Source organism: Lutra lutra, chromosome 9, assembly GCF_902655055.1.
Source record: "Lutra lutra chromosome 9, mLutLut1.2, whole genome shotgun sequence".
NCBI classification, from domain to species: Eukaryota; Metazoa; Chordata; class Mammalia; order Carnivora; family Mustelidae; genus Lutra; species Lutra lutra.
In genome coordinates this window covers 93,337,555-93,625,912 of record NC_062286.1, presented here as the reverse complement: position 1 = coordinate 93,625,912, position 288,358 = coordinate 93,337,555, and the positions used below count along the sequence as shown (strand labels likewise).

At 44.5% G+C, this 288,358-nt stretch overlaps 3 protein-coding genes, 1 long non-coding RNA gene, 1 other non-coding gene and 2 pseudogenes across 12 annotated transcripts; 4 read left to right on the top strand and 3 right to left on the bottom strand.

The window, feature by feature from the left end:
- Nucleotides 1-53,685: 53,685 nt before the first annotated feature.
- Nucleotides 53,686-63,093, top strand: LOC125108579 (uncharacterized). Of its 2 annotated transcripts, none has more exons than XR_007129953.1 (3): nt 53,686-54,330; nt 62,537-62,627; nt 63,051-63,093. It is a non-coding gene; the product is annotated as an uncharacterized LOC125108579 (long non-coding RNA). The 2 variants fall into 2 exon arrangements; XR_007129952.1 differs by having other exon boundaries at nt 62,959-63,072.
- A 23,492-nt stretch (nt 63,094-86,585) lies between these two features.
- CST7 (cystatin F) lies at nt 86,586-96,036 on the top strand. Its single transcript, XM_047744592.1, has 4 exons — nt 86,586-86,772; nt 93,370-93,542; nt 94,905-95,021; nt 95,565-96,036. Exons 1-4 carry the CDS (start codon nt 86,703-86,705, stop codon nt 95,640-95,642), a joined length of 438 nt encoding a protein of 145 aa, XP_047600548.1. The 5' UTR covers nt 86,586-86,702; the 3' UTR covers nt 95,643-96,036.
- On the bottom strand, nt 92,340-151,559 carry APMAP (adipocyte plasma membrane associated protein). Of its 7 annotated transcripts, XM_047744586.1 has the most exons (10): nt 151,359-151,559; nt 139,746-139,862; nt 135,199-135,314; nt 112,265-112,357; nt 110,709-110,825; nt 109,249-109,423; nt 108,509-108,643; nt 107,869-108,061; nt 103,498-103,653; nt 101,548-102,765 (listed from the first exon to the last, which is right to left on the bottom strand). In XM_047744586.1, exons 1-10 carry the CDS (start codon nt 151,448-151,450, stop codon nt 102,721-102,723), a joined length of 1,239 nt encoding a protein of 412 aa, XP_047600542.1. In that variant the 5' UTR covers nt 151,451-151,559; the 3' UTR covers nt 101,548-102,720. The 7 variants fall into 7 exon arrangements, with proteins under 7 accessions (XP_047600544.1, XP_047600541.1, XP_047600543.1 ...); XM_047744588.1 differs by lacking the exons at nt 101,548-102,765; nt 103,498-103,653 and adding an exon at nt 92,340-92,457; XM_047744585.1 differs by lacking the exons at nt 101,548-102,765; nt 103,498-103,653 and adding an exon at nt 99,218-101,462.
- LOC125110147 (U6 spliceosomal RNA) lies at nt 112,802-112,905 on the top strand. The gene has a single exon (XR_007130477.1). It is a non-coding gene; the product is annotated as a U6 spliceosomal RNA (small nuclear RNA).
- A 9,182-nt stretch (nt 151,560-160,741) lies between the features above and the next one.
- ACSS1 (acyl-CoA synthetase short chain family member 1) lies at nt 160,742-221,065 on the bottom strand. Its single transcript, XM_047744972.1, has 14 exons — nt 220,702-221,065; nt 210,680-210,776; nt 192,212-192,411; nt 185,366-185,541; nt 184,822-184,974; nt 182,798-182,945; nt 181,395-181,532; nt 176,119-176,211; nt 174,838-174,950; nt 174,308-174,434; nt 173,397-173,524; nt 173,220-173,283; nt 170,526-170,644; nt 160,742-162,430 (listed from the first exon to the last, which is right to left on the bottom strand). Exons 1-14 carry the CDS (start codon nt 220,991-220,993, stop codon nt 162,251-162,253), a joined length of 2,028 nt encoding a protein of 675 aa, XP_047600928.1. The 5' UTR covers nt 220,994-221,065; the 3' UTR covers nt 160,742-162,250.
- LOC125108819 (40S ribosomal protein S25-like) lies at nt 166,700-167,467 on the top strand (annotated as a pseudogene).
- A 46,973-nt stretch (nt 221,066-268,038) lies between the features above and the next one.
- LOC125109526 (polyadenylate-binding protein 1-like) lies at nt 268,039-271,828 on the bottom strand (annotated as a pseudogene).
- Nucleotides 271,829-288,358: the final 16,530 nt, after the last annotated feature.

Below are 288,358 nucleotides of genomic sequence, written 5' to 3'. Positions count from 1 at the left end.
TGAACCGGTGGAAAGAGCCACTTGTGCAGGAACAAGGGGTCTGCCTGCGGTAAGTATGCAACATCGGGAGAGCATGTGAGCATACATCCCAGCTCTTCCACCCACTGGTGGAGAAAAGTAAGACAAGTCATCTCAGTCCCCACACAAAGGAGCTGAGGATGATGATGCCAGCTCTGGGACCATATGGAAAGTCACAGCAGGTATTTCAAGAATTGGAAACAAAGAATAAATGCCCCAAAGACAGATATGGGACAGATTTTGGTTTTGGGAAAGTTTAGGGAGTAGGCATGATACTGTCACTAAGAAGCATCTTGAAAGGGTATTTTAATCAAATAACTGACTGGTAGAGTAAAGGCCTGAACTGGTGGTGTGAAGGCTGTGGTGTCTGTTACCATCTCACTGGGTAACCCATGAGTACTTTACCGAGATTCTTTCTACCTCTGCTTTCCCAATGTAAGCAGAGAGTTTAAATGAACTCAATGGTTTTCTAAAGTTTTTAATAGCAGAGCTTTGTTTTCAAACAATTCTGTGAACATATAAATGTTGAAATACCTGGGTAGTTTTTCTATGTGAACAGTTTATAGAAAATACTCTTGTTGGGGTGAGGCTGGAGGCCCAGGACCAACTGTCCCCCAATCTACCCTCAGCCCAGCCTCGTTGGGGTTTCCTTCAGCACTTCTGTAAAACATCAAACCCAAGGAACCCATCTTTTTTTTTTTTAATTTTTTTTAAGATTTTATTTATTTATTTGTCAGAAAGAGAGAGAGAGAAAGCACACAAGCAGGCAGAGAGGCAGGCAGAGGCAGAGAGAGAGGCAGGCTCCCCACTGAGCAAGGAGCCCGACGCGGAACTCGATCCCAGGACCCTGGGATCATGACCTGAGCCGAAGGCAGTGGCTCAACCCACTGAGCCACCCAGGCGTCCCCCAAGGAACCCATCTTAAGTGGCTGAGCCAAACCATCTCCCCAGTGGTGGCTTTGTGTTGCAGAAAAGCAGGAAGTGTGACCCTGACCAGCCATTCCTCCATCTGCTCTTCTGTCCTGTGCCCCAGACACGGTCCAATGTTCCTTCAGAAATGTGCCTATTACTGCCCTTGTTTGAGGGAGACAAGTTGAACGTATGTGTAAAATCAAAACTTAATAATTAAACCCTCTCCAGAAACCATCCTGCTTAATAGGCAACAAGCTTTGGCTCAGTGACTGCGAGAAAATTGTTGATTTTCATTGTTGAAATCACACATGGTGCAGCCACGGGAGCCCAAGGTGAGCCACTTCCCTCCTCAGAAACTAGTCTTGCCATCTGCTACCAGCATCTGGCCATAAGGGCTTCCCAGAACACACGGATGTTCAAGGCCATTATCAACGTGCAATAATACACTTCTTTTTTTTTTAAGATTTTATTTAATTATTTGACAGAGGGAGACACCGCAAAAGATGCGACACAAGAAGGGGGAGTAGGAGAGGGAGAACAGGCTTCCCACAGAGCTTGATCCCAGCCCCCTGGGATCATGACCTGAGCTGAAGGTAGATGCTTAACAACTGAGCCAACCAGGCGCCCCACAATAATGCATTTCTATTGGACAAGCCATTCTGCTGGTTCTGTTTGAGAGCATGTATATTTGTCAGCGTGGGTTGGCTTGGAAGAGATGGAGGATCCCTGCTTCTTTATTACTATATCCACCTAAATCTTCCATGCTTACTATTGGATTATTTTTCCCAAGATTCAAAATGTAAGTGTTGATCAACTCTACCTTGGAGAACATTTTCACAGTTGGCCATTACAGCAACAGTAGTTAGAAAAGAGAGGACCAGTCTCTTCAGGAGAAGACTGAATCTGAGTCAATTTTTTTACCCTGTTTCTGTGGTCAGAGACAGATATGACCCACGCAGGATGACATCGAACAAAACAGGTGACAGACAGCTTAGTAGGCCAGGACTAACTCCACCTTCCTGCACCAGCTTTTATCTACCAGAACTGGCCAATTCAGAGTCAGAAGGAACCTGGAAGAGCAGTTGGGAAACCAAGGCTCAGAAAGGGGGCATCTTGTGCCAGGTCGCACAGCATACTCAGGCAAGACAGAAACAATCCAGGACCGCTGGGCTTGACCCCAGGTTAGATCTTCTATGGCCCTCTCTGTGCTCAGAAAACAAGCTACTATTTGAGGTTCAGTTTGACTCAGACCAGTAGTGTGATCTTGAGGGTATTTCAAACGAAGACCCCTGGGATTTCCAGCACAGTAAGATCCTTGACCAAACATGGGACTCACTCTGCCCCTACTGCCAGGCAGGCCTCCTCCCCACCCCAGCCCACATTTCAACACATTACGGCTGACTCTTATTTTCCCTGTACCTGCAGTTATGAGCTTTGGAGTCCAAAGGTCCAAGTTCAGATGCACACTCCTTCACTAACCAGGTATCAGGGTAACTCTGGACTCATTATCTAACTTTGCTGAGTTTCAGTTTCTTCATTTGTGAATTGGAGAAATGTGGCCATCTTGCAGGCCAAGACTAGTGCAGGAGCACACAAAGCAGTACCCTGTCTCTGTGCCTGACCTACTGGCCTAAGCTACTCTCCAGAGCTCACCATGGGATCGGCCACATACTGGCCCGCCTCTCCTCTCCCTGCTGTCTCCTCCTCTCCCTGCTGGCTTCACCTGGCAGCTCTGCCTTAGAAATCACCTGTGTGTGACTCTTCATCTCAGCATGTTTCCAGGGACTGCTCTGACACATCAGCTACTGAGGGTCAGTATCTGTGGATTAAGTTTATGCAGTCCCTGACATTGTATCTGCCTTAGAGGGACTGCACGCGTGGGCAGACACAGTGGTAATTCTCCCCCTGGCTCCTCCCTGTGGCCCTACTGGCCGTGGGCATAAGCTCTGCTGTCCAGCAGCACAGGAGCTGTGGTGTCATCTCATCGGCCCCAGGAAATCCCCCTACTTCTCCTACAGTGAGGGAGCTCCCCCATTCCCTCCAGGCCTCTGGAGACAATAAAGGAGCTCCCCCTGGCATTCAGAGGTGTGGGGATCAAGGCCCTGAATGCTGGGATTCTTTTTTTTTTTTTTAAGATTTTATTTATTTATTTGACAGAGAGAAATCACAAGTAAGCATAGAGGCAGGCAGAGAGAGAGGAGGAAGCAGGCTCCCTGCTGAGCAGAAAGCCCTATGTGGGGCTCGAACCCAGGACCTGGGATCATGACCTGAGCCGAAGGCAGCGGCTTAACCCACTGAGCCACCCAGGCGCCCCGAATGCTGGGATTCTTTGGTTAAAAACTGTGCAGAGAGAAGAAAATTGAACATAGATGGGCATTTATGGGGCTCTCCCCCCAGTCCCCACCCCATCCCTCTGTCCTCTGGGGGCTTCTTTTAGGGCCTCTTTCATTGTTAAAGTGTAAAATCAGAAAGGACTGGGCTGCAAAATTCTGCACTGTCTCCCCCTATCTTCCCTGCAAGGCCCTCCAAGAGATCAGCCACGTCTTTCTTCCCTCACAGGGTGTGTCGTTCCTTATTTTAATCAGAGGGTTCTGACTTTTGCATCATTTGTACACCTCCACGGGCTGACACAAGGTTCTATGAAGTGCAGACACGTGAAAAGTCTGGTCCTGCTTGATCCAAACAGGAAACAACCAGAATAGATGCCTCCTTGGTAAGAGGAGTAAGTGGGAGGTCATCCCTGGTTCATGCCACAGGCTCCTTCCTGGATGTGCTAGGCCATGTGGTCACTCTGGTCTCGGAATGAAGACATGCGGCATAGGCCTTAAAGAGTAGACAGAGTATCTCACAGAGCTGGAGAGATGTGAAAGGCAACAGCCATCTCCCAAAGGGCAGAAATCAGGGTGGCTGCAGGGCAAGAAACTTGGTTTACCAAGCAAGTGATGCCTTACCTTATCTGGGTATCAGGAGCAACCAGGCTATACTGTGCTGCCACACCAGGGGGTCTCACTGTCAACAAATCCCCCACTGGAGGCCTGGTTATAAGTTTCCTGGACCTTAGACAGTCCGTCCAGAGGTCTGGGATGGGCTCCCCAAAATCTGTGTTTCAGCAAGTGTTCAGGAGTTGCTGCTGCTGCTGCTCCAGAGTCCCCACTTTGAGAACTGCCAGACTACACCAGACATGCCCATCAACCACACCTGGCCCACCCTCTGGTCTGTCAGGCTCATCACAGCTCATGATTGCTCCTATTTACCTAATCATCAGTCCTCCTGACCTGATGAATACTCCACACATGTTTACATAGGTCTTGATCCTTAGGAGGTGACTCCACACGCAGTTGAATGAATGACCCAACATCTGGGCACTGGGGGGTCACATTCCAGCAGACAAACTCAGCACATACAAAGAATGAATATTTACTGAATGGTTATCAAGTACCAAGCATGTCACATGAACCATCTCTCTAAGTTCTCACAGCAATCCTATGCAGAACATATTACCAATATTCTGTTTCCACAGAAGAAGGAACTGTAGCTCAGAAAGATTAAATAATTGGCTAAGGTCACACAGCCATGAAGGAGCAGAACTAGAAATGATTCTCAGTATGACACCCAAGCTGGTGTTCATAACTCTTACATCTCTGCAGACAAAAATTAAGGGACTCTCCACTCATTCTCTCCTCTCCATCCATGTATCCTTCTCCTGAGAAGACTTCTCTGAGCTCTATGCCACACACAGCCCAGGCAGAATTCACTGCCATCCCCTTTGATGGGAGTTTCAAAACCACAATGAGATACCACCTCACACCAGTCGGAATGGCTAAAATTAACAAGTCAGGAAATGACAGATGCTGGCGAGGATGCGGAGAAAGGGGAACCCTCCTACACTGTTGGTGGGAAGGAAGTTTCAAACTCTGTAAAAGAAGCAGAGTGATGGTGGAAAAAAAGGCAAAGGTGATGGTGGAGGGAGGAGTGATGATGGAGGGAGACAGAATGATGGGGGGGTGATTCATGGATCATGATGAAGGGAGGTATAGATAATGACAGAGGGAAACAGGAGTTATGACAGGGGGAGACAGCAGGGGTGATGTTGGAGAGAGTGTTTATGATGGAGCAAGGCATGGGTAATCATGGTGGGAGGTAGACATTGGCAATGTTGAAAGTGGATAAAGGCTGAAGATGGGGAGAGAGGTAGGAGCAATGATGGAGAAATGCAGGCAGTGGATGGGTCTGAAAGAACCTGGTAGTTTGTATTATAACACTGGCACACTGGTCTGAATATCAGGTCTGCCATTATAGGGCTTCCAACATGGAAGTAGTATCAGACACATGTTTTCAAGATTGCCTGAGCCTGAATTCTCCAAACGCAGTGTCTAAGTCAAGGTCATGTGGGGCTGTGACCCCAGAAACAAGTGTGAGGGATGGGGAGTGAAACAGGGAAAGGAAACATCCATCAAGGGAGCATTAGGGTGGTCTCAACTAATGCCCACTGTCATTCAATCTGGGAACACTGAGGGAGAAACACATGACACTCTTCAGGATACCCTCAGGAGGAACAAAAGAAGAAGCATTTACCCATTGACTCCTTTGAAGGGTGACTCTCCTCTACACCCAAGTGGGACATGTTAAGTGCCATATGGGATCCAGTTGTCCCACGCCAAGACATCAGAGAAGGACCAAGCAAGAAACAAGAGAGGCAAGTCCATTTCAGGTTTTGGTGGAAGCCTGTGTGGGACTGGCATCACAGCTATAGCTGCAGTAAAAGAGGGAACCTAGAGGATTTGAGGGGTGCCCAAGACTGTCTGATACAGAAATCAGCATGGACATGGGGAGTGGACACAAAGGAAGAAAGGAAGGAGAAAGCCCAGCACCACCTCTCACCTGAAAGGACACTGAGTGGGTGGATGGATGAGTAGTGGACAGATTGATGCACTGGATGGATGGATGGATGGATGTCATGCAAGGTTTTTTAGAAGCATCTAAGAATAGCCACAGATCAAAGAGGAGAGAATAACTGCAAATAGGTCTTGAAAAAAAAATAACTGAAGACAAGATACAGAGAGCACTAAGACTAAAATTTCTCCAACTCTTGGCACTAACATATTTCTCCAAACTTCTTGTTGCCACTAATTTCTGTGCCCCATTTATTTCACTCAAGGAGGAAAAGAACCCAGACTAGGATTAAATGTGAAAAAAAATGGCCAATGAGCACCAGGAGAGCCTCACTGTCATCAGTGATCAGGAAATGCAAATTAAAACCACAGGGAGATACCACCACATGCCACCAGAGCAGCAAAAAAATGAAACCTGGCATTGTCAAATGCTAGCAAAGGTCCAGGACAAGAACTCTTGTGTTAGTGGGTGGCATGATGACAGAACTGTGCTGGAAACTATTTGTCACTTTCTCATAAATTCAAACCTATATCTCAGCAATGACCTAATGACTCCACACTTGGAGAAAGTGAAAGCTCATGTCCACAAACAGACTGGAACCTTGGTTCACAGTGCTCACCCATAACCATGAAAGTTGGAAATAACCCAACCATGCATTCTTGCGATGAATAAATAGCTGGTCATCTGTTCAGACCTTGGACTATTACTCAGTCCCAGAAATAAGGGGATTCTGAGATAGGTCCAAGCATGGATGAGTCAACAAAACATTATATGGAGCAAAAGGGGCTAGACACACACAAAAAAGTACATGTTGTATGTGAAGTTAAACAACAGGCAACAGCAATCTGTGCTGAAAGATCAGAACGGGTTACCTGTGTAGAGAGCAGGTTGGGGGGATTGAGTGTGAAGGGTCACAAGGGAAACTCCTAGAATGATGACAATGTCCTAAATCTGTCTGGATGATGGTTACACAGAGGTATAGAATTACCAGAACTCATCAAATGGAAACTTAAGCATCTGTGTGTTTTCTTCAGTGTAGCTTATATCTAACTAAAGAAACAATATAAATGTGGACATCTGATTGATAATAATAGCTCCCCTCCACAGGCACAGATATTCCCAGAGGCCTTTGAATGTGTCCTTCTGACAAAGGAGATGCAGGCAGGGAATTTTGCCTTGGTGTTCACTGAGCTATCCCAGATCCTAGAAGAGTACCTTGATTTGTTGTGTGAATAAAGGAAGTCATGATCAAACACATTGCACAGATTCGGTCATGGAATATTTGCTATGAGCTCAGATGAGAGATTCTTCCACAATGCCAAAGCTCAAGTGTTGGGGACAAGCCTGACCTTACCACCCTCAGCTTCAGTTGCCAGAAGACTTCAGACAGCAGAAAAATTTTGGTCCCCTTTGTGATGACTTTCTGGAAATCCTGGGCCTTCTACAATTGTTCTGGCAGTGTCCCCAACAAATCTTCTTACCTCTGGTCGTGAATTTCATCCAAATGCTAAACAGGGGTCCTAGGAACAACTGGCAGCTAAAATAGTCAAGCCTCCCCTCCATCCCAGGGCTGAATAAAACCCAGGATCCTAGAACCTGGGAGTCAGTATCTCTGTTAAAAGACTTGGGACACAGACCAGGAACTTAGGTGTCCCTACCACCTCTGAGCTCCATTCAGCTCACTGAAGTGCCTCCCAGCCTGTCTCTTCCAGCATCCAAGGAAGGTAGAAGGTACAGGTGATGCAAGGAAACAACCCTGCAGATGCAAACTGACCAAGGCACAGGGGACTGCACAGTCACCTATCCTGTGGCTCCAGCCAAGTCCCATGCCAACCCAGAGGCACACTCCTGAAGCCCAGGTCTCTGCCGGATCTCAGGTACCATGCTCTCTGGACACTCCCTCCCAGTTGCTTGGAGCATCATGGGGACTGTCAGCCCCACTCAGGTGCTTTGAGACCCCTCACCAGTGAGACAGAACAAAACTAGCCATGTTCCCTTCATCACACCCTTCTGAAGGGAGACATTGGCCAGGCTCAGACCCAGTCAGACCAATGACCCTGGCTTCTGATCTGGGGAGACTTGGAAGTCCAAAATAGATCACAGCAGACCTGTGCTGTGCATCTTGTCCTATTAGATGACACCTGAAGGCAGATTTTCCATAAGCCAACTGCACTTTACAGAATTCATAGAAATGAGTATTATCATCTTTGTTTTGTTCTCCAAATCCTGTATGGGGGTTGCTGCCTACAGAACGGCACCAGACAATTAACCACACAAGATGAAGCACGTCTGTGAGTCTGGAAAGAACACCTGTCATCAGGGCTTTTCCACAGAGTTCCCCTACACACCCTATTAACAGTGACTTGTGTCCTGAATACCTCAGGGAGCTGGAGCTGCATCTGGGACACTGGGGTGGAGTCTCCACTACATGGGAAAAGAACAAAAGGCAGCCCTCACCCGTCTGTTCATCTGCCCAAAGAACACTTGTTGAGCACCTACTATGTGGTGTATTTAATCCTTAGGCCCAGGCAGGACACCAACAGGGTCTATTAAGAAGGCCTCACCAAAAAAGGGAATCCTCCTACACTGTTGGTGGGAATGCAAGCTGGGGCAGCCACTCTGGAAAACAGCATGGAGGTTCCCCCAAAAGTCAAAAATAGAGCTACCCTATGACCCAGCAATCACACTACTGGGTATTTACCCTAAAGGTACAAGTGTAGTGATCTGAAGGGGAATGTGCACCTGAATGTTTATAGCAGCAGTGTCCACAATAGCCAAACTATGGAAAGAACCTAGATGTCCATCAACAGATAAACGGATAAAGAAGATGTGGTATATTGGGACGCCTGGGTGGCTCAGTTGGTTAAGCAGCTGCCTTCGGCTCAGGTCATGATCCCAGCGTCCTGGGATCGAGTCCCACATCGGGCTCCTTGCTTGGCGGGAGCCTGCTTCTCCCTCTGCCTCTGCCTGCCATTCTGTCTGCCTGTGCTCACTCGCTCTCCTCTCTCTCTGACAAATAAATAAAATCTTTAAAAAAAAAAAGATGTGGTATATATATATATATATATATATATATATATATATATATATATATAGGAATACTATGCAGCCATCAACAGAAATGAAATCTTGCCATTTGCAAAGACATGGATGGAACTAGAGGGTATTATGCTGAGTGAAATAAGTCAATCAGAGAAAGACAATTATCATATGATCTCTCTGTTATGAGGAATTTGAGAGGTAGGGTGGAGGGTTGTGGCAGGTAGGGAAGGAAAAAATGAAACAAGATGGAATCGGGAGGGAGACAAACCATAAGAGACTCTTAATCTCAGGAAACAAACTGAGGACTGCTGGCAGCAGAGGCAGGATAGGGTGGCTGTGATATGGACCCTGGGGAGGATATGTGCTATGGTGAGTGCTGTGAATTGTGTTAAGATTGGTGAATCACAGACCTGTACCCCTGAAACAAATAACACATTAAATGTTAATTTTAAAAGAAGAAGCCCTTTCCAAGAGGGTGGCATAGGAGTGGACACTGGAGTTAGAAAGAAGAGTCAGCCATACAGAGAAATAGGGAAGCAGCAGAGGGAGGAAACAGTACAACTACCTCCATTGTGAATTTCTTCAGCACATGAAGAAAGAGCCAGTCCTGTGTGGCTGAGGCTGTAATTGGGATGGGAGGGAGCTGGGATGGGGCTGAGGGTGGGCAGACACTAATCACACAGGACATGATGCTGTCAGTGAGACTAGGGTTGATCTGAGTGCAATGGGAGGCCATAAGGGGTGGGAACATAACAAGACAGTTAATCAACAGATTTGTGGTTTCATTAACTCCGTCTTGGCTGCAAAGGGAGGACTGGGAGCAGGGACAGGAATGTGGGTGTTAATTACAGCACCTTCAGGAGAGACCCAATGGCTTGGTTGCTGGGAAGGCACTGGAGGAACCAGAGGAAGGATCAGCTGCATGAGGAATTCTGAAGGCAGCATTCAAGGAGATGCTTGTGGATTGAGAGAGTGGTGAGGACAATGTGAAAAAAAATCAAGGCTGACTCCCAGGCTTTTGATATGAAATACTAGATAATCAGTAGTATCTCATATTGAGATAAGGAAGTCCATGGCAGGAGTAGGGCTGAGGGCTCTGGTTGGCGGGTGGCAGGAGGGTGAGGTGTCACAAAGCAGAGGTTCTGTGTTGGCCAAGTTTCAAGAAACTGGAAAGACATCAAGCATGATGCTGAGCAAGCAGCAGAGGCAGGCTGACTCCAGGAATGGGGCCAACATGGTATGAGATCCACCGACATTCTGAGAATGTTCACAACAATGAAGCAGTTAGACCACCTGGAAGGTAAAGGAAGATAGGAGCACTGCGGAGTGAGCCCCAGGGAGGAGCCATCAGAGGAGAGCAGCAAGAAGAGGCTGGGGAGGGAAGAAGGAATCCAAATTTTCAAGAAGAAAGGGGAGGGAAAACCACTGTCTTCAGGAATTGGGCAACAAGTCTTAGAGTGTGGACTGCTTGGAATATTTGGAAGTGGAAGCAGTGGGTGATTTGACCTAAGTGGTTTCTGCAGGGTGCGTTTGGGGGAAGGGGTAAAACCTGATCGCATGGTTCTAGGTGGGTTGTGAGGTGAAAAAGTGGACATGGGCAGAACAGACCGTGTTTGAAGAAGTTTTCTTGGAAAACAGAAAAACGGAGTCGTGGGAAGTGTAGGACTCAGAGTTATTTTCAATATGTATGATGCTCAAGGTTTATAAGAGTGATCCAGAATGGAAGGGGAATTGATGATGTAAGAGGGAGGGGAACACAGGGGCACAAACCTTGAGGATTTGAGGAGAGCTGGGATTCAGTGAGCAGAGCAGGGATGCTTGCAGTGGGGGTGAGGCAAGAAGGTCAAAGGTGAGGCTATCTGGGCAAGCTTAGAGTGTGGGTCAGAATGGTGCACAATGGACATGCAGCTAGAAAGGAGGCAGGCTGCACCAGCCAGGAAATGGCAGGCATCAGAAAGCGGGGGTTAAGGGGGTCCCAGATTTGTCAGAAAGAGAGTTTCCTTAATTTCCATCCTTTCCTTTCTTCCTGCCTCTTGCCTTTATTCCACTGGGGATGGGTAATAGATGCACTGCCTGATGTGTGATACAGGATAGACAACAAGAGATGACCTGCTTCCAAAGAGACCACCCACTTTGTAATAAAGAACAGAAGTTAGAAGACCCAGTTCTCAACTGCTCTCTCTTTGTCATAATAGACTGATGGTCTCTTCAAAGCCACCATGCTTTGCTGGCCACAGTCCACCAGCACATCCAAAATGATATCTCCCCCCAGCCAAATCCCTACTTTAATTTTGCAGTTATTTTTTCTTACTTCAAATTTAAATCATAGTCCTTGTACAATGTTTATAAAATACAAACAAGACAAAAGATGATCACAAAAATCCTATGTATTCCTATCACCTAGAGATATTCTTACCTATGCATATCTGTGACTAGTCTGGTTTATATCCATCACTTTTTATGCACACAGAGATGTTCTCTTTTTATAAAAATAATACACACTATATATGTTGGTTCATAACGTTTTAAAGTATTTCCTATCTCTAAATTCAAATCACTAAGTACTCTTCAACATCATTTTTGATGGACATGCTACTTAATGGATGCAACATCAAGGACTAGGGGAGTGCTTGTATAGTAGTGAAGTTCTGGGGTTAGAGGCCACATTGCTTATGTTCTGCTACTTATTGCTGCCATCACTGCTCCAAGACTCAGTATCTTCATCTGTAAGATGGGGGATAATGATGGTACCTACTTCATAAGTTTGCTGGCAGTTAAAAAGGATAAATTATGCAAAGTTCCTAGAGGACTTGAGAACTGTCAGCTAATAATCTATTTCCTCTGTGTTGGGCACTTATCTTCTTTCCACTCTTCTATACACAAAGCTTCACCATCTACCATTTTGCTTATTCTAAAATATTTCCTAAAGGTGCATTATTAGAAGTGGAAAATTTCCCCACACAAGGAATTGTGTCTTCCAGAAAGTCTTCCAAGTTATGTTACAACCTGCAAGATGAGAAGTGTCTGTTGCTCATACCTGTGAAAAACTGCATGTGTTTGTTTATATTTTTTATAAAGCTTTCCAACTGCCACTCCAAAAATACTGCCTCATTGTTATCTTCCTTCTTTCATTAACTGAGTATTTTCATTATGGATTGACTGTTTTCATCTACACTATACATTAGCTATTTTAGGCTTTACTCCACTTTTCAGTGTTAATTTATTTTCTTTTTAATATGTGAGCACTCTATATACTACAAATATTAACCATTCATAAGATAACCATGTAATTTATTGCCCAACCCAGGGAAACTTTGAAAGTGAAAGGGTTGTGATTGATAATTAGGCAAGACAAAAGGGGCAGAACTCTCTGGTTACTATCTAACCGTCCTCCACTCATTGCAAATATTTTTCTTATTTTTCCTTTTGCCTTTCAGTTTTAAGGGGCTTTTGATAGGCAGAGATTTGAATATTTGTAGAGTGAAACTTCTTTCTTTAAACCTTCTGCTTTTTATATGTTGTTGCGAAAGTTTTTCCTAAGGCAAGAAGTTCAAGACTCTAACCCAGGTGCTCCCAAGGTAGTCTCTAGCCATTCCTGAAGGCCCACTTAGGTCCATCTCAGGGTCTTAGAGTTTAGGTCCCACATGAGCAGGCAGGTAGCCTGAAAGAGCATGTCCTGTTTAGAGTCGGGTGGTGCCATGCTGGAAGGGGAAAGCCAGACTCCTAACCAAAATCTCTCAGTGTCTTTGTTCGGCAACTAATTAAAGTTTTATAAATACATACATACATACATAAGTACACACACACACACACACACACACACACACACACACACACACACTCTGTCAGTGGGGGGAAACCAGCAATGCAGAGGACCTGTGCAAACCACATTTGGCCCATGAGCTGCCAGGCAGGAACCACAATGCTTCTGCTTCTATGACACTTCCCCTAACTATCCTAACTCAGCCTCTGCTTTTTTACAGCAATTTTCCGTGCTGTCCTGAGCCACTGAATATATTTCTCTTTTTAGCGATTACAAAAAACTGGGATTATTTAATTACAAATGGAGTCTGGCCATGGGCTTCACACCATGAAACATTGTTGACATTCAGGCTATTGACTGTTGGTTCAAAACCTAAAACATGGCTATTTTCAGCCTAGTGTTGAAGTCCAAGTGGTAGATAGGGAGCCCACATTTCTAACTAGCCACAGCAGCTCCTTGGGACATGGCTGGTTTGCTTTCACAAATCAGGCAGTGGCGCCAGTGGTATATTAACAGACCAGAGCTTTTGAGAAGCAATGTCAGCTCAGGAATGAAACCATGGCCATCACATTGGTCCCTTGTTCTGGCCAGCTGAGGATTGCAGCTGTGCCTTTCATAGATGGCTGAGTGCCCCGATGTGCACCACAGTCTCCTGCACTGGAAGCTCTGGCTCTCCAGAAGTGGGTTGAAGAGAAGTGAAGATGTTCCTTTGTGATGTCATCCAAGCCAAGTGTGCGAACAACCAAGAAAAGATCCTCACTATATCACCCAAGCTGATTTCATGAGGTTTTGCAAAATGAACTACTGATTTACTGTCCACTATCTCAAGCCAGTGTCTCAGAGACAGCAACCAGTGTCTGAGAGCTCATTCTATGGATAGGTACAGGAGAAATCCCCACCTGGCAGCTCGTAGAATGCTAATCTTTCATGGATTTCATTGTGGGGAGCATCACGTGGAACATCTCTTGCTCCCAGTGAAAATTCTAGCATGGTCATATTCTCTCTCTCTCTCTCTCTCTCTCTCTCAGGTAGTTACAGCATTCCAAAGTCATTCCCAGTACCAAACTCCAGTGGCCAATCCAGACTCTGCTTCCATTCTCACTCAATGAGTTTATACTTTTTCTCCAAAGTCCTTTCTCACAATGGCCTTCTGAGCCATGAAAGATAGAGCAGGTACATTGGGAGTGGCAGGGTCATGGGCCCCTGGGTAACCAAGCTGGGAAAGAACCAGGTTCTCCTGCTCACAGGCCCCAGCTTGTTCAGCCTGTCTCTTGTCGAGAGCCCTCCCCTCTTCCCAGCACTGACACCACCCTCTCTGTACTGTCTGCTGGGTGTGTGTAGCAAAGACTAAGTCACCTATTGCCCCAAATCCTTCTGCAGTAATCTGTCATTGATAAGCATCAATAAAATAGTGTCCACTGGTAAAAAGGCATTCCATTAAACTGATGTCAGATGTGAGATTTCAGAAGTCAGCAGAATTCCCTCTTAATCCCTACACACACCCTTCTGTGCATCCACTCTGTGAACTCATCTGGCAGCTGTCACCTGCTAGCTACCAAGGTACAAGGCAAGAAGCCAGAAGAGTAGTTCAGATCACCGTATCCTTCAAACAGGGCATGGGGCCTGGGGCAAATCCCACTCCATCTCCAAGCCTCAGTTTCCCCATCTATAAAATGGGAGTTGCAAGGCAGGAGGTCTTTGAGAGGTTTCCGTGCTCCAGAGTTAAACATCATGCCAGACCTGCTACTTCAAGTTAATTAGGCAAAACCACAACATGGAATACAGAGGAAATCATCACCTAGTGAACTTTTCCGCTCAATTATCTCAGATGCCCATTTTTATTCACCTGACTGTAGGGATTCACCAGCTGATGTTCTAAAAGCACACAATTTGAGGTAGGATAACACATGAAACAGGAAAGCTCGGCTTCTGAGAAAAGATGCTTGAGATCACTATGCTAAAGAAATCAGAAATTTAAGAGAATAACCTGCGCCAGTCTTGGCGCATGTTCTAAAGCTTTCTGGTGCTACTGAGATCTGGGTGCACCTTTCCTCCCAGCCCCCAGTCCCTCCTCCCAAAGCTGGGGTTTAAACACCAGTGGAGTGAGTGGCTACCCACTCCAGAAAGACCCCTCCCAAAATCCCTTCCTGCCTGCTGGCTGGAGCCAAAATGTCCATCAAGAACTCAGTCATTCATGCTTCAGGTTCCAGCTCAGTGGGCAGCGTCCGTGGCTTTGTTCAGGAGACTGCCACCATCACCATCCTCACCTTAGGAAGAAGGAAAAAGGACATGACCCTCGCCCAAGGAGGTGCAAAGTGGACTTATCCCTCTGCCAGGTCCCAGTGGACAGAGCAAGGGTAGGTGACCAGAGAGTTGGGCCTGAGGGGCCACCTGCTGGGGGTGTGGGTCCATCCCAGAGAGGACAGGCTGAGGATCCTTACAAGCACACCTACTTCACATTTCCAACTTAATTTGTTTTTGGACTTTGTCTGCATGTCGTATGTTCCCCAAATGCACAGACAGAAGTATTCTTTAGTCCTGATTAATAGCTTTTAAAAATAACCTGCTAACTAACCACCAGAAGATGTTCCTTGTCAATAAAAGTTGTTCTTGTCACTAGCTAAGGTAAAACACTTTGGCTGTTAAATACAGAAGGCAGTTTTATTTCCATAGGACTTCTTGGCTCTAGCAGGCCTGCTGGCCACTCAGGAGCTCTGAGCCAATTTCACCAGAGTTCCTCCCTGACCAGATCAGAAAAACTCACAGTTCCTTGTTTTCTCCCATGTGGGGTAGGGGGTAGGGGAGGTGAGGCTTGTGAAGCATCATAATAATGCAGAGCCCTCATGTGCTACTGTGGAATTGCTCAAATTAGTACTCCCACACTATCCCTGCACACACTTTTCACCTTCTAATTTAGTACCAACATTTGAAAATGTAATGAAATAAAATATTTTAAACACTTTTATGATTTTTCTAAATTCCTCACCATCCTTCCACAAATAACAAAGGAATTGTCTTGTGAATTTTCTTTAGACATCCCCTCATAAAGAGAGGGGGTTTTCCTGCCCTGGATTTCTCTTTCCAAAGAAAATGCCATCTTATCTTCCTTCCATCTTAGGAGTTCTCCAAGGGACAGGAAGTGGGAGAAAACCAGAGAGTAAGACTGGGTGCATCAAGTACAGCCAATGGCACACAAACTGTGACCACTGTTGACAAACTCATCAGGCAATATCATGACAACTTGGACTTCCCTTGAACAAGTGGCATCTTTGTGCCTCGGGGGAGAACTGCATGGTGCTGAGATGAAGGGAGGTGAGTTCCCATGGGTAATGGCCTTACTCAGAGATGCAATAGGGCCCAACCCCTGCAGCCTGGAGGGGGACCACTCCAGCCTTACCCGCTCCTTATCCCTGGTCCTGTTCCAGTCAACACTCATCAACACCCTGAAGGTAGTCAACAGCAAGAGACCCCACCATGGCACAGGGGCCACTGGGCTGGAAGGGATAGTATAAGACAGGACAGTAAATCAGACAGGTCCTCATAGGCTAGTTTTGGACCATATTTAACCAGATAGGAGCTTCTGACATTTGAACTCAAAGGATCAGTCATCCAGAAATGAGATGGAAGAGCCTTTCTTCCATCCTACTTTTTAGCTCCCCACAAGTTTAATATGAACAAACACTATGACATGGCTATTAGAAATATTAATTAAAAAGCTAGGACTTCAGGGCACCTGGGTGGCTCAGTCAGTTAAGAGTCTGCTTTCACCTCAGGTTGTGATCCCAGAGTCCTGGGACCGAGCCCTGCATTCGACTCCCTGCTCAGCGGGGAGCCTGCTTCTCCCCGTGCTTCTACTCTTTATTTCACACACACACTCTCTCTCTCTTTCCGTCAAATAAATAAATAAATAAAATCTTTTTTTAGAAAATAAGCTAGGACCACTTCAGAGGGTATTCAAAGAATTTCTGTGGTTGTTTCCAGTCATTTCCATGTCCCTCATGACCATCACCTCCACCCCCATGCTCCCGTCACCTCTGAGTCTTTGCTGCTCACACCACCTTCCTGAGCTTCAGACATGTTTCCAACAATCTATGGACCCCTCCACCCAAACATCCCACAGAACCCTAAAACTGAACACTGTGTTGACACCACCATCTACCTGCCACCCTCACGCCACACCCATCCTGCCTACAGCCCATTTTCTAAGTCTCCCAGTGGCCCCAGCATTAGACACTTGGTCCTTGTCTTACACCCTTCTCTCCCTCTTACACCCATCTCTCCCTCACCTTCTGCCAAAGCCACTTCCCAGAGAGTATCCTCTGCTGATCTCTACACTGCCTACTTCAGCTCAGGCCATCAGCACCTCCTGCCTGGACAACAGCAGTTAACTTTCCACCTGATATCTTTTCCTCATTCATCAAAGAACCCAGAATGATACTTTAAAATGAAGTTTTGATTATCATCACATCCTTCTAACACTATCTATCTCTTATAAAATAAAGCACAAATCTTGTAGCAAGGCTTCTCAAGTCTTTCAAGATCTAGCACCTTCACACCTTTCCCATTCTGCCTGCCACTCCTATTCACATGGAGGACATCCTCCTACATGCTCCACATTCATCCATAAGAGGCCCTCAGTAGGGAACACAATTGCACCACCACTTCAGACCCCATGGTCTAAGACTGGTGTGAATGTAAACTCTACAACGAGTTCCCTAAGAACCCTGCCCCCCGCTCTAAACATTATGTTCTCTTCTCCACTTGAATGTATCTTACTACAGACTTTTCACACTATAAAACAAATTTCTATTTATATATCAACTTCTTTTTTTTTTACATGTTGAAATATTTTTCTCATTTTATCAAATGTTTTTTATTAACATATAATGTTTACCTCAACTTCAGCCATGAGACACAAGCAATTTTAGGCCATGACCAGGTCTTGTATTTGTAACATCAGCACCAAGTTCAGAGTCTTTGAATACTTACTAAAGAAGAAAAGAAGAAAAGAGATTAATTAATGCTTAAATACGTAGACAGATGAACCAATGAGTGGATTGATGGATGGATGGAAGGGTGTTTGGATGAATGGGTAGGTGGATAGATGGGTGGAAGAATGATTGAAGGTTTGGGTAGAAGAGGGTTTGGATCCATGCATGGGCAAATGGGTTCCACATTCCATCCCTTTGTATATTACATTGTTCCCTCCTGCCCACTCTAAGTCTCTTTTCAGACATTTTCTCCTGGTGTCATTTATAGCAGCAGGAACTGCCCTTCCAAAGCCAGCTCATGGCTCATCAATGTGCAAGCATATCTGTGAAAGGTTTCTAATAAGATTCATGAAGCAGAGAAACTTCAAGAAACAGCAAGCCTGCCTCCTAACAAGCTGTTTCTGGAAGATACAGCACCGGCTGCCAAAAGAAGGGCGTTTTTGGGGATGGATAAGTGAATCACATGTGAATTCCTGAAAGAAGTCCTCAAGCTCAGACAGAAACCATCATATCATCATCTATTACAGGAAAAAATTAAAAAAGTGTGTTGGGGGAAATGGGATAGGAGACTGCCATCCAGAAGAGAAGTGGCAAACAAACTTCCTTGAACTTTTCATAGCCTGTGACTGGCAAGTAACCACTGACATTTTAAACTATGTTGAATAAGAAAGAGTTAGCAGTAACAGCTTGCAAATCCATTACAGTGAGAAATGGGAGGGAATCTTATTGACTTCTAATCAAAATCTTATCCCCTTTTAGAGAATATAGCAATAGAAGCAAAGGCATCCATTACATGTACAGGACTCCCGAGATATATGGGCAATCAGTGCTTTTTATCTTTTGAGGAACATTCAAAGGACAAGATACTTCAGTCTTGGGAAGATTCCAGTGATCTGAAGACATTCTAGCAGTGTTTAAATGCCAACATTCAGAACACCTTCAAAGGGCTGCCTTTGTGTGGGTTGTCATTTTGTGCCATGCTATTTACTTATCTCTCATAATGACTCAAAGGCAAGAGTTACTTGAATTCTGTTTGAAGATTTATTACATCAGCTTCCAAGAGATATTTTCATGTTGAGGACTTTTGTTTTGTTGTCTGCCCTCTCAGCAAATCAGGTAATAAGACAACAGCAGAACAAATCAAAAGGTGAAATGTTTTCAAAAAGTCATTTTTATATTGTAAGTAGAGCTTTTATCTAATTTAATACACACTTCAAGATTTTCAGTGGCCTTAGCATAATAGTTACTCTAAGAGAGGGAAAAAATTGATATAAAAGAAGAGAGAAAGGGAAGGACAAGAAATATTTACTGCCATTAGGGTACTAATAAGTGGCTATTTTACAGATGAGGAAAATGAGGTTTAGATAATTTTTTTTTTTAGATTTTATTTACTTATTTGACAGACAGAGATCACAAGTAGGCAGAGAGGCAGGCAGAGAGAGGAAGGGAAGCAGTCTCCCTGCTAAGCAGAAAGCCCAATGCGGGGCTCGGTCCCAGTACCCTGGGATCACGACCTGAGCAGAAGGCAGAGACTTTAACCCACTGAGCCACCCAGGCACCCCGAGAGAACTTTTTAAAACTACCTCAAAGACATGTATGGAGCCACGGAGCAAGAATGTAAGCCTGTACTTAATGCATGTCAGAGAAGAGTGAAGTTGCAAGAAGAGTATCAGCTGCAAAGTCCCTGAGGGGAGAGGACAGGACTGCGGGGTCTGCCTGAGGTAGAAGGCTGTCCACAGGCAGCTGTGGGGAAGGCAAAGAGGCCATCTAACACCAGAATGTACCCAACAACAAGGCCAGGGGTTCCACCTCCTAGCAAGTGGAATTGAGGCATCTCTGATGCTAGAGAGAGATCTTAGAACTTTGAAAAATAAAGGAACCCCCCCTAAGAAGACAACATACTCAGTGATTTGGGGCCAGAAGTCACATGCTTCTCTTGTGGGAAAATAAAAGCTCAAAATCCAGGCAAAAGTAGACCTAGATTTGCCTTTTCCAGGTCCCTGACAGAAGCAAACTTGTATCTTTTCTGGAGATATTTTAAACTCAGGCCACAAAGAAATCCCCATAGATAAACTTGAATCTTTAAAAAAACATCACTAAATATGTGAGGAAACAAGCCATTCCAATCTAGAGTCAATGAAAACAAAACAATACAGTGGTGGGAGAAAGCAAGGGTAAAGACCCTGAGCTCATTCACCTTCTTTGCCAGACATACCAAGTCTGCAAATACATATAAAGCAGTGTTCTCTGAGTGTACCCTGAAGATTAGTAGTACAGCCTTTCTATAGGTATATACGTAAATAAAAGCCACATCAAGAAGAGTGGGAGGGCCAGAGGTACATTCTGCTCAGGAACCAAACTCCCAATGCAGAGACCCATAAGCAGGAGAGATTATCACATACACGAAAGTCCTCCCTGAGGAGCAAGGGAATCAAGCCTCACATGAGGCACCCTGGCCCTGGCGAACTTCACCAGGAAGATGTGTCCCTGTATAGGGCGCTTGGGCAGCTCAGTGGGTTAAAAGCCTCTGCCTTCAGCTCAGGTCATGATCCCAGGGTCCTGGGATCGAGCCCCATGTCGGGCTCCCTGCTCAGCAGGGAGCCTGCTTCCCTCTCTCTCTGCCTGCCTCTCTGCCTACTTGTGATCTCTCTCTGTCAAATAAATAAATAAAATATTAAAAAAAAAAGATGTGTCCCTGTAATGTCTGCTTTGAAAATCAGAGGCCCACAGCTCCAGGAGGCCACAAGGCAATAGGAAACCAAGTGTCTGCTCTTAAAGGGCCAACACATAGTATCATTCACTCTGAGACCCTGCACAGAGGCAACAATTCAAAAAGCACCTGGCCATACATGAAAAAGGTTTACTCACTAACTATAGGGTATGTGCTGGAGGGGCAGGGATCTGGAAAAACTTGTTTCCAGAAATGGAATTGCTGGTGAACACCATTTGTCTTCCCTCCTGTAGCCTAGGGCTAAAGTCAGTAGGCACCTTTCTGACAATCTCCATCTACTTTGCCAACACTTCTTGCCCTAACATTACCCTATGGACACACTCTACACAACCTGCCTGCCCCATCAAGCACCTACCAAATCTGTTCCTGCCCCCAAGACACCCAGTGAACAGCCTCTTCCCAGACCAGCACTCTCCAAAGCAACTCCTGCTGTGGTGGGGGGAGAGGAGACAGCCCAGCCCACCAGCATGCCTGAAATAGTACCACAACTGTCAAAACCTGCACAACTAGCCACACCAGGGGCCCTCACCCACCTGTAGTTGACTTTGCATCGCAGCCAGCTAGGTTGGGGACCAACACTGTCCACTACATGCCCCTAGCAGTCACAGCTAGCACAGGAGGGTGCATACAGCCCACACAGAGAAAGACACCAGGATATCTGGTTCTAGTGACCAGAGGAGAGTGTGCTTTTGGATCCCACGGGACACCTTCTACACAATACAACTATCCAATACATATAAACAAACAGAGTCAGAAGAAATGAGGAGACAGAAGAATGTGTTTCAGATGAAAACAAACAAACAAAACCTCAGTAAAATAAATAAATAAATAAAATGGAAATAACCAATTTACCTGGTAAGCAGTTCAAAGAGTCATAAAGATGCTCACTAAACTTGGGAGAAGAGTGGTTGAAATCAGTTGAAAAATTCAACTAAAGAATAGGAAACATAAAAAAAGAAGAATTCAGAGCAAAAGAGCACAATAACTGAAATAAAAAATATACCAAAGGGAATCAACAGCAGTTTAGATGATAAAAAAAAATTGATCAGCAATCTGGAAGACAGTAATGGAAATCATCCATGCCTAACAGCAAAAATAGAAGAGATTTTTTAAAAATGTGTATAGGTCAAGGGACCTCTGGGACATCAAGTATACTAAATTTGCATTTAGGGGTCCGAGAAGAAAAGAGAAAGGCACAGGAAATGTATTTGAAGAAATAAGTTTCAGCTGAAAACTACCCTAAGCTGGGAAAGGAAACAGACATCTGGGCCTAAGAAGCACAGAGAGCCCCAAACAATATGAATCCAAAGAGTTTCACACCAAGAACATAATAATTAAAATGTCAAAAATTAAAAATAATATCATATTAAAATTAGCAAGAGAAAAGCCACTAGTTACATAAGAGAATACCCATAAGACTATGAGTTGATTTTTCAGCAGAAACTTTACAAGCCAGAAGGAGTATCATGATATATTTATTCAAAGTGCTGAAAAGAAAAAACCTACAATCAAAAACACCCTACCCAGAGAAGCTATCATTCAGAATTGAAGGAAAGATAAGGAGTTTCCCAGACAAATAAAAGTTAAAGAAGTTCATCACCACTAAAGTTAACCTTAGGCCAGTTTAGCGGCAATGAACTTGCAAGACTTTTTAAGAGGTTTTACAAGACTTTGTAAGTTCGCCACCACTAAAAAAGAAGTTTGCTTTTTTTTTTTAGATTTTTATTTATTTATTTGACAGAGAGAGAGAGAAAGTGAGAGAGGGAACAAAAGCAGGGGAAGTGGGAGAGGGAGAAGTAGGCTTCCCACTGAGCAGGAAGCCTGATGCAGGGCTCTTTCCCAGGACCGTGGGATCATGACAGGAGCTGAAGGCAGATACTTAACAACTGAGCCACCAGGCACCCCAAAAGAAGTATGCTTCTTTAAGCACAAAAAGAAAAAAATCATAACTTGAAGTAGGAACACTTCATAGCTAGAATTAAGAAAATTATGAAAAAAATTTTAGATAAAAACATACACATAGGAAAAGTCACTTGTAAAGCCAGTAAGAAGACTGAAAAATAAAAATACTAAAATCAACTGTATTTATAGAAATTAGTTAAGAGATACACAAAATAAAAAGATGTAAAAAATAACATCAAATACATAAAACATGGGTAAGGGAAATAAAAATGTACTTTTAAAATGTGTTTCAACTGAAGCAACCATCAAATTAAAGGACTACTATATACATAAGGTGTTAGATATGAAATTCATGGTAACCACAAACTAAAAACCTATAATAAATACAGAAAAAAAGAAAGAAAGGAATATGAGCCTAACATGAAAGAAGATAATCAAATCACAAGAGAAGAGAGAAGAGGAAAAAAAAAAGGAACAGAAAGAAACTATTAGAAATAAGTGAAGGAAAAAAAAATAATACATGAGACTCTTAACTCCAGGAAACAAACTGAGGGTTGCAGAAAGGAAGGTGGGTAAAGGTTAGAGTAACAGGGTGATGGGCATTAAGGAGGGCACATGATGTGATGAGCACTGGGTGTTATACACTAATGAATCATTGAACACTACACCAAAAACTAATGATGCACTATACGTTGGCTAATGAATTTAAATTTTAAAAAAGAAAGAAACTACAAAAATGGAAAAAAATAACAAATTGGGAACAAGTACATACCTATCAATATAAATGGCCTCAATGCTCCACTCTTTTGAGTGGTAAATGAATGGATAAAAAACACAAAACCCATATATATGCTGACTACAAGAGATTAATCTCAAACACACAGACTGAAAGTGAAGGGGTAGAAAAAAAATATTCAATGCATATGCAAATGTAAAAAGAGCTGGGGTAGCAATACTTACATCAGACAAAATAGACTTTAAAACAAAGACTGTAATGGGATAATGAAGGGCATTACATAATGATAAAGGGTTCAATCCAACAAGAGACTACAAAAATTATAAATATCTATGCAACCAACATAGAAGCACTTATATACATGAAGCAAATATTAATAGACATAAAGGGAGAAATTGACAGTAATACAATAAGAGTAGGGGGATTTAATGCTTCACCACCATCAATGAGTCATCTCTACAGGGGAAAAAAAAAAACAGTGGCTTTGAATGACACATTAGAACATATTTGTTAAGTATAATAAATACATACAGAACAGTTCATCCAAATAGTCCATCAAAAAACAGCAGAATACATATGTTTCTTCAAATGCACATGAAACCATCTCCAAGATAGATCACATGTTAGGACACAAAATGTCTCAATAAATTTAAAAAGATTGAAATCATATCAAGCATAATCTTTTCTGGCTATGATGGTATGAATCTAGAAATCAATTACCAGGGGGAAAATGCTGGAAAAAAAATCAGAAATATTGGGAGGCTAAACAACAGAATACTAAACAACCAATAGGTAAATGAAGAAATAAAAGAGGAAACCAAAAAATAACTGGACACAAATGAAAATGAAACTCAACGTTTCTAAATTTGAGGATTCAGCAAAAGCAGTTCTAAGAGAGAAATTAATAATGATACAGGCCTACATCAAATAAAAATTTTAAATAAGCAATCTAACCTTATGTCTAAAAGAACTAGGAAAAAAAGAACAATCAAAACTCGATGATAGTAGAAGGAAGAAAATAATAAAGACCAGTTTGGAAATAAATGAAACAAAGAGGAAGAAAAAAATAAATGATAGAGATGATCAATGAAACTAAGAAGCGGTTCTTTGGAAAAATAAACACAACTGATAAACTTTCAACCAGATTGAACATAGAAAAAAAAAGTATGGGCGCCTGGGTGGCTCAGTGGGTTAAGCCGCTGCCTTCGGCTCAGGTCATGATCCCAGGTCCTGGGTTCGAGCCCCACATCGGGCTTTCTGCTCAGCAGGGAGCCTGCTTCCTCCTCTCTCTCTGCCTGCCTCTCTGCTTACTTGTGATTTCTCTCTGTCAAATAAATAAATAAAATCTTAAAAAAAAAAGTATGACTAAAATAAATATATAAAATCAAAAATGAAAGAGAAGATACAACTGACACCACAGAAATACAAAGAAAGATAAGAGACTATTAAGAAAAATTATACAATTCAATGCAATCCCTATCAAGATACCAACCTTTTTCACCAAACTAGAATAAACAATCCTAAAATTTGTATAAATGTACAAATGACATCAAATAGCCAAAGCAATCTTGAAAAAGAAAAACAAAGCTGGAGGTATTACAATCCCAGATTTCAAGCTGTACTGCAAAATACCATAACAGTATTATACCAATACAAAATAGACACATATATCAATGGAAAAGAGCAGAGAGCCCAAAAATAAACCCATGCATATATGGTCAATTAATCTATGACAAAAGAGGCAAGAATATACAATGGGTAAGATAGAGTGTCTTCAATATATGGTGTTAAGGGAACTGGACAGCTGCCTGCAATAGAAAGAAACTGAATCATTTTCTTATACTGAATACAAAAATAAACTCAAAATGGATTAGAGACCTAAGTATAAAACCTGAAACCACAAAACATCTAAAAGAAAACATAGGCAATAAACTCTTGGATATCAGTCTTAGCAATATGTTTTGGATCTGTCTCCTCAGGCAAGAGCAGCAAAAGCAAAAATAAACAATTGGAACTACATCAAACTAAAAAGCTTTTGCACAGTAAAGGAAACCATCAAAAAAACGAAAAGGCAACCTACAGAACAGGAGAAATGTATTTGCAAATGGTATATTCAGTAAGGGGTTAATATCCAAATAAATAAAGAACTTATACAACATAACACCAAAAAATAATTATTATTATTATTATAATCCAATTTTAAAATGGGCAGAAGTTCTAAACAGACTTTTTTCCAAAGAAAACATACAGATGGCAAACAGACACTTGAAAAAATCCTCAACATCACTAAATACCAGAGAACTGAAAATCAAACTCATAATAAGCTACCACTTCACACCTGCCAGAGTGCCTAGTTTCAAAAAAGATAAGAAATAATAAGGATTGACAAGGATGGGCAGAAAAAGGAATGCTCATGCCTTCTTAATGGGCATGTAAATTATTGTGGTCGCTTGGAAAATAGTATGAAGTTTCCTCAAAAAATTCAAAATAGAAATACCACATAATCTAACAATTCCACCTTTCAGTATTTCCCTGAAGAAAACAAAAACACTAATTTAAAAGGATATATTCACCCCATGTTCACTGCAGCATTATTTACAACAGTCGAGATATGAATACAACCTAACTTTCCATCAAGAGATGAATAAAGAAGATGTACACACACACACACACACACACACACACACACACACACACACTGGAATATTACTCAGCCATTAAAAAAACAAAAACAAAAACAAAATCTTGCCATTTGCAACACCACAAATGAACTTAAAGGGTATTTTGCTAACTAAAATAAGTTGGACTAAGAAAGACAAATACCATATGATTTCACTTATATGTGGAATCTTAACAACAAAATGATAAACAAAACAAAATGGTAAAAGACTCGTAAATACAAAGAATAAATGGTCGTTGCCAGAATGGATATGAGTGGAAGGATGGGCAAAATAGGTGATGAGAATTAAGAGATTCCAACTTGCAGTTATAAAATAAATAAATCACAGTCATATAAAGTACAGCATAGGGAATATAGTCAATAATATTGCAATAATTTTGTAAGGTGACAGATGGTAACTACTCTTGTTATGAGCATTTCATAATGCGTATAAATTTGGAATCACTTTGTTGTACACCTGAAAGTAATTTACATTGTATGTTAACTATACTTCAATTTAAAAATAATAATATTAAGGAGGTATGTGTTGTAATGAGCACTGGGTATTATACACAAATAATGAATCATGAATGCTACATCAAAGACTAATGATATACTCTATGGTGATTAACATAACATAATAAAAAATAAATCTTTTAATTTTTTATTTTAAGTAAATAAATTATTAAATAATAATAATAAAAGGAGAGAGAATTGTGCTGCACACACTGAAGAGGCAGGAATTATCAAATTAAAAAATACAAATATGCTTAATATGCTTATAAAAATAAAAATTGAAGGAATAACAGATGATCAAATTTGATCATATACTTTTAATAAAGAACTGAATGGAATTTCTGAAAATGAAACTAATAATATTGACATTCAAAACTCAGTGGCAGGTTAAATAGAATAATAGACTTCACTGAAGAGAAAATTAGCCACCTGTAAGGCAGAACTAGCAAAATTACAGAGTTCACACCTGAGAGAAACAGAAATTCAAAATAAGGAAAGCACTGAACATGGAAATTGTTACATTAGGTAAAAAGATAAGGAAAAACATTCCTCGAGGATAGCAGTATGAGGAGCCCTGCTGAACTGTTTCCCAGTGAAACAACCATAATTGATGAAAATAATATCAAGTTTTAATTTTTTTTAATTAATAACCATTTTGAAGTCTCTGGAAATTTCCCCAAAGTCATAGAACAACTGACGGAATATTTGCTCAGAAAATTTACTAAATCTCAGTAAGAATTGCCATAACCTGTGGAACTGAAGCTATAACCAACTCTCTCCCTCTCCCACCCTGCCTCAGCCTGATGGAAGCCCCACTCCAGAGGGTGTGGCCATAGAGATAGGATTCCCTATCATTTCATTTCCAATCAGTGGATATCATATCATATCAAGGAATATAGTATCACTGGGAGGGGAAGAAAACCAGCATTTCTCACCCTGTCCAACTCTGAGTTGCAGAGGCTAAATATCTGGTAAGTGTGGCTGAGAGTTCAAGAACTCCCTTCCTCCACATATCCTCCATTCCTAAGGTAAAGACGCTAACTTCAGAGTGGGAAGTTTAAAAGACTGGAGCCTTGACAACCCTTCCCCCAAACAACTCATAGGTTGGAGGTTTCCTGCTGGGAGAGGTAAGCCAAGAAGACCAGAGACTGAGGTTCTCACCCAACCTCCAGAGTAGTGACTCAGATATTATGCCCAGAAGGAGAGAGGATCCACAAGGACAGAGAGCTTCACATCAATTCCTAAAGGAAGTGACTGAATGTGAAACAAGAACCAAGTCTAAAGGTATTCTAGAAAACAATGGAGATTTGGGGTAGAAGTAATTAAGAGTAATTTGGTAGCACTCGAAATCAATAAGCTAAATCATAAGTCAGCTAGGTTACCAGACAGGGCTTGGAAAGAGATCGTCAAAGAGTCTGCTCAACCACTATCATTCTCAAGTGATCACACATGCCCAAGGCTGAACCCTGTGAGGAACAGCACCAAGGGCTTCACACTGAAGGAGAAATAGACTTCTAAACGGACTAGAAGAGTCTTGATGAATCACTAAACAAATAAACAAACAACAATAACAAAACAAACCCCAGAGAGGTAGAGGGGTATCAGTGTTGAGGGTTGCTTCATTTACCTAATGCCCAGTTTTCAACAACAACTAAAATGTAATGGGCAAAGAGAACAGGAAAGTGTGGCCCCTACATGAGGGCAAAATTAAGAAACAGGAACTGCCTAAGACAGGGCCCAGATACCAAATAACAGACAAATACTTCAAAGCTGCTATTATAAATGTGTTTAAAGAACTGAAGAAAATCATGCTTTAAAAATGAAGGAAGATATGGTGACAGAATGACAGAGCTCATCAAATAGAGAATATGAAGAGAGATAGAGATATTTTTAAAGAACAAAATAGTAATTATAGAGTAGGATAAATACACAAACCAAAATGAGAAATTACCACAGAGGCTCAAGTGTAGATGTGAACTGTCAGAAGAAAGAATGAGTGAACTTATAGAATGACAGGAATTATGAACCCAAAGAGCAGAAAAGAAAAAAAAAATGAAGAGATCCTTTGAGAAATGTGGAACACCATCAAGCACACCAACATGTACTTAACAGGGGTACCTGAAGGAAAGGAAATAGAGGAAGGAGAAGAAAAGATGTCCAAAGAAACACAGCTGAAAACTTCTCAAATCTGATGAGAAACATTAATCTCAAGAAACTCAATTACTCCATAAGATAAATACAAAGAGAGTCATACCAAGACACATCATAGTAAACATGCTGAAATGTAGAAAAACTTTAAAGCAGCAAGAGGAAAATGACTCCTCATATCCAAGGACATCTCAGTAAGACTGAAGGCAGTCTTCCAGACTCCCTTGGAGACAGGGGAGGCCAGAAAGCACTGGAACAATACATTCAAGGTGCTGAAAGAAAGAAAAAAAATCAACTAAGATTATTATATCCAGCAAAATTATCTTTCAAAACTGCAGGTGAAATAAAGACATGTCCAGATAAGCAAAGTCACTTACAAGAAATACAAAAGGAAGTTCTTCAGGATAAAGGCAAGTGACCACAGTCATTTCAATGCACTTAAATAAATAAATAGGCAAACAAGGAGCATCAGTAAAAAAACAGTTTGAGCAAAGTGACCTTTAAGGCTACTATGCAAGAAGTAAATAATAAGGGATTGAAAGCAGCATGAACTAAAAGATATGATGAAGATGATGATGATGATGATGGTGATGATGACAGAGCTTCACAAACTACTGACGTAAGTCAGTTCACAAAGTGCTTGTGGTCAGGCACAAAGCTACAAGGTTTTTACCTTCACAGCCCTGCCAGCATTCCATCTATCTGCAGGATCACTGGATCAATCCCAGCTTAGATTAACCAAACCATTTGCTCCCTAGCGCTGCCAACACAGGAAAGTATTATCAAAGTCTGTAACATTATACTTTTATTACTTATAACAGTGAGTCTCAAATCTTCACACCTCAAAACCACCCAGAGGGCTTTTTTAAACTCAAATTGCCAGGTGCCACCCCAAAGATTATAGTTCATTCGGTCTGGGATAGGCCCAAGAACATGCATCTGTAACAATTCCCAGGCAATGCTGATGCTACTGGTCAGGAACCATACTTAGAAACCTCCTGGTTGACAACTGGGACAGCTGTCATCATTTCCTAACAGTATATTTTCAGACACTGTGCTGAATGATTTCCACATAAGCTCTCACTTAATGTAGCCCTTGCATAAACTTTGAGTTATATAATATTTTCCCCATTAAGAGGTGATGTCCTTAGAGCATCACAGTGTTTCAGAGAAGTAGTGCAAGGGGAGCCTGTGTGGCTCAGTTGGTTAAGTGTCTGACTCTTGGTTTCAGCTCAGGTCATGATCTCAGGGTTGTGAAATCGAGCCCTGCTCAGGCTCTGAGCTCAGGGCAGAGTTTTCCTTCTCCCTACACCTTTATCCCTCCCCACCCCACTTCCTGCTCCCTGGCGCACTCTCTTTCTCTTTCTCTAAATTAAATAAATAAAATCTTATTTATTTTTTTAAATCATGCAAGCCTTGGCCAGAAGTCACATGATGGTGTATCAGCTACACATCAAGCAAGGGAGCTGCATACCTGCTTTCTCCCATCTCCCAAGTACGTATTTGTCATGGCAGTCATCAGCAAATATTTAGTGATTGAAACTAATCAAATAATTAGTGGAAGAATAAAATGCAAAGGACACATTAGAATAGAAGATTGCTGAAAAGTTGAAACTGAGATGATAGAAGAAACTCATTAGGCAAATACTAACAGAAAGAAAGCTGGTACAGAAGTACTAATATCAGACTGGAGAAGTAGTACAGATAAGAGACATGCCAGGATAATCAAAGGTGCCCACCAAGTGGAAAGTACAACAGTCCTACACTTGCAACACATAATAACATAGCCTCAAGACACATAAAGTAAAAATGATTGTACTGAAGAATAGAGAAATCCACAATCATAGAGAGAGAGATTAACTTACTCACACAATAACTGGTAGAATGAGCAGCACCCCCACCCAAAGTAAGTATGGACTTAGAAGACACAACACAATAAACAAACTTGACCTGAATCTCAGTAACTGTAACATACACATTGTTTCCAAGTATGCGTACAGCCTTTACAAAAACAAATCATTCAGGGTACAAAGTGGGACTCAACCTCAACAAAGTTCAAAGGACTGGAAACAAATGGGGTGCATCCACTGTGAAAGTAAGCTAGAAAAAAAATCATTTAAAAATAAATAGAAAATTTCCATATGTTTGGAAATTAAGTAATATGGTTTTAAATAACACGAGTCAATGAATTAGTTCAGATTGCCAAATTGCTCTTCTAAGCATTTGTAACATGTGTAAGAATTTCCATTTGCCTATATCCTTGTCAATACTTTGTATTAACTACTTATTTCTGCAAATTGGATGAGATGAATGTGTTTTTTGAGAGTTTATTGGCATTACCTGATGATTCACAAAGTCAACTACTATCCACATGTGTACTAGCTTTCCTCTTCCTCGAGTGATCACTTCAAACCCACTGTCCATGTCTTTACTGGATTGCCAATCTATTTCTTTCTAGCTTGTATAAGATATATGTATGTTCAGAATGTGCATCATTATGTGTGATATGAATTGAAAAAAAAAAGATATCCAAAACAGTGCCATATGTTTGGAAATTTTAAAATATCTTCTAAATGACTTGTGGAAAAAGGAAGTAATAAATCAGTGCAAGAGGACATCATCATGGACCTAAAAAATCACTTCACATTGGAAAATAATGAAAATACTGCATAGCTAAGTCCTCTAGCACAAGGGCAAAGTGACACTTATGAGGTACTTATGCCTTAAATGTTTAGGGGGTTATTAGCTAAGCATCCCACTTAGGAAGTTGAGAACAAAGGATAAATGCCCCCAAAATGGAAGGAAATAATAAAAATGAGAGAATAAGTCAGTGAAATAAAAGTAGATGAACTAGATACAGTCAATAATGCTGAAGTACTTACTTATATACTTTAAAATGGTTGAGATGATTTGTAAAAAGGGGATCGTGTATCTTAAGTATGTAAAGCTTATTATATGTCAGTTATATTTCAGTAAAGCTGTTTTTTAAAAAGGGATGGGAGGGGGTTGCCTGGGTGGCTCAGAGGGTAAGCATCTGACTCTCAATGTGGCTCAGGTCATGATCTCAGAGTCATGAGATCAACTCCCATGTTGGGCTCTGTGGCTGCTTGAGATTCTCTCTCTGTGTTCCACTTCCCCCCAGCTCTCTCTCTTTTAAAAAAAAAAAAAAAAAGACAGGATTGACACTTATATAAACATGAAAGATTTAGACGGTGTGTTGTGAAGTGGAAAAAGGCAAATTGCAGAATATAATCTCATTTTTGTTGCCCAAAAAGGGGAGTTGGAGAGAAGGCAGTTTGAAAGATGTCTTTTCAGAGAGAGGTCATTTCTGGGAAAGGGACAAGTCATATGACTAGGACAGAGGAGAATGTGGAGACACGGGTCTGGGTGCAAAATCAGAAAGGAAAGATAGCCCTGACCTCTGCCACCTCTGGCTCCTTCTCCAGTGGCTCTGTCTTCCTTCTTGGAAAGCACAGTGACATATGGAAGGCCCCAGGCTGCTCCATTCATTGGTGAAGTGGTGATCCTCACTCATCTCATGATCCCAGTAGCTTCTGTCCCTTCTTTGGGCAGATGCCTGTAAATGGAGCAGCTGCTAGCCCTGTTGGACCAGGGGCTTTGCGAAATGACCTCACCGGGTGGCTGCCCCATGCTTCCCTAGAGTGCCTTGAATGGTGGGTGAATTGGCACATGGGAATAGAAGGGAATGGGAAGCATAGATGGAGGGAACAGCGTGTGCAAAGGCTTAGAGGAGGGTATGCATTAGGTGTATCTGTAGGTTAGCTAGTGCTGTGTAACGATTTTGCCCCAACATTAATGGCTTAAAATATCACACATGTAGTATGTCACACCATTTCTGAGAGGCAGGAATCAAGAGTGGTTTAGTTGTGTATTCAGTTTCTGGAGTTTAGTTGTTAATAGAGATGCACCGATGGACATGATGGTCTTAGTTTGAACCAACGTACCATGGTAATTTAAGATATTAACATTAGAGGTAACTGAGTGGGGGTATAGATATTCTCTGAACTATCTTTGCAATTCTTCTGTAATCTAAAATTGTTCCAAAAGAAAAGTTGTTCTCACACACACGTCTGAAACAAGGAAAAAAATAGGACAAGATACATGAAATAGCTATTTTTAAGACTTGAGCATCAGGCAGCAAAAGACCCAGTGGCTGAGATAGGAAATAACTCTGTGCCAGGGGAGCTACAGACCAAAGCTCAGTGAGGAGAGAGTGGTGCAGAGGCCATCAGAGATCTGCAGAGTCCCCAGTCCTCAGGAGAGAGAGGCTGAGCAAACGCATGTGGGAAAACCACCCAAAGCCAAGAAAGATGGGCGCAAAAGGCAGAGAGGGTGTCACAGGCACTGACACAGGAGAGCTATGCACGTTCCCGCTAGCCACCCTGGGAACCTCATAATTCACAGCGCACCAGAGGGAGTGCTCAGAAGAACCTGGCCTCATTCACCAGGAGCCCCAGCCCAAGAGTAAAGGCACTCATTCCCTCTAACAACGTTTGAAAGTGAAACCTAAATGGATCAAACACTTTCTAAATAACTTAATTGTGTCCAAAGAAAACCTTAAAAGCATTTACACAAATACAAAAATATCTGGCACCCACCAAGGTAAAATTTGCAACACAGGACATCCAATCAAGAATTACCAAGCATGGGGGCGCCTGGGTGGCTCAGTGGGTTAAAGCCTCTGCCTTCGGCTCGGGTCATGATCCCAGGGTCCTGGGATCGAGCCCCACATCGGGCTGTCTGCTCTGCAGGGAGCTTGCTTCCTCTTCTCTCTCTCTCTGCCTGCCTCGCTGCCTATTTGTGATCTCTGTCTGTCAAATAAATAAATAAAATCTTAAAAAAAAAAAAGAATTACCAAGCATGTAAAAAAGCAAGAAAATATACCCATACGGGTATCAAAAAATATGAAATACTTAGTGATAAGTCTGGGGGTGGGAGGAAAGGTGGCAATGACCCAGTCTCCACTCCTGGTATCCATAAGGAAACATGAGGGTGTTCCTCGAGGCATCATGATAGAATTCAGGGCAATCGTCAGCCATCATTGTGGGGAAAGGATTAACTGACCATCTTTAATGCACCTAAAAACAGCTGTACAAAGCAAGGTCAGATGTACAGGAAGTACTCTGGGTAGGTCTGAAGAACATTGTGTCAAGAGCAAAGGTAAGAAAAGGAAGATGGGGAGTACACTTCCAAATGTGCACATTAGAAACACATGAAACAATCTTGCCCACCCCACAAGTTTTCACCAGAGTGGAAGTGTGTGGGGAGGTGGGGCTGGGGCCAGTGAAGGGGGAGGCGAAGCAGGTGGAGGTCAAGGACCACTGATAACAAAAAGCTGTGAACTTGGAGTAGAATGAACTCTGTAATGTAGTCTCCACACCCCATAAAAGCCCTTCTTCTGGCATGAGATCATCACTGATTGTCCACACAGTCCTCTCATCCTCCCTCCCTGCTCCACTTTTGAAAGAGAACCTAGAGAGAGACATTTAAGGTGAGATTATGAGTGTCCCTCTGTCATAACAGCTAAATTTTAAATAACTCAGAATTATCCATGCAAAACAAACATGGGACTATCTGTGCCTGAGAAGGAGATAAAGGCAGCTCCCATCTTGCCTGCACTCAAGCTGTCCCTTCTCCAGGAGAGGCATCCACAGTCCTGTTTCCTGCAGAGACTCAGGGCTCCGCATTTCCTGCCTGGCACCTGCTCTTCCCATCTGCACTTTCTTTAGCCACGAGCTCACCTCCTGTGTGTAAGGCGTCCTTCCAGACGTGCAGTGGGAAACGATTCAAGATCTGGTCCTGGCCTCCCAATACAAGCAGTCTGGTTAGAGAGAACAGCTCAGGGCCTGTGCAAGAGCCGAGGAGGGATCCAGCCATTGAAGCCGCTGCAGAAGGCTCCCACTTGCCTACTCAGTTATGTCAAAGGTAGCTGAGCCAGACATTGGGCTTGATGCTGATTCAGTGAGGAACAGGATGACACATACCTGAGGGCAGGTAATATTTGCCCTGCACTTTGGATGACTTGGAATGACTCTGTAGATTGAACCACAGTCTGGGAGAAAAGTCAGCTGATCTTCAAGGGATCACCTGGCCTGTGGCATATTAGCACCAGCTGGGAGCTGCGCCCAACCTGGACATCATGGGCACAGCAGTCCCATCCCAGAGAGGCAGTCTGAGCTCAAGTATCTTCCACAGGCACCCTACCAGCTGGTCTCTCACTGATTCTCTGACCTGAGGCATCACCCCTTCCTAGCCCCTGGACCAGTCCCGTCCAGAGCAGGAAGAAAGACAATGAGCAGCCTCTGCCCAGCAGTCGGGAGTCAGGGGGCAGACCTGCAGTGGGCAATTCTAGCAAGCCCAGAACTCAGTGACTTCAAGCAGTGGTGTGATTGCTCATGATTCTGCAAGCTGATCTGGTTAGCGTCGGGTTTGGCCAGCAAACCCTAAGGCTGCAAATGAAAAGATCACTCCACACAATTTAGTAGGAGAAAGGAGAGGGCCTAGGGACCCTAGGGGCAAAAGGTCCTGAGCCAGAATGTCTCCACCTTTATGGTGAATGTTATCATTTCAACAAGGGAATAAGAAAAACAAGAAGGAATGTGAAGCTATAATAATCAAGGCGGTGGCATAGGGAGTACCATGTGGCTAGAGCAAGCTGTGTCACAATAGGCGTGCAGACAGGAAGTGTGAGGAGTGTGTGACCTCCAAAGGTGAATGTTTCTCCTAAGTCAAGCATTTGCCCTCAGATCAGTGGACTGAGACACAGGAGGATCTGGCTGTTTCCAGCCCATAAACTGCAAAAGAAGCCCAAGTTTTCCAGACATTCCTCCTTTGCTTTTGAACTATTCTCATCCAGGGAGGCCTGTGTTTATTACATCTTCTCTAGCCAGGCACTGTGAATTTCCATAGGGCAGGCCTGCTGGCCTCCCCAGAAGTCACCTGTGTGGCTACCCTCGGCTGAAGGACCAGCTGGGAACTGGACCCAGCTGGATGTGGAGACGGCTGGACCTCACTTCCTCTGATGGTCTCAGGGATCCTGAGCACAAAAGCTGAGGCTGTCAGGCCTCCTTGCAATTAGGCCTGGAACTGGCATAGTGCCACTTCCTCTGCAGTTTATTGGTTAAAGCAAGTCCCAGGGCAGGGGACTGCACAGGCCATGTATACCAGCAGGCTTGGTTCACTGGGGACCCCAACGTTATGGACTACCACAGAGCATGTCCTCAAACCTGCAGCACTCCCCTTCCCTTCCTCTCCGTGGAGGCAGCCAATCCTCCCCACGCTCCATCCTGGTCCCCATCCAGCATTTCTACTCTCCTTTGGGTAGACGTTCTGTCCTCAGCTTCAGGCCACTCTGGGCTACTAAAGCCCCACCTAGATTTTACCAACATTGTTCTCCCAGAGCCTGGCTGCTGTGGCCAGACTGAGCACCTCAATGGCTTCATTCATCTCTGCCCAGAGTGAGTCTCTTCTGACCATAGGCTTCTGTTCCAATGCACCCTCCTGGCTCTACACAGCACCCCCTGCCCCCAGTGCCCCGCACAGAAGAGGAGCTGCCAATCTCACCTGCCAGGCCAGGACTTTGCTAGGCCTCAGTTGCCAGAGGGCAGGGCCACCATGCCTTCAAAATCATCTCCTGTGGGACACCTGGGTGGCTCAGTCATGAAGCGTCTGCCTTCAGCTCGGGTCATGATCCCAGGGTCCTGGGATTGACCCCTGCGTAGGGCTCCTTGCTCACTGGGAAGCCTACTTCTACCTCTCCCACTCCCCCTGCTTGTGTTCCCTCTCTCTCTCTCTAATAAATAAATAAATCTTAAAAACAAACAAAACAACAACAAATAATCACCACCCTTGCAGTGCCTTGAGCTTTCCTGCTTTTCCCTACCCATCTCATCCTCTCCCTCACCCCAATCCAGCAGACTTGGCTAGGCAAACTGGTCCCAAGATCCATACCTGGTTCCAGAGGAAGGGTCAGCTTGGGCTGTTGGCAGAAGCTACACCTCCAGCTCCTCTTCCCACAGACAGGCCTGCATGCATCTGGCAGTGGGCCGTGCCTTGGTCCATGGCTGTACCTGCAAAGTCTTCCTAGTAGAGAGGCACTGGATTCTAACACCTAGTTCATATGATAGATATCTCACAGCTAATTTTTTTTAAAGATTTTATTTATTTGACAGACAGAGATCACAAGTAGGCAGAGAGGCAGGCAGAGGGGGAAGCGGGCTCCCCGCTGAATGGAGAGCCCAATGCGGGGCTCGATCCCAGGACCCTGAGATCATGACCTGAGCCAAAGGCAGAGGCTCAACCCACTGAGCCACCCAGGTGCCCCTCACAGCTGATTTTTTAAAAGTATTTTTTCTGCAACAATTTTTTACTGAGTTATGATTCACATTACATGAAATTCACTCCCTACAGGGCATCAGGGCTGTTGGAGGTCCAGGAGGGGCAGCTCCTCCTGGAAGTGAGGGGGGGTGGGCAACTCCATGTTACTGGAGGTAATTGCCTAGGCTTAGGCCACAGTGTGGCCTGGGGAGCCCCATGGGAGGGGACAGCGTGGTGACCTTGGCTCCTTTTGTCTGGTAGTGCACCCTGGAGGGTTGGTAACTAGTCCCAGTCATTCGGGCAAGAAGGAGGGACATCCCGCCTGATGACCAGGCCATCCCTCCCAGCAGAGGGCACTTCTCCTCCAAGCCAATAGACGGCCCGCACAACCCTTCTCCTCCAGTCTAACTCACTCATTCTGCCCTCATTCCTGCTCTAGGACAGCACAGAAGCCTCCACCGAAGCTCCCAAATGTTTGCCCATGGCTTTTGTAAAAGACCTCACTGTGAGGATCTAGCATGAGAATCGTGTTACCTTTTGCTCTCTTGAACAAAGGGCTTGGGTGAAAACTTTTCTGGCTGACACTTGCTTATTAGAGTTCTCTAAACCTTTTATGTTTCATCTCATGGAATCAATTTATGCATCAGTTGGGGACCTGGCAAGAAGAAAAAGAAAATCTGATATCTAGTTCCCCTAGATCACCCCCCAAACACCATGTCAACAGCTCCACTGCAAGGCTGTCCCCAAAGGTCCCACAGAGAACAGAGCCAGTTCCAGGTCTCCTTTATAAGGCAATCCAAGGTCTCATCTGCTGCTCTTGCACTGGGAACCACCCCCACCTCTCCATGCTCCCAGTGCTCTCCTCATTGTCCTCACTCTGACTCCTGCCTTCCTAGTCACACACAGCTGGCCCTCTCTAGATCTCCACGTTCCAAAATGCCCTTTCAAGGACACTCTGAGCAGTGTCATTCAAGCTAGAATGCAATGACTGCGTGCTTCCTGACTCCCATGTATATCTGCCATCTAAAAGGGGGCTACTCCCATCCCAGGCTTACCACACACACTTGTTTCTCCTCCCTTCCAAGCCAAAAGATAAATTTAAAAGGGAATAAACCTGTTACCACAAAAAGAATTGGAAGCAGACTGTCAGCAAGCGGGCACGAGATTTCAATCAATTTCTGGGAGACAGAAAGCAGATGGAAATGTGTTGGTAGATGCAACAGAGGGTGGGGAGCTACATCCCAAAATATAGGCGGCCGGGGGCGAGCGTGCCTGGAAGGACCCAGAGAGGCCTGGGTCCAACCATGGGGAGGGGGTCAATCTGAGAAAAGGCGACTGGAAAGAACTTTGCAGTCACACCCATGGGGGAGGGGAGGCTGGCTTCCTGCCCCTTAACCAGGAACACCCATAAGGAACAGCTCTTATCCGGCCAGAACACACTGTATTTCATTTCCTTGGACAGAGCAGCCTCTGGGACAACAGAAAGCAGAGTGAAGCTTTTCCAAGTTGAGGTAACCGCTCTTACTTCCTTTGCCTCATTCTCTCTTCCTTGGGACAAGTGAGCAGCAAAACAAATTACACTATAAAGAAAGCACCACTGACATCCAGAAAGAGTCCCACCTAACTGGGGCCATGGGGCCAAGGCCCCCAACGGCTGGGGGTCAGGGCTGCAGCCATCTGAGGCAGCCTGCCACCCCCGGGGCTCAGGAGGGACAGTCCAGCCCCGCCCAGCTGCTTCCTCAGGCCATGTGTCCAGGACACGCAAGATGCTGTGGGAGACACAGAGCATCCCACTCAAACCGTGGTTGTAGTACACTATAGTGTGACACAAACAAATAAAACCATGACAGCAGAGTACTTTACAAGGACCAGAATCTTTTACCCCATCAGCTCTTCCCCCACCACCATGGACCCACACCCCACCTTTGGCGAAAGTGCCTGTGACGATAGCGATCCCTTACGTGGCACACCAAACTCTCGCATGAGGTCTGCGTGGCCACAAAAGTTCAATCCTCATTCCGCTCCATGCAATAATGCCCACCACTCTCCTCTTACAGAAAAGGAAACCTAGGCACTCCAGGGTTGCCCAAATCACAAAGCTGGGAAGTTGGGAGCCTGGACTTGAACCCACAGTCTGCCTCCAGAGGCTATTCTCACCCCTTGCTCTGCTGCCTCTCAACAACACATTGTTCAGTCTTTTATGTCCATGGCTTATATTAACATACAGTGAAAGTCATGGTTTTGGATTACAATTCCATGAGTTTGGTCAACCACACACAGTCATGGAGCCATTTCAACAATAAAAATTCAGAATAGTCTCATCACCCAAAGAACTCCCACATGCTGCCATTTTGGAGTCAGCCCCAGTCCCAGCCCCATCCCCTGGAAGCCACTGATTAGCTCTCTCTGTTTCACCCTCACCACATTTTTTTTAAAAGATTTTATTTATTTATTTGACAGACAGAGATCACAAGTAGGCAGAGAGGCAGGCAGAGAGAGGAGGAAGCAGGCTCCCCGCCGAGCAGAGAGCCCGATGCGGGGCTCGATCCCAGGACCCTGGGATCATGACCTGAGCCGAAGGCAGAGGCTTTAACCCACTGAGCCACCCAGGCGCCCCCCTCACCACATTTTTAAGGACAAACATGTTGGTATCCAGGACTTTACCGCATCCCACAGCCTTGAGCCCTGGAGTCTGGGAGGTAACTTGAGTAGAGACAGAAAAGATGTGGGTGACAAAACCCTAGAATAGTTTTTGACACATGACACACAACTGGAGTCAAACAAGGTGCTAGCCAAGCCCAGAATGGATAGAAAAACCACACAAAGATTCAGTAAGTGCCAGAGAATATGACTCCTCACATCTTCTCCTTCCTTCCTATCAAACGTGGACAGTGATATGTAAATGTTGGAGAATGAAGGGGGCCCCTACCTCACACAATCTACAAAAATTAACTCAAAATGGATTCGGGACCCAAATGCAAAACCTAAAGCTATAAAATCCTTAGAAGAAAACATAAGGGTTTCGAAATCATCGTCACATTGGATTTCACAACAATTTCTTAGATATGACCCCAAAGACAAAACAACACTAAGAACAACAATATAGCTAGGTTGGACTTAGTCAAAAATAAAAGTTTTCATACATCAAAGGGCATGATCAACAAAATAAAGGGGCAACTCACAGAACGGGAGAAATATTTGCAAGTCACACACCTGATAAGAGATTAACATCCAAAATATATAAAGAACTCCTACAATTCAACAAGAAAAAAAATTTAAGATTTTATTTACTCATTTTAGAGAGAGCAAGCACATGAGAGAGCATGAGTGAGGGAGAGGCAGAGGGAGAGGAAGAAAGAGAGAATCTCAAGCAGACTCTGCATTAAGCAGAGAGCCCAATACCGGGTTGGACCTCAGGACTCTGAGATCCAGACCTGAGCAGAAATCAAGAGTCAGATGCTCAACCAACGGAGCCACCCAGGTGCCCCAGAAAAAAATAATAACAATAATAATGATAATGAACAAAGTACTTGAATAGACATTGCTCCAAAGAAATCGTACTGAGTCAATAAACAGAAAAGATGAAAAGATGTTCAACATTGCTAATCATTAGAGAAATGGAAATCAAATCCACAACAAGATTATGACTTCATACCCATTGGGATGGCTATTATTAAATAATTAAAGAAACAGAAAACAAATGCCAGTGAGAACATGGGAAAACTGGGACCCTTGTGCACTGCTAGAGGCAATGTAAGATTGTGTAGCTGCCATGGAAAACAGTCTGGCCGTTCCTCAAAAAATCAAAAGTAGAATTACATATAATCCAGCAATTCCATCTGTAAGTATATGTGGAAAAGAACTGAAAACCTAGATTCAAGCAGATATTTGTGCCTCCATATTTATAGCAGCATTATTCACAATAACTGAAAAATAGAAACAATTCTTCAGTAGAACAAAATGGTATTTACATGCAATGTAATGTTATTGAGCCACAAAAAGGAGCAAGGTTCTGATCCATCCTGCAACATATACATACCTCAAAAACACTATGCTAACTGAAATAAGCCAGATCCAAAGGGACTAATAATATCTTACAGACTCCGCTTATACCATGGATCTGGAGTAGGCAGGTTTGTAGAGACAGAAAGTAAATGAAAAGTTGCCAGGGGCTGGGGGAAGAGAGCAGAGTCAGGGCTGAGTAGTTACAAAGTTTCTGTTTGGGATGATGAAAGAATTGTAGGAATGGTGTAGCATTGTGAATGTGATTAATGCTGAATTGTACATTTAAAATGGTAAAATTTGGGACACCTGGGTGGCTCAGTTGGTTAAGCGGCTGCCTTCGGCTCAGGTCATGATCCCAGCATCCTGGGATCGAGTCCCACATTGGGCTCCTTGCTCAGCGGGGAGCCTGCTTCTCCCTCTGCCTCTGCCTACCACTCTGTCTGCCTGTGCTCATGCTCTCTCTCTCTCTAACAAATAAATAAATAAAATCTTTTAAAAAAAATTCAGTTAAAAAAAAAATAAAATGGTAAAATTTATGTTATATAGATTTTACTAAAAATTTTAACAATGTAACATACCAAAAAAATAATAATAATTGAATTGTCAGTGAGTGAATTGTATGCTATATAAATCGCATCTCAATAAAGCTATTTTATAAGAGAGAACGAGAGAGGAAGGGAGAGACAGTGGGGAAGGAGAGGGGAGGGGAGAAAGAAACTTAGTGGTAACCACCACCTGACTAGAGACATGGAGGAGGCTGTTGCCCTTGCCCTTTAGTGCTGGACATTGAGCATCTGAAGCCATCAACATCTGCCTGTTAATAATGAGACCCACAGCAAACTTTGAAGGTGTCAGTTTTTTGTAACCAGATATAAAAACAACAGTCCCCACCTTTCCTGCCCACAACCTTGTTTACATGAGAGCCAAGATTTGTGAAACCATGTTGGTGCAGCAGAGTCAAAGACCTAGGAAGGTCAGGGGCCAAGGGAACTGCTCCGGCTCCGATAGTGTGCTGCAAGGCCTCACTTGTAGGAAGAGTTACAAAGGATGGCAGCCAGCCTGAAGTTCTCTATCCCACTCCTTGCCAGCTCTGTTTCATACTCAATGTAATACAAGTGGTCAACATTATAAATCAAGGTATGTATGCAAACTATCAACTTCATTATATTGTTACCAATCTACTTAAGGCATTACATGTGATGGATTGGCTTTATGAAGAGCAAAAGGACCTCATTTCTTTACATGCACATTCTCTGCTGGACATTATCAACATTGTTTATGCACAGAGGTCAAACTGAATAAAAAATCTGGACCTGATATTATAAGTGATAAGTTCCATGGTGGGTTCTTGATTAGAATCGTCAGTGGAGGGAAGTGGAAACAGGAGATTACTCTGATGGCCCTATGCAGCACCAGAGTCTGACCTAGCCCGAGCCCCATGTAGAAGGGAAACTGTGCCCCATAGGATTAATGAGGTTGACTAGCAGAAAGTTTAAAGCTTGTTTTTCAGAAAACTGTGTCTCCCTAATCAGCTCTTGTTCTTTTCAGACCCCACTAACTAGCGCACTGGTTGTGTCTGCAGAAGCCTAGACTCAAGGTCAACTGGGATGGTTCCAACCCAAGAACAAGCAAGAACCTGCATTCCTTACCTAGGTAACAAGCCCAAAACCCTATCCAATTTATACAGGCTTTCAGAACATGCCCGTAGCCCTGTATCCTTGTTCTAAGATAACCTCCAGACATAGGGGCTGAATTTTGCCTCGTTCTGATGTTGTCTCCACCCAAAGTGAATATGGGATGTATGTTACATACATCTTTGCTCAATGATCATTAAAAAATGGATCCTCTCCCCCTTCAGGCAGGCAGACTCAAAGCTTGCCTCCTGCCTCCTCATTTAGCTGCCTCTCTAATACACTCTCTCCTTGCTGCAAACCTGATGTCTTGGTGACTGGCATTGTTGCACATCAGGCAGATGGACTTGGGTTGTGTTACAGAAGAATCACTATTGCTCATGTCCACCATGGGCCCTGGAGTTATCTGGAGGGACCCCATAGAAGCAACAGTGGCTGTAACTATTAATTGGACTATTTCTATATGCCACACCCAGCTTCTTCTCAGGTCAAACTGGGAAAACTGAACCTTGGGGAAACTGAAACTCCCAAAGCCACACTGTAGATAGAGGCTGCAAAGCTGGGATGTCAAAATTAAGCCCCTGTGACCTGAAGACAGCACTTTCACTGAGCTGCACTACCTCCCCTGTGCACCCACTCCCTAACTCCATTTGTGACCATGAGAAGGTATCAAACATCTCCAAATAAAAGTGAGGATGAGCAACAGAAGAGTGACGGGAACACAGAACCCCTAGAACTCTGTTACAGCTCAACAGTACTTGGTAGCATTCTTCCCAACTTGTGTATAAACAAGTGACTCTTCCTCTATCCTGCTGACTAGCATTTCTGTTATTGGAACAATCCAATCCATCATACTACCTTCCCCCCAGTAGCAAGAAAGAACAACCATGACCTCACCTGCAACTTGAAGTTCCCCCACTAAAATGGTGGAGGGTATTCCCCTGTCCCTTGCCTCTAGTGTGGCTAATAGAATAAGGCAGAAGTGATGATAAGCTAGCTCCCAGTCAGGTGCCAAGAAGGCTATGTGTTTCCACCTGCCCTCCTGTGGTGCTGCCAGGGCCATGGGATCATGTCCAGGCTAGCCTGCTGGAGGATCTGAGACCTGTGGAGCAGGACTACCCTAGACTTAATCCACCAGCTCCCAGCTAGCTGCTCTTGCAGGTGATCTTTGGAGCACTGGTTACATGGCAACATCTGGCAGTCTCAGTGGTCTGCCTCACTTGAGATGGGCATTTGTGTCATGCTTCCATCTCACAGCTGAGGAGGCTGAGGCTCAGAGGTGCCCAAAGTCATATAAATTGCATGTGAAGGGGCTGGGGATTAAGTGTAGGTCATGGGACTTAAAGGACAGAGCACTTTGGCCTCTTCCTGCCATGCCAGAGTTCCTGAAATTACTTCTAACCCAATGGTTGTTTTTCTACTGGAACTTTGCCTTTCTGTTTCTTGGATTGTGTGCATCAAATCACCTGGTCCATTGAAAGACAACACAGATGTGAAAAAAGGAAGTTTTGAAGATTGGATGGAGCCTTTCTTCAAGGGAGGTGACCATCAGTTCTGACTATCCAATTGGGATTAAATTGTACTCTCTGCATTAATAGGTCTTCGTGGACATCCAGTTACTTGTAGTCTCCAGCTTCCCACCTAAGCCTTGTTAACAAATATGTGAAAAGTAGAACTAACCCTTTTAAGATTTAATACCAGCTGTAAGCTCAATTCAAAATACACGATAAAAACATGTAAGACATTCTTTAAAAAAAAAAAAATCTTGTTTGTCAGCTTGTTTCGGCTTAGGGGAAGAGTCCTCTGTCATTTGTTTTTATACAGAACAGGTTTAACTTCTACACTGCTAACATCATTAAATAGTATCATTGCCTTTACGGCTGGGAACTCAGGTCATTTTCAGGAGCCCAGTTCACAGACACAAATCAGGTCTTGAAAGTGCCAGTGATCCCTATGGACAGTTACCAACCTACTAAATTTCCTGGACACGATGTGGCAAATAAAGTCAGTCAACAGACATTTCTCCTTTTCATGTCCAACAAATCTCACTGGTGTTTAAACAGCAGCCCAACCCTAATGTGGAGTAGGGCTGGCTGGCAGTGGAGGATGTGCGGATCATAACTGGTCCAAGCAGACTTTGGAGCCCAATTCTTTTGTAGTACTTGGTTCATGTATAGGTATATGACCCAGTCCTTCTCACCATTAAGACATTAGGAGAAATCTGTGGATTTTAAAGGAAGACATTTTTCCTCTGTGATGAAAAGAAAAGAATGTCCAAGATTATCTATCTATCTATCTCACTTCCCAGGTTTTCCACTTGCTCTTTGACTTTGAACATGATAATGTGGGGAGACAGTATGGGAAAACAAAGCCTGGACCTTTGGTAACCTCTTGCAGCCATGAGGCAACAAACCTGAAGACAAAAAGCCAACAGGATGTGGGTGGCAGAGAGGAAAGAAGGAAAGATCCTGAGTCCTAGATGACAACGGTGACCCCCCAAATCAGCCCTGGAAACATCTTCCTCCCTATTCCTTCTTTTTTTTTTCTCCCTATTCCTTCTTATGTGAAATAATTATTGTCACATTATTAAGCCACTACTAAGCTGATGATCAGTTCCTTGCAGTTGAAAGCACAAACTGATACATAGGTGCAGCAACTTGTTTATGAAGCTACCAGGCAGAGCACCGAGCTTCCCAAACCTGAAAAGGACATGTTGAAAATGGAAAATTAGAGCTTAATCTTCTCACAAATATGTAAATATCTTAAAGGAAATATTAGCAAATCAAATCCAGCAATGTATCTGAAGGATAATAGAATGTCCAAATTGGGTTTATCCCAGAAACGCAAGGTTAACCAATCCTTTGAAAGTCACTTACAGTATTTCACCACATTAACCGAATAAAAGAGAAAAATAGAACCATTTCAATAGGTGTAGACAAGCATTTGATGAAACACCCACATGAGTAGCTGTGGTGGGATTGATCTGGATGTTACATGGATGTGTTTACCACAAAAATTTATCAAGTTGTAACACGAAGTAGACCATCAATCTTTTCAATATGAAAAGCTTACTTAAGATTGATGGTCCAAATTTTCTCATAACAATTAAAGAAATTGAATAAAAAGTTAAAATCTTCCTAAGTAGAAAGCACCAGGCCCAGATGGCTTTGCAGTCAGGTGACAGATGAGATGACAGAATCAGATGCTAGATCTCTGCAATTATACTACCTCTCCAGAGCATGTAAGGAAGAGCACCTTCATGAAGGTGGTAAAACCATGATACCAAACCCCAAGGACTTATAAGATAAGCTCACTCACAAACATAAATTCAAAATCCTATGCAAATTTTAGGAATTTGAATATAACACTTAAAAACTAAGATCTTGGCAGTACACATCACAGTCCCATAGATCTGTCTGTTGCTTCAATAGTGTTTGGACACAACAGACCCAAGGATGCCCCTTTTACCACCTTCTAATACCCTCTAAACTTTTTTCCATTTGCAACCGTTGGAGCCACCATCTCCCTCCAGGACCAGCCAACACCCCATTTTGATCTTAGCTCCTTATTATCAACCACGAGTTCCCAAATTCATCATAATTATTTCACCAAGGTAGAGGCTCCCATCAATGGCCTGGTCAACATGCACCTGCAGGTTTCCTATAACTACCTCTCTCTGGACTTCTATTTCAACCATGACCATGTGGCTCTGTAGGGCATGGGCCACTTCTTCTATGAGTTGGCTGAGGAGAAGCGTGAAGGCGCTGAGTGTCTCTGGAAGATTCAAAACCAGCTCAGCAAGCAGCCAAACCCCCCTCCAGGATGTGCAGAAGCCATCCCAAGATAAGTGGGGTAAAACCCTAGGCACCACAGGAAGCCACCCTGATTCAGAAGAACGTGAACCAGGTTTGGTTTGTTTTGTTTTTGTTTTTTTTTTTTTTTTTTGGTTTTTTTTTTTGCATCTGCATGCTCTGGGTTCTGCCTGTGCAGTCCCCCATCTCTGTGATGCAGAAAAGACATTTGATAAAATGCAATAACTCCTATAAGTTGAAACCTCTTAACAAACATTCTGGGTGGATGACAGAGTAGGAAGGACCAGGAATCTATATCCCCACGGAGACAGCAATTGCACTGGCAGAGTCCTCTGATGTAGCTATTTTGGAACTCCGGAGTCTATTGAAGGCTTGAAACTTCCAGGGGAAGGCTTGAGCAGTAAACTAGAGTTAATTTTAGTCAATTTCAGCTTTTAGCACAGTGGCATCTACCCATCCTCCACCCCAGACACATGGCAAACAACTGCGCACGTGCTCCCTGCCCAGCTTGCACATAACTTGCATCAGCAAGAAAGGGCAAAAAGAACCTGGTCCTCCAGATATTAGGGATTGTGCTCTGATCACTGATGCTTCTGTTCCAGAAGTGCAGACAAAGAGGTAGGCAGTCTTGATGCACCTCCCCCCAGGTTATTGCACGTTCTCCCCCTTCTGGCAGAAGTATCTTCTAGGAATTTTAAAGGGCCAACACATTTTCCCTGCCTTCATCTTTCTCTTTTTCCGTTTTTGGGAGTCACACATTAAAAATTAGGACATTCCAAAGCAACTGCTTATAAAGGGGAAATTGGAAAGTTACCACACATGCTCAAAGGGAGGTGAAAGCTCAGAAAAGACCTGAAAATACCTTAAGTTTATACCTCAGTCTGCATTTAAGCACGGTCAGGTGACAGATTGGGCAAAAGTTCAAAATGAAATAAAAACAAAACACAGCAAACTCGGGCAGGGAGAGAATCCGATTTCTGGGGTTGCCACATTATTAGATTCAAGTGTCCAGTTTTCAACAACAACAACAAAAAAAAATCACAAGGCATAGAAAGAAACAGAAAATTGTGGATCAGTCAAAGGAAAAAATAAATAAATAAATAAACTAATAAAACTGTTCCTCAAGAAGACCTGTTGGCAGATCTACTTGACAGTGACAACCATCTTAAAGATACTCAAAGAACTAAAGAAATATGTGGGCAAAGACAAGAAAATAATGTGTTAACAAAGTGGAAATATCAATAAAGAAATAGAAAACCTAAAAAGATACCAAAAAAGAAATTCTGGAAATGAAAAATACAATACTTGAAATGAAAAATTTACTAGAATTTGAAAGCAGATTGAGCAGGCGAAGAAAGAATCAGTGAATGAGAGTCATTAAATCTGAGAAAAAGATAGAAGAAAGATGAACAGAGCCTAAAGGACCTGTGGGCAACAGCAAGCAGACCAGCATATGCAATTTTGGGAGTGCCAGAAGGAGAAGAGAGAAAAAAAGGGACAAAGAGAATCTTTGAAGAAATAATAGCCAAAAACTTAACAAATCTTATGAAAGACATAAATATAAATACCCAAGATGTTCAACAGACTTTGATAGATGAACAAAGAGACACGTACCTAGACATTATAATCAAACTTTCAAAAGACAACAAGAACATTTTGAAGGTAGGAAGAGAACTGTGACGCATCACAAACAATGGGTCCTCAGTAGATTGCCAGCAGATTTCTCGTCAAAAACTTTGGAGACCAGAAGGTAGTGAACTAATATATTCAAAGTGCTAAAAGAAAAATGTGGTCAACCAAGGATCCTGCATCTGGCAAGACTGTCTTAAACCTGCTCTGCAAGAAACATTAATGAAATCCTGCAGATTAAAATGAAGGCACACTGAACAATAACTCAAAGTCACATGAAGAAACAAAAGATCTCTGTAAAGGCATACCTGGGCAATTATAAAAGCCTGTATTATTTACAGTGGTGTATAACTCCAGTTTTTGTTTTCTAAACAAAAACTATTAGTCTAAAAACTAATGTTATTTTAACTTTGTAACTGCATTTTTTTTTGTTTACTACATAATATAAGAAACTAATGCATTAGAAATATACTACTTTACATTTTGGATACACAATATGTAAAGATACAAATTGGGGAAATCAACAACTAAAAGAGTGAGGATGGAAATGCTAAAGGAACTCAGTGTTATTGAAGTTAAGCTTGTATGAATTCAAGTTAAATCGTTATAATTTTAGGATATTAAATGTAATCTCCATGGAAACCGCCAAGATTGTTGCTAAAGAATATACACAAAGAAAACTGAAAAAGATATTTCTATAAGTCCCTACAAAATATCAGTAAATCACAAAAGAAAATAGTGATGTGGAAAGTGAGAGACAAAAAAGCTATTAAGTAATGCGGGAAATGAGAGACAAAAAAGCTACATATAGAAAACAAATAATAAAGTGACAGTAGTAAGTCCTTCCTAATCAATAATCGTTTTAAATAAAAATGGGTTAAAATCCCCAATTAAAAGACAGAGACTGACAGAATAGGTTTTTTTAACCTAACTATATGCTATCTACAAAAGACTCACTTTAGATCCATACACAAATAAGTTGAAAGTGAAGGGACAGAAAAAGATATTCCACATAAATAGTAATGGAATGAGAGCAGAGATCACTATACAATGTCAAACAAACCTCACATGCCATGCAAAATTGTTTTTTAAAAAATTCTCCTTTAAATTCAAAACACAACAAGAACAACTATGTACACAACTTCTATTGAACATCAAGTGGAGGTGTTTTGCCTTTAAAAAAAAAGTTTTTTGAATACATACGAATTAGGAGAAAACAAATGTGTTATTTACAACTGATTTGTCTACATAGAAAACCCAAGAAAAAAGAGAAGTGACAAGCAAATTATTAGAATTCAAGTTTTGCATTTCTACATCCCAGAAAAAAGTTAGAAAAAATAATTTGAAAAACAACAGTTACAATGTTAGAGATTAGTTAAAATTTTTAAAGGTACATAGGAATAAGTCTAGCAAAAGATACATGAGACTTCATGGGTGGGAAAATGTATGAAACCAATTTCCACTCTAAGTAAGTGAAAAACTATACATCGGAAGACCCAGTCTTGTCGTGATGTCAGTCTTCCACACCCATCATCTGATGCAATGCAATCCAATCAAAATCCCTATAAAATTATTTGTGTAAAATGGCACATTGATCCTAAAATGTATACAGAAGTGCAAAGAACTTGGCAGAGCCCAGATGCTCCTAGGGAAGGAAGGCTCAGGAAAGGACTCACTCTTCTAGATGTCAAACTTATCACAAACCTAGAATAGTTAGCACAGGATAAACAATAGGAAACAGAAGAGACTGGAACCCAGAAACAAACTTCGTGTACATACAGCTTAACCCAGGGCAAAGACAGCATCTCAGACCAGTGGAGAAAGGAGCCCAGAACAACTGGTGAGTACCATAGAAGAGTGAAAAATGGGTCACTACCTCATGGCATACACAAAACCAGATGGATGAAGATGTAAATGTAAACGTGACACCATTATGATTTTAGGAGCTGACATAAGAAATATTGTCATGGCTTTATAGAAAAGCACAGTTCATTAAACAAGACATAAGATTTCGGGCTGGAACATTATGTTGTTATTTAAAACCATCCATCACTAAGGGGTGCCTGGGTGGCTCAGTGGGTTAAAAACATCCATCACCAGATGCCGCACAGAGGTCAGAAAGAAGTCATACACCAGGAGAAGATTTGTAAGACAAAATTTTTAGACAAAAAGAATTTAAAGCCACAATGTATACAGAACTAGTAAAAAAAAAAAAAAGTACATGAAAAAATACAAACACCCTAATAGAAAAATAGAAAAAGGCATAAATTTGCATTTAAACACAGGAAAATGTATTTAACTTCATTATTAATTAGGGAAATGCAAACTAGAACCACAAGGAGTTATAATTCCACACCAACCATACTGATGGAAAAAAAACCTTTAAATCTAAAAATCCCAAGAATTGGCAGAAATGGGGAGCTAAGGGGATGCTTGCTGGTGGGGACCGTAACTGGTACAACCAATTTGGTTGTGCTCTCAACTAAGAAGGCTATGTGTTCTCTTCCCTTTGACTAGAAACTCTGTTTCCCCAAAATGCCCCAGACAGTCTCAACTGTGCACACAGAGACCTCACTTGGAGCTCTGATTATGGAAATAGAAAACTGGAAACAGAAGCAAAACATCACATGGTCACACAAAGGGACTCTCCTTGGCTGCTAAGCTAACATGTATTAGTATGGATAGCTTTGAATATTTAATGATGAGTGAAAAACATTACAGGAAATGATGGAAAGTATAGTATTTTCTATATAAACTATAAGCACCAAAAATCTATTTTCCCAATTCTTAATAGTTGTACCCACTTGAAAGGGAGGGGTAGGAACACACACAAACGGCACTCAGCTGTACATATATTTTATTTTTTTCTCTCTTTTTTATTGAAGTAGAGTTGACACACAATGTTATGCTAGTTTCAGGTGTACTACATGGTGACTGGACAAGTCTATATGTTGTGCTATGCTCACCACACGTGAGCTACCATCCGTCACCATACAACACTATTAGAACACCATTGAATATATTCCTTATACTACACCTTTTATCCCCACGACTTGTTCATTCAAAAATTGGAAGTACGTGCTACTCCTCTTCACCCGTTTTACCCATCTCACCCCATCCCTCTCCCCCCAACAGCAACCATCAATTTGTTCTCTGTATTTATGGGTCTGTTTCTGCTCTTTGTTTTTTGTTTATTTATTTGTTTTGTTAGATTCCACATGTAAGTGAAGTTATAATGGTGTTTGTCTTTCTGTTTGATTTATTTCACTTAGCCTAATACTCTCCAGGTACATCCATTTTGTTGCCAATGATATAATCTCCTTTTTATGGTTAAGTAATATTACATTCTGTATATATATGTATACATATACATACATATATAAATATATATGTGTGTCTGTGTGTATACATATATAAATATGTGTGTGTATATGTGTATATGTGTATGTGTATATGTGTGTATGTATATATACATATATAAATATGTGTGTGTGTGTGTGTGTTTGTATGTGTGTGCCCCACATCATATCTATTCATTAATGAACGGGCACTTGGACTGCTTTCATACCTTGGCTATTGTAAATAATGCTGAAATAAACACAAGGGTGCATATATCTTACCAAATTAGTATTTTCATTTACTTTGAATAAATACCCAGTAGCAGAACTACTGAATCAGATGGTAGTTCTGTTTTTAACTTTTTGAGGAACCTCCCAACTGTTTTCCAAAGTGGCTTCACCAGTTTGCATTCCTACTAACAGTGCACAGGGGTTCCTTTTTCTCCACAGCCTCACCAACACTCATTACTTCTTATATTATTTATTCTAGCCATTCTGACAAGTGTAAGGTGATGGCTTTTGTGGTTAGCATCCTTTCATGTGTCTGTTGGCCCTCTGTATTTCTTCTTTGGAAAAATGTCTATTCATGTCTTCTGCCCATTTTTTAATTGGATCACTATGCCCAACCCCTTATTGGACATATTATTTGCAAATATCTCCTCCCATCCTTTAGGTTGCCTTTTAGTTTTGTTGGTGCTTTCTTTAGCTATGATGTTTTGTTTCTTTCAAAAATAAGCAATCTGAAACAAATAGGGTAAATGATGTCCACTTGTTGAATCTGGATGGAAGACGTACAGATGCTTATCGGATTCTACTCCTTTTCTCTACATTTGAAATATTTCATAATCTTAAAAATTCATACCAGTTGTAAAGAATAAAATCTCAGTTAGGTTTGTAATCCCTCCAGAGTGGTCGATCGCTCTTCCCTAGAACCAAAGACTGTTTGAAAGGTCATGAGCAAGAAACAAAATCCCCGAAAAGGTGGCACCATGTCAGAACGAGGAAAAGCAGAAGTCTGCAGTGTAAAGCAGAATGACAGGAGGCAGGAGGGCACCTTGGGCCCAGCTCCCAGCAGACTTGTCAGTTTTTACTCAGCACTGAGAGTTAGGAACATGGTCAACCCTCCTAAATATAGTGGTGTAAAAGCAGATGCTAGGAAATCCAGAGGGGTTCATTCATGTGTTTCTTGTTTATTGAAAGTACTGATAAAATGATAAACATTGTTGGGGGGGGGTGTGTACTTCTTACAAACTGAGGAGCAAAACACAATATCCTCCAGAAGGATCCCTGCTCTATCCCATCCTCTGAGGATGAGGAGAACATGGGGCTTGGCTCAGCTGGACTCTGAAATCTGACACTTCCGGAGTAAACTGCTGTCCCCTCCTGCTGGTCTCAGGCACTATATTCACTCAAGTCCCTTTTTGGTGGTCTAGGCTGCAGCCCTGCAAGTCCTCACCTAGAAAGGTTACAAAGGTTGTCCAAGGTCACCGGGTCTGAAGATGAAGATTCCTGTGTTCAAATCCAGATACAGTGGAAAACAAAACCCACCCTAAGCCTCTTTCACCTAGCAGCTGCCCAAAGTCTGGATTGCCCAGGAGCAGCCTCACTGACACAAGGTCCTTGGGGAAAGGAACTTGCTCTCCCAGACTGGGAGCAATGTCTCAGGGGCAGATTCCCTCCAGGGGAAGCTGCTGCATAAACCCAGTCAGGAGTCACGCTCCCCCCGCCAGTCTAAAAAAGGTCACCATTAAGCTACAGGAGGAAAGGTAGCCAAATCTCAAGCATGTCGCCTGTGATGAGAAAAAGGGCTCAGCCCACTGAAAGCAAATATTAGCAACAAAATCGCTCTAACTTCCCAGATTTAGGAACTATTTAATAGCTGTGCAATTAAGCCATTTTGAATTCTCCAGATTTTTTTTTTAGATAAAACCAACTGCCTCATTCCATTTTGTGGCACTCTTATCCTCAAGCTGCCTGGAGTAGTTTTGGCAGCGTAATTATGTTTTCTGGGAAAATATATTTTGCTGAAGGAAAAGACATTTTCGGCCCTGTTTATGAAGTCGTCCTGCACTTCACCTCCCGAGGAGGTCTTTCTCCAACAGGAGCAACAGGAAGGTGTCCCCTCCCCCGCCAGCCGCCTGTGGCTAGAGGTTGCTAAGGGGTCTGCCCAGGGCGTGCCCCTCGCTGGGGGTGAGGCCTTTTGCTCTGGCAGGCAACTGAGCCTGCCTTTCTAACTCTGAAAACCTCAGCTTCTCTTTTGCAAGCTCATTCCTTCCTCCTCCCGGAAGATCAGGGGCTATGGGAAGGCTTCCGGGGAGAGAAAGCAGATCTGCCTGCCCAGCCCAGAGCACGGGTGTGCTTCCTCCGGACAAGTGGGAAAACAGGCACCCCAGAAGCTGAGAAGAGGGTTTAGGGTAAGAAGCCTGATATATTTATCCTTGACAAGGAAAAGATTTTCTGAGAGAGCCAGCATTTCAGTTTGAAAATAGTTTAATTCCTCCATGGAACATTTTTCCTTATTAAACATAGTTTTGCAAGTTCTGTATTAAAAGGTCTAGAGCAGACATTTAGACGTGAACTCTCTCCCCATCTCCCACCACAGCACCACAAGAGTCTGCAGCACACAGCTCAGCTAGATTTTCTCGATTCTTCTCAAGTCCCTGGTACTCAACTGTGGTGAACAGACCAGCAGCGTGGGCCTCTCCCGGGGAGCTGGATAGAAATGCACACTCTCAGGCCCAGCCCAGAGGCCAGAATCTGCATGTTAGCAAGTCCCCAGGGGAGGTTACATTACAATGAGTGATTTTGTAACTCCCAAGGTTAAACATCCTTATACCCACATGGCCACGCACACCTTACCTTCTCCTTTACACTCAGGCTGCTCTCCTCTTCCACCTGCTAGGATGGCATTGTCTACTCCCACCAACCTCATGGAGTTGTTGCAAAGTAACTGAACTGTGTACAGTGTTCAATTTTGAAATAAGGACTAGGGGGATACATAGCAACATCTTAACAGGGATTTTTTTCCTGGGTGGTAAGTGATTTCTCATTTCTTATTTGATCTAAAATGTAGTTTTTAAATTTTATGCTCTGAACACTTTTCTTCTGTCACCACAACAAAAAGGATAGTTTGTTTTAAAAGCAAGTAAGTGTGAACATCAACTAACAGAGCATGAGAAATGGTAAATTCCTTGTGGATGACCTGTTGCATCCAGCACCTGTGCAAACAGCTGGACCCGGGAGCCATCTGCCCAGTTTCTCCAGCTGGTAAGTGGTGACCTGCTCCCAGTTCTGGGTTCTCTAGGTCCCTGGCACACTGCTGTTCCCTGTGCTCTGGAACCCTTGAGCAGAGGCACATCCAGATACCCTGCTTCCATCAGCCCCAATGCTACAGTCAAGCCAGCCCTTCCACCCCTCAGAGAGACACAATTGGCCCAAACCACATGCTGGCTGCTGCAAAGGTGGTCCTTCCCTTACCACAGGAGAGCTACTTAGATGTTTTCACAAGTGCATGCCGAGAGTGGAGCCCAAGTGCTCACCCCACCTAGGCACAAGAGCTACTCTGAGAAGGAAAAGAACCCCGTTCCCCAGCCTGTGTCGGGAAGAGCGAGCTGGCTGGGGATGGGATGTGAGCAAAGCTTTCTCAGCTGAGAAAGGCTGAGCAGATTGCAAACCTCGAAAACAAATGCTGGTCTGAAGCCATGGGTCTCACGAGCATAGCTGCACATTAAATCATCTGGGAGCTTAAAATCCTAGCAGCCAGGGTAGCCCCCAAGCCAACCAAACCAGGAGCTCTGGGCTGCAGCCCTGGCTTCCATGATTTTTTCATTACCCAGGTGACCCCAGTGTTAGGCTGAGAACCAGAGCCAGCCATGTTTTCCAGTCAAGGAACACATAGTGGACATTTCAGGATTGTGAGCCACATTGGCTCTATCACAACCACTCTGCAGCTGAAGAGTGAAAGTGGTAGCAGAGGACCATGAGTGAGCAGGTGTGGCTGTGACCCAATAAAACTTTATTTACAAAACAGCCTTGGCCTGGGCGCCAGGTGGCTCAGTCAATTAAGTGTCTCTCTTTTTTTTTTAAGATTTCATTTCTTTATTTGACAGCGAGAGATCACAAGTAGGCAGAGAGGCAGGCAGAGAGAGAGGGGGAAGCAGGCTCCCTGCTGAGCAGAGAGCCCAATGTGGGGCTCTATCCCAGGACCTTGGGATCATGACCTGAGCCTAAAGCAGAGGATTTAACCCACTGAGCCACCCGGGTGTCCCAAGTGTCTGACTCTTGATTTCATCTCAGGTAATGATTTCACTGTTGTGAGATGGAGCCCCACTCCATGTAGGGCTCCCATGATGGGCGTGGAGCTGCTTAATGGTCCCTCTCTTCCTCTCCTGCGCCTTTCCCCCTCCCTACTTTCTCTCTCCGTCTCTTAAAAAAAGAAAGAAAGGAAGGAAGGAAGAAAGAAAAGCATCCTCGGCCAGATTTAGCCCTAAGGCCCAGCCCATCCATGGCTTGCAGCAGAGGTTTTCAGATTGAGCAAGGATCATCAGCATCCCCCAGAAAGCTGAGCCCACTCCCATCGTGTCTGACTGAGTGGGCCTGGGGTAGGCCCAGAATTCGCATTTCTAACCAGCTCCCTAAAGTTGCTGTTGCTGTTCAGAGAAGCACTGGTCAACAGCCCCTGTAAATTGTATTTATGCCATTCCATGATGGCAGAATGCCAACCAGTCCCATAGTGCTTGCCTCAGGGGCCCACTTAGGAAGTGCTGGGGAGAGGGCTGCCCTACACGATCCATTCCAGCTACCCCTCTGTCCAGCCACCTGCCTCCACCAGTGCTGCTCCAGGCCAGCGAGGGGCTTGGGAAGAGAAGAAAGCCCTGGCAGCTCCCCTCGGCTGATGCCCATGGTCTGTCCTGCACCAGCCCCAGGAAGAACTCATTCCATGTCAGATGAGTTGGCTCTACCCTTTGACTCAAACCAGCCCGTTTCAGTCCTGTCTGCTGGAAGGTCCAGAGGGCAGCCCTCCCTAGGCAGCAGCCCCCTGCCCTGAACTGCCTGCCAGCCGGACACCTTGAGACACCCGTCTCCCTATCCTTCATTCTCCAATACCTCCCAACGTTTTCAGAAAACAGCTTCCTCGTCACAGGCAGGAGTGAGAGGAAACACACTGTGATGAGCTCACACAACATCGGCAACAGCCATAATTCAGTAGGAACGATACCCAGGGCTAGTGATCCAACAGGCTTTTCAAAGACTTTTTTTTTAAGTTATTTAAAGGTAGTATTTCTTTAAAGCAGCAATATTGAAAGAAAGGGCAGAGATCTTCCAAACATGCCCTGCACCAACACATATACAATCTCCCTCACAAGGAGTCTGCACACGGTTCACCCACAGTGTTATACAGTCTCTGGTTTTGGACAAAGGTAAGACGACACAGCCATCATTACAGCATCGTACGGAGTAGCTACACGGCCCTAAAAATCCTCTGTGGTCCTGCTATTCGTCCTCCTTCCCCCATCCCTCCCTTGGCAACCATGGATCCTTTCACCGTCTCGGTAGTTTCTCCTTTTCCAGAATGTCATATAGTTGGAGTCACACAGCATGCAGCCTTTCAGATTGATTTCTTTCACTAAATACACATCTGAGCTTCCTCCATGTCTTTTCATGGCTTGATAGCTCATTTCTTTTTATTGCTGAGTAATATTCCACTGTCTGAATTACCCGTTCACCTACTGAAGGACATCCTGGTTGCTTCTAAGTTTTTATAATGATGAATAAAGCTGCTCTAAGCATCCATGGGCAAGTTTTTGGGCAGACATAAGTTTTTTGCTTCTTTTGGTAAATACCAAGAAGCACAATTGATCCTATGGTAAAAATATTTCTAGTTTTGCCAGAAACTGCCAAACTGTCTTCCAGTGTGGCTGAAGCATTTTGAATTCCCACCAGCAGTGAGTGAGAGTTCCTGTGTCTCTAGAGGAGCCCTTGGAAGAAGGGCGTTCCAGGGAGTCCCCCTGTCAGGAACCACATGCCTGCTGCTCTGAGGGTATGGGCTTTCTGGCACATTCTCATCTGCCTGCAGGTCAGCCACCCCTAGGTCCTGTGGGTCCATTGAGAACAGATCCTGGCACAAATAAGCCCTAGAGAAGTTACTGATAGGATCCCAGTGGTCTCCTATATTGTTACTATGTAGGGACTGGCTTTCCAAATAGGGAAACTGAGGCTGACACACATCCAGAGTAGGTGGAAGGTCTGGGTTTCAGCCATGCCTCCTGTGTGACTCTAGGCCTACTGATGCCCATCATTCTTTGGACCCCAGTAGCTGCTCAGTAAACACTGGTAGAGCAGATGGCCAAGGAATAGATGAAGCATGGTCGGCTTGACCCCAAAACCCACTTTCTGCCAGTAAACATTGCTTCCAGCCAGCCCAACAGGACAGCTTCAGATCCTTGGGAGAGTGGACTCCCTGCTCCCCTCCCTGCCTTGTGGTCTGCTTCTTCCTTGTGTGTGGGAGCCAGTCCTCCCTGTGCAGTCTGCCAGGCCCTGGACAGGATGGCCCTCCACAGTCAGCTCTGTGGCACCAGCACATCAGCACGAGGCAGGTGTTTGGTCACACCAAGCCCTGCATTCCCAAAGAGGCTCTGCAACAAGACAGAAGTGTCAGAACAATCCCAAATGCCACAAGTCTCCAACAGTGTCAGCTAATTGGAGCACCTGTCCCCTCGCATGACTTCAGCTGATCCATGATGACTCCAGGCAGCTGGTCCATCAAGGGCCACCAGAGTGTCACTTCTTCTCCCCACCGAAGCATCTTCCCTTCTGACAGCTGGGCCTTCACTGTCTCAGGCCTGGTGCAGACCCAGGGACATCCCCTGCCTTGTGTGACCCAGTACAGACTCCCTTTTCCACTCTTACTAAGTTCACGGTTTGCCAGGACCTCATCCTTAAAGGGTCACCTGGAAGACAGTGCAGTTCTTCATTTCATGGAGCCCTTCTCCAAGATCCCTGATGCCCCCATGACCCAGCAACAGCTTTCTGAGCTTGAGAAGAGCTGAGCCAGCTGGGGCGGAGGGCAGAGAGGGAGGGGGGTGGGTGGGCCACACAGAGAACAGAAGGGAGAAAGTGCAGCAACCCCAGACTTGTTGCCCCCTGTGACCCAGTTGTGGGATGTCCCACATGTCTGAGACGGGGATGCGGTGACCTCAGGGGTCTCTACACAGTTAGGATATAGCACACAGGAAGTAATGCCCCTGAGCAGCTATTTTGGACAAAATGCTGTGTTTTCTTACCTAGAAGTATCAAAAGCAGGTGTCCTGTAGACTTCCTCTTAGCAGTGGTTCTTGACCTTGGCTACACGGTGGGATCACCTGGCGAGCCCAGGCCCCCGCAGGGAGCCTGCTGTGGTCGGTCTGGATGTAGCCCAGACTTGAAAGCCACTGGCACACAGCCCTCCCCCTGTGCCAGTGGGAATGTACCTCCAAGTGTAAGGGGTGGGGCAGGTCCACTAGTGAGGGCTTTGTGGGGAAATGATGGGGGGCCGAAGTACAGAAGGGAGAGGAGGTGGGGAATGAAGATGTGTGCTGGAATGTGGGTCAGAAACAGGGACTGGAAAGGCTAGGGGGTGCTGCATGATACCCACTCATGTGGAAAATAATAGCATATCTTAGGCTGTGTAGATGAGTCCTCTGCCTCCAAGATCCCATGGGTGGAAATGGCCAGACAAGCACTTCCCAGACAGACCTACCCATGGACTACAACAAGAACCTCAAGATAAAATGCAACATCAATCACCAATGGCACTAGGAAGCCACCCGGTGCAGGTAGATGCCAGCCGGACACTGACACTTGGAGGAAGAGAGGCACATGGTAGCCTTCCATGCCCACAGCTGCCGTTGGACCAGGCTCCTCCACCCGTACGAGGAGCAACCGCAACTACAGCAAGGGCACCGAAGGCCAGGGGACAGTGTCAGTGCACCCACAATCCCAGAAGTTTCAGAAAGGCGAGGGCCAGAAGGCAGAGCTAGGTTCCATGCATAGCACCTGATACCCCTGAGCCTGAACCTCAACTCCCATCTCTGCTTCTTGGGTCTTCCTGTCCATAAACCACCATCTTTGTTCTCCTTCATAGGCACACACATGCTCACATATGTGCACACAGTCATTCTATATACAAAACATGCAGATGCAAACATGCTACATGCATTCACACACACCATACACGTCAGACTCTGCACACACCACACAAAAGCACAGATACAGATAGACATACTCCCCAAGGCCCCTGTGTCTATCGCTGACTCTACTAATGTTGTAGAGCAAAGGAGAGAATTTACATTTCAGAGCCAGGGGACTTGGTTCTTCACGGCAGGAAAGCACTCAGGGCTTCACCCAGCTCTGCCTCCTGCCTCGCTCAGTTGGCACCACCCTCTCTAACCCCCTGCCCCTTCCAAGGTCATAGCCATTCCTTGTACGGTGTGGTTTATTACCTCTATATCTTCCCTTTCCAACCCACATGTTGGAGCTTTCACTTTCACCTCAAAGTCCTCCCAGCCCTCCTCCCCCGGAAAAGGAACCATATCCACTCAGAAATGGGAAGGGGCACATAGAGCACCTCTTCAAGCCTTTCTCAGTGCACTCAGGGGCCCATACTGGGTACACCACAGAGGGAGCCCCCAGAGAGGCCACACGGGGAAAGAGGCAGTACTGGCCAGCCCCGCTGCTCCCTCCAGCCGCATCCCACTAGGTCGCCTCCCAGAGCCCACCCAGGGCCTGAGAGGGAAGAGCAGAGGGTGATGGTCACTGTTTGGATCACTACAGTCAGGATGGTGGGTTACACTGCACTAGATCATCTCAGCACCTGCAACCGGTTCCAGGACTCTACGGCCCCACAGGGATGTCCCTGGGAGCATGGGCTACGCTTCCTTTGACTTTATATGTCTAGGAAACAGTCAACAGCGGAAAGAAACGGAGGAAGGGAAGAAAAAAGGGATGGAAGGACAGAGGCAAGCAAGCAGTCGGGCAAAAAGTGAAGAGAAAGTTCACTGAACTGGAGAAACTTCCAGCCACTTGCATTTGGGAAGACCTTGTCTAAAAACCAGCCATGTCTTAAGCCTATCTCCCCTTCAGGAACCCAAAGGGCTCAAGGGCCCAATGCAGGCCAAGTACCCCTCCTCATCATCTATTTTTGAACAGCTCCGTCCTGGGGAAATAAAGGTCAGTGGGAGGTCAGGGTCTTGCTCAGGTCCCAAACCCACCACCTCAGACTGATGGTACTGTCCCTCTTGACCACCAGAACAGGACATGACTGCCCAGATATCTATAGCAGAACTTCCCAGTCACCTGCAGCAGCATCCCCTGCTCTGCTGACCATCTCTGCTTCCTGGGCCTTCCCATCTAAGTCTTGCCATCTTTGTTCTCATTCACAGGCACACAGAGCCGGGGGAGGCTGCAGCCTGAGATACGGGTCACTGCTCCACTGAGGCACGGCTCTCTATCCATGTGTCCCCTTCACAAATGATGTAAGCCAAATCCTGCAGAACTGGCACATGAATGTTCTTGTATAAAGGTCCCAGGTCCTGAGAACCCCAAAGCAAAAACACAGTGGTGCCTGTTCTCATCTGTAATGTATATTTGATCAAAACTCATTCACCCAAGATGCACCCAAAGACTTGTGCACAGAGATGTTCATCACAGAACTATTTATCTGCATGGAAACTTACAAACAACGGGCTGTACAAATGAGTTACATGCAAGAAATTACTTTACAATATAAAAATGATGCATTCCATGAAGAATCATTGAAGCTATATGTTTATAATATATACATTCTTCTGGGTATACTATACTTCAATAAAAATTAAACTTTTAAAGAGTACTTCATGACATGGATAAATAGTAACAGTATAATGATAAGAAACAATTGCATATACAATGTGAGGCAAGTTTTAAATATCTATAAAATGCTTAAGTATATATATATATACACATATATACACACACATACATATATGTGTGCGTGTGTGTGTGTCTTTATTACTGAAAGAAAATCGTGGAAATATTATGAGAGAACTGTGGGTAGTGAGACTATACACAAGTTTTCTTATATTATTATACTCTGTAGTATAACAATTCAGATTTTCTACATAAAATATTATCACTTGGATAGATAATAAAGAGAAAGAGAGGGAGAGAGAGATAGCAGATTGATAAGTAGATGATATACACAGGATGGAATTCTATTCAGCCTTAAAAAGAATGGAATTCGGCCATTTGTGACAGAGTAGGTGGATCCTGCGTTCACTGGGTGGCTCAGTTAAGCATCTGCTTTCGGCTCAGGTCATGATCCCAGTGTCCTGGGATCCAGTCCCACATCAGGCTCTTCGCTCAGTGGGGAGTCTGTCTGCCGCCCTGCCCCTGCTTGTGCTCACTCTCTCTCTCTCTCTGACAAATAAATAAAATATTAAGAAAAAAAAAAAGTGTGGGTGGACCTGAGAGTTCTAAACCGAATGAAATGAGTCAGAGAAACACAAACACTATATGATTTCACTTATATGTGGAGTTTAAAACACACACACAAAAAAACCCTCATACAAAAAGAGATCAGACATGTGGTTTCCAGAGGCAAGGGCAGTGGGGAAACAGATGAGGGGGGGTCAGAGGTACAAATTTCCAGAAGAAGATATGTAAGTATTGTGGATGTAACGTACAACACAAGGACTATAGTTAACGCTGCTGTTGGTATATTTGAGAGTGACTAAGGTTGCAAATTCTAAAAATACTCATCAAAAGAAAAATACATTTTTTGTTCTTTTTTTCTTTCCTTTTCTTTCTTTCTTATTTATTTTTTTGCATCTGTATGAGATGATAGGTGTTAACTAAACTTATTATGGTCATCATTTCACAACACATGTGCACCTTACATTTGTACAGTGCTGCGTGTCAACTACATCTCAGTAACACTGAAAGAAAGACAAACAAACAACAAAAATCTGTGGTTTGGTTTTCTCTGAAGTTCTTCAACAGTTCTCCAGAGTCAAGGAGAAGGAGAAAGGCGCTCAGAAGGGCCAAGCCTCCTGTCCTCAGACCTCCACTTGCCTTTGGCCAGGCTGTGTTCGCTCACAGTCTCCTTGCTTCTCTCCCTGTGACCTGGGTGGCGTAGCCCTGCCTTGCACACCTGCCTGCTGTGTTCTAAGAACCAGTTCCCTCCGCCAGGCTCCAGCTCGGAGATCCTGCTGGTAGCTGGCTGGAATTGCACGGTGCTGGGGTGGGCTGTGTGCTTCCATAGTGGGCCAGGAGCTGGCTCTCCAGCAGCTAATCCAGCCATGAGGCCCAGCAACTAGCTCAGTCTCCATGCAGGAAGGTTCAGATTCAATCAAGATGTATTTGATCCCTGCCAGGATCAGTTCTCGAAGAAGAAAATGCATTCAGAACACTTGGACCCAAGTCCTACAAAACAGGCCCTGATAACAATTTTCTCTAGAAACTCTGACGCTGAATCCCCAGGGAACTCACCCGTTGGCACGGTGCACGGTAAACAGGGCTCGAGACCTGGAGGAAATCACACGTGAAAAGTAAGTAATTGAGAACAGAGGATCTCCTGAGAGTTGTTTGAAACACATCTGAAACATGTCATGTAAGAAATGACAGGGTGCAGAGCAAGAGAGAACACTGGAGAGAAAAGGGGAAGAATTAAAAAAAAAAAATTCTGAACAGTAAAAAAAAGTCATGCAGATAAATTTTAAAAATCCGTTTTTAAAATGAGTTAGTAGAAAAGCATGGTTGGGCTGCAGTGAGATAAGAGTATTACTACCCATGAGACTGAAAAACGAGTTAAGCAACAGCACCCAGGGCTTGCAGACACAGGGACACAGACTCTCACCCATGGCTTGTGAATTCCTACAGCTTTGGGGGGAATAAATTTGCAGTTGCTGTTAAGTTTCGAAATACACACACTCCGTGACCCAACTATCTCACCATTGGAATTTATCCCACAGGAAAACAGCAACAGACTTCACAGAGCTGTAGGCTCAGCATTGTCCTTGGCTCGCTGGTGTGCTTGCTTCGAGCGTTGTTTGAGGCAGCTAGACTCTGGAAACAACCTGAATGTCCAGTGGGAGGTGGAAGTGAAACTCGTTAAAAAGAGAAGTGGTTGAATCAGTGGTGGCATATTCATTCTCTGGAATATTAAGTAGCAACCAAAGAGAAAGGCTCAGATCTCTGCCTACGGCCTCTGTGGATCCACTCACATTCAGTTTTTTCTTTTTTTTTTCTTTTTTTTTTTTCAGCACTTTATTTTGTCCTTAATTTCCATTTCCTAAGTCTGTGTTTTAAAATAAATATTTCTAAAGAGGCACAGTCTTGAATATAATTTTAAAATGGCTAACGAAATGGTCTGAGGGAAAAAACAACAACAACATGGTTTTGGTTTTGTTATTTTTGCATAGGGGCCATCCCTGGAACTGATTCGATATGCAGGGATCCTCTGGGGTCCTGGTAGCGTCCATCCTCAGCCTGGGGTCAGTCTTACTTGCGTGAGTGCTGACTGCGGTTTCAACTATCATGTAGGGCACATGAGTTAGATGTTCTTCAAGAGTGCATGTCAAATCTCCTAATAAGTGAGTTTAAGTGAAATCAGCTTCCCAAATCACAAGATATTGTTCCCAAATCATAATCAAATTTCAGTTTTTCCTGGTACAGTGTAAAAAAAAAAAAAACCAAATAGGGAAAAGTAAAACAAAGTGCATCATCTGGTGGAGAAATCTACCAAACATTTGGGGCCCCCCAGCAACCTTTTCAGTTCTGTGATACCTATGCTAGCCTTAGCCTTTCTTTTTTCAGTTTTTATCACTTTTACCCATTTCTCTCTCCCATCCCTCACCTCCGGCAACCACCAATCTCTTCCCTACATCTATGAACTTGGTTTTCCTTTTAGACTTTATATATAGGTGAAATCATATTTGTTTTCTCTGCCTTATTCATTTACCATTACGGTCCATCCATGTTGTTGTCAATGGCGAGATTTCACTTCTTCTTCATGGCTGAGTAATATTCCATCATAAATCTAGACCACATCTTCCTTATCCATTCATCTGTCAATGCACATGGGTTGCTTCCATGTCTTGGCTATTATGAATAATGCCACAGTGAGCACGGAAGGGTGGATATTTTTTTGAGTTAGTGTTTTCATTTTCTTTAGATAAATAGCCAGAATTGGAATTACAGAGTCAAATCGTAGTTCTATTTTTAATTTTTGGAGGAACCTCAATAGTGGTGCACCAGTTTACAGTCCCACCAACAGTGTGCAGGGTTATCTTTTCTTCACATCCTCACCAACACTTGATATATCTTGTCTTTTTTATAATAGTCATTCTGACAGGTCTTTTCATGTACTTGTTGGTCAATTTATGTTAAATGAGAAGAATAGTTTCTTGAGTCCATAGCGGGGTCCCCATTAAGTAAAATTTAAAAAAAAAATCTCGTCCATATGTATATGTTTGTAAGAGCATGGAAAGAGATGTGGGAAGATGCATAGCAAGCTACCAACACAGGTTACCTTGGGGTGAGGAGTGTGTGTGTGCGTGTGTGTGTGTGTGTGTGATGAGACTCATTTAAAATGCTCAAGTTACAATGTCAGCTCGAAGAGTCTAACTACACCTCAAGTGGCTCAGTGGGTTAAGCCGCTGCCTTCAGCTCAGGTCATGATCTCAGGGTCCTGGGTCCGAGTCCCGCATCGGGCTCTCTGCTCAGCAGGGAGCCTGCTTCCCTCTCTCTTTCTCTCTCTCTCTGACTGCCTCTCCATCTACTTGTGATCTCTCTCTGTCAAATAAATAAATAAAATTTAGGGAGGAGTCAAGATGGCGGAGAAGTAGCAGGCTGAGACTACTTCAGGTAGCAGGAGATCAGCTAAATAGCTTATCTAAAGACTGCAAACACCTACAAATCCAACAGGAGATCGAAGAGAAGAAGAACAACAACTCTAGAAACAGAAAATCAACCACTTTCTGAAAGGTAGGACTGGCTGAGAAGTGAATCCAAAGCGACGGGAAGATAGACCGCGGGGGGAGGGGCCGGCTCCCGGCAAGCGGCAAAGCAACGGAGCACAAAATCGGGACTTTTAAAAGTCTGTTCCGCTGAAGGACATCACTCCAGAGGCTTAACCGGGGTGAAGCCCACACAGGGTCAGTGTGGCCTCAGGTCCTGCAGGGTCCCAGAAGGATCGGGGGTGTCTGAGTGTTGCAGAGCTTACAGGTATTAGAACGGGGAAGCCGGCTACAGAGACAGAGCCGAGTAGTGAGCTCTAAGCTCGGGGTTACCTTGAACCAGTCGCAGGCTCGGTCAGCTCGGAGCGCGGCCGGAGGCCAGGGTGACGGGAGTAATTGGACGCTGTTCTCTGAGGGCACACTGAGGAGTGGGGCCCAGGGCTCTCGGCTCCTCCAGGCCGGAGACCGGGAGGCCGCCATCTTCATTCCCGCCCTCCAGAACTCTACGGAAAGCGCTCAGGGAACAAAAGCTTCCGAAAGCAAATCCAGCAAACCCGAGCGGATACTCAGCCTGTAAGGGCGGTGCAACTCCGCCTGGGGCAAAGACACTTGATAATCACTACAACAGGCCCCTCCCCCAGAAGATCAACAAGAAACCCAGCCAGGACCAAGTTCACCTACCAAGGAGTGCAGTTTCAATACCAAGGAGAGCAGCGGAATTCCAGAGGAGGAGAAAGGAAAGTACGGAACACATGGCTTTCTCCCCATGATTCTTTAGCCTTGCAGTTAATTTAATTTTTTTTCAATTTTTTTTCTCTTCTTCTGCTAAATTTTTTTAACTTTTACCATTTTCTTTTTTAACGCTTTTTAAATAGTTTATCTAATATATATATATTTTTTTCCTTTTTATATTTTTTCTTTATCGGTTTTCTTTTTTTAATTGTTTCTTTTTTTTTTTTCTTTCTGAACCTCTTTTTATCCCCTTTCTCCCCCCTCATGATTTGGGATCTCTTCTGATTTGGCTAATGCATATTTTCCTGGGGTTGATGGCACCCATTTAGTTTTTTTTTTTTTTTTTTTTTTTTTTTGAGAGAGACAGTGAGAGAGAGCATGAGCGAGGAGAAGGTCAGAGAGAGAAGCACACTCCCCGTGGAGCTGGGAGCCCGATGCGGGACTCCATCCTGGGACTCCGGGATATTGAAGTGAGCCAAAGACAGCTGTCCAACCAACTGAGCCACCGAGGCGCCCCCCCCTTTTGGTATTTTACGTGCTCCTTCATCTACTCTTATCTGGACAAAATGACAAGGCGGAAAAATACACCACAAAAAAAAAGAACAAGAAGCAGTACCAAAGGCTAGGGACCTAATCAATACAGACATTGGTAATATGTCAGATCTAGAGTTCAGAATGATGATTCTCAAGGTTCTAGCCGGGCTTGAAAAAGGCATGGAAGATATTAAAGCAACCCTCTCAGGAGATATAAAAGCCCTTTCTGGAGAAATAAAAGAACTAAAATCTAACCAAATTGAAATCAAAAAAGCTATTAATGAGGTGTAATAAAAAATGGAGGCTCTCACGGCTAGGATAAATGAGGCAGAAGAAAGAATTAGCGATATAGAAGACCAAATGACAGAGAATAAAGAAGCTGAGCAAAAGAGGGACAAACAGCTACTGGACAATGAGGGGAGAATTTGAGAGATAAGTGACACCATAAGACGAAACAACATTAGAATAATTGGGATTCCAGAAGAAGAGGAAACAGAGAAGGGAGCAGAAGGTATATTGGAGAGAATTATTGGAGAGAATTTCCCCAATATGGCAAAGGGAACAAGCATCAAAATCCAGGAGGTTCAGAGAACCCCCCTCAAAATCAATAAGAATAGGTCCACACCCTGTCACCTAATAGTAAAATTGACAAGTCTTAGTGACAAAGAAAAGATCCTGAAAGCAGCCCGGGAAAAGAAGTCTGTAACATACAATGGTAAAAATATTAGATTGTCAGCAGACTTATCCACAGAGACCTGGCAGGCCAGAAAGAGCTGGCATGATATATTCAGAGTACTAAACAAGAAAAACATGCAGCCAAGAATACTATATCCAGCTAGGCTATCATTGAAAATAGAAGGAGAGATTAAAAGCTTCCAGGACAGGGACGCCTGGGTGGCTCAGTTGGTTGAGCAGCTGCCTTCGGCTCAGGTCATGATCCTGGCGTCCTGGGATCGAGTCCCGCGTCGGGCTCCTTGCTTGGCAGGGAGCCTACTTCTCCCTCTGCCTCTGCCTCTGCCTGCCACTCTGTCTGCCTGTGCTCACTCTCGCTTCTCTCTCTATGACAAATAAATAAATAAAATCTTAAAAAAAAAAAAAAAAGCTTCCAGGACAAACAAAAAATGAAAGAATTTGCAAACACCAAACCAGCTCTACAGGAAATATTGAAAGGGGTCCTAAAAGCAAAGAGAGAGCCTAAAAGTACTAGATCAGAAAGGAACAGAGACAACATACAGGAACAGTCATCTTACAGGCAATACAATGGCACTAAATTCATATCTCTCAATAGTTACCCTGAATGTTAATGGGCTAAATGCCCCAATCAAAAGACACAGGGTATCAGAATGGATAAAAAAACAAAACCCATCTATATGTTGCCTACAAGAAACTCATTTTAGAACCGAAGACACCTCCAGGTTTAAAGTGAGGGGGTGGAAAAGAATTTACTATGCTAATGGACATCAGAAGAAAGCAGGAGTGGCAATCCTTAGATCAATTAGATTTTAAGCCAAAGACTATAATAAGAGATGAGGAAGGACACTATATCATACTGAAAGGAACTGTCCAACAAGAAGATCTAACAATTTTAAATATCTATGCCCCTAACGTGGGAGCAGCCAACTATATAAACCAATTAATAACAAAATCAAAGAAACACATTGACAATAATACAGTAATAGTAGGGGATTTTAACACTCCCCTCACTGAAATGGACAGATCATCCAAGCAAAAGATCAACAAGGAAATCAAGGCCTTAAATGACACACTGGACCAGATGGACATCACAGATATATTCAGAACATTTCATCCCAGAGCAACAGAATACACATTCTTCTCTAGTGCACATGGAACATTCTCCAGAATAGATCATATTCTTGGTCCTAAATCAAGTCTCAACCGGTATCAAAAGATTGGGATCATTCCCTGCATATTTTCAGACCACAATGCTCTGAAGCTAGAACTCAATAACAAGAGGAAATTTGGAAAGAACCCAAATACATGGAGACTAAACAGCATCCTTCTAAAGAATGAATGGGTCAACCAGGAAATTAAAGAAGAATTGAAAAAATTCATGGAAACAAATGATAATGAAAACACAAGGGTTCAGAATCTGTGGGACACAACAAAGGCAGTCCTGAGAGGAAAATATATAGCGGTACAAGCCTTTCTCTAGAAACAAGAAAGGTCTCAGGTACACAACCTAACCCTACACCTAAAGGAGCTGGAGAAAGAACAAGAAAGAAACCCTAAACCCAGCAGGAGAAGAGAAATCATAAAGATCAGAGCAGAAATCAATGAAATAGAAACCAAAAAAACAATAGAACAAATAAACTGAAACTAGGAGCTGGTTCTTTGAAAGAATTAAAAAGATTGATAAACCCCTGGCCAGACTTATCAAAAAGAAAAGAGAAAGGACCCAAGTAAATAAAATCATGAAGGAAAGAGAAGAGATCACAACAAACACCAAAGAAATACAGACAATTATAAGAACATACTATGAGCAACTCTACGCCAACAAATTTGACAATCTGGAAGAAATGGATGCATTCCTAGAGAGATATAAACTACCACAACTGAACCAGGAAGAAATAGAAAGCCTGAACAGACCCATAACCAGTAAGGAGATTGAAACAGTCATTAAAAATCTCCAAACAAACAAAAGCCCGGGGCCAGATGGCTTCCCGGGGGAATTCTACCAAACATTTAAAGAAGAACTAATTCCTATTGTCCTGAAACTGTTCCAAAAAATAGAAATAGAAGGAAAACTTCCAAACTCATTTTATGAGGCCAGCATCACCTTGATCCCAAAACCAGACAAGGATCCCATCAAAAAAGAGAACTACAGACCAATATCCTTGATGAACACAGATGCAAAAATTCTTGCCAAAATACTAGCCAATAGGATTCAACAGTACATTAAAAGGATTATTCACCACGACCAAGTGGGATTTATTCCAGGGCTGCAAGGTTGGTTCAACATCTGCAAATCAATCAATGTGATACAACACATTAATAAAAGAAAGAACAAGAACCATATGATACTCTCCATAGATGCTGAAAAAGCATTTGACAAAGTACAGCATCCCTTCCTGATCAAAACTCTTCAAAGTGTAGGGATAGACGGCACATACCTCAATATGATCAAAGCCATCTATGAAAAACCCACCGCAAATATCATTCTCAATGGAGAAAAACTGAAAGCTTTTCCGCTAAGGTCAGGAACACGGCAGGGATGTCCGTTATCACCACTGCTATTCAACATAGTACTAGAAGTCCTAGCCTCAGCAATCAGACAACAAAAGGAAATTAAAGGCATCCAAATCGGCAAAGAAGAAGTCAAACTATCACTCTTTGCAGATGATATGATACTCTATGTGGAAAACCCAAAAGACTCCACTCCAAAACTGCTAGAACTTGTACAGGAATTCAGTAAAGTGTCAGGATATAAAATCAATGCACAGAAATCAGTTGCATTTCTCTACACCAACAACAAGACAGAAGAAAGAGAAATTAAGGAGGCAATCCCATTTACAATTGCACCCAAAACTGTAAGATACCTAGGAATAAACCTAACCAAACAGACTAAGAATCTGTACACAGAAAACTATAAAGTACTCATGAAAGAAATTGAGGAAGACACAAAGAAATGGAAAAATGTTCCATGCTCCTGGATTGGAAGACTAAATATTGTGAAAATGTCTATGCTACCTAAAGCAATCTACACATTTAATGCAATTCCTATCAAAGTACCATCCATTTTTTTCAAAGAAATGGAACAAATAATCCTAAAATTTATATGGAACCAGAAAAGACCTCGAATAGCCAAAGGAATATTGAAAAAGAAAGCCAAAGTTGGTGGCATCACAATTCCGGACTTCAAGCTCTATTACAAAGCTGTCATCATCAAGACAGCATGGTACTGGCACAAAAACAGACACATAGATCAATGGAACAGAATAGAGAGCCCAGAAATAGACCCTCAACTCTATGGTCAACTCATCTTCGACAAAGCAGGAAAGAATGTCCAATGGAAAAAAGACAGCCTCTTCAATAAATGGTGTTGGGAAAATTGGACAGCCACATGCAGAAAAATGAAATTGGATCATTTCCTTACACCACACACGAAAATAGACTCCAAATGGATGAAGGATCTCAATGTGAGAAAGGAATCCATCAAAATCCTTGAGGAGAACACAGGCAGCAACCTCTTCGACCTCAGCCGCAGCAACATCTTCCTAGGAACATCACCAAAGGCAAGGGAAGCAGGGGCAAATGAACTATTGGGATTTTATCAAGATCAAAATCTTTTGCACAGCAAAGGAAACAGTGAACAAAACCAAAAGACAACTGACAGAATGGGAGAAGATATTTGCAATCAACATATCAGATAAAAGGCTAGTGTCCAAAATCTATAAAGAACTTAGTTGGGGCGCCTGAATGGCTCAGTGGGTTAAACCTCTGCCTTCAGCTCAGGTCATGATCTCAGGGTCCTGGGATCAAGCCCTGCATCGGGCTCTCTGCTCAGCAGGGAGCCTGCTTCCTCCTCTCTCTCTACCTGCCTCTCTGCCTGCTTGTGATCTCTCTCTGTCAAATAAATAAATAATTCTTAAAAAAAAAAAAAAAAGAACTTAGCAAACTCAACACCCAAAGAACAAATAATCCAATCGAGAAATGGGCAGAGGACATGAACAGACATTTCTGCAAAGAAGACATCCAGATGGCCAACAGACACATGAAAAAGTGCTCCATATCACTCAGCATCAGGGAAATACAAATCAAAACCACAATGAGGTATCACCTCACACCAGTCAGAATGGCTAAAATTAACAAGTCAGGAAATGACAGATGCTGGCGAGGATGCAGAGAAAGGGGAACCCTCCTACACTGTTGGTGGGAATGCAAGCTGGTGCAACCACTCTGTGAAACAGCATGGAGGTTCCTCAAAATGTTGAAAATAGAACTACCCTATGACCCAGCAATTGCACTGCTGGGTATTTACCCTAAAGATACAAACGTGGTGATCCGAAGGGGCACGTGCACCCGAATGTTTATAGCAGCAATGTCTACAATAGCCAAACTATGGAAAGAACCTAGATGTCCATCAACAGACGAATGGATAAAGAAGATGTGGTATATATACACAATGGAATACTATGCAGCCATCAAAAGAAATGAAATTTTGCCATTTGCAATGACGTGGATGGAACTAGAGGTTATCATGCTTAGCGAAATAAGTCAATCGGAGAAAGACAACTATCATATGATCTCCCTGATATGAGGGAGAGGAGATGAAACATGGGGGATTGAGGGGGTAGGAGAAGAGTAAATGAAACAAGATGGGATTGGGAGGGAGACAAACCATAAGTGACTCTTAATCTCACAAAACAAACTGAGGGTTGATGGGGGGAGGGGGGTTGGGAGAGAGGGGGTGAGGTTATGGACATTGTGGAGGGTATGTGCTATGGTGAGTGCTGTGGAGTGTGTAAACCTGGCGATTCACAGACCTGTACCCCTGAGGATAAAAATATATGTTTATAAAAAATAAAATTAAAAAAAATAGTCACAAAAAAAATAATAAAATAAATAAATAAATATTTTTTTTTTAAAAAGTAGAATGTAATCATCAAAATTTTAAAAAATATTAGCTTTTGATGACATCACTTAGATAATGAAAAGACAAGCCACAGACTAGGAAAAACTATGTATGATGCATACATGATAAATGATTTATATCCAGAATATATAAAGAAATACAGATCAATCATAAAAAGACAATCCAATTTTAAAATGAGCAAAAAACATGAACAAATATTTCACAAAATAAGATGCATGGAATAAGTATATGAAAAGATGCTCAACATCACTAGTTATCAGAAAAATGCAAATTCTAACCACAGTGAGATGCTGTTCTGCACCCACCAGAATGGCTAAAATTAAAAGACTGACAGTGTCAAGTGCTGGCAAGGATGTGGAGCACCAAGAACCCAGGCACCCCGCTTGGGAGTGAACAATGGCACAGCCACTTTGAAAAACAGCCTGGGAAGTTTTTTATGAACATAAACATAGTTAACCAATGATTCAACAGTGCCCACCCAAGGGAAATGATAATGTAAGTCTGCACAATGAACACATTATACAAGAACATCTATAGCAGCATTTTTCATGACAACACAACCTGGGAAAATGTCTTTGTACATCAACAAGTAAATGAACAAACAAAAGGTGGTCTGTTCCTAGGATGGAATACTCCCCCCAAAAAAAGAATGCACAAGTCATGCACACACCTGCCTTCAACCTGAAGAATATTATGACACACAAGAAGTGGGCTCGGAGTGTAACCTCTGTGATTCGGCTGATGTGAAGTTGGGCCTGTGGTGAGGAACCAGAATGCTGGGGGCGTAAGGAGTGGGCACACACGATAGAGGGTGGAATGCTGTCTCCAAATGGCTGCTGGTTACACAAATGCTTGGATTTATCAAAGATCATGAAACTGTCCGCTGATGGCCTTACATTCAAGTCACCGCACAGGAATTTTGCCTCAATCAAATCAAACATCATTTGGATTAATCTGAATGGAGCCAAGGCAAAGCCAAGGCAAAGCCAAGGTCCCGGGGCTGCAGCCAGAGCAGGCCAAGGCGCACATCCCCCCGCCCCTGCACCCCCGTGCTGGCCTGTTTCTGCAGGGCTCCATCACCTGGGTTCTCAGCATTGTGTATTCCAGGTCTGGATTTTCAGCGCATTCCTCAATATTTCTTTTCTCATTTCTCCATAGCCTCCCACCCCTGCTCCTAGGGCCCCATGTGCTGGAGGCTCTTTTGTTTCATGTTGTCCCACCCCCAATCCACTTCTGACACCTTTGTCTGTCATAAATTTCCCCAGAGCAGGTGTCGAAAGGCCACGTCAGCCAGCAGTTTTCAGGGAGCATGATCAGGATGTGAGGCCAGGAGGAGAGGCTGGGATGGGAGGCAGGCTGGTGGCCACCACAGGGCACTGGGCTCCATGCACTGGGGCTCTGAGACTGGGAAAGTGGACGTCTGAAGGGTGTTGCCCCCCAACCCTTCCAACCTTGTAGGGAGAGACACAAAGAGCTGTGAGTGCCTGGCAGGATGTGGCCCCTGGAGGGGCTGCATGCTGATCCATCCACCACCCCGTGACAGCCGGCTTCCTGTCCTACCCCAGAGGCCAGACCTGCACAGACTTCAGCCCACCAAACCAATGGAAGCCAGCTGTGGCCACCAAGATGCCCCCCACACCTGGCCTCCTCAGTGGCAAGATTCCTGCCCACACTTTCAAATGGAGGAAAGGGGGTTCCTGAAACAGGGGTGGACATGTGCTGCACCCAGCTTCCGATTGATGGTTGGGACCTGAACTCAAGTCCTGGACACCATGTCCATGCTCTCGAAGGCCACCACCAAGGTCATAAGTCCAAGCTCAGACCCCTCACTTTTCTGGTACAGCAAAACTGACTAAAACTTCAAGGTGCCCTCCTGTATGGAACATGCTGGATCACTAGTTGGTGCAAACACATCCTGAATGGCCTTGTTAATCACTATCTGGGGAATGTAGAGATCTTGCCCTCCCTCTATGTGCCCATCAAGCAGAATGTGCAGAAGAATTTTTTTTTTCAGCATTCAAGGATATGGGCTCCGAAGGACGGCCAACCTGGAATGTCTCCCTTGTAACAAAGACTGTCCAGGCAGCAGGCTTTGATCTCCTTGGAGAGCTGGCCCTGCAAGGAGGGAGCGGCTGCAGACAGCCACTAGGCTCAGTTGTTGGACTATACAAGCTTGCTGCATGTAGGTCCCAGCAGCAGACGTTCTGTCCAGTTGGCTACTCCTGGGCTCTCTGTAAATTCCCTCACCACCTATGTCTTGATTACTGTCTTCTGGTATTTTCTCTGGCCTCACGGGAGCATCACCCACTCTAGCCTTAGAGTCTGCTGGGGTGCACACCCCCACCCAGAGAACAACAACCCTCTATTATCACCTCTGATGGAGAGGAACTGCCCTCCAGCTGGAGCCCATAACATGATTTAATTCACTTCGGCGTCTGCGCAGAGCTTCTGACTTCATTACCTCGGCCCCAAACATCAGAGTAAATTAGCCACGGGGGAAGGCTGCGGGCTGCAGAAGGTAATAAAACATATTGACACTGGCAAGAGTTAATTAAAGCTTTCACAAGAGTTCACTCAAGAAGGGCCCTTGAGTTCAAGCCAAACCCCAAAAGCACGGGGAAATTGATGAAATTCACACCTATCCCCAGCCTGGCCATCTAGGTGAGTACTAATAAGCCATTGACAATTAACGCAAGTTTACTCCTTCTTAAATAACTTAATTTGCCAAAGCATAGTGTGAAAGATAGCATCCCCAGTCTGCAGACAGAGGCAAAGGCAGTCTTAGAGATACACACTTGGTTTTTTAGAGAACACTTTAGCTTTGGGCAGAGAGGAAATAAATAAAGCAAAGTAAGGTCACCGGGTGCACCCGTTCATTCAGGTCGAATGATGATGCATCTCTTTGGGGTCATGGCCGGACCCCATCCCCGGACAGTCAGTGGAGCCAGTGGACACCAGGTAGAGAGGAGAGCTCAGGAAGCCACTGGGAGGACGTGAGCCACACCTGCAGACACGCAGCGCACAAGGGAACCACACACAGGACAGGAGCAAGTTGCCCCAAGGAAAGAAACTGCCCCACCCCCCAGCCACTGGCTGTACTTGGGGCCACCAGGAGAGGGGTGGGAAAGACTGGGGAGCCCTCAGAGCAGAAGCATGTTTCCAGACCCATTCCAAAAGGACATCCAGACTGTCTACCTGGTTATTTTAGGGATTAACTGTACCTCTAAGTTGCTGTGTAAGCTTAGACCAGCAATTCTCAAAGTGGAGGCCTAGATGAGCTGTGTCAGACATACTTGGGAGTTGGTTAGAAGTGCACATGCTCAGACCCTGCCAGCCACCTTCCGAATGGAAAGCCCTGAAGGAGTGCCTAGCCACCAGGCTCCAACAACTCCAGGGAGTACTGACTCTCTGTTCTTCTCAGTGCCTTTCTTTTGAACAGTCACACTGAGGAGGGCCCGACATTGGGTCCCTGGCATAGAAGGAAACTTGGTGACAGCTAGAGTAGATGTAATGGGGAATCGTATCAAGTAGTGAGTTTTCCATCTCCAAGGGAGTTTAAACAGAGACCAGTCATTGGGCAGAGAGGAGTCCCTAGGATTCAACATCCGCTGAAGCATGGCTTACTTTGTGCTGCACAGACACAGTAAAACAAACTGATGGATGGACAGATGGATCCTAAAGCAAATGTAAAAAAAAAAAAGTTACTTGTGGAATGAATGAGGGGGTGGGCATATGAGTGTCCATTGAACAATCTGTTCAACATTTCTGAAAAATTTTACAATAAAGTGTGGGAAGAAATCAAGTGAAGAACTTAATGTAATAATGTAATAACCATCTTTTGATCCTGGGCTGTGGTTCTCAAACACTAAGTCCTGTAAATGCAGTCAGCCACAGGGTCGGATCCCGGAGGTTTTGGTTGGGGGCGGGGGGGAAAACACCTCAGCAGATTACTCTGCAAGAATAAAGATCACTAAAGACGGGATAAAGGTGAGGGAAGTGGTAAAAAACCAACCCCTAAATTCTCCCACACAAAGGGGCTTGTTCAGGAAGGACCAAATTAGAATCCAGGAATTGCAATCTGGAGATTTTTTACAAGAACCACAGAAAGTAATGGTAGAAGGAAAGCCACTGATATGTAGATAACGTGGTTCCACGTCAGCATCAAGCCAAATGAATGACACCCGAGAGCTACAGATGCTGGAGAGAAGATACACCCAGGGCACATAATTAATGCAGTAGTACGTGAATCACCAGATGCAGAGGGTGACTGTGGCAGCGACGCCATCTTCATCCATCCATTTAAGTCAGCAATTATCCCATGACAAATGCAGAGAGTAAAAGGGAGACCAATCAGGGCCATGGGGCAGGTATGTCTAGTGGGTGGTCAGCCTGAGAACTGCGCCGCTGTGCGTGAGGGTTTACTTGGATCCCCAGGAGCTTTGCTCATTCCCTTGGGGCTCCTGGGTAGCTCACTCGGTTAAGCGTCTGACTTTGGTTCAGGTCATGATCTCAGGGTCCTGGGATCGAGCCCTGTATCAGGCTCCCTGCTTGGTGAGGAGCCTGCTTCTCCCTCTCCCTCTGCTGCTCCCGTGTTTGTTCTCTCTCTCCAAAGAAATTTTTAAAATATTTAAATAAAATAAAATAAATTCTCACTCCCAGCTCCACACCCAGATCCACTGAATGGGGGTTCACTGAAAAGAAAATAGGCTGCCTTTTTCCCAAGTTTGCAGGCCTACTCTAATGAGCGGCCACCCTAAGAACCAAGAATCCCCCTGAAAGTTACCTGTGTCAGAAGCAGGTGCTCTTGGGGTCCCATCCATATCCCAGTGCCTCCGTGCAGACAGAAGGTGGCTGCAGGCACCAAATCTGCCCTGGGTACTCTGACCAGTACCGCGATAGCCCTCACCATGACCCTACAGATCTCTCTCTATCCAGCACACTGGCTATGAGACCCCCCAGATACCCAACAAGAACCTGCTCGTTAGCCCCCCCCCACCGAATGCTGTGTCCCTGCTTCACTCTTCTAGCCATGTCTTCTGGTGTGGAAATAAGACTACCCAAATGGGCAAAAGCAACATTTTCAGAGCTTGTGATGACAAGGGAGGTGAGCCACTGTCTCCTGCACGTGGCAGAGACAGGAACATAAGCCAGGGAGCAGGAGAGCTTTATGACAGGAAAAAGGGAAGGTTTCAGGTTGGTCTGGGGATGGGGCAGGGCAGTCAGATGATCAGATGTAGGGGCTGGTTAGGGAAGCCTATCAGCTTTCTCTTCTGGTTGATGCTAAGTTGGATACAGGGACAAAAATTAGGGAAATTGGCAGTTATTGACCAAGGCTGACGGTTGGGCTAATTGCTACAGAGGCTGTGGGCTGGTGTTGCAAGCTCTGGGTCAGGATTCCATTGTCACTAACAGTGTGGCCACTGTCCATCATGTGTACGTGTCTCTCACTACAATTGCCTCCCTGATACTCTGGGTCCACCCCAACCTTTGTCTCCAGGTCTGTTCCAGGGACTCAGCACAGGACCCTCCCTGAAGGAGAAGAATGAAGGCTGAGTGGCTTGTGAGACAGCTGAGCTGGGGGCATGCCCCTGAGGCCTCACCAGCTCAGGGCCGGCCACCTTGCAGGCTGCAAGGGTGCTCATCCAGTGGGGGGGTGGGGCTCACCCCTAAGCTTGGCAGCAAAAAACAGAGGTCTTCCTCTTCCTGACACATCCTGGAGCTAACAGGGCAATGGCCCCCAGAGATGCGCAGGTCCTAACCATGGGGTCAGTTTGTGGATGTGATTAAGGATGGTGAGGTGGGAGTGGGGGGGGTGGGGGATTGTCCTGGTTACCCCTGTGATCTGTCAGCATAATCACACAAATCCTTAAAGGGCAGAGAATCTGACTTTGGTCAGAGAGACGTGAAGAGGGAAGATGGGTCAGAGAGATGACTTTCCTCATCAGTCAGCAGCCCGCATGTCCCTGAGATGGCACTGGGACCTGGACTCCGAGGCATCCTGCCTTGTGCTTTTTCCTCTTCATCCTCTCTGGTGCCAGCCTCTTCCAAGGATCTCCCAGCATCCTAACTCCAAACCTCCAGGGCCAAGGCTATCCTATGCATATGAGAGCCCGATCAAGGAGCTGCACCTTATGGGGGCATCTCAGCAGGGCAGGTGGGCGACAATTTAGGGTGAACATGCCGTCAATCTACACAGGGCCCTTGGCTCTCCCAGTGCCAGGTAATAGGTCACACAGCTGTCACTGTTCTGCCGGATGAGGCTTAAACAGCCTCACCAATGACTATAGAACAAAGTTCATTCTCAACACCACCACTCATTTCCCTGGGCTCAGGCAACCCCAAGAGTGACCCAATGATCCAGGACCGCATGATGAAGCCTGGACTGGCCTCCTCTGTCCCTAGCTGTAGCCACAGGGAAGCAGCATGACTATCCTAAGAAGGAGCACCCCAACACCCACATGCCACGCCCTTGCTGGTGCCCTTCCTTCAGCTCTTGCCCCTCTCCTCTCCTTCCAAGAGAGCTCCTCCCTAACCATCAGAACCCAAATTTAATATCCCTTCTACGGAGACAGCACAGCCCATCTGTTATGGAAGAGTTCCCTGGGGAGCCAATGAGATGGCACTGGGTGAGCAGCAGCCTGGCGGGGAGTGAGGGCAGCTCAGGAGCAGCGATGGGAGTGCAGAGATGTCATGCCATGGACCAAGGGGACACAGGCTGCCCCTGGGAAAGGGTGTGGCCCTGTCCCCGGTCAGCTCTCTTCAGTCAAGGATGATCACCCCCAGGGCTAGGGAAGTGGGTACCACTGGGGGCCCTGTGCCCATGGAGCAGCCCAGGCAGAGAGAGCAACTCTACCCTCTGCTCCTGCTAGCCAAGCCCGGGCCTGACACCTTCAGGAAAGGCTCGATGGCTCTGCAGACAGAGCTCTGGTCTCCAGGCGTCCGGCTGGATCTGACAGAGGGAGGGCGCCTGCTTCAAAATGCTCATGCATACCTCACCATCATAGCGACACAGCAGGTGAGGAGTCCCGTCCCCACACAGGGGAGCATGTAGCAGGACTTCTCAGGACATATACCCACAAAACATAAGGGTGAGAGGAGCAAAGAAAACACCTCCCATCCTGTCAGTACCAGGCTCTGCTCCTGCTCTGGTAACCGAACCAGAGCCCTGGGGCTGACCAGAATGGGTGGCTGATGAGGCTGACCTACCAGGTTTCTGAGCTCCACAGCCCCAAGCTGAGAGCACCCCCAATCCACACAGGAGAACCAGTAGAAAGAGCTGGCATCTCTGTCCTACAAATTTCACCGGCTAAAGACAGATAAGGGCTGCCATATTTGGCAAGTCAAATACGGAATGCCCAGTTAAATTTGAATTTCAGATAATGAATAAATTTTGGCTCAAGCATGTCCCATGCCATATTTAAGATATACTTACACTAATAGTTCACTTGTTGTTCCTCTGAAATTCAGATTTAGTTTGGTGCCCTGTATTTTAACTGGCAACCTTAGGTAATGGGATGTTAGAAGATACGCCAGGCCTTTAAGTCACCTCCAGGCAGAGGCCACAGCATTGGCCACAGGGAAGGCAGGTTGTGTCCAGCCTCCAAGAACCAAGACCATTTTGTTGTGCTGAAAACTGACCATGCTTGTGCACCTGAATTCAGTTCCACCCTTTGATCTAGGCTTACGTCCCTGCTGCAAAGTCCTTCAGTTCTCAAGGTAAACAGCATTACCAGCTTCTGCACACTCCCAGATTGGCTGGCCACTGGCAAGCACATAGCCTTGATACTGACACAGCCACAAACCTGTTTTCCATCTATGTCAGCTAGAACCCTTTCATGTTGAGGGAGGGAAAAAAAAAACAATAAACAACAACAACAAACCCTTGAAACTCCAGTATGAATGGTTTTACATGCCAAGGGATTTTATGAGAACTCATAACTGGAAAATCTAGCAGTATGTGGCCTTCAGGATGGGTTTGATTCAGGGGTTGGCATGGCTGACTCTCTACAATTCTCTTATCTGTGGCTTCCTCTTCAGCCTGCCCTCATATACCAAAACACCTTCTAACTCTGGGGGCTACAGACTGCTTTATTCATCCAAGGGAGGAAAAGGAAAGGAAGGAGAGGGAGTAGGATGGAGGAATGAACGATAGCTGTTCCTTCTTCAATTATAGAAAATGAATCGTTCACTGGACTCTGATTGACCCACCTTCAGTCACTTGCTCACCTGAACCAAATGAGTTGACATGGGCCAGTCAGAGCCCAGTCCACAAGCTGGGGTGGTGTTAGATTCTCCTGAACCCCTTGGCTACATGCCAGCATGCCTACTGCCCCCTGTCCTGTCCTGGCCATGCCCAGCATGAGGAGAACAGGCAGCACTCTCACTGAGTAGGTCAAGTCAGGGAGACAGGGAGACAGTCTTTACAGTAGGTAGACACTGAATCTTTTCTGGACCCACTTGTGGCAGATAACTCACCCACATCAGTGCATCCCCTTCCACATGTTTTTCTTACGATGTGACAGTGACACTGTCTTGCTGAGACTAGGGGTTTTTTCCTATCCTCTGAATCTAGATGGTCTGTGGTTACCCTGGAAGGAACACTGTGTTCATTTCTGGGATCACAGCACCAGCATGTGGATAAAATTCTCCTCACACTCTCAACAGCCCTGGAGAAAAGTGTAAACTGCATTCTCTGTGAACAGACAAATACAAAGACAAAGATCTGTCTTGTAGATCTCACCACTCAGATAAGCACCATGGACTTGAAAAAGGAAAGTACAGGCAACATAAGGGTATCAGAAGCAAACCAACAAGAAGAAAAAAAACAACAACAAAAAGAACACAAAGGGATCAGAAGCCCATCAGCAATCCTCTCCACGGACACCCAGTTTTTGTTTCTGCCATAAAAACGATCTCTCACTCGCACAACACCGAGACTCCTGAGGCCACTGCTCGCTCTGTGAGACTTTGTGACTTTTCAGCTAACCACCCTTCTGAATGGTGTAGCAACACCAGCTGCCTCTGTCTCAGTGAACTGGGCCACCATTAGATACCTCTATTGCCAAACCAGCATCTTCAGGCCAGTCAGAGCTCAGGAGTCACCCCCCGCCCATCCCAGTGGAGCTGGTGCCAATGTGGTGGGCACAGATGCCACAGGGCCAGGCACTGGGCCCAGCAGCTAGGACCTAGAAGCCAGAGCCACACTGCCAGGGCTTGGGCCCCTGCTCTGCAAAACTTCCTGCAACTTGTCACCCTCTGTGGGCCTCAGTTTCCTCTCTGTACAGTGATGGAACAGGCATGAAGTGAAGAAGTAGTCATAGCATGCTGAGGAAGTCCCCAGCATGTAGTAAATGCCGGCAACACACTCTCTCTCGCTGTTATCATTTCTGTCACTAACTGATGGAGCCCTGGGACCTGGTTGTAGCCAAGACAGGCTGCAGGGAAGCTCAGGGTTAGGAAACAGTAGGGTGGTTCAGATGTTCCTGTGGTTTCTCAGCTGTGTGGCCAGGCAGCTGGGTACAGTACAGTGTTAGAACTGGATGGTCTGGTCATCTGAGCCCCTGGGCACAAACACAAGCTAGATCCAGGAAAGACACTCAGCCATGAAGCCAGTGCTCCCCACCACCCCGCTAGTGTCCTCTACCCAGCCCCTCAGAGCTCCACTCTGGAGCCCATTCTGCCCTCTCAGAATCCTGGCTTGCACTGTGGGACTCTCCCTCTCTCACCTCACTACTCACCCCCAAGCCCCTGCATCTCCCTCACCTTCAGACTATCCCTCATGAGGCTGGACCTCCTAAAATCCCATTCCTGGGGTGAAGGCCATGGACTGGCTGAGGACGTTGGGTGCAAGAACAGAAAGTTGCCTTTTCTGGGATTAAATGCACTTGCTCAAGTCACAAGGTGTAAAAATCTGATCCCAGAATCCCCTCAAACTGGCCTTCTGACCCTACACTCTTTCTCACCTCCGTGGAAACAAACAGATGTGCCAAAGAAGATCAAAGATCAGATCTTGAAAGTATCCTAAGGAGGCCTGCCAGTTCTTCCTTCTGGACAAGGCTGTGGCCTTCCACTGTGTCCTCTAGAATGTTCCCAGAATCCTGTGTTGCTAAGCAGGTGAATCTGCAAGTAGCCTCCTCTGCTGGAAAGAACACTGTGGAAGGTCCTGTTAACCTTAAAAATAAAAGTCACTTATCTTAACAGCAAAAATGGGTTTATTCAGGAATAGCAGAGAATTACAACTTGGGACACGCAAGCTACTGCAAGACCATAGGCAAGCCCAATGAAGCAGAGCAGCATTATTTTATGGAGAAGGAGGAGGAAGTCAAGAGTGGTTATTTCAAACCTAAATCTACCAGAGAGAAGCAAGAGTTCAGGGTGATGACGATTTCTCATTGGCTCATTTGCAAGGGGTAGTAGATTTCTTGCAGGAAAGGCAGTGAACATCTTTTCCCTAAGGGAGCCTGTAATTGATTATTTTTTCCTGCTGAGGACTCTTCTGTTGGGGGTCCGTAATTGACAACTCTTCCTGTAATTGGTGTTGACAGGTAGGACCCTACCTTCCAGCCTCCCCATCCCACTTTAGTGAAGGTTCCTTTACTGATTTTCACAGTCCAGACTTCAGGCTGAGCCTCAAAGCTGGTGTTAAGCCCAGCACTAGAATAAGCATGCTGTGTGACCCTAGGCAAGTACTTCCCCTCCCTGAACCTCACTCTTCTCATCTGTAAAGCGGGGACACTGACATTCATCTTAAAGACAATACCCATCTTATGATCTTATGATGGCAATTCACTGAGCCAATTTGCTAACTGGTGCATGCAGGAGGTGATCATCACACAGAAGAAGCTCTTTTGAGTATTTCCATCCACTCAACAGGCACTCTCAGACCCTTCCTGCCTCTGCCTGGCACCCCTGCTTTCCAAAGCTCTGGACCAGCTGACCTCCCAGAGTGTAGGGAGAAGGCCACTTGGCTACCAGTCTGACAGCTATGGGCAAACAAACCTTTGCCATGTTTTTCAAGGGATGTGGTTTTTATGACCTTGTAAGTGCCCAGCAGGCATTGTCTCTTTATCCTTCCACAGATTCTATGAGGTGTATTTGCATTGCCACTGGTCTGCAGGTGAGACACAGGCATTAGGGGCTCCCTTCACACCTGCTCGGATTGGACCTTCACAAACCACAAAGAGTCCAGCTTGTGCCCTTTGTGCACATGAGATTCTCAAGGCTCAGGGAGCCCGAAGTCACTTTTTAGGACATTCTCACACCCTTGCTTGCCTTAAGGAGCCCAACAGCCATGTTGGGAGGTCCAGATGGCTAGGAACTGAGGATGGCGAACAAGCATGTGAGCTTGGAAGGGGATCCTTCCCCAGTTGAGCCCTCAAATGGGACTTGGCCCCAGTTGGCACTTGCATTGTAGCCTGGGGAAGTCCTGAAGCAGAGAACCCAGCTAAGCTTGCCCAGTCCTGACCCACAGTTATCCTGAGACAGTAAACCTGTGTTTCAAGCTGCAAAGTTTGTCGTTGTTTGTTTATGCAGCAATAGATAACTAATCCAGGCATATCATTGGATTTTGCTTGCAAACTGCAAAGAGAACCACAGTGGAGGTAACAAATCAGGTACCCTGAGAGCAGGGCCTGCCTGGGAGTTCACACAGTCTGTGCTGAGATGAACCTTCTGCAGTAAATTTAATGTGTTTGCATTGGCTGTGAGGCTGCCAGCTCTGTCGAATATGGCAGGAAGGAGGGACATCAGAGTCAGGGAAACCAGGCCACCCAGGGGCCATGTCACCTAAGCTCCATCCCCCTCTTTTTACCCCAATGGGAGGTAAGGAAGAGCTCTCAAGAGATCCTGGGAGAGAGGGACCCAAACCTAGGTCCCCACCAATGTCTCTGCTTCCTACCCACCCAGCCAAAGATATGAGGCTCCTCAGCTGTGCAGGCTGGGCCTTAAAAGTCCTGGCTCAGAGGTTCTAGAAAAACTAGACTCCACAGCTTCATGCCCAATGGAGGGATGGATCTGGGGCCCTGGCCACATCTGCTTGGGAGGAAGAGCACCCTGGCCAGCCACATGTCCCTCCCATATCCATTCACCCCAGGAAACTCACATAGTTTTATGCTTTATGAACAATTCTTCATGTGGTGGGATGCTGCATGGCCAAAGCCAGCAGTGGGCATCATATGGAGGCCAGAAGATGTCATACATGTCAGTGAGACAAGAAGACAGGAGGGGAGACAAAATTGGTTCAGTCGGTGCTTCCCAGACTTTAGGCGCCGAAAATTCTCCTGGACAGCTTGTGAAAACAGCCCCACTCACAGAGAATCTCATTCAGAATGTCTGGGGTTGGGCCTGAGCATCTACATTTCCCTCAGGTTCCCAGGGACTCCCGTTCCAGGGACCGCACTTCCAGCAGCAAGGGGATGGAAGGACGGATGGATGATGGATGAATGACAGGGACTCAGCAGAAAGCCTATCACCCCTGCATCAGTCCGGGCAGGCCTCAGATGGGACAGAAAGAATGCGTGTAACCCAGAGACACATGGCCACACACAATCACATACACACAGAGACACATATGAATAGAAAAGCCTTTCACCCAGATTCAAGAAACACACATGGGCACCCAGATGCATATGAACATACAGAGCACAGAGACACAGACACAGACACACACATGATAGACACACATAGACACCTCTAGGTACAGACATGTGCACAAACATATGAGTCAAGGTTCTCCAGAGAAACAGAACCAATAGGGTGGGCTGTGGGCGGTGGTGGTTGTGTCCATGTGTATAAAGAGATTTATTATAAGGAGTTGGCTCATATGATTTGGAGGCTGAAAAATCCAACCAGCAAACCTGATGGTATAAGTTCCAGTTGAAATCTGAATCCTAGGGAAGGAGGCTGAAGACAGTCGATTTGTGTAAATAGAAAATTATTTCTTCTTCTTCAGCCTTTAGTCTACACAAGCCTTTAAATTATTAGACAAGGCCCTCTGTATTGTGGAGGGCAACCTGCTTTACTCAGTCTGCCAATTCAAAAGCTAATCCAGAAACACCCTCACAAGCACATGCAGAAATAATGTTTAACCAAATATCGGGGCCAATATCTGTGACTCAGTCAAGCTGACACACAAAATTAACCATCACAATATATACACACAAGCACACACTCAAACAGACTTATACACAAGGCACATAAGCACATACATAACCTCCTTTTGTGCACAATCAGAACAACACACTTATGTGTGTTCATACTCCCAACATATGCAAAAACAGAAATAAAGACTCGTGGATACATGCACATACACACTGTGAACAGACACAGATACACACACTTACACACATGCACACATACACATGCACACACTTCGCCCAGAGGACCCTGAAACTATACTGCTGTAGAAGCTCCTTCCTGCTGTGGCACTTCCTCATTTAACAGTGCCTTGCCCTGAGGCACCAGCCTAGGCTTGTCTGAGTCACACAAACCCAGATCTCCCTACCCAAAGGCAGGTATGCCGCAGCAGGACCCATCTGGAAAAGGCTCAGCCATCTCCTTTCTCCTGCCAGGGTAGTCCTAAAGTCGGGGAGGGGGGTGCCCTGCAGCTAAGACCATGCAATGTCTTCTATCCCAGCCCCGAGCATTTATACTGAGGAAGTCCCCAAGCCCCCACCACAATCATCAGGGGAAACTGAGGCACAGAGAGGCCATCCCTCAACCAAGGTTATCCAAGTGTTAAAAGGCAGAGCCAAATTCAAACAAACTCAAGCCATGTGCTCCAGACACCCCACTCTAACTACTGGGTTGGGCATGTAAAGGGAAACAAACAAACCTCTGGGTCACCATCTGTTCTGGAAAACCTCTGTTCTTCCTTCACCTTTGCTAGTGTAGAGCCAAAGCTGGGCAGTGATCAAACATTTAACCAGCAAACACTGCTGTCTGCCAGTTTCCAGATGCAGAAATCACCCAGAAGGAGTATGTTTCCTGGCGATGTCCATTCTCTGAAATTTCAGTCTACACCCCATTTTCCTCCCCACTTTCTAAGAGAGGATGCCTACTCACACCAGCAGAGGAGAGTCTCCTGCAGGGGGCCGTTCAGAACGCTGGAATCCTGGGACTGAGAAGCATGTCCTTTGGAGAAGAAAACCCAGATGATTCTGCATTCAAAACCCCTGATTTCTTTTTAAGATTTTATTTGTTTGTTTATGAGAGAGTGAGCAAGATAGAGAGAGCACATGCAGGGGGGTAGCTGGGCAGGATAGGAGGCAGAAGGAGAGGGAGAAGCAGACTCCCACCGGCAGGGAGCCCAGTGCAGTCTCATCCCAAGACCAGGGGATCATTACCTGAGCCTAAGGCAGACTCTTAACTGATTGAGCCACACAGGCGCCCCCAGTAACTTTTTAAATGCGATGTCTCTTCCATGCGTATTTCAAGGGTAGACACTCGCAAAGGTTTTGTTTTCTCACAGCTCTCATTTCTCTTTCTCCTTCCCTTGCAAATAATCGCTGTTTGGAAACTCTTTAAAGGAAGCGGTTGACTTTGTAGCCCTGACATGTGCAGGTGAGGAGCTTCTGGTCAAAATGATTCAGCAAGAAACCATCACCGCCCACCCCCACCCCCTCCACCCCTACCCCACCCCCTTCACGGCGCCGCCCCCACCCGAGGCAGGCGGCCCCCATCCCGGCCAGGGGCGGTTTGCGGGGCGGGGCCCCCTCTTGGCTCCCTAGCACTACCGTTGGCAGAGGACCCAGTTACCCCAGCGCGCGCTGCCCTCTAGGCAGGCAGCCATGCGGCCCGTTGGGGTGCTGCTCGCCTTCTGCTGCCTGGTCTTGAGCACCACCGGGGATCTTTTGCGAGGTAAGAGCAAGGTGTTCCCTGGGCCGCTTCATGCCTGGGCTCCGGAGCTCTGCCGATCCCCGAGGCGAGGTCCGACGGCGGCGGGACGCGTCCTGAGTTTCCTGCCCGGGTCCCCAAGGCTCATTGCTGGCTTGCCAGCCCCGGGGGACTGCTCCGCGGCAGGGGCAGGCGGCTCCCCTCCAGGCAGCAGCTGCCCTTGCAGGGTTCAGGGATAGGGGGTCTGGGGCCTGCCTAGGGGCAAGAGAAGTCTCAGCAGGGACTGAGAACTGTCTACCCAAGGGAGACTTCCCTGTGGCCCCTCCTGGAGGACCAAGCTCTGGGATGCCCCTTGGTTGTTAAGCAGTTTCTATCTGATGTCTGTGCTTCCTGCCTGCTGGCTGCTGTCCTGTGACTCCCCACCCCCGCCCCCACCCCCCACCATCTGAGCCTACGGATCAGACACTTCCTGTCAGGCCAGCACAGGGGAGAAGGGGAGGGAGGGCACTGCTGCTGTGCTCCAGAAACTGAGGCACAAGGAGATTAGGTTACTTGCCCAAGTTACATAGCCTGTGAGCACGGGTCCCCAATAGAGCACAAAGGAGCAGGCCATGCCCTACCCTCATTGGACTCATAGGCTGTGGTTGCTGGTGGAGACTTCGAGGGCCCCCACCCCATGTTCTTTAACCTCCTGGCTAGTGGAGGGATCACATGCCCTCATGGTGACACTTGCTTCTGGCCCCTAGACTGTCTTGGGTGAGTGCTGCACGTGGGGACCTCAGGGACAGGACACCCACCTCCTCTTTCTCCCCAACCTTCATTCTTAGCTTCCGTGCTGAGGCCTCTTCTCAGGGTACCACTGTCTTTCTCTGCCCCTCCCCCCCACTTAGTACCCATCCCAGGGGCACAAGTCAGGGGAAGAAACCGAATGTTCAGAACAAAGAAGCACACTCCTTCACACTCTTTAGCGAAGGGTCTCCTGGAGAGATGTGGAGCCTGCCATCCTAACTGCATGGCAATTTAATAATTGTTGGTCATTGTCAACTGTTTTGCCAAGTTCCTTCCCCTTGCCTCCATTTCTTCACGGAACAGAGCAGGGACGGGAACAAGACTGCATGGGGAATTCCGAGACAGGTGGCACTGGACGACTGTTAGTGTCCTCTCACAGGCAGGCCTCCCTCTGCCATGCCTCACTGTTGGACAAAACCCTCTCCAGTCCACGCCCAAAAGGGAGCCACCTACCTCATCAGAGCAGCAGACCTCCCCTGTCAGATCTGCTCTCTATCACTGAGCGCCAGCTGGAAAGTCCAGAGCCCACACACACATGCAGACAGTAGGGTACTATAGACTCCCCAAACCTTGTAGCTGTGGAACCTGCAGCCTCCCTAAGCCTCAGGGTCATCACCCAGGAGATGGGTAAAGAACTTCAGTACTCCTGGGCCTTGGAGAGGCCTGACTGCGCCGGCACGTGAAAGGCATTCTCATTGGGCCTGGGGTGCTTGGCAGCTACCTGTCCACATCCCTGCTCCGAGTCTCTGCCACACCAGTGGCCTACCCACGCCACCCCCCACGCCCCTCTGAAGCAATCTCTTCTGGTGCTTCCTTCATTTGACAGATGAGGGCCCCAGCAAGGGCCTCAGAAAGAGGGGCTTGGAGGTCCCTCTGTCTGGTGGTTGGGCAGAGACAGTAATTCAGCCTACCCCAACTCTGCTCCCACAGCTCCCACAGCCTTTCCTTTTCCTCCTCGGAGAACAGATTCCAGTGCCTTCTTGTGGGGGTGACAGGGCCCCTGATGCTGGTGTCCTCTGGGCATGTGACCTCCCCATGTCCAGATATTAAAGTGCACTGACCTAAATGCAGAGCCCTGTGGCATCTTCCCTCCTTGAGCCCTTCAGGACTTAGGAAATTGCCACATCAGTGTCCTCAACACTTTTATATTCCGTTGAAACCCAAAAGTCCTTTCTCAACCTGTTAAGAGATAACTTTCTCCTGGGAAGCTCCACAGGGCTGCCATGTCACATTCTGCCCCCCTCCCCTGCCCCCAGCCAAGTTTGCAGTGGCTCATCTTCTCATTACAGGGCTTTATAATTAGTTGAGCCTGGTTTAACCCTACCCTGCACTCCCCTGGGGCCTCAGTCTCTCCCCTGTAGAATAGGGACCCACATGCTACCTGCAGAGTGGTGACAAGGGAGGGACAGCTTTAACTCTCCTGCTCCCCAGACTTTGGCTGTGCAACACACACACCAGATACTACATCTCTGAGGACAGCTCAAGCCCCCTTTCATGGGGAAGGGACTGACCCCCTGGCCCGATCCCCAGGCCACCCAGCCTGCACTGTCACCGTCTGCTCAGTACTCTCTTGGTGGCCTCCGTTCTTCCCTGAGGGAGAGCTCCTCTTTGGGATGTTTATTCTCCATGAGAAGCCTTTCCCTGCCGATTTCTCTTGAAGAATCCTAAAAATAGATTTGACTTTCAACTCTTTTTTAATTAAAAATTGAGCTTTTATTGTTTCTTTAGACAACTGCACTGGTGAAGCTTTCCTGACTTAAAGCCTATATTTTAGGAAAACATGTAGTTAGATAAAAATAAACCTATGCCAGTATTTTCCCTAAACTTTTTGTAACATTACCGAATCACTTAGGAAATGACATCATGTGTTCCAAAAACACACACATCTGAGGTTCAGCCTCACCTACTTCCACTTCTTTTTTTTTTTTTTTCCTTTCCTAGAATGAAAGAGTGAGAAGGGGCAGGGTCCGAGGGAAAGGGAGAGAATCTCAAACAGAACCCCTTCGGCGTGGAGCCCAAGTTGGCTCCCCAGTTGGAGCCCCAAGTTGGGGCTCGATCTCACGACCCTGAGATCATGACCTGAGCTGAAACTAAGAGTCAAATGCTTAACTGACTGAGCCACGAAGCCTTACTCTTTCACTTCATTTATAATCCTGCTCCATGCAAGCTAAATTACATTTGATACATTTTATTTTTTAAAAAATCAACACTGGTTATTAAGATTGACTTTTAATTTGAGATAGTAAGAGTGATAACATTTTGTTGCTCTTGTTATACTTTTCTGTATTTTTCAAATTTCCTACCCAAAATAGACAAGCTTATAATCACAAAAAGCAATTTATACAAAGCAAAACATAGAAGCTATGTTGATCCCCACGGTAGGGAAAGGGGGAGCCCTACGCTCTGATGGCCAGAATACACTGGAGGTTCCATCCCTTGCGCAAAAGTAGCTTCTTTCTTTCTCTGCCAGAAATGGAGGAGCAGAAATGAAGCCTGGAGTTGTTTGCCCAAATGGCTTTTGGTTTAAAGTACAAATCACACTGGACTTCGTGTGGTGCGTGAGCACGGGTGCCGGGGACGCAGCCCTCGGCCCGCCCCCCTCACAACTTAGGGTGTCTGTGCGTAGAGCCCAGAAGCACCCCCCAGCACCACCACCTGAGTCACAGCCATGGGGGCGGCTTGGGGAAATGCGGGTTCCAGGGCCTGACCCAGCCTGACCAGCCCAGCTGCTGACACTCAATAGTGCCAGCAGAACACAAGCAGCTTTCCTTGTTTCCATCTTTGGAGACTTTTAGCAAAGACTGTCCTAGGAGGGCTGGATTCTTGCAAAGGAGAATCCCAGTGCTGGTCATGGACAGAACTCGGACCGGCAGATGGCCATGACCCTGCGTTGGGCAAGGTACCAGCAGTATGCTGTTTTCATCAGGGACAGAGGGCCGGATACATGGGGCTGCTAAAGCTTAGGGAGCCTTGCAGAAGAGACATGAGCTTCATCTTGATGTTTCAGCTTTGGGCCCAAGAATCTAGCTGGGGGAGACCCATTTGCCAGGTGGGGCCCTGCTTGGTCAGGCAGTGCTGACCATGGGATGTCCCCCTCCAGGGTCCCAGAACACACGTAGACTCGTGTCTTCTCTGCCTACTCTCAGTGCTCCTTCTGCTGCACCCCACATCGGGGAGGGCAGACCACCCAGCCAGATGCCCCCCAAACTGTCCTGGTTCGCACATTAAGCAGGGCTCTCACGTACACAAGAGCCCATAGCAGGTGCACAGCATACAAGGCACCATCCTGCTAGGAGGTTCACCAGCCCAGCCAGCCCACTGGCCCCATAACCCGACCCCCCATACAAGGTAGAGGGTAGTTCCCTCAGCCCCCTTCTGTCAGTCCCCATGGGTGGGAGACTCCTTGTCCCCAGTGGGACATCCCAGTGCAGCTTTTGTTAAAGCTCCCATGCTCTGTTGAATTCATGCTGCCAGCTTCCTCCCCTAAAGTTGAGATTTCTTCACCGGGGAACCAGATGGTATCTTGACTCCCCCCAGAGCTTTCATGCCTTCTGCCATTATTTTGTACCACCCAAATATACTCGGGTGTCTCGGGTCTGAGCTGGAGCTTGTCTCTCAGGAGTAGACGGGGTGGGGTGGGGTGGAGTGGGCACAGGTCAGCCCCAGTCTTTCCACCTTATATATGCTCAGCCCGGAAGCTTGGTTACCACTGCCACTACCCACACTCCCCAAGTCTCCACTTCCTGCTGCCTCGGCACCTCTGCCTCTTGCTAAGCACAGTCTCCCCAGACTGAACACAGATGCCTGAGCCTCAGGTAGTCCCCGAGATCACGGCAGAGGGAAGCAGAGTGAAATCTCAGGGCAGTGCAGTCCCGTGGGGTCTTCTGAAAGGACACGATGTCCCTCTCTGCATCCACCACCATGACCCGGTATGGCTACTGAGCCCCTGAAATGGAGCCATGCCACTGAGCTGCTGAACTTCACACTGTTAAATTTAATTAATGAATGAAAACAGCTCAGCTCTGAATCATCTCTGGCATGTTAACATTTCAGGGAAATCTAGGAGAGTATCTTCCAAAAGAGAAGCAGTTTACAAATCTAAAAACCCTCTTTTCCTTCTCCCTCCTCTCAGTTTATTTAGATTTTCCCCCCAAACTGTTATCTTTAAAAGATTTTATTTATTTATTTGACAGAGAGAGAGAAAACACAAGCAGGGGAGGGGCAGAGGGAAAGGGAGAAGCAGGTTCCCCGACTGAGTGCTGAGTCCAACACGAACTCGATCCCAGGACCCTGAGATCATAACCTGAGCTGAAGTCACATGTCTGACTAAGCCACCCAGGCATCCCAACTTTTTGTTATTTTTAGACATCAGTTATCCACTGTAGAAATTGACAGAAACTTAAATTAACCATGAGCCACCAACCAGAAAAGGCCACCATTTACTTGTGGCCATACAGAGCCTGTGGGGTTTTTTACAGCCCTGTTTTCTTTATAATAAAATCCGAAGTTTGTAACCCCAATGAGCACACACCCATGGCGGGCCCAGCCTTGCCTCTCAGCCCTTCTTGCTTCGGCCATGCTGGGGCCCTGAGCCCTCAGACCCCTCTGTCTTCCCGGCCCCCAGCTTGCTCTCGGCCCCTCCACCCAGATTGGGGCAGATGGCACAGCCTGGTCCTCCTACATGTGCTGTGGACAGACCCCCGCACAGCTCCTACCTCGCTTCACCTGCTGCTCTGATGTTTGTCATGCCTGTGTATTTATGGAACGTGGGCTCCAGTGAACATAAGCTTCTGTACGCCCAGTACCTACAGGATGAGGAGGGCTCCAGAAGGGCCACGGAGCGAGCTGGATAGAGGAATGAAGTCAGGTCCTTTTTCCGTGAGGGCCTTGGGGTGTGGCCAGGCTCTGCTTCTGTGGGGCCTGCGACAGAAGATGTGGAGAGGAGAGGGGCGGATATGGGGGTCCCTGGTTCTGTCAGACACTGGGGGACCCATGTGCTGGGGTAGAAGCCCCTCATGTTCCTTACCCCATCTTTTATCCAAGTATGGACCTCCTTTAGAATATTGGAAGAGCATGGAATGATGAAAGAAAGCCAATCATCCCTCCCTCCACCACATGCCAGCCCTGCAATGGAGCTGTGTGGGATAAAGTCGCACGGGCCTGACCCGGTCCTTGGACTTGCACCCAGATGGGCATGGCAGGAGGCAGCACATGAGGGGCATCAGGTGCTACGCCGCTGCCAGGAGCTAGGTGCCAGGGTGCAGCCCCCGCACCCTGGGTTATAGCCTGGATGCTGGGCGGACTCTGACAAGAATCACTGAGGGAGAGGACAGCAGCCATGTCCTCACATGGGAGAAGGCAGGATGGACCTCTGGGCACTTCTCCGTGGTCCACTCGTTGGGGACAAATGGAGGGGCTGGATCCAGATGACAGTGTCCTCAAAGGCCAACTGGGCACCTTCTTCTAAGCCCTGGGGCTACATCCTATCCAGAGGCTCCGCCACCTGAAGACACATTCAGGGTTTCTTTAACACGTGTTAGCAATGACCCTGGGTTCCGCAAAAGACTGTGTGGGCAGGCACAGCAGGCTGGGACTACATTTCATACCTCATGGTGCCACCCCTCATGCTTAGTCCTCAGCTCTGAGGAGGGAGCAATTGTGGGGCACACAACAATGCACTGTGGGGAGTGGGGTGGCTGGCTGAGGGGTAGGTAGATGACCAGGGGCCACACGGGGAGCAGATGGCAGAAACAAGGTGTGAGGTGCGACCCTGGGCCCAAGGACCCTGGTCATAGCAATGCTTTTTTCTCGTTTTGTGCGTCTCTGTTTCAGATTTTTGTTCCCAGACCCTTAACCCAGATGGGAAGCCAGGATTTCCCAAAAAAATAAACCCCCACGACCCAGGAGTCCTCCAAGCAGCCAGACACAGCGCTGAAAGGTTCAACAACTGTACCAATGACATCTTCTTGTTCAAGGAGTCTCACATCAGCAGAGCCCTGGTCCAGGTAAGGGTCAGGGACACCTCTAAGAGGCCAGGCTGAAGTGGCTCCTGTCTTACCGACCTGCCTAATGCCCATCTGGAACCCAGACCCAGGCCAGGAGGCTGAGAGTGGCAGCCACAAACAGTCCATGAGCAGCCAGAGGCACCCTGGGCACAGCAAGAAGGCCCTGAGATGCCTCTTGTGAAAACAAGCTCCTCCTGGGCGGAGCCATCAGGCTGGGGCCCGTAGTACATCTGAAGTGGAACCCAGGAGGCCAGGGGTGGAACAGGCCCCCACAGATGGGCGTGCTGAAGGCTCTCAGTCAGGGAGAAGCAGAATGCCGGCCTGCAGGAACCACTAACCCATCAGAGCCCCCGCCCTGGCTCACCCCACCTCGCCCCGTTGTCTGCTCCACAGCGCCAAGGGACCTCTTGCCATTGTCCATATGGGCCCACATCACTCAGAGAGCTTGCCCAAACCACTGCCCCATCCCCACACACAAACCCCAGGGAAAGAGGGTGAGGGGGTCCCACTCTAACACCAACAGTTTTTAGGCATACTGATAACAGTTTCTCCTGTGTAATAGGATTATTGGAAATTCTTATAATCCTTATTCTTTTCAAAAATCACAAATTGTTTAAGAGCAGCATATTTTCATGATTAGAAAGCATGTGGCAGAAAGGCAAGCTGGTGTGGGGTGGGCTTTAAAAGCCGATTTCCCATCAGAAAGTGTTACCTCCCCAGGGACTCAGCCCCAGGGACTGTGGGATCTTCGAGAGCCAGACTCTCAACTCCTATGGAACAGAACGAGTTCCTGGTGCGCCTGCCAGTGCTCAAGGGCCTGTGGGAGGGGGTGGATGGGAAATTATCCCTCAGTGACATTGGGACGACTTTATTCCACCTGGGCCTTGGCAGGGCTAAGGCTTTATTGGAAGACCATAGTGAGAATGAACCAGGTTGCTGCCACGTGCAAGTGGAAAAGCTTTATTTTCAAACTGGGGGAAAAAACAAGCTACCACTATTGGCACTCAGGGCGGGTCAGCACTGGCCACAGGTGGGTGTTGGGCATGGAGGTGAGGCACAGGTGCCATCCCCACTGATGGAGAGCTCTGGGCAGGAAAGAAATATTCTAAGACTCAGAGCCTCAGTCTCTTCTGGGGACGAGAATGGGCATCATGAACAGGAATGACAAGCCTGGGTCCAAGCAGCAGCTTCCCTCCCAGAGTTCTCTCATGAGTCCCAGACAGTCCTCCACACCCTCAGCCCCTTTAAGGGGGCATATGTTGGCATCCTTCCCCCATCTCCATACCTCCTCCTGCTGGTAGAGGAGCAGCCACCCTTCTGTCCTGGATCGAGTAACACCCACCTGACCCTTTTTCCCCTTAGATCGTGAAGGGCCTGAAGTATATGCTTGACATGAAGATTGGCAGAACTTCTTGCAAGAAGATCCAGCACCCTATTCTAGATAACTGTGACTTCCAGACCAACCATACCTTAAAAAGGGTAAAACGAAGGGGTCTCACCTCCTCACACCCACTCACTGCTGTCCCAGCCCTCACCCGTTCCCCAGGGCTTTGGGAAACATCTCTGCTTGCAAGTTTCCAAAGCTCACTCCCAGCATCCCTGCAGTAGCCACAGACCTGGGGGAACACAGGGAGGGCTCCCAAGAGTGCACGTCCAGCCACCCGTCCTGAGGGGCACAGCTCCAGGAAATCAACACCCTGGGCTTGGGGCCGGGGAGGTTAGAACAAAAGGAGCTTTCAGACAGTTTGGAAATCATATACACACATACACCTTCAGGAAAGAGCAAACATCACAATCTAATTTGCAAAAGAAAGTGAAAAGCATATATTCTTAAGCCTCTCAACTTCTCTGCAGATGTGAAATTTCTCAAAATAGAAACTTAGGGCAGGGGGAGAACGTCATAAGGAAGAGGCGTGTATGCACAGCCCACAGCAGCAGCACGGGGGGACCTAACCGCTGTGGAGCGTTTCGGGAGGGTGGCCTCTGCGACAGGGGGTCTCAGCGTGCCCTACTTTGTTGCAGACTTTCAGCTGCTACTCAGAAGTTTGGGTCATCCCCTGGCTCCAGAAGTTCGAGGTGTCCGTTCTCCACTGTCACTGACTTCCGCCTCTCAGCCACACTGCACTCGTGCTCTGTACTGCGCTAGGTCACAGCCCCACCCCGGCTGTCACAGGCCCTCGGAACTTCCAAAGTAGTCCCTCACCAGTGAGCAGAAATGGGAGAGCCCCTGGGCTCAGCATAGAGTAGCTGGGATTATGTATTTTGCATTTTCTTCTAACCCTAATTCACCGATGCTCTGGTGGTAATTATTCAGGTTATGGACCAGGTTATGGACCCCTGAGTGAGCTCCCTCCCATCCACTCCCACCTGATTACCTGGTGGTCCCACATTCAGCAATAAATCCCTTTGACCAAATTAACGGTTACAGCACTGGGCAGGGGGACAACTCGGCTATTGTGCATCTTGACCTTTTGTGCATGAATAAAGTTATGAATAAATATGAATAAAGAACTGACCATCGCAAAGCAACAGCTGTTGCTTTTTCCCTGTTAAAGGAAGTCAGGAAGGCGAGGTGAGCTGTGTGAGGGATTCCCCCTCACTGAGTGGTCTTATGAGTCTTAAGTGATTTCCATAAAGCCCGTTGGAGCCTTTTCCAGCCTTTCACTGCTAGCTAAAATATACTGAAGACCAGAACAGCTAGAAACAGGCCAGCATGTGTCCACATCATGAACTGGCGTAACGAGTAGCACCCCATTTTGGAGGGCACTGACGCTCCAGCTGGACTTTCTTCTGACCAGGAGTCATACACCCAAGTTCCCTCCACTCCCTTGGAGGCTCAGGATTTGCTCAGCTGTACCTGGGCAGGCAGAGTGCTGAGACCACTCCCCATGGCCCCTCAGGAGATGGGAGCCTGGGTTAGGGATGGACACACTGTGCTGGGGAGGGAGCAGTAGGTGCTGGCGTCCTTGTCAAATACAGGGCTCCAGCTGACACTGGAAGCAGTGCAAGGCCAGACCACAGACATGCCCAGAAGCTTGCAGACAGAGATGGGCTTCACTCAGAGAAGACAGGCCCCCCTGCAGGCCTGCCTGGGTTGGAATGCAGAGCCTCTCACTTTGGATTTCTTCCTCTCCAATCCTCTTCAAACTATAGATTAGTACAAAATACACAATACACTGTTGCCTTAAAAAAAAAAAATACACACACACACACACAGACTTGGGGTACCTGGGTGGCTCAGTCAGTTAAGCCTCCAACTCTTGATTTCAGCTCAGGTCATGATCTCAGGGGCGTGAGATAGAGCCCCAGGTAGGACTCCATGTTCAGCCAGGAGTCTGCTTGAGAATCAATCTCTCCCTCTACTTCTGCCTCTGCCCTTCCTCCCCTGCTCTTTTCTCTCTAAATAAATCTTTAAAAAATATGGACTTGATCATTCATAGGAAAGAAAATCTGTATTAAAGATGTATGACAATTTAGTATGCAGCTGTAAACTTGATCAGTATGTACAACCAAAAATGAATTACCCTTTGGCTTCCTTCAGTGAGGAGAGAGCTTTTATTTCTAAATCCGAATTCATTTTTGCTGGCTCATCTCCTTGTGGTCATTTAATTCAGGGACAGTGGTGGCAACTATGCCACAAGACATTTAAGTTATTTGATGATTCTGAAGGCCATCCTTTCATCAAGATAAATGAGTTCACCAGCACTGCTGACCTCATGCATACATAAACAAGTTGGCAGGAACACCGGTGTTGGAGCTTCAGAGTCCGATGGGCCTCGGGGCAGAGCTGAAGGGGCAGGATGATGCAGCAAATGAAGGAAGGAACCCATGTGAACTCCCAGTCGGTCTTCATTAATATTTAAATATGGTCCAGAGCACAGGAAGGCCAGGCCTTTCATGAAAATCATTACTTAGGCCTCCAGGGTTTACAGGCCCACCTGGCCTCACATGGCCTCATGGTCAGACACGAGAATGCACACACAGGTGTGGGGGAGAGTAGCCTCATAGGACCTCTGCTCTGAGCCCAGCTGCATTTGAACCCCCGCCCCCCGCAGTCTCTGCCCAGCCAGAAGCCAGGGCTGACCATCCCTCTGGGACAGAGAAGGAAGCCTCAAATCTGAATCCCAAAATTCTCAGGTGTCAACATTAACCTATGCCCACAATTTTCAAAACATCATTTGGGGCCAAGTATTCAAAATCTCTTCCTATAAAGAGAAGTCTAAGAACTAAGACAAACCAGCTCCTGCAGAAGCCAGCTGACCGTAGGTCCCCAAATCTCAGGCTTCTGCAAACTTTCTCTACATGGGGACCTTAGGGTCTGAACTTTAGGTGACCTGAACTCTATAATATGTCAGCTGTTTTATTATTCCCAATCTACTTTATGTTCTATACTTCAGTATACTTTATGTTCTATACTTCTATACTTCACAGAAGACAATGCTTGACTTTAATTAACTCCTAGACTGGGCATGGTGGCACCAGAAGGAAAGGGTCTGAGTCAGTGAGCCAGTGTGAGGCTACTCTGATTTGTGGAAGCCAACAGCTCACGTGCCTTGGTCCTCCACAGAGACACCTCTGCCAACCACACTACTGGAGACGTTTTGCTACAGCTGCCTGCAGAGCAGGTCCTATGGGCATGAGGCTTGTTCTAGCAATGTAACTCTGCTCCCCCACCCCACCCCATGAAAGACTTCTCTCTAGACCGAGCACACCAAAGCCCAACCTGGGAATAGACTGGCCAGAGAGCCATTTGGTAGGATTCAAACAGATGAAACAGAACACCTACATGGGGATGGTGTAACTTACCGTAGGTAGCAGGCATGGTCTTATTAATAACTGGTCTTCTTGCCCACCCAATTTTAACTGCTCTTTTAAACTTAGAGCTTTACTCTGACTCAGAGGGAATGACTCTGACACAGAGGGAAGCTGTGATATCATCAATGTTATTCTCACTGAGAAAATATAAAGTTAAGTACCCAGGATTCTAAGACATGCCAGAATTAGGACCGAAGAGAAAAAATACTCATTGTTCAAGGTCTCAAAAACTGAGCAAAACCAGTCAAAATTCTAACAGTCTTGCCCTGAGTGTTCTAGAGTTTTCTCTGGCCATGCCCAACATCTCCTCACTAGCTATACAGAGATTCTCAAGGATTCAGTTCTACCTGCTCCAGGTGTCCGCCCAGCCCAGCCCCTCTCTAGGGTACAGGTGGGCCCTGGCAATGAGGAGTGCCCCACCATTGCCATGGGGACCACCTGTGAAGCTTGAAACTATGATGATGCTAGGCCACTCTGGAAGACTGGGAATTCCAGAGGACTTTGATGTGCAGCCAAGATCTAGCCCCTGGGCTGGGTCCTAGGAACACCATCCTGCCTCATCTCCCAGATTTCCCAGCAGATCTCAAAGCCAGACCATGGGTCCTGACTCAGCAGTGTGCCCAGTGAGTCTGGGCAAATCCTCTCCAACCACTCCCACAAGCCTAAGTTCCCCCTATAAAATGACTATTATCTCTTTCCATCGGTAAAGTGTCAGTGTTCACAAAAACACTTTATAAACTAAATACCATTCTGCAAATGCATGTTGATGATAAAAATCACAAAATAGGGCTTCTGTCCTATTAAAGGTAGTATCTGAGTCCCACTGGAGGTTTTGTAGTAGATAATAAAGAAGCACACAATGAATGAATCACGTGATTTAATTTTAAAAGCATGTTAGTAATTCACATTAGGGCAAATCTGCTTTAGGTTTACAACAAAACCATACCACATATTTAAACCTAATGAGGCCATATTTTGTACCTCAGGATGGCAATTACCAGATAAAACACAGGAAGTGACACGTTGAGACAGAAAATCAACATCTAAGTCAAAATCAAGACTCCTTTGCTAAAAACTGTGAAAAGCAATTTACCAGCTTCTTTACCTTGGTGAAAAGCAAGGACTAAAAAGCAAAGCCCTCTGTTCTCAATCAAGAAGTCAGCTTTTATACATTCCGCACATTTAAATTGTTTTTTATGGCAGAATGATCACTTTTTACCTTATTCCTATACAGCTGATATATGGGGTGCACCATCATCCATTCAAAAGTATTTCATAATCTATATGCAATTTTCTTTCCCCTAAAGTAACATAAATAACATTGAGTCGTTGACCTAACACATTCTGGGTCACACCGGCTGGACTGAAGCTGGTCTCCGGCTCTGTCCCACTGTTGCTGCACTTAAAGTTATCCCTGAGCATGCAACACAACAGAGGAGCCAACCTTCAGATCCTGACTCTTTCCCCTACAATGAGGCCAGGCCAGCGCAGGGGATGGGGGCCACGGTCGGGAGAGGGAGCAGATGGGTTGTTCCCAGCCAGTGCAACACCGCACAAGCAGTAAAGGTTTTACCACAGTCATCATTGCCTATTTAAAATATTTCCTTGTCAAGTGACTGAAAACGATTCCAGAGACACAGTGTCTTGTGTATTCTCACAAACAGCCAGGACAGAAAGGAGCAGGTATCAGCCCCATTCTGTGGGCTGGAAATAGGAACACAGTGTAATATCGACTTGCCCAGAATGAAGCACCACCAGGAGGTGATGGCCAGAGGCAGCTTCCCTGTGAGGGACACTGAGCAAGCCAGATGGACTGATTGTCCCTAAGCAAGGTCCTGGCCAAAAGGATCCTCCTATCAACCCGCAATGGAATCAAACTCCATTCACCAACCTAATTATATTAGAGAAGAAACTCCCAGGCAACACCATCAGAAAAGGTTAATGAGCAGAAAAGTCAATTTAATTATCATTATTATACAGGTCCCCCTGACAAAATTAGGACTGGTTTGTACATACTTGTCAAGATATATAGCAATTTCAGGCTTGTGACACTCCAGCAAATGATATTAAAATGTACACTATTCATCTACTAGTCTATAGGTAAGGAACAAAGGGATGTCAACAGGACTCCCCTAGATCCTGCCCTGTAGTATCCAACTGCTGGATCATTCCATCGATGTGGGAGATTATTCACAAAGTCCAGCAGGTCCATTCTGAGCTCCTGGGATCAACATGCCTCTATCCACTTACTCAGGTCCTTGTCTTTAAATGGTTGATGGGGACTCAGGAGTCTTGAAAACCCTGTAGTTCAGAGTGGGGCTAAACTGAAGTAGGCTGGAGGGGGCGAGCTATAGAAGGGAACACACAGGATCAAGGGCCCACGTCCCATACGGCTCTAGAGAATACAGCTCTACCACTTATACAGCTCTACCCACCAGCCTCCACACTTTTGCACTGAGGTCTCCTTGCCCTTCCTGTGCCCCACCCCCAAAGACAGGTATTACCGCATTTTATAGTAAAGGTACTAGGCTGGCAGGACAGCAGTAGTGAAAACAAGATCCCTGGACATCTCATCTACTGCTCTATCCACCAAACCCTGAAGCCTACTATAAGTCCTAGAGAATCACTGTACTTAGAAAGGTTTTTAAAGAGAAAATGGTTTAACATGGATTTATCTTCCCTGTGGCATGTTATGCTTCCCTCTAGCTGCAATGTGAAATCCAGGTCAGGGGTAACCCACAGGGGCCCAGATATCCACAGGGTCTCACTGTCCACTTCCAATATCCATGTCCAAGGACTGGCAGGTGCAAGAAGAAAGGGCTGTGTGCACGGGATCTCCTGGACCAGTGGTGGTGCCCAGTGTGAGGACTCCAGGCACAGCCATGGTCAAGGCTGCTAAACAGACTGGAGGCTGAGTCTGCAGAGGAAGGGGGCCCTGAAGGAGCCCAGGTATAGGTGGCCATCGTGCTCGTGCACTTCGCTGATGTAAGAAACCACTTGCCCGTTGGGATCATGCAAGCTTCTCCGGAAGGCCCCGCTGTCGCTGAGTTCTAGAACAAGGCTGTACCGTGGTACAAACTTCATCACAGTCTCCTGACTAAAAAGCTGGAAGGGAAGCACAGTGTGAGGAGAGGTTAGCTTCTGACCAAGAGGGTGGTGTGAGCAGATCCAGCCTGCTAAAAACAAGACCGCAGGCTCAAAATGGATTCAGTTACGCTCAGCCCCAAGTCACCAAATTGAGACCTAACTTATTTACAGTTTGGGTTGTCCTAGAAATGGAATCTTAAACCAGTCAATCAGGAATCACCTGAACAGTACCAGATGTGAGGTAATCTGCCTGCCATCCCCTAAAGGAAAGTAGGCTGGTGATAACCAACCTGTTTTTTTTTCCAGTGTAACCTCCTTGCTCCCTCTCCCTCCTGCCTATAAAAGTCTTTCATTTTGTACTGCTGCTCCCAGCTTTCTATCTGTATTAGATGGTCTCTGACTCATGAGTCACTGAACAAAGCCAATAAGCTGACAGGTATTCAGCTGAATTTTGTTTTTCACAAATGCCACATCCCCTCACCATCCTGTAACGGCCCAGTTCTTCTAATGACAGGAAAGCTACATAAAGCAGAGGCAGGTTAACCCAGCTCCCTTGCCCCTGTCACCCCGCAGACCTCCCCCACATCTGCCCCCATGCACAGTAGGCCAAGGAGCCTCCCGTCACCTGCATCCAGAGGCAAGGCTAGCCTGGCACCAGGATGGTAGCTTTCCAACAGCCCTCGCCACAGTACCCACCAGACCCGATGCAGGTGCCACTCCAGATGACCTGGGTGAACCGAGAGAAGGGTTCATGGCTCCTCACATCTGAGGAAGACACAGTACTGAAGCTAAGCCCATGCTGACATGGACCCCAGAATGCCAGGTTAAAACCAGCACAGCCTAACTAGAATAAATGCCACGCCCTCTGACTGGGCTTAAAATATTTCATATGTGCAAAGTGCAAATGATGGAGATCTGAAAGTGGTTCATGTTGGAGAAAAGACCTGGACAGGTTAAATGAATGTGCCCCTGCCACCCAGGCCCTGGCAGCTCTGCTTGAAGCCAGTGTAGCGACAACATCCACAAGGAGCAGAGCACCCTCCAGGAGCCCCGTGGCTCAGCCAGGTCAAGGGCCACAAGGGACTACTGAAGGGTTTTAAGCAGAGAAACCAGAGGGTGAGATACACCATTTCTGGCAGAGCAGGACACCAGGGAGGAAATGATGACAGTATGCTACTGCCTAAGACCAGTGAGTGAAAATTAATAGGCAGATGTATACCTTTTAATGTAAGGGTAAACAGCCAAACAACTGTAAATGTCCAATGAATAATGTCTCCTAGTCATTGGAAAGGTCCAAGCAGCCATATAAATCAACTGTGTTCTAGAAAGTTTTAGGGCAATCAGAGTTGATTATAGCTTAAAATACTTCATAAGACTTCCCACAGCCCCTGAAATGCCACCTCACTTGAGTGCCAGGTCCTCCCCATCTTATCCCTAAGGCATGTCATCCCCTCTCCTAGGATTAAGTTGTTTTCCCAGAAAGCTCTCAAAACTCCACCCCAATTTCCAAACCCTGGGGCTGACCCTTCTCCACCCAGAATTGCTAATAGCTCTTCAAACTTGATAGACACCCTGTCTAAGGAAACAGGGTCCTAGACACCAGCTGCTGACCCCAGCCCTCCCTTCTCTCCAGTCCCTGCAAGCCTGGCACCACAGGGTATTATCGCGTGCTCTGTACGTACCATCCCCACCCCAGGCCCTGCCCCACCACCCTTTCTGACTCAGCAGCCTCCTCCACACCAGGCTCTTCACAGCCCGTGGAGCCATGCTACAGGCTGCTCCCCAAGAAGCAGCTACAGTTGTCTCTTTAAAACTGTCTCATACTACATCACACCTCTCCTGCAGAAGTCAGTCAGGGAGCAGCTTGTAGGGTCCAGCAAGGTAGGTGTGTGCAGAGGCTGGAACCACAGTGGCTCAGACCACAAGTCAGTCCAAGCAGGGTGAGAGAGAGTCCACACTGGGGGGGAGGCAGGGGCATGGAATAGGGTATTAGAGCCCAAGCAGGGCCTGGCACAGGCTGGCAGAGCCCAGGCAGATTGAGGAGGGTGTTTACCTGGGGACAGCTTGGTAAAAGCATCAGAACCCTTGAGGGGAAAGGCAGGTGCCTCACATGGCCAGGAGGAGGGAGAAGGCCCAGTGTGGATGCCAGAGCCCTAGCAGGGGCCGTGTGATGGGGGAAATGGCCACAGACTGGTGACATCCTGGGAATCTGATCAAACAGATATGAAGGATAATAGGATCCAGGTGTTTCATTATTACAGAAGAGAAGTACTATTATGGAAGTGGAGAAAACCAGAATAAATCCTGTGATATGGGACCAGAAGCCAAAATACCAGCATTACTTACAGTTTTCAATTTAAATAAACAGATGACAAATAAATGAACACATGTGTAAACATGTACACATACACCACATACACAGCTGACCTTGAACAACACCAGTTTGAACCATAGCAGGTCTACCTATGTGCAATTTTCTTTGATAGATACAATGCTATACATGTATTTTCTCTCCCTTATTATTTTGTTAATAATATTCTTTCTCTAGCTTACTTTATTATAAAAATACACATAACTACAAATTACATGTTAATCAACTGTTACTGGTGAGGCTTCTAATCAACAGTAGTTGTTAATAGTTAGTCTTTGGCAGGCAAAGGAAACAAAAGCAAAGATGAACTTTTGGGACTTCATCAAGATCAAAAGCTTCTGCACAGCAAAGGAAACAGTCAACAATACAAAGAGGCAACCCACGGAATGGGAGAAGATATTTGCAAATGACAGTACAGAGTAAAGGTTGATATCCAAGATCTATAAAGAACTCCTCAAACTCAACACACACACAACAGACAATCATATAAAAAAATGGGCAGAAGATATGAACAGACACTTCTCCAATGAAGACATACAAATGGCTACCAGACACATAAAAAAATGTTCATCATCACTAGCCATCAGGGAGATTCAAATTAAAACCACATTGAGATACCACCTTACACCAGTTAGAATGGCCAAAATTAGCAAGACAGGAAACAACATGTGTTGGAGAGGATGTGGAGAAAGGGGAACCCTCTTCCACTGTTGGTGGGGATGCAAGTTGGTACAGCCACTTTGGAAAACAGTGTGGAGATTCTTCAAGAATTTAAAAATAGAGCTTCCCTATGACCCTGCCATTGCACTACTGGGTATTTACCCCAAAGATACAGATGCAGTGAAAAGAAGGGCCATCTGTACCCCAATGTTTATAGCAGCAATAGCCACGGTGGCCAAACTGTGGAAAGAACCAAGATGCCCTTCAACGGACGAATGGATAAGGAAGATATAGTCCATTTACACTATGGAGTATTATGCCTCCATCAGAAAGGATGAATACCCAACTTTTGTAGCAACATGGACGGGACTGGAAGAGATTATCCTGAGTGAAATAAGTCAAGCAGAGAGAGTCAATTATCCTATGGTTTCACTTATTTGTGGAGCATAACAAATAGCATGGAGGACAAGGGGAGATGGAGAGGAGAAGGGAGTTGAGGGAAATTGGAAGGGGAGGTGAACCATGAGAGACTATGGACTCTGAAAAACAATCTGAGGGTTTTGAAGGGGCAGGGGTTGGGAGGTTGGGGGAACCAGGTGGTGAGTACTAGAGAGGGCATGGATTGCATGGAGCACTGGGTGTGGTGCAAAAACAATGAATACTGTTATGCTGAAAAGAAATAAAAAAAAATAGTCTTTGGGGAGTCAAAGGTTATATGCAGATTTTTGACTGTTCCAGGCCCAGTGCCCCTAGCCCCCGTGTTGCTCAAGGGTTAAATGTATTTATCTATGTATGAATACAAACGCATATGTTCCCCAGCTTTGTCTGTTGAGGGGGACTAGAAGCAGTGACACACCAAAAACCATGAGCACATGTAGCACCAGATCCCCTGTAAAAGGAACCAGGGCTCATGGAGAAGTGGTCGATTAAAGAGTTGGGCATGATAAGCCTGAACGTGTTGTGCCAGAAAGCAAGGAACCACTCCAAAAACAGTAGGGGCATGTGCAAAGGTCAAGAGCCACACTGAGGGGGCTCCCGCGGGTCACAGCCAGACAATCTGAGCCTCAAAATAAATAATGGCAGTAAGAGATTAAAAACCACTGAAAAATAAAGGCAACCATGAGATCACACTGATGTTTACTTATTTAGAAAGTACCTCCCCACAAAATACCTATTAATTACCAATGGAAAAAGAGTGACTTCACAGTGCAGAAGCCAGCATTCATCACTGAATCACATGGCCAACGCTGCCACCACCAGTATGGGACAAGCTGACATCATGTGCCTCCAGACAAGACATACTAAGAACACAAGTTCTGTGGTCTTCCTGCCAGAGACATATAACCTAAGTCTAATCATGAGAAATGCCCGATGACCCACACGGAGGAACATTCTACAACATGACTGACCTACAATTCTCAAAAAGTTCAAGACTGAGGAGCTGTTCCAGATCAAAGGAGAATAAAGAGACATGGCAACTGAAGGCCACACCTCAGCCTGGGTCGAATCCACGAAGGCAACTCCCCAAACCCTGATGATGACAGGGCATCAGGTCAGCAAGTTACTTGCAAATAGTTCAGGGAAAGAAATTCTTTGTACCCTCTTGCTAATTTTCTAAGTCTGATACTATCTCAAAACTAAAAACAAACAAAAATCCTCCATGACTTCAATGAAAGTTAGGATAAGATCTAGACTTTGTCATGTCTGCAAGGCCTATGGTTCTCTCCCACTGGTCTCGATCTGCTTCAGGAAGGTGTTGAGCTCTCCTGTGCTGGGAACATGTGCCACCGCTCCAGCAGCTCCTTCTCATGCTTATAGTCTCATCTCTCTGAGCACACATCACTGCCACAGTAATTTCTGAGCACCTGTCATGTTCTAGGTGCTGGGGACAAAGGAGTGAATGAAACAGACGAACACCTGCCCTGATGGAGCATGTGTTCTGTCAGGGGCTGGGGTGGGGAGAGACACACCAGCACTGCTTCACTGTGGAAAAATGGACAGGAACAGAAAGAGAACACCTACAATAGTCAGCTGTAGGCATTATATGCATATTCCCATTACATTTTTTTCACATCATTTGGCCAAGGTCCCACAACTGGCCTAGCCTTCAAAACCCCTGTTCTTAAAAACAAACAAACAAAAAACAAAAAAACAAAAACAAAAACCTGTCCTTCCTCCTACCTCACCATTCTTCCTCCTAACTCACCATCTTGCCTTCTTTTCACAGTGGGAAAAGATGCTGGCTCTGGAGCCAATGAGGCAAAGAAGAGGAAAATACCCACAGAACTTGCAACAAAACTAAAGGCCATAGACCAGCATCCAGGTGCCTACAGCCCCTCAGCAGGGCCCAGGCATAGGGCCCAGCACTGTGCAGACTCGGTAATTGCTGGCTGGTACCTTCCAAAGCCTTAAGTTACCATTATTTTAATATCTACTCAATATTCAAATCCAACCTCAGTTTCAAACGTCTATTCAGCCTGTGAAATGGAGCTTGTTGGAAATGAAGAATTCTGCATGACAGAAGCGCCAATATTAGCCAGTTCCTCATCCACAGTGTAAGACACAGGGAATTACACTGAGGTCATTTCAGGGAAGTCACTGGAGGAAAGGCTTAAATGGTCTGTGGTGGCCATTGGTGAGGGTGGGTGATTATTTTTGTAATGAAAAAGAGTTTGGTGTGCTAAGAGGTCAAAGGTCAGGATCCCCTGGGGATGGGGGAGTATGACTGACGGGAAGGCTTCAGAGGGCAGGAGGAACCAGGGTGGGATGGGATCTGAGGAAAGTGTGTCTCCATGTGTGGCTATAGGAAGGTGTGCCTGACACCCTTTGAGGAGGAACAGCAGTGTGGTCTGGAGGGGCCCCACTTGAAGGCCAAGTTGCAGGGTCTATGGAGGTGGGGAGAAGGCCTGAAACAGCTATCACAAAGGGGCAGGTGTGATTGACAGGATAGAATGGTGAGGATGATGGTAAAAACACCCAGACAAGGAAACCAGAAGGGTAACATCAAAGGGTTCAAGTGTTTCAACTTATATTTCAGTCTGAAGCATAAAATGTGTTTTAAAGAAGTCACTAAAAGTGGGGCCGCTGGGTGGTTTAGCTGGTTAAGCATCCGATGCTTGACTCTCAATTTCAGGTTGGGTCATCACTCATCATCTCAGAGGCATGAGATCCAGCCCTCCAGCGGGCTCCACACTGGGTGTGGAGTCTGCTTAAGACTCTCTCTCCCATTCTCCCTCCCTTTGGCCCTCTGCTCACTCACACTTAAAATATAAGTCACTATAAGTACCAAATATTATAAGCAGCATGAGAATTTTTAGAGCTCCAAAGGTCAAAAAAGATCGTAATTAGATGCATTTTCATTGTGTTTTCTGGAATTACAGTTTTCATAGTTACCTTAAAAATCATTCTTTTTATATAGGGTCTCTCGGATAAGAAATCCAACATAGAAAACCCAGGGTTGGAGCGAATGGTTGCCATGCCGACCCAGTACCCTCCAGAGCTGCTAGGTCGGATGTTGTCTGGAAATCCAGGCAGGTTCTCCACAAACAGATCAGCCCCTCCCTTCATCAGGCCTGACAGGTAGAATCTGAAAAATTCATCCAAGCAAATGGTAAGCAGTGGTCCCCAAATTTAAGGAAAACTTTTAGTCAAACACCAAAATGGTCTTAGTACCAATTGATTTATAACTGTAAACGTGTCTACTGTGAAGGAAGACACAAGATGGTGAAAGGGGTACTCACCACCCTAGGGGAAAGCTAGAAGCAGTAGCAAGGAGTCGGCCTATCCAGTAGGGAAAGGGACCCAGGATGTGTGGTCAGCATTAAATTGAGACTCTCCCAGACTGCAAGTTTCAAGCAGGCTGAGATGGAGGAGAAAGAAAAGGCACCCCTGAATTTTACTGCTTCCACTATCACACAAAGGAGAAGGTGCCCTGCCCCATCTCCGATCATGTAGGTCAACACCTCCCTGCAACCCAGGCTGGGCCACAGTGAGCTCTGGCACACCCCTAAAGCTCGGCTGGGGCCACACACACCTTCTTATCCTTGCCATTGTCGTCTCCGCCACCAGTACAAAGTCCTCCGTGGGAGAAAGCTGCACTCCGTTAGGGAACCGCAACTGGTCCAGTAAAACCTTCACTTCCTTGGTCTCTGTGTCATACTCTAGTAGGCTGTGGAGCACCAACAGCAAATGCTCAAGTGGGAGAGTCTGTGGCCCCTGCCACCTTGGAGCCTTGCTCCCCTCTGAGCCTCAGGCAGAGGGCCTATGGAAGGGGATCTGCCTCATGCTGTAGTGACAAGGCCCCCTGGTGGTCCTCTGCCCAGACCTGACTCCAGGCTGGCCCCTGGGGGCCTTCCCATCCAGAGCAGACCCCAGGCATCCTCTTCCAGAGAACCCCTCAGTCAGTTATCTGGCTGAGCCGGGAGCTGGCTCACCACCAGAGAGGGCCCCCATGGCTCCAGCCTCAAAGGAGTCCCCCTTAGGAGGGATGACCTGAAATGGAGGCCAGCCTGGGAGGTGTCACCCAGACTGCCTAGACCACGTGCTCAGATCGAATGGCCTGTTTTAATTACATTTTTTCAAAGAGAAAGTGAGGACATCTTGTTCTGTTTTGTTGCATCCATAACCTGTTTCCAGAAGTCATGAAAGTCCCATCTCTAAAGCTATAATATTATTCTCAGAAACATTCCAATGACTCCCACAGATAAGCTCTGTCGAAGTCACCCTGCCTGACTGATGATCTCACCGAGTAGAAGACTTGAAATGAACACTCACCGCCCATCATCCGTTCCCTCCATAACAAGAAGCAGGTAATCTCGTCTTTGCCATTTGCTGCTAGAATCCGTAAAATAAATCTTCCTCCCATCCTGAGTTATTGTAAGATCATTCACAAAGGACATTTTCCTCCCCTCAATGGGTGTCTCAGAGGAGATCAGCAGTTTCACTTCACCTGAGGTAGGAAGAAAGAAAAGAAGAGAGGGAGGGAAAGAGGGAGGGGCAAAATAGGAAAGAAAAAAGAAAATAATGAAAAAAAGGAAGGAAAGGAGGGAGGAAGAGAAGACCTGTCTTCATTCTAAGAACTTGTAAGTCAATAATTTCAAAGTCTCAATCAGCCTACCTGATTTAAAAGGAAAAACTAAAATGAGTTTCTCCATGTCATATGCTAGTAGATTTATTCCCTCTTCCAGTAAAAAACACTGTTTTCCTTTCTTTCAGCTCTTAGAGATGAATGGTTTTACAATGACTTCATTAACAGCAAAACCCTTCCTCTAAGGATGAGGACCTCTTCCTTTCACCAAGACCAAATGACTTTTGGGGCACCTGGGTGGCTCAGTTGGTTAAGCAACTGGCTTCAGCTCAGGTCATGATCCCAGAGTCCTGGGATCGAGCCCCACACTGGGCTCCTTGTTCAATGGGAAGCCTGCTTCTCCCTCTCCCACTCCCCCTGCTTGTGTTCCTCTTTTATTGTCATTCTCTCTATCAAATAAATAAATAGAATCTTAAAAAAAAAAAAGACCAAATGACATTTAAAAAATCTATTAAGAATCTTAGGTGAAAGGCAACTATCTTTCAGTTTGCTTGACAGAAATACAAAATGTTCCATTCATCCAGTTTTAAATACAGAAATGGTGACAGTGGTAAACTTTAAAAACAGGAGAGTAACCATTTATAGAGTGCTAAACTGTCTCAATGTACAATCTCATTTAAATCCTCACACAATCTCACAAGGCAGGCACTACCATTAGCCCTGTTTCATGGATGAGTAACCTGTGCACAGAGAGGCTAAGGCACCTGCACAGTCACATAGCCAGCCAACGGCAGAGGGGGCTATCCAGAGCCCCAGGCACCCCCACCCCCACAATAACAAATTCTTGCATCATACAAACTCCCCTGCTGAAGCACATACAGGGAGAAAAGTGGGAGGAGGAAGTGGACGAAGAACAATTAAAAGATAGAAAACAAACTGGAAGATAAGACAGTGACACAGAAAAATAAAGACAGGAGTTCTAACATTTTGTGGAATAGACTCTGTTGCTAAAACACAAACAGGAAATTAGGGTATTGTTACTTGATACCTAATATGTGTAGGCAGTACTTCCAAGATTGTTCAATGGATAAGAAAATATTAGAGTCTCAGTAGACTGTACTGAACAAATTCTATTAAATCCACTTATGCACATATTGTTTAAAGCATCTGAAATAATCCCAGAAGGAAATAAGGCATTGCTACATACGGTTCCAGGGATTAACTTCAAATAGTCCCTTATATGCATCAGCCACAAAAAGGGTTCCATTGGGCCCCGCCCGGATGCCCAGGGGCCTCCCACAAGCAGGCTCATCATCTCGGGTTTCTAGGGAAACGAATGGATAGGAATCAGTGGCTGGTCCCAGATTGTACCTGTGCATCCAAGTACCTATTCCATCCCTTCCTAAATATACATCCTGCTGTTCAGAACAGAAAAGGATATGGCATTAGAAACAGAACTATCCCCCAGTATTCCAGTCCCCTCAGAACTTATGACATTGTCTGGTGTATCCAGAGGGACCACCTGAGAATATAGATCTGAACAAACCAACAGCAATTGGTATCCAAGGACTACATTCATATCAGCATCCTGAGACTTGGAACAGTTACCTCAGGGACATCATCAGGACCCAGGCCCCAACTCTAGAATTCCCCCCAAGGACCTCAGTAATTGTCAGTTTAATCCCAACTGCTGACCTGAATATTCTGCCTGTCTAGGGCCTTGGCAGTTTTCCCTCCACCTGGCTTAAAGGGAGAGATATTATTTTATTCCTCAGATTAATACCTATACTCTTCTTAAACCTGTGGCAATGCATATTTATTGCAGGTGTGTTCGCTGCCAGGCTTCGTATGCGAGGATGCTTCTGTAAGCTGCTTACTGCAGGGGTGCTCAGTGCAAGGTGCTTTCTGTGGGTGCTTTATGAAGGGTGCTTAGTGCAGGGTGCTTTCCATGGGGTGCTTACTACAGGAATCCTTACTGCAGGACACTTACTATTGGGCCACTTCCTGCCAAAATACAGAGTGGAAAAGGCAGGTTAAAAAAAAATGAATGTAGAGTATGATTCCATCACAAAACCAGAGTACCCATGAACAGAAAGAGCTCTAAAAAGCTATGCACTAAAATGTTAATAGTTATATCTGTGAAGACTCTCAGGTGACTTTTACTTTTTCCTTTGTACCTTTGTACAATGAAAATGCATCATTTTTACAAAAGCATTCTAGCTCTTAAAAAGTGGTAACTACTAAAAAAACTGTGGGCTACCAGGTTTTAAACAGTGAGACTCTTCTAGTCTAATTTCCCCAAACCTGAGTGACATAGAGGTGTTTTCACTCTGAAAGACACTGCTGAAATTCCTGAGAAGCAAACGCAGGAACAACATTTGGGCATGCAAGTGATGACTGAGCCGACTGCTTTTCCATAGCAGTACACTGACCATGGCTATTAATCTTCCTCAAAGTGACCTCAAGGGGGAACGCCACTATGGAATGGCGGAGGTGTGGGGCCCTAAAGTAACTGGCAGGTGCTGGGGCCACTGCCTAGCTGGCAAGCTGCACCTGCATGGTGACAATCAGGGACAATCAGGGACCACACGGCAAATGAAGAGCTGGGGGTAATATTCAGGTCAGGATCTGTTGGCCACATGGTCAGGGGCTCTTCATCTGCAAGGGTGAACCTGACTTCTAAGGAAATTTAGCTCCGCCCAGCCATTCAGCACCTTTCTCAATGACCACAGACATATATTGGGGGTGCTGTCACTGACTTACTGCATGGGCCTGAACCAAGCCGAGCGATGGTGTCTATTTCACCATTTTCAAGTTTTACGATCCGGCCATCTGCTGTACCAGTAAACATCACATCTGTTTAAAAAAATAAAAAGGAATAAGAGAGTTACTAGATTAACCCAAGAACTGTGATCATACTGCCTTCTACAACAGAAGGGGCCTGTTGGTATTTTGCAACTCTAGAAAGAAAATGACAGCTTTGAAGATGAAGGAGAGGTGATGTCTTGAGTTCTTAAAAAGTCCTTAAAGCATGCAGTGATAAAACCATGGAGGCCTGGGGCACTGGCACATAGGCTTCAACCTGACACTGGAGCAAGGGTGTAGAAGACACCAGTCAATGAAAAAACTGTGAGGATTTTCCACTCTCAAAAGAGTGTGGACTCTTGGGCTAACCTTCAGCACTCAGGGACATGTGTTCATGTCTGCCTCAGGTCGATGTCTGCTGCAGACACTGATTATATCCAACTAAAGGGGAAGAAATGCTAAGAAGTGCCTCAGGATAAAACTAAAGCACATTAAGTGCTCAGTTTATCAGCACATGTACTTCAACTGGAACAACACAGAGATTAGCATGGCTGCTGCACAAAGATGACATGCAGATTCGTGAAACATTCCATAGTTTTTGAATATATATGGGCAAACTCTAGGACAACTACTAAAACAATTTTTTTTAGAAAAAGTATAATTGATATGTTAAGCAAGAAGATGAAATGGAATCATAAAATGGTCAATTAAAACTATAAGAGCTATACTTGTGGTGAATATAGCATAATGTATAAATTTGTCAATCACTAAGTTGTTCACCTAAAATTAATGTAACACTGTGTGTCAACTGTACAAAAAAAACAAAACAAAACCAAAAACTATAAAAGGCCGAGAGTGCAGACAAAAATAGGAACAAAAAAAAGGAACAAATAGAAAACAGTAACAATAATGGTAAATATGAATTTAACTACATCAATTATCACTTCAAACATCAATGGTTTAAGTATACCATTAAAAGACAGACTCTCAGAGTAAATTAAAAAAAAAAGACTCAACTACATGTTGTCCATAAGAAACTCACTTTAAATACAAAGACACACATAGATTAAATATAAAGGGATAGAAGAAGATATACCATGCCAACACTAATCCAAAGAAAGGGAGTAGCTACATTGATCTTAGACACAGCCAACTTAAGAGAAAAAAAACATTATCAGGGACAAAGAAGAATATTACATATAGTAAGTGGTCAATCTTCCGAGAAGACATAATAAGCTTTAATGTGTATGTGCTTAATAACAGCATCAAATACCATGAAGTAAGGCTGATACAAATGCAAGAAGAAATAGATAAATATAAGAGCTGAAAACTTCAGCATCTCTCTATCAGAAATGGACAAGCTCTAAAGACAGAAAATCAATAATCACATAGTTGAACACAACAGAACTATTAATCAAGTGGATATAATTGACATCTATCAACTGCTCAACCAAATGCAGCAAAATACACATTTTTCTCAAGCTCATATAGAACATTCAGCAAGACAGACTATAATCTGGGCCATAAAACACACCTTAACAAATTTAAAAGAATAGAAATCATACATTGCTGCTCTCAGACCACAATGGAATTAATACAGACAGATGGCTGGAAAATCCTGAAATACTTGAAGATTAACACACTTCTATTTAGAAGTTATTTAACTCACAGGTCGAAGAAGAAATCTCAAGAGAAACTGAAGAACACTTTGAACTAAATGAAAATGAAAGTAAAACTTCTCAAAATATGTGGGATGCAGTGAAAGCAGTGCTTAGGGAGAAATTTATAGCATTGAATGCATGTATTAGGAAAGAAGAAAGATCTAAAATCAATCATCTAAGCATCTATCTTAGGAAACCAGGAAAAGAAGAGCAAAGTAAACCCAAGGTAAACAGAAGAAAGAAATAATAAATAAAAGTTAGAGCAGATATCAATGAAATTGAAAACAGGAAATCAAAAGGAAAAAATTAGCAAAACCAAAAGATAGTTCTTTGAAAAGATCAATAAATGATAATCACTTAGCCAGGCTAACGAAGTTAAAAAGAGAGGAGATACAAATTGCCAATATCAGAAATGAAAGACAGAACATCCCTACAGACTCCATGGACATAAAAGGAATATCATGAACATCTCTATGTTCACAAGTTTGGTGACCTAGATGAAATAAACCAATATTCTGAAAAATGCAATTAGCCAAAACACACACAAGAAGAAACAGACTATTTGAATAGGCCTGTATCTATTGAAGAAATGAATCAATAACTAATAACCTTCCAAAGAGAAAAACCATAGAGTTTTCACCAATGGGTTCACTGATGAATTCTACCAAACAATTAAGGAAGAAATGACACCAATTCCCTAAAATCTCTTCTAGAAAATAAAAGAAGAGGAAATACTTGCTAAAATTTTCTACGAAGCCAGCATTAGTCTAATGCCAAAACCAGACAGTCATTACAAAAAAACTATAGATCAAGATCTCTCATGAATACAAATGCAAAAATCCAGGGCACCTGGGTGGCTCAGTTGGTTAAGCATCTGCCTTTAGGTCCCAGGGTCCTGGGATCAAGTACTGGTCAGGGCTCTCTACTCCTCCCTCCTGCCTGCTTTTCTTTTCTTTTTTTTAATTTTTTAATTACACATATAATGTATTATTTGCCCCAGGAGTACAGGTCTGTGAATCATCAGGCTTACACACTTCACAGCACTCACCATAGCACATACCCTCCCCAATGTCCATTACCCAACCATCCTTTTCATTCCCCCTCCCCGCAGCAACCCTCAAGTTTGTTTTGTGAGCTTAAGAGTCTCTTATGGTTTGTCTCCCTCCCAATCCCACCTTGTTTCATTTTTTCCTTCTCTAACCCCAAACCTCCACTTTGCCTCTCAAATTCCTCATATCAGGGAGATCATATGATAATTGTCTTTTTCTGATTGACTTATTTCGCTCCTCATAATACCCTGTAGTTCCATCCATGTTGTTGCAAATGGTTAAGATTTCATTTCTTTTGATGGCTGCATAGTATTCCATTGTATAAATACACCACATCACTTTATTCATTCATCTGTTGATGGACACCTAGGTTCTTTCCATAGTTTGGCTATTGTGGACATTGTTGCTATAAACATTCAGGTGCACATGCCCATTTGGATCACTACATTTGAATCTTTAGGGTAAATACCCAGGAGTGCAATTGCTGGGTCAAATGGTAGCTCTATTTTCAATTTTTGGGGGAACCTCCATGCCGTTTTCCAGAGTGGCTGCACCAGCTTGCATTCCCACCAACAGTGTAAGAGGGTTCCCCTTTCTTAGCATCTTCTCCAACATCTGTTTTTTCCAGACTTGTTAATCTTAACCATTCTGACAGGTGTGAAGTGGTGTCTCACTGTGATTTTGATTTGTATCTCCCTGATGCCAAGTGATATGGAGCACTTGTTCATGTGTCTGTGGGCCATCTGGATGTCTTCTTTGCAGAAATATTTGTTCATGTCCTCTGCCCATTTCTTGATTCGATTATTTTTTCTTTGGGTGTTGAGTTTTGATAAGTTCTTTATAGATTTTGGATACTAGCCCTTTATCTGATATGTCATTTGCAAATATCTTCACCCATTCTAACAGTTATCTTTGGTTTTGTTGACTGTTTCCTTTGCTGTGCAAAAGATTTTATCTTGGTGAAGTCCCAATAGTTCATTTTTGCCCTTGCTTCCCTTGCCTTTGGCAATGTTTCTAGGAAGAAGCTGCTGTGGTGGAGGTTGAAGAGGTTGTTGCCCATGTTCTCCTCGGAGAGTTGGATGGATTCCTGTTTCACATTGAGGTCTTTCATCAATTTTGAGTCTATTTTTGTATATGGCGTAAGGAAATGGCCCAGTTTCATTTCTTCATGTGGCTGTCCAATTTTCCCAACACCATTTGTTGAAGAGACTGTCTTTTTTCCATTGGACATTCTTTCCTGCTTTGTCAAAGATCAGCTGACCATAGAGCTGAGGGTCTATTTCTGGGCTCTCTATTCTGTTCCATTGATCTATGTGTCTGCTTTTGTGCCAGTACCATAATATCTTGAAAATTACAGCTTTGCAATAGAGCTTGAAGTCTGGAATTATGATGCCACCAACTTTGGCTTTCTCTTTCAACATTCTTCTGGCTATTCGAGGTCTTTTCTGGCTCCATATAAAGTTTAGGATTATTTGTTCCATTTCTTTGAAAAAAATGGATGGCATTTTGATAGGGATTGCACTAAACATGTAGATTGCATTAGGTAGCATAGACATTTTCACAATATTTGTTCTTCCAATCCATGATCATGTAACATTTTTCCATTTCCTTGTATCTTCCTCAATTGCTTTCATGAGTACTTTATAGTTTTCTGAGTACAGATACGTTGCCTCTTTGGTTAGGTTTATTCCTAGGTATCTTATGGTTTTAGGTGCAATTGTAAATGGGATTGACTCCTTAAATTCTCATTCTTCTGTCTTGCTGTTGGTGTAAAGAAATGCAACTGATTTCTGTGCATTGATTTTTATATCCTGATACTTTATTGAATTCCTGTACAAGTTCTAGAAGATTTGGAGTGGAGTCTTTTGGGTTTTCCACATAAAGTATCATATCATCTACAAAGAGTGAGTTTGACTTCTTTGCCGATTCAGATGCCTTTGATTTCTTTTTGTTGTCTGACTGCCAAAACTAGGGCTTCTAGTACTATGTTGAATAGCAGTGGTGATAGTGGACATCCATGCCATGTTCCTGACCTTAGGGGAAAAGCTCTCATTTTTTCCCCATTGAGAATGATATTCGATGTGGGTTTTTCATAGTTGGCTTTGATGATATTGAGGTATGTACCTTCTATCCCTACACTTTGAAGAGTTTTGATCAAGAAAGGATGCTGTACTTTGTCAAATACTTTTTCAGCATCTTTTGAGAGTATCATAGGGTTCTTGTTCTTTTGTTAATGTATTGTATCACATTGGTTGATTTGCAGATGTTGAACCAACCTTGCAGCCCTGGAATAACTCCCACTTGGTCGTGGTTAATAATCCTTTTAATGTATTGTTGGGTCTTATTGGCTAGTATTTTGGTGAGAATTTTTGCATCTGTGTTTATCAAGGACATTGGTAATTCTCCTTTTCGGTGGGGTCTTTGTCTGGTTTTGGGATCATGATAATGCTGGCCTCGTAAAATGAGTTTGGAAGTTTTCCTTCCATTTCTATTGTTTGGAACAGTTTCAAGAGAATAGGTATTAATTCTTCTTTAAGTGGTTGGTAGAATTCCCCTGGGAAGCCGTCTGGCCCTGGGCTCTTATTTGTTGGGAGATTTTTGATGAGTGCTTCAATCTCCTTACTAGTTCTGGGTCTGTTCAGGTTTTCTATTTCTTTCTGGTTCAGTTGTGGTAGTTTATACGTCTCTAGGAATGCAACCATTTCTCCAAATTGTCAAATTTGCTGGTGTATAGTTGCTTGTAATATGTTCTTATAATGGTATTTTTTTGGTGTTGGTTGTGATCTCTCCTCTTTCATTCATGATTTTATTTATTTGGGTCCTTCCTCTTTTCTTTTTGATATATCTGGCCAGGGGTTTATCAATCTTATTATTAATTCTTTCAAAGAATGAGCTCCTAGTTTCATTGATCTGTTCTACCATTCTTTTGGTTTCTATTTCACTGATTTCTGCTCTGATCTTTATTATTTCTCTTCTCCTGTTGGGTTTAGGGGTTTTTTGCTGTTCTTTCTCCAGCTTCTTTAGGTGTAGGGTTAGGTTGTGTACTTGAGACCTTTCTTGTTTCTTGAGAAAGGCTTGTATCACTATATACTTTCCTCTCAGGACCGCCTATGCCATGTCCCACAGATTTTGAACAGTTGTGTTTTCATTTACATTTTTTTCCATGATTTTTTTTCAATTCTTCTTTAGTTTCCTTGTTGACTCATTCATTCTTTAGTAGGATTTTCTTTAGCCTCCATGTATTTGAGTTCTTTCCAACTTTCCTCTTGTGATTGAGTTCTAGCTTCAAAGTATTGTGGTCTGAAAATATGCAGGGATATGATCCCAATCTTTTGGAACCAGATGAGACCTGATTTGTGACCCAGGATGTGATCTATTCTGGAGAATGTTCCATGTGCATGAGAAGAATGTGTCTTCTGTTGCATTGGGATGGAATGTTCTAAATATATCTGTGATGTCTATGCGGGCCAGTGTGTCATTTAAGGCCTTTATTTCCTTGTTGATCTTTTGCTTGGATAGTCTGTCCATTAAAGTGAGGGGGTTGTTAAAGTCCACTACTATTATTGTATTATTGTCGATGTGTTTCTATGATTTTGTTATTAATTGTTTTATATAGTTGGCTGCTCCCATGTTAGGGGTATAGATATTTAAAACTGTTAGATCTTCTTGTTGGACAGACCCTTTGAGTATGATTTAGTGTCCTTCCTCATCTCTTATTATAGTCTTTGGCTTAAAATCTAATTTATCTGATATAAGGATTGCCACCCCAGCTTTCTTTTGATGTCCATTAGCATGGTAAATTGTTTTCCACCCCCTCACTTTAAATCTGGAGGTGTCTTTGGGCCTAAAATGAGTTTCTTTTTTATTTTTTATAAACATATATTTTTATCCCCAGGGGTACAGGTCTGCGAATCGCCAGGTTTACACACTTCACAGCACTCACCATAGCACATACCCTCCCCAATATCCATAACCCCACCCCCCCTCTCCCAAACCCCCTCCCCCTATCAACCCTCAGTTTGTTTTGTGAGATTAAGAGTCTCTTATGGTTTGTCTCCCTCCCAATCCCATCTTGTTACATTTATTCTTCTCCTACCCCCTTAGCCCCCCATGTTGCATCTCCTCTCCCTCATATCAGGGAGATCATATGATAGTTGTCTTTCTCCAATTGACTTATTTCGCTAAGCATGATACCCTCTAGTTCCATCCACGTCATCGCAAATGGAAAGATTTCATTTCTTTTGATGGCTGCATAGTATTCCATTGTGCATATATACCACATCTTCTTTATCCATTCGTCTGTTGATGGACATCTAGGTTCTTTCCATAGTTTGGCTATTGTAGACATTGCTGCTATAAACATTCGGGTGCACGTGCCCCTTCGGATCACTACGTTTGTATCTTTAGGGTAAATACCCAACAGTGCAATTGCTGGGTCATAGGGTAGTTCAATTTTCAACATTTTGAGGAACCTCCATGCTGTTTTCAAGAGTGGTTGCACCAGCTTGCAATCCCACCAAGAGTGTAGGAGGGTTCCATTTTCTCTGCATCCTAACCAGCATCTGTCATTTCCTGACTTGTTAATTTTAGCCATTCTGACTGGTGTGAGGTGATATCTCATTGTGGTTTTGATTTGTATTTCCCTGATGCCGAGTGATATGGAGCACTTTTTCATGTGTCTGTTGGCCATCTGGCTGTCTTCTCTGCAGAAATGTCTGCTCATGTCCTCTGCCCATTTCTATATTGTTAGTTAGTATTTGTTCTTTGGGTGTTGAGTTTGCTAAGTTCTTTATAGATTTTGGACACTAGCCCTTTATCTGATATGTCATTTGCAAATATCTTCTCCCATTCTGTCAGTTGTCTTTTGGTTTTGTTCACTGTTTCCTTTGCTGTGCAAAAGATTTTGATCTTGATAAAATCCCAATAGTTCATTTTTGCCCTTGCTTCCCTTGCCTTTGGTGATGTTCCTAGGAAGATGTTGCTGCGGCTGAGGTCGAAGAGGTTGCTGCCTGTGTTCTCCTCAAGGATTTTGATGGATTCCTTTCTCACATTGAGATCCTTCATCCATTTGGAGTCTATTTTCGTGTGTGGTGTAAGGAAATGGTCCAATTTCATTTTTCTGCATGTGGCTATCCAATTTTCCCAACACCATTTATTGAAGAGGCTGTCTTTTTTCCATTGGACATTCTTTCCTGCTTTGTCGAAGATGAGTTGACCATAGAGTTGAGGGTCTATTTCTGGGCTCTCTATTCTGTTCCATTGATCTATGTGTCTGTTTTTGTGCCAGTACCATGCTGTCTTGATGATGACAGCTTTGTAATAGAGCTTGAAGTCCGGAATTGTGATGCCACCAACTTTGGCTTTCTTTTTCAATATTCCTTTGGCTATTCGAGGTCTTTTCTGGTTCCATATAAATTTTAGGATTATTTGTTCCATTTCTTTGAAAAAAATGGATGGTACTTTGATAGGAATTGCATTAAATGTGTAGATTGCTTTAGGTAGCATAGACATTTTCACAATATTTATTCTTCCAATCCAGGAGCATGGAACATTTTTCCATTTCTTTGTGTCTTCCTCAATTTCTTTCATGAGTACTTTATAGTTTTCTGTGTACAGATTCTTAGTCTGTTTGGTTAGGTTTATTCCTAGGTATCTTACAGTTTTGGGTGCAATTGTAAATGGGATTGCCTCCTTAATTTCTCTTTCTTCTGTCTTGTTGTTGGTGTAGAGAAATGCAACTGATTTCTGTGCATTGATTTTATATCCTGACACTTTACTGAATTCCTGTACAAGTTCTAGCAGTTTTGGAGTGGAGTCTTTTGGGTTTTCCACATATAGTATCATATCATCTGCAAAGAGTGATAGTTTGACTTCTTCTTTGCCGATTTGGATGCCTTTAATTTCCTTTTGTTGTCTGATTGCTGAGGCTAGGACTTCTAGTACTATGTTGAATAGCAGTGGTGATAACGGACATCCCTGCCGTGTTCCTGACCTTAGCGGAAAAGCTTTCAGTTTTTCTCCATTGAGAATGATATTTGCGGTGGGTTTTTCATAGATGGCTTTGATCATATTGAGGTATGTGCCGTCTATCCCTACACTTTGAAGAGTTTTGATCAGGAAGGGATGCTGTACTTTGTCAAATGCTTTTTCAGCATCTATGGAGAGTATCATATGGTTCTTGTTCTTTCTTTTATTAATGTGTTGTATCACATTGATTGATTTGCAGATGTTGAACCAACCTTGCAGCCCTGGAATAAATCCCACTTGGTCGTGGTGAATAATCCTTTTAATGTACTGTTGAATCCTATTGGCTAGTATTTTGGCAAGAATTTTTGCATCTGTGTTCATCAAGGATATTGGTCTGTAGTTCTCTTTTTTGATGGGATCCTTGTCTGGTTTTGGGATCAAGGTGATGCTGGCCTCATAAAATGAGTTTGGAAGTTTTCCTTCTATTTCTATTTTTTGGAACAGTTTCAGGACAATAGGAATTAGTTCTTCTTTAAATGTTTGGTAGAATTCCCCCGGGAAGCCATCTGGCCCCGGGCTTTTGTTTGTTTGGAGATTTTTAATGACTGTTTCAATCTCCTTACTGGTTATGGGTCTGTTCAGGCTTTCTATTTCTTCCTGGTTCAGTTGTGGTAGTTTATATCTCTCTAGGAATGCATCCATTTCTTCCAGATTGTCAAATTTGTTGGCGTAGAGTTGCTCATAGTATGTTCTTATAATTGTCTGTATTTCTTTGGTGTTTGTTGTGATCTCTTCTCTTTCCTTCATGATTTTATTTACTTGGGTCCTTTCTCTTTTCTTTTTGATAAGTCTAGCCAGGGGTTTATCAATCTTTTTAATTCTTTCAAAGAACCAGCTCCTAGTTTCAGTTTATTTGTTCTATTGTTTTTTTGGTTTCTATTTCATTGATTTCTGCTCTGATCTTTATGATTTCTCTTCTCCTGCTGGGTTTAGGGTTTCTTTCTTGTTCTTTCTCCAGCTCCTTTAGGTGTAGGGTTAGGTTGTGTACCTGAGACCTTTCTTGTTTCTAGAGAAAGGCTTGTACCGCTATATATTTTCCTCTCAGGACTGCCTTTGTTGTGTCCCACAGATTTTGAATCGTTGTGTTTTCATTATCATTTGTTTCTATGAATTTTTTCAGTTCTTCTTTAATTTCCTGGTTGAATGAATGAATGAATGAATGAATGAATTTCCCATTCATTCTTTAGAAGGATGCTGTTTAGTCTCCATGTATTTGGGTTCTTTCCAAATTTCCTCTTGTGATTGAGTTCCAGCTTCAGAGCATTGTGGTCTGAAAATATTCAGGGAATGATCCCAATCTTTTGATACCGGTTGAGACCTGATTTAGGACCAAGAATGTGATCTATTCTGGAGAATGTTCCATGTGCACTAGAGAAGAATGTGTATTCTGTTGCTCTGGGATGAAATGTTCTGAATATATCTGTGATGTCCATCTGGTCCAGTGTGTCATTTAAGGCCTTGATTTCCTTGTTGATCTTTTGCTTGGATGATCTGTCCATTTCAGTGAGGGGAGTGTTAAAATCCCCTACTATTACTGTATTATTGTCAATGTGTTTCTTTGATTTTGTTATTAATTGGTTTATATAGTTGGCTGCTCCCACGTTAGGGGCATAGATATTTAAAATTGTTAGATCTTCTTGTTGGACAGTTCCTTTCAGTATGATATAGTGTCCTTCCTCATCTCTTATTATAGTCTTTGGCTTAAAATCTAATTGATCTAAGGATTGCCACTCCTGCTTTCTTCTGATGTCCATTAGCATAGTAAATTCTTTTCCACCCCCTCACTTTAAACCTGGAGGTGTCTTCGGTTCTAAAATGAGTTTCTTGTAGGCAACATATAGATGGGTTTTGTTTTTTTATCCATTCTGATACCCTGTGTCTTTTGATTGGGGCATTTAGCCCATTAACATTCAGGGTAAGTATTGAGAGATATGAATTTAGTGCCATTGTATTGCCTGTAAGGTGACTGTTATTGTATATTGTCTCTTTCTTTCTGATCTACTACTTCTAGGGTCTCTCTTTGCTTAGAGGACCCCTTTCAATATTTCCTGTAGAGCTGGTTTGTATTTGCAAATTCTTTCAGTTTTTGTTTGTCCTGGAAGCTTTTAATCTCTCCTTCTATTTTCAATGATAGCCTAGCTGGATATAGTATTCTTGGCTGCATGTTTTTCTCATTTAGTACTCTGAATATATCATGCCAGCTCTTTCTGGCCTGCCAGGTCTCTGTGGATAAGTCTGCTGCCAATCTAATATTTTTACCATTGTACGTTACAGACTTCTTTTCCCGGGCTGCTTTCAGGATCTTTTCTTTGTCACTAAGACTTGTCAATTTTACTATTAGGTGACGGGGTGTGGACCTACTCTTATTGATTTTGAGGGGGGTTCTCTGAACCTCCTGGATTTTGATGCTTGTTCCCTTTGCCATATTGGGGAAATTCTCTCCAATAATTCTCTCCAAGATACCTTCTGCTCCCCTCTCTGTTTCCTCTTCTTCTGGAATCCCAATTACTCTAATGATGTTTTGTCTTATGGTGTCACTTATCTCTCAAATTCTCCCCTCGTGGTCCAGTAGCTGTTTGTTCCTCTTTTGCTCAGCTTCTTTATTCTCTGTCATTTGGTCTTCTCTATCACTAATTCTTTCTTCTGCCTCATTTATCCTAGCAGTGAGAGCCTCCATTTTTTATTGCACCTCATTAGTAGCTTTTTTGATTTCAACTTGGTTAGATTTTAGTTCTTTTATTTCTCCAGAAAGGGCTTTTATATCTCCCGAGAGGGTTGCTTTAATATCTTCCATGCCTTTTTCAAGCCCGGCTAGAACCTTGAGAATCATCATTCTGAACTCTATATCTGACATATGACCAATGTCTGTATTGATTAGGTCCCTAGCCTTTGGTACTGCCTCTTGTTCTTTTTTTTGTTGTGAATTTTTCCGCCTTGTCATTTTGTCCAGATAAGAGTATATGAAGGAGGAAGTAAAATACTAAAAGGGTGGCAACAACCCCAGGAAAATATGCTTTAGTCAAATCAGAAGAGATCCCAAATCGTGAGGGGGGAGAAAGGGGATAAAAAGGGGTTCAGAAAGAAAAAAAAAAAGAAAAAAAAAGAAACTATTAAAAAAAGCCGATAAAAAATATAAAAAGGAAAAAAAATATATATATTAGATAAACTATTTTTAAAATGTTAAAAAAGGGCGCCTGAGTGGCTCAGTGGGTTAAAGCTGCTGCCTTTGGCTCAGGTCATGATCTCGGGGTCCTGGGATCGAGTCCCGCATCGGGCTCTCTGCTCAGCAGGGAGCCTGCTTCCCTCTCTCTCTCTCTCTGCCTGCCTCTCCGTCTACTTGTGATCTCTCTCTGTCAAATAAATAAATAAAAATCTTTAAAAAAAAAAAAAACGTTAAAAAAGAAAACGGTAAAAGTTAAAAAAATTTAGCAGAAGAAGAGAAAAAAAAATTGAAAAAGAAAAAAAAATTAAATTAACTGCAAGGCTAAAGAATCATGGGGAGAAAGCCATGAGTTCCATGCTTTGCTTTCTTCTCCTCTGGAATTCCGCCGCTCTCCTTGGTATTGAAACTGCACTCCTTGGTAGGTGAACTTGGTCCTGGCTGGGTTTCTCGTTGATCTTCTGTGGGAGGGGCCTGTTGTAGTGATTCTCAAGCGTTTTTGCCCCAGGCGGAGTTGCACCGCCCTTACCCGGGGCCGGGCTGAGTAATCCCCTCGGGTTTGCTGGGTTTGCTTTCGGGAGCTTTTGTTCCCTGAGGGCTTTCCGTAGAGTTCTGGAAGACGGGAATGAAGATGGGGGCCTCCCGGTCTCCAGCCCGGAGGAGCCGAGAGCCCGGGGCCCCACTCCTCAGTGCGCCCTCAGAGAATAGCGCCCAATGACTCCCGTCACCCTGGCCTCCGGCCGCGCTCCGAGCTGACCGAGCCTGCGACCGGTTCAAGGTAACCCCGAGTTTAGAGCTTACTCCTCGGCTCTGTCTCTGTAGCTGGCTTCCCTGTTCTAATACCGGTAAGCTCTGCAACACTCAGACACCCCCGATCCTTCTGTGACCCTGTGGGACCTGAGGCCACGCTGACCCCGCCTGGACTTCACACCGGTTAAGCCTCTGGAGCGATGTCCTTCAGCGGAACAGACTTTTAAAAGTCCCGATTTTGTGCTCCATTGCTCCGCCGCTGGCCGGGAGCCGGCCCCTCCCCCTGTGGTCCATCTTCCAGTCGCTTTGGATTCACTTCTCTGCCAGTCCTACCTTTCAGATAGTGGTTGATTTTCTGTTTCTAGAATTGCTGTTCTTCTTCTCTTCAATCTCCCGTTGGATTTGCAATCTTTAGATAAGCTATTTAGCTGATCTCCCGCTACCCTGAAGTAGTCTCAGCCTGCTACTTCTCCGCCATCTTGACTCCTCCCCCCCCTAAAATGAGTTTCTTGTATACATCATATTGATGGGTTTTGTTTTTCTATCCTTTCTGATACCCTATATCTTTTGATTGGGGCATTTACCCTATTTACATTCAGGGTAACTACTGAAAGATATGAATTTAGTGCCGTTGTAGTGCCTGTAAGGTGACTGTTACTGTATATTGCCTCTGTTCCTTTCCATTTAGGCTCTCTTTTTGCTTACAGGTCCCCTTTCAGTATTTCCTGTAGGGCTGGCTTGGCGTTTACAAATTCTTTTAGTTTTTGTTTGTCCTGGAAGCTTTTTATCTCACCTTCTATTTTCAATGACTACCTAGGTGGATATAGTATTCTAGGCTGCATGTTTTTCTCGTTTAGTGCTCTGAATATATCATGGCAGCTCTTTCTGGCCTGTCAGATCTCTGTGGACAACTCTGCTGCCAATCTAATATTTTTACCATTGTATGTTACAGACTTCTTGTCCCAGGCTGCTTTCAGGATTTTCTCTTTGTCACTAAGACTTGTAAGTTTTAGTATTAGATGATGGGGTGTGGACCAATTTTTATTGATTTTGAGGGGGGTTCTCTGTGCCTCCTGGATTTTGATACTTGTTCCCTTTGCCATTTTAGGGAAATTCTCTACTATAATTAGCTCCAATATACCTTCTGTCCCCTTCTCTCTTTCTTCTTCTTCTGGAATCCCAATTATTCTAATATTGTTTCATCTTATGGTATCACTTATCTCTCGAATTCTCTCCTCGTGGTTCAGTAGTTGTTTGTCTCTCTTTTGCTCAGCCTCATTATTCTCTGTCATTTGGTCTTCTTTATCACTAATTCTCTCTTCTGTCTCATTTATCCTAGCAGTAAGAGGCTCCATTTTTTATTGCACCTCCTTAATAGCTTTTTAAATTTCAGCTAGGTTAGATTTTAGTTTTTTTTATTTCTCCAGAAAGGGCTTTGATTTATCCAGACAGGATTTCTCTACTATCTTCCATGCCTTTTTCGAGCCCAGCTAGCACCTTGAGAATTGTCATTCTGAACTCTAGATCTGTCATATTACCAATGTCCATATTGATTAGGTCCCTAGCCTTTGGTACTGCCTCTTGTTCTCCAACCCCCACTGCTGCCGTCGTGAGTTTTTCTGCCTTGTCATTTTATCCAGATAAGAACATATGAATGAAAGAATAAAATACTAAAAGGGTGGCAAAGAGCTCAGAAAAATGTATGCTAACCAATACAAAAGAGACCCCAAATCAGGAGGAGAAGAAAGGGGGTAAAAAGAAATTAAAAAAAAAAAAAGTTATATATATACATATATATAGACAGATATTATTCTAATATCTACATATATTAGACTGATGAATAGAACAGAGCCACCCACTTGATTTAGGGTGTATTTTGGTCTCTTAGAAGAAACTACCTCCCAAAATTTAAAAGAAAGGAAAACTTATATATATACAAAAATAAGGGTAAACATAATGAAGGGACGGAGTATGATTGTAAAGAAGAGAATTTTTTTAAAAATTCTAAAAAAGGAATTGATAAGTTAGTTGGAAAAAGAAAGAAAAAGAAATTGGAGAGAATTTGCTCAGGCTGGAGACTAGAACAAAGCCCTGTGCTAGATTTAGGTTATATTATGATCTATTCGAAAAAATTATATATCAAAATTCTTTAGAAGAAAAAAAAACCCTATATGTATACAAAAAATAAAGTTAGATACAAGGAAGGATAAAATATGACTATAATAATGAAGGTTTAAAAAGATTTTTTTTAGAAAGGTATTGTTAAGATAAATTAGTTAATAAATGTTAAAGGAGGAAAGAGGAAAATTTAAAAAAAATTAGAATAAGAAAAAAATAAAATTTAAAAAAATCAATTAACTTTGCAAGACTAAAGAATCATGGGGAGAAAGCCATGAATTCCATGCTTTGCCTTCCCCTCCTCTGGAATTCCATTGTTCTCCTTGATCAGTGAGCTTGGTCTTGGCTGGATGTTCTTGCTGATCTTCTGGGGGAGGGGCCTGTGGTAGTGATTCTCAAATGTCTTTGCCTGAGGCAGAATTGCACTGCCCTTGGCAGGGGCCAGGCTAAGTAATCTCCTCGGGTTTGCTCTTGGGAGCTTTTGTTCCCTAAATGCTTTCTGTAGAGCTCTGGAGGACAGGAATGAAAATGGTGGCCTCCCAATCTCTGGCCCGAAGCCGAGAGCTCAGGACCCTGCTCCTCAGTGTGCTGAGAGAGAAAAGCAGTCAATCACTCCCATCTCCCTGGTCTCCGGTGGCACTCGAGCTCACCCAGCCTGTGACTGAGCATTTCTGTCTCTGGCTCACAGCCCCGTTTGGAATCTCCAAACCCAGGAGATTCCTGGTGCCCTGTTCTTCTAGCAGAGGAAGGTGGGTCTCTCCAGATCTGCCACTTGTGGGGTCCCTGATCAAAGAGCAGTGGTCCGACTGTGCCACAGATCACAGTTTAAGGTAACCCCAAGCTGAGAGCTCACTCCTCAGCTCCATCTCTTAGTCAGCTTCCCCGCTCTGATACCTGTGAGCTCTGCTACACTCAGACACCCTTGATTCTTCTGTGATCCCGTGGAACCTAAGACCACACTGTCCCTGTGAGGGCATATCCCCCCCCCCCCCCCCCCCCCCCCCCCCCCCACCCCCCCCCCCCCCCCCCCCCCGCTTAGCCTCTGGAGTGATGTCCTTCAGTGGAGCAGACTTCTAAAAGTTGGAATTTTGTGTTCCGTTGCTCCACGCTTGCCAGGGGCCAGCCCTTCCCCCCACGGTCTATCTTCCTATTGCTTCAGATTTACTTCTCCTCAGGTCCTACCTTTCAGAAAATGGTTGATTTTCTGTTTCTAGAACTGCTACTCTTCTTCTCTTCGATCTCCTGTTGGGTTTGTAGGTGTTTGGAATGGTTTGATAACTATCTAGCTGATCTCCTGTGACCTGATGTCATCTCAGTCTGCTACTCCTCCACTATCTTGCCTCTCCCCTCTCCTGCCTGCTTTTCTATCTCCCTCTGCTCTTCCCTGCCCCACCCCCCACTCATGCCCTCTCTCTCAAAAAATGAATAAAATCTTAAAAAAAAAAGAATATCACTTAAGTAATCCATAATATCAATAGATGAGAGAAAAATCACGTGATCATATCTACAGATGCAGAAATGCATCTGATAAACTCCAACACCCTTTGTATTTTATTTTATTTATTTATTTGAGAGAGAGAGATCACAAGTAGACAGAGAGGCAGGCAGAGAGAGGGGGGGAAGCAGGCTCTCAACTGAGCAGAGAGCCCAATGTGGGGCTTTATCCCAGGACCCTGAGATCATGACCTGAGCCAAAGGCAGAGGCTTAACCCACTGAGTACCCAGGTGCCCCTCCAACACCCATTCTTGATAAAAACTTTACAATAGAATATTACTCATCAGAAATGATGAATACCCAACTTTTCCATCAACATGGATGGGACTGGAGGAGATTATGCTAAGTGAAATAAGTCAAGCAGAGAAAGTCAAGTATCATAAGGTTTCACTTACTTGTGGAACATAAGGAATAGCATGGAGGACATTAAGAGAAGGAAGGAAAAAATGAAGGGGGGGCATTGGAGAGGGAGACGAACCATGAGAAACTATGGACTCTGAGAAACAAACTAAGGGTTTTGGGGGGAGTGGGGGGATGGTTTAGCCTGGTGATGGGTATTAAGGAGGGCACATATTGCATGGAGCACTGGGTGTTATATGCAAACAATGAATCCTGGAACACTACATCAAAAACTAATGATGTACTGTATGATGACTAACCTAACATTAAAAAAAAGAAGAAGAAGAAGAACAAGAAGAAGAAAAAATATCTAGGGATCTAACTCACCCTAAATTAAACTAATGTAGTGTAGGTTAAAATTAGGTGGTAGAAGGATGGAGAAAAAAGTAGGAAACTAAATATATCATGTTTCACAACCTGTAAAAAAAAAAAAGAAAAGAAAAAGAAAAAGAAACTTTCAGCAAATTAGGAATAGAAAGGCACTTCTTCAACTTGAAAAGAACATCTACAATATACTGACAGCTAACATCATAATTACTGGTGACAAACTTAGAAGCTTTCCTACTAAAATGAGGAGCAAAAGCAAGAATGTCCTCCCCTCACCACTCCTTCACAGTACTGTACTAGAAGTCCTGGCTAATGCAATAAAAGAAGGAAATAAAAGGCATACTGATTGATAAGGGAGAAATAAATCTGTCTTTGTTCAAAGATGATATGACTGTCTATGTAGAAAATCCCAAAGAATCAACAACAACAAAAAAACTCCTAGAACTAATAAGTGATTATAGCAAAGTTTCAGGATATAAGGACACTATGCAAAAATCAATTGCTTCCCAGGACGCCTGGGTGGCTCAGTTGGTTAAGCAGCTGCCTTCGGCTCAGGTCATGATCCCAGCGTCCTGGGATCGAGTCCCACATTGGGCTCCTTGTTCTGTGGGGAGCCTGCTTCTCCCTCTGCCTCTGCCTGCCACTCTGTCTGCCTGCGCTCGCTCTCTCTCTGACAAATAAATAAATAAAATTAAAAAAAAAAATCAATTGCTTCCCTATACACCAGCAATGAACAAGGAAAATTTAAAATTAAAAACAGAATAGCATTTATATTAGCACCCAAAAGAATAAAATATTTAGGTCTAAATATAGCAAAATATGTACAAGATCTATATGAGGAAAACTATAAAACTCTGATAAAAGAAATTTTAAAAAACTAAATAAATGGAAAGATTTTCCAGGTCCATCCATAGGAAGATTCAATATTGCAAAAAAGCTTAGTTGTTCCCAACTTGATTCATAGATTCAAAGCAATCCCAATCAAAATCCCAGGAAGTTATTTTGTATATCCTAAAACTGATTCTAATGTTCTTATGGAGAAGGAAAAGATCCAGAATGGCCAACAAAATATTGAAGAACAAAGCCAGCGGTATGACACTACTTGACTTCCAGACTTACCGAAATGCTACAGTAACCAAGATATTATGGTAATGGCAAAAGAATAAGACAATTCCATGTAACAGAATAGAGTACAGAATCAGACCCACATAAATTAGTCAACTGATGTTTCACAATATAATCTTACATAATATATTATAATATAATGGAGCAAAGACTGAATTTTCTCCAAATGGTGCTGAAACAACTGGACATCCACATGTAAAAAATGAATCTAGACACAGACATTACACCTTTCATGACAGTTAACTAAAAATGGATGACAGACCTGAATGTAAAGCACAAAAGTATAAAACTCCTAGAGGAGAAAATAGGAGAAAATTTAGGTGACTTTGGATGTGGTGATGTCTTTTTAGATACAGTAAAGACATACTGATGAAGAAATAACTGTTGTTGGACTTCATTAAAGGAAACTTCTGCTCTGTGAAAGACACTGTTGAGAGAATTAGAAAATAAGCCACAGACTGGGAGAAAATATTTGTAACATATATATCTGATAAAGGAATTGTTATCCAAAATATACAAAGAACTCTTAAAATCAACAATAAGAAAATGAACCCAATTTTGTAAATGGCCAATAGCCTTAGATACCTCACCACAGAAGATATGCAAATAGAAAATGAGCATATGAAAAGATGCTCAACATTATATGTCCATTAGGGAATTGCAAACTGAAACAATGAAATACCACCACACATATCTCAGAATGGTCAAAAATCTAAAACACAGACAACACCAAATGCTGATTAAGATGTAGAGCAACAGGAATGCTCATTCACTGCTGGTCAGAATGCAAAATGGTTCAGCCATTCTGGAAGATAGTCTGATGGTTTCTTGAAAAACTAAATATATTCTTAGAATCCAGCATTTGTGTTCCTTAGTATTTACCCAAATGAGTTGAAAAATTAGTCCACACAAAAACCTGCATGTGGATGTTTATAGCAACCTTATTCATAATTGCCAAAATTTGGAAGTAACCAAGGTGTCCTTTAGTAGGTAAATAGATAAACTGGTACATTCACACATGGAGTATTACCATCAATAAAAAGGCATAAGCTGCATGGATTGGAAGAACAAATATTTTCACAATATTACTGAAAAGAAATGAGCTGTATGGATTGAAAGAATAAATATGCTACCTAGAGCAATCTACACATTTATTGCAATCCCTATCAAAATACCATCAACTTTTCCCAAATAAATGGAACAAATAATCCTAAAATTTATATGAAACCAGAAAGGACCCTGAATAGGCAGAGGAACGTTGAAAAAGAAAACTAAAGTGGGCAACATCACAATTTCAGACTTCAAACTCTGTTACAAAACTGTAATCATCAAGACAGTATGGTACTAGCACAAAAACAGACACATAGATCAATGGAACAGAATAGATAGCACAGAAATTGACCCTGAACTCTATGGTCAACTAATCTTTGACAAAGCAGGAAAGAATGTCCAATGGAAAAGTCTCTTCAACAAATCGTGGTGGGAAAATTGGACAGCCACATGAAGAAAAATGAAACTAGACCAATTCCTTATACCACACATAAAAATAGACTCAAAATGGATGAAAGACCTCAATATGAGACAGGAATCCATCCAAATCTTTGAGGAGAACACAGGCAGCAACCTCTTCGACCTCAGCCACAGCAACTTCTTCCTAGAAACATTGCCAAAGGTAAGGGAAGCAAGGGCAAAAATGAACTATTGGGACTTCACCAAGATAAAAAGCTTTTCTTGCACAGCAAAGGAAACAGTCAACAAAACCAAAAGACAGCTGACAGAATGGGTGAAGATATTTGCAAATGACATATCAGATAAAGGGCTAGTATCCAAAATCTATAAAGAACTTATCAAACTCAACACCCAAAGAACAAATAATCCAATCAAGAAATGGGCAGGGACATGAACAGACATTTCTGCAAAGAAGACATCCAGATGGCCAACAGACACAAGAAAAAGTGCTCAACATCACTCAGCATCAGGGAAATACAAATCAAAACCACAGTGAGATACAACCTCACACAAGTCAGAATGGCTAGGTGCTGGCAAGGATGTGGAGAAAGGGGAACCTTCCTACACTGTTGGTGGGAATGCAAGCTGGTACAGCCACTCAGGAAAAAAGTATGGAGGTACCTCAAAAAGTTGAAAATAGAGCTACCCTATAACCCAGCAATTGCACTCCTGAGTATCTACCCTAAAGATACGAATGTAGTGATCTGAAGGGGCACATGCACCCCAATGTTTATAGTAGCAATGTCCACAACAGCCAAAATATGGAAAGAGCCTGGATCTCCATCAACAGATGAATGGATAAAGAAGATGTGGTATATACATAATGGAATATTAAGCAGCCATCAAAGAAACCCAAAAAACAAAATCTTGCCATTTTCAATGACATGGATGGAACTTATTACGCTAAGCAAAATAAGTCAATCAGAGAAAGACAATTATCATATGATCTCACTGATATGAGGAATTTGAGGAACAACACAGAGGATCATAGGGGAAGGGAGGGAAAAATGAAACTAGATGAAACCAGAGACGGAGACAAACTGTAAGAGACTCTTAATCTCAGGAAACAGAGTTGCTGGAGGGGAGGGGGATGGGACGGATCGGGCGGCTGAGTGATGGACACTGGGGAAGGTATGTGTTATGGTGAGTTCTGTGAATTGTGTTAAGACTGGTGAATCAGAGACCTGTACCCTTGAAACAAATAATACTTTATATGTTAATTTAAAAAAAAAAAAAGGAATGAGCTATGAAGCCACGAAAAGACACGGAGGAACCTTAAGTGCATATTAATAAGTGACGGAAGCCAATCTGAATAGGCTGCATGCTATATGATTCCAATTCTGTGACATTCTGGGAAAGCAGAACTATGGAGAGCAGTAGAAAGATAAGTGTTGCCAGAGGTTACAGGATGGTAGGGATAAACAGATGGAGCTCAGAGGATTTGGGGGGATTTTTAGGACAATGAAACTACTCTATGATATGATAATGGTGATACACATCATTCGTACACCTGTCCAAACCTATAGAATATATGACACCAAGAGTGAGCCCTATGGTAAACCATGGCCTCCACGTCCTAATGACATGTCAGGGTAGGTTCATCTATTGTAACACATCTTCCACTCTGGTGTCAGTGTTGATAACAGAAGAGGTTGTGTATATGTGCTGGTGGGGGGTGGGATATATGATAAACCTCTGTACCTTCCCCTCAATTTTGCTATGAATCTAAAATGCTCTAAGAATTGCTCAACACTACATCAAAAACTAATGATGTACTATATGTTGGCTAATTGAACATAAAAAATAAAATAAAATAAAATTTATTTAAAACAATAAATGCAGGTTAATTGGTAATTACTCTCCCCGCATCCTCCTGAGGCCAGTGCCTTCCTCCACTGCCAGCTATATCCCCCAGGACAACTCTAAAAGGCACATGGGAAGCAGTGGTTCCCTGGGGCCTAGGCAAACCTGCGGGGGGGTAAGAGACCCCCACTGTGCCTAACAGTGTTCACAGAGAGAACCAACTCCTTTAAGGAAAAAGGCAAGCCCTGGTGCCATGGAGCAATGAGGTGTAAGCCCAAGAGGAAAGGGAGGGGACAAGAGAAACATTCTCTTTAAAAGATAACAAAAAAAGATCACTCTTACTCCTTGGAGTTCCAGTTTAAATATCAATTTTGGTTTTTCACCAAAAACAAAACTTGTTATATTAATAAACGTCAGTATCTTTTGAAGAGAAATACAAGGTTCTATCATGAAAGGCCTATCCCTCTTACAATTCTGACTGTCAGCCAAACCTCTAACATTTGCAGAAAGGCACCAGACTGGGTCCTACATCCAACAGCAGGGGAGAGAGAAGGGGTCCATCCCACTGAGGGACCGCCATACTCTGCCCAAGGCGAAGCCACACACACGGACGCAGGAGTTTAACACTGCCGCACAGAAGCATACCATACTGCCCAACGAGGCGGCCTGCCCCAGCAAGATGCTCAGAAATCCTCAAGCCATTTTCAGCTCTTCAACTGCTTGGTAACTGTGTCTTTTGATTCTGGAGCTTAATCTTCATTCTAAAAAGCAGATAATGCCTAGTGGCTAGAAACTCAAGAATTAGAACCAGATCCATGTCTAGCTCTCAGGTTTGGGCAAGTCTGAAGCAGTTAAGTTACCTTTAAACATACCCACCAAAGTCAGCTTCAAACAAAACAAACAAAACAACATAACAGTGGAAATCATTTGTATTCTTTTTTCTTTTTTTTTTTTTAGATTATTTTATTTAAGAGAGTGTGAGCTAGCATGAGCAAGGGGAGCAGCAGGCAGAGGGAGAGAGATACAGTGAAGCAGACTCTCCACAAGCAGGGAGCCAGCTCAGGTCTCAATCCCAGGCCCCGGGATCATGACCTGAGCCGAAAGCAGACGCCCAACCCCCAACCGACTGAGACACCCAGGTGCCCCTCATTTGTATTCTTTTCAGAAATGGAATCTTTGCAAAGACAAACTGAATGAAGAAAAATGTCCTATCGAGTAACACCTACCTTTGATAAATGAGCTAAATATTGGTGTATGTTTCCTTTTTCCTTTCAATTTAATGGGCCCAACACTTTGAACAGAATGAAGTGCTCCACAAACATGAACTCAAAACCTGTAACTCAGCTGAGGGGTCCTGTCTACAGCTGAGGAGGACAGCCAGAGGCCCCCCACCCAGGAGCAGGGTGCAATAAGGCTGCTCTGGCAAAATCCCCCCTCAGGGAGCCTTGAAGTTCCAGGGCTTTACTCACCCCCAATATTTGCTATGGACTCTGGCCCAATAAGTTGATTTTCAAACAGCCTTTCCGCCTGTTGTAACTTCGTATTTGGTTGCAGAACACCAAGCAAGAGAGGGGGTTCTTTGAAGCTGTAAAATAATGCAATTATAGGGATTTGTCTATAAGAAATACATGAAGAAAGTTTACTGAGGCCCTTCATGCATAACTCCCCACTCTGATAAAGAGGGCGCACTGCAATAACATCCTTAGTGGCCAGAAACACAAAGGTTAAAGAAAACACCATTCTAGGAGATCAGAAAAGGTCATAGTATTAAAAAATATTAAAATGTGACTATGGCTAATGCAAGAACTTTGGTAATCAGCTGAGAGTATCCAGGGCCTCCACTTACCCAAGCTCCAGTCTCAGTCCAATGCCCTGACACAGGTTAGACATCATCCCACCCTCTGATTCACATGCCCTGGCATTTATTTTTCAGTGTCTGCCCAGTCATTAAAATCCAACTAAGACAGAGGGGAGTGGTGGTGATATCCCACAGCTGATAGCTTCACTTCCTACTTCACAGCGAAAACAGAAGAAACGAGAAGAGTTTGTCCTGGCCTGGTGTCACCAGCCTATCATCCAGCACAGGTGCTCTCTGCTTCCTGCCTGTCCCTCTCAGGGCCCAGCCAGGTTTCTCTCTGAAGCCAGCTTACACTGGGCCCTGGACCCCTCCTCTGACAACAGACTGAGCTCCAGGGATCTTCCCTCTCTGCTGGTCCTTCTCAGCCTTCAAATCCTGCTGGTGGCACTTTCGGAAGGCAGACGTGGTTGAAGGTCCTCTCCCCATGTCCTCTTCTACCACCCTGGTCCAGGCCACCATCTTCTGGCCCCTGCTTCCTCCATATTCTCTACAATGTATATCCTCAACCCAGCACTGTGCACCTTGTGAAATACATTCAGATCACAGCGTTCAGCTCTCACAGCCCTGCAATGGCCCTCTCTCAGCTAGAGCCTATGGCCTTGCAGGGGTGCCCTTCTCCCTGCAGTCTGGCCAGTCACCTCTCTCAGGTCTTCTCCTCCTGTTCACTCTGCCCTCTACAGGGCCCTCCCTGCCAGTTCCTGACCTAACAGGCACTTCCCGCCCTTAAATCCTTGGCACCAGCTCCTCTGTGCTCTGCCCTCACCTTCTCAGGGAGGCCTGCTCTGACCACCCAATATAATACACCAGACCTCCCTCCAAAGCCCAGTTCCTGACACTCTGTTTTCTCTATGGCACTTAGTAGCTGCTCACTTTTCTGTTGCATATACTGTCTATCCCCACTAGAACACATGGCCCATGAGATCAAGGATTTGTTTGTGTTTTTCACTGCTATATCTCAAGCACCTGCCATATAGGGGGTTCCCAACCAACACTGCGGGAAGGAGGAGGAAGGGAAGGAAGGAGCAAAGAGGGAAAATATCTCCCAATTCCCACCCTACCTTGTCCTCAAGCAGGGCAGTTTCCTAGCCACCCTTCCAGAGTGGGAGACCCAAAAGGGAAGGGGTGGCTGAAGCTGTCGAATGATAAAGAAGCTTCCTTGTCTTGCCCAACCCTTCCCTTTCCAGCAGAACACCTACTGCCTCCTCTGAGTCAAGCATGTGCTTAGGACACAGCACAATTTCCTCTGAATTAAACTCCCCCACCCCACCCCCCTTTCACTCTACCCTGCCTCCCAGTTATGGTTTTCACCTGCTTTAAAGTAAAAAACAATCATGATTTAACTAGGAGTTAATAAAGTTATTAAAAGATATTAAGTTAATAAAGTTATTAGATAAGTATATACCTAATAAAGCTACGAGTTTTACTTCTAAATGAAGAGAGCAGGGCTGCAACCTGCATATTTTGTTGATAAAAGCCTAGGATATGGAGATGGACATGGCTAGGTTTGAATTCTGACCTTGGGAAGGTCAGCCCTCCCAAGGTGCACCTGAAGACTGAACAATACAGACAAGCATGTACAGCCCAGGGATAGAGGACAGTACAACCGAGACTCAGCCACCCCCTTCTGCCCAATCCTTGACCTTGCCTAATTCCCATACAAAGGAAGTCCTTGAGAAATATTTGTAGCATCAACCTAATCAGTATATCATGCACCATCCCTGCCAACAAGCAGCCTGAGTATTATCTCAATAGGGAGGCAAGAAGAAAACTTATATGAGAAAATGCAAAGGATGGGCAAGAAAGGGCCCCAACTCCTGCAGCCTGAGCAGCAGGAGCATCAAGGAAGAATGGCCTCAGGAAGGCCAGCCAGGCCACATGGACCCTTGCTAAAGCCTGTGAACTCATAAACTCTTATCAGCTCCCTGTTAACTCCCAAGTGCTGCTAACTCTTATTAAGTCCCGTTAACTTCATGTGTCGAATGTATCCTGAAAGAACTGACCAAAATGCTCCAAGAATCAGAATGTCTTATACGTCCTATCTACCACAGTCTGAACATTTTCCAAACAAGGAAGAAAGAAGGGTGCCTTGCATGGCAGGTTTTTGACAAGGCCCTGCAACCTTCCTGGTGACTGCTCCCTAGAACTGAAACCAACTGCATAATAGTCCATTCTGGAGGGGCCTGCACCCATCTTCATTTTTCTCTATGATTTCCCGGAAATTGCTGAGTGCGGTCTCAGCTCTCCCCCGGAGGACATGGACACCAGAGGTAGACTCTCTGAGGCACTTCCGTCAGTCATCCTCCCTCCTGTCCAGCTGGCCGGATCCTGCTCCCCACGGCAGTCGCTGGTGGAGAGAACAAAGGTGCAGCAGAAGCTGAGAGCTCTGCTCTCCCATCAGCGTTAATACTGCAACCACCCACTTGCTCCAGACAGTGTGTTTCCCTTCCTTGCTCTTTTTGCTCTGAACAGAGTTTGAAAGAAGCCCTTTTTGCTGCTGTTGTTAGCATTTTCCTCCAAACCTCAGCTCACTTCTGTTCTTCTACCTCCTCCAGTCTTCTGCTTTTGTTCTGCATTTTGGGGTTGCCCCTTCCAATTATTGAGCAAGTCACCTTCTAAGTCTGAGCATGGGAAAGATCCCTGTCAGCCACCCTAGTTTCACTGGGCTTCTCCTCCCTCCCCTCCTCACAAGGCTCATTTACTCTACAGACAGAATGTACTTTGTACAATTTCAAATCATTAGTGGGCCACTTTCCCTTTCAGTTTCTGGTCAGGAGCACACACCTGTCTTTCCTTTGAATTTCTTCACTCTTCCCACATATAAATTCACCTTTACTGAGATCAAAGGTCTCCAGTCACTGAAGCTCCATGTTCCCCTGCTCTTTTCACTTTCCTGCTCTTCTCCAAGGCTAACTCCCCAGTCCAGATTTTGATGCCCAGCTGTGGACACGGTTCACACTCCCACCTTAGCCAACTAGATTATTCAGAAAACCCCAAGTCAGTTTCTATTTGGGGTAGGTTGAGCCACATCCTTCTACGTGTTGACAGGGCTTAGCAAGAGAGAACCCCTATCACCCACAACGTGTCCTGAGAGCCTCCCCACCAGGAAGGACACCAAGTATGCCCTTGGGCCTAGCTCAGCCAGAAGACACATGGAGAGGTCCACCAACACACCAGGAATTGAAGTCAACACTGTCATGGGTCTACAATGCCTAGGCCTTCACCCAATCCCAAACTAATTTATGCAAGCTAATTATGTTTTAACAGCACCATATACATTACTAATTCTAAATCCAGCAACAGAAAAAGTTGACTCTTGTATACAAATGTCACTCTAAGGTAGAACTGTGTCCTCTTTGTATCTTTGTATTCAGCTACCTACCTTAAGCATTCTAGATGCTGAATACATTCTCAGTGAACTGAGTACAACATAAAGCCTTAATTTTTATTTATAAAACACTTACACATTATTCAATGTTATATTCACTCTATAATGGGACACAGTTCTTGCCTGAATTTTTTAAACTCACTTAAAATAAACTTCCAAAAGCTTCACCTCTCTGGAAAGTTCAAGAGCAAAGGGGAATTTACTTGTCAAACCAGATTGCACAACCCTTTGGCATAAGCTCAAATCAATGTCATAAATCATCACACCATTAAGAGCCTGGCTCTGCATTACTATAATTATAAACATGAATACATTGCATAGGGTCCTAGGTAAATACTATTTTTTTCAAGTTATAATGGACTACATTACTCATAGATGCCCACCAATGAGAGGTAACTTAGGAAAAACAGAATACTAATTATAAGGCTTTTGAAAAAATCAGTACTTAACAAAATTTAAACAAAGTAACTTAACCTTTGTGTGTGCTTTTGCCACTTCAAATGAATTCATGTTAATTAACACATAAACTTATCTTATTTGGGATTTTTCTGGGTTTTATATGTGGTTTTTCATTTTTGTTTTTGAAATCTTATGAACAATACCATTCATATATTGTGTAACATCTGATTCCATACAAAACTCAAGCATTAAAGAAATCACAAATATCTCTCTTTCCTAGTAACTTACCTTTCAGAACAAATTGGGTATCCTAGACATTATCCCACCCTACCCTTGCGAAGCAAGCCCTCCCAAGAATGACCAGGACAGCTCACCTGAGAGGCTGTGGGTCTATGGGAGACTCCAGGAGCAGCATGGCTCCAAGCAGGGGAACGGTGAGGGAGACAGCCAGCATCAAGAAGGTCACTCGGAACACACGGCCACTAAAGGAGCTGCCAGAATCAGGGAAATACAAATCAAAACCACAATGAGATACCACCTCACACCAGTCAGAATGGCTAAAACTAACAAGTCAGGAAATGACATATGCTGGTGAGGATGCAGAGAAAGGGGAACCCTCTTACACTGTTGGTGGGAATGCAAGCTGGTGCAACCACTATGGAAAACAGCATAGGGGTTCCTCAAAAAGTTGAAAATAGAGCTACCCTACAACCCAGTAATTGCACTACTGAGTATTTACCCTAAAGATACAAGCATAGTGATCCAAAGGGGCATGTGCACCCAAATGTTTATAGCAGCAATGTCCACAATAGCCAAACTATGTAAAGAACCTAGATGTCCATCAACAGATGAATGGATAAAGAAGATGTGGTATATATACACAATGGAATACTATGCAGCCATCAAAAGAAATGAAATATTGCATTCGTGATGATGTGGATGGAACCAGAGGGTATTATGCTTAGCAAAATAAGTCAATCAGAGAAAGACAAATATCATATGATCTCCCTGATATGAGGAAGTGGAGATGCAACGTGGGAGTTGTTGGGGGAAGGAAAAAAATAAGTAAAACAAGATGGGATCAGGAGGGAGACAAACCATAAGAGACTCTTAATCTCACAAAACAAACTGAGGGTTGCCAGGGGGAGGGGGTAGGGAGAGGGTGGTGGGGTTATGGACGCTGGGGAGGGTATATGTTATGGTGAGTGCTGTGAAGTGTGTAAACCTGGCAATTCACAGACCTGTACCCCTGGGGCTAATAATACATTATATGTTTATAGAAAAATAAAAATAAATTATAATTTAAAAAAAAAAAAGGAGCTGCTAGAGATGAAATATACAAAGGTGATCAGCAGCGGCTGAGATGGGACAAGCCCAGCTGGTCTCAAAGCCTGTGAAGCAAGAGCAGGCCTTTAGCCTGGTCTCATTGTGAGACCACTGACCTCTGTGGCTTGTGATGAAACTTTAGGACTGTTTGCTATGATTGGCAAACATGCTTCTGTTCTTTTTTTTTTAATCTTCCAGCTGTGTGGGAAAGTCTTATCAGTTATTTGCCAGATTGTCTGATAAGCTGAACCTTCAATCCTCTAGTGGAGTCTCCAAGAGGGCAAATCAAAGAACTGGTAAACACAAAAATGGAATAAAGAGTGCGATGATGTAATGCAAACACACCCATCTACAAGAGAAGATGTGTTTACCAAAAGCCACTATTTCCTAGTACATGGATTTAAAGCAGCAACGTTCAGTCTTATGGGTCTCTAAGATTTCCAGCTTTGGTGGATAAAAGAGATAAAGACAAATTCATGAAGCAAAGAGAACACAATACAACTTGCTGAGAGTCCGATTCTCCAGTCATTTTGCCAATCACACCAAACCTTCAAGAATTCAGAAGCAAATCTCAGCTCTCTACCTTTAGAGGGCTGACAGATACTGACAGTTACAAAGAATCTATACAATCACAATTTCAAGTCATCACTACTAAAGCCTTGGGAAGATCTAAAAGCTGCCTTGGGAATCTTGTGTGATGTTTTTGGACAAATGACCAATGGTAACTAAAATACCTCTCCAACGATCCTCACTGACATCATTACTCATGTGGTAAACAGCACATTTAGCCTCTTCGCTACTTCATAGGATCATTACTTGCTTTAAGTGCATTCAAATTTATTATATACTTACATCAAGATTAACTTCAAGCAAATAAAATCATGTGCTCCTAAGGTGGAGAATCTTTCCCTATTCCAAAAAAAAAAAAAAAGTTGACTTAAAGAAAAAAAATCAAGACTCACACTTAACAAACACTTCATCAAAGGGCTGTGTTTTGTTTGAGTCTTGACAGGCTAGCCTTCCACTGTATAAACCTGATTCCAGGTACAGTACAGAAATGTGGGGCCTAAAGGCCAGCTCTAACTTCCCCAACAGCCAGCTATGCCACTTCAGGCAGGTTTCTTCACATGAAGCCCATAGCTCCCCACTATGTAACAGAGTTTTGTAACCTCAATGCCCCGCCCAATTTAAACATGCATGATTTTAATAAATGAAATGGCAGAAAATAAATTATCTGTTTTGACTGGGTAGAAATGAAAAGCAAAGGGAAAGAAAAAGAGGAGAGAGGAGAAAATTCTCCCCTAGTGCCTCCAGAAAGGGACACAGTCCTGCCGACACCGTGACTTCAGCACAGGGAGAACTGTCTGGGACTACCTAAAGTCAGAACTGCAAGTTCATCCAGTGTTGTTGTTTAAGCCATGATGTATGGGGTCATTTGTCATGTCAGCCATAGAAAACTAATATAGTTTTCTAATTAAATTAGTTTCGTTTCCTGGAAGTAGGGTGTTCCTGCAACAAATATCTGAATCTGTAGAAGTAGCTTTGGAATTGAGCAGCAGATAGAGGAAGGAAAAATAGTGAGAAGCAGGACAGAAAATTTTGTCCAGATTTCCTTAAACAGACTTAGTAGAAAAACAAATGTTAAAGACTCTACTAGCCAGGACTCAGAAGGCAGTGAGGAGCATGGTAGAGGAAATGTACATCATCTCAGAGGATGCCTAAATCGTTGGAAACAGACAGACACCGAAGATGCCACTGATAGGGCTCTCAAGGATGTCAGAAACAAGTTCTTGGAAGCTGAAGGAGAGCAGATCCTTATTATACTACATCCTGCAGCAATGTGGAAAGCAGAACTTGTAAATGATGAGCCAGGATGCCGAGCTAAGGCCCTTTCCAAGCAGAGTGGAAGGTGCAGTCTGGTTTCTTCTCCTTTCTCTTCCAGAGCAGGACAGTATAGGGAGTAGCACTGAGCACTTCCTTTTGCCTTTGACATTTCCCCCTTTGGTAATGAGAACACTATTCTGTGTCTATCTTCCTTCTAATAATCCTTCAAAAATGAATTTTCTTCCTAACTTCCCTCTCTGCATTCATACAGGGCTCAGAGCCCAAACCCTACCCAAGCAAAATGCCAGGTCGCCAGCCTTTCCCTTTTGCTACCTGGGAAAGGAGGTGATCCATCCCACAGACCTGGCTGGGAGAGGCCAAGGGTGCCCAGGCTCCTGGAAGGGATCCCTAGGAAGAGAAAATTCAGGCCAACCTCTACCTCCCAGCCCTGTTTCCAATCTCCAGGGCCACAGAGTCTTCTAATGCAAATGACTGATGCCACTCAAGTGTGCAAGAGCACAGTGCATGAAAATGCACATATGGCATAGATCAGCTGCGAAACTGCATGACAGCAGGCTGATGCAACCTGCTGAGAGGTCTGAAAAGAAGAATGATAAAAACAATGACAATAAGAACATGCCAAGCAACATGCTTCATGTGGGTAGCTAGCTAGGTGGAACTATGTATATCTCTACTTTTCAAAGAGAAAAGTGGTCAGAGAAAGACAAGTGTGTCCACAGCCCACTGCCAGAACTGGAGGAGCACAACAGAGGGCCAGGTCTGGTTCTAAAGCTGCAGTCACCATTAACAACGCCACCTGCTCTGGACAAGCAGACAGAGAGAGGACCTACAGCCCTCAGGGCCGGAGTTGGAAAAATTCAGAACAACTTGATCATGACATTATTCTGCACATTTCGAATACATGGGATCATACAATATGTGACCTCCGTGAATGGCTCCTTCCACTCAGCATATGTTTTGAGGCTCATCCAGGCTGCAGTACAGATCAGTAATTCATTTATTTTCATGACTCAGTACTATTTCATTGTAAGTATATACTGGCATATCTCATTTTACTGTGCTTCACAGACATTGCATTTTTTTTTTTTTTACAAGTTTAAGGTTCAAGAATTCAGTAGAGGAGGTAACTGCTGATGTGGTAGAAACAGCAAGAGAACCAGAATCAGAAGTGGAGCCTGGAGATGTGGCTGAGTTGCTGTAATCTCATGATAAAACTTTCACAGATGAAGAGTCACTTCTTATGGATGAGCCAAGAAAGTGATTTCTTGAGATGGGATCTACTCCTGGTGAAGAGGCTGTGAAGATTCTTGGAATGACCATGGGGGAATTAGAATAGCACATAAACTTAGCTGATAAAGCAGTGGCAGATTTTGAGGGGATTGATTCCAATTTTGAAAGAAGTCATATCAGTGCTATCAACAGCATCACCTGCTATAGAGAAACTGTTTGTGAAAGGAAGAGCCAATCGATATGTCAAATGTAATCTTATTTTAAGAGACTGCCATAACCACCTTAGGCTTCAGCTACCATTATCCTGATCAGTCAGCAGCTCAAATGACAGTTAGCATTCTTGGACAATAAATTATTTTTTAACTTAATGTAAAGGTATGTACATTGTTTTCTAGACATAATGCTATTGCACACTTAACAGATTACAGTATAGTATAAACACAACTTTTCTATGCACTGGGAAACCAAAAACTTCATTTGACTCATATTATTAAGATAAAAGTGGTCTGAAACTGAACACACAATTTCTCAGAAGTATGCCTGTATCACAAGTGGTTTATCCACTCATTCCCTGATAGATATTTGGGTAAGAGGGGGAAATAAGGAGTGATTACTTAATAGGTAAAAGATGTTTTTATGGGGTGATGAAAAAGTTTTGAAACTAGAACATGTTGCCTAACACTATATATCACTAAACTGTATACACTCTAAAGCGGTTAATTTTATGTCATGTGAATTTTACCTCAATTTTTAAAAGTGTTAACAGTGATGAAAATGTTCTAAACTTATATTATGGTGATTCTGGCAAAAATTTGTGAATATACTAAAAACCAATGAACTGGACATTTTAAAAATATGTGAATTTTATCCTGTTAAAAAAACAAACAAACAAAAAAAAAGTCAATGACCCAACTGTGCAAACTGCCACTCTGAGGCTAGGATGCTGTAACTTAAGCGATTTTCTTTAAGTGGCCTAAAGTCTTTTAATACAATAGAAATAACAGAGTATCTATATGGTAAAGCAGGACTGTTTACAAGTATAACTGACAGGAATGGCTGACCCTGTGGTTCTTTTACAAGCAGAATCCCAAGAGAGATAAATACAGAGGCACATGGTGAGGCTACACTGCACAAATCATTTGGGTAAGGTCCAATAAGGAAGTCCATGTCCTCGAAAGGGGGCTGATGTAATCACTCCTCCCCAACTTCCCCAGCCCAGGAGAGGTGCAGTCCCTTAGGGGAAACTGAATTGTAAAATCTTTCACCACAGAGCTGTCATTAACATAAGTGGTGACACTGGCCAAAATGCTACTTTACCTTCTCCTTACCTGACATGATTCCACATAAAACACATCCTTCTCATTTGTCTTAGACTCCTATACTGTACACTCTTATACCACACTGTAGCTTACATTTTTTAAAATCTTAAATTTAGTAATCCAACTCACAGATTGTGACATGCTGCTTGAACATCTGGTTACCCCTTCACATAATAATAAAAGGCTCACTGATCCCCAGAAGAAAAAGTCCAGCCAGGACTGAAAGCGGGTGCTTCCAACTAGAAAGGCAGCCAGACACTGGGAGCCAATCCTTGCCAGAGTTCTAGTGAATGCCCTCTTACAATCAGTCTAAAAAGCTGAAGAAAAATTCAGAGGCCACCCAGTCCAATGCTCCCAAATGTGGTCAGTCCCTGGACTGCCTACACCAGATGACTGGGGCAAAAAGGCCCAGGAATTCTTACTGGGCAAGCCAGCGTGAGACTGGGGAGCCTTTTTTCTTGTGCTCTCCAGTTATCCCTGATGTGCAGCTGGATACCACCAACCTCATCCAACTCTCCACTGGGTGATAATATCCATCAGCATCCCCCTGGCTGCTCATGAGACACAGCCTCTACTGGAAAGTTCTATGGTCAAGTTTTACAAACAACCACTTAAACTCCTTTAGCAGTGCTGTCCAATGGAACTCTCTTGGTAATGACAGAAAGGCAGCAACCACTAGCTAGGTGTGGCAGCTGAGCACCTGGAATTGGGCTAGCATGTTATCTACATGAGCCAAAGATTGCCAGTATACTGGCCCTACACTATTTATTTCCTCACTACAGGCTGAGACCCATTAGCTCAATAGGCCCACCAGCACCAAACTCAAACTTTTATAGACAAAGTTATTTTAAAAATAGCCAAACAAGCAAACTTCTAGCCATTTAGAGTCTGCCTGTTTTGCATACTCTATAAATCTCACCAACAGCAGTCACCCATTGATAAGACAGGGCCTAGATGGTTTAAGGCCCTGAGCTGCTGCTGCTGCCCCTGGAGCTCTCTGACCCAGAGACTCACCTAGATAGAGGAGGCTGCTCTCTTATCCTCCTCACTAACCTCCCCTTCTGGACTGGGGCCCTTCTTCTGCCATCAGATAATGCTCTCACAAGCAAATCTGTCCAAGTGTCACCCAATAAAGCTTGTGTGTGCCACTGACACCTCATATCCATATCTTTTTTCCTTGATCAGCCCCCAAATCCCTCAAACTCCCTACATTGTACAAATGAGGAACTGAATTTTTAATATAGTCCAGTTAAATTAAATAGCCACATAAGGCAAGCAGCTGCCACATCAGACAGCACAGCTTCAACTCAATCCTTCACACACAGCATTTAATAATCAACCACACACACATGCCAGGTACTACCCAAGGCCTTGAGAGTTTCCCGTCCTCTATATATTCTAATAAATAAGCAGATACCAGAGAGTGACAAGTACAACAAAGAAAAACACAGCAGGGTCAGGGGCAGGAGGAGGGCGAGGGCTGGCCACAATAGGGGTCAAAAGCAGGTGACCTCTGAACAGAGACTTCAGTGAAGATAGGAAAATCTCAAACACCTGGGGCAGAGGAATGCAAACAGAAGTAACAGCAGGACTCAGTAATAACTTGGCATGAGTGAAGAACACATACTTTAAGGGGTTAAGTTTAAGCCCCCATTCCCAAACCTTGGCCACAGAGACAGAATGGCCACGGCAGGCAGGCAGGCTGATGCATGGTAAGTGAGGGGAAGCTGGTGGAACAGGTTCGGCCCACGGCCAGGGGCAGATCCCACAGCCCCTCAAAGCCAGGGAAGTGCCGGCCAGTGTGCAGGATGGATGTTCATGAAGGTTACAGCATAAAGCAATTCCCTAATTATTTTATGGGGGACATTGGCTGCTTGGGTCACCTCATGCAACATGTTCTAAGACAGACACTTTCCCTTTGCTTGCACTGACTGGGCCCAGATGAGTGCCCTCAGGAAGAGCAAACCCTTGACCTCCCAGATCACACCATCCTTCACAGGCAAACCATCCCCAGTCCTGCAGGAGTGCCTCAGATGATGGGGCTTGCAGAACTTTCCTGGTTGTCTCAGAGTTTGTAAAAATTCCCCCTAAAATGTGATGCCCAGAGCTCAAAGCAAAGCTCTAGCCTAAACCGTAAATGTCACTCCACAAAAAGGCTTTATTTTTTTTTTTAAGATTTTATTTATTTATTTGTCATAGAGAGAGAAGCGAGAGCACAGGCAGACAGAGTGGCAGGCAGAGGCAGAGGGAGAAGCAGGCTCCCTGCCAAGCAAGGAGCCCGATGTGGGACTCGATCCCAGGACGCTGGGATCATGACCTGAGCCGAAGGCAGCTGCCTAACCAACTGAGCCACCCAGGCGTCCCCACAAAAAGGCTTTAATTGCCATGACTGAAAAGCAAGGAGATTTCACATAAAAATATGGGTTTCCAGCTTCTCTTGAAAAAGCAGAGATCTATGAAACCTAAGGCTGCAGGGCAGGTACACAGGACTTTCCGCTCCTCAGACAGACACACATGCTCTTCTTCTCCTGGCCCCACACCTGCTCCAGACCTTAACACAGCAGGGTTTTTTGAGAACTAAACCAAGTGATGGATGTATGTGCAGTGCTAAGACCAGGGTTTGGAACAAGAAAAGTGCTCCATAACTGACAGGTAGCAGGACTGCTGCTCTTCTGGAGGCATCTGAGTCTGTGACTGTCTGGCAGTGGAACCTCTGTACCTAAGCTCTGGGCACATTTATTTTGGCCCAAGGTTCATTCCTACAAACTCACAGTCACCTATAATTCTGCCCTTCCTCCACCTTTGCCCCCTGCCTCTGCATACCTGCCTCACGTTAACTTAAATAAAGGACACTCCATTTATCCCTCTCTATTTTCACTGACAAAGTGTTGCACATTCCCATGATATTCTCTTTCCCAATCTGTGCTGACACATCCAAGAAGGCTGGCAACTTCCCTCCCAGATGCAGTTTGGGAAATCAACTTTTTTGCTCCAATCTCTTAGAGAGCCCAAAGTGATGCTCACCTCCTTGAGGACATCTGCACCCTGAAATTTCCTACACTTCTCAGCCCAAGAGAGGAATCATGGTGATGCAACAGGAGCTGGCAATAACTGTTGGCTCAGCCATGTGTTACAAAATCCTCTGTAACTTCATCAGGCAAACCTAAAAGGTGTTTTCCATCCCCTTCTGCATACAGGACATCAGGGCCTTCAGTCATAGACTGAAGGCTCCATGAGATCAAAAACAAAAATCTGTGTTTTTTTTTTTAAAACCTATTAGTCACAAATCCATGGACCAGAGCCCCAGGTGTCAAGGTGACCCCTGAACCTGAAAAAGTTAAATAGCAGCAAGCCCAGTCTTTTAACTGACTGCACCTTGAATTTGTTGGCTTCTCACATTCCTTTACACTGGGGCTCCCTGACTATAGATCCCTTCATTCGTTTTAGCATTGAAAGTAAGTTAGAAACAAGTTAAAAGAACGATTTGAAACACACATCCAAGGGGAGGGCTGAGAAGAAAACACTGATTCCTGACTCCTCATTCCTGACTACTGACCACAACTTCATGATGGCCCCATCTGTCTCTCTACCTTGCCTTCCTTAACCTTCAGTCTTAAAAAGGGAAAAGGAAAATGAATATAGTAGGGATTCTTAATTAGCTTAAAATCCTTTAGAAGTTTACTGAAAAAGCTGTTAAATTTTGAATGTAGTCACTCTTCAATCCTTAACAGTTACACAGAGACATTAAACAGCTACTCTCTCTTCCCAGACTGAACTATGTTCCAAAAGAGAAGGAACAGTATTCGTGTTGCAATCCTTCTGACAGAGTTTGTAAAGCATTTGGAGAAATTGATGCCAAATAACAGTAATTTTAAAAGTTTGCACTAGTATGTTAAAGTGCATAGCTCATCTATATTCCACACTGAAGAAAAGGAGTTAATGACCACATTCCTCAGTATAGCTTAAATACAGAAATTCAAGAGTTTTGGCATAAAACCTTATTTCCAAAGCATAATTTAAAAATACCCTTCTCAATCACTGTCCAGTTCCCAATGCTATCCTCACTCATTCATTTCTGCTTCTCCTTTGACTCCATTACTCTAACTTTATATAAACCACTTGACTCCCATAGACTTAGGTGCCCTCAGCTATCAAACAGAGCTAACATTACATTTCATGTCAAGAGTCAGGAGACTAGCTAAGGTATCAGTAAGTGTCCCATCCACTAAAATCTACTGTCCTATTTCTGTTCTCTTGATTGAAGAACATACCATTCAAGGTCTTCTTTTTCCTGCTTAGCTCATCTAAAATTTACTCTATAATTGTCAGATTTCTCCTTCCTTCAGATTCCTTTACTTCACCCACTATACACAATGCTTTCCTGTCTTATGGTGAATCCTCAACTTTTAAGGTAAATCAAGAAAACAGTGAGGTACTAGACATGATCACAAAAGAAATGAAAAAAAAAAGAGGAGAATCGCATCAGAAAAATAAGAAAAACAACTATAGAGTTACAATAATAAATGTAGAAAAAATGACAACTCACTTTGAAAAAACAGACCATTACAGATACATAGAAATGGGGAAGAGAAAGAGAGAAATACAGGAAAATAAGAATAACATTCATCGACAGAGAAGTGAAGAAAATGCCTTAAATACACACGGTTTTGTAAAAGGTACAGTCGAAAAGAACAGCAGCAGATGATGATTCTGTAACATCTCGTTCATCCTGCCATTAAGTCAGAAATCTCACAGAGAAACTGAAAAACAATTTAATTAAATCTGCCCCTCTATCATGTGATCAGAAGTGTCAGAAAAGCCCAGCTGAGAGTTGGGTCCAGCCAACAAGTGCTCTCAGGTGCCATACGCCCTGGTTTTCACCACACTCCACCTCAAGGCAAACTCAGAGCCAGCTGCTCTTTCATTTCCCATGTACAAGTGCACGAGCAAGCCTTGCTTTCATGGTTTCTGTAGTGCAGCTGTGCCAGTCCTTGCATGTCCATTCTAAAAGGCTCCTCAGTCATCAGCAGACCATGACTTCACAATATCCACAATCAGTAAGGTGACCAACTTGTCCTGGTTTGTCCAGGGTTAGCAATGAAAGTCCTGCGTCTCTGGAAACCTCTGAGTTTATTCAGCATATTACTGACCTTCCCACCGGCCCTAGGAGTCAAATATCACCAAACAATCTTCTCTGCAAATGCCTTTCTAAAACCAAAACACTCCTTTCTGCGATAGCTCTCCTTCAAGTGTGGCCCTCTTATTATCATCAGTGAATATTCAGTCTGTTCCCACAAAACCTAGCCCTCATTATGTACCACAACCCTAGGCACACCAATAAATATTTCCAATATTTCTATCAACTTCTAGGTCAATCAGTTCCACAACTTTGAGGTTGGTGTGCAGGAGGCCTCTTGGTCCTCCCTAAAAATTTACAGTTATGAGACTCAGGAGACAAAATTAAAGGGAGAAGTGTAAGTATTATATTTTTTTAATGCATGTCTTCAGTTTTAGCTAACAAAACTAGTATACTCAAATTCTGGAAGGTTCAGAGAAGTGAAGGCCAAAAATCTGAGTTTTGTTTTGTTTTGTTTTTTAATTAGGTAGGCATCAACTAGTTTCCTACGCTTCTCCATCCCTATCAGGAAAAATCTGCAAGCCTAAATTCTCACAAAAGTTGCTTAACAATGTCACTTCTGTTCTCTACATTTTCCTGAAAACCACAGTGAAAAACTGGTCACACAGCGAGAGGTGGGAAGGTGCAGAAGAGCAGGTGCAGAGTCCAGCTCTTCGCGGGAACAGGAGCCGCGACCCAAGCATGCTTTCGGACTTCCTTTCCGAAAAGGGAGAGCGGGGAGCTGGGAAGACCTAGGACCTTGGCAAGGTGGCAAGGTGGCTCTTCCCCGGGGGGACTGGGTACGCCAGTAGGAAGGATAGGAAGGAGGGGGCAAGAGAGCTTGGGAAAGGCGAGGAAGCCACAGCTCTGTAAACTGGGGAAGGAATGAGGAGCAGAAAGGGGCAGATGTGGAACGAGATGGTCTCAGGACCCCAAGAACCAGGGAACAATGCTGAAATTGGGCGCAGGGTGCACCCAGGCCTCAAGGACCTGGCAGGTGCATCCGCTTGGTGGGAGCCTGTTTCTTCCCCCTTATAGTGAGTTTTGCCCGGGAAAGTAAATGGGATGAAGCCTGCAGCGCGCTTGGCAACGCATTTACCCAATTGCTGTTACTGCCGTCCTAGTGGATACAGAGGGTCGACCCGGCCTACCTGCCGTCCTTGGCCTCGGGTGCCTGGCCATCGTCCGTGACGACCTGCGGCCGCAGGAGCCGCCGCTGACGCAACCCGTCCGCCTCACTCATGGTGTGAGCCCCTCAGTCGTCGAGCCCGTCACTAACCCGGACAGAAGAGTACAAGCTCTGCCCCGCCCCGCCCCGGCCCGCCCCGGCCCGCCCCGATCCGGGCCACGCACCGCCCTCGGCCCCGCCCCGGCTGCGCGCGGAAGTGACGTCATTGGCGCGCTCCTTCCGTCAGCTGCCATGGCGCCCTCTAGAGCGTCCGTTGGGCGGGTCTTCTTGGCGAGCTGGAGCGGGAAGAGGTCCGGGAGGTCCCTGGCCAGGTTCGGGGCTCGGAATTGGGCCCCGATCCAGTGAGGACGTTTCTGAAGCCCCAGATCGCGGGTGGTCTAACCCCGGGCACTTCCAGCCCAGCCCTTCGCTTCCTGCGTTCCTTTCACTACTGGCGTTGGAACCCCCGCAGTCGGTAGGCGGGTGAACGTGCACATCGGCGGCGCTGGGCTGAGGTGGTGGCCACTTGTGTGGGTAGAATGTGGCACTGCATGTTAAATGACAAAGAGCCTGGTTCTGGTTCGTATAGGCGGGATAAATAAACAAATAAATAAATAAAAATAAAAAATAACGAGTTGCATTGGAGCCTGGTTCTGGTTCGTATAGGCGGGATAAATAAACAAATAAATAAAAATAAAAAAATAACGAGTTGCATTGGAGCCTGGTTCGTATAGGCGTGGTAAAAATAAATAAATAAGTTAATTAAATAACGGGTTGTATTGGAGGCTAGGAGGCAGTAATGCTCACCGGAAAATCATATGACCTTTTACAAACAGATCCCTTTAAGGGGAAAATTTGGGACATATATGCTGTTCTTTAGATTAAGGCCACTGAATATTAAATCTTTTTGCTACAACAATATTTGATAAGGTTTGTGTAAGGGTTACCCTTGGAAGCAAAAGCGGGGTATATAGAAATCATTAATTACAACATAAGGTCTAAGAAAGCACAAAGCAATCATCAGTTCATCCATTTAACAGTATTTTAATCAGCTAGGTATATCTCTAGGTGCTGGGAGGTGATGGTGAGCAAACCATAGACAAGCTCCGTCACTGAAATTAAACTAGTGAGAGATTACTTTAATCAGGTCATCATAAAGATAAATGTGAAATGTAAAAATTGCATTACAGGGAAGTAACATGATCTTGTGAGAGTATTTGATGGATTAAAGACCTGAGAAATGACTAGGATTTTGAGAAGAAACAGGATTTCCAGGCAGAGGGAACCATATCCCATTACTGTGCATCATTTTTAGAAAAGGCATGTTCAAAATGAAGTATTAAGAATTAATTTCCTTATTGCAACTAAAGGCTTTCCTGATCAAACATGTCATTGCCGTTCCTAGTGTTAGGGGGCACTAGAATCCCACATGACTGTGGTAAGAGATGAAGAACCAGCATGAGGGAAGTGAAGAGCTCTCATAACAATCCAGTTCTGCAAGGATTACCAGGTCTGGCAGGGATATAATTAAGGCCTTGGCAATATTTTACTTCATTTCCTATCCAATACAATCAGGAGAGCTGTTAGATCCAGGATAGTTCAGGCAGCACTGCATGATCTGGCCCTGTCAGGATAATCCTATCTGGATTTTTCCCTCTTGAGTTTTAGACACTCAGCATTGCTTGTTGTTTCTAACTTTACGCCTCCCTGCTTTTGTCCATCTTATTCCTTCCTGTGAAAATGTTTTCCTTCACCACTTGGCCAAAACAACTTTTGTCATTTAGGACTCACTTCAAGTATCATTGCTGAAAACTCTTCCCCTAATTTCTTAAGCAGAATATCTTTGCGTCTAAGCCACTTTGAACATACCCCAAATATAGGATTTAGCTTATTGGTTTAGAATTATTTGTATTCCATGCCCAGCATTAAAGCCCACCAATCAAAACAGGAACATACCTGTAAGTAATAGTAATAAGTTATGTTTATTGAACTTGCTGTAGCAAAGAAATTAACCAGAGGACCTGTGAGGCACCTAAAAAATGGGAGGATTATGGAAGGTCCTTGAGGGGTTAGGGCTGGTGTTTGTAACAGATGGTCTTGGCAGAGATGGGCCAGAATTTATAAACTAGGCGATTCATTGAGGGAGGAGCCCATGGTCCTATCAGGAACACATGAATCCAAGTGGAGTTACTGGGAGATCAGCTTGTCTTGTCTCAGAGAAAATGGTCTGAATGAGCTAAATTAGAGGGTTTGAACTTGGATTGTGTTGGGTGGCACAGGTTAGTACCGTTTTTCATGGTGAGATCCACATTGCCTATTGTGGTTTATTTCGGTTCTCTCCCCAGGCTGTAGCCTAGCTGCCACCCAGTTATCAGCAGGGAGATGGAAACAATGTAATTGGTTAGTCCAGGTTTATCAACCTCAGCACCACTGATATTTTGGGCCAGATAAGTCTTCATTGGGGGTGGCAGAGAGAAGCTCTCCTGTGCATTGTGGGAAATTTAGCTGCATCTCTGGTCTCCATCAGGTAGATGCTAGTAGAATCCCACCTAGTCATGATAATCAGTAATGTCTCCGAAAATTGCCAAGTATCCCCTGGAGACAAAATAGCCCCTGATTGCAAACCACTGGGTTAGACCAACCAGAAGCCACCCTCATGCACCCTGAGAGTGGGGATGAAGCTCACTTGCATTGAAACTCTGACCCGCATTGAAGTTATTTATCTCAACAAATCAGGGTTCTGCCAGCAGGGAAGGAGCGACAGTGATGCTGAGGGAGCAGCCAGTAGGGTGCCTCATGGCTTAAACTAGCTCTCTATTTGCTCCCTATTTCCCTGTGTCCAGTACAGTGGACATAGGGAATGCTCCCTATTTCTAGTCCAGTGCTTTTTCCCTATCCTATACTGTTTCCATTCCTTTTGTAGATATCTCTTGAAAGCCTTTCAGGCACTTAGCCAAGTGCTGTGACAAAACAAAGGTGAAATAAGGTAAGCCAATGTGCAGACATATTATAATCTCAGAGGGAAGATTAGCATAATAACCAATCTAAAACAGGGCCATGGAGGAACTACATAGTGCATTGAGGACCACAAGGAGCAAGTCCCATCAGGTAGCAGTGCCCAGAGAAGATTTCATGGAGGAAGTGACAGTGAACCAGGCCTTGGTTAAGTAGGATTATAATGGGCAGGTTGAGATGGAAGAGGACAAGAAACAGGCTTAAGAGGGAAGCATGGGGTGTCTATGGATTGATCAGTAAGAGGGTGACCAGGGTAGATTTCAAGGTTATGAGTAATAAAGGAAGGAGAATCATCTAAAAGACACTCTAAAGGGGTGAAGAAGAACAGCGATGGACTGAGCCCTTCTTCCCGCCCTGCATCCAGGAGACCAGGAGTGACCTGCTCCAAACAGGATTTCAAGCTAAGTTGTTGTGTTGGAATGGGAAGCTCTGGTGTCAGCTCAGGTGGGACAGTGGAGAGCATAAAGTTAGAGAATGTAGAATTGCTTGTTTAGAGTAGAAAATTATCTTAGAGATCAACCAGTTGCCAGACACAGACATTCACAAAAGTCCACTTAAGATGAGGGAGGGATTTATTAGAAGGATATGGGGCTATCCCATGGAACTCCAAAACAAAGTGCAGCCCAGCCTCACAGGAAGTGGTATGAGAACCTGGAAAAACAGGAGCAGTATTCTTCTCAACCTCCCTGGTACCCCACTGCATTTTGTCTCTTATCCCTGTGTGATTTGGTGACACGCCTTGTTATGGGACTGTCTTTGTCCTTGATGCCTTTTATTAGAGCTGAATACAGTGACACAGGCTACAATATGGCCTTGAGTTAAAAGGAGAAATCTCGGGTTTCTTTTAGCCTCTAGGAAATGTTCTTGCTTTTCCAAAAACAAAAATTTAAAAAGGAGTGATAGGGTCCTGCCCTTTCTTATCCTGCTCTGACCCCAGAGTTATACTTAGAATGGCAGTAGCATCTTTGTGACAGTGGAAAATCACCATGAGGTCTAGAAGACAACACTATGAGAACAGAAAACCTAGGCTGCTGACTCTTGCCAATAACCATGTACCCCTGGGCTTCTGGGTTACATGAGGAAAACCACCCCTTGTATATCCAAGGTCAGTCAGCTGAGCAGTATGTGCTTGCTCCTAAACACATCCTATCTCATATGCCAGCATTCTCTGCTTGGACATGCCCATGCAGACAATTACTGCCTCAAGCCCAGCTCTCCATGACCTTCCATTTCAGGTGTCCCACCAGTTAACTACTCTCTTTATCTGCATATATCTTTAACTAACTCTTTATATATCTTTAACTAACTCTCTTTATCTGCATTCCAGATTCCTGGAAGCAGACTCTGATGTTCCCAACTTTGGTGAGATGCTCACGTCTGATTAGAGGACCGGGTCCCATGTTCCACTGACTATTCAGGGCAGGGAGGAATGAGAGAGGAGACTAGGTGGCATAGGAATGAGCAGGGTGGGTATGGCACATCGAATGTTGTCTGCCCCAGTGAGAAGTAGGCAAGTGGAGAGATAGGATTATTAGTAAGCTGACTGGAGAAAAGTGCCTTAATTACCCTAATGAGGATTCTTAGGGTCAACCCTGACTTGGTAGGAAAAGTTGCTCAGTAGGAAAGACATTCACCAGTCAGCATCTACATAGACCTGGACGTTCATTATTGTTACCTCTGTTAAGAAATGAGCTCATCTGCACCATCGTTTCCTTGGGAATCTTAGCACTGACGTATCCTGGTTGACACAGGTCACTCGTTAATTACATTTCATTACATCCAGAAACCCTTTCTTGAAAACAACCAGTTATTTCCCTTTGGACAATTTCTGCTCTGCCTTTTTGTGCAAATGTATAAAAATTAAGTGTTTCATTGGCTCAGGAATAAATAGATGTGTGCTTGGCTGAAGTGATGTCCTTCTTTGGGAAAGAATCAGCCCAAAATGAGACTGTGCATCCAGAAGGCTGCTCAGCAGAAGTTTGGTCTGCAGTAGCAAGGAGACTAGACACAGTTACCCAGTTGGTGGCTCTAACCAGGAAAATTTCACCTTGTCTGCAAAGGAAGTTGGCAGGTCATCTATTCCAGCAGGCATTCTGAACTCCTTGGTACTTTCCAGTTTGTTGATGATGTTCTAGGCCAGCCAGACCTGGCTTTCTTCCCATTTGCTCTTTCTAGGTGTACTTTACCTCAGATTTTTGCCCTCTGGTTTGTCACCTCCTTGGTCATAGTTGGTACCCTTTGTTGCAAGCCCCAGGGGCACTAACCAGCTCCTTCTCTGCTATTTGGAATAAAGACTAGTGCAGACAGGAACTTCTCCTTCACATTCTGCAAAGACCACTGTAATGGAACTCCCTGGGGGTGCGCTTGGAGGGTCACATCTTGCCTCTGACATGGCTGATTGGGAACAAATTTGGGGGTATCCCCTATTCTCTACATATCCTTAAGATAGGGAGAAGAGGAATCTGGACAACTGAGCAAAAGAGTGTAGAAACAGAGGCTCCTTTTTTTTTTTTCTCCCTTACCCCTCTCCCTCTGAAGAGCAAGGTTAGTGAGAACAAAAATGGTACTCTGATACTTATAAACCAGGGCAGCGGACAGGAGGACTTTTGGGGGGACAGAGACTCAGGGAGATGATCCCAGTGCCAGGAGCCACTTTTTCCTGAGTGCATCTGCAGACTCCAGAGGAGAAAGTTGAGAGGCCATGTGGAGTTTCAGACAGCTCATTCTGAACTGGGTCATAGACACACTGGTTAAGATCCCTACTGAGTCATGGGGAATGGAGCAGTGGTTCAAAGTGCTGGTTGACCCAATGCCACACTTGCTTGCACTGTCCTAAGAGTCCCATTCCTAAGCAAATCACCCACATGTAGGCCCTCATCTCAGGCTCTACTTTCAGAACACAGGAGATAAAAGCAGTAAGAGATCTAAAAAATAGAAGGTGAGATGTTCCAACATATGGGAAGTTCGGGATCTGCAAAAAAGGAGACCAAATAGATGAAAACTGTATTTGAGGAGACAATGAGTGAGGTATTTCCTTTTCCTTTTAATGTTAATTTATTTATTTTTAATTTTATTTTATGTTTCAGTGTTCCACGATTCATTGTTTGTGCACCACATCTAGTGCTCCAAGCAATACTTGCCCTCCTTAATACCTGTCACCAGGCTCACCCATCCCACCACCCCTCTCCCCTCTAAAACCTTCAGTTTGCTTCTCAGAGTCCACAGTCTTTCATGGTTCATCTCCCCTCCCAATTTCCCAATTCACTTTTTCTTTCCTTCTCTTAATGTTCTCCCTATTATTCCTTATGTTACACAAGTAAGTGAAACCATATGATAATTGACTTTCTCTGCTTGACTTATTTCACTCAACATAATCTCCTCCAATCCCGTCCATGTTGATATAAAAGTTGAATGTTCATCCTTTCTGATGGCTAATATTCCATTGTATATATGGACCACATCTTTTTTTTTTAATTTTTATTTTTTCAGCATAACAGTATTCATTATTTTTGCACCACACCCAGTGCTCCATGCAATCCGTGCCCTCTACAATACCCACCACCTGGTGCCCCCAACCTCCCACCCCCCACCCCTTCAAAATTCTCAGATCGTTTTTCAGAGTCCATAGTCTCTCATGGTTCACCTCCCCTTCCAATTTCCCTCAACTCCCTTCTCCTCTCCATCTCCCCTTGTCCTCCATGCTATTTGTTATGCTCCACAAATAAGTGAAACCATATGATAATTGACTCTCTCTGCTTGACTTATTTCACTCAGCATAATCTCTTCCAGTCCCTGGACCACATCTTCTTTATCCATTCTTCTGTTGAAGGGCATCTTGGTTCTTTCCACAGTTTGGCAATTGTGGACATTGCTGCTGCAAAAAACATTGGGGTACATATGGCCCTTCTTTTCACTATATCTGTATCTTTGGGGTAAATGTAGTGCAATTAGAGGGTCATAGGGTAGCTCTATTTTTAATTTTCTGAGGAATCTCCACACTGTTTTCCAAAGTGCCTGCACCAACTTGCATTCCCACCAACAGTGTAAGAGTGTGCCTCTTTCTCTACATCCTCTCCAACATTTGTTGATTCCTGTCTTGTTAATCTTAACCATTCTAAGTAGTGTAAGGATATATCTCAATGTGGTTGTTTTTTTTTTTTAAGATTTTTATTTATTTATTTGACAGAGAGAGATCACAAGTAGACAGAGAGGCAGGCAGAGAGAGAGAGAGAGAGAGGGAAGCAGGCTCCCTGCTGAGCAGAGAGCCCGATGCGGAACTCGATCCCAGGACCCTGAGATCATGACCTGAGCGGAAGGCAGCGGCCTAACCCACTGAGCCACCCAGGCGCCCTCAATGTGGTTTTGATTTGAATTTCCCTGATGGCTAATGATGAAAATTTTTCATGTGTCTGCTAGCCATTTGTATGTCTTCTTTGGAGAAGTGTCTGTTCATGTCTTGTGCCCATTTTTTGATGTGACTCTCTGTTTTTTGGGTGTTGAGTTTGAGGAGTTCTTTACAGATCTTGGATATCAGCCCTTTGTCTGTAGTGTCATTTGCAAGTATCTTCTCCCATTCCATGGGTTGCCTCTTTGTTTTGTTGACTGTTTCCTTTGCTGTGCAGAAGCTTTTGATCTTGATGAAGTCCCAAAAGTACATTTTCGCTTTTGTTTCCTTTGCCTTTGGAGATGTGTCTTGAAAAATGTTGCTGTGGCTAACGTCAAAGAGGTTACTGCCTGTTTTCCTTTAGGATTTTGATGGATTCCTGTCATGAGTGAGGTATTTCCAAAACTGATTAAGATGGATATCAAGCTACAGATCTAACCCTACAGAGCTTGATAAATGGGATGAATAAAAACAAGCCAATAAAAAATAATACTGTAAAAACCAAAGACGGTTGGTATTCACAGACCCAGAAATTATGTATTTATTTGGTCTATTCATATTATACAACAAAATTCCCAAACTGATGAAGGGAAAACTTACAGAACTCCAGTTAGTGGTCACTACAACTCAATTTGGCATCACCACACCCTCCAAAAGCACTACCTCCAGGAAAGCTTCCTCTTGGCCTGGATTTAGGCTTCTTAACCCAATCCAAGATAACAGTTCATAGAGCTACGCAGAGGTCAACAGTAAAGCACCTTAAGAAATAATAATAAAATAATAAAAATAAAATGCAGTTGATATTCTTCAAAGCTCTTGCAGGAAGGGGCCGCACCTTTGGTTTGAGCTTGGGGATCAAGGGTGGAGCCAGACAAGGGTGGTCTGTGCAGGGGGTGCAAAGTCAGCTCTACAACAACCAAGAGCTCATGTTAATTCCACAGCCCTCTCTCCAGTCAGGCCAGGGAAACTGCATGAGAATTCACACTCCCTTTTCTTCACCATGAACTCATTGTGGTGAGTTAACCAGGGATAAGCATTCACCTGAACCAACTCACGACCTCTCTTTAGATAAATATTGTGCACTTACGTCATGAATGTTAGCTGTGATTTCTTTTTTTCTATTTTATTTAATATGGACATTTGCCCTTTAGAAATTATGTTGAATAGCTGAATTTTTCCCTTTGAGCACAACTTTTGTTTTCTTTTAGCTGCTCTAAATGAGAATTATTCTTCAACAACATCACATACTGCTTTTTTTCTGAATCTGAATAGAATTTGCTTCTGGGATTTATGGTTATTGTCAGCCATGCTGGCCTGGAGACACCCTTAACACTGAGATTAGCTATCTCTGGATCCCAGTCCAACCCTGTTTCCACACCCCTGGATGTCTCCTCTTTCACTGTAGCTGCCCACTCTTCTCATCCCCCAACATCTAGGGAAAGGATAACCCTGAGTCAGGGCAAGCCTATGCTACTCATGGAGGCAGTCTGTGACCCTGAGATCATTTTTGCTTCCTCGTTCTTGTTGGGTGTTCCAGAGCAGCAACCACCACCAGAACTCTGTGCGATGGTGGGAATGTTGTTGTCCATCCTGTCCAATCTGGTAGCTACTGGCCACATGGCTACTGAGCATGTGAACTGTGGCTACTGTCACTGTGGAACAGAATATTTTATTTTATTCCATTCTATTCTCTCTCTATATATATTTTTTACTTACACCTAAAAAACTACGTAGAACTAGTGTATTGGATAGCACAGCAATCTAGACACCAGTAGGTTTACCAAATAACAGTCTGAGATAGGTGAGCTCTTAGTCTATATTTCCTCCCTATAATAGATTTCCTCCCAAATGGCTTTTTAAGTGTTCTCTTTGGAATTAATAGGACCCTTCCAGTTTGTCCTTAGGATTATATTCAACAACAACAATAGCATTATTTGATCAAAAATATCACCACAGAGAGAAGAGAATGAACAAAATAAAGCTTTATTTGAACTGTGCTGGTCACTGTCCAAGTTTTATATATCCAAGCCATTTCATAAATAGTGCCATAACTACAGTCCACCAGGGCCACCGCACATGCCACAGGTCTCTATTCCTAAGCACTGCTTGTTGCTTTGCAACAGAGAACGGACCATCACTCAGTGTATCTGCGAGCTACAGCTAATGGCTACCCTGTTAGTGTGATAGGCATACACATCTAATCAGAGAGAAGCAAGCACAGTTGTGATCCACAGTAGGTGTTGAGTACCCCAGACACCCCTTAAACACCTACACAGCTGCAAGGCACCATATAACATGGGGTATAGATAAGGAAAACCTTTCCCTGTTCCCAAGAACCCAGCTCAGCAGGCTGCTATCACCTGTACTCCATGCCATTGGCCCCTGCATGCTTAGCTAATAAATGAACAACCTAACAATCTGCAACCTAATGATTTATATCATCTTGTTAATGTTAGATGACTTAAGGCATACTTAAAAAAGAGAGAGAGACTTGATTCAGAGTTCCAAGTCTCATCCTTGGAACATACCAACCACAGAATGAAGGATGGGCAGTTTTCAAGGATCCGTATCTAGCCAAATTAGTGCCGTAATGAAGAGTCACCTGAGTTTTCATTGGCTTCCCTCCCTGAACATCCCCACATATTTGGGGCATATTGACTTCCTACCAAGAGGCATCCAAGGTGGAAAGGGAAAACTTTCTACTTCACAGCTTGGAGAAACAATACATGAATGGTTCTAGAACTAAAATCAGAGCACATTCATACTGTCAATTTTAAGAGTTAGATTTTATTATACATAAACCAAGGGAAATAGAAATATATACCAAAAAAAAAAAAAAAAAAGGATGCTACAAGCTTGAAAGTTCTCAAGATAGCTATATTTAGACAGAGGTATAAACATTTCCAATATGGATTCCCCAATATGCCAAACATTAAAAATGTACCCTCTGACCCTCTTCATATTTTCCCATGAGCAGAGGCACAAAAGATTCTCCCAATTCTAACTGTTACAAAGAGCATGTGCATGTAAATCCACATACTACATGTGTATATTTGTACATTCTTCCAAAATATAAAAGTATAAAAATAAAATTTCTGCCTTTTGTATCTAGAAGCATCTGGGGGAAAAAACATGATTGCTTCTAGTTCTCAGTCATCTGAGCAGGCACATGTTACCAGGCTTTTCCCCTTCCTGTGCTGCCAGGAGGTGACACAGAAATGGAGATGACAGTGATTTTCATTCCGGGAAACCAAATCCAGGACAAGGGGAAACAAATGCTAAGCATGTCTCATAGTACCTCTTCATGGGTTCTCAGCAGTAAGAAGGCAGGGCTTAGCACAGACTTCACACCGGGGCAGTATGGGTTATGCTCTGGGAGAGGACTGCTTCTGAGACAGTAGGAAATGAGCAAATCTGAGAGCTACATTCTGGAAGGACAGTTAAGGGTATAGGCACTGGGTCTTGATTAGAGGCCATCACTGAGAGGCAGCTTGCTTGTCTTTGTACTTCTGGTAGGCACTCAGGATTTCTGTGATGACACTGGGGTCCTCCAGGGTGGTCGTGTCCCCCAGATCCTGAGTTCTGCCTGTGATTATCTTCCTCAGGAGCCTCCGCATGACTTTTCCAGACCGAGTTTTTGGAAGACGCTTCACTACCTGGCGAAAGAGATACAGAATTCAAGTTTGGGTGGTACCCAGACTCCCAGAAGCATCCAGTTGTGTTGGGATAGGAAAGGTTCTGCCCCAGGGATGACACCCTCACTCGGGACTCAGGAATGAATGACTGAGCTGCCAGAACAAACCTAGAGAACACGAAGGCCTGTGTTCTCTTTTTTTTTTCTTCCCACAGTCTGGACATAAACTAATATCAACCCAAAGGTCAGGATCAACCATATGTTAGGGGTTTTGCTGAAGCCCTTCTTCAGGCAGGGTCTGCCCATACCCACGTCTGCCTCACTGACAATACCTCTGTCTCCCATTTGCTATATTACTGAGGGGTCCCCAGTAGCAACAGAACTATGCATATGCCATGGCAACTCGTCTCCACCCACTGGCCCAGCCCAAGGTTGCTTTTTGCTGACATAAGAGGTAAGAGCTACTATAGAGAAAATGTTGTCTTGTTCAGTGTTTGAAAATTTAGCATTTAACATTTTCAAACAATCATGGCCCCCTTAATGTCAATAGGAATATGCGAAGAGCTATCTTTTGTGCTTATTTAACAGTAACCCATCTTTGAAAGGGGTGAGTTCACCTATGGGAGTTCAGGTATCCCTGAAACTCTGTTCCAGGTCAACAGCTTGAATTTGTGTAATACCAGATGAGCCCGGGGCCACTCCTACCTCCACGGACCTGCTCTGAACCAACGAAGACTGTGGGGAAAATGTTAATAAAGAAAGGAGTGGAAACCTAATGGGACTGGAAAGGTGGCCCCACTCTTCCCCAGACCTGACTCCCAACATAGACTCCCTCAGATAGGGGTCTGGTGTGTTTTCTGCACTGACACCAGATGTGTCCGGAAACCACGTGTGTGTGTGTGTGTGTGTGTGTGTGTGTGTGTGTGTGTTGTTGTGTATTCATATATTCATATATCTATATATAGACATATATATATTCAAAGTCTAAATGGAACAATCTGCAGCTAAGAATACTCTATCCAAGAAGGCTGTGACTCAGAACAGAGTAAGAGATAAAGAGTTTCCCAGACAAAAACTAAAGGAGTTTGTGACCACTAAACCCACCCTGCAAGAAATATTAAAAGGGACTCTTTTTAAAAATTCTTTATTTAATTTGATTAACATATACTGTATCATTAGTTATACCAGGGTAGAATTTCGTGATTCATCAGTTGCATATAACAGCCAGTGCTCACTACATCAAGTGCCCTCCTAAATGCCCATCACCCCGTTACTCATTCCCCCTACCCACCTCCCCTCCAGCAACCCTCAGTTTGTTTCCTAGATCAGTATCTCTTATAGTTTTCTTCCCCCTCTATCTTCATTTTATATTTTTTCTTTCCCTTCCACTAAGTTTCTCTGTTTTGTTTCTTAAATGGCACATATAACTGAAATCATGTGGTGTTTGTCTTTATTTGACTGACCTTTTTTGCTTAGCATAGTACCCTCCAGTTCCATCAACATCACTGCAAATGGCAAGATTTCGTTCTTTTTGATGGCTGAGTAATATTCCTGTGTGTGTGTGTGTGTGTGTGTGTGTGTGTGTACACACCACTTCTTTATCCATTCATCTATTGATAGACACCTGGGCTCTTTCCATAGTTTGGCTGTTGTGGACACTGCTGCCATAAACATTGCAGTGCACATGCCCCTTCAAATCACTATGTTTGTATCATTTGGATAAATACATAGTAGTGCAATTGCTGGATTGTAGGGTAGTTCTATTTTTAACTTTATTTTATTTTTTTTTTAAGATTTTTTAAAAGATATTTATTTATTTATTTATTTATTTGACAGAGAGAGATCACAAGTAGATAGAGAGGCAGGCAGAGAGAGAGAGAGAGAGGGAAACAGGCTCCCTGCTGAGCAGAGAGCCCGATGCGGGACTCGATCCCAGGACCCTGAGATCATGACCTGAGCCGAAGGCAGCAGCTTAACCCACTGAGCCACCCGGGCGCCCCTATTTTTAACTTTAAAAGGGACTCTTTGAGTGCAAAGGAGAAACCAAATGTGACAAAGACAAAAAAGGATCAGAGAAAATCTCTAGACACAATGACAAAACAAGTAATAAAATGGCAATAAATACGTGTCTATCAATAATTACTCTGAATCGCATCTGCCTTGGCCTCAGGTCATGAGCTCAGGGTTCTAGGATTGAGCCCTGCTTTGGGATACCTGCTGAGCAGGGAGTCTGCTTCTCCCTCTCCCTCTGCCCCTCCCCCAACTTCTGCATGTTCTCTCTTTCTCTCTCTCTCTCAAATAAATAAATGAAAGCAATAATAATTACTCTGATTTTAAACAGACCAAACACTCCAATCAAACCGTGCATGGTGCCAAAATGGATAAAAAAAGAGATCCATCTATATGCTGCTAACAAGAGACTCATTTTAGACTTAAAGACACTTGCAGATTGAAAGTGAGGGGGTGAAGAAACATCTAGTAATACTTATCTTGGACAAAATAGATTTTAAAACAAAGATTGTAACAAGAGACAAAGAAGAACACTATATAAGCATAAAGGGGATTTCCAATAAGGAGATAAACAATTGTAAATACTTACACCCACAACATGGAAGCACCCAAGTATTTATTAAAAAATAACAAAGATAGGGGCGCCTGGGTGGCTCAGTGGGTTAAGCCTCTGCCTTCGGCTCAGGTCATGATCTCAGGGTCCTAGGATCAAGCCCCGCATCGGGCTCTCTGCTCAGCACTGAGCCTGCTTCCTCCTCTCTCTGCCTGCCTCTCTGCCTACTTGTGATCTCTCTCTCTCTCTGTCAAATAAATAAAATCTTTAAAAAAAAATAACAAAGATAAAGGACCTAATTGATAACAATACAATAATAGTAGGTGACTTTAACATCCCACATACACCAATAGACAGATCATCTAAACAGAAAATCAATAATGGAATAGTGGCTTTGAATGACACACTAGACCAGAGGGACTTAACAGATATATTCAGAACATTCCATCCTAAAACAGCAGAATACACATTCTTTTCTTTTTTTTTTTAAGATTTTATTTATTTATTTGACAGACAGAGATCACAAGTAGGCAGAAAGGCAGGCAGAGAGAGGGGGGGAGGCAGGCTCCCCGCTGAGCAGACAGCTCGACGCAAGGCTTGATCCCAAGACCCTGAGATCACAACCTGAGCTGAAGGCAGAGGCTTAACCCACTTTGCCACCCAGGTGCCCCCACATTCTTTTCAAGTGAACATGAAACATTCTCCAGAATAGATCACATATTAGGTCACAAAACAGGCCTCAATAAACACAAAAAACTGAAATCATACAATGCACTTTTTTTTTTTTTTTAATCATAACTCTTTGAAACTAGAGATCAACCACAAGAAAAACTTTGGAAAAATCACTGATACATGAAGGTTAAACAGCATGCTATGAAACAATGAATGGGTCAACCAGGAAATAAAAGGAAAAATAAAACATAGAAACAAATGAAAATGAAAACACAACAGTACAAAACCTCTGGGATACAGCAAAGGCAGTCTTAAGAGGGAAGTATCTAACAATACAGACCTACATTAAGAAATAAAAATCTTGGGCTCTTGGGTGGCTCAGTGGGTTAAAGCCTCTGCCTTCAGCTCAGGTCATGATCGGGTCCTGGGATCGAGCCCCCCATCGGGCTCTCTGCTCAGCAGGGAGCCTGCTTCCCCTCTCTCTCTCTGCCTGCCTCTGTGACTAACTGTGATCTCTATCAAATAAATAAATAAAATCTTAAAAAAAAAAAAAAAGAAACAAAAATCTCAAATAAACAACCTAACTTTAAACCCAAAGAAGCTAAAGAAAGAACAACAAATGAAGCCTAAATCCAGCAAAAGGAAGGAAATAATAAAGATCACAGGAAGAATAAATTATATAGAAAATAAAAAAAATACTAGGACACAAACTGAGGGTTTCAGACGGGAAGGGTTCGGGGGCTGGGTTAACCAGGTGATGAATATTAAGGAGAGCATGTGTGGTGATGAGCACTGGGTGCTATACCCAGTTAATTAACTGTTGAATACTACATTAAAAATTAATGATGTACTATATGTTGTCTCACTGAACATAATAAAAAAAACAAAACAAAACACTAGGAGAGGTCAATGAAACCAAGAGCTGTCTCTTTGAAAAAATAAAACTGATAAACTTCTGGACAACCAAAAAGAAAAGACAAAGGACCCAATAAAATCACAAATGATAGAGGAGAAATAACAACGAACATCACAGAAAGAAAACAATATTGTAATATCATGGAAAGCTGTATGCCAACAAACTGGACAACCTAGAATAAATGGATAAATTCCTAGAAACATATAAATTACCAAAATTGAAGCAGGAAAAATAGAAAACTTAAACAGACTGGTCACCAGCAAAGAATTGAGTCTGTAGTCAAAAATCTCTCAACAAAAATCTCTCAACAGGCCCAGACGGCTTTAGAGGCAAATTCTACCAAACATTTAAAGAAGAGTTCATACCTATTCTTCCCAAATCATTCCATAAAATATAAAAGGAAGGAAAACTTCCAAAACCAGGTAAAGATTCCTCTAAACTTACTGTCTGACATCTTAGCCAGGCTGCAGTGTGGCTGCTGTTCTCTGAACTTCACCCTGCTGCCCAAGGACAAGAAGAAGAAAGATGCTGGGAAGTCAGCCAAAAAAGATAAAGACCCAATGAACAAATCCAGGAGTCGGGCCAGAAAAAAGGGGTCCAAAGACAAAGTTTGGGACAAGCTCAATAACCTGGTCTTGCTTGAAAAAGTGACATATGACAATCTCTGTAAGCAAGTTCCCAACTATAAGCTTATGACTCCTGCTGTTGTCTCTGGAAGACTGAAGATTCAAGGTTCCCTGGCCAGGGCAGTTGTTCGGGGGATCCTTAGTAAAGGACTCATTAAAATCTTGTTTCAAAGCACAGAACTCAAGTAATTTATACCAGAAATACCAAGGGTGGAGATGCCCCTGCTGCTGGTCAACATGCATGAACAGATCCCACCACCTGTACATTTTGGAAAATAAAACTTTATTAAATCCAAAGAGAAAAAAGGACTCCACTAAAGAAGAGAACTAAAGGTCAATATGCCTGGTGAACATAGATGTAAAAATTCTCAATAAAAGACTAGCAAACAATACATTTAAAAAATCATTTACCATTATCAAGTAGGATTTATTCCTATGTTGCAAGGGTAGTATAATATTTGCAAATCAATGTGATATACCATATTAATAAAAGAAAGGATAAAAAACATGATTTCAATAGATACAGAAAGAGTATCTGACAAAATACAGTACGTTCATGATAAAAAACCCTCAACAAAGTAGGGTTAGAGGGAACAGACCTCAACACTATAAAGGCCCTATACAAAAAACTCACAGCTAATATCATCCTCAGTGGGGGAAAAACTAAGAGCTTTTCCTTTACAGCCAAGAACAAGACAGGGATGTCCATCCTCCCCAGTGTTACTCAACATAGTACTACAAGTCCTAGCCATAGCAATCAAACAAAAACAAATAAAAGGCATTCAGATCAGCAAGGAGGAAATAAAATTTTCACTATTTGCAGATGACATGATACTCTATGTAGAAAACCCAAAAGACTCCAACAAAAAACTGCAAGAACTGATACATGAATTCAGTAGTCGCAGAATACAAAATCAAAATACAGAAATCTGTTTCATTTCTATACATCAATAATGACGCAGCAAAAAGAGAAATTAAAGAATCAATCGCAAAAAAAAAATAAATAAATAAAGAATCAATCGCATTTATAACTGCACCAAAACCAGAAAGATACCTAGGAATAAACCTAACCAAAAATGTTTGAAGATGTGTATTGTGAAAACTATAAAACACTGATGAAAGAAACTGCAGATGACGCAAAGAAATGGAAAGACATTCCATGCTCATGGATTGGAAGAGCAAATATTGTTAAAATGTCTATACTACCCAACCAACTACACACTTAATGCAATTCCTGTGAAAATACAATAGCATTTTTCACAGGAACTAGAACAAACAATTCTAAAATTTATACGGAACCACAAAAGACCCCCAAATATCCAAAGAAACCTTGAAACAGAAAAGCAAAGCTGGAAGCATCACAATTCCAGGCTTCAACTTATATTACAAAGCTGTAGTGATCAAAACAGTATGGTACTGGCACAAAAATAAACACATAGATGAATTGAGAACCCAGAAATGACTCACAACTATATGGTCAATGAATCTTCAACAAAGCAGGAAAGAATAACCAATGGGAAGAAGACCACCATCTCTGCAACAAATGGTATTGGGAAAACTGGACAGCAACATGCAAAAGAATGAAACTGCATCACTTTCTTATACTACACACAAAAATAAATTCAAAATGGATTAAAGACCTAAATATGAGTCCTGAAACCATAAAAATCCAAGAGGAGAACACAGAGAGTAACCTCTTTGACATAAGCCATAGAAATTCTTTCTAGATAGGTCTCCTGAGGCAAGGAAAAGAAAAGCAAAAATAAACTATTTGGACTTCATCAAAATAAAAACTTTTGCACCAGGGAGAGCCCGACCCCAATGCCCCCCTAGAATGTGTCATCCCCTGCCCCATATATTCTTTCTCTCTGGTACATATTAACTCTTATTTTATCTTTTCATGTTCTATATGCTGTTTATTATTTGTTTTAAATAATATTACTTGTTTCCAGTTGGAAAAAAAAAAAAGGCAACCTACTGAATGGGAGATGTTTCACAAATGACATATCTGATAAAGGGTTAGTATCCAAAATTTATAAAGAGCTTATCAAATTCAACACCCAGAAAACAATCCAATTTTAAAAATGGGCAGAAGACATGAACAGACATTTTTGCAAAGAAGACAATACAGATGGCCAATAGATGGCCAACATGAAAAGATGTTTGACACCACTCATCATCAGGGAAATACAAAGCACCACTACAATGAGGTATCACCTATACCTGTCAGAATGGCTTACCTCAACAACTCAGGAAACAACAGATGTTAGCAAGGATGTGGAGAAAGGGGCACCTTCTTACACTGTTGGTGGGAATGCAAACTGGTGCAGCCACTCTGGAAAACTGTATAAAGGTTCCTCAAATTTAAAAATAGAATAACCCTACAATTTAGCAGTCACACTAGTAGGTATTTACACAAAGAATCCAAAAACACTAATTTGAATGGGTACATGTACCCTAATATTATAGCAGCATTATCAACAACAGCCAAACTATGGAAGGAGCCCAAGTGTCCATTGACTGATGAATGGATAAAGAAGATGTGATATCCCATCCATCCGTCTGTCCATCCATCTGTCCATCCTTCCATCCATCCATCCAATGGAGTACTACCCAGCCATAAAGAAGAATGAAATCTTATCACTGACAACAATATGGATGGAACCAGAGAATATAGTGCTAAGCAATAATAACTCATTCACAGAAAGACAAATACAATATGATTTCACTCATATGTGGAATTTAAGAAACAAAATATATGAGCGAAAGGGGAAAGACAGAGAGAGAGATGTGAACCAAGAAACAGACTCTTAATTATAGAGAACATACTAATGGTTACCAGAGGGGAGGTGGGCAGGGGTGGGTTATGTAGGTGATGGAGATTAAGGAGTGCACTGGTTATGGTGAGTACCAGGTGATGTATGGAAGTGTCTAATCACTACATTGTACATCAGAAACTAATATTACACTGTATGTTAACTAAATGGAATTTAAACAAAAACATATAAAAGATACATAAGTAAAATCTCTGATTTTCTTCGCCACCCAGCCCTGCTCCTATAACTGGCCTCTGCATGCCAAAGTAAGAGAGCACCTAATCCTCCCCAGCATGATCCTGTGGACAGGTGAGCTTTGTAAACATTGGCTGTGAGGTCTTCTGGCCTACCCCCTCTCTCTGAGGATGCAGCAACTCACCTTCCCCACCTACTTCCCAGGAAACCAATAGCTAACCTCCATTTTGCTGCTGATGGAAGGGGTCACTGTTGGCTGTTACTTGTGGGAGTAGAGAAGGAGGCTTACAACACAGTGCCAGCACACCTGAGGGCCAGGTGCCACTCACCAGAATCTGATCAGGCACGGCGTACTTGGCGATCTTGGTGGCCACTGCAGATCTGAGCTCCTTCAACACCGCGTCTGTGTCACCTGTGTTGTCCTTCAACACGATGAAGGCAAATGCAACTGAAAGGAGTCAAAGGTTTGGGGTGTGTTCAACCACGAACCATCTCCCAAGGCAGAGCATTGTACACAGTCATCATATATCTTAAGGAACTATAAATCATGTATTAGTGACCTGTAACAGCCTCTTCCTTTAGCCCTAAAGATGCATTTCCATTTCATCCAAAGTGGAAAGCAATTCTTTTTTTTTTTTTCTTCTCAAAGTGGAAGCGATTCTAAGAGCTCTTATGAGCAGCGCAGCGAAGTCAACATGTAGATGAGAGCTCCCTTCGGCTCTGGTGTTGACTGGAAGGGGATGTCACCTTGGAGGTGTGACTTAACCTCTCCTGCTACACTTGTGCCTGTGAAGTAGCCCATAATGTGGGTTCACAGGAGACGTACTACCCAATCCTTTGACATGGTGCATGAGAACATAGCACGTGCCACTAATCCTATGGGTATGTGTCCAAAATGGTGGGCCCTAGCCACAGTAGCTATTTAAATGTAAATGAAATTAAGGTTAACATGTAGTTCCTGGGTGGCATGAGCCATCTGTAGCTTGTAGCTACTGTCCTGGACAGCGAGCTCCATCCTGGCTGGAAGCTTGGCTGGGCAGTGCTGACCAACCCATATTTTAGCAGAAACACTAGGTTTCGTTTGTCAATAGCCTACCATGTTCCAGAAAGGATTAACAATGGTTCTCACGGGACTCTACATTTCTTTTCAATCTACCTGGGATAATCTTGCATATGTGAGACACAGAGATTGAATTCCATTGTTCCTCCACATAAGCCATCCCAGCAGCACTGTGAACAGCCTATCTTCCCTCAAGGACCTACAGTGCCCCTTGCAGACATGAAGTCCCTAGATACATTCAGCCTGTGTATACCTGCACCAATCCAATCCCATCTTAATTAATTCTCCCCATGGCACACACCACCTAACCTATTATGTAGTTTCCTCATTGCTTGTGTTTACTCCCTATTGTCTGTCTCTCCCCTCCACACCTTGACCCTCCAGCGTGTAAGCTCTATGAGGCAGGGACTTCCGTTCCTCGCCAAGTCTGGGTCCTAATCAGAAAAGACCAGATGAGGAACTCTCCTCAGCCAGACCACGTGCAAACACAGGGAGTGGGAATAAAGAGGTAACCAACAGCTATTGCTGTTCATGTATTATGAATGCATGGGTGCTCAAATGCGTCAGAAATCAGAAAAATGTGTATCATCATAAGCATGATACAGACATTCTCCCCAGCAGCCTGATGGGCAGTAGAAGGCCTACTGATCCCAGAGTGACTTGGGCTGTGGCTTCTGTTAATGGGGATGCAAGCTGACCCAAGGCCTCTGAGTCTCACATGAGAGGACCTGTTTCTATCCCCTCCCTCCCTCCCCACCCCCTCCCTCCTTTCCTTCCTACCCCTGACTGCTCTCATGCATTCCAGTCTCCTGCTAAGGAAGAGGCCAGCCTCATGGACATATGCTTCCCAGGGAAAGTGAAAAATGAATTTTCAAGTGTTCAAATAGGACGCCTGGGTGAGTTAATCTCTTAAGTGTCTGCCTTCTGCCCAGGTCATGATCCCAGGATTCTGGGATCAAGTCCTACACTGGGCTCCTTGCTCAGCAGGGAGCCTGCTTCTCCCACTGCCTGCCACTCCCCCTACTTGTGCTCTCAATCCCTCTCTTCCTCTTTCCTTCCCTCTTTCCCTCTGTCTCTCTGACAAATAAAGTTGTTTTTTAAAAAGTGTTTACATGAATATTAAATTTTACAGTGGGTCAATTTAGATAAGGTGTTTGAGTAGTTAATGGAATTGTAGCACACAAATGTAGCGGGAAGGCTGATGACCCTGGGGCATGCTGAAACAGAGGATGCCCCTGACAGCAAGAGGGCAAGAGCCCTTCCCAGGGTGCTTGGCCAGGCAGTGTAGGATGGCCTGCCCAGCAGTGTGGCATATAGTCAGCAAGCATCCAGGTCACACCAGGCCAAGTGAGTGTGACCACCATGCACTGGGCATTACAATACTCAGGTGACCCTGCCCCTGCCCAGACCCACCCACTTAGACACTGGGAGACTTTAGAATAATGAGTGTCTTCAAATAAAGACTATTCTGGTTATCATTCAGTAGCTGCAGTGGAAACCACAGGTCAGATTCTTCCAAAAAGAATCCCAGAGCTGCACAAGGGCCCACACCAGGGCCTGACTGCCAGCCCCCATGGCAGCTGCCTGGGGCATTGTGCCCGGGCACGTGCAAGGAGATGCTGTGAGCAGGACATTGTATTTCATGGGCACCCTCCATAAATGAGCTGCCATGCACACGTGGACAGAGGAGAAAACTCCCAAGAACAGCAGGGGCCCACTAGGTCCTAGCTCCTGTGGATGTGTGCCCTTAAAGGACAGCAGAACTAAGACATTTCAGAAATCTGACCCTTGTCTAACATACATGCTATCAAGTCCCCTCACCCAAAGTCTCCACCTGGGACAGAAGAGAGCAACAGCTTGATGCATACAAAACCCTGACCACCCATTCCCAGAGTCCATTCCTTTTACAAAGTGCCACAGTGTGTGTGACCAGGAATGAGGAGCACCTTTGGTGGGCGCTCACCTTCTCCTTTGATGTCATGGGGATAGCCAATGACAGCGGTCTCTGGCACAGCAGGATGGTTAGCCTATTTAGAACACAAGACAAAACATGCAGATGAACCAGCTGCCTGAGTTAGCACATAGGTCAATCCAAGGCCTCCCGGAGCTACCCAAGCAAAGGAGGCCCAACTGTGCTCACCATTGCGTCCTCGATCTCTGCAGTCCCCAGCCTGTGGCCGCTGATGTTAATGACGTCGTCCATCCGCCCTGTGATCTGGTAGTAGCCGCCTTCTGTCCGGTACGCCCCATCACCAGTGAAGTAGTGGCCTGCACCACAATGGGGTGCAGCGGTATTCAGAGGTATGCAGAGGTATTCAGCAGCAATATCTCTGAACCAGGACCGAGCAGGGCTCCCATCCATACATGAGGGACACAGCAAGACACACACCCTGACCTCACTCTATGGAAGAAATCTCCAAAACCCCAGCTCTGTTGACTTCCTGCCTCTCCACCCTTTTGCCAACCCCTTGCAGAGACACTTTTCTAGATGGTACCATCTGGCTGTGTGCTAGAGAAAGGGCAGTGGCTCCGAATCGGCAGAGTTCTGACCACATCACAGCTGCAAACATCTGAGGAGTAGATGATAGGCAAAGAGCACACCAAAGCATCCCCCAAAGTGAGGCTCATTCACAAACTTGAGAATGAAAATGAACGGTTCCAACAGGCACAATGTGTATATAACCTTCCAGCCCAATGACATAAAGCAAACCAGGAAAAAAATAAAAAGTAAGCCAGAAGAAAACTTGCAGTTAGATATCAGGCCAGTTTTCTGGAGTGGTTTCTTCATTCTTCCTTCCTAGTAGCCTAAGGTGTGGTGTGCACACCAAGGGGAGGGTGCTTTAGGCTCTGCATGCAGCCCCACTTAAACCCCAGGGACCCTGCCCACTCCAGAGACCAGGAGGCTCAAGGAGCTGAGGGGGAGGGGCAGGACTCCAACTCCAAAGTGTTACTGAACTACACTCAGTCATCATTACCTTAAAGACGTTTTCTGAGCCTATGATCCCCAGGGTGTGGAGAAACGCATGATAAAATCCATTTTAGCTGGCTCACCTGGGTAAGGCTTGAAGTAGGCCTCCATGAATCTCTTGTGGTCTCCATAGATGGTTCTTGCCATGCCTGGCCAGGCCTGGGACAGGCACAGAGCCCCAGAGATGTTACCGCCCTCCATGACCTTTCCCTGTGGACCCAGAGACCCATGTGTGAGAGAACGCAAAGATTCTGCTTGAGAAGCAAAGAACTAATAATGTTCTTCTGAGAAATGAGAGATGGAAGTACCAGAGAAATATGTGCAAACAGAAATGTAAAAAATGACAAGCGTGCCCCAAAAGGAACTGCCCTTCTCCTCTGCAAGAATCCAGCCTGAGATGAAGGTCCAGGAGGACCAGAGCTCACTCTACGCAGGGATTTCAAGTGTTGTCCTTGAGGAGACGCTGCAGTGAACACTCACCCTTCTGCCACCCACCAGAGCTGGGCCTGTGTGACATGAGATAGTGGGCAGGGGAGGCCAGGAAAGCATACAGGAGCACCAGGAGCTCAACAGGGCAAGCACACAGGAAGGGGATGCCTCCACCAGGCCTTACCTTCTCGTCCATGAGCACTGGGACAATGCCAAAAAAGGGCCTCATTGCCATGCCAGGGAGGATCTCTGCTCCTTCTTCTGAGGGCCGTGGCGCAATGCAGATGCCACCCGTTTCTGCAGGGAAAATAGAGAAGAAGTGCACACTGGACCCAGGAACTACTGAGATGTTTATCTAGACATGCCATCAGGGGTCCGCAATGGACACACAAGTGCTGCCCCCAGGTGGGCGATGGGTGTTTATCTCTATTTGGCCCCCAGTGACACAAAGATATCTTTCTGAGGCAAGACCAGACTTGGGTTCTACGGAAATAAGATGTGGGCCCAAAGCGGAGGGGTCAGTCCCAGGAGCCGGGGCACTCCACAGAGACAGGTGCTGCCTCCCCTCATCCTCAGCTCTGCAGAAAAGGACAGAGTCCACCTGCTTGCACAGGAAGACAGAGGAAATGAACTGCTTCTGGGCCAGTGCTCCCCACCCCCACACTCTAAACAATGAAAAGCCATGCCCACAGTTCTGTTCTCAAGTATTTTCTTTGGCACTTCCCTCTCTCAGCCTGCATGGAAATGCCTCAGGAGACTCAGTTGCAGAAAGCCTCCATTCTGAGCCTTCCCAAATGGAGAATGGAGCTGTTTGCACTCCCTCACTTTCTGGCTTCTTGAAGAACAAGATCCCAATTGGCTACATGTATTACATCAGTGGTGGTCTCTTGCCCTGAACATCCCAGTAAGTCAGATACCCTAGAGGACAGAGGGCAGAGAAAAACCAAATGGCACAGAAAAACAAAGGGCTTTCCCACTAAAATCTAAATTTAGACTCTGGTCCCTTATAGTCGGCCCATCTGCATCAGTTGTACTTGTTTTGGGCATGCGGGCCCAACAGGAAAATGACCGTTTAGCTAAGCACCTACTACCTATCAGGCCTCGGACAACATACAGCAGTTCTATCACCTCCCTCCATTCTCATAGGGCCTGTAGTGGAGCACCCCCACTTCACAAATGAGGAACCCAAGGCTCAGAGACGTCATTACATATCCCGAGTCCTCTAGCTGGAATCCCTCAGCCTGGCTCTGCCTCTCACTCCAGACACTGGGATTTCCAACCACCACGTGTGCTGAGGGGCTGAGGCATTAGCGGTGTTGGATGGCAATCGTAGAGCCTCACTCACACTTGACCCTCCAAGACTCAGGCTCGGCCACATGTTCTCACGTGCTATCATACACTGCGAGTGATCCTGGCACCAGGTTCCGAAGGCATGCCCGGGCCCCTTCTCCTCGGGGACTCTCACCTGTCTGCCACCACGTGTCCACCAGCGTGCATCTGCTGTCCCCCACCACCTTGTGGAGCCACTCCCAAGCCTCAAAGTTGATCGGTTCTCCCACTGAAACCACACACAAAAGGAGAAACAATATAATAGACCTCAATAAACCTGAAACCAAAAAGGATAGGTTTCTACAGGGAAAACAGCTCTGTAATTTACCTAAAGGACGTAAGAGGAAACTTGAAAAAACAGTGAGATTCATCACATTTGTGGTGCCAAAGATTACAAATTACTAGATATTTTCACCATCAGGTCAAAAATTTAAAAGTTGCCTAGAATGTGAGAGAAAGAAACCTTAAATAGCCTTAACCAACTGAACATCCCAGGCACCCCTCATTATTATATGTTCAATTAGCTAACATAAAATACATCATTAGTTTTTGATGCAGTGTTCAATGATTCATTAGTTGTGTGTAACACCCTTATATGTAATTTCATGTATATGAACTGTCCAGAATAAGCAACTCTAGACAGACAGAAAGTTAGATTCATGGCTGCTTTAGAGTTGGGGTAGGGGAAAAGGACAGTTGGAAGAGATGGGGAGTGACTGCTAACGGGTTCAGGGTTACCTTTAGGAATGCTGTAAACACGAAAAATGAGTAAGGGACAGGCAGGGCCAGGTAGGAAGAGAGAGGTAGGGGGTTACATGTTAGGCTTACCCAAAATCCCAGAAATGCTGAGGTGTGAGGAAACCAGAGATAAGGGAACAGAAGCAGATGACCGCGTTTGCCTTAGATATCAGAGATGAGATATTCAAAGGAGAAGTAATCATCAGCAATAAAATCAAAGATTTCAGTTCCCTGGTCGGTTTCCTATAAAAGACTGACCATGAAAGACTGATTGGCAGCCCAATCAGAATCCCTCTTCCTCTAGAGAGCTTTTATCTTTCCTTCCTGTTCTCACCTTCACTTAATACACTTTCACTTCACTTCACAAAAGAGAAAAGAAAAAAAAAAAGCAAAGTGAGAGAAACAGTACAGTACAGGAGCATAATTTGGTATGCAGCTGGGAGAAACCGGATGTGTCTGTTAACACATAGCAGCGCACACACCTGATATGACTACTTAGGAAACTGTGGTGGAAATCTACTATAGCTACACCTACACTTATCTTATTCTCAAGAACATCACTCCTGGTGTATGACCTACAGAAAAGAAAGCAGATGTGCTCACACATGAGGAGGGTCACCGCAGTTAAAAACCAGAAGTGCCATTAAGAAGGGGACAGAGAAGTAAACCATCAGTGTCCACGACATACACAGCACGAGAGCACAAGAACGGAACCGCAGCCACCCTCAGCAGGGCTGCCCAGATAGTTGTGGCCCTGCAGATGCAGGAGCTGCATAGGCCGCCCGAACCCAGCTCTGCAAAGTTCAAGGACAAGCACATCAGTCCCTGCATGGCATGGTCAAAAGGTGTGTGTGTGAGAGAGAGGAGGGGTGGTTACTGACTGGGAGGTGCCGTAAGGGAATGTTCTTCAGTCTAGAAATTTCTAAGGCTTGACCTAGGTGGCGGTTTTAGATACATGTACACAGTTGGTGGTTGAACATCACAGGGGTTAGGGTGCCAGCATCCTAGGCAGCCAAAAATCTGAGTATAACTGGGACTTTGTTTATATATAAGTTAAGTAAAACTTAACTACTGATAGCCTGCTGTTGATTAGAAGCCTCACCAATAACATAAACATTCACCCCATATTTTGTATGCTGTATGTATCAACATACTGTATTCTTACAAGAAAGTAAGACGAAGATAAGAAAAAAAAATTAAGAAAATCATAAAGAGGGATGCCTGGGTGGCTCACTCATTAAGAGTCTGCCTTTGGCTCAGGTCATGATCCCGGGGTCCAGGGTTCAAACCCCACATCGGGCTCTCTGCTGGGTAGGAATCCTGCTTCTCCCTCTCCCACTCCCCCTGCTTATGTTCCCTTTCTTGTTCTTTCTCTATCAAATAAATAAAATGCCACCTTACACCAGTTAGAATGGCCAAAATTAGCAAGACAGGAAACAACATGTGTTGGAGAGGATGTGGAGAAAAGGGAACCCTCTTACACTGTTGATGGGGATGCAAGTTGGTGCAGCCACTTTGGAAAACAGTGTGGAGATTCCTCAAGAATTTAAAAATAGAGCTTCCCTATGACCCTGCAATTGCACTACTGGGTATTTACCCCAAAGATACAGATGTAGTGAAAAGAAGGACCATCTGTACCCCAATGTTTATAGCAGCAATAGCCACGGTGGCCAAACTGTGGAAAGAACCAAGATGCCCTTCAACGGACGAATGGATAAGGAAAATGTGGTCCATCTACACTATGGAGTATTATGCCTCCATCAGAAAGGATAATACCCAACTTTTGTAGCAACATGGACGGGACTGGAAGAGATTATGCTGAGTGAAATAAGTCAAGCAGAGAGAGTCAATTATCCTATGGTTTCACTTATTTGTGGAGCATAACAAATAGCATGGAGGACAAGGGGAGATGGAGAGGAGAAGGGAGTTGAGGGAAATTGGAAGGGGAGGTGAACCATGAGAGACTATGGACTCTGAAAAACAATCTGAGGGTTTTGAAGGGGCGGGGGGTGGGAGGTTGGGGGAACCAGGTGGTGGGTATTAGAGAGGGCACCGATTGCATGGAGCACTGGGTGTGGTGCAAAAACAATGAATACTGTTATGCTGAAAAGAAATTTAAAAAAAAATCCTTAAAAAATATAAGAAAATCATAAAGAAAATACATTTACAGTCCTGTACTGTATTTATTGAAAAAAATCCATGTATTAAGTAGGGCCCACACAGTTCAAGCAGATGTTGTTCAAAGGTCAACTGTGTGTATAATCTAACAACTGCTACGTATATATGCCCACCCCCCCACACACAAATAAATGGCTTTCTACCCTAGGACTCTACAACCCAACTTCTCAGTGTCTACCCACTGTAACCTCCAGGTGTGTGTCCCCCAACCAAGATTTCATATGTTGACATCTTAACCCCCAAAGATGATAGTATTGGGAGGTAAGGACTTTGGGAGGTCATGAAGCCCTCTGGAATGGGGTTAGTGTTCTTACAAAACAGACCACACAGAGCTCCCTCTTCCCCCTCACTCATGTGAGGACATAGGGAAAAGGCACCATCTATAAACCCAGGAAGGGGGCCGTCCCCAGAAGACAATCATGCTGGCACCTTGATTTGGGACTTCCCAGCCCCCACAACTGTGAGAGATAAATTCATGTTGTTTATAAGCCACCCAGTCAGTGGTGTAGCCCCAGTGGCTAAGCTATGACCCTAATGAAACAGCCATATAAGACTGGCACTCAGCCAGAATTGACCAGCTTACACATACCACTGCTAGAACAGTGAAACACTCCCACTCTGGTTGCCTCTTGCTCAGGACGACCCACGACGCACCACGGCCTAACCTGGCCAGGGGCTCCCATGCTGGTCACATGGGGGCTGGGTGTTGTGTGCATTAATCCTGCACTCACCCACACCCACAAGGAGGTTAAGAGGCTGCCATGAGGTACACTGAGAAACTGCCAAGAGCCCAGATCTCCAACCACAGGGGCAAGACCACCAGACCACGATCATGTTTACGTGAAAGCAGACATCTTAGAACCATACTGTGTCTCTCACGGGAACATGACTGTGCAGAAGGGCTCAGAAGGGGCACAAGCAGCATGGTTGCCTGAAGCCACACTCACAGAGGATGTCATGCATGACAATGTTCCAATTGTTTCTTTTTCTCAATAAGAGGAGAACTATGTGCCACTTGTGAAATTAAAAGTTAAAAAAAAAAAAGTGTAAAGCAAATCTTGGGGTAAAAGTCCTGAGGAAGCTGGGTTCTGCTGACTGGTAGGATTAAATGAAGTCAATTCGCTCGCAGCGTGGTGTGCTGTGAGGGCTAATTCAGATGTCAGGAAGCAGCCAGAGCGGCAGAGCCTCAGTGGGGGACAGCACCACATGGGCCCTGGCCAAGCATGCAGCTTACTGGTCCACATTCCTCCCATGTGAGCAGGTGCCCTGCCTGCTGGAACTACTTAGTAACAACCAGGTTCCAAGGGAACCCCTGTAGGACTCTCCTCCTGGCACTGGTTACATGGCAGGAATGTGCCTACAACACCAGCAAAATACACAGAGTCTGGAGAAGGCTCCGTGTGTGCTCCCTGTTACAGAGCTGCTCCATGCCTGGTCTAGGAGAGGAAGTGGGTCTGGTGACGTATGGAGTGAGGACCCCAGAAGCCTGTCTGGCTAAGGGGATGCCTGGGTGAGGCAGCTTTGAGCTAGGACGGGCTCCCCCACTCTAAGGCAAGGGTTGGGCACCTCCTTCCGAAGCACTTGGGAGTATTTACCCTGTCACTGGGGTCCTTGTGAGTCTTCCTTAGTAGAGCACGTCTGGAAACTCAAACCTCCCTTCACCACTAACCTGACCTAGCTCCTGGGCCCACTTAGGTGGTCTGCAGATGGCACCTGGAGGATCTGAGTTTCTGTGGCCCTCCACCTGCACTCAGGTCCCAAGCACTGCCAGGCCCAGAGTGCAGGAGCACCTCACAGCCCCAGCGTTGGAGGGTAGGTGTTCTCCAACCACATGACTCCCTTCATGACATGCAGGCTTCACCCTCCACAGAGGGAACGTGCCAAGAGAGGCATCTCAGACTCACCACTCTCCGCCCTGTTCCCCTACTGACAGCATGTGTAGGGGCAGAAATGACAGGAGTCAGGAAAAGGAGACAGAAAGGGCTTGGGTACCCTCCACCTCACCATATCACCTGAAATAATCCCACATCCTCTTTCCAAAGTGCATTCATGGGGCTTGGCCACCTCTGTCAAAATCACAAGCGGAGATAATCTTGGATCTCGCAACCCTCTGCTTTGGAAATATCTACAGCAAGAGCAGCGCACAGCACAGTGTGTTTACCACAGTCCTTGGGGGTTGTCGGCCCCCAGCACAGGGGAGCACCTTCATGACCCACAGTCAATTCCCCTCATACTGCAATCCCATGCGGCCACTAAAGAAGGGCTTGAGCTTCTTTACCAGGTTTTCATAATAAAGATGAAGCATAGAAACGTCTGGAGAGTTGTGCCCCAGGCCACGATCAGCCAGAGCCTCCAGGAAGCTGCTTACAGGCAGGGAAATCTGTTTCCTATTTAGCCTGGCACTGTTTGAATTCACCACAGACACAGCCACACAGCCTTCATGATTAAAGCCATATGGAAGCCTTCACTGGCTCTGCCCCATGGTGGGCCACTCACCTGACCCCAGGGTCCTCAGGGAAGAGCGGTCATACTTCTTCACCCAGGAGTCGCCGTATTTCAACAAGAGCCGGACAGCCGTCGGGGCCCCATAGAACTGATTGATCTTTAACCTCTGCACCATCTCCCAGTATCGACCTACAGAAAGGCCCAAGTTCACTGTCAGTCTGAGCCGACCACACGTTATCTAACTTATTTAGAAATCAGTCAACAGTTACTGTGCACTGGATACAGGCAAATACCTGTGTTCACAGAAATGGAATCCCAACGACCCATCGATGAAATGGGAAGTGAGCCCTCTGAGAAGGGGCTCCCTGTGGCAATCATCTCCCAGCATACCCCACATCCAGGGCCAGCACATTTGGCAATAGCCTCCATCTGGCTCTGGATGGCTGCATTCAGAGGGTGTAACCCAAAAGATACAGTAAGGATCAGTTCAAAGAGGTATCACTGTGAATTTTAAAAATAACCCATGCCGTACTGACATAGAACTTGCGTTCAGTCACACCAAAATGGTCTCTAAGGGGTGACTGGTGCTTCCCCTGGCACAGCGGCAGCCACCTCTGAGTGAGCCCTGGGGAGCAGGGCAATTCTCCAGCACTTACTCACCTGGTTCCCCACAATCCCCCACAACTAGCCACCAATCCCCCACAACTACACATGGAGTGAGCAGAGCTTCGAGGGGGCGGAAGTGACATGCCTGAGATCACACCTAAGATGGCCTGCACATTTATCTGAGAGTGCATCCTAGCCCATCAGGAGGCTGGAGAGGAGCAGGGGAGGTGACAAAGAAGTTCTACACACATCACTGTTAGCATCGTGGAGGGTTTGGCAAGAGCCTCCTGGCAGAGCCACCACCATTCCATGGCATTACAACAAATTCTTAGGGTTTTGTGCTGCCTCGGAGGAAGCTGCCAAAGTGAGCAAGATGTGGGTCCTCAAAGTGATCTCCATTCATGGACGTGGCTCCAGGCCACAGGCAATGCTGTCTGACAGAGAGCACAGGCACAGAGCTGGATAAAGTCCCCTCTGTCTGGGGTAATGGGAGGTTGGCAGCTGGCCTGGGGGTTGAGGAAGGGCTGGATCTGGTCAGGTGGCCAGAGAGGAGAGAGGAACAGTGCTAAGGGGATGGCCCAAGGCACCCAGTTTGCTAGGGAGACAGGAACGCTGGAGTGGGCTGTCCTGAGATGGCTTTCAGTGACAAATCTATGACTTTTCTGATCCTACTACAGACACCACCCCTAACCCCAGCCCACCTCGCAGGGTGAAGAATTCGGCAGCTAAGCCACATGACCACAAGGACCACAGCTGGGCCAAAGCAAAGACCTCTACTCCACCCTCCTGTGAACTTCTCCTTCCTCCAACTCCCTCGGGGGGACCCTGTGTGCATCCCCAGTCCTCACCAGCATCAGGGTAAACCGGGGTACTCTCAAAAAGGACGCTGGTTGCTCCATTGCACAGGGGTCCGTACACCACATAGCTGTGTCCTGTGATCCAGCCAATGTCGGCCACACAGCCAAAGACGTCACCTGGCCGGTAGTCAAACACAAGCTGCAGAAATAGGAGAGGCCATCAGGAGCCTGTCACCCCACATTCCTACAGGTCACTAACACTGTTCTGTAAATGCAAAACACAGCTGCGCCTAAGGCTACCAAGAGCAGGAAAAACAAGTGCATTGCTGGGGCTCTGTGCAGCTACAGAAGTGACAAGACAGTTACTGTCACCCACAACACGCCGACTCTCGCAGGCAACAGTGAAAGAAGCCAGACTCCAAGTGTATGTTGCGTGAGCCCCAGCCAACCAAAGCTAATCTGTATGGTGGAGGTCGTGCAAGTGCCAGCCCTGCTGGGGGGGGCGTCAGTGCCTTTAAGAGCTGGAGATACCCCACATCTGGATGCAGGTGGTGGCCACAAGTGTACCCACAGGTAAAACGCCATCTAGTTATAAGTCTAAAATAAGGGCACCCTGCACTAGTTATACCACAATCTTCTCAGATCCCTTAAAAATTGCAAAAACATGAAAGCCAAAAAGACCAAGAAATGCCTTAAGCATCATCAGCTTCTGAGAGCCTGAGCAGAGAGACTTTGTGTCTCCTGTATTCTCGCCACAGGGTCCCACCAGAGCCTGAATCTGAATGTCCCTTTTCAGGAAACACAGAGGACAGAGGGATAAAACTGATGGGTGCCACAGAAAAGTGTAAGGAAATGGAAGGGACAGAGAAACAACAGGTTAAAAAAGCCTTAAAAGACACCTCAAAGAAGTGTCAGCAGGCAAGAGTAAGCTATAGGATCAGGGGACACATACTGGGTGACAAAGCTAGAAGAGGGGAAACACGGGACCATGATGCTATCAGTCAGGATACAGGGAGGGGCTGTAGTCAGACAGGGAGGAAGGGCTTATGTGACCAAAGTGGGGTTTGCCTTTTCATAATTCTTCAAGCCACATACTTGATTTGGGTGGTTTTCTGGATTCTACTCTGTATTCTGTTTCTCAATGAAAAGATTTTCTTTTAAATCTTCGGGTGAGTGGCCCAATTTCTTGCTGCCCCAAATGAACACTGAGATTCTCCAGGAGTCCACATACAGCACAGTGGTCTTGAGACAGCCTGAGCCCTGTGCAGCTGTGACCCAAGGGGTCACCCAACCCACCCACATTCAAATCAGGCCTGTTTTTTAAATGCATTTATGAGAATAAAAGCATGTCACACCATCTTCTTTATAGGCCCTATAGGGTGGTCCACTGTAACACAATTCCCATATAATGGACTTAGGTTTCCTTAAGAAAAGTAAATCTTTTTTTCTAATTTTACTTTTAAAATGTGGCCCCAGTGATCCAAGCCCAGAATACCTTTAAGGGCATATGAAAACGTTTTACTTTCTTTAAACACCAGGAAAAAAAGAAAAAAAAAAAGATCTACTAAGTAGAAGTAGACATTTAATATGTAAAAGTAGCATATCCATCTCTATACCAACTCAGTTGTAAAATATGATTTTTAACATTTTTTATGGATGAAGGGGCCCAGGAGGGCGCTTAGGTGCTTACACCTGGGCCCCTGAGCATCAGAACACAGCTGTAGCAAAAGGAGCACATTGGGCCTGGGGAGAGCCAGACTCCCCCAGAGCAAACGATGGCAAGGACACAGGGGCAAAGGGGCTAAAGGCCAGCAGTGAGCAGATTAGAGACCTGGACTCTTCCAATGAGCACAGAAACTCAGGCCCCACATCCACCCATGCAGAGTGCCAGAGCCACAACTTAGAGCACCCCACTCCTGAACATACTAGGAGAAACGTTAGGCCCTCACACATACAAGCGCTAGGTTATAGCAGGAGTTCTAGCCCTAACCCAGGCTCTGAAGGCCCCCTACCCAGAGCCCAGCCACAAAGGTGTGACTCCTCGCACCCTCAGCCTCCCCCAACAAGGCACATACCCGATGTGTCAGGGCGGCATAGAGCAGGTAGCCCGCCTGGGTGTGGACGAGTCCCTTGGGGGTCCCAGTACTCCCCGAAGTATACAGCAAGAAGAGCATGTCCTCACTGCCCATGCTCTCTGGGGCGCACACAGGGTCCTCCTTGGCCATTTCCTGCAAGGGGGAAGACATACACAGTCCCATCCAGGGAAGTTAACCTCTGCCCCCATTCACCCTCTCTGAAAACACCTCTCACCTGATGCCTAAAGGATTTGGCAGACCGGGTTCAGTTTGCCTTTTCCATCCTACCTTAGTTCAACTCCAGATGCAGGGAACACAAAGGGAAGGATCCAGTCATTTCTATTACACTGTTTCAGTATGTTTGTTCCATCTGAGTTCCAGCTTCCCAACCACAATATAAGCCCATCAGATACCACTGGGGAACCCTGAGCACATTTAGGGGACCCAGGTTGAAAACCACAGTTTTCAACTGGGTTGAACTCAGACCCAGTGTACCCAATAATTACCCCTCTTCCTCCAACTGTACAGAGCAAAGCAAACACACCTGCTCAAGGGGGATGTCCCGATGACCCATGTGGACCTTGTTGTCTGTCCTGTGAGCCACCAGGACGTGCTGGACGGTTGGGCAGTGCTTCACAGCTTCATCCACGATCTTCTTCAGCTCCACCACGCGCCCTCCCCGGAGTCCTTGGTTGAAGGTGATGACTACCTTGCACTTGGCTAATACATACAAACAAGATTTCTGGTCAATTTCCTTCCCACTCTGAGCTTCACAGCCCAGGCTGAGGAGCCACACAGTCCAGGCCTGAACATGTGTTAGACAAAGTCCATTCTTGAGCAAAATGGGGGGATCTGGCTGCCTTGCAATCTTTGGCTGAGTACAGAAGTACCAGGCCTTTTCACAGTTCTAAGGGAGACACTTCCATCAGTCCCTGCCATGCCCTGGTAGGCTTTCCCAGGTGAGGGGCCATCACACCGTCCTCAGCCACAGCCACCATGGTGGCAAAGCAACACCAAGATGCAGAGACCAAGAAAACTGGACAGCCAGAGATCAAGCACCAATGTGTCCTGTGTGGCCCCTGTCCTGTCCAGGGACAAGAAGCTTCAATGCCAGAAACCAGAGGGTGCCAGGAGTTACAGGCCCCCAACCTTGCCTTTAGCAGATGGCCCTCCAGGCTCCACACCTGCTATTCAATGACCTGGCTAGGCTTGACCAGGTTCAGGGCAAGGATGGGAAGACTGAACCTTCCATAGCAGACCAAGGGTTAAGGCCCTGAGCAGGATACAGACACAAACTGGGCCTCAGAACCACAGGCAAAGGAATGAGATCCCACATCATGCCTCAACCTGGGATGACCCAGAGGAATCAAGGCTGCAGTGGGCTATTCTCTAACTGGCCCCTAATGGAAGAGCCCAGAACAAATACCCAGTTTTAGTGCTGACCAGCAGGGACCCACACATCCTCAGACCTTTTATCACTCTGTACCAAGAACTTCTTCCAAAGCCACAGGCAGAAGCACTAAGGATTGCCCCAACCCCAGCAGCCTTCCACCAAGGATTCATGGGTTGGAATATAAATAGTCCAACTCCATCACCCCCCAGAGGCCCATCCCTATGTGGTTCTATCACCTTCCAGGGCTCTCTAGGGGACTGAGCTCCAGGCACCCACTGTGGAAGTTTGTCTACTGGATTTCTCTTCCCAGCCCCACTCCCCAGCACCCTAGATTGCTTCCCAGGACCACCTCCCAAATGAACTGGCTACCCCTGAATGCTCACCTCAGGGTGTACTTTTGTGGGAGCCCTGACAAAGATACTATCTCCTTCAGCTTTTCTGTCTGAAAAGTGCCTTCTAGCAACACACTCATTCTTTCTTTATCCCAAGGGCCCTAGAGTTGACATGACCTTGAGAGCCACCTAAGAATTCTCTTAGCCCTTGGCTGGGTCACCCAAGGATCAGAGAAGTACTCTAGAGGCCTTGAGGAACCCAGGAAAGTGTCATCCAGCTCTGCACAGCAGGGCACCCCAGCGGCACATTCTTTGCTCCTCAGACCTGGCCACTGGTCACCCTGGGGAAACAAAATCGGTTGGGTGTAGTCTGTCAGAGATCACCCTGGCCTACATCCTGGGTGCTGAGATTGGTCCAGGTCAACTCCCTATGGGGCAAGAAGGGAGATGATCCAGCAGGTAGAAAGAACCTGGCCTCAAGGGGGTGAGAGACAAAGAAAAATCAGGACCCCCTGGGGAGTCCCCGTCCATCCCAGGTGCATTATGTGGATTATAGCTCCACATAAGTGCATTATGTGGATTATAGCTTCTCCACAGCCTACCATGGCACAAGCCTTGCTCCTGGCTCTCATTTGCTGGAGGCTTTCCACCCAAGCAGTTCTCTAGGGCAGGAACCTGCATCGCATGCCTAGTCTCTAGGAGGTGCTTGAGGACGTGTTTCACTCTGTGGTTTCCCCCGAAGTTCAGTGACGGGTACAGGGTTTGTGCACAGCGTCAGGGCACAGGCCAGATCAGCATGACACTTTATCTGGGAAGCTTTGATTTTTACCTCCCTGGCTTTTGAGCAGGTATTAGCATCTGTCTTCATGTTTTACTGCTCCTATAGCCAATTACCATAAACTTAGTGGCTCGGAAAACCCATATTTTATTTCACAGTTCTCTAGTCCAGTGAGCTTGGTGGGGTTCTTTTCTTGAAGTCTCATGCCCAAATTCAATGTGTGAGGGAACAAAGCTCTCATCTGGGGGCTCTGGAGGAGACTCTGCTTCTGGGCTATTCAGGGTGTTGACAGAACTCAGCTCCATATAACTTCAAGACTGAGGTCCCCATTTCGCTGATTTTTCATTCTGTCAGCCAATAGTCGTTCTTAGCCTTCAGAGCCACCTACCTTCCCTGGCTTATGATGTTCTTTATCATCAAAGCTAACAAAGGCAGATCAAGTCCTTCTCATGCTTTGACCTCCCATTCTGCCACATGTCCTCTGCCTCCAGCCAGAGAAAGTTCTCTGCTTTCCAGGGCTAACATTTTTAGTTTGGGCCCACCTGGATAATCCCACCATTTCAGTGCTAATCCCATTTGCCAAGCCCTTTTGATGTGTTAATTAACATATTTCCAGGTTTTGGGGGATTATGGTGCAGACATATGTGGGGGCCATTACTTCCTCCTCCCCCACAGCCTCTCAGAATCATTCTGCCCTCCACCCTCCCCACCATACTACACTCTCTTTCCACTCCTAATTCATCCTAAAGCAAGAGGGAATATAAAGGGAAGAGGAGTGGTTAGAGTCTGGAGGCCAGGCCAGGGGACAGAAACTCTAAAATAGAACATATTGACTGAATGGCCGCCTAGCTCATGATGAGTCCCTGGTGGCCATGCTAACACTCCCACCCCCGACCCCCAGTGATGGATTAAGGAGAGCTGAAAATTCTTCCACCTGGTCTCATACTACTTCTCAAGGAGAAATAGGGTGTTGGTGTCCCCCACCTTGAATTTGGAATGACCAGACTGGTTGGATCAATGGAGTACTAAAAATGAGGATATGTGTATTCTGAACCTGGCCTTTAGGGCAATTGGCACTTTCTACTTCCATCCAAGAGAAACTGTGAGCTGCCATGCAACAGTCTGACTGTCTGTGGTTGCCCGACCTGGTCATGCAAAGAGGCCACATGAAAAAGATGCTTCACAGCCCCCAACTATGCAAGCCAACCCAGCCTGCATCCCAGATATCATGGAGCAGAGAAAAGACATTCCCACAAAGCCCATTTGATTCTTGCCCCCACAGAATCATGAAATAATTAAATTTATTGTTCTTAGCACTAAGTTTCGGAGTAGTTTGTTACACAGCAATAAATAACCAGACACTCCTCTTATTGACCCAAGAGAAGGTAAACGCCTGTCCCAACAGAGTCTTGCCATGGACTGACACCTGAATAGCTGAACGTGGAAGGTGTAGGTATTGGGTAAGAATCTCTTAATGACAAAGTATAGAGAAAGTTATAGCAGTTTCATCTGCTGAGGACCTCAGAGATGACCTGGCCCCTGTCCTTCTGTGGCCTTGTTGTATGGGATTCCTGAAGTTCTGGGACCTGTTCCAGGATCCAGCTACTAAATCTCCAGGGCCCAATGCTTTGGGCTTGTTTTAAAGAATCTTAACAGAAACACTTGGCAACCATGATAATATCCTCAGCAAAGGAAAGGATCAGCCTAGTGTAATGTGTTTTTTTTTTTTTTTTTAAAGATTTTATTCATTTACTTGAGAGAAAGAGGCAGAGATAGTGACAGAGCTAATAAGAGACAGCAGGAGCAGGGAGGAGAGGAGGAAGCAGGCTCCCCGCTGAGCAGGGAGTCCAATATGGGGCTCAATCCCAGGACCCTGAAATCATGACCTGAGCTGAAGGCAGACACTTAGCTGACTGAGCCATCAAGGTGCCGCAGCCTAGTGTAATGTTAAAGCATGATCTCTGGTGGCAGAATGCCTGGGTTCAAATCCTGGCTCTGTCACTAACCAGCAATGTGACCTTAGGCAAGTCACTTAACCTCTCTGTGCCTCAGTTTCCTCATCTTCAAAAAGAGAAGCTCCCAACAAAGAATAGCCCAGGACCAGATGGTTCTCACTGGTGAATTCTACCAAATATTTAAAGATAAATTAACATCAATCTTCCTCAAACTCTGCCCAAACACTATACAGGAGGAAATACATTCTAACTAATTCTATGTGGCCAGCACTACCCTGATACCAAAGCCAGATGAACACATCACAGGAAAAATAAAAACTATAGACCAATACCCTTCATGAATACTGATGCAAAAATCCTCAACAAAGTGTTAGCAAACTATAGCCAGTAGTGTATTAACAGGATTATGCATCAGGACCAAGTGGGGTTTATTCCTGGAATGAAAGGAGCGGTTTGACAACATGAAGAATCAAGGACATGGGTTCTCTGCTCAGCAGGGAACCTGCTTCTCCCTCTCTCTCTGTCTGCCTCTCTGCCTACTTGCTTCTCCCTCTCTATCTGCCTCTCTGCCTACTTGTGATCTCTGTCAGATAAATAAATAAAATCTTAAAAAAAATGAAAATTAAAGACAGATATACAGATCATTGGAACCAAATACAGAACCCAGCAATACGCCTCAACATATATGGCAAATTAGTTCTGACAAAGTGCCAAGGCCATTCGATGAGGGGGAAAAAAACAGTCTCTTCAACAAATGGTGCTGGTACCACTGGATACCCACTGGCAAAAGAATGAAGTTGAACCTCACACTATATACAAAAATTAACTCAAAATGGATCAAAGACCTAGTAAAAGCTAAGACTAGAAAATTCTTAGAAGAAAACATGGAGGCAAATCTTCATCACACTGGAGTTGTCAATAGATTCTTAAATAATACACCAAAATCACAAGCAAAAGAAAAAAAATGGATGATCCAGACTTTATCACGATTAAAAACTTTTGTACATCAAAGGACACTATTGAGAGAGTGAAAAGACAACCCACAAAATGGGAGAAAATAATTGTAAATGATAAATCTAATAAAGGTTTAGTATCCAGAACATAGAGATAACTCTTAAAACTCAACCAACCAAAACACCAACAACAATTTAAAAAATGGACAAAGAGCCTATGTAGACATTTCTCCTAAAACATACAAATGGAGAAGCACATGAAAAGATGCTCAATGATGTTAGTCATTAGAAAGGAGGTCAAATCCACAATGAAATACTACTTCATACACATTGGATGGTTATAATTTTTTTTTTAAGTGAAACAAGGGCTGATGAGGATTCAGAGAAACTGGTAACCTCATACATTGCTGCTGGGAATGTGAAACAGAGAGGCAACTTTGGAAAACAGTTTGCAGTTCCTCGCTAAGTTAAATACAGATTTACCACGTATGCCAGCAATTCCATGCCTAGGTATATGCATGAAAAATTGGAAGAAGGTGTTCTCATAAATGTTCACAGCAACTCTATTCAAAATAGCCAAGATGTGATATGTTAACAAGTCAAATGTCCATCAACAGATGAATGGATAAACAAAACATGGTATACCCGCACAGTAAAATTTTATTCATAGAAAAGGAAATGAAGAAATGATACATGCTACAACACGGATGAACCTTGAAAACACTGTGAGTGGTCACAGAAGTCATATACAAAAGGCGACGTATCACATGAATTCATTCTATGAATTACCCAGAATAGGCAAATCACTGACACAGAAAGCAGATTAGTGGCTGCCAGAAGCTGGATGGAGGGGGAAACAGGGAGTGCCTGCTTAATGGGTATGAGATGTCCATTTGGGGTAATAAAAAGGGTCTGGAATAGACAGTGATGATGGTTGCACAACACTATGAATGTGCTTAATGCTACTGAGCTGTATACTTTAAGATATAATAATAATAAAAAATGGGGGAAGGGAGAAATAGGGAGAATATTATCGCCTATCATATTTATGAAGACTAGTTTAGTTAAATTAAAGGAGAGGACTTTTGCAAAGTGCTTAGAACAGTACCTGGCACATGGTAGGTGCTACAGAGTTGACAGAGAGAAGGAGAAATGAGTGACAGCACCAACCCTTGAAAGTGGAGGGAGAGATGTAGAAAGGGAGCAGAAAGGCTTCTCAGTCCCTCCTAAAGAAGGTGGTCAGCTAGGGTCTAGGTCAGAACTCTGCCCTTGAACTCTGTTCACTAGCCAAAGGCAAGTCTTCAGTGAGACACAAAGAACTCCCAGTGGCCGCCCCCCCCCAAGCATCCTCCTTGGTGAGCCAGCTCAGGGAGCTCTCCATGACCTCACTGAGCAGGGGTCAGACCTCGCAGACATGAAGTCACCATCCAGACACTCAGCCCTCCCACACCAGAAAAAGGAGGGAGACAACATTGTTCTGGACACTGTTCAGGAGACTCTGAGCTACCTGCAGATAGAAATCCTTAAAGATGCACCATAAGCCCCCACACCTGACTCGGGCCTCTGGAAATGGTCTGCCCCATCCTTCCTCATGACAGAAGACTTTTAATTGTTGACCTGGGAGACATTCCCCATACATCCCCAGCCTCATGTCGCCCTACACATTGCTTCTTCCACCACAGCCATTCCAGTCACCTCCAAGCGCTTATATGAGTTGTGCTCCTCCCACCAAGCAGCTGAGACCTACGCTGTTCCCTCCAGCTGAAGTCTTCCTTTTTCACCTGATTAATCCAATGCCATCAGATCTCAGCTCACAGAACAAATGCTCATTCAGCCGTGTCCTTGTCTCTGGTGGTATCTGTCATTCGTCTGTGTGATTTTTATTAATGTCTGTCTCCACTCCCAAGTCGCTGATGGCCAGGCCCCAAAGAACAAAGGCCAAGGGGCCCCAGGTTTCTCCCTCCCTTCCAGACACTCACCATCATTGATCCTCCCAGCCAGGGACTCTGCACTGAAGCCAGCAAAGACCACGGTGTGGACAGCTCCAATCCTGGCACAGGCCAGCATTGCGGCCACAGCCAGTGGGGAAACAGGCATGTAGATGGCCACACGGTCCCCTCGACGGATGCCATGTCTCTTCAGCATATTTGCCAGGCGACACGTGGTCTCCAGCAGTTCCCTGAAGTACAAGGAAGAGAAGGCCATCAGAGATGGTGAAGGGCCAAAATGCTGAGTGATTTGGGGAGCATAATTCTGCGAACAGTACTGTACACCCAGCCAGGGCCCGGAAGACAGTAGGTACTCAGTGGCTTGTTGCACAGCAAGTTCTTTTCCAGAAAATAATGTTTTCAACTTCGCAGGCTAGTACTAGTAGATTCATGGCCACATTACCGTGGTCAGATGGCTGTCCTTGGGTTCACTCACAGCAGGGATTCTCAGCACAGGGGGCCAAAGCCTAAATTGTCACATCCCTGAGACGTCTCGAAAGTCGAACGGAAAGGTCCGCCCCCAAAAGTGATTTCCTAAGACCTTTAGTGGGGAAAGTAAGGCCCCCGTTTTCTGAATCAGCACAGCCCAGTTGCACCAAGCAAGGCTCTAGCCGGGAGGCCGCAGCTCGCGCAACAGACTCCCAACCCCGTGTAGCCACGCTGAATCGAAGCAAAGGCGGCCGAATGATAATCACCCACCTGTAACCCAGAGGCAGGGAAGGCAGGGAACGAAAGCACCTCATTCTTCCCAGTTGCAAGGCACCGAATGCACGTGGCACTTTGAAGACGCAGGGCCCGCCAGATACACAGCCCCTCCTACCTCTCCTGTCCACGTGACCGTCCCTCCATTTCTGGACTAATCACGAGGTTCTGCCTGCCAATCAGAATGCAGCATCTCCCTAGAGAAGCAGACTGGCTTAATGCTTGACACGTGACCCAATCTGCCCAATCAGAGTCAATGACACTCAACTCCGGGAACAGGGACTATGCGCCTTAAAGCGCCCGCTTGTCTGGAATGGAGCTGGGAGGGGAGAAAAGCAACCTGGGGAGCTCGACGCTCCATTCCCTATGGTTCCAGCGGATGGGCCAACTGACCCCTGACTATGCAAATAACCAATAATTTTACCCGTTTTTCCTGTGATTTGATTTTAATTTATTTAATCACAGAACTAACAGGGAAAGACAGAATAAGGGGCAGCCAACCAAACTAACCTCACCCACGCTCTGCATCTCCCCGAGGGGTCTGAGTGGGGGCTGGGGGCAGCGCCGACTTCTGCAGGCCGTGGCAGCCAGAGACTGGACGCTCTGAGCTCTGCAAGTCCCCTTACAAGCGTGTGCCTGCTTCCCCTCTGTTCAAAAGGTCCTCAAGGTAAGGGCTCTGAGAAAGGCCAAGCTCAGCAAGAGGCCGCCTAGAAACACCAGCGGAATGAAGATGAACACGCCCCATTTCAGGCAGAGACTTCAAGGGGACTTTTGTTTCTTCCCAAAGCCATCCTGCATGGAGACCTGATGAGAACCAGATCATAATTCCAGCCTGCACTTGGCCTCGCAACCAGTAACTCCCGCCCAGACTGGCTCCAGCATGCCTCTTCTGCAGGATTTCATCCCCCGCTTAAAGCTTTCAGGAGGACAAAGACCCCATTCAGTGGTGCCCCACCCACTCCTTGCCTAAGTTTATGTTGAAAGAAAACGTACTTCCTGACAGACCTCAGCGCCAAACCCGGGAATCCAGAACCTGGGAACATCCATATTAAGCCAGGGAAGGAGGCTGGGACAGCCCGTGATAGTATGGAAGAGGCAGCTGTGGTCAATAATGCAGGAGAATAACTCAAGCCCAGTGGAGACACCATTTTCATAGCTAAGGATTTAAGCCTCTGGGCAGTGCTCAGGGAGATGGAAGCTTAGATATGTGTTACACATCAATGGTGATGAAATTCAGTCCTCACTCTGAAGACCAAAGGCATCAGTCAGAAGTCAGGGAACACAAGTGAACTGTCTAGACAGAAGAGCCTGGGTTAGTTTTCTATAGTGGCTGCATTAAACATGGCAGCTTACCTTTCTCAACTGCCATGCAGTCATCTGAGAAACGGCAGGTGCCATGCAACTTGTGTACCTGTCAGAAATGTTAGTGAAAAGCATCACCCACCCAGGGCCCTGCCAAATATTTAGTAGGTATTATCTTTCCCATTAGATCTCTTTGTCATCATTTTCTAAAATTCTAAAAATCTAAATTCTAAAAAAAATATTTCTAAAGTCATGTAACGGTGAATTCCTAAGATGCTAAAAATTCCATCCAGACACTGTGGAGATGAGAGTGAAAGTGTCCTACAGGATCACAGTTCTGACTAGAGAGATGAAGGCACATGCATGAGTGTGTGAAGGGCGTTTTACCTCAGCTTGGTGCAATAGTCTCTGAGGGCAGCAGGGAGAACTTTCTGGACAGATTGGCTGTGGTGAAGAGGAGCAAGGGTGCAGCAGTATGAGTCACCCCTCTACTATAGGAAAGTTGAGCCATAGCCCTGGAAGAGGGTCTGGAGACTAAGCTGAGGCAACCTATGGGTTCCCTGGAGGATTGAGAGGCATCAACTGTGTGCTGCACCTGGAGCTGGGTCCAGTGGGTCTCAGACTCTTGCTGCTACAACCAGGGGAGCAGTTTCTGATAAAGAATTTGCTCTGGGTAAATCTCCAAGCATGTTCCCCTTTCTATCCACTCTGCCAAGGCCATAAACCTGAAAATCAAAGGGCTCCTTGAAGGTCAGATGGTGCAGTCTGCCTTGGGGTCCAGAAATCTTATTGCTACACTCTTGTCCACAGTGGTCCAGCCTCTGCTTAAGAATCATACTGCTGGAAGTCGCCACCTCATAGAGCTCTCTCTTGCTCTGTCATTTTAGTAGAGAAACAGTCTTTCTAAAATTGGACCAAGTTCTGTAGCTGTACAAATTCCACACGTTGGTCCTAGCTCAGCTCTTTAAACCTGAATAAATCTAGTTTTTCATTCAGTGGCAGCCCTTCAAATCTCTCAATATCCTCCATACTTCCAGGAAGCCTTTCTTCTCCAAGTTCTCTCATCCAGCCATCTATGACCCCACGAACTCTCTATAGATATACCTCCAGGTTACCAAATTGACCCCCACATTCTCATTGTGTCTCTCTAGAGCAGAATATCGGCACCCAGACCCTTGATCTCAACTCTACACTTAATAATGTAAATTAAGAACATGTTGATTCCTCCACACTTTTGCCATTGGAAAATAAGGTCAGCAAACCTAGGTCTTCAAATCATTGAAAAATAAATGTTATTTGAGTGATCCTATCATCCCACATATTCAAAAAGTGTCCAAAAGCATGTTCTTGGATATCTGTGACTTCTCAGAGACTCCCATGAACTGTTTCTGTATCAAAAAGATAATGCAGCCACTTGGAGGTTGGTGCTTCAGTTTGTCACTGCAGGAAATACTAGCTTCCTTATACCAACAGGGTCTTCCCAACGGATAGCAGCTTTCAGCTTTCTGAGAAATGATCTTACTGAAGTTAGTGTTATATTTTCAAGTGCAAAGAGAAAAGTAACATTTGTTATTAGGTATTGACCAAGATATTTAAGTTTGTCTGCAATGTAGACTCTTCAGACCTAAACCTTCAATATGAACATATGCAAATAATGTGCACAAATACATAAATTTGGCATGGTGTTAGTAACTGCTAACGGGCCTTGCTTGGGAAAGGGAGAAGACTTTCTATAGCCAACTATTAAGCAGGGAATAATGTTTATCCAATGCTAAAGACATAATCTGACCTCAAGTATTTGTAACCAACATGATACCTGCCAATGTCTCAGCCAGTATAAAGGCCCCTGGACCACCTCAGTCCAAAACAGGACACAACTGGAAATCAAGTTCCGAAGAAAGACAGGAATAAATACACTGGTATTTATTTATTTATCTATATTCTAATTAAAGCTTTTTTTTTTTTCATGGAAAATATCTTTATGTCCTAGCATTTCCCAATGACAGCCCAGGGAAGTAAGATAGGCCGTGTGTGTGTTTTGTACTTAAGAAATAAACAAATTGAGAATGCATGATTTGCTCACTTCCCACAATTACACTGGCTCTTAGTGTTCATTAAATAAATACCACCTCCACTGTCCATCTATCCCCCTAAGTACAAACTTTACTTGGGCGGGGATTTGGGGGTTACTCCCTTCTTCCTAGGGCCTACAGCTGAGCCTAGTTCATAGAAGGCTCAGTAAATATTTGTGGAATGAATGGGAGCAGCAGATAAGTGAGAAACGACAAGGGCTCTGGCAGGTGCAGGACTCCTCAGGCCTGTGCTCTCACTGTGAGTGCCTGTCAACTCTGCAGACGCCTTCCATCTCCCTGAAGGGAGAGAGGGTGAGGCTGGCCAGCCCATCAGCATCAGACAGGCAGGGAATTGTCCTACTCCTCTGACAGCAAGTGAGAGGGACCGCTCCCACTGATAAAGCACCCAGAGGTCCTTCTCAGTCTCTTTTGCCAATAAAGGAAATAAACCCAGGTGATCATGTCGATACTGTGTATGTAAGGCCTGTGACAGACACAAAGCTTTTCAGAGTCCCTGCTCTCCTCCAAGCCTGGGTGCTGACGAAGAGGAGGGGTCGACTCCAGGATCTAGATGCAGAACTTGAAAGGGCACTCAGCTGCTGTTCTGCAGTTCAGCATTTTCTTCAGCAAGCCACTTCTGGAAGATCGGGTAGTAAAAGAAGAAAAGGAAGCAGAACAAAGCAGGAGGGCCCTTTTCTCACATGGGGCTTGCGTGGAGGGATAGGCAGGACACGTCGATGGCTCATGAATTGTGTCTCAGAACCAGGTCTAGGGACAAACTCCTTCCTTCCAGACAGACTCCTCTGACCCTGACATTATTGTAGCCACTAACTCTGATTTGATGATGATAAAATTTGCTCACTCTTCTGGGAGTGACTACTGGGAGAATAGATGCCCAGGAAATTCAGCTGAATGGGTTCATAAATCAAGTATAAAATTCCTTGCACATCATTATTTGATTTCATGACCATGACCTTGAGTAAAGAGAAGATGCAATGGAATATAAAGTAGTAGCCACACTTAAAGATGTAAAATTTCCAAAGCTGCTATTTGCCAAGAAAGGCCCCAGATACAGGGTTTTCAAGAAACAATAGCTGAATTGCCACTGGTGACATAAAGTCAACCAGTGAAACTGAGAAGACTAGAGCTGCATGTTTTCTACCTTCCTTACAGAAGTGTATTTTCAAGGTGGTTCAATCAGTTGAGCACCTGACTCTTGATTTCAGCTCAGGTCGTGATCTCGGGATTGTGAGACTGAGCCCCATACCAGGATCTGTGCTCAGCAGGGAATCTGCTTGAGGATTCTCTCCCTCTCTCTCCCTTTGGCTCTCGAGCCACTGCCCCCCGCCAATCTATCTATCTAAAAAATAAATAAAATAAATAAAATAAGGAATTATATTTTCCTTGAGTCTGTGCTATAATTTATGGAAAGTATTGGGCCTGGAAAGTTTATGTCAGGGGAGTGTATTGTTGGAAGCCAAACTACATCTGATCAGAGACAGGTTCCCACCCTAGTTCTCTGCACACCTGGAGCCTTGACAGTCCTGTCTGCAGCAGCCTAATAACAGGGCCCACTACCAAGGTGTTTGTGAGACTGCTGTGGTCTGAGGTGTGTGTTCCCAAGTTCCTACTTGGAAATTGTAACCCCAAAGGTGATGGTTTAGGAGATAGGGCATTTGGGAGGTGATTAGGTCATGAGGGTGACACCCTCAAGAATGGGGTCAATGGTCTTATAGAACAGATCCCACAGAGCTCCCTCACCCTTCCCACCATGTGAGGACAGAGCAAGAGGGGAGTGGCTATAAATCAGGAAGAAGGTCCTCAGTGGAATGTGACCATGCTGCTGCCTTGATCTTGGACTTCTTGGACTGTGAGAAATGAATTTCTGTTGTTTATAAGATACCCAGGATATGGTGTTTTGTTACAGTAGCCCCAACAGACTAAGACAAGGACCATACATGAAGTCTCACACACATAAGAAGGCATCCTATAAACAGTAGCTATAATTATGGTGGAAAAAGGAAATCATCATAAATCAGTGGTTCCTCAAGTGCCTCTTGCCAGGAGGAAGAATGAGAATGCCAGTTTGCTTTGGTGTAAGTAGCTATGTCATTGGCTCAGGGTATTCAAAAGCCTTGTGAAGCCCTCATCTGCATAGCCTAACTGCTGTGTGCTCCCCCAGTAGGTGCTGACACAAGTCCTCACCCTGAGGGGGTCAGCGGATCTGAGAAGGATACATCACACACAGTGCGCATTGCCAGTGGCCTGTAGGTTGCAGGAACTCAGCCCATGGACATTGGTTCCAAGAGGCTGGAGGTGCCATGCTCTGAGGACCTCACCTGTCTGTCAACCACCGTGTCTCCACCATATCCACCAGCCATTGCACCTTCTGCAGCCACACTTGCCACCCACTGTGAGTACAGGGAACCTCCTCTCCGTGGCCAGCCAGGACCACCTTCTGGTTCCTTCCCAAACCCCACATGCTGGCATCCAGAACACCCCTTCCTTCCTGCCCATCACCCCATTCACATTTCCTTCCCATGGAACAACCGTAACAGCTATTCAGTAAATGTCCTGTGCCCGGAACTGCTCTGACTGCACACACACATTTACCCTTCACAACAGCTCATGGTATGAGCTGCGATTCCCTCCCCCAACCTCCACTTCTCAGATAAGGAAGCTAAGGCAAACAGAACTTAACTGACTTCCCGAAATGGTCAGGGAAGGATTCAAACCCAGGCCTGGTTCCAAGGATCCTGCTTTTAAGCAGTTCCCCCAAAAGCCCTCAATGTCAGGACAGCCGGTTTTCCACGGCAAACCTTCTCAAATTTCATGATTTCTGCCACTCACCAACTCTGTTGTTATGTATGTAACATTTGGGGGAGGGTAGGTTTTTTGTTTTGTGTTGTTTTGTTTTTAATGTACATTCATTTTTAAGAATAAACTAAAAACTCTGAACTTGTTCGAAAGGAAAATTAGCATGAGAAATGTTCAAAGCTAGCTCCCTCTAGTTACATGCAAGTTACATCTTGCAATCAGGATAGAGGAGAACAGGAGAGAAGAGGGGTTGAGGGTGGCTTTTTCCTTCAGGAGTCCATGTTTGGACTCCACATTCAGGACCACCTTCCCCAGGATACACTCACTAGGCATATCCAGGTCGAAACATTCACCCAAAGTTGTTTTCTCCTGCTCTGACAAAGCCTTACATGCAGTCAGCCTCTAGACAAACCCCTGTGGAATGGAGGTAATGGTAAGACTTGAAAAAACCTCTGTCCTAATTAATGCCTGAATTCCCCTCAGACCTCAGCACTTGGCCTCCAGCCCACATCTTGTCTCCAGAAAAGAAGTTCTTCCTTTCCAGACCCGGCGTCCAGCTCCCGACCCTGAGGGAGCCAGAGGCTAGGCTGGTAGCCTTGTACAAGAGTGTGCTGGTGGACTCTGGTCCTGGACACCGGCCTAGAAAACAGCTGGTGCCCTGGCAGGACACTCGTCCACTGGCCAGCCAGGCTTGTTTACCTCCCAAGGAAAGCCACATAAGTGGTGTCCCTTCTCTGGTGGAATCAGGAACAGGATGTAGGTTTTAACTTTCTAAAAACATTCCCTTTTCCCTAGTAAAAAAAAAAAAAAAAAAAAAAAGGTATTGGATGTTTCTCAGGCCCCACTCCAGCGTGACCTGTCCCACGTGTGGCCTGGTGGGTCTTCCCACAGCGCTCCACACGAGTCCACTGAGCAGCAGGGGCAACAACAGGATACAGGGTGGCCAGCTTTAGACCAGACAGGAGTTGGGGGCTGCTCTATTTCCAGGCTTCACCGTGAGTCCACAGATCATTCCACATTAGCACGCAGAGGAAAGCAAGTAAGGAAACCAATGGGAATCTAAAGGGTATGCAGTGGGAATCCGGAGGCTTCCCTCTGGAAGAGGGAAGAATTTGGTACAACTGCCTCCGGCCCAAGCTGATTTCCTGGCCTCTGGTAGCAACTTGGAGAAACTGCTAAAAAAAAACATGGGACCCATGAAGCGCACTATTGTGCTGCCTAATGGTTAACAACCAATTTTCCCAGGGGGGGAGAAAGCCCTGATTTATAGCATTTGCCAATTACTGTGGTATTAATATTCCGCCGGTGGAGGATTTCCAGCTACCAACATGACTCACTGACCAACCGAGCAAGGGACTGGGAAGAGGAGCCCTGTGACAGCAGAACCAACGTCATGAGCCCTCAGCACCCCAAAAGCTTCCTGTGATCTCCCATTGAGGCTGTCCTTAAAGCTTATTTCAACTCTTTCCTTCATAAAAACAATAATTGTTATTTACTTATTTAACTCATTTTACTTAATAATCATGCATTTAATAGACAAATAATTGGTAATAGAAATTTAAATTGTTCCTCTGGAAGGAAGGGGAGGAACAAAGGGCACACCCCGTTCATTCCACTCAAGCTATCTCCTTTACCAGGCCACAGGGCTCCCCTATCCTGGGTTTAAGGCACTGCGTTCTCTGTGAATTCCAAAACTGGGCTCCCTGCGGCTCTCCCCCTATGCACATATGGTCCATGGCAGCCCCATCACCCGGGCCGCTGCAGAAGGCTGCGCAGTTCAGCCCTGCTTGAAGGCACCTGCCCCGGGATGCTGGAGGACATACCAGGTCCTGTACCCCTTCTGAGGGATGCCCTTTGCAGTTCCACAAAAGCACCCCCATCTCCACCAGCTGGTAACATGCCAAAGACCTCCTCAAGTAGAACATTAGACTGGAAAACTGTCCCACAATTTAGTCATAAGGTCCAGAAAACTAGCAAGTTTATAATGTAAGGATAGGAGACGTCTCTTTTGGAAAATGGCCTGGCCTGTGATGAATCCACATCTAGATGGGCTTACGTTGGTGGAAGGGCTGAGTGAGTGACAGGGTGAAGATCAGAGCCTGTTTGTTAGAGCAGACCTTAAATAGCTGTGATACACAGAGGAGTGACTCTGAGGGTTTGGTCACTTGCACCAGGAGGAACGACCACCAGGCCCCACCTGAGTGGCCTGGGATCTGGGCAGTGACAGGCCTGGTCCTCATACTGTCACAGTCAACAACCCAGGAATCTGAGCAGAATCTGGGTCCATAAACCCACCCCGCATAGACTTGCCTGCAGTCGCCATGCCATTCTCTCCGTCGGCCTCTGTTCCAGCCTCCTCAGCCTGCCACCGGCTGCCTCAGATACCTCTCATCTGGGCTTCTGCATGTGACTCAGGTTGCACCAGGCATCTGCACGTGAGGAGCAGTTGCACAGTGGGTTGTGCTTTGCTGCAGCTCGGGAGGGACTTGGGTTTTCCTGGAGAGATTCCACTCGTAAAGATGTTGGGAGAAAGCTGAGCAGCTGAGCCAGCAGAACTGTGGTTTCCTGGCTGGGACCAGAGGCACAGTGGTGTGTTCTGAGCACTCGGTGGAGCCTGTGGGGTCTCCATTCTTGTGCCAGAGTAGGTGCTGGGAGTCCACTCAGACGATCTCTTAGCACTCTGTCAGCTCCCTTTCTGCTTAGAAGAGTGGTAATGACTTCCTTTGTTTACAGCTGATTCCTGACAGACCTGACCCCTCTGACCAGGACAGGCAGCTATGTTACTGGAGATATGTTTCCGAATAAAGTCCCCGGGCCCCCTGAGGAGATCCTGACTTGGCACGGCTGAAGTTCATTGTTGGGAACCTCTCTGGGGACTCAGGCACACCCTGCACAGGCAATCCCTGATTTAGATGCTACCAGAGTGACACATCACTGATGTGAGACCCTGGGGAATTCAAATTCCAAGTCCTTGTTGCCTCATTAACCCAGTCAAGCAGAACCAGCAGAGGGAATGGGGATGTGTTGGTCCAGATGACTCAAAAACCTGCCAATGACTCGAAAACCTCACTCAAGTCTTTGAGAGGAAGTTTCTCTGGACTTGTTGATGGGAAATCATCAAGCCTCTCACCCAACCTGACCCACTGCTATTACCACATTCAGATCTGGGGCAAGACAGTCTTGGGCAGGGCCAGCACAAAGAATGAAGGATGAAGGAGTGCCAAGCCAGGCATCCCCTTTCTAAGAAGTATCCAGCACCCTCTTGTCACCTCTTCCTCTGGCACACACGGCGTCCCCAACCCTGAACTTGGAAGGTACTCCAAGGCCCAGAGCACCCATTAAACATTCTGCTTCCTGCTCCTCACTATTCCACGGTCACAGCAGGACTCCCCAGCCCTTGGCCCCGCCTTCTTCTGCAGCTGACCCTTGTCCTGCTTCAAGGCCACCTAGAGCCTGCTGACACTGAGAAGCCTTCTCCTCCCCAGCTGATGTTAGCACTTACTGTGTGTCTGCTTAAGCAGGAAGTGGGGACAGACAGTGGGAACACAGGGTCCTGGTCACTAAAGGGCTATTGTCTGCACACAGCAGAGTTTACTCTCTACATACACCTCCAGGAACCACAAGGAACCCCCAGGCATCTGGCCTGTCACCAATTTAGTGCTGCCAAGCAGGAGGGGTCCCGTTTACAGAGTCACCTCCTCCCTCTCAGATTCCTCAGTGCACTGGCTAAAGCCAATCAAAGCTGAACTCTAACCCCATTCCTGATCTTTCCAGCTGGGTAAGCTTGAGGAGCCCAGAAGCTCAATGGGCATCAGGTCCTGGGCTTTAAAACCAAGTATGAGCATGAATGTGAGCTATAAGCATCTGCTACAAGCAACTGCGTAGTCAGCCAGGGACTGCCCCCAGATAGCAGGGTCAGGTATGACTCCTGGAGGACAGAGGGCTGGGACACCCCATTCCCATTCCCAGACTGGTATGCAGGATGGTCACCAACAACTTTCCCAGGAGCTGTTGCCGGTGCCCTTTGTTCCAGGTAGGCAGTGGACAGATGAGTCCAGCCTGGCTGGCGCTGGGGGCTGGATGTGGGCTGAGCACGGGAAGGGGCTGCCCAGGGCACACACATATGCCACCGTCCCACTAGGACCTCTTCTCAGCCCTGCCCAAGACTGGATGCCTAGATGTCAGCACTGCACAGGCTGCCCTGCTGGGGACTGCCATGCACAGTGGCACACATGCCTACCATAGCTGTGTATAGATTTTTAAACTCTGCATCAGACAGTGGGTCTAAACTCACAGCGACACTTTCCTTCTATGTCCACCAAGCAAGGGAGAAAGAAATGGACACTTGTGGGGAGAGGGGACAGGAATGAAGATGCACTTCCCCCAAGCCGGGGCCCAATGTGCACATTTGGATGGGTGAGGAGGTTCAACCACATCCCTCTGTGCCCACAGTGCTGCCCGGATGAGAACCAACATGGGGCGGGGCAGTGTGACGCCAAGCGCTACCCACAGTGAACCTATGAGTCAGGCTTATCCCAAAGTCTTGAGTCTTCCGAAGCAGGAAGGAAGAAAACAGGAACAATAACGCCTAGTCCTAGAAGACTCCCCACCAAGCTGTGGCAGGAAATCTTGTCCCCACTCCTGAGGCAAAGAGCTCCTCCCCAGCCCCACCCTTCAGGCACCAGCTACCCTCCCCCAGTCCCACCCCAGGTGTGCACTGTGCCCTTACCAGGCCTTGCCCTGCCACCTCCCACAACCCACCCATTCCCCAACAGCCCCTGCATGCAGAAGAGGGTCCACAAAAACAGAGATCCAGCTCAAAGGTATGTGTCTGCTTACACGTGCGGACACGCGCAATTTAGAAGTAAATTTCTGCAAGTATTTGCCCCCAGAAAATTCTCAGAAGGATCCCCATCAAGGAGGTTTCCCTGGCCATGGACACTCTCAGAGTGGATCATTCCTCCTGCAGTCCCAAGATCTGGCTGTTCTAAAATACGAAATTCCAGGGACGCCTGGGTGGCTCAGTGGGTTAAGCCGCTGCCTTCGGCTCAGGTCATGATCCCGGGGTCCTGGGATCGAGGCCCACATCGGGCTCCTTGCTCGGTGGGAAGCCTGCCTCTCTCTCTGCCTCTCTCTCCACCTCTGTCTGCCTCTCTGCCTGCTTGTGTGCTTTCTCTCTCTCTTTCTGACAAATAAATAAAATCTTAAAAAAAATAAATAAATAAAAATAAAAATAAAATACGAAATTCCAAGAGACTTAGCTGATCCAAAGAAGGACAAGAACAATAAGAAATCATGTATAGAAAAATGCAAAACACTTCCCAGTTTCAACATCTGGATCCAAAGTCTTAAGGAAATGTAAGCACACAATCCAGGGGACCCAGGGTTTCCACCAGCTCCTGGCAGCCGGCATGCACATTCCCGACCAAGTTTTGCAATCACAGTTACTCAGAGGTCAGCAGGGGAAAGGGTGTACTCAGGGTACCTCCCTCCTCTTAGTCAGGGAAGCCAGGACACTGCACATGAGCCAAGGGCCTGGGCCTCTCCTCCCCCAACTCAGGGGAGCCCATGGAGCAAACTGACTTTGCCCTGCCTGGCAAATGGCCCTTGCCATGGGAAACCTCACAGATCATGGGGCTATTTTACTCCAAAGCACCCTGCCCATCAACCTCATTAGGCCCATTAAGGATCCTTCCTTTCAACTGCCCTTTTTATTTTAATAAAGGAGTTTGCTCATTAAAGTAATTAATTTGGGGCCAAGGAGAAGAGCAAGTAATAAGGGTCAGGCCCGCAAGAGGGAGAGGGGCTGCTTTTTAGCTGACTAGAGATTGTTCTCCGGAGCTCAAGTCCCTGCTCTGAAAACACCACCCTAACAGCTCCCAGCCCCAGAAGCCACGGAGCAGCCCCATGCCCTTCCCTCCTTAAATCCCAAATCCTCGTCTTCCTAGACCCTATTCTGGACTTTCATCACCTAGGTGCTGCTCCACACTTGGCCATCCCACAGAGGAGAAGCAAGTTTTCATTTTGCAGATGAGGAAACAGTAACACTCAGTGCCTGGCCCCAGCATGCCCAGAAGAAAGCCGGCCCCTCTATGCCCACCCAGGGCTTCTGAGGCAGGCAGGATAGAAGGAGGCCTGACATCCCTTCTGCTCCTCTGGACAGGGCTTCCTCATGGTGCACACCGTCCACCAGAAAGAAAATGGATCAGCCACAGAGATAGGCCCCTCCAGGGGCTTGACCCATAGTGAAAACTATACTCAGTTCATGCTGTAGGCACATTTAAGACAACACGGGCCCTTTATGGCGTGGCCTGTACGTATCGGGCTCTGTTGTGCTGTGCTGGTTGTGACTACCGCACTGACCCAGGCCTGCTACTGCTGGAATGGTGCTCCTCTCATCTGGTCCTTTATTTTTTAGCTGGGGACGTGGTAGAGTGACAGGCCTCAAGGTCACAGGACTCAAATTTGGTCTTTGCCTTAAGTTCTGAGCTCAAGTTCAAGTTCAGACCTGTGTTCGGAGCACTCAGACACAAGATGAGCTGAGCCTTGGTAACTACTCAGAGGAAGACCCCCACAGCCTGCTGTCACCTGTGTTTCATGGCACCCACATACAATCCAGAGGCTGAGACCAGCCACGGGGTCTCCATCTGCTCCACTCCACGTCCTGTGTCCATCCCCACCTTGGAAATCCCTAGCCTAAACCTCCAGGCTCCAGACAGCAGTCTAGAAGCTTAAGAATCTACCCAGCACCCCACCATCAACTTCTGAGGACAGGGATTTGTGTTTTGTCCACATCCTCATCCCCAAGGGCCTCTAGAATCTGTCTACTTGAACTAGAGTTGAAGGACAATCTTCTAGAAAGACACTGTGCTGGAAAAGGACATATGGACTGTTGGAAGGAGCTGCACCCAAGATGCTATCCGGCCACACAGCCTTGGGGAGCCACCCAAGTTATCTGTCCCTGCCTGGCCTCTGCAGCTACTGCCTGCGGAGGCCTCAGGGGAGCAGGAGGGCTTGTAGTCTGCTTGTTTCCTAGGACAGAACAGCTTTCTCAGGCCAGCTCTGAACATAAATAACTTCTCTGGGCAGCAGTTGGCTAAAATTGGGCTGGGGCAGACCTCTGCCCCTGCTTTCAGGCTAGGGACTCAGGCTGCCCTCTGCCCGGCAGAGTCATGGCTGTTGATGCCTACTCCTCCCAGAGCCCCATGGCCAGCTCAGGGCCCACCTGCACTGTGGAGTGCACTCCTGCAGCTTCCTGGCCCATCTGGCAGGGCGCTCCTTGGTACCGGTGCCAACAGATGTCACAGAGGGAAGGAACCGGTGGGGCAGGCGAGGACATGGGGCTTCCCCAGGGTTCCCAAAGCCTATCCTGCCAGGCCTCCCCTGCCCAAGGGAGATGAGATTAGAAATATGTGCCAGTCATCAGAATAGTGGAGTCCACCCACAAACAACACAGGGCACATGTCCCAGAACAGGTGGCAGGGCCCTAATTGCCACCTGAGAGAGTGTTTCCAGGATGGATCCCGAACACAATGAGCACGTTACAGAAATGCGCCTGGAAAATGAGCAAGCCAAAAATGTATGTGTGTGAGTGCACAACCATGTGCGTGCGTGTGTGTGCATGTGTGCCTGCCCAGACATGGGGTGAGCAGTGGAGATTCTGGTGAGCAGGATGGAGGTGTCACTAGGGTTGCTGGGCGGGAGTTGTTGGTCCCCATGACAAGCTCTACAACGATGCTCCAGGAACATGCCTCCTCAGAAACATTCTGCAGCCCTAGGAGGGAAAGGAGATCCACTCTCCTCTTTACCTCTAAGATAAGACTTTGACAACCTATTTGGGAAAAAATCAAAACAGTGATTGCTTGGGGAGGGTAGGGATAGTGACTGAGAAGGGGCATGAGAACCCTCTGGGACAGGGTCATTACTCTGTATCTCAATAAGGATTTGAATTACACAGGTATACACATTGATCAAAACTGAGCTAATTTGGGGCGCCTGGGTGGCTCAGTGGGTTGAGCCGCTGCCTTCGGCTCAGGTCATGGTCTCGGGGTCCTGGGATCGAGTCCCGCATCGGGCTCTCTGCTCGGCAGGGAGCCTGCTTCCCTCTCTCTCTCTCTCTCTGCCTGCCTCTCCGTCTACTTGTGATCTCTCTCTGTCAAATAAATAAATAAAATCTTTAAAAAAAAAAACTGAGCTAATGTACACTTGTGCATTTTATGGCATATAAATTTCACATAAAAAGAGAGAAAATAAACACATAATGAACTCCAGTTAATGCTATGCTGCTGAAATGCATCCAAAACATAAGATGGACCAACCCCAGAGGGATAGATACACAAATCACATGGGATAAAAACTAGCTTTGTAAAACTCTAGGGGTAGAAACTGGGTGCTAGGTACACAATAGGTGTACTGCTTGAAATTCTTCAAATTATGAAATTTTTCATAATAAAGTGTTAGAAATAACAATAACAAAATTAATTCCTATCTAATCAGGCTGTGGTATTTAAATAAAGTAACTCAGGTCTGATGCTTAAAACAGTTCTGGAACCCAGAAAGTACTGGAAAAAAATACTGCGAAAATGATAATCATCATTTTTATTTAGTCCTGCTGCTTCCACCTCCAACACATTCCATCGCATCCCTGTGCCTACAGCTAGGATCACTTCGGTTATAATGATCACGCCATTCTACAGATGGGGACAGATGGAGGAATGACAGAGCTGGCCAAGATCACCACGCCAGCAGAAGGTGGCCTCAAATGCAGACTGCAGAGTCCTCCATTCCAGAGCAAAGGCCATAGTACTTGCCCCAGGGGTGGGTCCATGGGTCCTGCACTTGCTGACCTGCCACATTTTTTTTTAAAGATTTTATTTATTTATTGGAGAGAGAGAGAGAGAGAAGGATAAAGAGCACACAAGCGGGGGAGCGGCAGAGAGAAAGGGAGAAGCAGGGTCCTGCTGAGCAGACAGCCCAACTTGGGGCTCCATCCTAGGACCCCGGGATCATGACTGGAGCCAAAGGCCAATAGATGCCTAACCCACTGAGCCACCAGGCACCACAGAGGAGAAGACATGCCCCTTCTGTGCCTGAGGTCATGGTGGGGGAAGAGTCAGCAGGGGCCACCCCCAACCTCCAAACGGACACATGGGTGTGGTCCCCAGCACGCCAGGCTCTGAAAACCACAGCCCCATGGCATTTCTAGAAAGGGCTCAGGCTCCAAGTCTGGAACCTGGTCTTCGGGCCAACAAAGGCATCTTGGCTGTTGCCACATGAGACTCTGGGGCAGAAAAGCACTTTCTGTTAGTGGTGGTTTATATGCTGTAGGACATTCAGCACTGGCTTAGGGGACTCTCCTCTGAGCAGGCAGAAAGGAAATTTCATGTCAAAAACCTAAGATGACCAGGAGAATAATTAACCTGGGGCTGCCAAAAATTAGCTCTGATCACAGACAACCCATACACACACACCTCTTCTTCCTCAAACAGCGACTGGAAGCAGTCTTCAGGCACTCAGCCCAGCTACGGTTTGTAAAATCATTCCAGGCTAAGTCTGCTTATTTTTAAAGAGAGAATAATAATTGCTTTGCCTATACTCAGAAGCATGCCTGGGGCTGCTATGGAACAAAAGAACGAAAGCCCTTCTGGGTTTTAACACACCAGTGCATTTCTTGCCCATCCCCCATGGCTTGCACACAACCACATATCTCAGCAGGCCAATTCAAGCCCAGCCCTCGGACCACCCAAAGCCACTAATTCAGTGTGCACATGGGGGATCTCCAGCCAAGGGGGTGTCCCGGGGGTCCAGGCACATCTGAGACAGTGACAGAAGGAAAACAGTCCATCCCTGAATCAGCTTATTTCTAGCATCCAGGAGGTAAGCCCATCTACCCCCACCCACAGAGTCTTCATATTTCACTAAAGAATTAAACATAAATCTAGTTGGGCCAATAACAGTAATGAATGGTGAAGCTGGTTTGGTTGTTAGAGCTGTACTCCCCAAACTCAAGTGTGCACAGGGGCCTGGGCATCGCCTCAGTTGTTGGCCCAGTCATTGGGCCCTGGGCCCTGGGCCCTGGACCCAAGGCTCCCAGGGCCAGTGCTCCTGGTTGATGGGCTACATGGGGGCAAGAGGCTTATCTGCACAGGCTGGTAGGGAGATAGGTCAGCAAACAACACAGACACTAGAAAAGGGGATGATAGCCGAGGGTTGTTGATGTGGGAGGTGGGCAAGGTGGTGCCCAGAGGGAGTTGCAGCAGAATAACAGACATCTTTTTGCTGCATCCAATGTCAACTGGAGTCCAGTTTTACCAGGTTTGGTGGATTTGGTCTGTGATAAAACCTGAGTCTGAGAAACAAACAAACCTAGGGGTGCCCAATGGCCCCCAAGTCACCAAGCAGGGGAGTCACTGCTGCTCTCAGGGCCCCTGCTTCCCTACAGGGAACCCTACCACTACCCCCTTCATTCCCACTGCCCCAGCCACATGCACCTTCTCTCTGTTCCCAGAACACCTACACTTCTTCACGGTCTTGGATGGGCCTGGAAAATCTTCCTCCAATCTTGGCTGTTCTTTCTTGGCAACAAGACCCCAGCTCTGATAACACCTCCTCAGAGAGGACTTCCGTGACTATTCAGTCTAAAGCGACCACCCAGTCACACCCTACCATGCATTTGGGGACTGTTTGTTACTATGACATACCCTAGCTTGTACTGACTGATGCAGTGGCCCTCAGTGAAACCTGTGGAATGACTGGACAAGAAAAGTTATAAGCTGCCCACCAGAGGAAGAGCATGACTTGACTGTGGGGGAAGGGTCGTATTGGTGAAAAAGGACATACAACTCAGGTTGACAGTGGGTCTGAGATAGCATCATAAAGGCAAGTTTAGGCTTAAACAAAGGGGGTTTTACCCCCAGGGAAGGGGAAAGCACTGGCCTGTAGGGACAAACCAAAGAGACCCCTGAGCAAGGCAGTCCCAGCAAGAGGGAGTTCCTAGATGCTGGGCTCCTTCAAACCCCAACATGCACACAACATCCAGAAAAGTGCTTGACACATGGAATGTGTGGAGAACTTATCTAAAGAATCCAAGATAAATGTCAGGAGGACCCTCCCCCCATTAAATGGCTTGATCTTATTTATGGTCCCCCTCTCAGAGTGCTGGAAGAAAGAGGCTGAGTGGGCTCATTTGTTTATTCCAGCATGTATTTTATTCACTTTGTACTCATGTTTACTGTCCTGGGACCAGAGAACATTTCCAAAGCTGAAACATGCCCCTTGAAACAAAGATGACCTCCGCCTAGAACAAGACAGAAGCACCTGGGACTGTGCCAAAAGCCTCCCATGCCTTTAACATTCATCATATTTGTGTCCAAAGACCAGATCCTTCTGTGAGAACCTAAAGGCACCAAGTGCCAAGGTGAAGGGCAACCCTCCTCCAAGCTGGGCAGTCTTGCTCCTGGTAATAGCCCAGCAGAGATGTTTGGTGCTGGTGTCTACCACAAACAGAGAAGTAAAGGGCCAGGAGACCCTGCTGGGCACTGAGATGCCTTCAGGGGACACACAGTACCTGTACGTGATCCTCACTTCGGTTCCAGGCTCATCCCGCTCCCAGATCAAAGCGACGCTCTCCGGGGACTTCTGAACATGCTGATCCAAGCAATTGACTGCACAAAAATAGGTTTTACAGATGTTACACTGGGTTCTTTTGAAGTTGGATAAGGGGAGGGTTTGGTTTGCCATGGCTTGTGCTGCTTTCCACTGAGGTGGACCCTATGTTCCTCAAAGGCAAGGGATCTACTCTTTGCAAGGAGAATGATTGTCAAGAGCCTGCATGGAGCACTGGGTGTGGTGCAAAAACAATGAATACTGTTACGCTGAAAATAAATTTAAAAAATTAAAAAAAAAAAACAAGACAACCAGTACACAAATAGCATCTCACAGGTGCAGGGTGATCCCTTGTGAATACCTGAAGCAGGTGCTCGGCACCTGTGGTCCCAACCCTGGCCACATGTGGGCATCATCCAGGACACCCCCAGGGACCCTGACCCAGTTGACCTTGTGGTTTTCAAGGCTCCTTGGGTGGTTCTAACATGCAGCTGGGACGGAGTGCTGTAACCTGAGGTGCTAGAAAAAAGGCTTAATGCAAACAGCCTGACCCTGATTCAGTACACAGTTCATGCGGCAGTCTCTCGAATCTGCTGGAGGCGTAACCCAGGGCAAGGATTCATATTGCCTCTCAGATAACTGGCCAGCACCCTACAAACCAGCCTCTGCTCCAACAAGTGATGAAATGATAGGGAAATGCCGTGCTGGTTTTCCGGAAGACTCTGCTTCCTGCCCCCTCTATTACCCAAGCTCAGATCACATGACTGCCTGCAAAAACAGGTTAGTGCTGACAATTTGCTGTAAACCTGAAGATTAGTAGGATCGGGTAATTTGCTAACATCCTGTTCATTACTCTCGATTTCAGGTGAGCTTCGATCTGGCAGGTTCATTTAGTGCCCCTTCCTATCAGCCCTCGCAGACAGATTTCATTACTCACTTCCCCTTCAGCAGGAGAAACAATGATGGCAAGTAGCTTCTGGACCCAGCAGTCATCTGCCCACCTGGTCTTCAGAGTCACCCCCAATGTCCAGATATACAAATTATTTCTTTCTTTTTTTTTTATTTGAATACAGTTACTTATCTTCTCTAATCTCCTCCCATACAAATGGGAAAAGCATTATCTACCATGTCTAATCACAGGATTACAATAGGAATCCAATAAAAGACCAATGTTGAAGTGCTATTGTACGAATGCAGGGTGCTGTTATCAACTGATAATACCATGCAATGAGCTACAGGAACTCCAATAATATTTCTTGATGGAGTAACTGTCCTGACAAAAGTTATGGGAAACCATACCCCTAAAAGATCATACGATTCTCATAATTCTTGAGAGGGTGAACCCCCATGAAAATATTTATATACTTTAGCTGTTGTATGCGAATAACATTTTTTCAGTCAGGTTATCTTATCTATCATTTACCCTTATAATAAAAAAATTACATTTGAGAGCATTTGGGTGGCTCAGTCAGTTAAGTATCTGCCTTGGGCTCAGGTCATGATCTCAGGGTCCTGGGATTCAACCCCCTATTGGGCTCTCTTCTCAGCAGGGAGCCTGCTTCTCTCTCTGCCTCTGCTCCCACCGCTGCTTATGCTCTCTCTTTCTCAAATAAATATATAAAATATTTTAAAAATTTATTTGAACTTTCTGAATCCTCACAGATATATGTTATACTTCAAAAAATTTAATAAAAATAGATATCATCAGGAAGAACTATTAATACTAATATTACTTATTGATACCAGAAAGTTCTTTGAATTACTAGAGAAACAGAAGAGAAGAAATGCCATAAAAAAGGAAGATAGAGGGGCGCCTGGGTGGCTCAGTGGGTTAAACCTCTGCCTTCGGCTCAGGTCACGATCTCAGGGTCCTGTGATCGAGCCCCACATCAGGCTCTGCTCAGCAGAGAGCTTGCTTCCCCTTCTCTCTCTGCCTGCCTACTGTGATCTCTCTCTCTGTCAAATAAATAAACAAAATCTTAAAAAAAAATAGAAAATAGAAAATACAAGAAGTCAAACTGAGGGGGAGGTTGGTGGCAAAACCTGGATTTACACAATAAACCTGATGTGTATGTGTCAATCAGTCCAAAATTTAGAAATCATGAGTTTTCACACTAAAACCACCGATTTCTGGCCTCTCTTGAGCAACCAGCAGATGAGGCCACACCCTATCTGGAAGGTGAAGCAGTGAGCATCCCCCAGTAGGGCCAGGCCCTTTCTCCCTCCCACCCCGTACCACTTCTGGACTCCCACCACGAGCCCACCAGCCCCAACACCCGGCTCCTACTGCCTGGCCCCGGAGGACCTAAGGGATGGACTAAGAAGAGATGACCCTAGGCAGGTCACAACAAGCCTAGAAGTGCCCAGCTGAGAACCCACACACTGAGTTACAGCTGTACCCTGCATGGGGGTGGTTGGTCCAACTGGAAGAGGGTGCTGTTCCCACCTGCGCACAAATGCTCGTTGGCCCATGGCTGCTTCACACATCGCAGGTGAGCTGATTACACCCGCTTCTAACTAAGAAGCCCGCTCTAAAATTTCTCCCACTCTGAGTTTGACTCTTTGAGTCACCCTGAAAAGTGGGCAGCCCAGGGGTAGCCTGGAAAACAGTTTCCAGGTGCTCTGGGTTGTATTCACCTGCCTAATGCCACAGCCAGAAAGCAGCAGGAAGGGCTTCCAATCACACATGACACCTCACCACACGGTCTGTTCCCATGGCAGCCAGGGCACCAGGACATACTCCTTACTCAATGAATGACGGCCCAGCTTTGAGCCAAGACCCTCACAGTCTTGGACCCCAGCAAGGCATCCTCCACCTGGTTTACACCAAACAGGAAGGCAGTGTCCACAGGATGGTCATTGGGTATCCAGGGTATAGATGGGTGGTCACTGAGACCAGCCATGTATCTGTCTTTCTGGAGCTGATGGATGGCAGGAATCCAGGCAGGTCAGCATGAAGCCCAAGGTACAGTGTCCCCTACATGCCTCACTGCTCCTCCCCACCCCAGTCCAGAACATAGGAAGTTCTCAACAAGCAGCTGCTAAGACTCCATGTGATCTACCTCCTCCCACCAATCATGTTGAGTCTAGTGAGCACCTTCCTCCCTCAGGGCCTCTGGACTGTTTCTCTGTGCCTGGGGGACGCTGTCCTACTGTCCACACTGCTGCCCTTCACCTGGTGTCCACACTCCTACAGGTCTGGCCTACAGATTCCCACTCTCACTGAGCACTTCACCTCCCATGGACCTCATGCTTCCCTCTAACTTTTCCCAAGATGGCACTTGTAGCCCCTCTGTGGACAGGGATCCAATATCCTGTCCATATTAGTACGTGTGCAGCTGAACACAGAGCACAGAGCAGAGAAGAACCACAGCTCTGAATAATGGAGGGACCATTTAAGTCCTCAAGCTGGAGGGCAACACTGGAGTCTAAATGACACCATGTTGGCTCCCTGCCTGAGGAGGGAACAGATCTCTTCTTGTCTTAGTGGCTTTATCTCTCAAGGTTTCTTTCTAGTCTAAATTAGCACTTCTGAATCCCCCGAATCCCCAGAGGGCTTATTAGCCAGAGATGGTGAGGTCCTGCCCTGAGTCTCTGAATGAGCAGGTCTGGGTGGGCATCTAGTAAGATCCCAGGTGCTGCTACAACTGCCGTCCTGGACCCACTCCAGCAGACACACACGTAGGCTTACAACTACATACATTCTGTTCCAGATTTGGGGCAGGGTGAGGGGACCTTCTTCTTCCTTTGGGGACAAGAGTAATTAAAGACTTTCTGTAAGACATCTGTACAAACCTTTGCTGGATGGTGGCCTGGAGTCATAGGGAAAACCCACGCACTGGAGTCTGGACCCTGTCCAAACACTTGCTAACCACAGACGGTGCACTGCTTATCTAATTTAAATCTCACTTTCCTCATTTGTTGTGGGAGCGATGGCTCCAGACTCAGAGATGTGGTAGGAATTAGATGCTTTGTGGGTTTCCTGCATGAGGTCAGATGGGAATAAAAACACCCTCTACAGCTACCGTGGACAATGCTCAGATGACACCAAGATATTCACAAAGCTCCATGCAGGGCCTGGGGTGACAGTAGCCCTAAGATGCTGTGTGTGTGCTGGCTTTTAACACATGGGCATGTTTCCTGCTGTTGCCTCAATTGCAGGGAGGAAAAGAAAGAAGGGAGGGTAGGTGGAAGGAAGGAAATTCTTCCTTCTCCACATCAGAAAACAAAGCCTCCACCTAAAGAACTGGGCAGTGGGACAAGAAAATCCCATTTCCAAGAACAAGCAGTTAAGGACCCAGTGTGATTTTTAAGGCTCAGCTCAAACCCCACCTCCTACTCCAAGTCTTTTCCAATTTCCCAACACACAGTGACCTCTTGATCCCTGTCATTTTCACACCATTTTTAATGCTTACTTACCTGCCCAGAAGTCACCACTCTGGGACACAATGCTAGTTTTGCTAGATCCTCCCCTATCTGGGTCACAAGTCCCTGAGGACAGGGACCATGTCCCTAACATTCCTTTATCATGGGTTTGGGGTAGAAGGGATGCTATCAGAATCCTCCCCTTAGCATCTATAAAAACCTTGAGCAAGTGACCCCTGTGTGAGGTCACTTGCTTAATGATTTGTGGTTCCCCTCCTTGGAAGAATGCAGGCTCTGTGGCATTGGGCATCTTCCATACTGTTCATCACCATACATGAATTGAAGCCTTCTTTTCCATATCTGTACAATGGGACCACAAACCACTTCACATCGGGATCAGGAGGATGAAGTGATATGAGGCTCCATCATGTTCCTAAGAACAGGTGTGCACCTGGGCCTAACACAATTCTGCAAAAAGTTAGGCAAATGTCTGTTGGTGGTTCCTGTGTTCTGAGCTTTTTTTTTTTTTTTAGATGTTATTTTATTTGCGAGAGAGAGAGAGAGAGAGAGAGAGAACGAGTTGGGGGGAGGGGCAGAAGGGCAAGCAGACTCCCTACTGAGTATAGAGCCAGGAACACCAAGCAGCGCTTGATCCCAGAACCCTGAGTTTAGGACCTGAGCTGAAATCAAGAGTCAGATGCTTAATTGACTGAGCCACCCTGAGTTTTGTTTTTTTAAAAAAGATTACAATAGGATTATCATTTCCATTATAAAGATGGCACACACTTAACTAGGAATTTTCAAGAAATATTGTCAGTTGTTTAAATACATCTCTTCCCCTCCCCAACTTTAAGTGAACCCACACAGGGAAATTCAATTATATTCAAAAGAAATGAGGGAGTTAATATTCACAAAAGGATTCACAATGGGCTTTCTTTAAATAGAAAATCTCCCTGGCACATTTAAAGTAATTACATCAGTCTCAAATTGTATTTGCCAACTTTCCAGAAGCATCTGCTATTTAAAGTAAGTCGTGCATCTGACAAGTGGGAAGAATTCAGTCTCTTCAGGGGGACCCTCCTCCTAAGACCAAGGGTTACACTTTCATTTAGACTTCCTTGAAAGACTTTAGAAAAGTTTCTTCAGTCACTGAGAGAAAAATGAGGCACAGAAATGCAGCATCTTGCCACTCTCAGTGTGTCTGCCTTCTGGATTATGGGAGGTACAATCAGAAAGAGGAGGGAAGTATAGCAAAATGGTTTCCATACCTTCAACTCATGCTCCAAAAAGCATCCAGAAATCTCTGCGCTCAATGGTCAATTAAAAATAGTTTTTCTACACCCTTGCTTTAAGGTAAGAAAACCCATTTTTTTTTTAATCTGACTCAGAATTTGGTCTTTAGAAAAAAGAATTTAGGGGTGCCTGGGTGGCTCAGTTAGTTAAATATCTGCCTTCTGATCAGGTGATGATCCTAGGGTCCTGGGATTACTAGAGTCAGGCTCAGTGGGGAGTCTGCTTCTCCCTCTGCCCCTCCCCCCACTCATGTGCATGCGCGCTCTCTCTCTCTCTCTCTCAAATAAAGTCTTAAAAAGAGAGAGAAAACAGAATTTAATTGTGTGTTTTGAAAGCAACACATGCCATTACCCTCTAGTTCTGCATTCTCAGCTTCCTGACATCCTGAGCTCATGGGCAACAAAGCACAAACTTTTATCCATTGAGCCCTGTGAAAGACAGCCGAATTTCTGATTGGTAAGAACACTTTCTAGATACTAACCTTTTATCAGCTATGTCATTTGCAAATATCAGTGAGGTGTGTGGGGGGATGGGTGAAATAGGTGACAGAGATTAAGAGTACATTTATCTTGATGAGCACTGAGTAATGTATAGAACTGCTGAATGACACTATATTGTACACCTGAAACTAATATAACACATATGTTAACTGTACAGGAATTAAAATAAAAAACCTAATTTTTTAAAAGATTTTTTTATTATTATTTATTTATTTGACAACAGAGATCACCAGTAGGCAAAGAGGCAGTCAGAGAGAGAGAGAGTGGAGAAGCAGGCTCCCCGCTGAGCAGAGAGCCTGACGCGGGGCTCCATCCCAGGACCCTGGGATCATGACCTGAGCTGAAGGCAAAGGCTTTAACCCACTGAGCCACCTAGGTACCCCAAGAAACCTAATTAAAAAAAAAAAAAAAAAGTATCCTCTTTAGATCTTGGTTTAAAAAAAAAAAAGAACCTTCAGCAAAGCAGTTTTACATAAATATAAGGGAAGCAACTGGAGGCTCTCTCTACCTGCCCTGCCCAGGTGGCCCCTGACACCATGACCCCACCTGGTGACCTGGCTGTCCCAGAGCCCCAGGATGGACTTTGAGAGCTGTGTTGGCCACCTAGCCTGCCTCCCTCTTATCCAAGACTGATCATATGCAAAACGGTGTAGTCCTGTTCAGAGGAAACAGCACTCTATTAACAATGCTGAAGGCCAAGTTCAAGGTCACAGCTTTCCCCATGACTCATTAATAAATAACAAAAGCCAGTGATTGGATGCAAGTAATGCTTTATAAGTATTTTCTCATTTGATAACAACAGCCCCAGATGTCCCCAGGTCATACATACACTGCCAGTCAGAAGAAGCTTAGCAGTGTGGCTCTGAGTATTGGTCTCAATACTAGTCTCTGAGACCTACTGTCACCCATGTTCTGTCGCCCAGCGACAAGCCCTGTGTAGGTGCTTCGGGCCACAGTTCCAGTTGAGCCCAGTCTACAGCCATCCCAGACTTTGGAGTGAGAAGCAGGGCAGACACAAGAGACGGAGATAGACTTCAGGAGCAGAAAGAAGCCATCCCCTGGCGCTTGCCCATCAGCCCCTGTCCAAAGTCCTGACCCACAGAATCCGGGGGATTAATAAAATGGTTGCTGCTTTATGCCACTAAGCTTAGGGTGGTTGGATATGCAACAATAGTAACTAGAATAGAGTTTGGTTACATCTATCTTTACTTTACACATGAGGAGATGCATGCAAAGTACAGTAAGGGGAAAGCAAGGATTCAAATCTAGGTGTGATTCTAGATACACTCTGGACCACTAAACTGTATGGCATTACCCATACACCATTTTTGTTTGCTTAATGGAGGCATCCCCAGGACACTAATCCCAATCCTATCCATTTTATTTTTATTTTTATTTATTTATTTTTTTCATCTTCACTGGCATGGGATATATAGGTCAGTGGTCCTCCACCTTGAACGTGCATCAGAAGCCCCTGGAGGGCTTGTTAAAAACACAGATTCAAGGCCTGGGTGGCTCAGTTGGTTGAGCAACCAACCCTTGATTTGGCTCAGGTCATGACCTCAGGGTCATAGGATCAACCCCTGTGTCAAGCTCCACACTCACTGTGGAGTCTGCTTGTCCCTCTCCTGCTCTCACTCTCAAATAAATAAAATCTTTAAAACACACACACATACACAGAAAGATGGCAGGGCCCCACTCCCAAGGTTTCTGATTTTGATAAGTCTAGAATGGGGTGTGAAAACTCGTGTTTCTAAAAAGTTCCCAGATGATTCTAACGCCACTAGCCTGGGGACCACACCTTGAAAACCGCTAGTATAGATCCTCCTGAAGGAGTAATGTCATTTTTGAGAGCAATACTTCTTCGGAACAAGCCATCATTGTGCTGTCTGCAGATCAGGCCAAAACACCCCCACCCATTCCACAACGTTTTAAGTGGTTCCCAGGGCAGCTCTGGCCTGGCCTGGCCTTTCTCCATACTCTGAATATACTTTGCAGACACTGGCAAAGGGCTGAGATATTCCTGACAGCTGAGTGGGCAGGCATATGCACTAGAGGTAGGAAGTTGTGAAAAGCTTTCTACACAACAGTTTTCTGAAGTTCAAATGACTATGTAGCCAGAAAGGAGAAATAAGTGAAGAAAAAAGAAGCAGAAGAATTGTTTGCTGAACACACCCAGCCCTGACTGAGTGAGGCTCATGAGGTCCTTGGTGCCTGTCCCATGAGTCCGTCCCCACTGTCTTATCAAAGAGTGTGAGGTGGCAAGCCACCCAGAAATGTTCACAGTGGCCTCAGGCCTCCAGAAGCTGCACTTTCTATGCCTCCAGAAGCTATTCTCCTCCCCTTCAAAGGCACATGCCATCAACGCCGCAATCCCAAGTGTTTGGTTTTCTTTCCATTGGTTCAAGGACACTTGCTGCTGACTCAATTTTAGAGAAAACACTTATCTAGTAAGTGACTCACTTCGATTAAACCAGCAAAGTAATATATAATATGAAAAAACATATATCTGGTCCAAAGTTCCCTCAAGTTTCTTTGCTTGAAAGTTAACTGCAACACACTACCCATAATTTTATGGCTATTTCTAAATATAATAAATTAAATTCACTACTACATACTGATCACCAATAAATGCCAGGCTGTCCCATACCTTCTGGCACTGTGTCCTCACAACCAGACTAGGGGGTAGGCATTATTGCCTGCAGTTTATATGAGCGGGGGGGATCTTAAGTTCAGAGGAGCAGAAAAACTTGGCCACTTCTTGGTGGAGCTGTGCCACACAACAGATCCTACCTAGAAGTTCAGGTCCAGTCATGGCCCTGCCATGAAGATCTGCATGTCCTTTCCTTAAATACCTCCTAGACTCCAATCAACTCCATAGTCTGGGACAGCAGGCAGCCCCTCTGACTTGGCACCTGACTGCAAGTCCCATCCTGCCCTGTAAGACCAACCCCAGGCCTAACCTTCCTGGCCATTACCGCCTCCAGGACCTGGACCTTCTCCCCTTGTGGCATGGGGATACAGTGTACCCACCTCCCATCCCAAATCTTAAAGAAACACTAGTGGATTCAATCTCAGCAGATACCAGAGGATTGACTGGCTGGTGGAGCTGGTTTCTGGAATCTCAATCACCACCCGGTCTAAAAGCAACCTGTAGGTCTTCCGAGGCAGTACACAACTGAAACACTCAACTGGGAGACACCCATTCCTTCCTTCCCACCCACAAGCCCCAGAGCAAGGAGATAACTGATTCCAGCTGCTGGCGAGAATTTTTTCCTAACCCTCTGCCTGCCACTCGGTTTGTTTACTAGGGCAGTTTCTCCCCGAGCAAGTCTCTGGGGTACCCAACCGGAGGCAACAAGTCAGGCGCTTTTAGTTTTTGCCTCTCCCAGGGACAGGAGTGGGGGAGTCCCCGCCTACATCTGCGAGCCGGCGCCCTCCTCCCTAGTCTGGCCTAGGGGAAGCCCACAGCGCAGTGGAACCCCCAGGTTGAACTCTGGGGACAGTGGACTGAGGATCCGCGCTGGGGCAACACCAACGACTGGGCGACCCGAACGGATGCCCGCCCGGGGCCTCCGCAAGCGCGAACCCTAGCGCGTAAGCTGGAGTCTGGGTTCAGGGTGGCAGACGCCCGGACTGGAGCCTTCGGGGGTCCTGATGGGATGGGGGCTGGGGCGGTGAGGCGCCACCGTTGAGAGTGCGAGGAGCAGAAGACTGGAGGAGGGGCCTCCCGTGGGGCCGTGAATGGCTGTTAAATGCCCTCCGGAGTCCTGAGCTGGGGGCGCCCTGGACTACTTCCCGCCCCGCGCCCCCGTAGCCCACTCACCAGACACGTTTAACTGGCCTCCTAGAAACCAGCCGATCTTCCCGCTGCTGAAATCACAGTCCCAGACCGTGTGGTAGGGGGTGTCCCACACCAGCGTGTCCCGAGCCAGCGGCCCCCAGAAAGCCGCGGGATCCCGGGCCGCCTGTGCGCTCTGCGCCTGGTACGAACCTGGCTGCCCCGCAGCCCCGGGGGCGGCTCTCACCCCACGCAGCTGTGGCACCGGCTGCACCGAGCGCCCGCACAGGCTGCCCAGGAGCCGCCCCGCGCAGCGGCCCAGGCCACGCGCCGCCATCTCGCCAGAAGCCCTAAGGCACTCTGAGCCGCAAGCTGGGGCTACGAGACGCGGCGCCCCTTAATGTCTCTGCGGCCCCGCCCCGTCTCCTCCTCTAGCCACCACCCACTCCTCCCCGCGCCTGTCGCGTAAGACGCTGCCTCCCGGAGCCTGCCCCGAACCGCACCCCTTCTTCTCCTGCCCCAAAGAAGAGGTCCGCTAAGGAAGAGTGGGCATGGGGAGCACAGGCCAGAAGGTGGCCCTCGGTTCTGGTGGGGCTGTGATGCCCTTGTCTTTGCCTTCCCGGCCTGACGCTCAGCGTCAGGCGGTTTTGGTTTCACTTTGTGGGTCTTCAGGAACCAACAGTTGCGCCAGGAAAAAAAAAAAAAAAAAGACTCGTGCGTCATCTGATATAGGCTCCAGGCTCCAGGTAGCCTGAACCATCCGTTATGGGAAGGAGCAGGCAAAAAATGGAAGCCTCTGGTGGAGGGAAGCACGCAGGTGGATGTGAAAACCACCACAGTTAGGTTCTTTCAGCATCTCAGAGACTGAAGTCCAAGTATCAATCCTTTTGTGCTCCCTTGAGAGGAGCACAACATCTTGCCAGGCCGACCTGTGACTCCACCCTCCAGCACACACATAAGTGGCCCATGTGGGCCCAATGGACTGGTTAGTGTGCCTAGGGCCAGGATGTTGGTCTGGGGTCTGAGGCTCAGACCCTGGCCCGAGGACTGATGCTCTTAGCAGCCAGCTGCCAGCCTTAGGCCCCTTGGGAAGTATAAGCAAAGCAAATGCTCTGCTAACCTTGACTGATTTAGAAACCTGGGAGTTTCTCCCATTGCTCCCTCATCTGTGGCCTTAGCTTAAACCTTGGCTTTGACCTTGGTCAAGTTTCTTAAACTCTCTGTGCCTCATTTTCATTTCCTGGAAAAGAGGATTAACATCTCTTTCCCCAGGGCCAAGGTCAAGATTAAATGCAGTAGTATCTAGTCTAGCCTGCAGTGGGCACACAGGAAGCTCAGTAGTGGAGGCTATATTGTTGTCCTCAAGCCAAGAAAGATAGAAGGAAACTCATGGAATCTTGTTTCAACCAGATTCTTAAAGATTTCAACACCCAAGATGTAAAAGTGTAATAAAGAAGGCAAGCAGAGGAGAACAGGGATTTGGAAAAACTGGTTGGTTGAGTTCTTTGGGTTTGGGAAAGATTCCTTCCTGCTAGCTATATGATCTGCAGAGGGAAAGACCAGGCAGAGGAGAACATGTCAGATGGCTTCCACTGGAAGTCAGCCCCAGCAGTGCCTGCCCACGCGCGCATGTGTGTGTGTGTGATGCCGCCTTCTGCCAGAGAACCGAGGATTTTAAGCCTGGTGAAGAGTGAAATAGCTAGCATTACACATGTGACTTTCTCTGTGCCAAGCAATTTTTTACTTAGCTTAAAAATTATCTACAGCTACCACCAATGACCAACCCCCTGGTGGGACAGATACACAAAGAAATAAACGGGCTTACTGGAAAGCCCACAGTGGTCACATGAAAGAGCAGCACTGACACCCAGCACTCCTGCTGCCATCTCAGTAGCTGCCTCACCATTTGGCCCGAATCTTCATTTTCAATAGAAAATGCAAAACTGTCCATGAAGATTATAACTGTGGTGGTGTGTCCCAAAGACTGCCACCAACATTTCATCCCCTGTGTAGAAGGGATAGTATGCTGCTCCGTGGAGAGAGGAGCCTGTCCCCCACCCCTTGAATGCAGGCTGGTGGGTTTCTTTAGCGCAGGGCCGCAGGGGGCATCCCTGTCTGACAGACCCAGATTTAGGCCCTGCAGGCTCCAGCTGCAGCTCCAGCTTTCTTGGAACTCGGGTGTGGTGCTGTAAGGGAGCTGAAGTAGCCTTCCAGAGGAAGATCCTCACGAGAACAATGAGAAAAGTACATAGAATTGACTTGACTTTAAAATAAAGAAGTACAGGTGTGCCTGGGTGGCTCAGTGGGTTTAGCCTCTGCCTTTGACTCAGGTCATGATCTCAGGGTCCTGGGATCGAGCCCTACATGGGGCTCTCTGCTCAGTGAGTAGCCTGCTTCCCCTCTCTCTCTCTGCCTGGTTGTGATCTCTGTCAAATAAATAAATAAAATCTTTATTTAAAAAATAAAGAAGTACAAGGGCAGCTGGGTGGTGCAGTTCGTTAAGCATCAAACTCTTGGTTTCCACTCAGGTTGTGATCTCTGGGTCCTAAGATTGAGCCCCATATTGGCCTTCCAACTCAGTATGGAGCCTTCTTCAGACTCTCTCTTCTCCTCCCTCTGCCCCTTACCCTCTCAGATAAACAAAGAAACCTTTAAAAAATAAAGAAGTACCTAGTTCTTGTTTTCTTCAGGTTGGGTAAAGAGAAGTGATTATGTGGACATAAAACATTTCAGAATTCAGGTGGTACAAAATTGCACTTCCAGCAGCCAGCCCATTAACCAAGAGATGACCTGGGAACCTGCTTCCTGAGTGTCATAGCCCTGGGGTCCCTGAGGTCAAAGCCATCCTTTCTGCCTCCTAAAAACATATCTCCCATGACTAGAACCAAATGGAGCCACTGTCCACCTGCCCCAGCCATATTCCCCAGGCTGCTTCCCTGGGGCCGCAGTGGTGCTAAGAGAGCAGCCAACCATCCAGTGGTCACATGTTCTTCCCAACAGGCCCCTGGGCAAAGTCCTCAGAACTGAAAGCTGTACATTGGCAGGTGCAGAAGTAGGGAGGCCTGGGAGGTTTCCCATGGGAAGCTGGGGCTTACTTTATATCTTAGGCCTGATGTTCACATTGGAGGCTGGAGCCCACCAACACCCCCTTTGACTTTTGCCTCCTTAGATCCAACCACCTACTTTACTCAGAGCACTTGGGTGCCCCTAGAAACAGTTTTGTTGGTAATGGACCTGGGAAAACCGCCTGCCCTCAGTCAGTAAGACCTAGCCCTAACTCACCAAATCTGTAAAGTTGGGTACTTCCACAAAAGCCTTCAAAGCTCTCTGCTTACCCACTCTGCACTTCTCTTCAATGACATGCATAGGTGATCCTTGGAGCCCCTCCTATGTGCACAGCCCAGGGCTAAGGGCTGACAGCTTAACAAGGATGACCTCAACACAGCCCCTGAGCTCAAGCTTACCACGGCGGGAACAGGGAGAGGCAGAGAGACAGACAGCTGCTCAAATGAGTGAAATGCAAAACAAAACCCAAACAAAAATTCCATAATAGGAGGCTTGAACCAGGTCTGAAGGAGGAGAACACTTGGTTAGCTGGGAGTCTAGGAGTGCTTTCAGAAGGGTGTCGGGGAAAGCTTCCCCCCAGGTTCCCACTTTGCAGTGTTGCCATGACCTCAGTGGTAATGACAACATCTGGAGAGGTTTGTATCCATCCCCTTTGGCAGTGGGGGCTCAATGATTCTCATATAGCTGCAGCACAAACTTTGTCTCCCATCCTATAACACTGCACACCACATCCCTGTGGATGAGCTGCCGACCCCACGCCCTGTGGGGTTATCCCAATGATACACAGCAACTACAGGGTGGGAGTGCTCCCCACCAAAAAGCAGGACAGGAGGTGAAAACCGGGACCAACTCCAGGGCTCCAAAGGAGACATACCATCTGCCGCACCTCACACCCGACTGATGCAGTCAGGAGCATGGTCTGTGGATTTCTTTAAAGCTGGCCTACTTAGGGGACGCCTGGGTGGCTCAGTTGGTTGGACGACTGCCTTCGGCTCAGGTCATGATCCCAGAGTTCCGGGATCGAGTCCCGCATCGGGCTCCCAGCTCCATGGGGAGTCTGCTTCTCCCTCTGACCTTCTCACTCATGCTCTCTCTCACTGTCTCTCTCTCAAATAAATAAATAAAAAAAAAATCTTGAAAAAAAAAAAAAAAAGCTGGCCTACTTAGAACTGGCTTCATCCTGGACAGAAGTGCCACCAGGGATGGACGGTCTGATGGGTTTCTGGTCCAGTAGCTTCTGAGAATGGCAGCCAGTTCTGCCTGGGAAGGTTTGTATTTCAACTTGGATGAAAGAAAAAATTAAGGGGGTGGGCAACTAGGGAGGGCTCTGAGCTCACTCTTGGGGTTCCCGTTGAGCTCAACTGGTGACTCAGTGGGGAGGTAACAGGAGGAGCAAGAGGCTTATATTCCAGAGGGCAAAATGGATGAGACAGCCAAGGGCAACACTATTCAGAGAAGCCACCTCCCAAACTAGGACAGCCATCCTGAACAGTGTGTGGATTTCCTGCATGTGCCAGAAAGGCCCAGGGGCCACTTGTCCTCATAGTTCATCCGGTGGGTTCATTCTCTGGCAGAGGCCTGCAGAGTCCACTCACTCCTCTTCACAGGCACTAATGCCCACCAGCAGCCCACCCTGTCCCCTTCATGGTCTCAGTGCAGTGGGTATCCTTGCTCAGACACTTGTCTGGCAGTGATCACCTTGGATGCTTGGGTCCTTCATCGCAAGAGTCTACAGGGGAGGAAGGGCATCCAGAGCAGTCTTTGAGCAGGTCTGAGCTACCCTTTTCTTGTCACAAGAAGGCAAAAGGCAGTTGAAACCACTCTTGCTATCTCTGCCTGTGGCAATAGGAATGCTTCCATCGGCTCCCCAGCTTCTCACCTCAATCAACCCAAATATGAGGTTTTACGTACAGTACAACTTTGAGACAAACACCCTGAAAACAGAGGGCTCAGCCAGGAAACAGGTGCTGGCCACCTGGGGAAGACCCTGTTTCTCTGGAGAGGACACTGCTTTCCCTGGGTGCTGGTTCCAAAGACAGATTAAACAGGACCCCAACCCTGAAAGCACCAGGTGAGAATACAGGAGGATATGTACTCATTAATTGGATCAGAACACCAGTGGTAGAAAATATAAACCTAGGTGCACCAAACATCTGATAGCATGGTGTTTGGAGAAATTTAAAGCAGACCAACACTGCCACCTGGTGACGAATTCTACATTTAACTTTTTTTTCATCATAAATCTAGTCTTTAATCCCAGTCCCCCTTTTCACCCTTTTGTCCCCACACACCTCCCTCCCTTCTGGTAACTCTCCTTTTGTTCTCTATAATTAAGAGTATGTTTCTTGGTTTCTCTCCCCTCCTCTCTTCTTTGCTCATTTGTTTCGTTTCTTTAACTCCACGCATTAAAAAAAAAAAAAAAAAAAAGGCTCACATATGAGTATAATTATAAGGTATTTTTCATTTTCTGGTTGATGTAATTCATTTAGCATAATACTCTCTAGATCCATCTATGTTGTTGCAAATGGCAAGATATTCTTTTTTATGGGAAGTCTACATTTAATGTTAACGTTACTTCCAATCCTGTCTGGGAAACCTGATATTTGTACTATAAGACAGGTCAACCAGAAGACCACATTACATTCCTTGAAATCATGTCACCATCAAAGGAAATTCAAGAGTATTTCCTGAATAATGAGACCCCTTGAAATAGTTTTTGTCTCTTTAGTGAGTTCCTGAGCAATGATTGTGTCCAAGGCAGTGTGGCAGTCCTGAACTCAAAGGACAGACCCTCTGGTTAAGGACATGACACATCTGTCATATATTGTAGGGAGAATGAGAGAGAGAGAGAGAGAGAGAGAGAGAGAGATCATGGTGGTGGACTGGGTATATGAAATAATCAAAATAATTTATTTTAAAATTCTGATAAAATGGGAAAGACAAGCTTAATGTCTCAGTCCATTTGGGCTGCTATAACAAGTACAACCAACTGGATGACTTCAACACAGAAGTTAATTTCTCAGTGTTCTGGAGGATGGTAAGTCCCAAGATGAGGTACTGGCAGATTCAGTGTCTGGTGGAAGAACCCTCTTCTTGGCTCATAAAGAGCCATCATTTCACTGTGCCCTCACATGGTCGGAGGGGCAAGCAGTCACTCTAGGGTCTCATTTACAAGGGCACTAAACCCAACCTGGGGGCTCCACCCTCACGACCTCAGCATCTCCCAAAAGCTTCACCTCCTAATGTCAGCACACTCAGGTTAGAATCTCAACACACGAGTTTTGGAGGCACACAAACATTTGGTCCATAACACCATGGTTGAAGAAAAATCCTGAGGAGGAACCCTTGCCAGATGGAAGGTAAATAGTGGAATTTGGAGAAGAAACTATACCCAAACACACATAGAGTATGCTTTTAGAAATCAGAAATAATTCTAGAAAGCTAGAAATAGAGAATGTAACTACAAACCATTGGTGAAGGAAATGGAACAAAAGTTGGCCAATCAAAAAACAAAAAACAAAAAAACAAACAAACAAAAATACAAGCTGGATTGAGTAACATGGGAAAGGACAAAGCGAGAAAGGTAAGTTAGAAAATATAAAACAAGATCAGGGATGTATGTCCAAACATCTTATCTGTAATAGCTATAATTAATCAAATTTTACCCATTAAATATGTTGCATAGAGTCAAAATGATAGAAAATTTGAAAAAGAGGATGCAAGACATGCAGTGTGGCGTGCGCGTGCGCGCGCACACACACACACACACACACACACACACTTGAAGTTCCAGAGGAGAAAATAAGAAGAGGCAATATTCATTGATTTAAAAGATGCACATTTTCCAGACTTAGCGAAAGACATACTCAGCCTGTGAAGTGCACAAGTCAAAGCAGGTTAAGTAAAATGAAATCAACACCTACACACATCAGAGTAAAATTGTCAGAAACCAAAGACAAGACAAGCAGCAGGTCATAAAAACAGAAAGAAAAGATGGATTGCCTACACAGGAATGGTGATTAGATTGACATCTGGCACAGGTGGGATATCTTTAAATTATTATAGGAAAATAATTGCCAACTGTGAATAGTGTAGTGAAACCATTTTTCAAGAACAAGTGCAAAGTAGAAAACAAAAACTAATAGAGTTCTCCACACAACTCCCTCGTTAATGAATTCCTTCAGGAGAAAAAGAAATTAACCCCAAATGAAGATCTAAAATTCAAGAGGGCCATAAGCAAGGAAGTTGTTGCACTTGGGGGTAAATCAAAACAATCATTAGCTGTATAACTGGAACAGCAATGTCTACATGGTGGAGTGAATCAGAGATGGAAAAAAATCCTGAACAACAAGCCTGTAGAAGTGGATGGGAATAGCATCCTATAACTGATCCAGTGGTTGGGAGAGCTTTAAATTTAAGTAAATATGACTGTTACAATTTCTATATTAACCACAAATAGAAACACAACTTTTAATCTAGTAGTAGGGAAAGGAAAATAAGAGAATCTGAGCAATCTGAGCTATAGAAACAAAGGAGAAACACATTTAAAAGAAACAAAAGAAAGGAAGGTGAGAAGTTTTCCCACACACATAAAAAAGAATTAGTGAAAACAAATTCAAAACGGTCAATAATTATATTCCAAGTAAATGGAGTAAATTCTCTTGTTGAAGACAAAGATTGTTGACATGGATAAAAAAAATCCCAACTAGATACTTTTTGAAGCAATATACCTCAACCTAAAAGTGTAAATATACGGAAATATTGATACTGAAAGCATGGAAAATATTTAACAAATAAATATGAATTAGATATCAGACAAAATGGGCTATAGTTCAAAATACGATGGGAGATCAAGAAGAAAATTACATATGGTAAATGGTCATGAGGAAAATTCAGGAATTCTTAACCTATATACACCTAAAAACACAACTCCAAAAGAATAAAGTAAAAATTGACAGAAATACAAGGAGAAACAAACAAATTGACCCTCATAATGTTCAGATCATGTATACACAATCCCAAAAACCAGCGCATAAAAATTGGGACAGTGACTGGATATCATTTAGACTGACAAAAATGGCTGTTTGATTGGATTCAAGCTTTGTTTACAAAACTGAATTCAGTAAAGCCAGTCTGTGGGCAGATGGAATTTTATTTATTTTATTTTTTTATTATTTTTTATTATGTTATGTTAGTCACCATACAGTACATCATTAGTTTTTGATGTAATGTTCCAAGATTCATTGTTTATGAACAACACCATGAAATACATGCCCTCCTTAATACCCATCACCAAGCCAGCACATCCCCCATCTCCCTCCACTCTAAAACCCTCAGTTTGTTTCTCAGAGTCCACAGTCTCTCATGCTTTGTCTTCCCTTCTGATGACCTCCTCTTCATTTTTCCCTTCCTTCTCCTAATGTCTCCCATGCTATTCCTCAAGTTCCACAAGTAAGTGGAAACAAGTGTGAAACTATATGATAATCGACTTTCTCTGCTTGATTTATTTCACTCAGCATAATCTCCTCCAGTCCCATCCATGTCGATGCAAAAGTTAGGTATTCATCATTTCTTATGGCTGAGTAATATTCCATTCTGTAATGGACCACACCTTCTTTATCCATTTGTCTGTTGGAGGGCATCTAGGCTCTTTCCTCAGCTTGGCTATTGTGGACATGGCTGCTATGAACACTGAGGTGCACATGGCCCTTCTTTTCACTACATCTGTACCTTTGGGGTAAATACCCAGTAATGCAATTGCTGGGTCATAGGGTAGCTCTATTTTCAACTTTTTGAGGAAACACTACACTGTTTTCCAAAGCGGTGCACCAACTTGCATTCCCACCAACAGTGTAAGAGGGTTCCCCTTTCTCCATATCCTCTCCCACATTTGTTGTTTCCTGCCTTGTTAATTTTTAATTTTGTTAATTTCTAATTTTAATTTAAATCTAATTAAATTTTTATTCTGGCTGGTGTAAGGATGTATCTCAATATGGTTTTGATTTGAATTTCCCTGATGGCTAATGATGATGAATAATTTTTCATGTCTCTGTTAGCCATTGGTGTGTTTTCTTTGGGGAAGTGTCTATTCATGTCTTCTGCCCATTTATTGACTTGATTATTTGTTTTTTGGGGTATTGAATTTGAGAAGTTCTTTATAAATCTTGGGTATCAGCCCTTTGTCTGTCGTGTCATTTGCAAATATCTTCTCCCATTCTCTGTGTTGCCTCTTCATTTAGTTGACTGTTTCCTTTGCTGTGCAGAAGCTTTTGATCTTGACAAGTCCCAAAAGGTCATTTTCACTTTTGTTTCCTTTGCTTTTACTCTCTGGTCAAATAATCTTTGACAAAGCAGGAAAAAATATCCAATGGAAAAAAGACTGTCTCTTCAATGAATGGTGCTTGGGAGAATTGGACAGCTATATACAGAAGAATGAAACTCGACCATTCTTTTATAGCATGCACAAAGATAAACTCAAAATGGAAGAAAGACCTCAATATGAGACAGGAATCCATCAAAATCCTAGAGGAGAACATAGGCAGTAACCTCTCCGACATTGGCCACAGCAACTTCTTTCAAGACATGTCTCCAAAGGCAAAGAAATTTTAGATCATAAGAGTTCTTTTATTTTTTTAAAAGATTTTATTTACTTATTTGACAGAGAGAGGGAGAGCGATCACAAGTAGGCAGAGAGACAGGCAGAGAGAGAGGGGGAAGCCCTGTCCCTGCTGAGCAGAGAACCCAATACGGGTTCAATACCAAAACTCTGAGTTCATGACCAGAGCCTAAGGCAGAGGCTCAAGCCACTGAGCCACCCAGGTGCTCCTTAGGAGTTATTTTAGATTCCACTATAATTCTGTGTTGGCTAGGATGTGGACCCATCCCACCTCACCTGAGACTCTTGAGGGCTTGTGAGCACATGGCTTGACTTGGGAGGACACCTAGGGAAAGGAGAAGAGTGATGGCAGAGGACCATGAGACAGAGGAAAAAGGAGGGAATGCAACAGTGATGAAGTTCTAGAACTTAGGTGAGGTTCGGTGGGTTGAGGTCCAGAGCCGATGACCAAGAAAGAATTCTTGAGACATCTTTGGTGCAAAATTGTGGTTTATTAAAGCATGGGGACAGGACCCATGGGCAGGAAGAGCTGCTGCCCCAGGTTGTGAGAGATGGCAGGTTATGTACCTTGCAATTGGGGGAAGGGGAGGGGAAGGGAGGTTTCAACAGAGCTTTCATATGCTAAAAAAGGCCTACGAGGTGCCAGATACCTGAGGCCTTGTGGCTTAATCAACATTGGCTTTTGGCCAGCCATTAACATCAAGATGGTTGAGAGATTCCTGGTGGGAGGTCACAATCCTGCTATCAAGCTTCTTTGTTAGTGAGATTTAGGTTCAGAAGAGATTTAACTATATTTACATTTCCTTCTACCACAGCCTCCTTCAGTTTTGTTTATGGAGGGGAGGGTGACATTAGGGTTTGAGGAACTGAGTTATTTGCCTCTGGAAATTGTGCTATTGATAAGGTAACTTCTTTGTTTGTAGATCTCTAGGACATTTGTAAACCAACAGAGACTCCTGTCTTGTAGGATTGTGAGTTCTGCAAGTTAACTATTTGTTTCTCACTTAAGGCAGTCAGGGGTGCCTGAGGAATGTCACACATTACCTAGGGGAGCAGGTGGAGAGGGGGTGCAGGGTGCCAGCTTTTGCTTTGTCTTCAGCCAGCCTCCTGCTCCCTCATGAACAGCAAGGGTCCATTCTCCAACTGGTCACCCCTGTGGGGAACTGGGGCCGGGGTCCCACCAAGACCTTCAGGTTTCTTTATGGGATGCACATTAGAGTTGCCATCACAGAGGTGGAAAGGGAACATTCATTCTCAAGGATTCAACCCCCACCCCTCAAACCACCAGTCATGAGTTGTGACTCTTGGCACTTCCAAGTCTCACAGGTGAGAGTACCAGGTGAACTCCCAGAAGGACCCATACCTCAGTATCTGAGAAGCCCAGATGGAAAGCAAGAGACTGAGACTCTCCATGCAGCAGCCAGACTTGCAAAGCCAGTTGATGCAGCCAGAGTAAGAAATGTTCAAGAAGATGTGATGTGTGTCTCAGGAGTATCTCAATCAGAAATTTCTTGAAGGACTCTTCATTGCATTACATGGCAAAAGAAATGGATTTCTGTCCCCCACCCCCCACACACGTGAACACACACTTCTTTGCAATATTCATTTTTATGGAATTTCAACCCCTTCACATGCTCTCTGCCCATGATATGTAAAGAGATCCCAGAATCTCCCCACCTGCCACACTCAGCTGCATCCCTAGTGCCTTCACTCAGGATTTAGTGCAACTTTAGTCATTGCACAAAACTGACATTGTGTTGAAGAGGGAAAGAGAAAAGAGGTAATGCAGGCGGCCTTGGGTGGAAGGGAGTGAAAGAGAAGTCCTAAAATGGTAAGTGAGGCTGAACCACAGGCCAGCAAGGTGGCTAACAGGACAATGATTTGAACAGAGACATTTCAAAGATCAGCAGTTAATGAGAAGACTGCCACAGCTGGTGATTTAGAGGGCAAGTTGGAAAAATGAAGGTGGAACAATAATTCCTTCACATAAAAATGTCCAAGCTGTGAATTCAGATGGATACTAAGCTAAAAGAAGGCATAAACATATCAATGTACTTGCCAACAGGGGGCACCAGTGTGTAAACTTCTGATGCTTATGTGTTGTTTATGCCTTCCTGTCTGTCTGTCTGTCTTTCTTTCTTTCATTCATTCTTCTTTCACCTTTTATTGTGTTATGTTAGCCATAAAATACATCATCAGTTTTTCATGCAGTGCTTCAAGATTCATTGTTGATATACAACACCCTGTGCTCCATAAAATACCTGCTGTTGGGTTGGCAGGCTCCAGGAGTGCAGGACAAACAATAGAAATGACCAGCGGCTCCAGAGGCTCCTGGAGTGCAGGAAGAGCAATGGAAATGACCGCCCCCCCTCCCCCCCACTCCATCTTCCAGCCTACCCCCACCGCCCCCACTCCTTAACCCTTGACTCTCCCACAAAAGGATGTATGCCCAGGTCACGTCTCCATAGGTAACCCAATACCTATGCAGGAGACAGATAAAAGACACCCCCCCCCCCCCCCCCCCCCCCCCCCCCCCGCCGCCAACTCCCTCCCAGAGTGACTTCCCCCACTCTGCTTTCCAGAGTTGTGGAACCTCGCCCGAGGGTGCCCACCTCCTCCCAGCACAACTTTCCTGGCTCCCCTTCTCCTGAGCCCTGAAACTTCGCCAGAGAGTGCCTTTAATAAATCTTGCCTTGCACCCACTTTGCCTGGTGTTGTGTTTATCTCTCCTATAAAACCTTACACCTGCCATTCTTCCCCCCACCACCATGGTTAAAGCTATGTTTTTTATTTTATTTTTTTATTTCTTTTCAGCGTAACAGAATTCATTGTTTATGCACCACGCCCAGTGCTCCACGCAATATGTGCCCTCCATAATACCCATCATCTGGCTCCACCAACCTCCCACGACCCCCCCCCGCCTCTGAAAAACCCTCAGATTGTTTTTCAGAGCCCATTGTCTCTCATGGTTCATCTCCCCTTCCAATTGCCCTCAACTCCCTTCTCCTCTCCATCTCCTCATATCCTCCATGTTATTTGTTATGCTCCACAAAAAAGTGAAACCATAGGATAATTGACTCTCTCTGCTTGACTTATTTCACTCAGCATAATCTCTTCCAGTCCCATCCATGATGCTACAAAAGTTGGGTATTCATTCTTTCTGATGAAGGCATAATACTCCATAGTGTATATGGACCACATCTTCCTTATCCATTCGTCCACTGAACGGCATCTTGGTTCTTTCCACAGTTTGGTGACCATGGCCATTGCTGCTATAAACATTGGGGTACAGATGGCCCTTCTTTTCACTACATCTGTATCTTTGGGGTAAATACCCAGTAGTGCAATTGCAGGGTCATAGGGAGGCTCTATTTTTAATCTCTTGAGGAATCTCTACACTGTTCTCCAAAGTGGCTGCACCAATTTGCATTCCCACAAACAGTTTAAGAGGGTTCCCCTCTCTCCACATCCTCTCCAACACACGTTGTTTCCTGTCTTGCTAATTTTAGCTATTCTAACTGGTGTAAGGTGATATCTCAATGTGGTTTTAATTTGAATCTCTCTGATGGCTAGTGATGATGAACATTTTTTCATGTGTCTGATAACCATTTGTATGTCTTCATTGGAGAAGTGTCTGTTCATGTCTTCTGCCCATTTTATGACATGATTATCTGTTTTGTGCGTGTTGAGGTTGAGAAGTTCGTTATAGACACTGGATATCAGCCTTTTGTCTGTACTGTCATTTGCAAATATCTTCTCCCATTCCATGGGTTGCCTCTTTGTTTTGTTGACTGTTTCCTTTGCTGTGCAGAAGCTTTTGATCTTGATGAAGTCCCAAAAGTTCACTTTCACTTTTGTTTCCTTTGCCTTTGGAGACATATCTTGAAAGAAGTTGCTGTGGCTGATATTGAAAAGGTTACTGCCTATGTTCTCCTCTAGGATTCTATTGGATTCCTGTCTCACGTTGAGGTCTTTTATCCATTTCGAGTTTATCTTTGTGTATGATGTAAGTGAATGGCCGAGTTTCATTCTCCTACATATAGCTGTCCAATTTTCCCAGCACCATTTATTGAAGAGACTGTCTTTTTTCCACTGCATATTTTTTCCTACTTTGTCGAAGATTATTTGACCATAGAGTTGAGGGTCCATATCTGGGCTCTCTACTCTGTTCCACTGGCCTATGTGTCTGTTTTTATGCCAGGACCATGCTGTCTTGGTGATCACAGCTTTGTAGTAAAGCTTGAATTCAGGTAACATGATGCCCCCAGTTTTGTTTTTGTTTTTCAACATTTCCTTAGCGATTCGGGGTCTCTTCTGATTCCATACAAATTTTAGGATTATTTGCTCCAGCTCTTTGAAAAATACTGGTGGAACTTTGATCAGAATGGCATTAAAAGTATAGATTGCTCTAGGCAGTATAGGCATTTTAACAATGTTTATTCCTCCGATCCAAAGCATGGAAAGTTCTTCCATCTTTTTGTGTCTTCTTCGATTTCTTTCATGAGTGTTCTGTAGTTCCTTGAGTACAGATCCTTTACCTCTTTGGTTAGGTTTATTCCCAGGTATCTTATGGTTCTTGGTGCTATAGTAAATGGAATAGATTCTCTAATTTCCCTTTCTGTATTTTCATTGTTAGTGTATAAGAAAGCCACTGATTTCTGTACATTGACTTTGTATCCTGCCACATTACTGAATTGCTGTATCAGTTCTAGTACTTTGGGGGTGGAGTGTTTTATCTTTTCCACATAAAGAATCATGTCATCTGCGAAGAGAGAGAGTTTGACTTCTTCATTGCCAGTTTGGATATCTTTTATTTCTCTTTGTTGTGTGATTACTGTTGGTAGGACTTCTAATACTATGTTGAACAAGAGTGGTGAGAGTGGGCATCCTTGTCGTGTTCCTGATCTCAACAGGAAGGCTGTGAGCTTTTTCCCATTGAGGATGATATTTACTGTGGGTTTTTCATAGATAGAGTTTATGAAGTTCAAGAATGTTCCCTCTATCCCTATACTTTGAAGCATTTTAATCAAGAATGAATGCTGGATTTTGTCAAATGTTTTTTCTGCATCAATTGAGAGGACCATGTGGTTCTTCTCTCTTCTCTTATTGATTTGTCCTATTACATTGATTGATTTGCGAATGTTGAACCATCCTTGTAACCCAGGGATGATTCCCACCTGGTCATGGTGGATAATCTTTTTAATGTGTTGTTGGATCCTGTTTGCTAGGATCTTGTTGGGAATCTTAGCATCCATATCCATCAGTAATATTGGTTTGAAATTCTCCTTTTGGGTGTGGTCTTTGCCTGGTTTGGGGATCAGGGTAATGCTGGCTTCATAAAAAGAGTCTGGAAGTTTCCCTTCTGCTTCAATTTTTTGATACAGCGTCAGGAGAATATGTGTTATTTTTTCTTTGAAAGTCTGGTAGAATTCCCCAGGGAGCCCGTCAGGTCCTGGGCTCTTGTTTTTTGGGAGGTTTTTGATCACCGCTTCAATCTCATTACTAGATATCGGTCTATTCGGGTTGTCAATTTCTTCCTGGTTCAATTTTGGGAGTTTATAGTCTCCAGGAATGCATCCATTTCACCTAGGTTGCTTAACTTATTGGCATATAACTGTTGATAATAACTTCTGATGATTGTTTCTATTTCCTTGGTGTTAGTTGTGATCTCTCTCTTTGCATTCATAATTCTATTACTTTGAGCTTTCTCTCTTTTCTTTAGGACTAGTGTGGCCAATGGTTTATCAATCTTATTGATTCTTTCAAAAAACAGCTTCTAGTTTCATTGATATGTTCTACTATATCTCTAGTTTCTATCTCATTGATCTCTGCTCTAATCTTGATTATTTCCCTTCTTGTGTGTGGAATTGGCTTAATTTGTTGTTGATTCTCCAGTTCTTGAAGGTGTAGGGACAGCTGGTGTATTCTGGATTTTTCAAATTTTTTGAGGGAGGTTTGGATGGCTATGTATTTCTCCCTTAGGACCGCCTTTGCTGTATCCCATAAGTTTTGGGCCAAAGTGTCCTCATTCTCATTGGTTTCCATGAATTGTTTAAGTTCTTCTTTGATCTCCTGGTTGATCCAAGCATTCTTAAACAAGGTGGTCTTTAGCTTCCAGGTGTTTGAGTTCCTTCCAAACTTTTCCTTGTAACTGAGCTCCAGTTTCAAAGCATTGTGATCTGAGAATATGCAGGGAATAATCTCAGTCTTTTGGTATCAGTTGAGTCCTGATTTGTGACCCAGTATGTGGTCTATTCTGGAGAAGGTTCCATGTGAACTTGAGAAGAATGAGTATTCTGTTGTGTTTGGGTGGAATGTTCTGTATATATCTATGAGGTCCATCTGGTCCAATGTATCATTCAACACTCTTTTTTCTTTATTGACTTTCTGCTTCGATGATCTGTCTATTACTGAGAGAGGCATGTTAAGATCTCCTACTATTATTGTATTCATATCAATATGACTCTTTATCTTGATTAATAGTTTTCTTATGTAATTGGCTGCTCCCATATTGGCATAAATATTTACAATTGTTAGATCTTCTTGGTGAATAGTCCCTTTAAGAATTATGTAGTGTCCTTCCTTATCTCTGACTACAGTCTTTAGTTTAAAATCTAATTTATCTGATATGAGAATCACTACCCCAGCCTTCTTTTGAGGCCCATTGGCATGAAAGATGCTTCTCCATCCCTTCACTTTCAGTCTGGGTGTATCCTTAGGTTCGAAATGTGTCTCTTATGGACAACATATGGATGGGTCCTGTCATTTTATCCAATCTGCAACCCTGTGTCATTTTATGGGCGCATTTAAGCCATTCACTTTGAGAGTGATTATTGATAAATACGTTTTTATTGACATCGTGTTACCTTTGAAGTCTTTCTTTCTGTAGATTGTCTCCATATATTTCTGTTCAATGATATTCTTAGTATTTTTCCTCTTTTATATCCCCTCCCCTTAATATTTCCTGCAGTATCAGCTTGGTGGTCACATACTCTTTTAAGCCTTGCCAGTCTTGGAAACTCTTTATCTCTCCATCCATTTTGAATGTCAGCCTTGGTGGATAAAGTATTCTTGGCTGCATGTTCTTCTCATTTAGTGCCCTAATACGTCTTGCCAGCCCTTTCTGGATTGCCAGGTTTCTGTGGACAGGTCTGTTGTTATTTGTCGCGGCTGGCGCGACAACACAACCAGGGTCGAGAGGGTAAGAGGATGGTGAGACAAAGACGAGACATAAAGAGATGGGGACAGGAGGGACACAGTGGATGATGTCCAAGCAGTGCCAATTTTATTCAAGGCTGTGAGGCATTATATAGCTAACAGAAACAATCACAAGAAAGTATCTATTTTTAGCTGATTACTAAAGAATTTGCAACATGCACAGAAAACCCTTCAAGTTTCCCTATTATCTATTTCCCAAGGACTAATAGTAGTCCCTCTGATGCCAGTGGTCTCTGTCTTCAGATAACTCCTAAACCAGATGCACTAACTTCAAAGTAACTAAAGACATAGTTTATGGCCCGTAGCAATGATAGCACAATCCCACAATGGTTTAATGAGCAGGCCTGTTTTGCCCATTCCAGATAAGCACATGCAGGCAACCACGTCAGCGAGTCTTAGGATTCATAATAGCTCAGGCCGTTTCTCAAGCGCTGCTCAACTTTCCACTCGTGGGGTTATTAACCCTTGGACTTCCAGGAGGTGGGAGTCGGGGCCTGGTTTGGTCTCTTGACTCTAGCCCAGTCCGTGGCTGCCTAAAGTTATTTTTATGGGCTTTCCTCTGTATGTAAGGAGCTTCTTTGTCCTAGCTGCTTTCAAGAGATCCTGTCTACAATTATGATTCCTCATTCTTACTATCAGGTGTCTTGAGGTCTTTCTAGATTCTATAATCTCGGGGGGAGGCTGTTCTACCTCTAGTACATGAACGCTGTTTCCACTCGCGAAACTGGGAAATTTTTCATGGAGGATTTGTTCCACTATATCTTCTAGTCTTCTTTCTTTCTCCTCCCCCTCAGGGATTCCAATAATTCTAGTGTTGGAACATTTCATGCCATCATTTATTTCCCTAATTCTGTTTTCGTGGCTTCTAAGCTGTTTGTTCCAGGCTTCCTCTTGATCCTTTCTCTCTATCTGTTTGTCCTCTAGATCACTAATTCTACCTTCTGTCTCAGTTACCCTAGCTTTTACAGAATTTAGATTAGATTGGAACTCATTGAGAACATTGTGAACATCATCCCTGGTGGCTTCCAGTTCTGCCCTAATCAATTCCATTTTGTTGTCCCTGGCTTTCTCCAACCTAGCTATTGCCTGGATAATTGTTAGCCTGATTTCCCTTTCCGACATACTGTCTATGTCGATAACCATTAGCTCTGTTGCAGAAGGCCCAGCCTCTGAATTTTTCTTCTGTTGGGCATTCCTCCTCCCAGTCATTTTGGTGAGAGATGGCTGAACGGATGTAGCTGGATGTATCAACCGTGGTGCAGTCAAGGTGCACCCTGGAATGCTTCTGAGCAATCAAGAGTCCCCACACAAACGAAAGAAAAAAGAAAGAGAGAAAAAAGAAAAAAAAAAGAGGGAGAGAGAGGGAGAGAGAGAGAGAGAGAGAGACAGGAAAGAAAAGAAAGAATAAAAGAGAAGGCCCAGCCCAAATGGGCCCCAAGGTAAGATTTATGAAGTATACAAACAAAAACAGACAAACAAAAAGACTGATAAAAGTAGATGACAAGAGAAAATAATATGTATATATATAAAAGAAAAACAAAAAAAGAACCTCATCCAAAAAGAACCACAAGTGTAAGATTTATACACTACCAGGACAAGCACAAATACACAGAAACACTGGTGGAAGAAAAAGATGGGACAGTGGTTATAAATTCTCAGTATGGGCGAGGAAGTTTATTTTGATTCTTCCTGGATGTATCTTGATATCTTTGTTAAAGGACTCAACTTACCTAAGATAAAGGGGGATTAAAAATTGGTTTACCTATAGGGGTAACATTGATTGGGGAAAGGGGATTACCCTGAAGCTTAACTCTATATGAATATTAAAAAATAAAAATAAAAAAAGAATAAACTAAAATAAAATTAAAAAATTAAAAAATAGAAAAGCAAAAGGAAAACACAGGTACATGTATCAACAAGTTCAGGTTAAAAGGTTATTATGGAATTTGATATACTGGACATCTCACTGTGATGGTAAATAGGTTGAAATATTATCTATACAAAAAAATGAACCAGAATAGTGTGAATGAATCAAAAATAAAAGTTGTATCTACAAAGTAGTGGTTGTTCTCTTGTCTTTTTGTTGTTGTTGTTGTTGGCTTTCTGCGGGAGGGGCCTGTTGCGTGGGTTTTCAGGCAGTGTTTACTTAGTTAAGACCTCCCACCCCCATGGAGGTGGTGGCCTCTGAGGAAACTGTTTTTTCAGGCCTTTGTTCTCTGAAGGTTTTTTTGTTTGTCCGTTTGTTTTCTCATGCCTTGACAGCCTTTGATGGTTTTTGGAGATTTAGAGGAAAGCAAACTGCACCCAGACCTCCGTCTCAGAGAGAAACCTCAGTCTGTTCCCCTCTGGGTGCTCTAGAGCACATAAATTCCCCCTTGGCCACTGGAAGAGCACGTTCCCAGTGGCGGTCCCTGGGGACACAGGAACTCCTGCTTGTATCCAAAACCATGACAGCAGCAGCTGTATGGGCAGCCCCAGACCACCAGAGAGGTCCCAAGCAGCGGTAGCACACTGAGATTTTCCCGCTGACCCGGGCTGGGAGTGCTCAGACTTTCCAGGTCCGAGAGTGCCAGGCTCTCTTAGGGAGTGTGTCGGGCTCGACTCAGATTCTGGCCACATGGCCTGTACACATGGAGAGTGCAAAAGGCTGTGCTTCTGCCAGCTGGAGACCACAGGCACCTCTCTCAGGGGGAGGTGTGGGACATGACTCAGACTCTGATAACACGGCACAGCACGTGCCTGGAGAGTGCAAAAGGTGGTGGTTCTGCTGGCTGGCAAAGCTCCCAGCCCCTCATGGGAGCTGCCACCCACGCGCTCTCTGGCATGCTCCCAGCTCAGGGACCAAGACCTGGTTTCTTTGCCCCACTCTCTCTGGCTCAGCACCAGGGGTGGCTGTCCTAGTTCTGGGGACTTAAGCCCCTATCCCTAACTGCCCCAATTCCCACAATTTCTCCCCATGATCCTTTGTTCTTTTGAGTGCTTTCAACCAGACTCCAAGTTAATGCTGTTCCCCAGTGGCAGGGCACTCTCGTATTGGGGTATTACTTTCCAATGGATTGCTTCTGGTGGCTCCCTCCCCATTTTGTTTATCTTCCGATATCAGTCTGATGTTTCCACTCTGCTTTATCTGCCCACTGGCATCTTCTGCCCCTGTAGAGATCCAGAAGTGTATAATTCTAATCTCAGGCTGATTTCATGGGTGATCAGACTTATTTGGTAGGTAATCAGCTCACTTTAGGGTGCAGGTTGAAACAGTGCCTCCTCCTAGTTCCACACCATCTTGTCTCCCCAAATACCTGCCATTCTTAACACTAGTCATGGAGTCAACCCATCCCCCTACTCCCCTCCCCTCTAAAACCCTCAGTTTGTTTCTCAGAGTCTATAGTCTCTGATGGTTTGTCTCCCCCTCTGATTCTCCTCAATTCACTTTTCCTTTGCTTCTCCTAATGTCCTCCATGTAAATCCTTATGTTCCACAAAAAAGTGAAACCACATGATAATTGACTTTCTCTGCTTGACTTATTTCACTCAGCATGCTCTCCTACAGTAACATCCTTTCTGGTATTCATCCTTTCTGATAGCTGAGTAATATACCATTGTATGTATGGACCACATCTTCTACCCATTCATCTGTTGAAGGGCATCTCAGCACTCTCCACAGTTTGGCTTTTGTAGACATTGCTGCCAAGTTCCTTTTATTTTGTAGTAGGGAAAGTGTAATATAACTAAGTCTATTGCACTGATCTCACCTCAGCAATTCCTTCCCAATAACCCACCTGGGTCTTGTAACATAGACTTGGAAAAATCACTAGTATCACCGCCATCACCACATTTATTCCCCACCCTTGGTACAGCCTCCATCCCCAGACTCCAAAGTTCAGTGATCTCTATGTGCTCTCCAAAAGGCAGGGGATATTGAAGGGTGGTCACCACAAGGTACTCATGCAAATAACCAGGCAGAAATAGTAATTCCTTTAAAGTGTGTACAGAGCAAGATGGTGTCACTCATGTCAAGCAGTCACTTCTGTCAGGCAGTGATGCCAGCAACTGAGGGCATTGCAGCCAAGACCACATATTGCCAAAACTGGCAACAGCCGGCGACACCCTGAACTGATAACCAGCAGAACCAGAGGACATCTAAAAATGCCCAAGAATCATTCCATCTCTTTAAAAAAGGAGAATTTTTTGCAGCAAACTGACTATCTAGATGCTGACCCTTTCACATCTGACCACATCCCAAAGGCAGCTGCTGCCAAACACTCTGCCCTATTGATCACTGAGCATAACAGAGATCTTCCACTGCCTGAACATAATAAGCAGCATGTGCCCATATTTGACCCAGACTAGGCCAAGGCATTACCTCAACCGCACACTCACAGACTGACTTCGTGTTTGGTGCATTCATTTCCCACCCCTGTTCTGTCTTCTTTATTGTGTGACTTGTCTTGTCTTTGCTTTGTGTGATGTGTAAGACACCAAGTTAACATATGTGATGAAATGTCATTGAGTTTGGAATCTTGCACATGCTTTTTCATTTGTTAACCTTGCTTTATGACTGAAGGAAGCAGATATTGGGGAAAGACACAACTTGTGTGTGTGTGCCTTCACAGTGAGCTTGCAACAATGTCACAAAAGGCCTGAGGATAGTAGTCACTGCTTGTTGAAGAGGCAGGTTTCCTTAGCTTCAGTTCCTCAGGGGTTAATCATGCTGCCTAATCAGACAGAGGTTCTGAAAAGTCCTTCCAAAAGCTACCCTTTCTGTCATCAAGGTTGATCTTTACAAAAGAATTTCTGTGCTAGACAGATTAATCATCATCATTCTTAACCACTCTATCCATTCCTTTTGCTCTCTGACTCTGGCTCTTGCCTCAGCCTTGTGAGTTGCTTTGGCCAATAAGATAATACCAAATATGTCCAGCAGCCTTAAAACCGTTTGTATAGTTGGGTTTGCTCACTTCTGCCCTGTGGTGTTGCCTCATGAAGGACCTGCCCAGGCAAGTCCCCTGGTCCCAGGGAAGGATGAGAAACCTATGGACCAGAGCAGAGTTACCACCATTGTCCCAACAAAGGTCTCCCTAGATCAGCCAACAGCTGTGAACTCCAAGATAAGTGATCTCAGTGAAGAGCAGCCAACAGTGACTCAGATCGGATGAACCCCACAGACTCATGAGCTGAATAAATGTTTATTGGTGTATGCCACTACAGTTATGTGGTTGGTTGCCACGCAACACTTTAGTGGTAGATATAATTGATATGAGCTCTTCCAAACTCTTCTGGAGACTCCATCTATGTTTCTGCCTGCTCACCAGCTGCCAGGAACAAGTTACAGGTCCAGCAGTTTTTAAAGTGCTTCCTCTAATACTGAATGAATCAAAAGTTACTTTCTCAAGTCAATTTCTGTTGACCTGCCTATCTCAGGCTTGCACGGTGCTTTTTCTATGGATGTTTGGTTAATTAATCTGTAAATGTTCCCAAATGTCCTTTATGGAGACAGACTCTGAGCTTTATCTCCTTGTTGTCAGACCCATATTCTTGGAGCTTCTTCTTCTGCATCCCTCTACCTCTAGAAGACCAGGCTCCCTCCCTTCTTGTCACCTACATTTCTAATCCTTGGTGAGAAAAGCAATCCCTGTCAGGCCATTCACCTTCTGGGGGGCAACAATCTCTTTACCATGCAGACACCAGGCTTGTTTAGAGTTATAGGGAAGAGCCACAAGGAGTCACAAGCTCAAAGAACTTTAGAACCAGAAAGATGTTAGAGATAAGCCAGTGGATGCAGTGTGTGGCTCTGTCCAACTAAGGAGATAAGTCTTCCAAATTTGGTAGTTCCAGATTCTTGGAGCCACCAGCACATACCTTCACTGTTGTAGGTACTTCCTGGTATGTAAACAAATCATCTCCAAACTTGGTGGCTCACTCCAATAACCTTTCTGTTTATTTGTTCACAATCCTGTAATTTGGGTAAGGCTTGGCTGAGACAGTTCAACTCTGCTCTACATGGCTGATAGTTTTGATCTGGACTCAAGGGTGCACTTGCAAGATGGCCCCACTCTCATGGCTGGGAAGGTGGTGTTAACTGTTGGCTCCAAGCTCAGCTAAGGCTGTTAGCCAGGGGCCGCAGTTCCTCTCTGTGTGGTCTCTCCATATGGCTAGATTAGATATCTCTCAGGGGGGGCAGTCTCCAAATAGTGAAACTTCTTCCATGGTGACTGTCTTCTTCCAGTGTGCAAAGAAGAAAGCTGCCAGGTCCTTTTAAGGCTTAGCATGGAAACTGGTACCCTGTCACTTCCTCTATGTTCAATGGGTTAAAGAAGATCACAGAATCAGCCTCGATTCAAAGGGAAAGGAAAAATGCAGGGGTATATGAACACTGGGAGTATGGTTCATTGAGAACAACCTCCGTCAAAGATAAGTCCAGGCTCCTTCAAGTTTTTACTAAAAGTTGAACTTCCACTGACCTTCCTAGCCAGCAAATAATGTGGTGAAGTTGAGCATTGGCCTAGGAGTCAAGACACTGGAACTTCTTAACTAGTTGGACTATTCATTAACTTTAGAGATTTGGAGAAGTGACCAGATTCTAAAGTTTGTCTGGATGAACTTTAAAGTAACCTCTGGTTTGAAAGTCAGAGTCTAAAGTCTTGGTAGGTTTCAGTTCCCAGGCAAGTCTTTACATTCTCCTTCATGAGTCTATCCCACTCTTTTTGAGCTGGTCTATCTTAATCTCCAGCTGCCAAAAGGCCAACCCAGTTATTTACTTAATTCCTGAGCTCTGCTGATCTCAGTCCCTCTGATTTCTCCTTTTGACCTGCTTCTTGCGAGCTGGATAACCTTGGGAAGCCACACAACTTCTCTTAGGCTAGGTGAAATGGGGATAAGAACCCCAGATTTATGGGCTGTGGTGAAGACTGAATGGGAGAAGGGGCACAAAATTGCTTTGCAAAATGGTACTGGGATGAGATGGCATTGTCTAGCCACCCTAATGCCACCAGCACTAGCATGTCATATTCAGGTTGGTCGTTCCATCTCCAGTGCTGGTGACAACCACTTACTAACCGACTTTGATTCTTATTTTTGAATTTTATACTGAGGGAATACATCTGTCTGTCACATTTTACTCTCAAGATGTTCTAAGACTCCAGGATTTCCTTGCTGATAACCCTTGACAATCCAGTGGAATTATTTAGCCTGCACCTACAGTAGGCAATCTCACAACCAGGGCTGAGATGCAGTGGGGCAGAATTATACAAAGGCAAAGGAAAGGAGGGGCTTTTCTTAATACTTTCTGAAAGTTAAAAATAAAAACAGCTTCAACATTATTTTGTAAGGTGTCATCTTCAGATAATTTACCCAACCAGACAGCAACTCAGGAATAAGGATTTTGTCTTTTTTATTTTTTTTAATTTCTACCCATTCAGTGACTAGAATAAGTGCCCAGCAAAAGAAACTCAGTTAATGCTTTTTGAATCAATGAATGAATGAGAAGAACCTTGAATTGTGAAGAGGCTCAGAAAAAAGGCTTATTATTTGATTTAAAAATGAACATGTAAGTGCTGGAGAAAAACCTCAGTTGGCATCTTTTGGATAGGTTATTTAAACCAAACCTTTTATACTGTGGGTGTTACTTTGTTGTTTTATGACTGTTATAGCAGAATTATTTATTTGATTTATTATAACCTGATTTATAATAATCTGAATTGTGACTTTAACTTTTGAAAAGGACCCATAAACTCTTCATGGGTTTGGTCTCACAGAAAGCAGAGGAAGCAAAATATGCCCAGAACAAACTGCTGAGTCACATGTTATGTCTTTTCCCTTAGCCAACATTCCTAATCCAGTATCACTGACAATTCAGAAAGGAGCAATATCTAACCTGATGTGATGGCAGCATCCGTGAATATACCCCTTGTTACTGAAGAGTACATGTCACCAATGTGTGAAATAAACAGTTCTTGGATATTGCTTTGACCTATTCTGATGGTGTTCAGATTCAATTAGGTAAAACCATGAGAAACTCAGCTGTGTCAACCCCTCCTAGGTGACACATGGAGAAATCAAGTGTGCACAATTTTAGCAAGAAGAAATTGCCTTGTTTGTATTTTCTGGAAGTGGAGGAGAAGAGAAAAACAAAATAGTAGTCAGTGAACAACATTTTTGTACCAAGCATTGTGTTTGATCCTTTCTCTACTCATTTACTTCTTAGAATGAATAGCCTAATGTGAGTTTCTCTCCATTTTATAAATGAAGAAAACTGAGTCTTGGAGAATTGAGTCACCCACTTAAGATTACATAGCTAGTAAGGGGGAAGGACAGGGATTCAGACCCTCTGCTTTTGCCCTCATCCTGTCCTGCTTCTATAGAGTCTCTTCCAGCTTTGGCCTCACCACATTTTACTATCAGTTGGCCCTCTGTTTTTATAAGGTTACAAGAACATCACATATTTCTGCAACCCCTACATTATACTGAGTACAACCACAAGCACAAATCTGAGGGGAAACCACACAAAACCAGACTGCTTCTGGTGATCTTCACACAGTCCATTGTGTTTTCTTCTTTACTCTGCCTGTGGAGTGTTGAGATCTTTTCCCCAGTTCAGATGTCACCTCCTCAAGTGAGCCTTCTCTGATTCTCCCCTCATCTCTACTTCCCAGTTCTTCCTGGTATCTCTCATAATGTCCTGCCTGCATTGCTATTGTTAATTATTATTATCTACTTAGGTATCCATCTCCTGCACTAGACTGTGAGCTCTCTGAGCTCAGGCCTATGTCTGACTTCTCAGCTAGACTGTGACTTTTCTGAGGATCAAGACTGTGTCCTCATTCTATTTGTAACTTCAGTTCTGGGCGTAAACTAGCATAGAGTAGGGACTCAGTGAAGTCTACTGATTGGATCAAAAACATTACTCAGAAGGACTTCAAAACGTGTGTCTCATGGAGCGGACATCAATTTAGAGAAAGAAATTTAGAGAAAAGAAGGAACATGAAGACATAGAAAGAAGGATAATATAAAGGGAAGTACTTAGTAATGTTCTCTGTGGTATTTGAATTATTCAATTTTGGTTAAACAGAAAAAACAATAGGATTCAATTCTTTCCAGTTATTCACTAAGATGATTTTAATAATTGCCTAATTGACACATATCCTATGTTTAAGTGATATCAGGAGTTTCCCAGTTAACATCTGGAAAAAAAAATATCAACTCTAAGTCTTCCTTAAAGATTAACTGAAAGCATGGGCGCCTGGGTGGCTCAGTGGGTTAAGCCGCTGCCTTCGGCTCAGGTCATGATCTCAGGGTCCTGGGATCGAGTCCCGCATCGGGCTCTCTGCTCGGCGAGAAGCCTGCTTCCCTCTCTCTCTCTCTCTGCCTGCCTCTCCGTCTACTTGTGATCTCTCTCTGTCAAATAAATAAATCAAAAATCAAAAAAAAAAAAAAGATTAACTGAAAGCAGTAAACTATGTCTTCAAATCATCTTAATAAAATACAAGATCTTAATTACAGATCAACCCAATGGGTGGTTCATTTTCATATTCCAGGGCATATGTTAATTTATGTCACGTGAATCCTAAATGATGATTCACCTTGTTATTTTCTTTGTTATTGTTTACTCCTTATTGTTGTTTTTTTAGCTACTCAGCATCCAACTTCCCTTCCTCCAATAATACACTCCATTATTTTAGGGGTGGGGTATTTCTTATCCTGTATAGGTGTCTTGGTGGAGGAAGTCCTATGTTCAAAGAGAATTAACACCTCAGATTTTCTGACCCAGAGCAGCCAGGTGGGTGGACACATGAGCTAGGTAGCCATCTAAGACTTAGCCAACTGGATATTCTTGAGACTTTGAACTTGAAGATGTGTAGGACAGTGGAGGTTCTTTCATTGTCATGGAAGTCTTTGTATGCTTACCCATGTGTTCTGCTCTATGACTTTTCTAGACCTCCCAGTGCTGCCTTAGATCTAATTTTCTCGTTGTTTTCCAGGACTGCATCTCCAACCTTCCATTGATTTTGGGAGCCTGGCATTCTCTGCATGAGTCATCTTTACCTAAATAGCCAGTCAATTTCTGTTGCTTAAAACTGAGAATTTTGTCTGAAATACCAGGTAAAAGCAGTCTCCATTTAGGACATACATTTACATGTAGATTAGTAAAAGAATTTGCATTCTTGTGTCATGATTAGTAAGAATTAGTGTTCTCTAAGAATTATTTTGAGATTCATTTTTGTAGAAAATTACAAGATATAGAAGCAAAACTGTGTGATGGACTTCTCCATTTAAACGAATAGTTTTTGTGGACATGATATAATCTATATTTATTTTTTTATAATTTTAAAAATTTTTATTAACATATAATGTATTTTTAGCCCCAGGGGTACAGGTCTGTGAATCGCCAGGCGTACACACTTCACAGCACTCACCATATCACATACCTTCACCATGTCCATAACCCAACCACCTTCTCCCCACCGCCCCCCCCACCTCCGAGCAACCCTCAGTTTGTTTCGTGAGATTAAGGATCTCTTGGGGCACCTGGGTGGCTCAGTGGGAGATTAAGGGTCTCTTATGGTTTGTCTCCCTCCCGATCCCATCTTCTTTCAATTATTCTTTTCCTACACCCAAACCCCCCATGTTGCCTCTCAACTTCCTCATATCAGGGAGATCATATCATAATTGTCTTTCTCTGAAAGACTTATTTCACTAAGCATAATACCCTCTAGTTCCATCCACGTAGTCACAAAAGGCAAGATTGCATTTTTTAAAATTTTTATTTTTTATAAACATATAATATATTTTTATCCCCAGGGGTACAGGTCTGTGAATCACCAGGTTTACACACTTCACAGCACTCACCATAGCACATACCTCCCCAATGTCCATAACCCCACTCCCTCCCCCCAGCAACCCTCAGTTTGTTTTGTGAGATTAAGAGGCACTTATGGTTTGTCTCCCTCCCAATCCCATCTTGTTTCATTTACTCTTCTCCTACCCCCTTAACCCCCCATTTGCCTCTCCACTTCCTCATATCAGGGAGATCATATGATAGTTGTCTTTCTCCAATTGACTTATTTCGTTAAGCATGATACCCTCTAATTCCATCCACGTAGTCCCAAATGGCAAAATTTCATTTCTTTTGATGGCTGCATAGTATTCCATTGTGTGTATATACCACATCTTCTTTATCCATTCATCTGTTGATGGACATCTACGTTCTTTCCATAGTTTGGCTATTGTAGACATTGCTGCTATAAACATTTGGGTGCACGTGCCCCTTCGGATCACTACGTTTGTATCTTTGGGGTAAATACCCAGTAGTGCAATTGCTGGGTCATAGGGTAGTTCTATTTTCAGCATTTTGAGGAACCTCCATGCTGTTTTCCAGAGTGGTTGCACCAGCTTGCACTCCCACCGACAGTGTAGGAGGGTTCCCCTTTCTCCGCATCCTCGCCAGCATCTGTCATTTCCTGACTTGTTCATTTTAGCCATTCTGACTGGTGTGAGGTGATATCTCATGGTGGTTTTGATTTGTATTTCCCTGATGCCAAGTGATATGGAGCACTTTTTCATGTGTCTGTTGGCCATCTGGATGTCTTCTTTGCAGAAATGTCTGTTCATGTCTTCTGCCCATTTCTTGATTGGATTATTTGTTCTTTGGGTGTTGAGTTTGCTAAGTTCTTTATAGATTTTGGACACTAGCCCTTTATCTGATATGTCATTTGCAAATATCTTCTCCCATTCTGTCAGTTGTCTTTTGGTTTTGTTAACTGTTTCCTTTGCTGTGCAAAAGCTTTTGATCTTGATAAAATCCCAATAGTTCATTTTTGCTCTTGCTTCCCTTGCCTTTGGCGATGTTCCTAGGAAGATGTTGCTGCGGCTGAGGTTGAAGAGGTTGCTGCCTGTGTTCTCCTCAAGGATTTTGATGGATTCCTTTCTCACATTGAGGTCCTTCATCCATTTGGAGTCTATTTTCATGTGTGGTGTAAGGAAATGGTCCAATTTCATTTTTCTGCATGTGGCTGTCCAGTTTTCCCAACACCATTTATTGAAGAGGCTGTCTTTTTTTCCATTGGACATTCTTTCCTGCTTTGTCAAAGATTAGTTGACCTAGGGTTGAGGGTCTATTTCTGGGCTCTCTATTCTGTTCCATTGATCTATATGTCTGTTTTGTGCCAGTACCATGCTGTCTTGATGATGACAGCTTTGTAATAGAGCTTGAAGTCCAGAATTGTGATGCCACTAACTTGGCTTTCTTTTTCAATATTCCTTTGGCTATTTCAGGTCTTTTCTGGTTCCATATAAATTTTAGGATTATTTGTTCCATTTCTTTGAAAAAAATGGATGGTATTTTGATAGGAATTGCATTAAATGTGTAGATTGCTTTAGGTAGCATAGACATTTTCACAATATTTATTCTTCCAATCCAGGAGCATGGAACATTTTCCATTTCTTTGTGTCTTCCTCAATTTCTTTCATGAGTACTTTATAGTTTTCTGTGTATAGTTTCTTAGTCTCTTTGGTTAGGTTTATTCCTAGGTATCTTATAGTTTTGGGTGCAATTGTAAATGGGATGGACTCCTTAATTTCCCTTTCTTCTGTTTTGTTGTTGGTGTAGAGAAATGCAACTGATATCTGTGCATTGATTTTATATCCTGACACTTTACTGAATTCCTGTACAATTTTGGAGTGGAGTCTTTTGGGTTTTCCACATATAGTATCACATCATCTGTGAAGAGTGATAGTTTGACTTCTTCTTTGCCGATTTGGATGCCTTTTATTTCCTTTTGTTGTCTGATTGCTGAGGCTAGGACTTCTATTACTATGTTGAATAGCAGTGATGATAATGGACATCCCTGCCATGTTCCTGATCTTAGCAGAAAAGCTCTCAGTTTTTCTCCATTGAGAATGATATTCACAGTGGATTTTTCATAGATGGCTTTGATAATATTGAGGTATGTGCCCTCTATCCCTACACTTTGAAGAATTTTGATCAGGAAAGGATGCTGTACTTTGTCAAATGCTTTTTCAGCATCTATTGAGAGTATCATATGGTTCTTGTTCTTTCTTTTATTAATGTACTGTATCACATTGATTGATTTGCGGATGTTGAACCAACTTTGCAGCCCTGGAATAAATCCCACTTGGTCATGGTGAATAATCCTTTTAATATACTGTTGGATCCTATTGGCTAGTATTTTGGTGAGAATCTTTGCATCTGTATTCATCAAGGATATTGGTTTGTAATTCTCTTTTTTGATGGGATCTTTGTCTGGTTTTGGGATCAAGGTAATACTGGCCTCATAAAATGAGTTTGGAAGTTTTCATTTCATTTCTATTTCTTTGAACAGTTTCAGGATAATAGGAATTAATTCTTCTTTAAATGTTTGGTAGAATTCTGCTGGGATGCCATCTAACCCTGGGCTCTTGTTTGTTGGGAGATTTTTGATGACTGCTTCAATCTCCTTACTGGTTATAGCTCTGCTCAGGTTTTCTATTTTTTCCTGGTTCTGTTGTGGTAGTTCATATGTCTCTAGGAATGCATCGATATCTTCCAGATTGTCAAATTTGCTGGCGTATATTTGCTCATAATATGTTCTTATAATTGTTTGTATTTCCTTGGTGTTGGTTGTGATCTCTGCTCTTTCATTCATGATTTAATTTATTTGGGCTCTTTCTCTTTTCTTTTTGATAAGTCTGGCCAGGAGTTTATCAATCTTATTCTTTTTTTTAAAGCTTTTATTTATTTATTTGACAGAGATCACAAGTAGCCAGAGAGTCAGGCAGAGAGAGAGGAAGGGAAGTAGGCTCCCTGCTGAGCAGAGAACCCAATGGGGGGGTTCAACCCCGGACCCTGGGATCATGACCTGATCTGAAGGCAGAGGCTTTAACCCACTGAGCCACCCAGGTGCCCCAATCTTATTAATTCTTTCAAGGAACCAAGTTCTAGTTTCATTGTTTTGTTCTATTGTTTTGTTTGTTTGTTTGTTTGTTTCTATTTCATTGACTTATGCTCTGATATTTATTATTTCTCTTCTACTGTTGGGTTTAGGATTTCTTTGTTGTTCTTTCTCCAGCTTCTTTAGGTGTATGGGTTGGTTGTGTATTTGAGACCTTTCTTATTTCTTGGAAAAGGCTTGTACTGCTATATATTTTGCTCTCAGGACTGCCTTTGCTGTGTCCCACAGATTTTGAAGTGTTGTGTTTTCATTATCATTTGTTTCAATGGATTTTTTCAATTCTTCTTTAATTTTCTAGTTAACTTGTTCATTCTTTAATGGATGCTCTTTCATCTCCATGTATTTGGGTTCTTTCCAAATTTCCTCTTGAGATTGTGTTCTAGCTTCAGAGCTTTGTGGTCTGAAAATATGCAGGAAATGATCCCAGTCTTTTGATACCCATTGAGACCTGATTTATGACCCAGGATGTGATCTATTCTGGAAAATATTCATGTGCACTGGAGAAGAATGTGTATTCTGTTGCTTTGGGATGTAATATTCTGAATATATCTGTGATGTCCATGTGTTCCAGTTTGTCATTTAAGGCCTTTATTTCCTTGTTGATCTTTAGCTTGGATGATCTATCCATTTCAGTGAGGGGAGTGTTAAAGTCCCCTTCTATTATTGTATTATTGTTGATGTGTTTCTTTGATTTTGTTATTAATTGATTTATATAGTTGGCTGCTCCCATGTTAGGGGCATAGATTTTTAAAATTGTTAGATCTTCGGGGAACCTGGGTGGCTCAGTGGGTTAAGCCTCTTCTTCGGCTTAGGTCATGATCTCAGAGCCCTGGGATCCAGCCCCACACCAGGCACTCTCCTCAGCAGGGAGCCTGTTTCCCCCTCTCTCTCTGCCTGCCTTTCTGCCTACTTGTGATTTCTCTGTCATATAAATAAAAAAAAATTCTAAAATTGTTAGATCTTCTTGTTGGACAGCCCCTTTGAATATGATATAGTGGCCTTCCTCATCTCTTATTATACTCTTTGGCTTAAAATCTAATGGTTCTGATATAAGGATTGACATCCCAGCTTTCCTTTGATGTCCATTAGCATGGTAAATTGTTTTCCACCCCCACACCTTAAATCTGGAGGTGACTTTGGTTCTAAAATGACTTTCTTGTAGACAGCATATTGATGGCTTTTGTTTTTTTTATCCATTCTGATACCCTGTGTCTTTTGATTGGGGACATTTGGCCCATTTACATTCAGGGTAACTATTGAGAGATATGAATTTAGTGTCATTGTATTGCCTGTAATGTGAAAAATTACAGTATATTGTCTCTGTTCCTTTCTGATCTACTACTTTTAGGCTCTCTCTTTGCTTAGAGGACCCCTTTCAATATTTTCTGTAGAGCTGGTTTGGTGTTTACAAATTCTTTTAGTTTTTGTTTGTCCTGGAAGCTTTTATTCTCTCCTCCTATTTTCAATGATAGCCTAGCTGGATATAGCATTCTTGGCTACAAGTTTTTCTCATTTAGTGCTCTGAATATATCGTGCTGGTTCTTTCTGGCCTGCCAGGTCTCTGTGGATAAGTCCACTGCCAATCTAATATTTTTACCATTGTAAGTTACAAACTTCTTGTCCTGGGCTGCCTTCAGGATTTTCTCTTTGTCACTAAGACTTGTAAATTTTACTCTTAGATGATGGGGTGTGGACCTATTGTTATTGATTTTGAGAGGGGTTCTCTGTGCCTCTTGGATTTTGATTTTGATGCTTGTTCCCTTTGCCATATTAGGGAAATTCTCTACAATAATTCTCTCTGATATACCTTCTGCTCCTCTCTCTCTCTCTCCTTCTTCTGGAATCTGAATTATTCTTTTTTTTTTTTTTTAAGATTTATGTTTTCTTTTTTTTTTCTTTTAAAGATTTTATTTTTTTATTTATTTGTCAGAGAGATCACAAGCAGGCAGAGAGGCAGGCAGAGAGAGAGGAGGAAGCAGGCTCCCTGCTGAGCAGAGAGCCCAATGCGGGGCTCGATCCCAGGACTCTGAGATCATGACCTGAGCCAAAGGCAGCAGCTTAACCCACTGAGCCACCCAGGCGCCCCTGGAATCTGAATTATTCTAATGTTGTTTCATCTTATGGTATCACTTATCTCTTGAATTCTCCCCTCATGGTCCATAGTTGTTTCTCTCTCTTTTGCTCAGCTTCTTTATTCTCTGTCATTTGGTCTTTTATATCTCTAATTCTCTCTCTTTGCATCATTTATCCTAGCAGTAAGAGCCTCCATTTTTTATTATATCTCATTAATAGCTTTTTTGATTTTAGCTTGGTTAGATTTAAGTTCTTTTATCTCTCTAGAAAGGGCTTTGATTTCTCCAGACAGGGTTTCTCTATTATCTAGCATCTTGAGAATCATCATTCTGAACTCTAGATATGACATATTACCAGTGTCTGTATTGATTAGGTCCCTAGCCTTTGGTAGTCTCTTGGTTCTTTTTTTTCTTTTTTTGTGGTGAGTTTTTCTGCCTTGTCATTTTATCCAGATAAGAATATATGAAGGAGAGAGTAAAATATTAAAAAGGTGGCAAAGACCCCAGGAAAATGTCCTTTAACCTAATCAGAAGAGGCCCCAAATCTTGGGGGGGGGGAAAGGGGGTAAAAATAAGTTCAGGAAAAAAAAAGAAAAAATATAAAAAAGGAAAATATATATATTAGACTGGTGAAGAGAACACAGTCACAGAATCACCCACTTAATTTTGGGAGTCTTTTGGTCTCTTAGAAGAAACTACCTTCCAAAATTTTATAGAATGAAAAAAAATAAAAATAAAAATAAATATATACAGACACACACACAAAATACACAAAATAAGGGTAAACACGATGAAGGGATGGAATATGACAATAAAGATGAAATTTTTTATAAAAATTCTAAAATAGGTGTGGATAAGATAAGTTGGTTGGAAGTATAAAGAAAAAAAAGTGGAGAGAATTTACTCAGGCTGGAGACTAGAGCAAAGCCCTGTGCCTGATTTATGGTATATTTTAATCTATTAGAAGAAGTTGTATCCCAGATTTTTTTTTTTAGAAGAGAAAACCTTATGTGTATTAAAAAAAATCAAGTTAGATACAATGAAGGGTAAAATATGACTATATTAATGAAGGTTCAAAAATATTTTTTATGAAAGGTATTGTTAAACTAGGTAAAAATGGCAAAAGGGAAAGATTAAAAAGTTAAAAAAATTAGCATAAGAAAAAAATAAAATTAAAAAAATAAAATTAACTTTGCAAGACTAGAGAATCATGGGGAGAAAGCCATGAATTCTATGCTTTGCTTTCTCCTCCTCTGGAATTCCACTATTCTCCTTGGTAAGCGAACTTGGTCTTGGCTGGATTTATTGCTGATCTTCTGTGGGAGGGACCTATTGTAGTGATTCTCAAGTGTCTTTGCCCAAGGCAGAATTTCACCGCCCTTACCAGGGACTGGGCTAAGTAATCCACTCGGGTTCACTATCAGGAGCCTTTGTTCCCTGAATGCTTTCCATAGAGTTCTGGAGGATGGGAATGGCTGTCTCCCATTCTCTGGCCCAGAGTAGCCAAGAGCTTGGGCCCCCACTCCTCAGTGCACCCTTGGAGGAAAGCGCTCAATCACTCTTGTCTCCCTGGCCTCTGGCCATGCTCCCAGCTCACCCAGCCTGTGGCCAAGCTTCTCTGTCTCTGGCACACAGCCCTGTCTGGAGTCTCCAAACCCAGAAGATCCCTGTGCTCTTCCAGGGGGTCTCCCCAGATCTTGTGGGATCCCCACTCAAAGAGCAGTGGCCTGACTGTCCCATGGATCACAGTTTAAGGTAACCCGGAGTTAAGAGCTCACTCCTCAGCTCTGTCTCTGTAGCTGGCTTTACCACTCTAACACTTGCAAGCTCTGTGACACTCAGACACCCCTGATCCTTCTGTGATCCCGCAGGACCTGAGAACACGCTGTCCCAGCATGGGCTTCACCCCAACTTAGCCTCTGAAGCGATGTCCCTCAGTGGAGCAGCCTTTAAAAAGTTCTGATTTTGTGCTCCATTGCTCAGCTGCTTGCTGGGAGCCGTCCCCTCCCCCCACGGTCTATCTTCCCGTGGCTTTGGATTCATTTCTCCACAGGTCCTGCCTTCCAGAAAGTGGTTGATTTTCTGCTTCTAGAATTGCTGATCTTCTTCTCTTTGATCTCCTGTTGGATTTGTAGGTGTTTGGAATGGTTTGATAAACTAGCTCTTCTCCTGCTACCTAATGTCATCTCAGACTGCTACTCCCCCGCCATCTTGACTCCTCTTCCTCCATTCATTTTCAGAAAATCTAGAACCTGGCTCTAAATTAAGGAGTACATCTTACCTAATATTAAACCTAATAGTGGCATTTTGTGTAATGGGGGAAGAGGTGAGGTCATGAGCACATTTTCACAGGCTTCTCACCTATGAAACTTCATCTCTCTCCAGCCTTTGTACATCGTCCTTATATGCAAGTTGTATTTACTATCTAGAGAGTTTCCATGATTCTTTATTTTTCTGACATTATTATTCAAAGATAATTTTTTGAATTTATAAAAGGTCCTATGATACTTACTTATGGCCTTACTTTTTTGTAATGTTGATGTGTTACCAGGATTCACCACTGAAATGTTAATACTGTTCTGATGTTAAAAAAAAAAGAAAAAGAAAATATATCCAAAGCAGATGACATTGTGATTGAAATGCACAGCTGCAAAGACATCTGCTTGAGTAGTTATCAAATGTCCATCAGACATATCAAAATGGCTAGCATATTTTTGAAAACTTTTTCAAGTCTGTCCTGAAGTGAAATTCTCATGTAAAATGATTTAAAATCAAGTTTAAAGTATTAAATCTCCTCATTTAACAGATATTTGGAAAGAAAAGACTATTAGGAAATCTTTCTGGAGGAGAAAAATATGTTTTTGGTGTTTACAGTAATATAGCATCTGGAAAACGAGGACATTGGGTTTCTTGTTTCTTAGGTGTTGAGTTTGGCATTTCATTCTTAGGGAGGGGCATCCTTTTTTTCTTAGGAATTTTAGATAGATGCGGATTCTCAGGGGCACAGCACACACATTGAATGAATTCAAAATTTTAGGGTAAGAGTTGATATAAAAATTTATTAGATCATTGCTTTCCTTTTTAAGAAAATAAGAATGCAAAGATCAATAAAAATAGACTATGTCACAGAAGTTCACTGGGACTGGCTCTCTGTGCCAATATCCAAATGAAGATCCACAGTGCGTCTAGCATACAAAAAGATCTTACTTCTGAGGACAGGCACAATGAGCTTATCTGATGAGAAAATGTGCATCAACGGAGAAAGGGGAACCCTCCTACACTGTTGGTGGGAATGCAAGCTGGTGCATTCTGGAAAACAGCATGGAGGTTCCTCAAAATGTTGAAAATAGAACTACCCTATGACCCTGCAATTGCACTGCTGGGTATTTACCCTAAAGATACAAACGTAGTGATCTGAAGGGGCACGTGCACCCGAATGTTTATAGCAGCAATGTCTACAATAGCCAAACTATGGAAAGAACCTAGATGTCAATCTACAGACGAATGGATAAAGAAGATGTGGTATATATACACAATGGAATACTATGCAGCCATCAAAAGAAATGAAATCTTGCCATTTGCGATGACGTGGATGGAACTAGAGGGTATCGTGCTTAGTGAAATAAGTCAATTGGAGAAAGACAACTATCATATGATCTCCCTGATATGAGGGAGAGGAGATGCAACATGGGGGGTTGAGGGGGTAGGAGAAGAGTAAATGAAACAAGATGGGATTGGGAGGGAGACAAACCATAAGTGACTCTTAATCTCACAAAACAAACTGAGGGTTGATGGGGGGAGGGGGTTGGGAGAGGGGGGTGGGGTTATGGATATTGGGGAGGGTATGTGCTATGGTGAGTGCTGTGAAGTGTGTAAACCTGGTGATTCGCAGACCTGTACCCCTGGGGATAAAAATATATGTTTATAAAGCTGTAAAAAAAAAAAAAAGAAAAAAGAAAGGATGAATACCCAAGTTTTGTAGCAACACGGACGGGACTGGAAGAGATTATACTGAGTGAAATAAGTCAAGCAGAGAGAGTCAATTATCATATGGTTTCACTTATTTGTGGAGCATAACAAATAGCATGGAGGACAAGGGGAGATGGAGAGGAGAAGGGAGTTGAGGGAAATTGGAAGGGGAGGTGAACCATGAGAGACTATGGACTCTGAAAAACGATCTGAGAATTTTGAAGGGGTGGGGGGTGGGAGGTTGGGGGCACCAGGTGGTGGGTATTGTAGAGGGCATGGATTGCATGGAGCACTGGGTATGGTGCAAAAATAATGAATACTGTTATGCTGAAAAAATAAAAAACTAAAAATAAAAAAAAACATGTAAAACTAAAAAAAAAAGTCAAAAGAAAATGTGCATCAAAAAGTTGAATTTTCACACATATTAAAATTAATAGAATAATCATGACAACTAGGACTGATGTGCAGGCACAGGATAATTTAGTCAACCTGAAGAAATGCCAAATCCTTCCAAACTGAAAAACTCTGATGAGTGACAATTAGAAAGTAAAATACCTTAACCTTTAGATTATCTGGAAACTAAGAACTGGCAGTCCTAAACATATAGAAACATTCCAATATGGATGTTCAAAAGGTAAACAAATGATCTCTGATAGCAGAGACTGAATTTGGGCCCAAGAAATGGTTAAAATTAGATGGGGAAGATCTACCAGGCATTTCTCCTTTGTGTCTGGTAGCAACACCCATGTAAGAGGAGTTGAAGGGAATCACAGTGGATGGGTGGGGCAGATTGTGGTTACATATACAGTGAATAAGCTCTTTAAGAAGACAGGGAGGATGGGGCGCCTGGGTGGCTCAGTGGGTTAAGCCGCTGCCTTCGGCTCAGGTCATGATCCCAGGTCCTGGGTTCAAGCCCCATATAGGGCTTTCTGCTCAGCAGGGAGCCTGCTTCCTCCTCTCTCTCTGCCTGCCTCTATGCTTACTTGTGATTTCTGTCAAATAAATAAATAAAATCTTTAAAAAAAAAAAAGAAGACAGGGAGGTTTCTTTATATTTTAGAAGGATTTCTGAGGGAAGAAGGGTAGAATTTTAACATTTGGATTCATAACACATTAGTTAAATTGAAAACATTGTACTAAACAACATTCCTTAATAATGCTCATGGAGATATTAATGAAGAAATGAATGATTTTGTTTATTCCACAAATAGTGATTGATTGCTGACCGTGACCCTATGCTGGGTATAAGCCCAACAATGAGGAATGGTAGAATTGTTTGATAAGTATTTAACATCAATAATGGCAGGAGTTGCAGTTTTCACATGGCCCTTGAAACAACAATTTTCTGCAAAATAGAAAGGAATGGGAATTAGAAAACTATGGTCATCACAGTTTAATGGTATGACTTGTTCAGTAAATATGTGTTGGTTTGAATATATGTAAATTGGATACAAAAACAAAACAAAACAAAAATCTGGAATTCTCCTGCAGACAACATCAAGAATTGATAAGTGTTTCTCTCATTCTTTGGGACCTTTTGCTCTCTCATTTCCCTCACTCAGTCCTGGTTTCTTGGACTCTGTCTTCTTGAAGACGTGAAGTCAATTTTCTGTCATCAGGAAAACATGACCCTTTCTGGTATGTGATGTATGGGGGGAATTATAAAGCTCTAAAGCCCTGCACTCTTCCCTGGTTAGAATCATAAAACACATACCCAGTTCAGATCAGGTTCCCCATTTGTTACTGAGAAAGGGTCTTAGCCAGCTGGGGTTCCCACATTCTCTTCTTTTTAAATAAATGCCCACCCAGGGGGGCCTGGGTGACTCAGTCCATTAAACACGTGCCTTCAGCTCAAGTCCTGATCCCAGGGTCCTTGGATAATAATCAGCCTAGAGACAAGATGGGGCTCCCTGATCAGCAGGGAGACTGCTTCTCCTTCTCCCTCTGCCCCTATCCCTCTGCTTCTACTCACCCCTCCCCCTTCTCTCACTCTTTCAAATAAATAAGCTAAAAACAAAAACAAAAGCAAAGAAACAAAAAACCAACTCTGCCCCAAATCATCAAAAGTACACACTATGTTTTCTACTGGAAACACCCACCTAGGACATCACAAATCATTCTTTTGAGTATCATTATGGATTCTTGAATGTTTATTTATTCAAGGTCTTATAATCAATATCAGTCATTCTGATCTTGCTAGACAGTCACACTGGGTTGTCTCCAGCATCTGGTGGTATTCATTTTCCAGGGCTGCTACAACAAAGTACCACAAACGAGGTGGCTTAAAATAAGACATTTATTTTCTGATTTCTTAAGTTCAGAAGTCTAAAATCAAGGTGTTGGTTCTCCCTCTGGACAACCCCCTGACAGAATCCTTCCTTGTTTCTTCTAGCTTCTAGTGGCTCCAGGGATCACTTGGCTTATGGCTACATGACTCCAATCTCTGCCTCCATTTTTTACACGGCCTTCTCTGTGTCTTCTCCTCTTCTGTCTCTTATAAATAGAAGACAGTCATTAGATTTAGGGACCACCCAGATCATTGAAGATGATTTCCTTTTTCTAAGAAATAGTCACAATCCCATGTTCCTTGGATTCGGATATGGACATTTCTATCATCCAGGCGTGCAAACACATTTCTTCTAGTTGTTAGAGCCTTTCTATTTTTAGAGTTGTCAAAATAGCATAGATAGAACTAGCTCTTATTCCATTTTCTGTAATAAACTTTTCGCAAGTGCTTCTGGAGGTCAAATATTATGCTAATTATGGGAATACAAAGCTATGTCACATCTCTTGGGTTTCTCCCCAAGTTACAGGTTCCCTTGAATGAGAAAAATGGTGCTCCAAGTGGACGGAAAACCCATGATTTTAAAGAGCCAGCTTAAGTACTCGCTCAAATGTCTACATTTGGAGCGTCAGAGGATCGAGAGGCCAGTAAATAATCCTATAGATCTCTTGTAAGAAATCTCCAGGCCATTTTCCTTTTCAAAGTTTTGCTCCAGGTTTCAGGCACCTAATCTGCAAAAGCATACCAGCCTGAGAGTTAGGTCCCTCAGGTTCTATTTCTGGCTCTGCTACTGGATTGCTGTGGGACCTTGCATACCACAGAGCAGGTGGGTGCACTTCCTACAAAGCAGGAGAAAAGAGCCCGAGGAGCCCTCTAGCTAGGCAAGGCTACCTCATACCCCAGTGAAGCTGGATCCCAGGAACCAAGTGTACCCGCTGGACTCCTCACGCAGAGTCTAGGGATGCTCTTCCTGCTGCCAAAGCCACTGATGTTCTTGTGAAGCTGGAGCTCTGATTTTAGTTTGGTCAAAGGGACTCGGACTCCCTCCTTTGTGTGAATCTAGAAGTCAAAAAGAAAAAGAGTTTGCATTTTAAAGCCTTGACTTTTTCTTACTGAGATGTTCTTGTGGTTCACGTTGCACTAGAGGAAAATTGGCTGGTGGCCCACAGCAAGGAGTGAAGGATTGGGAGCTCTGGGCCTCTTCCTGGAGGGGGCAGGCGGGGGCTGTCCAGCCGCTTGGGGACTCTGGAAAGGTAAGTCCCCGCACCTCGCCCCCTAAAGAACTACATTTCCCGAGAGGCCTTGCCACCTGCAGCCGGGGGAGGAGGAATGAAGGAGCTCAGACCCCGCCCGCGAACGAGCGCCATCGGTTGGAAGGTCCAAGTGGGCTGCGCTCGTGCGGCGTCGGAAGGGCTGACTGGCATCTCCCGCAGCGGGGATTCCGCGTGGATTCCGCGTGGACACCGCCTTTTTGCCCCTGGATTTCGCAGTACCCGCCCCGCCCCTCCTCCCTAGAGCCTCCGCTGAGGCGGCTGCAGCGGCTGCGGCGCAGGCAACGGCCGCAGCGGGCGGTTGGTGAGGGGTCCTCGAGACAGTGACCCGGACCCTCTGCGGTTATTCGCAAGGAGCAGGCGCCCCTGCCCCGCCAGCGGGCGGTTTCCAGCCGCGGCGGGATGTTCTCTGGAAGGAGCCAAGGGGTTGCGAAGAAGTCCACCCAGAAAGTGCTGGACCTCGAGAAGGACGGGCTGACGCGCCTGAAGCACCTGTGGGCGCTGCTGGGTGAGGCCCGCTCTGGGACCCCGGATTCCGGCGTTCCTGCCCTGACGTGGGCCAGGGGAGGGTGAGGGCTGGGATGCCAACGGCAGGGCTGGGCGCGCGGGGGGTGGTGTGAGACCCTCCTTTCCGGGGCCCAGCATTGTTCCCGACAGCGGGCAGTCTGGCCCTCGGACTCTGCCCTGTCGCCCAGAGCTTAAACTCACCCCGGGTTTGAGCCAGGTCACCTCAAGGCCGGCGGAGCCGCCACTTTCCCCTCCCTGGCAAATCCTGCACTCCAGGTGCTACACAGACACACACGCGCACACACTCACACACAAAATAAACTGACACCTCCCCCTCTCGTTTTTTAATTTTTATTTCTGACTCTGACCCCCGAAGTAGAGTCTCCCAAGTGTTCCCAGCCCAGACTTAACGGAACTGTCCTCTCTTCTGTGGGCTCCCTCCCCTTAAATTTTATTTTTACTTTTGAGTCGGAGTCTTCAGAGAGACGGAGCCTCCCAGCGCTCCCAGGATAAATTCAATTGAGCTGTCATCTATCTTCCCGCGCTCCTCTTATTTTTATTTTTATTTTTATTTTGGGTCTGGCCGCTTGGGCTTGCTTGTGTGGTTGGTGTGAAGGGGGCTCCTCCTGTTTGTGGAGGGAGGGGTGGCTTTCCTGGGTTCAAGGAGGCTGCTGCTGCTTTCTTGCCAGGATGACAGTGAGAGTTCTTTGCCGCCTTTCGTTTTTATGGACTGCTGGGTGGAGGTTCTGTGGAGCCCAGGAGGCCTGCAGGGACCTGGGATGAAGCTCATCCTGGTGGCTGTGAAGTGTCCCCAAGGCTTCCTGTCACCTGCTGCATGTGATCTCTGGCTGCTTTGCTAGGCTGTGTTCTGTTTTCCATTTTCTTCCCTACTTAGTCTTAACTTTTGTTTAAGACCTGTGCTGTCCCTAGTGTTTCTGGAGGCTGAGAAAAGGACACCTTGTTTCCTCTGGATGTCTTTTTTATTCTTAAAATGAGGGAAAAAACACACTTGAGGAAATATGACATAAAAGAATTCATTTTATATGTGAGAATTTTAAATAAAGATCTTGTTCATGAGATTAAAAGTTGCTAATTATTTCTATTTATACCCTGTGAAGTACCTCAGAGGACACACACACACACACACACACACACACCTGGTTCCCAAGTGAGGTTATTTACAATCTCAGATTCCTTGAGGTTTACACTATCTCATTCAGTTTGGAATAAATGTAAATTAATTACTTACTATTACGAGAGATTAGTTTTCAAGAGTTGTGAAAGTGAAATGTGGTGTCCTTGGTAAATGGACCTGTCTCCTCCCTGTAGTAAAATCTCATGCTCACACAGGTTGCATTGTGCAGAGTTCTTCTAGTGACTGATAAATACTACTGTAGGGACACTTGATAAAGGAACAGATTTGATACTCTGGGACTGTTTCTGTAGTAGAGAATTTGAACTTTTGTTCTGTCCAAGTCTGCAGGATTATGTTGGCTCCATTTTGTAAAGGCGGAATCAATTAAACCTAGATGCGTTTGGCTTCTTAGAGATGCACAGTACATGTTACCAGACTGAGAAAGTAGTTCATTTCCGAGACTGTGTAATTGTGGTTTCACTTTAAGGTGCAGTATTTTATTTTGAGGAACTTTCTTTTTTCACTTCATTGAGCTCATGATGACCTCAGTTTGTAACACAGGCAGGTTCTTTGATATGAGGCTGTTTTTTGTGGATGCATTTGTTTGTGGAATGACCCAGTGTCCTTTCTGGCTGCAGTCTTACCCATAGGGACTACATTTTTGCAAATGTGTCTGAAGACTTCTAGTGATAATGTCTCACGTAAACTCTGGCCAACAACTGTGGTTTAAAGATGTTAAAGAAATACAGTACATTCATGGACTAGTTCCTAGCACATCATATACCCTATTTGTTTGCTACTTAAAGAAAAAGTCTACTTAGAAAAAAAATGGCCTCTTGACCTGAAAGACAAGAATTAGCCAAGAGTAAGAAAACTACTGAAGGAAATGAATAGACATTATTGTTGTATTTTTATTTGCATATTTCTTGTAATACTCTTGATTTTCACATATTTTGTCTTCAAGCAATAATAAAGATGTTCTTTTTTTACAAAGATGATACCACTGACCTGGATTTCCAGTCATTGGCAACATCACTTTGGCTGGTTACTTAGCCTGTCTTTGAACCTCAGTTTCTTTACTCTGTCAGATGGGTATGGTCATGTCTACTTTGTAAAATTTGTTGTGAGTATAATGTATAAATGACTTCAGCTTGCAGCAGGCATGTAATAGTTTCCTCTCCTATTACTGGCCCTCCATCATGAACAGACTAGGAAAAGTATTTTGATAGGTACTTTCCCACACCATCCCTGGTATTTGGATAGTTGCTGTAAATTTGTTCTCTCTTTCTAAAAATTATTCTGTGTTAAAGACAACACAACTACGAGACACCCAACGAACTGTGGAAAGGAGAGTAGTTCTCATTCCAGTTAGAACTTGTTTAGCTACTTTAATCTGACTAGGTATTGTAGATTGGCCTGATACCGTTAACCTTATTTTACAAGGGCGGAGACTGAGGACCAGATAGACCTTGCAAGGGGCCAACCCGTGGATCTATATGCAAATGGCATATATGCATTGTGTTAATTACAGGTAGACCAAAGAACCATTAAGTCCCCTGACTTCCAGTTCTCCCTGCCTTGTTGAAATCATCAATGGGAGAGTAAATGAGTCAACAAAACAAAACAAACCAAAAAAATTCTGTGTATTGCTATCTTATTCCAGCAAAGATGCCATGTTTAATTAAAGGTTGAGTCCCTACTACAAATCCCCATCTATAAATGGTATTGATGTAGCAAGAAAAATGATGTACCAGGAAGCATATAATATGGTATGTAATTAGATAGTGCCTTCTATGTTGGACTCCATTTTAGGATTCCAAAGGGTCAGAAAAGATCATGAGGAGTGGCACAAACAGAAGGGCCTTTTGAGGAAGGTTTTCCTCATGCTGGTCCCTTGAAGGGTGTCTAGACTACTGAGCCACATGGTAACTTCAAAATTTTTAGTAGCCACATTTAAGAAAGTAAAAAGAAAGAGGTGACATTAATTTTAATAATGCATTTTATTGAATCCCACAACTCTAGTCTGTATTATATCAACAGGTAACCAATATAAAACATTATTTTTTTGTGTTCTGTTTTTCATATCAAGCCTTTGAAATCCATTGTGTGTTGGACACTTTAGCACGTCTCATTTTACACTAGCTGTATTTTAAGGGTTCAGTAGCTGTATGTGGCTAGTGGCTGCATACGGGACAGAGCAAGGTTAGCGTTTGGGAAGCGCAGCAGGAAGGCAGTTCCAAGCAAGGGGAGATGGAAGCTGGTAGTGGAAATACACATGGCAATGATGTAGAAAGGTGAGGTACACCAGCCTGCTCCTTCCTCCTGTCCAGTAAGGGAGTCCCAGGGTAACGTTGGTCATGAGAAAGAGTGGTAGAATTCTTGCCCTGAGGGTGTTCACAGTGTCAGATATGTGACTGGAGTGCTATGTAGGCCAGGGGTAGGGACAGGACAGTGAGTTGGACTGGGGGAGAGGAGTGGCAGCCTGACTGGCAGAAGCTGAGGCAGTTTGGGGGCCAGATCACAAAAGGTGTTGTTTGTCTGAGTTGGAAGCTCCCATCTTACTTTGCAGGTGAGAGGGCCCTCTTGAAGACCTCTTAGGAAGTCAAATCATAAGAATTGAGAGCTGCCTGGCTGTCAGCAGGGCCAGGAAAATGGATTGGGGGTGGGTGGTGATGGTAGGGGTGACCCTGCTGGCAGAGAAAGAAGAGACAGATGACAAGGGTCTGAAAGAAGACACTCCGTGAATGGAGAAGAAGGGTGGGATTTCAAAGGGCCAAGGCAGTGGGAACTAGTGATTGTCTCAGTGAAGTAATGAAACAAGTGTGTTGAAGCCAGGTGAGGAGTGATCAGTCTGAAGCAGAAGAGATCTGGGAGAAGAGGCCTCAGTCAAGGCAAATCGAGTGACATTGGGGCTTGGTCCTAATATTTGGAACCAGAGTGGAGTGGAGTCTCTCACAAATGCTCTCTATATATTGATGGAGTAAAATGGACCGTTTTAGTCTATTGCCTTTTAAGCATTTGTTACTTTAGGTAGGGACAAGTTCACTTACAATTTTTTTTAAAAGATTTTATTTATTGGGGCGCCTGGGTGGCTCAGTGGGTTGGGCCGCTGCCTTTGGCTCAGGTCATGATCTCAGGTCCTGGGATTGAGCCCCGTATAGGGCTCTCTGCTCAGCGGGGAGCTTGCGTCCCTTCCTCTCTCTGCCTGCCTCTCTGCCTGCCTCTCTGCCTATTGTGATCTCTCTCTGTCAAATAAATAGATAAAATCTTAAAAAAATTATTTATTTATTTGACAGAGAGAGATCACAGGTGGGCAGAGAGGCAGGCAGAGAGAGAGAGGGAGGCAGGCTCCCTGCTGAGCAGAGAGCCCAATGCGGGGCTGGATCTCAGGACCCAGTGATCATGACCTGAACTGAAGGCAGAGGCTTTGACCAGCTGAGCCACCCAGGAGCCCCTCATTTACAATTTTAAATGTTTCCATTTAAAGTTATTTTATTATTTGCATTTTCCTCTCATTTTTATTAACTACAAACATTTGTTGAAACTGTGCTGTAAGTTAGCTTAACATTTCTTGGATGGCTGAATTGTTTCCTTCCTTTCTCTCTCTCTTTTTTTCTCTGATCTGAATAATACTGCTCTAAGCATCTTGGGAAGCAGCTTTGTCTCTAATTTGTGTCATTTCCTTAGGACAGATTCCAGTGAAGTCTAATTGCTGGATTTGAACATGTTTATGACTCAGTTGACTGCTCTCATTTCCTAAATGTTGCTCGCAGTGAGCCTGCTAGCAGCAAGGATTGAGACCACCATGTGTACTGTAGTCCGACTAGTGATAGACACATTGGTGTAATTTGATCATTGGAGGGAGGCATCTTGGAGAATGGGAGTGTCGGGAGGAGGGCCATCGGAGTTAGGTGGAGATCCTGGCTAATGATAGGGAAAGACGAATTTGGTGTTAGGGGCGTTGATTTTGAGAAAAGGGCAAGATCCAATGGAGATGTCTAGGAGGTTGTTGGACAGGGGGTCTGGAAAATAATAGTAGGGTAGAAAGCTATGGTATGGTTGTTTATTTTCATCCTGGTTCCATCACATCTTCCCACAACCTCTGATGCAGGCAGTGTTCCTACCCTCCACTGAGAGGGTGCAGAAACTGAGGCTCAGTGAGCTTAACTGCTTGTCTGTCAGCACCCAGTCAGTTAGCAGCAGAGCTGGGATTCCTGATTCTAAAGGCCGTGTTGTACCTCTGCTAGTTATCTGACCCAAAAGCATATTTATAGATCAGAAAATATATTTACCCACCACACTGGATATTAACATAGAAACAAAAGCCCTAGGGTTTTTGCATGTCTCCCAAAAATATTGCTTGGACTTGTGCTGTTCTCTTCCTAGTCTGTTTTACTAGATTCTTCTAGGGAGACTTGAGGCTATATTTGATTTCAGGATGGCAGAAGATAAAAAGACTCCCTTTGTGTTTTCCTGTTCATTGGCCTCTCTGGGCCTTGTGCAGGCTGAGCAGGTGGTAAAATATTCGCATGGATGTTAGTGCCAAAGGACATTCTACAACCAGAGCAAAGCCTGAGGTGTAATTTCAGGCTCCTCAGGACGTCTTTGTTTTGTCTCTCTCATTTAACCTTGTTTGAAGCAAAGTCACCTTGCCATAATGCTCACTTTCCTAATTTTTCATCAGTTACCAACATTTTATATTTGTAGCCTCAGGAACGTGAGATGAACTTTGGACACAGATGTGTGTATCAGAAATACACTACTCCCTGCCTCTAGGGCTTGGGGATGTCTGGACTTCTGATGAGAGAAGTGTGAACCGAGGAGAAAGGTCCAGTGGAGCTCAGATGTTTTGTTTGGGACAACTGAAAAAGGCTGACTTCCTCCTTTTATTCTGAGAAAAGAGTTAATTGATAGGTCCAGAATATTTTTTTTTCACTGTTTAAGGAATTTTTATTAAAGCAAGAATTTTATAATCCAAATTGCGTTTCCATGCTCAGTTATCAATTCTGTTATTTAAAACAGGAGTGACATTCTGAGCTATTCCACAGTAAAGAATTACAAAATTAAAGAAAGGAATGCTTTAGATTTTTGTACTTTGCTGAAAACTCTTTTTCCCAGGGTCTATAAAACATTAATTTGTTTTTATATTTTATTATTTTTTTGTGGGGTTTTTTGTTGTTTTTAAATCAATAAGTAATCTAGGACTAGCATTATGTTTGCTAGACCTGGCATTTGCTCGGTACATAAGGTTCAAAGTTTCCTTTCCTTTTTTAAATTTATTTTATATTTTGCAATTTTTTTTCCATAATGTTTAAGTTTTTTGATGTTTAGATATTTTTCTTTGGTGAAGCACGAGTTTCTTTTCGTGGTCCCTGATCAATGTTGAACAGCCAGAACGCCAGTGGCACTGTTCACTGCTTTCTGGGCAGCCTCTTTAGCTTGGTGGGCTTGTAGTACAGCTACAGCTTCATCAACTTTAGAACGGAGAGACTCTGGAGACTCAAGCATATGAAGAAGTTCTGAATTATCAATCTCCAACAACATGCCAGTGATTTTACCAGCACGAGTAGGGTGCATGGCTTGAATTAGAGGAAAGAGCCGTTCACCCAACATTTGCTTTTGCTCTTGAGGAGGGGCAGATGCCAACATGGAAGCAGTCAAAGGCTCCTGACCTTGTACATGAACAGCAGGCTGCTGCATGGTAACTTGTGGCTGTGCATTAAGATGTTGCTGAGGATTGCGGACTCCTGCAGCGTACTTATACTGCGGAACGGTGTGGACAGCAGGAGTAGCTGCGGCAGCGGCAGCTGCGGGACGTGGACCCATTGTCTGTGTTGATGTGTTAGCAACACGCTATGTTGACATGACTTCCGTAACCTGTGAAGAAGCTGGTCTATAGTACTAAATGGTGGTCTAGGAGCGGCTGGGCAGATAGCACCAGGCATATTTTGGAATGGATGAGGTCTGGCATCCTGAGCAGTCCAGCAAGGACTTGGTCTTAGTTGAGCAATTTGGCTAGGAGCATAGTATGCAGCACGGTTCTGAGTCTGTGGGATAGCTGCCATGAAGTAACCTGAAGGAGGTGCTGGCTGGTAGGGGTTGATTACAGGATTGGGCACAGCTCTTACACTTGCCATTCTCTGCATATACTAGTTAGTGAGGTGAGCCTGGCGCTCTTCTTTGCGCTGAGCTAAAGCTACATACAGTGGCTTGGTGGCCACAATTCTACTGTTCATTTCTGTAACTGTTTTTGTGGCTTCTTCTGGGGAGGAGAAACATACAAAACCAAACCCTTTGCTGCGACCACCCTCCATCATAACCTTTGCACTAGTGATTGTACCAAAAGGAGAAAACTCTTTCCGGATACGTTCGTCATCAATACCATCATCGAGATTTTTCACATAAAGGTTAACACCCTGGTATCTGGTGATCCTATCTTGCTTCATCTGTTCAAATTTGTGCTTAAGTTCCGTCTGCCGTTCTACTTTTTTCTGAGCTCGACCAACGTAAATTTGTTTTCCATTGAGCTCCTTTCCATTCATCTCATCCACAGCTTTCTGTGCATCTTCATGCCTTTTGAAGCTTACAAATCCAAAGCCTTTGGATTTTCCACTTTCACACTTAAGGCAGGTCCAAACTTGCCAAAGAGATCCTTAAGGCACTCATCATCCATATCTTCTCCAAAATTCTTGATGTAAACATTGGTGAACTCTTTTGCCCTAGCTCCGAGTTCTTCTTCTCGTTCTTTACGAGACTTAAATCGTCCAACAAATACTTTTCGATCCTTTAGTAGCATCCCATTCATTTTTTCAATAGCTCTTTCAGCTACTTCCTGTGTCTCAAAATGTACAAATCTATAACCTTTGGAGCCATTTTCATCACAAACCACCTTACATGAAAGGATGTTACCAAAAGCAGAAAATGTATCATACAGTGCTTTATTATCAATGGATTTGTCCAAATTTTTTTTTAAAGATTTTATTTATTTATTTGACAGAGAGAGATCACAAGTAGGCAGAGAGGCAGGCAGAGAGAGAGGGAAGCAGGCTCCCCGCAGAGCAGAGAACCCAATGCGGGGCTCGATCCCAGGACCCTGAGATCATGACCTGAGCCGAAGGCAGAGACTTTAACCCACTGAGCCACCCAGGTGCCCCGGATTTGTCCAAATTTTTAATGACTATGTTGCCCACTCCACTTTTTTTTTTTTTATCACAATTTTTTTTTTATTTTTTTTCAACCACATAAAAGTTTTACCAAACAAACAAACAAACAAAAAAACCTTATTAGCTTGTGGTCTGGAAAGAAAAACAGGCAGTGGGCTGGATTTGGCCTGCGGCCTGCAGTTTCTAACCCCTGCCCTATGTAAAAGTGATCCTGGAAGGCTCAGGCCCACCAGGGGCACCTCTCTGGAAAGGAATGTCCTGGTAGGAAAGGATCATTGTAGTCAGAGTGGCTTTTGGCTCATAGGTGCCAGAGACAGGAAAGATCAAACTGCTGATGATGGCACATTAATTATAAGTTTTCATTTCCTGGGATTAAAGAGATTCTGCTCCGACCTTGTTGATTTAATAATGTTTCAGGCTAAACGAAGACTACTTACTACTTCCCTCCTCAAAAGTAGAATTATTCCAGTGGTAAAAATGAGTTAAGATCATGTGCTCTTTTAAGACAAATGCACCCTTCATGGATACAGTGTTTCCAAACCTTTTAACAAAGTTACCAGTTTTGTCCTCCCCTGCTGTGAAATGTAGCTTTTGTACATTTCTTTGCCTGTCCTGCAGCTTAATACCTGGTGAAAAAATAGAAAATAGAGCCCGAGCCAGGGTTCCCATGGCCCAGTTATCCATTCAAGTCTCCTAGACGTATTTATAACATTTAGATTTCCATACTCTTTCTCAAAAATATTTGAAATAAGAAATAATCACGTATGCTTATTTTGAAAAGCTCCCAAGTATCAGGCTCACTAACAGGGATTTATTTATTTATTTATTTATTTATTTATTTATTTATTTTTTTAAAGATTTTATTTATTTATTTGACAGAGAGAGATCACAAGCAGGCAGAGAGGCAGGCAGAGAGAGAGGAGGAAGCAGGCTCCCTGCTGAGCAGAGAGCCCGATGCGGGGCTCGATCCTAGGACCCTGAGATCATGACCCGAGCAGAAGGCAGCGGCTTAACACACTGAGCCACCCAGGCGCCCCACTAACAGGGATTTAAAGTTCAGAGAACATTGCCTAAACGTTATGATCTTTACTTGAAACGACCAATTTAAAGACAATCCAGGAAAAAAAAAAAAAGACAACTCAGACTTGTTATGCGCTAAAAGGTTAATCCTATAAGTATACGTAAGTATATGGAGCCTTGAGAAAAGAGAAGCTGGACTTGCTTTCCAATTTGTCTCTGATACAGATGTTAATCAGAGGGCGGCAATGTCCCAACAGGTGGGCCAGCCACTGTATAAGCAAGGAAACTAGCTCCCCCTGGTGTTCAGCTTCTTTAAGGACTCCCGGGGGTGCAGAAGAAGAAAAGAGACAAGTTTCAGAACGCACAACACTGCTTTTCATGGAAGAGTAGATTGCTGTCAGTACAGTTGCCATGCTTTTTCTTGAGTTTCTGGAAAGGTGTCTAAATAATATAAATACATGGTCACAATGTGTATTTTCTCTCCGTAATACTTGCTGAGCTCTAGTTAAAACGCGTTTGTAGATAAAATGTTCTGGAATATCACTATTGCTGGCCAGTTTTCCCTCTAGGAAATCCATAATCGCTGAAGTAATTTTGATTTGGATGGGAGAGATTTTCGCCCACTCCACTTTTGTGAAGTGATGGATCACGCTGAGACCACATGATGCGTACTGGCTTGCCCTTTATAACATTAAAATTCATGGTGCCCAAAGCACGCTCCGCGTCCTCCAGTTGCTGGAAGTTCACATACGCGTAGCCCAAGGAGCTGCGGGTGATCATGTCCCTGCAGACCTGGATGGAGAGGATGGGCCCAGCCGGGCTGAACTTCTCGTAGAGCATCGCCTCGGTCACGTCGGGGTGTAGGTCCCCCACGTAGAGCGTAGAGCGAGGCCATGGGGTAGCTGGGGGCGCTGGGGTTCAACTCCGCAAGGTTGCCCGCAGGGCCACAGGCAGAGACCTTTCCGTGAGAGGAGGAGAGGGAGTGCTGGGGCCTGGGGCTGGAGCCAGGGGTAGGGGAGCGGGGGCAAGCGCAGAGGGACAAAATCAACCTGAAACGAAAACTACTCAAGGGCTGCAGAACGGGGTCGATCTGCTGCTGCTGGCTGCTGGCTGTTGGCTGCCGGCTGGGAAGCAAGGAACCCAAAGGTGGCGGTGTCGGTCTGGGCAGCGGGAAGGCCTTGGTCTCTTGGTTCCTTCTTGGAGCTACTGCGGGGCCACGGGCCGGGGGGGGGGGGGGGGGGGGGGGGTCGGTCTCGGCTGCTTCACCGGGTTATTTTATAAAAGAGGAAGAAAAAAAAATAAAAGTCTCCGGCGGGGGAGACGCGGATTTATTGTAAATTTGGGGGGGGGGGGGTTAAAAAATTTTTTAGATTTTTTTTTGGATTTTTAAATAATAAATGTGTGTTCCGAGCCCGGAGCACACACTCCGCACTCTCAGCACTAACCGCCAGGGAGAAGGGGCCAGAATATTTTGATGTAAACTTTTTTTAACTTGTATTTTGATTTTGTTGGTGGTTTACTTGTAATTGGACATGGATCATTTTACTAGCTGTTTAGAATACTGACCTTTCTACAGGTAAAACTGTAGAGAGTTGTTCATTTTTAAAAAATTATCTTTCAAAATGGCAAATTGATTCCATTTAAATTTTAAGTTTTTTTTTAAAGGAGGAATATGTTATTGTACTGTAGTATATAAAAGTAGTAGACAACTATGCTGTCTTCAGATTTAAAAGAAATTTCAGTTCCATACACATTTTCTCAAGAGTGTATGAGTGAGAGTGTGTGTGTCTGTCTGTCTGCTTGGGAGGGCTATGTATTCAGATATTAATAGGGCAGAATCCCAGAACCTATACCTCTTGGAGAGGTTGCCAGTGCTTGCTGAGGGAGATGCGGTCTGAGGTGGATTTGGAGTGATGAATATGGGGTTTTCCCGGGGGACAGATTGGGGATGAGGGGATTGCAGAGAGAGGAACTTGTGTGAAGGTAATGGTGTGGCCACCACGGAGTTAAGTGTCCAGTGGCTTTTATCCTGTGGTGTGGTAGTTCTTGGGAGCCAGGAAGACCTAAGTAGAGGGCAGGGGCCAGATCCGGTTTTGCCCCCTTGATGATTGGCCCAAGAGTCTCAGACTTTCTGAGATTTGAAGCATGAGTGCCGGGGGAAGTGTGAGCTCCCACCTTTTGGATTGCAAACCCTGAGGGTGTAGCATGGGCTGCCAGCCTTCATCTTTCCCCAGCGTGGAGGGAACCTACCTCAAATGGAATCTATAATGAGAGGGAAGCGGGGCAGAGAGATGGAGGGTGAGAGGAGTGCAGCGGACCCTTTGTGAGCCGAGAGGTCCGGCTGTGTCTGTGCCATCTCCAACTCTGAGTTTCTTGGTTGCAGGTGCCAGTAACACCCTGTTTTTGCTTCAGCTAGCTTGAGTCATAGTTCTGGGTCTTGAAATGGAAAGAATACAGATTAATATACCAGAAAAAGAGGGAGGAAATCCCAGGTCAAGGATGGGTGGGAGGGTGGGTATGTGTGGATATGCTTTTTCTATATTTTAAGAGCTGAGCCAATTGAGCTTATATATATGAGCTTATATATATGTAGAAGAAGGAACTAATGAAAGAGCAAAATTGAAGAAGCAGTGCAGAGAAGGGGAATACAAATGGAGAAAGGTGGGGCCTCCAGTGGGATGAAGGGTGTGGGGCAGAAGATCAGGCTTGACAAGAGGGACATCACTTCCTCTAAGGCCATTTGGAGGAACTAAGAATGGGGTCCTAGATGTGGAGGGAGCTCTCTTGCCCTGGCTTCTCTTTTCTCTGTGAAGGTAAGAGGTAGACCTGGCTACTAAGCCAGTTTTCTTGCCCGTGTAGTAATAGGGACTGAGGGTGTCTTGTTCCCTCTCCCATGCCTTAAAACAAAGGAAATACTGTAATCAGTAAGACCTGTTACTGATTATTGTTGTTCTTTGGGGGACACTCTCATAAATGCAATTAACTTATGTATTCAGTAATTGGCCAGAAGCCAGGAAATGTATATATATGTAAAACAAGGACAGTTAGGGAGTGCACATATTGTTTGGCCTTCCACTCAGTGACTGTGTGTCCTGGAGTGCAGTGGGTGGGCCCAGGGAAGTGCTGTGTTCTCAATGGTCTTCTTTCCTTCATGCCTCTCCTCTGTGGGACCATCTGTCCTGCTGGGTGTGGCTCTTGTGGCTAAGGGTAATTTTGATCTTCTCCATTTTTGCCTTGAATGCCACTTCACCTCATATAAGATGTCTTGTGATTATACATATTTGTGTGGCACCTTGCCCTTTTGCAGTGTTTTCTTATATGCTCATTGGATCAATATGCTGCCTGAAACTCCCAGTTCAGAAAGGACTTACCTTTTAGATTCTTAGTCAAACTTTGTTTCTGACAGTTCTGAATGTCCATTTCAAGTTTTTAACTGTGATCTTTATAAAAGAGAGATTTCATAACCATTTTTATGTCTTTTGTATCGTTTTAGAAACTGAACCCATATCTGAAAGGTATTTTAAAAGTAGTTGTAATTTGTAACAGTAAATATTTCATTTCACTATTGCAACTGTGCTTTAGCCTAAAAAGATAAGGAGCCCTATGATGTTGTCTTGCTTTTGATTTTAAGTGATGGCACATATTCACTGAACATCAGCCAGGGTTTCAAGGACAAATAGGTACTAGTGACACCGCCTGTGCCCCACTGTGGGACCGTGAGAATGCATCACTCAGGCCTCTGCTGTGGGGATCATGACTGACTGATGGCTCCAGCTGCTGCCCTCTGGATTCACCACCACTTCTTAGCCAAAGCTGAGCTTCTCTTGGGCTACTTGCAGTTACTGAGCAAGTGGGGATACTACTGTGGTCTACTCATGCAAGATCCAGATAACTCTGAAGGGTGACTCTGGCTTGAGGACTCCCAATGGGTTGGTCAAGACCCTCTTCGGACTGAGTTGGAAGTCTGAGATCCTTCCTTCCAGCCCTCCTTACTTCTCTGTCTCCTTCACAGGGGGTCAGACCTGCATTGTGGTTCAGCCTCCCCATGCCTTCTCAGGTCTCTCCCTTTTCTCCTTCACAGCCAGTTCCCCCAATAAATCTCCTACACGTGTAATGCTGTCTTGGTGTCTCCTTCTCAGGGAGCCCAAACTGACACACCATCCCTTTCTCCAGAGGTGTTGTCCATCCTACCATCTAAAACCCTTTCAGGAGACAGCATGAGGACACTACATTTTCCACATCAACTTTCTTTATCCCTTTGCCCTGAGATGATATTTCCTCAGAATTCCCATGGCATTTTGAACTTTGTGTTTGACATTTATGGCCTTTGGCTTTGTATCTGCTGGATGTCTCCTCCTAGATGATAAATACACTGAGAACTTGAAGAGCTTCTTGTTCATCTGATTCGTTTTGGTAATATACTTCTTTATTTGTAATCGTAATAATTAGCATTTAATTAGCACTTTCCATGTGCCCAACACTGCCAGAAATACTTTTACGTGAGTTAACTCAGGTAATCCTCCAAATAGGATAGGTAATATTCTCCTCATTTTATGGATGAGATCCAGAGAGGTTAAGAATCTTGTCCAGGGTGAGTGACATAGCTGGTAAGTGACAGAGGCAGGGTTTGAATCGAGGCGGCTGGCTCCATGGTCCTCTTGTTCATTTAGCAGGTATTTTTTATTCAGACAGAATATGTTCCAGGTGCTATACCTAGTGTTGGGGTTGCCAGAGCTTGCAATCCAAGTCTAGAATTAACAACTATTTAAAAAGCAAACCCCAAAACATGATTTCCAAATAGGCGGGTATAAGTCCCTGGGAGAGTAACAGCTACCTGATATTTTGAAAAATTTCTAAAAGCCTTCCTGCCCCAATGATTGTTTTCGCAAGCCAGTGTTCCCATCGTTAAAGTAGTGATTTGAGACCGAGAATTAAGGTCTCCTGAAAGAGTCCCCTGACCTTCTCCCTGTGTACATGCACTCATTATCACACCCCACCCCTTTGACCCCAAGGAAAAGAGCTCTAAGAGAGGACGAAGTGTGGACAAAAGGGAGAAGAGGTTGGGCAAGGAGGTTGGAGGAGAGGGGCAGCCGGACCAGAGGGCTGTTGGGAAGGATAGGCTTGGGTGAGGCTTCTTTCATGGAAACCAAATTGCAGAGATGCTATTGTAAAATTTTAAATATACAGCAACCGAAACAGAGTCACTGTTCCTCCAAAAGGACTGGTTCTAACTGGGAAAAATTCTTTTAATGAGATCTTTGATAGTATTTTTAAGACAGCATGGAAGAGAGGGGAATAGGTGACATATTTTGCTTCTTTACAACTTCTGAAAGGGATTAACGTGTTTTATTTCTATACAGTCATATTTCTCAGACAAACAGTGTAAACCTCAATTTTCCATGGATTTTATGTCTGATAAGAGAAGGATGTGTTTGGTTTATTTAGGCTTGTTGTAGTCGAGCTTATGCTGAACTTTTGGGTAGACGTAAAATAACATCTTGTGAGTGTGTATGTGGGTGTGTGCGTGTGTGTCCTATTGCAGCTGTTTATTTTGGAGAGAATGGTTCTGATCCTCTCTTTCTGTGCCTAAAATAAATATGTGCACAAGCAGACACATAATTTTAACTGAAGTGAAAAGTAAATAATGAACTGGAAAAATATTTGAAATTTATAGGATAGGATATAGTTATATCCTCAGTACATAGAAAGTGCCCATATATTAACAGGAAAAATTAGAACAAATGTTTAAATTATACATATATATGTCACAAATGAAGAAATGAGAAGAACCAGTGTTTTAAATGTCACTTCAGTTCTCTAGGATATATAAACTTACAAATAAGAATGTATTTACCTATTATTTTAGCAAAGTTGCTGGTGTGTGGGGGTTAAGACTTTTTTTTTTAAAGATTTATTTATTTGACAGACAGAGATCGCAAGTAGGCAGAGAGGCAGGCAGAGAGAGAGAGAGGAAGGGAAGCAGGCTCCCTGCTGAGCAGAGAGCCAGATGTGGGGTTAGATCCCAGGACTCTGGGATCATGACCTGAGCTGAAGGCAGAGGCTTTAACCCACTGAGCCACCCAGGTGCCCCTTAAGACTTTTTATTTATTTGACAGGGCGAGAAAGAGAGATCAGAAGTAGGCAGAGAGGCAAGCTGAGAGAGGGGGGAAGCAGTCTCCCTGCTGAGCAGAAAGCCAGATGCAGAGCTTGATCCTGGGCCCTGAGGTCATGACCTAAGCAGAGGCTTAACCCACTGAACCACCAAGGTGCCTGGTGTGTGTTTTTTCCCTTAATGATTCCTCCTGGTTATCCGTGTTTTCTTTCCAATATACCTTTGATAGAATTCTAATTTGGTATGATCTCTCTGAAAAGTAATTTATTAGTATGTGCTAATATGCTAAAAATGTACATATCATTTGGCTTAATTTCATTTTCTAGGAAATGATGATAGGTATACTTAAAGGCGATTAGAAATGCATTGCAGCATTGTTTTCACATTTAAAATTTTGTTTATTGAGGTAAATTTCACATAATATAAAATTAATCATTTTAAAGTGAATAATTCACTGGCTTTAGAACATTTACAGTGCTGTGCAATCATCACACCTCTATCTAGTTCCAGAGCATTTTCATCCCTCCAACAGAAAACCCTGTACCCTTGAAGCAGTCTCTGGTTCTTTCCTCCCTCTAGCCCTGGCAACTACTTGTGTGTGTGTTTAACCAGTTGGGGGATATTTTTTTTCTTTGTAAAATCATTCTGTTCCACCCGAGTGATAGTACAGTTGACCCTTGAACAATGGGTTTCAACTGCATGGGTCCACTTTTATGTGATTTTTTATAATAACACTACAGGAATGTAAATATTTTATCTTCCTTATGATTTTCTTAATAACATGTTCTTTTCTCTAGCTTACTTTATTGTAAGAATACAGCATACCATGTGCGTATTCCATGTATACAAAATATGTGTTAATTGTTTATGTTATCAGTGAGGCTTCTGGTCAACAGGCTGTTATGAGTTAAGATTTTGGGGAGTCAAAAGTTAAATGCAGGGAGTAGTCACCCCTAGTCCCTGCATTGTTCAAGGGTTAGCTGTATATGTTGAGCATATTTGTATGAGTCAAGATTCTTGGTTGTAAGTGGCAGAAAGTCTAACTTCAAAAGGGGAGGATTTAATGATACACACGACTCTTCCAGGGGTACATTTGGCTTTAAGTATGTATGACTGTTGACAGAGATGTAAGTGGAGTCCAGGACACCCACCCATTCTCACGTCCACTCTCTTTGTTGACCTCCCTGTTGGTGAAAATTACTCCTTTCCACTCTTAGCTCTGTGTTTGTTTCTTTTCTGTGCTTCCGCCTCATTGTCAGGCTGTCTCTGCCAGATGCAGGAGAGATGGTCCCTGAGAGCTAGTGACCCTTGAGAAGAGTGTGGCCCCTCTGGGCTCCAGGTCTTGAGACCACACTGATTGGCTTTCCATGGGTCATGGACCTGTTCCTGTAGGAGACGGTATACTCTGATTAGCTGGCCTGCATATTATTTGCCCTGTTCCTAGAGACTGAATCTCATTCTGGCTCATATATTCCTGAGAAAGTAGTTCTAGAAGGGCATTCTGACACATTCCCACATAAAACAGTACTGCTCATATCTCTGCTCATACCCATGTGTATCAAGAGAGCATTGACTTTTGTGTTGATAAAGGTCACTGAGAAAACCTTAATGACATTTTATAAGTTTTACTTTAAACTGTGGGAGTTATAGTGGAGGATTTATCTAATTGGAGGGAAGTAAGGGTTTCCCTTTTAATAAATGGATTTCCCAGTCTTTGAGTTCTATGTTAGACAGTATACACTTTTTTGAAGTCATTCTGCAAGTAGATACTGAGGGCTTGCTGTGGGCCAAGTTTCATGAGATTGTCAGTCTATTAGAGCAGATGGACAATAAACAATTAACAAGTAAGTGTATAGTTTCAGGTAATGATTATAGGAAAATGAAGCTTGATCAGGGAGTGTGTATGCTGGTCTAGATAGCAGGGTCAGGGAAGGCCTCCCTGAAGAGGGGTTTAGTGTCAAGAACTGGATTGAGCAGGGAACAGTTCGGGATTATTTATGGAAGTAGTGTTCCAAACAGAGGGAACTGTAAATGTAAAGACTCGGAGTCATCAATACGGAGTCATCAATACGCTTGATAATCTAAGGGAAGTCAATAGAGTTGGAGGAGTTGAGGGGTGGGCGAGGAAAGGGTAGGACCAGTTGGGGCTTGTAGGTCTCACTGAGGACTTGGGTTTTTTTGTTTGTTTGTTTGTTTGTTTGTTTTTGAAGGGTGAGATGGGAAGCCCCAGGGGGAGGATGAGCAGGGGAGTGACCTGAGTTGACCTTCAGGATCTTTCTTTGTAAAGAACACTTTTCTTTTCTTTTGACTTGCTTTATAAAAAAGTCTGATCCTTGGCCCCAATACTGAGCAGTGACTGAAGACAGAAAAGGGAAGAGGTAAGGGAAAAAAGTAGTGCTGGAGAAGAGAAGTGAGTAGCCATGGAATCCATAGCAGGAGCAGGTTTTGCAGAAGGTGGGCACACATGGTCTGTGTCTGTCCTTACTGTGGCAGTGAACAGTGATGAGAAGACAGGCTGGCTGTAGCCCATGGGACAGGAAAGGTAGACTGCCATGGGCCTTGTAACGGGGCCCACACAGCAGCCCAGGCTTGTAACAGTATGGAGGCAGGCTTGCTATGTTACCCCAAATATCAATAAGAGGCAAGAAGCAGATATATTAGACAGTACCCCTGGCATGTCTGGGTGGCTCAGTCAGTGAAGCATCTGACTCTTGATTTTGGCTTAGGTCATGATCTCAGGGCTGTGAGATTGAGCCCTGTGTCAGGCTCCATGCTGGGTATGGAACCTGCAAAAGTTTCTTTCTCACCCTCTCCCTCTGCTTCTGCTCCTGCTCCCCTCCTCTCTTTGGCTCTCTCTCTCTCTCCCTCAAAAAAATACCCCTGATGTTGACAAAAAATGGAGATAGATCTTCCAGCTGCTATAAAAGAATGAGCGCAGGAAAATATTGATTGGTCAGGGTAATATTAACTTATCTATATAGATGATTGCCAAGAGAAGACAATGGCTGGCTTCATTTCAGGAACCTGCTAAATTAGGGCCCCATTTGTACTTTATATTGTGTTTCTTAATGGAAAGACCCAAGGGAGTCTTGATCTCTGGCTCCATATAACCTGAAATGACCGTGTTTCTTAATGGAAAGACCCAAGGGAGTCTTGATCTCTGGCTCAGTATAACCTGAAAAGACCTGATTTTTATAAACCGTTGTTGCTAGCTGATGGAATCCCTGATGGAGATTGTGTTCTGGAAGTTGCTTGTTGTTGCCAGGTTTACAGAGAATGAAGAAACGTGACTGAATGTGTGCTAAGGCCACCAGGTCTTGTTATATGAACTTGTCATGATTGGTAATGTCATCATCTTTTCCATTCAGGGGTGTCACACATGTGCTTGACCCTGGGTCAGTGCAAGTTATTGAGTGGCGGGGCAGAGATAATTTCTTTCTGCCTGGCTCTGTTATTTTTCTGCACTTTTTGGTAAATGACAATTAGAGAAACACAGCTTTCCCTAAAGATACCAAACAGGTGATTACAAGGTATTATCTACAACATATGTGTTATAACAGTTCTATTACAGTGTTGGACAGAAGAAATTTAAGTTATTTGCTTTTTGGAGGGCATTTTTGTGTTGGTGAAAATACTATTTAATATATTGTGTGGGTCTTTTTTTTTTTTTTAGACCATAGACAACATGTTTTATTGAGAAAGAACAAGTATTTGTTATATTATCATAATTGCTATACATATTTCTTATTCTTATTCAAAAGGCCTTTGGATGAACTGAGGATGAGCCTAAATTATCTCCCAATTTCCAAATATGTGTCTTTTCCCACTAACAGAATAAAACTATAGTCAGTCTTATTGTATATTTAGATAACTTTTCTTGTCCTCTTTTTTTTGGGGGGGGGGCGTTTAGTGTTTTATTTAGAATTTTTTTTTTTTAATCTATAAACATATATTTTTATCCCCAGGGGTACAGGTCTGCGAATCGCCAGGTTTACACATTCACAGCACTCACCATAGCACATACCCTCCCCAATATCCATAACCCCACCCCCCCTCTCCCAACCACCTCCCCCCATCAACCCTCAGTTTGTTTTGTGAGATTAAGAGTCACTTATGGTTTGTCTCCCTCCCAATCCCATCTTGTTTCATTTACTCTTCTCCTACCCCCTTAGCCCCCCATGTTGCATCTCCTCTCCCTCATATCAGGGAGATCATATGACAGTTGTCTCTCTCCAATTGACTGATTTCGCTAAGCCTGATACCCTCTAGTTCCATCCACGTCGTCGCAAATGGCAAGATTTCATTTCTTTTGATGGCTGCATAGTATTCCATTGTGTATATATACCACATCTTCTTTATCCATTCGTCTGTTGATGGACATCTAGGTTCTTTCCATAGTTTGGCTATTGTAGACATTGCTGCTATAAACATTCGGGTGCACGTGCCCCTTTGGATCACTACGTTTGTATCTTTAGGGTAAATACCCAGCAGTGCAGTTGCTGGGTCATAGGGTAGTTCTATTTTCAACATTTTGAGGAACCTCCATGCTGTTTTCCAGAGTGGTTGCCCCAGCTTGCATTCCCACCAACAGTGTAGGAGGGTTCCCCTTTCTCCGCATCCTCGCCAGCATCTGTCATTCCCTGACTTGTTAATTTTAGCCATTCTGATTGGTGTGAGGTGATATCTCATGGTGCTTTTGATTTGTATTTCCCTGATGCCGAGTGATGTGGAGCACTTTTTCATGTGTCTGTTGGCCATCTGGATGTCTTCTTTGCAGAAATGTCTGTTCATGTCCTCTGCCCATTTCTTGATTGGATTATTTGTTCTTTGGGTGTTGAGTTTGCTACGTTCTTTATAGATTTTGGACACTAGCCCTTTATCTGATATGTCATTTGCAAATATCTTCTCCCATTCTGTCAGTTGTCTTTTGGTTTTGTTGCCTGTTTCCTTTGCTGTGCAAAAGCTTTTGATCTTGATAAAATCCCAATAGTTCATTTTTGCCCTTGCTTCCCTTGCCTTTGGTGATGTTCCTAGGAAGATGTTGCTGCGGCTGAGGTCGAAGAGGTTGCTGCCTGTGTTCTCCTCAAGGATTTTGATGGATTCCTTTCTCACATTGAGATCCTTCATCCATTTGGAGTCTATTTTCGTGTGTGGTGTAAGGAAATGGTCCAATTTCATTTTTCTGCATGTGGCTGTCCAATTACCCAACATCATTTATTGAAGAGGCTGTCTTTTTTCCATTGGACATTCTTTCCTGCTTTGTCGAAGATGAGTTGACCATAGAGTTGAGGGTCTATTTCTGGGCTCCCTATTCTGTTCCATTGATCTATGTGTCTGTTTTTGTGCCAGTACCATGCTGTCTTGATGATGACAGCTTTGTAATAGAGCTTGAAGTCCGGAATTGTGATGCCACCAACTTTGACTTTCTTTTTCAATATTCCTTTGGCTATTCGAAGTCTTTTCTGGTTCCGTATAAATTTTAGGATTATTTGTTCCATTTCTTTGAAAAAAATGGATGGTACTTTGATAGGAATTGCATTAAATGTGTAGATTGCTTTAGGTAGCATAGACATTTTCACAATATTTATTCTTCCAATCCAGGAGCATGGAACGTTTTTCCATTTCTTTGTGTCTTCCTCAATTTCTTTCCTGAGTACTTTATGGTTTTCTGTGTATAGATTCTTAATCTCTTTGGTTAGGTTTATTCCTAGGTATCTTATAGTTTTGGGTGCAATTGTAAATGGGATGGACTCCTTAATTTCTCTTTCTTCTGTCTTGTTGTTGGTGTAGAGAAATGCAACTGATTTCTGTGCATTGATTTTATATCCTGACACTTTACTGAATTCCTGTACAAGTTCTAGCAGTTTTGGAGTGGAGTCTTTTGGGTTTTCCACATATAGTATCATATCATCTGCAAAGAGTGATTGACTTCTTCTTTGCCGATTTGGATGCCTTTAATTTCCTTTTGTTGTCTGATTGCTGAGGCTAGGACTTCTAGTACTATGTTGAATAGCAGTGGTGATAACGGACATCCCTGCCGTGTTCCTAACCTTAGCGGAAAAGCTTTCAGTTTTTCTCCATTGAGAATGATATTTGCGGTGGGTTTTTCATAGATGGCTTTGATAATATTGAGGTATGTGCCGTCTATCCCTACACTTTGAAGAGTTTTGATCAGGAAGGGATGCTGTACTTTGTCAAATGCTTTTTCAGCATCTATGGAGAGTATCATATGGTTCTTGTTCTTTCTTTTATTAATGTGTCGTATCACATTGATTGATTTGCGGATGTTGAACCAACCTTGCAGCCCTGGAATAAATCCCACTTGGTCGTGGTGAATAATCCTTTTAATGTACTGTTGAATCTTATTGGCTAGTATTTTGGCGAGAATTTTTGCATCTGTGTTCATCAAGGATATTGGTCTGTAGTTCTCTTTTTTGATGGGATCCTTGTCTGGTTTTGGGATCAAGGTGATGCTGGCCTCATAAAATGAGTTTGGAAGTTTTCCTTCTATTTCTATTTTTTGGAACAGTTTCAGGAGAATAGGAATTCGTTCTTCTTTAAATGTTTGGTAGAATTCCCCCGGGAAGCCGTCTGGCCCTGGGCTTTTGTTTGTTTGGAGATTTTTGATTACTGTTTCAATTTCCTTACTGATTATGGGTCTGTTCAGGCTTTCCATTTCTTCCTGGTTCAGTTGTGGTAGTTTATATGTCTCTAGGAATGCATCCATTTCTTCCAGATTGTCAAATTTGTTGGCGTAGAGTTGCTCAGAGTATGTTCTTATAATTGTCTGTATTTCTTTGGTGTTCGTTGTGATCTCTCCTCTTTCATTCATGATTTTATTTATTTGGGCCCTTTCTCTTTTTGATAAGTCTGGCCAGGGGTTTATCAATCTTATTAATTCTTTCAAAGAACCAGCTCCTAGTTTCGTTGATTTGTTCTATTGTTTTTTTGGTTTCTATTTCATTGATTTCTGCTCTGATCTTTATGGTTTCTCTTCTCCTGCTGGGTTTAGGGTTTCTTTCTTGTTCTTTCTCCAGCTCTTTTAGGTGTAGGGTTAGGTTGTGTACCTGATACCTTTCTTGTTTCTTGAGAAAGGCTTGTACCGCTATATATTTTCCTCTCAGGACTGCCTTTGTTGTGTCCCACAGATTCTGAACCCTTGTGTTTTCATTATCATTTGTTTCCATGAATTTTTTCAATTCTTCTTTAATTTCCTGGTTGACCCATTCATTCTTTAGAAGGATGCTGTTTAGTCTCCATGTATTTGGGTTCTTTCCAAATTTCCTCTTGTTATTGAGTTCTAGCTTCAGAGCATTGTGGTCTGAAAATATGCAGGGAATGATCCCAATCTTTTGATACCGGTTGAGACTTGATTTAGGACCAAGAATATGATCTATTCTGGAGAATGTTCCATGTGCACTAGAGAAGAATGTGTATTCTGTTGCTTTGGGATGAAATGTTCTGAATATATCTGTGATGTCCATCTGGTCCAGTGTGTCATTTAAGGCCTTGATTTCCTTGTTGATCTTTTGCTTGGATGATCTGTCCATTTCAGTGAGGGGAGTGTTAAAATCCCCTACTATTATTGTTTTATTGTCGATGTGTTTCTTTGATTTTGTTATTAATTGGTTTATATAGTTGGCTGCTCCCACATTAGGGGCATAGATATTTAAAATTGTTAGATCTTCTTGTTGGACAGTTCCTTTGAGTATGATATACTGTCCTTCCTCATCTCTTATTATAGCCTTTGGCTTAAAATCTAATTGTTCTGGGGCTCCTGGGTGGCTCAGTGGGTTAGGCCGCTGCCTTTGGCTCAGGTCATGATCCCAGGTCCTGGGTTCAAGCCCCGCATCGGGCTTTCTGCTCAGCGGGGAGCCTGCTTCCTCCTCTCTCTCTGCCTGCCTCTCTGCCTGCTTGTGATTTCTCTCTGTCAAATAAATAAGTAAAATCTTAAAAAAAAAAATCTAATTGATCTGATATAAGGATTGCCACTCCTGCTTTCTTCTGATGTCCATTAGCATGGTAAGTTCTTTTCCACCCTCTCACTTTAAACCTGGAGGTTTCTTCGGGTTTAAGATGAGTTTCTTGTAGGCAACATATAGATGGGTTTTGTTTTTTGATCCATTCTGATACCCTGTGTCTTTTGATTGGGGCATTTAGCCCATTAACATTCAGGGTAAGTATTGAGAGATATGAATTTAGTGCCATTGTATTGCCTGTAAGGTGACTGTTATTGTATATTGTCTCTGTTTCTTTCTGATCTACTACTTTGAGGGTCTCTCTTTGCTTAGAGGACCCCTTTCAATATTTCCTGTAGAGCCGGTTTGGTATTTGCAAATTCTTTCAGTTTTTGTTTGTCCTGGAAGCTTTTAATCTCTCCTTCTATTTTCAATGATAGCCTAGCTGGATATAGTATTCTTGGCTGCATGTTTTTCTCATTTAGTACTCTGAATATATCATGCCAGCTCTTTCTGGCCTGCCAGGTCTCTGTGGATAAGTCTGCTGCCAATCTAATATTTTTACCATTGTACGTTACAGACTTCTTTTCCCGGGCTGCTTTCAGGATCTTTTCTTTGTCACTAAGACTTGTCAATTTTACTATTAGGTGACGGGGTGTGGACCTATTCTTATTGACTTTGAGGGGGGTTCTCTGAACCTCCTGGATTTTGATGCTTGTTCCCTTTGCCGTATTGGGGAAATTCTCTCCAATAATTCTCTCCAACATACCTTCTGCTCCACTCTCTATTTCCTCTTCTTCTGGAATCCCAATTATTCTAATGTTGTTTCATCTTATGGTGTCACTTATCTCTCGGATTCTCCCCTCGTGGTCCAGTAGCTGTTTGTCCCTCTTTTGCTCAGCTTCTTTATTCTCTGTCATTTGGTCTTCTATATCGCTAATTCTTTCTTCTGCCTCATTTATCCTAGCAGTGAGAGCCTCCATTTTTGATTGCACCTCATTAATAGCTTTTTTGATTTCAACTTGGTTAGATTTTAGTTCTTTTATTTCTCCAGAAAGGGCTTTTATATCTCCTGAGAGGGTTGCTTTAATATCTTCCATGCCTTTTTCAAGCCCGGCTAGAACCTTGAGAATCGTCATTCTGAACTCTATATCTGACATATTACCAATGTCTGTATTGATTAGGTCCCTAGCCTTTGGTACTGCTTCTTGTTCTTTTTTTTTGTTGTGAATTTTTCTGCCTTGTCATTTTGTCCAGATAAGAGTATATGAAGGAGCAAGTAAAATACTAAAAGGGTGGCAACAACGCCAGGAAAATATGCTTTAGCCAAATCAGAAGAGATCCCAAATCGTGAGGGGGGAGAAAGGGGATAAAAAGGGGTTCAGAAAGAAAAAAAAAAAGAAAGAAACTATTAAAAAAAGAAAGCCGGTAAAGAAAAAATATAAAAAGAGGAAAAAAATATATATATATATTAGATAAACTATTTAAAAAACGTTAAAAAAGAAAACGGTAAAAGTTAAAAAAAATTTCGCAGAAGAAGAGAAAAAAAAATTAAAAAAAGAAAAAAAATTAAATTAACTGCAAGGCTAAAAAATCATGGGGAGAAAGCCATGAGTCTCGTGCTTTGCTTTCTTCTCCCCTGGAATTCCGCCGCTCTCCTTGGTATTGAAACTGCACTCCTTGGTAGGTGAATTGGTCCTGGCTGGGTTTCTCGTTGATCTTCTGGGGGAGGGGCCTGTTTTAGTGATTCTCAAGTGTCTTTGCCCCAGGCGGAGTTGCACCGCCCTTACCCGGGCCGGGCTGAGTAATCCGCTCGGGTTTGCTGGGTTTGCTTTTGGGAGCTTTTGTTCCCTGAGCGCTTTCCGTAGAGTTCCGGAGGGCGAGAATGAAGATGGCGGCCTCCCTGTCTCCGGCCCGGAGGAGCCGAGAGCCCGGGGCCCCACTCCTCAGTGCGCCCTCAGAGAACAGCGCCCAATGACTCCCGTCACCCTGGCCTCCGGCCGCTCTCCGAGCTGACCGAGCCTGCGACCGGTTCAAGGCAACCCCGAGCTGAGAGTCACTCCTCGGCTCTGTCTCTGTAGCCGGCTTCCCCGTTCTAATACCGGTAAGCTCTGTGACACTCATACACCCCTGATCCTTCTGCGACCCTGTGGGACCTGAGGCCGCGCTGACCCCGCCTGGCTTCACCCCAGTTAAGCCTCTGGAGGATGTCCCTCAGTGGAACAGACTTTTAAAAGTCCTAATTTTGTGCTCCATTGCTCCGCCGCTCGCTGGGAGCTGGCCCCTCCCCCCGCGATTCCAGTTGCTTTGGATTCACTTCTCCGCCAGTCCTACCTTTCAGATAGTGGTTGATTTTCTGTTTCTAGAATTGCTGTTCTTCTTCTCTTCAATCTCCCGTTGGATTTGTAGGTGTTTGCAATCTTTAGATAAGCTATCTAGCTGATCTCCCGCTACCTGAAGTAGTCTCAGCTGCTACTTCTCCGCCATCTTGACTCCTCCTTCCTCTATTGTGTGGGTCTTGAATGTACTTCAGTTTTAAAGAGTAAGACAGGTTGGAGAACATTATAGTTTGGTGTTGTGTTTGCTGAGTTGTTCTTTCCTCTGTTATAGGAATTAGGCTTTGAAAAATGGCTGAAAAAAAAGATCTCTCCAAAACACTCTAGCAGCTCTTTTTTTTTTTTTTTTTTTTTTTTCCTTCCATTAGTTCCTGCTCCCACCCTACTTCCCCTCTCTGGTAACAGCAAGTCTGATTTCTCTTCCAATGTATCAGTCATTTTCTTTCTTTCTCATTCTTTCTTTCTTTCTTTCTTTCTTTCTTTCTATTCCATGTACAGGTGAGATCATTGAGTACATATTTGTCTTTCTCTATCTGATTTATTTTATTTAGCATAAAGCCTTCAAGATCCATCCATTTTGTTGTGCATAGTTTTTTTGGCTATGAGATTTAATGTACTCATTGTAAACATTGGAATGATACAAATAAGCAAAAAATTAATTGAAGTATGAAAAAGCTCTTCAAATTCTGCAATCTCCTAATGTCCATTGTTCCAGTTTTGGTAAGCATGTTTTCTATGCTTGCCCTTGCTTATGTGCATCCTCTTCTCTCTCTGTCTCTCCCCGTGTTTGTCCGTATCTGTCTTGGGTGCGTAGCACACAGAAACATGGTTTTACCTGAATAGTCATTAGGCATAGTCTAACCCTAGACTTTTTTTTTTTTATTTCTTTTCAGCGTAACGGTATTCATTGTTTTTGCACCACACCCAGTGCTCCATGCAAACAGTGCCCTCTCTAATACCCACCACCTGGTTCCCCCAACCTCCCACCCCCCACCCCTTCAAAACCCTCAGATTGTTTTTCAGAGTCCATAGTC

What these genes read in the sequence shown, in the direction of transcription:
- ACSS1 (XM_047744972.1), bottom strand. Translation starts at nt 220,993, where the DNA reads ATGGCGGCGCGTGGCCTGGGCCGCTGCGCGGGGCGGCTCCTGGGCAGC. An exon ending in GAAGTGAGGATCACGTACAG is followed by an intron (nt 192,412 to 210,679) that starts GTACTGTGTGTC and finishes CTTGTACTTCAG; the next exon opens with GGAACTGCTGGAGACCACGT. An exon ending in CCATGACATCAAAGGAGAAG is followed by an intron (nt 170,645 to 173,219) that starts GTGAGCGCCCAC and finishes GACTCCTTTCAG; the next exon opens with TTGCATTTGCCTTCATCGTG.
- APMAP (XM_047744584.1), bottom strand. Translation starts at nt 151,450, where the DNA reads ATGAGTGAGGCGGACGGGTTGCGTCAGCGGCGGCTCCTGCGGCCGCAG. An exon ending in CCCGAGGCCAAGGACGGCAG is followed by an intron (nt 139,863 to 151,358) that starts GTAGGCCGGGTC and finishes TGATTCTGGCAG; the next exon opens with CTCCTTTAGTGGCCGTGTGT. An exon ending in TGAAGTTAATCCCTGGAACC is followed by an intron (nt 109,424 to 110,708) that starts GTATGTAGCAAT and finishes TTCCTACCTCAG; the next exon opens with GTGAAGTGAAACTGCTGATC.
- CST7 (XM_047744592.1), top strand. Translation starts at nt 86,703, where the DNA reads ATGCGGCCCGTTGGGGTGCTGCTCGCCTTCTGCTGCCTGGTCTTGAGC. An exon ending in CACCGGGGATCTTTTGCGAG is followed by an intron (nt 86,773 to 93,369) that starts GTAAGAGCAAGG and finishes TCTCTGTTTCAG; the next exon opens with ATTTTTGTTCCCAGACCCTT. An exon ending in CCAACCATACCTTAAAAAGG is followed by an intron (nt 95,022 to 95,564) that starts GTAAAACGAAGG and finishes ACTTTGTTGCAG; the next exon opens with ACTTTCAGCTGCTACTCAGA.